Below are 288,358 nucleotides of genomic sequence, written 5' to 3' on the forward strand. Positions count from 1 at the left end.
CCAAAATTCCTTGCCCCAGCCATTTAAGAGATAACTACTCCGAACAACCTTGGAGAACAGGCCCCCTTAAGACAGTAACTTTCCACATATACATGCCCATATATACTTACTCTTTTCCTGGATAAGTGCAGCAGCTGGCTAATCTGACTCCTGCCCCTTCTCTCCTCATTAAAGGTGATTGTTCCTGTAAGAAGTGCCAGTCTCCTTCTTTTTCTGAACCTCGCCTTCTCTAACCCCCTTACCCTACAACGAGGTCTATGCCTCCTGCTGCTGCTGCTAAGTCGCTTCTGTCGTGTCCGACTCTGTGCGACCCCATAGACGGCAGCCCACCAAGCTGCCCCGTCCCTGGGATTCTCCAGGCAAGAACACTGGAGTGGGTTGCCATTTCCTTCTCCAGTGCATGGAAGTGAAAAGTGAAAGTGAAGTCGCTCAGTCGTGTCCAACTCTTAGCGACCCCATGGACTGCAGCCTACAAGGCTCCTCCGTCCATGGGATTTTCCAGGCAAGAGTACTGGAGTCGGGTGCCATTGCCTTCTCCGCTATACCTCCTAGGGTGTTTGAATTTAAAGCACGCTCAGCGTCGGACATCGCCCAACAGGGAAAGGAGGATATTTGGGGACGCTGTGGAGGAGCTTTCTAGGGGCCATTAAAAAGATTAAGATCCTTTGAGACAGTCTACCCCACTCACAAGGATATCACACCCACACCCACACCCACACCCACACACACACACACACATGAATCTGCCGCAGCATGATTTGGATTGGATTGAAATGCAAAACAAAAAGACGCAATCCAGCCCGCGCCACTGCGCTGGCGACCGCCTCTAACCCACCTCCCCGGCCCGAGCCTGCGTATACGCAGGCGCGCGACCTTCGTGGGCGGGGCTCAGGCGGTGGCGCCAGAGCATGATATAGCGGATTGGCCGCCGGGACGTCGACGGTTGACCCGGCCCCGCCTCCATTCGCCTGGCGCATGTGCAGGGCGGAAACGAGGGAAATTCAATCCCCGGCCGAGAGGAAACTCTCTGAGGCGTCATGGAGGTGTCCCGAGGATTTGCGGAAGCTGGGGCCTTAAGCCCGGAGCAGGCTGCCAGTTACCTGAGGTATGTCTGGGACGATGGGCGGGTCTGGTTCACCGGCCCTGGCCGGGAGTGGGGATGAAGGTCCCTTGGACTCCCCCAGGGGCCCAAAGTGCTGACAAGGGCGCGCGCGAGACGCGCGCCATTGTCCTCCGAAGAGGGAGTGGGAATATCTGCAGATTTCTAAATCCTGGGGAGCCCCCGATGCCGGGTCAAATAACTCTCCCGTATGTACTCGATTGAAGAGCCAGAACTTCAATCGATCCAGGCTTTCTCGGGTCTTCAGCTTTCAAAATTACTATTTTGAAATCCATTTTATTTCAATACATAAAAAGTGATACATTATGGTATTGTTCTTACTAAATTTAAATATTTTACTTTTATAATTTAATGTATCGTTTTCAGTCAGGGTTGAGCACTCACCTTTCTGTTTGGAAATAGTTAAAAAATTTTTTTGAAATGTAACATATTAAAGATATAAAATTCACATTATATGTAGTAAAATATTTTCCCTTTTTATTTTTTCAACGATTTTTGTGCATGTTGTGCGTTAATATACAAACATACACATTAATTTTAACATCCCCCCCCACAAAAAAAAGCTTTTCTTGGGTCTTTCCAGTCTACCAAGCTCCAGGCCTAGGGGATACAGAGGAGTAAAACACTGGTCCTGCCCCCAAATTGCTTATACTCTAGTGGTGGAAAGAGATAGGTAAACCACAATTGGTATATTGCTTGATAAATGTGTGGGGAATGGCCAACTACAAGGGTCAGTGGGCTGAGGGAAGGGCTCACAGGAGACTTTCGTGTTAAGAAAGGAATGTTCCTTCACCAGATGGCTAAGGATGGGGAAATGAACATTTAAATGTTTTAAAAAATTGTTATAAAATAGAACATAAAATTTAACATCTTAGCCGTTATTTTTTTTAATTTATTTTTTATTAAAGTATAGTTGATTTACAATATGTTAATTTCTGCTTTACAGGAAAGTGATTGATTTATACACGTTTATTTTTAGGATTTAAAAACTTTTTAATTCAAGTATTGTTGATTTACAACGTCATGTTGATTTACAACATCATGTTACTATAGTTTCAGGTATACTTTTTCATATTTTTTTCCATTATGGTTTATCATAGGATATTGAATATGGTTCCCTGTGCTATATACCTTGTTTATCCATTCTATATATAATAGCTTGCATCTGCTAATTGCAAACTCCAAAACCCATGGTGTAGGAGCACAGAAGGGGTGGGGCTCAGGGCACAGGCAGCCACTGAAGTGGCTTGTTTCCATGGAGAGAGGGGTGCAAGAAGGTTACTTCGAGGCCAGGTAGAGACTGCAAGGTCGATGAAGGACTGTGTGTTCTGGGTGAGTGGCCGTGTGTCACTTTGCTCATCCACTGTGCAGCAGCAGCTGGCAACTTCAGGAGAGCCCCGTCCTCCTTCAGTGTGCCTCAGGCATCCTTTACTGAGAAAGCTTAGCATCATGCTGGCTGTAGAGGAGAGATGGTTAAAGGAGTTCTGTCATAGAGCAGGTATTGAGGGGTAAATTTGGAACTGAGACGCGATAAATGATGACTGACAGAGTTATCTGACTTCTATTTATCTATGACCCACCCTCTCTCCCATGTCACTCACTGTCTGTCACTCTCTCTCTTTGTGACCCACTTGCTTGTCCTCTATGTTCTCTTGCTGTCACCCATCTGTTCTTTCTCTATGTCACCCACTTTCTTCTGCTATTTAATTTCTATTTCATTTCTACTATTTCTTCTGTTTCATTCTACTCCCATTGCTTTTGTCAAGGTCACCAATGACTTTCATATAGCTAAATCTAATGGTCAGTTCATAATCCTCCTCTTCCTTTGCCTACCAGTAGTACTTGACAGAGTAGAGCAGTTCTCCACAAAATGCTAGATCCATTTGGCCACCGGGGCCCCTCAATCTCCTGACTTGAGGTCGCAAAGAGTGTCTGACTCTTTTCGACCTCATGGATTGGGGTCCGCGAGGCTCCTCTGTCCATGGGATTTTCCAGGCAAGAATACTGGAGTGGGTTCCCATTCCCTTCTCCAGGGGATCTTCCCGACCCAGCCACTAGGGAAACTATATATATACACACACACACACATAATATATAGTGCATGTTTGAAAGTTGCTAAGAGAGTAAATCTTTAAAATTCTTAAAAGTTCTCATCACAAAAAAGTCTATAATTATGTGTGGTGACAGATGGTAACTAGACCTATTGTGATCATTTCACAGTACATATAAATATCAAGTCATTAGGTTGTACACCTGAAACTAATACAATGCCGTTTGTTGATTATATCTCAATAAAAATTAAAAAAAAAAAAAACTATTCTAGAGCCAAAACAAAAAGATTTAAGGTTCAGTGTTTTTGTCAAGAATTCTTCATAGGTAAGGTCATGTACTTCATATTGCAACATATCAGGAAGTATACACTGTCTGATTTTTCTACTTTTAGTAATTTTATGGTTGATCAGTGAGTTCAGGTAGTCATAGGCAGATCACTCCTTTGCAAGGCTTCATTTCCCCCCTTGTGATGAATAAATAATATGTCAGGGATACTTTAGCATCCTATGAATACCCACTTCCCCATCAGCCTTTCATCCATTGATAATCATTACCATCAATAATATCATTATTATCAATACCTAAATCAGTTATTTCATTAGGTATTACAAGTGGTGGTTTTCTAATTTCACCATTCTTTCTGTATTAATTAGCTGGAATTCTTCTTTCTGTTAATGTTGGAATGCCATTTTTTAAAATTGTACTCCTTTCTTTGGTGATCCTATTCAGGTTCTTGGTTTTAAATTTCATCTTAAAAAAACACTTATTTTTGGGTGCAGTGGGTCTTCATTGCCACATACAGGCTTCCTCTAGTTGTGGCAGATGGGGGCTACTCTTCATTGCCTTGTATGGACTTCTCGTTGTGGTGGCTTCTCTTGTTCTCTTCTCTTGAGGGAGCACGGACTCTGCAGCATGGGCATTTCAGTAGTTGTGGCATGTGGGCTCAGTAGTTGTGGCTCATGGGCTTAGTTTCTATGTGGCGTGTGGGATCTTCCCAGACTGGGGATTGAACTTGTGTCCCCTGTATTGAAAGGCGGACTCCCAACCACTGGACCACCAGGGAAGTCCCTAAATCCTGTCTTTATGTTGTGAATTTTCACATTTTTGTCTTTAGTCCTGACCTATTCTGAACGCTAGACTCCTGTATCCAGATACTTAGTCTGTATCTCTACTTGATAATAGACATACCAAACTTAACTTGTCCAAAAGCAGAGGACAGATCTTGAAAAATAACAAAATTGGAGGACTCACTGTACCTGATTTCAAAACTAACTACAAAGCTATGGTAGTCAGGATACATATATAAGTATAAACATAGAGATAAATGGAATAGAACTGAAGAGTCTAGACTCTTCTTTCCTGTAACAACATAAAGCACCCATTTTTTGTTGTCGTTTAGTCACTAAGTTGTGTCTGACTCTTGTGACCCCATGGACTGTAACCTGCCAGGCTCCTCTGTCCATAGTATTTCCCAGGCAAGAATAGCTAAAGTACCCATACTTCAGGTATTTACTAGGTGTAGGGGATTATAGTTGCTATAGTGTTTTGTTTCGGGTTTGTTTTTTTTTTTTTTTTGATCTGTTCAGCAGGCTTTCATATCCACCCTCTTCTGGTGATCTTATCCTTTGGCCACTAGGGTGGGCAAGATAATAGTTTTTAACATTCTTGTTCTGAAATATAAGACATATATAAGAAAATGTAAATATTCAATGTAATGAATTATCATTGTAACTACTACCTAGGTCATGGTTTGTTTTTAGATTTATATTCTTGTCTTAATGGAAAGTCTTATCTGTTTGTACACTGAGGTGGCCTGAAGGTTAACTGAAGGCACACTTGAGGGTTTGTTCAGATTTTGGGTTAATTGCTTGCTTGAAGCCCCAGAGTTTTGCACTCCAGTGTCGTAGTTAACCAGATAACCTTGGGCTGAAAGATCGAGGGCTGGAGGTACCAAAGTTCTTTTCTACCATAAAAGAACTTAATATTGTTCCTGGAGAATTTTTCATTTTTAGTTAGACTTTATCCCAAAGGGCCAGTCAGGATGTTAACCACCAAATGCTCCCCCGAATAATGAAACTTTTTCCTGCTGAAGAGTATTAGTTGGTATAATCTATCTGAATGCCAAAGCACATCCTCTATGTCAAAACTTTTTTTGGTTTTGGCATAATTATTAATTAGCTGCTTTTTCTGGAGTAATTAGGAGCAGATTCAGCTGCTTTCTGATGGCATGTTGTTAACATGTAAGAGATGTTATCTTCCTGTTTTTTTCTGTTAGAAGGTATTTGTCCAGTTCAACCAAAATTTTCAGGTCTTAAGTTACAAAGAAGGTGGCAGATCCCTGTCTGCCTTTGAAACAGGCCTTGCTCTTCTTACCTCCTTATATTCTCTTTCTGACAGGGTTCAGAGGACCTGAAAGAGCACTAAGAACCTTGGATCTCTTTTGGTCCATTTGGTTTGGTCCAGATAGTTCTTGTCTAGATTCCCAAGCCAGTGACACAGATAATAAATACTACAGAAAGCCTTACACTGTTTTAGGTAATAGGGGGAAACAGAGTACATATATGGACAATGTGAAAAGCTTGTGTAGGGTCTTATCCTCAGAGCCCTAGGCTTACCATTTGGGGGTAGGGGTGGGGGAAAGCATTTGGAGAAGGGATACAGCCAAAGTTGATGGTACTTTTTCTTTCTAAGATAAACCAGGAGTCATGAACTGGCAGTCCATGAGCCACATTCACAGATAAATTTTATTTGTCTGACCCAGCATTTTAAACATGTATGCATTAGTTACTATTTAAAAATCAGAATTCACATAAAAATTAGAATTTCCAACTGTCTTTCAACTATCAGAAGATCTTGGCAACTCTGGACTCTTTTTTTTTTTTTTTTTTTAACTTTTTTCCTATTTTTTTAAAATAAATTTTTAATTTTTAAATCTTAGTTTACTACATTCTTTTTAAACTAGTTTCTCATTGGTTTGTTTTATTTTTACAAACCCTTGGAGGGCTGAGTTTCAATAGATTGCAGGGAGGTAGCTGCTCTGCTGTGTATGAAACCCAGACCTGGAGGCAGGTCCTCTATGAAAGGTTTAACACCAGTTTCCACAGGGGTGAAATGATGGGGAAGTGATGCGCGAGGGGATGGCCACCTTTCCAGCTGCACCCCGTGTCCCAGGATGATGGGCTTTCCATATTGGACCCCGGTCCCAACATGCGGCAGGGCTGCCCCGCCAAGCCCTGAGAACCCTGGGCTCTTATTCCTGTGTTGGAATTACCATCCAGAGATGAATTACAGCTTGCCTCCTTTACATGGGGCATATTCCTCAGTGTTGCTTTCAATATAGCAGCTTCACACCTCTGTTACTTGCTTTGTCCCTATAGGTCTTTGCTCTATGATCTCTATACGTTGGGTGTATTCGGCAAGGACCAAACCTGATGAGTTAAAATAGAATTCTGTAAGGTTTGAGGCCCACTGCTCTTCATCCCAGAGAAAGCAATGGCAACCCACTTGAGTATTATCTGGAAAATCCCATAGACAGAGGAGCCTGGTGGGCTGCAGTCCATGGGGTCGCAAAGCGTCGGACACGACTGAGCGACTTCACTTTCACTTTTCACTTTCCTGCATTGGAGAAGGAAATGGCAACCCACTCCAGTGTTCTTGCCTGGAGATTCCCAGGGACAGAGGAGCCTGGTGGGCTGCCGTCTATGGGGTCGCACAGAGTCAGACACAACTGAAGCGATTTAGCAGCAGCAGCAGCAGCACTTCATCCCTGAGCCCCTTTCTTACATGCTTTAATAGCCCTCTGTACTTTTCCTTCACAGCCATTACAACAGTTTGTAGCTACTTATGTGATTCTTTGATAAATGTCAGTCTCCTGTACCATGAGCTGCACGAAGGCAGAGACCTGTTTTGTTCTTACCTGTATCTCCAGTGTTTAGCACAATGTTTGACATGTGATAAGAATCTGCCTGCAATGCAGAAGACCTGGGTTCAGTCTCTTGGTTGGGAAGATCCCCTGGAGGAGGACATGGCAACCCACTCCAGTATTCTTGCCTGGAGAACCCCATGGAGCCTGGTGGACTACAGTCCATGGGGTTGCAAAGAGTCAGACATGACTGAGCAACTAAGCACAGCACAGCAAATGCTTAATACAAATTTGATGAAGTGAATGTTGCGTAGCTTACTTTGGTTGGTCAAATATCCTCCAATGACAGTGGTTACAATTTCACCAGTGGAGAACCCGTATACATTGGGTGATTATCACGGGAATATTCTGAGAGAGAGCTTACTGAGGATTGGTGCCTCCGTGCTACCTGTGCTAGTTCAGTTGGCGCTCAGTCGTGTCTGACCCCTTGCAATCCCATGGACTACAGCACACCAGGCTTCCCTGCCCATCACCAACTCCCGGAACCTACTCACACTCATGTCTGTCGCATCAGTGATGCCATCCAATCATCGCATCCTCTTTCGTCCCCTTCTCCTCCCACCTTCAATCTTTTCCAATGAGGGTCTTTTCCAGTCAGTCAGTTCTTCACATCAAGGTGGCTAAAGTATTGGAGTTTTAGCTTCAGCATCAGTCCTTCCAATGAATATTCAGGACTGATTTCCTTTAGGATGGACTGGTTGGATCTCCTTGCAGTCCAAGGGACTCTCAAGAGTCTTCTCCAACACCATGGTTCAAAAGCATCAATTCTTTGATGCTCAGCTTTCTTTATAGTCCAACTCTCACATCCATACATGTCTACTAGAAAAATCTGTGCTAATTCAGAAGCAATTATGTCTCAGGATCTAAGCTTCTGCTGGACCTTATAGCTAAGCTCAGGTTCCTCCATTAAGATCTCTAGTAGCCTGAGGTTTCAGCTACCTGAACAAGGCTGTTTTTAAATAAGGCTGCTTATAAAAGCATTTTAATTGTGTTAATGTTGAAGTGACTTTCTCTGAATTCTGCTTTATATCCTGTCTTGAAGGCAGTGGTTTTCAAACCTCCAGGTCTTAGATGGTCAGTCAGATTATAGTCTGCTAGTGAAGTTTTTGGAGAGTTGCAAACTCCTGGAAAGACAAAAGACTGCCCACTGTATCTGAAAGTTGTTTAACTTTCTGAGTATCCTGATCTCACCATTGCATACCTTTGGTGAACATATACCAAATGCCTCCTGTGGACCAGCTCAATCTGCTGGTTGCTTAGAATGCAGTGGTGAAAGACATACATGTCCTTAAAATCGTGTGTGTGTGTGTGTGTGTGTGTGTGTGTGAGAGAGAGAGAGAGAGAGAGAGAGAGAGAGAGAGAGTCGCTCAGTTGTGTCTGACTCTTTGCGACCCCATGGACTGTAGCCTGCCAGGCTCCTCTGTCCATGGAATTCTCCAGGCAAGGATACTGGAGCGGTAGCCTATCCCTTCTTCAGAGGACCTTCCCAACCCAGGGATTGAACCCAGGTCTCGGGCATTGCAGGTGGATTCTTTACTGTCTGAGCCACCAGTTTCCTATGATGACATGGAAAATTTCATATGATAAATAAAAAAACACAAGATATGTCTCCAATCCAGATTGTGTGTATGTGTGTGTGAAGGGGGAAGTTGTCAGAGAAGCCTTCTTAAGAAAAAAATACTGACTTTTAAAGATTAGTGGGAATTAAGCAGTGAGGAAGAAGCTGATGTACATGGCATACTAGACAGTTTTATGTGTAAAGATTTAGAAGCAAGAGGAAGCATGGCCCCTTCAGGGCAGGGTAGGAGTTTAGGATTGCTAGAATATGGTGAAAATTGGAGGAGTGAAAGCAGATCTTTGGAACTTTTCCCTGCCTGGGAAAAATATAACATGGAGGCAAGGTAGAAAGATAGAGCAGTGGCTTTGGATTTTTCAGGCTTCAGTTAAAATTCAGGCTGCCACTTGCTTTGCTAGCTGGGTAACTTCAGACAATTCATTTGACCACGACATGCTGAGTCTCACATTCTTTATGTTATAAAATCGGGATATCTGAGCCTGGGTCAGTTGTTCTGTTCCTTCTCTTAGCCAGATTATCGTATCTCTTCCGGATTGCTCTACTTCCCACCTTTCTACACCCATCCTCTTGAACAAATGGCAGTTCCTCAAAAAGTTAAACATAGAATTTTGATGTGACCCAGCAGTTCCACTCTTAGGGGTATACCCAATAGAATTGAAAACAGGGACCCAAACATATACTTGCATACCAGTGTTCATTGCAGCAGTATTTATAAGAGCTGAAAGGTGGAAACAGCCCAAGTGTCCACTGATAAATGGATAAAATAGGTTTCCATGCAGTGGAGTATTCAGACTTGAAAATGAGTAAAATTGTGATACATGTTACAGTATGGGTGAACCTTGAAAACATTATGCTAGCTGAAATAAGCCAGGAACAAAAGGACCAATATTGTGTGATTCCACTTGTATAAGATACCTAGAATAGGCAAATTCACAGAGACAGAAAGTAGAATAGAGGTTATTAGGGGCTGGGCAGGAGGGAATGGAGACAGAGTTTCTGCTTGGGATGATGCAAAAGTTTTAGAAATAGATAGTGGTGATAGTTTTACAACATGATGAATGTAATTAATGCTATTGAAGTACAATTGGAATGGTTAAAATAGCAAATTTCATCTTACTTAGATTTCACCACAAAAAAAATTCTCCAGAAATTCATTCTTTCTCTGACTTCCAGAGGCCAGAAGTCTGAAATCAAGGTGTCAGCAGGGTTAGTGTCTTTTTGGAGGCTGTGAGAGAGAATCTGTTCTGTGCTGCTTTTAGCTTGTGATGGTGCTGATGATCCTTGGAATACCTTGGCATGTAGATGCATCACTCCATTCTCTGCATCTGTCTTCACATGGCATTCTCCACTTTGTCTCTCTCTTTGTGTGCAGTATACCTCTTATAAGGATAATAGTCATGTTGGATTAGGACCCACCTTAATCCAGGATGACTGCATATTAACTTGATTACATCTGTCAATACCCTATTTTCCCAAATAAGGTCATTCATACATTCCAGGTCAACATGAAATTTGGGGGGATACTGTTCGATCCAATAGGAAGCCACTGCTGTGTATAAAATCTTCTGGAGGAAAGTACATAGAGTCAGAAGGGCAATGACAACACAAAGATCCTTGGGAATACCAACGTCTATATGAGGATAGGCAGAGAGGAAGGAATTCAAGACTCAGACTGAGAAGGAATGATTAGAGAGCCGGAAGAAATCCGGGAGAAAGTGTTGTATACCACTATACCCGAGGAGAAGGGAAAACTTAATGAAGGAGATAGTGGTCAGTGGTTTTAAATGCAGCACAAAGGTCAAGAAAGACCAAGAAATGGCCATTTGATTTGGCAGTATGGAGGTTCTTGGTGCCCTTGGTGAAAACAGCTGCATTAGGGTGCTTAGGTGAGAAGCCACATTGTCATGTATTATGTCTCCGTTTTGTGAGCCTTTGAACTGAGAGGCAGCAGTCTATGGGCAAAGTGGTCCCCTTCTTTTTTTTTGCCCCACTACCCAGATCCTATTATTAATATCTCACTATACTTGCTTTATCACATATCTGTTATACCAATTCATCTTATTTTTTGGATGCATTTCAAAGTAAGTTGTAGACATCAGGATATGTCCTCCTACTTCAGCATAATACCATTAATTATTTTTATTTTTAAAAATTTATGTATTATTTTTGGCTGCTCTGGGTCTTTGTTGCTGGGCTCAGTCTTTCTCGAGTTGCAGGGAGGGGCTACTCTCTGTTTGCAGTGTGTGGGCTTATTGTGGTGGCTTCTCCTGTTGTGAAGCATGGGCTCTAGGGCACGAGGGCTCAATAATTGTGGTGCATGGACTTAGTTGCCCTGCAGCATGTGGAATCTTTCTGAACCGGGGATTGAACCCCTGTCCACTGCCTTGGCATGTGGATTCTTAACCATTGGACCACCAGGGAAGTCCTATACCATTAAATAGATTTCAATATTTTAGGGTTTTCTTCTTTTTTTTTTTTTATTTTAGGGTTTTCTTCTTTTGAAGTAAAATTTACATACCAAGAAATGCTTCAGTTCAGTTCAGTCACTCAGTCGTGTCCGACTCTTGGCGACCCTATGAATCGCAGCACACCAGGCCTCCCTGTCCATCACCATCTCCCGGAGTTGACTCAAACTCACGACCATTGAGTCGGTGATGCCATCCGGCCATCTCATCCTCTGTCGTCCCCTTCTCCTCCTGCCCCCAATCCCTCCCAGCATCAGAGTCTTTTCCAATGAGTCAGCTCTTCGCATGAGGTGGCCAAAGTACTGGAGTTTCAGCTTTAACATCTTTCCTTCCAAAGAAATCCCAGGGCTGATCTCCTTCAGAATGGACTGGTTGGATCTCCTTGCAGTCCAAGGAACTCTCAAGAGTCTTCTCCAACACCACAGTTCAAAAGCATCAATTCTTTGGCACTCAGCTTTCTTCACAGTCCAACTCTCACATCCATACATGACCACTGGAAAAACCATAACCTTGACTAGACGGACCTTTGTTGGCAAAGTAATGTCTCTGCTTTTGAATATGCTATCTAGGTTGGTCATAACTTTTCTTCTAAGGAGTAAGCGTATTTTAATTTCATGGCTGCAGTCACCATCTGCAGTGATTTTGGAGCCCCCCAAAATAGTCTGACACTGTTTCCACTGTTTCCCCATCTATTTCCCATGAAGTGATGGGACCAGATGCCATGATCTTCGTTTTCTGAATGTTGAGCTTTAAGCCAACTTTTTCACTCTCCTCTTTCACTTTCATCAAGAGGCTTTTGAGTTCCTCTTCACTTTCTGCCATAAGGGTGGTGTCATCTGCATATCTGACGTTATTGATATTTCTCCCGGCAATCTTGATTCCAGCTTATGCTTCTTCCAGCCCAGCATTTCTCATGATGTACTCTGCATAGAAGTTAATAAGCAGGGTGACAATATACAGCCTTGACGTTCTCCTTTTCCTATTAGGAACCAGTCTGTTGTTCCATGTCCAGTTCTAACTGTTGCTTCCTGACCTGCATATAGATTTCTCAAGAAGCAGCTCAGGTGGTCTGGTATTCCCATCTCTTTTAGAATTTTCCACAGTTTATTGTGATCCACACAGTCAAAGGCTTTGGCATAGTCAGTAAAGCAGAAATAGATGTTTTTCTGGAACTCTCTTGCTTTTTTGATGATCCAGTGGATGTTGGCAATTTGATCTCTGGTTCCTCTGCCTTTTCTAAAATCAGCTTGAACATCTGGAAGTTCATGGTTCACCTATTGCTCAAGCCTGGCTTGGAGAATTTTGAGCATTACTTTACTAGCGTGTGAGATGAGTGCAATTGTGCAGTAGTTTGAGCATTCTTTGGCATTGCCTTTCTTTGGGATTGGAATGAAAACTGACCTTTTCCAGTCCTGTGGCCATTGCTGAATTTTCCAAATTTGCTGGCATATTGAGTGCAGCACTTTACACCTGTGTAAACAGTGTAACGATCTCTCTTGGGTTCCCCGTTTTTATACTTTAGGTCTCCTCCTTTTGGTTGTGCCCTGTGCAAAATAGGGCTTATACCCACCACCAGTCAAGAAAGGGAATGGAAATGGGCATATGCTCAAGGCCTATTGACAGTTGCAAGTTACATAACAATAGGCTTTGTTGTGCATGTCTTACCATAATTCAGTCTGTTATAATCAGATGTATATATGTGTAAATACTTGTGAATGGGCTCCTAGCTGCCTAAGGTTACTTGAGGAAGCCCCTGTGGTTAGTTTGTATCCACTGTGTGCCTAGGGCGCATGTGCAGTAGTTGGAAAAGTCTGTTTATTTTTGTAGCATATCTTTGAGCTCTTCTGGGTGTGTCTGGAATGGGCCCTAGAGATCAGCTTGCATCCTTTTCAGCTAGGTCACCCCTTGTTGCTCTTGCTTAACTTCCTACCTAACATTATGATAAATTATTTTCCACTTTGATTAAAATGATCACCCTGGAAGTAAGGCCAAAAGGCAGCCGTCTTCCCAGGCTAATTCTATGATCCAGGCTTTAATGGGCCAGTTTCCAGTACTGGCGTTCAGGTCATCTGCAATTTTTATGTCAGCCACACATGACTTACTGATTCTGACTGAGAATCAAAAGACTTAACCAATTGTATATGATATATCCACATGCATCTTGACATGGGGACTGTAGATATAGAGATGTGTCAAGGAGCTCCTTATCAGGGGGCTGGATCAGGATAGGGGAACTGATTTCTTGATGTTTTTTTTGGCTATGCTGGGTCTTCATTGCTGTGCGAGGGCTTTCTCTAGGTGTGGTGACCAGAGAGCTACTCGTTGTTATGGTGTGCGGGCTTCTCACTGCAGTAGCTTCTCCTTGCAGAGCTCGAGCTCTAGGTGCATGGGCTTCAGTAGTTGTGGTCCATGGGCTCAGTTGCTCCGTGGCATGTGGAATCCAGATCAGGGATTGAACCCATGTCCCTTGCATTGGCAGGTGGACTCTTAACCACTTAATCACCAGGGAAGTCCCTGAATTCTTTAAAAAAATTTTTTTTTATTGAAGTATAGTTGATTACAATGTTGTGTTATTAAATAGCAAATCACAGCAAAGTGATTCATATATATATGTGTGTGTGTTCTTTTTTATATTTTTTTTCCATTATAGGTTATAGGAAACAGTTCTTGTGGGAAGGAGAGCCATAATTCTACTCACATGGACCAAAATTCGCAAGACCAGGCTTCTATACCCTGTGGTTGGTGGTCAGGTTAGAAAAGAGCAACTTCTGGTTGCTTTGCATGTGACGCCAATAAAGTTTTACTGGGTCAGGGTCTTTGCATTTAGTTCCTTATCTTGTCACAATTCCAGAAGAACAGCATAGGGCATGTTGCAGAGGGCCCTCCAGATTAAGGAAAACCTAGTGCTTGTCTCTGCAGTTTAAGCTTGTGTCTTTTCAGCTGCTGATTTGCAAACACTGCTGTATTTAGTGGGGCTTAGCTTTGGGGGGGGTATAATTATGGTATAGAAACCATAGCTAATTGGTTTCTCTGGGTGGGAAAACATTGCAGTATCTAAGCCTGGCATTCCCTCTGTGGAGACAAAATGCTTCTCAAGGGATCAGGCAAACACTGGAAGGATGGAAGATGGGATGGGATTGTTGAGATGTGATGGGATTGTTAGTTGGCTGTGGTTGAGGCAGATTTTTGCATCTGAGGAAGTAGAAAGTGCTTTTGGGAAGAAATGGTTTTAAGTGGCTACTTTAAGGCAAAAATACTCAGGTGGGTTTAGGATCCAGGGAATTAGCAGCTGGGCAGTTCTGCCAATGAAAGGGTAGCTTTGCAGGTAGAGGCTGTGTTTAATGGTTGTGTCTTTCTCCAGCAGTTGTTTGCATACAGTCTATGTGTCCTTCAAAACATTCCTTAAAGGGAACCATATTCTAAGCATGTAATCTGGGGTATAATCATTAAAATGTAAAGGGTTTTATTATCCCTTGCTATGAAATTAAAATCTCTTTTGGGTTGATGGTTTTGCATCTGAATAGTTCTTTAACATATTAGAGCTTCATATGTAAATATCTTTTGAAAATTATTAAATTGGTAAATGAAAATAAAAACTGACACTCTCCCCCCACACTCTAGCACTCTTTTTCTCCTTGTTCTGCTTGAGAAGGTGTTTTTTCTGCTGAATTGGTTGTCCTCTTGGCTCCCAAGCAGTCCTGGTTTCTCCCTAGCCAGGCCCAAGGAGAATAGGGGAGCAATTTTGGAAAAAATATTTGAGCCCTTAAACTATTAGCTGAGTTCTCCAGATCATTAGGGATACAGTGTGTTATAGATGGACACATGATTGCAGTAGTAGTAAAAATGACATGTTTTCCTTCCAAGCCCAGGATTGGAGGTTAAGTGCTAAACCAAACTGTATTACAGAAAACACTGTAGTCTTGTAAATAACAAGATATCCAGACCAGTGCTATAAAAAGCAGGTTTCATTTTCCCTCCAGTTCCACTATAGGGAAAGAATACTGTCCTAGGTCTAACTTTATTGTTGGAGCAGACAGGGTGGAGGGGAAGAACTGAGATACAGTATTAGATCTGCTAATTAGGGTGTTCCAGGGACTGGGAAGGTAATTTGGCTGACAGCAGGGGTTTGACCCAGCCAGAAAATGGTGCTGTCTAACAAATACTGTAAACTCCAGTTGTGGTTCAGGCAGAAGGTTGACAAATGTGGATGTTTCAGAGGATGGGTAGCAAGAACCCAGAAGTATGAGTCTTGGGCTGGTGGTAAGAAGTCTAGGTAGACAGTCACCATTTAAAAATATTTTTTTTTTTATTTTTGGCTGCACTGGGTCTTCCTTGTTACATACAGGCTTTCTCTGGTTGCAGCCAGTGGGGGCTACTCTTTGTTGATGTGTGCAGGCTTTTCATTGCTCTGGCTTCTCTTGATGTGAAGCACAGCAGGCTCTAGGCATGCTGGCTCAGTAGTTGTGGCACACGGGCTCTGTAGTTGCAGCTCGCGGTCCCTAGAGTGCACAGGCTCCGGTAGTTGTGGTTGTTCAGTCACTCAGTCATGCCTGACTCTTTGCGACCCCATGGACTACGGCACCCCAGGCCTCCCTGTCCATCACCAACTTCCGGAGCTTGCTCAAACTCATGTCCATCGAGTTGGTTATGCCATCCAACCGTCTCATCCTCTGTTGTCCCCTTCTGCTGCCCTCAATCTTTCCCATAATCAGGGTCTTTTCAAATGAGTCAGTTCTTCGCATCAGGTGGCCAAACTATTGGAGTTTCAGCTTCGACATCAGTCCTTCCAATGAACACCCAGGACTGATCTCCTTTAGGATGGACTGGTTGGATCTCCTTGCAGTCCAAGGGACTCTCAAGAGTCTTCTCCAACACCACAGTTCAAAAGCATCAATTCTTCGGTGCTCAGCTTTCTTTATAGTCCCACTCTCACATCCATACATGACTGCTGGAAAAACCATAGTTTTGACTAGACGGACCTTTGTTGACAAAGTAATGTCTCTCCTTTTTAATATGCTGTCTAGGTTGGTCATAGCTTTTCTTCCAAGAGTAAGCATTTTTAGTTTCGTGGCTGCAGTTACCATCTGCAGTGATTTTGGACCCCCAGAAAAAGTCTCTCACTGTTTCCATTGTTTCCCCAACTATTTGCCATGAAGAGTGTGACCAGATGCCATGATCATAGTTTTTTAAATGTTGAGTTTTAAGCCAACTTTTTCACTCTCCTCTTTCACTTTCATCAAGAGGCTCTTTAGTTCTTCTTCACTTTCTGCTGTAAGGGTGGTGTCATATACATATCTGAGGTTATTGATTTCTCCCAGCAATCTTGATTCCAACTTGTGCTTCATCCAGCCTGGCATTTTGCATGATGGACTCTGCATATAAGTTAAATAAACAGGGACAGTATATAGACTTGACATATTCCTTTCCCAATTTGGAACCACTCTGTTTCCATGTCCAGTTGTAATTGCTTCTTGACCTGCATACAGATTTCTCAGGAGGCAGGTAAGGCATTCTGGTATTCCCATCTCTTGAAGAATGTTCCACAGTTTGTTGTGATCCACACAGTCAAAGGCTTTGGCATAGTCAGTAAAGCAGAAGTAGATGTTTTTCTGGAACTGTCTTCCTTTTTCAGTGATCCAGTGGATGTTGGCAATTTGATCTCTGGTTCCTCTGCCTTTTCTAAATCCAGCTTGAACATTTGAAAGTTCACGGTTCATGTACTGTTGAAGCCTGACTTGGAGAATTTTGAGCATTACTTTGCTAGCATGTGAGATGAGTGCAATGGTGCAGTAGTTTGAACATTCTTTGGCATTGCCTTTCTGTGGGATTGGACCTTTTCCAGTCCTGTGGCCACTGCTGAGTTTTCCAAATTTCCTGGCATGTTGAGTGAAGCACTTTCACAGCATCGTCTTTCAGGATTTGAAATAGCTCAACTGGAATTCCATCACCTCCACTAGCTTTGTGTGTAGTGATGCTTCCTAAGGCCCACTTGACTTCACATTCCAGGATGTCTGACTCTAGGTGAGTGATCACACCATCATGGTTATCTGGGTCATTATCTTTTTTGTATAGTTCTTCTGTGTATTCTTGGTACCTCTTCTTAATATCTTCTGCTTCTGTTAGGTCCATACTATTTCTGTCCTTTATTGTGCCCATCTGTGCATGAAATGTTCCCTTGGTATCTCTAATTTTCTTGAAGAGATCTCTAGTCTTTCCCATTCTGTTGTTTTCCTGTTTCTTTGCATTGATCATGGAGGAAGGCTTTCTTATCTCTCCTTGCTATTCTTTGGAAGTCTGCATTCACATGGTTATATCTTTCCTTTTCTCCTTTGCCTTTAGCTTCTCTTCTTTTCTTAGCTATTTGTAAGGCCTCCTCAGACAACCATTTTGCCTTTTTACATCTCTTTTTTGGGGGAATGGTCTTGATCACCGCCTCCTGTACAATGTCATGAACCTCCATCCATAGTTCTTCAGGCACTCTGTCTATCAGATTTAATCCCTTGAATCTATTTATCACTTATACTGTATAATCATAAGGGATTTGATTTAAGTTATACCTGAATGGTCTAGTGGTTTTCCCCACTTTCTTCAATTTAAGTCTGAATTTTGCAATAAGGAGCTCATGATCGGAGCCACAGTTAGCTCCTGGTCTTGTTTTTGTTGACTGTATAGAGCTTCTCCATCTTTGGCTACAAAGAATATAATCAATCTGATTTCGGTGTTGGCCATCTGGTGATGTCCATGTGTAGAGTCTTCTCCTGTGTTCTTGGAAGAGGGTGTTTGCTATGACCAGTGCTTTCTCTTGGCAAAACTCTGTTATCCTTTGCCCTGCTTCATTCTGTACTCCAAGGCCAAATTTGCCTGTTACTCCAGGTATCTCTGGGAGAAGGCAATGGCACCCCACTCCAGTACTCTTGTCTGGAAAATCCCATAGACGGAGGAGCCTGGTGAGCTGAAGTCCACGGGGTCACAAAGAGTCGGACACGACTGAACGACTTCACTTTCACTTTTCACTTTCATGCACTGGAGAAAGAAATGGCAACCCACTCCAGTGTTCTTGCCTGGAGAATCCCAGGAATGGGGTAGCCTTGTGTGCTGCCGTCTATGGGGTCGCACAGAGTTGGACACGACTGAAGCGACTTAGCAGCAGCAGCAGCCAGGTATCTCTTGACTTCCTACTTTTGCATTCTAGTCCCCTATGATAAAAGGACATCTTTTTTGGGTGTTAGTTCTAGAAGGTCCTGTAGTTCTTCATACAACCATTCAACTTCAGCTTCTTCAGCATTACTGGTCAGGGTATAGACTTGGATTACTGTGATGTTGAATGGCTTGCCTTGGAAACTAACAGAGATCATTGTTTTTGAGAGTGCATCCAAGTACTGCATTTTGGACTCTTGTTGACTATGAGGGCTATTCCATTTCCCTAAGGGATTCTTGCCTACAGTAGTAGATATAATGGTCATCTTAGTTAAATGCCATTCCATTCCATTTTAGTTCACTGTTTCCTAAAATGTCGATGTTCACTCTTGCCATCTCTTGTTTGACCACTTCCAATTTACCTTGATTCATGGACCTAACATTCCAGGTTCCTATGCAGTATTGTTCTTTACACCATCAGACTTTACTTCCATCATGAGTCACATCCACAACTGGGTGTTGTTTCCACTTTGGCTCTGTCTCTTCATTCTTTCTGGAGTTATTTCTCTATTCTTCTCCATAGCATATTGGGCACCTACCAGCCTGGGGAGTTCATCTTTCAGTGTCCTATCTTTTTGCCTTTTCATGCTGTTCATGGGGTTTTGAAGGCAAGAATACTGAAGTGCTTTGCCATTCCCTTCTCCAGTCGACCACGTTTTGTCAGAACTCTCCACCATGACCTGTCTGTCTTGGGTGGCCCTACACGGCCTGGCTCATAGTTTCATTGAGTTAGACGAGGCCGTGGTCCATGTGATCAGTTTGATTAGTTTTCTGTGATTGTGGTTTTTATTCTGTCTTCCCCCTGAGGGATACTTCCCTGGTGGCTCAGAGGGTAAAGCGTCTGCCTGCAATGTGGGAGACCCATGTTCGATCCCTGGGTTGGGAAGATCCCCTGGAGAAGGAAATGGCAACCCATTCCAGTATTCTTGTTGGAGAATTCCATGGACAGAGGAGTCTGGTAGGCTACAGTGCACAGGGTCGCAAAGAGTGGGACACAACTGAGCAGTATCAATTTTCCCTCTGAGGGATAAGGATAAGAGGCTTATGGAATCTTCCTGATGAGAGAGACTGACTGTGGGGGAAACTGGGTCTTGTTCTGATAGGCAGGGCCATGCACAGTAAATCTTTAATCCAAATTCTGTTGATGGGCGGAAATGTGTTCCCTCTCTGTTGTTCCCAGCCTGGAAATTGCTCCCTGTGTTCTCCTAGGGAGAATGAATCGATCCTGCCCCTCCCCACCTCCTCTCTGCTCCCAGGCTTCCCTGTCCTTCACCAGCTCCCACAGCTTGCTCAAACTCATGTCCATTGAGTCAGTGATGCCATCCAACCATCTCATCCTCTGTCGTCCCCTTCTCCACTTTCTCCCTCAATCTTTCCCCATGTCAGGGTCTTTTCTAATGTATCAGCTCTTTGCATCAGGTGACCAAAGTATTGGAGCTTCAGCTTCAGTAGTTGTGGTGTTCAGGCTTATTTGCTCCATGTCATATGGGCTCTTCCTGAACGAGGGATCGAACCCATGCACCCTGCATTGGTAGGTGGATTCTTATCCACCGCACCAACAGGCAAGTCCACAAATGGACTTTTTTTTTCTTTTTTTTAAAAAAACTTTTAATTCCAGAGTAGTTTTAGATTTACAAGTATATCACAAAGATAATACAGAGAGTTCCCATATATCCGACACCTAGTTTCCTGTATTCTTAACATCTTACATTTGTGTGGTACATTAATTACAGTTAATAAACCAGTACTGATACATTATTACTCAGTAAATCCATACTTGTTTTTGGATTTAGGCAAAACCTAAATCCTTCGGTTTTGCCTGATATCCTTTTTGTATTCCAGCATCCTGTCTAGGACACCACATTATGTTTTGTCATCTGTCTCTTTAGGTTCTTGCCTCTGACAGTTTCTTAGACTTGCCAGTATTTTTGATGACCTTGACCATTTTGAGGAGTACTGATCAGGCAGTTTGTATACTGTTCCCCTAGTTGGGATTTGTCAGTGTACTTTCTTATGTTTAGACTGCAGCTTTTGGTTTTGGGGTGGGGGAGCAGGGAGACTACAGAGGTAAATTACCCTTTTCATTAAATCATGTCAAAGTGAAAGTGTAAGTCACTCAGTCATGTCTGACTCTTTGCGACCCCTTGGACTATACAGTCATGGAATTCTCCAGGCCAGAATACTGGAGTGGGTAGCCCTTTCCTTCTCCAGGGGATCTTCCCAACCCAGGGATCGAACCCAGGTCTCCCACATTGTAGGCAGATTCTTTACCAGCTGAGCTACAAGGGAAGCCCAAGAGTACTGGAGTGGGTAGCCTATCCCTTCTCCAGCGGATCTTCCCGACCCAGGAATCAAACCGGGGTGTCCTGCATTGCAAGTGGATTCTTTACCAACTAAGCTATCAGGGAAACCAAAAAAGGGTACATATTATCCACATGACTTATCACTGTTGATGTTGACCATAATCACCTGGGTGAGGTACTGTTTGCCAGGTTCTTCACTTTAATTTTGTTTTGGTTTTGGCCATACCACATGGTTTGTGGGATCTTAGTTCTCCGACCAGGGATCAAACCCGTGCCCCCTGCAGTGGAAGCACGGAGTCCTAACCACTGGCCCACCAGGAAATTCCCAGTTTCTTCACTTTAAAGGTACTTTTTTCCACACTGCACTTTTCCATACTGTACTCTTTGGAAGGATGTTACTACGTGTACTTCATAGTTAAGTATTAGGAATTATGCTTCATTTTCCTGAGGGTCGAGTATCTGTATAAATTATTTGAAATTCTTCTGCACAGGAGATTTGCTTCATTTCCTATACTTATTCACTCATTTATATTGGACTAATATATCTGTGGACTCATGACTATTTATTTTCTACTTTGAGTTATAATCCAATACTACTTCATTGTATTGCTCAAATTGTTCTGGCTTTGACCATTGGGAGCTCTTTCATTTGGCACTTGTGTCTCTGACACACTCCTTTCATTGTGGGATGTTGTTTGTATTTGACCACTTCCTTACTTTCTGACAATACAGCATGCTCCAGGCTCATCTTATAGATTTCTTGCCATAACCCTAGAATGCCATTTTTCCAAGGAGGCCTGGTCCTTTTATTCGCAAATGGTACTAGAAGTAAAGATCTGGGTGCTTGATGTGCTTGTTACTGCTGGGGTTTCCTTGCTTCTAGGCCCTCTTAGCTGACAGAGCAAGGAAATATGTGTATATACTAACCCATGTATATCCACATGTCTGTAAATATTTTTAGGTGTAACTATCTGTGTTTATCTATCTAGATGGCATCACCGACCTGGACATGGGTTTGAGCAAGCTTTGGGAGTTGGTGATGGACAGGGAAGCCTGGCGTGCTGTAGTCCGTGGGGTCACAAAGAGTTGGACACGCCTGAGTGACTGAACTGAACTGATCTGTATTTATGTTGAACATGGGTTTATAGTGATGTTTCTAATTCTGATCCATTACCGCCTAGATCATTGTAACCTTCTCTTAACCAGTCTGTAAACTCCCATTCCAACAGTGAGAAACCTGGCTCCCACTATCTGCCATCCATTTACTTAATGCTTCAACTCTAGCATACATGCATTTCAGTATCAGAACTTTTACGTCATACCCCCATGGGAAACAACTGTATCCTCTAGAGTACATGCTTATGTTTCTTTTGGTTTTACTCTCACAGACTTGATTCATTTCCTAGGTTACTTAGGTCAGCACATTTTCCCTCCACCCTCTTCAGTGAGGTTGTTTCATACATTTGTAATACAGCTAGATGGTTTCATGGTGATTTTAATACAGTGTGTTAAATGTACTGATAGAGATGAACATATAGGGGAATATTGAGGTAGAACAACTGATGGGGGAGGGTAGGGATGAAAGGCATCCTAGAGGAACCACAGGTGAGGCCTGATTTTATTTTATTTTTTTTTTAACATGGTTATTTTAGTTTATTAAATATATGACTATTTAAGATGGTTAACTGTTAAGCAATGGAACAGGTTTCTTTTTTTTAAACTTAAATTTATTTATTTTAATTAGAGGCTAATTACTTTACAATATTGTATTGGTTTTGCCATACGTCACCATGAATCTGCCACGGGTGTACACGTGTTCCCAATCCTGAACCCCCCTCCCACCTCCCTCCCCATACCATCCCTCTGGGTCATCCCAGTGCACCAGCCCCAAGCTTCCTGTATCCTGCATCGAACCTGGACTGGCAATTCATTTCTTATATGATATTATACAAGTTTCAATGCCATTCTCCCAAATCATCCCCCACCTCCCTCTCCCACAGAGTCCAAAAGACTGTTCTATACATCTGTCTCTTTTGCTGTCTTGCATACAGGGTTATCATTACCATCTTTCTAAATTCCATATATATGCGTTAGTATACTGTATTGGTGTTTTTTTTTTCTGGCTTACTTCACTCTGTATAACAGGCTCCAGTTTCATCCACCTCATTAGAACTGATTCAAATGTATTCTTTTTAATGGCTGAGTAATACTCCATTGTGTATATGTACCACAGCTTTCTTATCCATTCATCTGCTGATGGACATCTAGGTTGCTTCCATGTCCTGGCTATTATAAACAGTGCTGTGATGAACATTGGGGTACACGTGTCTTGAAATGTGGGTTCTGGACCAGAAGCATTAGCATCACCTGGGAACTTTGTAGAACTACAAATTCTTGGGCCTCACTACAGAATCAGAAAATCTGATGTTGGGGTCCAGCAATCTGTGTTTTAACAAGCCTTCCAGGAGATTGTGGAGAAGGCAATGGCAACCCACTCCAGTACTCTAGCCTGGAAAATCCCATGGGTGGAGGAGCCTGGTAGGCTGCAGTCCATGGGGTCGTGAAGAGTTGGACACAACAGAGCAACTTCACTTTCACTTTTCACTTTCATGCATTGGAGAAGGAAATGGCAACCCACTCCAGTGTTCTTGCCTGGAGAATCCCAGGGACGGGGGAGCCTGGTGGGCTGCCATCTATGGGGTCGCACAGAGTCGGACACGACTGAAATGATGCAGCAGCAGCAGCCAGGAGATTGTGCAGAACATTGAGAAACAGTGTCTTAAAGAATGAGTGAGGTCAGCTTGGAGAGGAGTATAGCCCAGAAGAGGAAGGTAGTGTGAGGCTAAGCTTTGGAGGACAAAGTAGTATGATGGGCATAAGAGGTTAAAAGAAAATGTTTGAGGCAGGAAGTGGCAGAAGTTAAGGCAGAGAGATCAGCAGTTCCTGGCTGTATCAGTCAGGGCCTGGAATGCCAGGCTACAGAGCTTAAACTTCATTCTTAGGCCATAGGAAGCCACTGAAGATTTTGTTGTTGTTGTTGTTAACAGATTTGTTGAGGTACCATTCCATTCTCAAACTATAAAAGAGTACAGTTTAATAATTTTTAGTATGTTCACAGAGTTGTGCACCCCATCACCACAGTTAGTTTTAGAACATTTTCATCACCCTTAAAAGAGATTCCTTACCTTTCAGCCATCATACCCTCTCGTCCATGAATGCCCCAGCCACCAGCCCCTGGCAACCACTAATATACTTTCTCTGTGAATTTGCCTAACTTGGACATTTCATATAAACAGAATCATAAAATATATGCCCTTTTATGACTGGCTTTTTTATGTATAGTTGATGTACAATATTATGTAAGTTACAGGTGTATGATACAGTGATTCACAATTTTTAAAGCTTATATTCCATATATAGTTATTAGAAAATATTGGCTGTATTTCCTGTGTTGTACAATATACCCTTGTAACTTATTTTATACCTGATAGTTAGTACCTCTTAATCCCTTACCCCTATGTTGCCCGCCACGACCCCCATTCCTCTCCCCAATGGTAACCACTAATTTGTCCTCTGTATCAGTGAGTGACTGGCTTATTATTTCATGTAGCAAAATGTTTTTAAGACTCATTCATGCTGTAGCATTATTTCATTCCTTTTTATGGCTGCATATATTTTGTATGGGTATACCACCTTTTTATCTGGTATATCATCATTTGATGGACATTTGTGTTATTTCCCCTTTTGGTTTAGTGAATAATATAATACTGCTGTGAACATTCATGTACAAGATTTTCTGTGACCAAATGTTTTCATTTCTCTTGGGTATATACCTGGGAGTAGAATTCCTAAATTACATGGTAACTCTATGTGTAACTTTTTAAGGAACTGATGGACTAATTTCTGAAGCACTGACTCCATTTTACATTCCTACCAACAGTGTTATAGAGTTGCAGTTTTTCCACTTTTTTGTTTTGCTGTCAACACTTGGTATTTTCTCTTTTTGATTCTAGTCATCCTAATGGGCATGAAGTGTTATTGTGGTTTTGGTTTGCATTTTCCCTAATGACTAATAATGTTGAGCATCTTTTCATGTGGTTGTAAGCTATTTGTATATCTTCCTTGGAGAAATAGTCAGATACTTTGCCCATTTTAATTGGGTTACTTGTCTTTTTTTTTTTTTTTTGGGCGGGATCTTAGTTCCCTGATGAAGGATTGAACCCAGGGCCATGGCAGTGAAAGTGTTGAATCCTAACCACTGGACCACCAGGGAAGTCCCTCTTTGTCTTTTAGTTATTGAGTTGTAAGAGTTCTTTATATATTCTAGGTACAAATCCTTTATCAGGTACAAGATTTGCAAGTATTTTCTCTCATTCCTTGGGTTGTCTTTTCACTTTCTTCATGGTATCCTTTGTAGCACAAATGTTTTTAGCTTTTATGAAGCCCAATTTATTTTTTACTTTGGTTGCACATGTGTTTGGCACCATATCTAAGAAACCATTGCCAAATCCAAGGTCATGACAGAGTTACACCTATTACACCTAACTTTCTTCTAAGAGTTTTGTGGTTTCAGCACTTATATTTAGGTCTTTGATTCATTTTGAATTAATTTTTGTGTATGTTGTGAGGTGGGGGACCAATTTCATTCTTTTGCACATGGATATTTACTTAAAAAGACTACTCTTTCCTCAGTGAATTGTTGTGGCACCCTTTCCAAATCTGTCAACTGTAAACCACTGAAGACTTTTAAGCAAAGGACGGACAATTTCTTCTATGTTTTAAGACAGTATCTCTGACTCCTGTGCAGAGAATATGTTGGAGGGGCCAAGAGTGGACATAGGGAAACCAGTGAGTAGGAAGTTGCAGTTATCCAATCCAGAGATGATGGTGACTTGGACCACAGTAGTGGTAGAGATGAGAGAGCAAGACACAGGTTATCTTTGGGAAATAAAGTTAGGAGGGCTTGGGGGACTGTTGGCTAAGGGACGAGGTGGTTAGAAAGAGAGAAAAGGCAAGGGTCACTCATTTGGATTGGAGTCAAGGATGATCTTTAGATTTTTAGCTTGAATGGCTGAGTGGATGTTACTGTCATTTATTACCATACAAACGGAGAAACACGCCTTAAGAGGGGAAATAATAAGTTTAGTTTGGAATTAATTGAATTGGAGGTGCCTGTGAAACTTTCAAGTGGAGATGTACAGAAGGCAGTTGGAATATGGGTTTAGACTAGAGCTTGAGGGCAAGCCTTGGGTTGGAGAAAGTGTTTTGGGAGTTAGGAACACATAGGTGGGAGTGGCAGCTCTAGGAGACAATAAGGAGAAAGGAAAAGGAGTGAGAAGAGGGCTAGGACTGAGCCTTTGGGGAGGAAGAATAGGAACCTGAGAAAGACCCAGAGAGGAAATGGCCAGTGATGGGGGAGGAAACCAGGAGGAATCTATATGAATCCAGTGGAGGGAGGGATTTGCAAGGGCAGAGTGATCAACCGTGAAATGTATCACAGAGATCCAGAAAAATAAGGCCTGAGAAGTGCTTATGTATGTTCTTGTTTCCATGCTCCCACAATATAGGTTGGTTATTTCCTACAATTAGTACCTGAAGTTGTTGCTAGCAGGGTTTGGTGGATATTTGTGTCTTCTTAAGTGGTATCTTCTGTGCTAATCTTTCCCATCCTGAATTGAAGATATTGAAAGCTCAACTATGGTTTGGGTTCCAAAATGGACTCTAAAGCATTCTTAGACTGAATGTTCAATTTGTTTCCTTTCTTTCTAATCTTCTATCTATCAGTCTCTCTCTATGTATGCATAGCTTTTTTTAACCTTATTTTTACAGATATGTGAAGGAGGCCAAAGAAGCAACTAAGAATGGAGATCTGGAACAAGCACTTAAACTTTTCAACTTGGCAAAGGACATTTTTCCTAACGAAAAGGTGATGAGCAGAATCCAAAAAATACAGGAAGCCTTGGAGGAGTTGGCAGAACATGGAGATGATGAATTCATAGATGTGTGCAACTCTGGCCTGCTGCTTTATCAAGAACTGCATAACCAACTATATGAGTACCAGAAGGAAGGTATAGCTTTCCTGTACAGCCTGTATAGGGATGGAAGGAGAGGTGGCATTCTGGCAGATGATATGGGGTTAGGAAAGACTGTTCAAATCATTGCTTTCCTTTCTGGTATGTTTGATGCTTCACTTGTGAACCATGTGCTGCTGATCATGCCAACCAGTCTCATCAGCACATGGCTAAGAGAATTTGTCAAGTGGACTCCAGGAATGAGAGTCAAAACTTTTCATGGTCCTAGCAAGGATGAACGTACCAGAAACCTCTGTCGGATTCAGCAAAGGAATGGTGTCATTATCACCACATACCAAATGTTAATCAATAATTGGCAGCAGCTTTCCAGCTTGAATGGCCAAGAGTTTTTGTGGGACTATGTCATCCTTGATGAAGCACATAAAATAAAAAGCTCGTCTACCAAGTCAGCAATATGTGCTCGTGCAATCCCTGCCAGTAATCGCATCCTCCTCACAGGAACCCCAATCCAGAATAATTTACAAGAACTATGGTCCCTATTTGATTTTGCTTGTCAAGGGTCCCTGCTAGGAACACTAAGAACTTTTAAAATGGAGTATGAAAATCCTATTACTAGAGCAAGAGAGAAGGATGCTACCCCAGGGGAAAAAGCTTTGGGATTTAAAATATCTGAAAACTTAATGGCAATCATAAAGCCCTATTTTCTCAGGAGGACTAAAGAAGAGGTACAGAAGAAAAAGTCAAGCAACCCAGAGGTCCAGCTTAGTGAAAAGAGTCCAGATGTTGGTGCCATATGTGAAATGCCTTCCCTTTCCAGGAAAAATGATTTAATTATTTGGATACGTCTTGTACCTTTACAAGAAGAAATATACAGGAAATTTGTGTCTCTAGATCATATCAAGGAGTTGTTAATGGAGACACGCTCACCTTTGGCTGAGCTGGGTGTCTTAAAGAAGCTCTGTGATCATCCTAGGCTGCTATCTGCACGAGCTTGTGGTTTGCTGAATCTAGGAGCTGCCAAATTCTCTGTTCAGGATGAAATTGAAGGGGAAGATTCCTCAGATGTGGACCATATTGATCAAATAAGTGATGATACACTGATGGAAGAATCTGGAAAGATGTTATTTCTAATGGACCTGCTTAAGAAACTGCGAGATGAAGGGCATCAAACTCTGGTGTTTTCCCAGTCAAGACGAATTCTAAACATCATTGAACGTCTCTTAAAGAATAGGCACTTTAAGATATTGCGAATTGATGGAACAATTACTCATCTTGTGGAACGAGAAAAAAGAATTAGTTTATTCCAGCAAAATAAAGATTACTCTGTTTTTCTGCTTACCACTCAAGTAGGTGGTGTTGGCTTAACACTAACTGCAGCAAGCAGAGTGGTCATCTTTGACCCTAGCTGGAATCCTGCAACTGATGCTCAAGCTGTGGATAGGGTTTACCGAATTGGACAGAAAGAAAATGTTGTAGTTTATAGGCTTATCACTTGTGGAACTGTAGAGGAAAAAATATACAGAAGACAGGTTTTCAAGGACTCATTAATAAGACAAACTACTGGTGATAAGAAGAACCCTTTCCGATATTTTAGTAAACAAGAATTGAGAGAGCTCTTTACAATTGAGGATTTTCAGAACTCTGCAACCCAGCTGCAGCTTCAGTCTTTGCATGCTGCTCAGAGGAGATCTGATAAGAACCTAGATGAACATATTGCCTTCCTGCACTCTTTGAGGATAGCTGGAATCTCAGACCATGATTTGATGTACACGCGTGACCTGTCTGTTAAAGAAGAGCTTGATGTGATCGAAGACTCTCACTATATTCAACAAAGGGTTCAGAAAGCTCAATTCCTTGTTGAATCCGAGTCTCAAAATACAGAGCTCTTAATGGAAAGACAAAAAATGGGGAATGAGGGCATCTGGCTGAGAGAACCTGTATATCAAACAAAGAAGAAACGTCCCAAAGTAAATAAACCACAGCCTCAGCCTTCATCTCATCTACCTGTTTATCACACCCAGGAAGAAATCAGTTCTCTAATGGCCAGCATGATCATTGATGATCTGCCCAAAGAGGATGAGAAAGATCTCTCCAGGATAAAGCTGAATGATACCATCCCACAAGATGGTAGGCACCCATGTGTAATTACACTTAATGATGACTTTGTCACTACTTTACCCAAAGGGTGTGGAGATGTAGAAGAGATTTTCCCTGACTCTTTATCAGGGATGGCGCTACAAAAAGAGGCATCACAAGAGGGGTTTATGCAGGAGTCAGAGCAAGAGAGCCCTCTGGCAAGTTTTAATTATTTACCTAGCAAGTCAGCCAGAGTTGATCTTGGACCAAATCTAGATCAACTAGAGGATGATGAGGTTTTACATCATTGCAATCCCTCGCCTGCTAATCCCAAAACAAAGGAATATCAAAGGCCAGAATCGAATGTATCTGTTATTAAAATAGCTGATGATGACTTAACAGCAGCCCACAGTGCACTGCAGGATGCTCAAGCGAATGAGGCCAAATTGGAAGAGGAACCTTTAGCCTCTTCAGGACAGTATGCATGTGATTTCAATCTTTTCTTGGAAGACTCTGCAGACAATGGACAAAATCTTTCCAGTCAGTTTTTGGAGCATGTGGAGAAAGAAAATAGCTTGTGTGGCTCTGCAGCTAATTCCAGAGCAGAGTCAGTGCATAGCAAAGCATGTCTCAGTGTGGATCTTTCTGAGGAAGATGATGAGCCAGAAGAAGTTGTTAATGTGAAAATCAGAAGAAAAGCCAGACGAATTGATTCAGATAATGAAGATGAACATACTTTTAAAGATACTTCAAGCACAAACCCATTCAACACATCTCCCTTCCCATTTTTATCTGTAAAACAGTTTGATGCCTCAACTCCCAAAAATGACATCAGTCTACCTGAAAGGTTCTTTTCACCTAAAATATCTGACAGTATAAATAAGTCTGTAAACTCTAGAAGATCCCTGGCTTCTAGGAGGTCTCTTATTAATGTGGTTTTAGACCACGTGGAAGATATGGAGGAAAGACTTGACAATAGCAGTGAAGCAAAGGTTGTTGAAGATCATCTGGAGGAAGGAGCAGAGGAAAGTGGTGACGAAGCCCCAGAGCATACAAAAGAAGATCCTTCCAGAGAAACACTGTCTTCAGAAAATAAATCCAGTCAGTTAAGTACATCTAAGCCTGGTGCTCTGGCTCAGGAGACCTCTCCAGGTGACCCTGAGCCTTTGTCTGATGGACAGTTGGTTGACTCTCCCCAGGATGAGGCAATGGAGGCTGTGAATGACTATGACACTCTTGTCTTGCATGGAAAAGAACTGAAAGAGTGTGGAAAAATACAGGAGGCCTTAGACTGCTTGGTTAAAGCACTTGACATAAAAAGCTCAGATCCTGAAGTCATGCTCATGACTTTAAGTTTGTATAAACAACTTAATAAAACTTGAGAATATAACCTGTTTTATAGTATTTTAGAGCAAAACTTGAGTATGAGGTAATTTGTTCCCATAATTGGATTCTTTGGGAGCATGAAGCCTTCAGGCTTAAGGTGAAAGAACTCAAAAAGTGAGTTTTTGTTCTAACTTTTTTTTGCAAATTTTGTGTTACTGCTTTCCTGCTCTTTTCCTGCTTTCCTGCTGCTTTCCTGCTTTTCCTGCTCCTGCTTTCCCTCATAGATATATTTTGGTATTCTGAGCACTAGGTTAATATTTCTTTGCTCAGGTATTCTTATATTTTTCTTTTAGGCATACTCTGTAAACCATAGAACTATGTTATTTCTAGAGAAGTTTTTGTAACATTACTCTGGCCATTTTAAATTTTACTCTGAGAATGTCAATTTTGTATACCACAATCCAGATAATAATAATATTAAAGTTACTTTTCTCAAGCATTTTTCATTGTTTCTTTCAGTGAGATGGTTGATATTGACAAATACATGTAAAAATCATTTAGGCAGAATTCTGTTATTAGTATTCCAGATCGAAGACCCACTTAACATACACTAGCATGTAGGCTGTTGGTTTACTACAGGCAGACTGGGATAAGGTACCTGGTGCTGGGCTGCTTTATCACTGGTGCCCTACCCTGGAGTCCCTTTGCAGACCATTTGGCCATCTGTCACCACCACCACCTGAGTTCTGACACATGCTAACACGTTATATCTTCAGGTTGTAGACTGAAAAGGAGTTTGGTTCCCTCCTAAAAACAAAAAGTGCAGCATAGCATTTTGTGCTCTATCACTGGAGAATTTATCAAGTACCATCTGTGTATTAGGTACTCTACATAGGTTTCTTGTTTAATCCTTACCATAATCCTTTGAGGTCAAGGGTAGTATTTCCATTTTTTAATTGAAGAAATGGCTTGGTGAGACTGTGACCTGCCCAAGATCACACAGTAAGGGGTGAAATGGATTGTTAACCATGTGTTACCTAGTGACAAGCCAGTATAATAACTGAGCTGCTTTTACTCACAACATTTCTGACACCAAATGTGGGGTTTTTCCACACCTAGCAGTTCTCCATTTCTTTGCAGACACCAACTGGGTATTCTACAATTCAACTCAATTCTGACACTCCCTGGATTAGAGTCAAACTGCACACAGGTTTAAGGACTCACTCCCATAAGACTGCCCTCACGTCAGATGCCAGTTACTAGTATTAGGGTCCCATGTTATCCACACTTCTCTTCAGCTTGGCTACAAATTGAGGGTTCCTGAGGATGGCTGCTTCTTCAGGTTCAGTAATTTGTTTGAACAGCTCATAGAACTTAGGAAAACCTATTATTACTGGTCTTTATAACTATAACTCAGGAACAGCCAAATGAAAGATGCATGGGGCAAGGTATGGAGAATGAGGTGTGTGTGAGCTTCTGTGTCTTCTCTGGGCATGGTCACACTTCCAGCATCTTGATGTGTTCACCAACCTGAAGCTCTCTGAACCCTGTCATTTAGAATTTTTTTACAGAGGTTCCATTGTGTAGGTATGATTGTTTAAATCATTTAAATCACTGGCCATTGGTAAATATCTATTTCTAGCACCTCTCTTCTCCCTAGAGGCCAGGGAGTGAGGCCAAGAGTTCCAAGCCACTAATTAAGTCTTTCTGGTGACCAGTCCCCATCCTGAAGCTATTGAGGGGTCCTCAGCCACCAATCATATCATTAACATAAAAAAGGCCAAATCACTACATAGATTCCAGGGGAGCCATGTTGCCAGTAACTAGGGACAAAGATATATATATATTTTTATCACATACACACATGAAAGTTCCATGGATGGAGGAGCCTGGTAGGCTACCGTCCATGGGGTCGCAAAGAGTTGGACACGACTGAGCAAATTTACTTTCTTTCTATCGTTTCTTTTGGAGAGAAGGAAATGGCAACCCACTCCTGTGTTCTTGCCTGGAGAATCCCATGGATGGAGGGGCCTGGTGGGCTGTGGTCTACGGGATTGCAAAGAGTCGGGCATGACTAAGCAACTAACACACACACACACACATGAAAGCTACTTGTAAATGACATGTAATACACGTTACTGTTATATGTATTATAAAATATATAGAATCTTGAAAAAAATGAGCTGAAGCTTAAATAATAGGTTATCTTCTGCTTTATTGACTATGCCAAAGCCTTTGACTGTGTGGATCACAATAAACTGGAAAATTCTTCAAGAGATGGGAATACCAGACCACCTGATCTGCCTCTTGAGAAATTTGTATGCAGGTCAGGAAGCAACAGTTAGAACTGGACATGGAACAAACAACAGACTGGTTCCAAATAGGAAAAGGAGTATGTCAAGGCTGTATATTGTCACCCTGCTTATTTAACTTCTATGCAGAGTACATCATGAGAAATGCTGGGCTGGAAGAAACACAAACTGGAATCAAGATTGCCGGGAGAAATATCAATAACGTCAGATATGCAGATGACACCACCCTTATGGCAGAAAGTGAAGAGGAACTCAAAAGCCTCTTGATGAAAGTGAAAGAGGCAAGTGAAAAAGTTGGCTTAAAGCTCAACATTCAGAAAACGAAGATCATGGCATCCGGTCCCACCATTTCATGGGAAATAGATGTGGAAACAGTGTCAGACTTTATTTTTCTGGGCTCCAAAATCACTACAGATGGTGACTGCAGCCATGAAATTAAAAGTCGCTTACTCCTTGGAAGGAAAGTTATGACCAACCTAGATAGCATATTCAAAAGCAGAGACTACTTTGCCAACAAAGGTTCATCTAGTCAAGGCTATGGTTTTTCCAGTGGTCATGTATGGATGTGAGAGTTGGACTGTGAAGAAGGCTGAGCACCGAAGAATTGATGCTTTTGAACTGTGGTGTTGGAGAAGACTCTTGAGAGTCCCTTGGACTGCAAGGAGATCCAACCAGTCCATTCTGAAGGAGATCAGCCCTGGGATTTCTTTGGAAGGAATGATGCTAAAGCTGAAAATGCAGTACTTTGGCCACCTCATGTGAAGAGTTGACTCACTGGAAAAGACCCTGATGCTGGGAGGGATTGGGGGCAGGAGGAGAAGGGGACGACAGAGGATGAGATGGCTGGATGGCATCACTGACTCGATGGACATGAGTCTTGAGTGAACTCCGGGAGTTGGTGATGGACAGGGAGGCCTGGCGTGCTGCGATTCATGGGGTCTCAAAGAGTCGGACATGACTGAGCGACTGATCTGATCTGATCTGATTGATAGTACAAAACTTTTCTCTTACCAAAAGAAATTATTACAGGTGTCCCTCAAATCCAAGGGGGATTGCTTGCAGTATTTTCTGCAGATACTAGAGTCCACAGATGCTCAAGTTGCCCATATAAAATGATGTAGTATTTACATATATCCTACATACATTCTCACATGTATTATATTTTAAATCATCTCTAGATTACTTATACAACATAAATGTAAATTGCAAAGTTTGTAAATACAGTATAACTGCTATGTAAATAGTTGCCAGTGCATGGCAAATTCAAGTTTTACTTTTTGGAACGTTCTGGAAATTAAATATATTTTTGATTTGCAGTTGTTGAATCTGCTAATGCAGAACCATGGAAAGAGAGGGCCGACTGTTATTTTAGAGAGGATGATATGATTGAATATGTATCATTGAAAAAAATCCCATTGTTAATACTGTGATTCAGCAATTCATAGTCTGCATCTAACTCCAGTTTCAGTTTCCCTACAAGAACTGAATGACTGTCGTCATGCAAGTGCATCATTGGCTGTGTCCTATATCTTAAAGTTTTTCAGTCTCCCATCAAACACAAATGTTCATGAAAATTCAGCTGATAAATTCTCTCCCTTGATATGAAAAAAAAGGTCCCCACGTGATTTATTTGCCTGCCAGGAGGCTTTCAGGGCCTGTGTCCATTTGATCTGAAGAGTAAGACTTAAAGGTCCTAGATGTATTTCTCGCTGAAAAACAACAGTGCTTCTTGAGTACCTATAATGACAGTTGGGGGGGGGGGGGCACGGAATACATGTACATGGTAAAATGTTAAAACGGTATCTAAGGCAGGGATTTTTAAACTGAAGAATTCACATGTCTGAATCTGGATGGGAAGACTTACATCTCCTCCTCCTCCCCCTCTACTGTACTCTATCTGGAATTTAATGTTTCCTTTCATTATGAATGTTGGCAACAAAGTACAGAAATATTAGCAGTACCACAACTTTCTTGATAATAGAAATCAGAGATTCCATAGTTATTGCAGCTCTTTCAAAATACCATTGATATGCACCACCACAAAATCATGGTGGGTTTTATTTTTTAATTTTGGCCATGTTACATGGCTTGGAGGATCTTAGTTCCCTGACCAGGGGTTGAACCCAGGCCCATGGCAGTGGAAGTGCAGAGTCCTAATCACTGGACCACCAGGGAATTCCCTCACAGTGGTTTTTAGTCCTACCACTACATCTCAATGTATTAATAGAGCTATATAAAACAACTATTTTTTGATTACTCAATTTCAGTATAATTGATGTTCTTTGTAGTTTTATGTATTCATTTAAAATGAACAATCTTCAAAATTTTCTTCAAGATTTTCAGAATTTATAGCCCTTATTTAGAGAGTGTTTTAAATGTGGTTTTAAAGCAGTTTCATCTGATACCTACTATTTTGATCATCCCTCTGTATGATGCTGCCATATCTATGTATTCTAGGGAGTGGGCAGCCTTTAGTCTGTTCAGTGGGGAATACTGCATGGAAGCACAGGTGGTCAGAAATGTCTAAAATGGGAAACTTAACTCTCTAAGGTGAACTGCTGCTATGTGGCATAATGTGGGTATGTCAAATGCAGCCGAGAGAGAACACAGTGTGTTCAAAAAATCACTGTTAATAATCACACAGTTGCACTCGCAAACTTTGATTTTTGAAGTAGTGTAGTATTTATAATATTTATATACTTTTTTGTTATGTCTTAAAAGTGGCATTTAAAAAATGTAGATACACAGAACATTGACCCTGGAGAGGACTGTCATAACGTAACCCATACATTTGAGGATGAGGGAATGGTTTAGTCGGACATCCCTGTTTGTTTTTTTTTTTTTCTTTTTTGGCCTGTGGCTTGTGAGATCTTAGTTCTCTGACCAGGGATCAAACCCAGGCACTGGCAGTGAAAGCTCAGAGTCCTAACCACTGAATCGCCAGGGAACTCCCACATTTTTCCCTTTAATCAGCAGTTGGTGAATGGCTACTGTTTAGTACAAAAAACTGACAGAAGAACTGAGTGTTTTTTCTTCCAACAAATGTTTATTTAAAAAGAAAGGAGTTAATGTTGAATGGCCATTATTGAATGGCCATAATGTTGAATGTGCCATGTGCTATGTTATGACACTGGAGCTAATAACAACTGTCCTGGCAGATCATGTTGGCTACCTTATAAAACAAGTGTCTAGGAACTTATTTTATGATTTTCATATGCTAATCCATCTATTCAATATCCAATTCAGTCTGAATTGTATGAGCTGATATTTGACTTTTCTAGAGAAGCTTTCTAAATTAATTTATGCGATATGGTGAGAATCAGATAAAGCAGTTCTTGGAGGGAAGGGACTAACAGGTTTAAAAGGAGTCTGCTTGACTTATCTTAGAGAAGTGAAGTGAAGTTGCTCAGTCGTGTCCGACTCTTTGTGACCCCATGGACTGTAGCCTACCAGGCTCCATCCATGAGATTTTCCAGGCAAGAATACTGGAGTGTGTTGCCATTTCCTTCTCCAGAGGATCTTCCCAACCCAGGGATCGAACCTGGGTCTCACACATTGCAGGCAGATGCTTCACCGTCTGAGCCACCAGGGAAGCCCATCAACTAAATACCTACTGTTGTGCACACCAACCTTTACCCACCTGATTTTGTACCCACAAATCCACAATGACAGAGTTCATAAAATACAATGCTTATTCAATACCTTTTAAAGAAATAATGTATAAAACATATGTAGTCTTTCATACAATTTTATTTTCTCCCTTCAACCATTATAATATGATACCCAAATTTTGTCTTTACTGGAGGGTCTGTAAACACAGGCTTATCCAGCACACTTATAGGCAAGGCGAATGCTGCTTCTTGAAATGGTCCAACCATGGACCCTCTGGTCATCCAACCCAAGTCACCCTGGAAAATCCAAAAGATATGTGATATCAAGTGGCCCCGAAGAGGGAACAGTTCTACTGTAGCTTGAAAACTTCCCAACATGAATGCTAAGGTTCCTAGGTTTATTTTTCTGGGCTGGAGAGAAGACGACTCAATGGGCACAAAATGGGGAAGAGGTCCAACCCCAGGCTGCACACACAAGCACTCACAATGTTGCTGGGTGTCTACTCTGTACTTAGTCACTCAGTTGTGTCTGACTCTGTGACCCCATGGACTGTAGCCCTCCAGGCTCCTCTGTCCATGGAATTCTCCAGGTAAGAATACTGGAGTGGGTTGCTGGCTGCCCTCCTCAGGGGAACTTCCCAACCCAGCAATCAAATCCAGGTCTCATTGCAGGTGGATTTTTTTTACCATCTGAGCCACCAGGGAAGCCCTAGTTATCTGTTAGCTGTGTAAATTTGGTTATGCCAAGGTTTAGACAGGTGAATACAGGTGAATACCTGTATTCAACTGTTCACAAGTTGGACATTTCTGCTTTTAAGATCTTTAAGATATGCCTAAAACTAATGGCAAAACAGAAATAATCCCTACTGCTGTGTGTCCTCCATGAGAGACATTTTAAATGATGAGTGCACCATACCCCTTGCCTGGCTTTATCTTCACTATATTGTGCAGCCACTTCATTGAATTTCATTCCAGACTTTAACTTTTCCATGGCTTCCAAGATTTTTCCATGTTTTTCACACAGAATGTGTCTGACCTACAAGGAAAAAACATGTTCATGTAATACCTGGAGACCCAAACGATTTCCTTCCTCACAATACAGCAGTCACATTGGGATTACCCCCATACTAGTGGGGAAAAAAATGCATTCACTCATGGCAATGGAAAATCCTGGAAGTCTGCCCAAGTGGGCAATAGCCCAATGGGGCAAAACCCCATTTCCTGTATAAGACAGTATCTTGGAACTCAGATTTAGATGGAAAATGGGCACCTGGCTGTGGAATGTTCCCATCCTTTACCATGTATCTCAATGGTACATGAGGAGGAGGAAACTTGATAATGGTTGAGAGCTGGGTACTGGAGTCAAATCCCCACTCTCCTGTATGGTCTTAGGCATGTTTTAAATCTCTAAATGTTTTCCCATTTGTGCACTGAAATAACAGTAACTGTGTTGTGAAGACTGAGATAATGCAGCTAGCACTCAATAAAGGTTACCTATTAATTTATCAGAGGTAGAATGATATGAAAAAAACCCGCAAAGAAATACTTTTTACCAAAAGAGGCCAATTGTATAAAGCCCCTCCACAATTTAACACTTAGAAAAAGAATCATATGTTGAATTTTAAGAATACTCAACCCTAAAAAAGTGTTCAAATGCAACTTATGTTTATATAAAGTCATGTTTTTAAAAAAATCACTATGTCCTTAGAAATGCTTTTGTCAAGATATGTTTTGTAGGATTTCCCATTTCTCATTCAAACAGAATCCATTATTCATTTCTTATTATAGGTGATACACTAGGATAGGGCCTAAAGATGTCTCCCTTATAAATTTAGAGACAGACAAACCATGTCCTCAGGGTTCAGTTAGTAAAACTGGGGATGACAGAATCCTGGACTGGAGAGCTACACAGAAGACACACAGCAAAGAAAAGAATGTGTCAAAAAGCAGGGCTCAGTGAGGCAAACTTCTATAGAATGTGTCCAGCGCTGCCTAGGGGAGACAGGGACAATCTGGACACTAGAGAGAGACATGTTGGGGGATAAGGATGGTTCCTCAGTCCGTATCTTAGCCTGGCTAAAACTTCTTCTCCACTGTTTCCCTCTTTCTGCTTTTACATTCACAAAGCAAACCTGGTTCAATGACTGGGAAAGTGCACACAGCATTCGTGATCACAGAAAGGGGATCCCATCTATCACTTTATAAATGATAAGCAAGGATTCTGGTTTTACATAGTTTGACGGGTTAGACAAAATGAGTCTGTAGTACCTGTGGGGTTTGCAAGTGTGACTGACCAACTGGCAACTGTATGAGACTGACATCTTAGAAGAGAGCCAAGGGTCTTTCCTGGCAGTGGTTAAGACTCCATGCTGTCAATGCAGTGGGCCTGGGTTCGATCCCTGGTCAGGGAACTAAGATCCTTCATGCCTGGTGGTACAGACAAAAGATTAGAAAAAAGAGAGCCAAGCTCCAGAGAGAATGTGGGAGTGATGAGCAAGGAGGTAGCAGCTGATGCTATGGGAGGTGATGGATCACCCAAGGAGGCTACACAGAACGAGAAGAAGTACACAGAATGAGAAGAAGAGGAAAGTACACTCAAGACTCATTGGTGGAGAATATTGGTGTTTAAACAATAAGCAAAGAAAGAAGCTCAACAAGCATAATAAAAAGAACCAGACAGGTAGAGAGAAAGGTGTGTTAACATAAATCAAGGCAAGAGAAAGTTTCAAGGAGGAAATGGGCAACAGGGTTAAATGCTGCAGAATGATGAGGATCCGGATCCTTAGCAAAAGCTGTTTCAGAAGAGCAGTAAGTGAAAAAGCCAGGGTGCAGCAGCTGACGGAGGAAATAATGGGAAGCAGGACAGTAATGAGGGTGGTGGTGGTGGTTAGTTGCTCAGTCGTGTCTGACTCTTTGCAACCCCATGGACTGTAACCTGCCTGGCTCATCTGTCCATAGGATTTCCCAGGCAAGAATACTGGAGTGGGTTGCAATTTCCTTCTCCAGGGGATTTTCCTGACCCAGGGATCGAACCCCCGTCTCCTGCTTGGCAGTCAGATTCTTTACTGCTGAACCACCAGGGAGCTGCAATGTGGATAGGGTTCCCCCAACTAACTGAGTTAGAAAAGGAGAAAGGGCTCTGGTCAGAGGGAAAGAGTCACATACATTAATATATTTTAAAGGTCCCTGGGTATATTTTCAGAATGAAGGGAAAGATGCAGTAAAGAGGGAAAAGTTGAAGACAGCAAAGAAAGAGGGTAGAGATAAATGAAGGAGCGAGGCTAGGCATTCAGAGCACTGCTGGAAAAATTAGTTAGCCTTAAAAGAAGAGAGGTAAGAAGAATGAGGAGGGAGGTGTGGTGAAGATAACTTTGCTGGTCAATGAGTTCCTGACTATAGGTCTGGTTTCCATTTTCTTGTGACAATTATAACAATATTTCAGTTATTGAGTACTTAATACTAACTGTGCTAAGTGCTTTACATATGTGATCTCATGAAATCTTCACACCAACCCTGTGAGACTGAATCAGTGTTTCTCAACCTTGGCACATGTCAGAGTCACCCCAAGAGCTTCTAAAAAATATACCAAGATCTAGTCCCCACCCCTAGAGACTGTGAGGCAGCTGGTCTGGGGTAGATCCCTAGGCATGGAGACTCAGAAGCTCTCCAGGTGAAGTTGATGTATACGAGGGTTGAGAACCACTGGACAAAGCTGTCTGCTGATTGACTGGAGGAGGGTGGTGGATGGCTTGAGGCAAATGGCAAGGGATCTCTGTGCAGTTCTGATGGCCCAGACCAGGGTACAGACCAGGAATCAGTGGCCCCAACCCCCGAGGCTGTGTGACTCTCCAGTGGGCTCCAGCAGTTCTGGGTTTGAGTGTAAAGAAAGGAGATCACTGGATTGATCCTGAGTTGTGGTCTGGCAGATAGACGTAGTGGATCACCAAAAGGAAAGGAGTCAGGGCTCCATGATCCATCTAGTTTCCAGCCTATAAGACATACAGGGCTCAGAGAACAGACACAAAGCCTGGGAGAAGGTGAAGCACAGGGCAGGCTAGAGGGCCTAGAGGTCTGTGCGTGGAGAGGAACAGAACAGGACTGAGGGAGGTGGGAAACAAGATGAAGGAAGGAAGCTGTGATGGGAAGGTAGGTTTCAGAATCTGGGCAGCTCTAGTGACACAGGGCAGGGCTGGGTTCAAGAGTGCGGTCTAGAGCAGAATGGCAGGTGTGGAAGGAGCCTAGATCCTAAAAGGCTGAAGGGTTTGGGGTCCCTCTGCTACTGGGGCCTTCACAAACACTGGAGACAAACCAGCCATCCCCTAGCAGGTGAAAAGTTCAACATACTACTCTCATGTGTCCATGGAACACTATTCAGTAATACAAAGAACAGACTGTGGATACACACAACAAGTGGAATGAAATCTCCAGAGGTTTATGGTGAGTGAAAAAAGCCAACCCCGAAAGGCTACACACTGTATCATCCCACTTACATAGAAATTATAAAATTATAGAAATTGAGAAGAGATGAGCTGCTGCTCTGAGATCATGGAGGGCAGGGGTAGGGGATCCAGGGGGGAAGTGGGTATGGCTATAAAAGGGCAACAGGAGGGATGATGGAAATGTCTGGATCTTGATTGTAGCAATGTCAACCTCCTGGTTGTGCTAATGTACTAGGGTTTTGTAAGATGTTACCATTGGGAAAACAGGATAAAAGGTATAGTGCTAAGTCATTTCAATTGTGTCCGACTCTTTGCGACCCTATGGACTGTGGCCCGCCAGCCTCCTCTGTCCATGGGATTATCCAGGAAGAATACTGGAGTGGGTTGCCATGCCCTCCTCCAGGGGATCTTCCTAACCCAGGGATTGAATCCATGTCTATTACATCTCCTGCACTAGCAGGCGGGTTCTTTACCACTAGCACCATCTGGAAAGCCCCTGACAAAAGGCACATGTACATGTATAAAAAGTACATCTATCCTACAACTGAATGTGAGTCAAAAATTATTTCAAAAGGAAAAGTTTAACAAAAGAGTTTAACCTTAACTGACTTTCCTAGCTAATTGATGCTTTCAAACTGGTGTTGAAGACTCTTGAGAGTCCCTTGGACAGCAAGGAGATCAAACCAGTCAATCCTCAAGGAAATCAACCCTGAATATCCATTGGAGGGACTGATGCTGAAGCTGAAGCTCCAATACTTTGGCCACCTTATGCAAAGAGCCAACTCATTGGAAAAGACCCTGATGCTGGGAAAGATTGAGGGCAGGAGGAGGAGGGGGTGACTGAGGTTGAATACCATCACTGACTCAATGGATATGAATTTGAGTGAACTCTGAGAGATGGTGATGGACAGGGAAGCCTGGCATGCTGCAGTCCATGGGGTCACAAAGAGTCAGACAGAACTGAGCGACTGAACAACAACCACCTTTCCATATACCTCAAATATAGCCACACTGAACTTATTTTTGTTTCCAGAAAGGGCAAGATGCCTCTTTAAAGCCACTTCTTCAGTTGGATGCCTGGACAAAGTAGCTGGCTTGCATTTAGGCACCATGTTTTATGAAAATTATCTTTGGATACCAGAATCCCACTTCACATGGTGGGATGTTCATCTGAGAATGAAGGTCAACTATACATGAAAAGCAAATTCATGTCTCCCGTCTCTCTATCTTTCTATGGGTTCACTGAGTAGAAAAGTGGGCAGAATGGCCCTCTCTATTTACATTTGCTCTTTTTTTGGCTGCATACGTATAGGTGCATTTATATGCTACAACTCCACTGTAACTCTTCTCATATAGCAATAAAATTTCTTTCTTTACCTAACTGCTCCCAACTAGACTGTAATAACACGGAGCATCTCTTACCTGTTTTTTTTTTTTTTAATACCCAGAATTTAGTACACTGCTTGGCACAGAGCAGATGTCACTAAATCCTTAAGGAATGAATGAATCAAAGTATGGAATCCCACATCCTGACTGAAACATGGAAATCGCCTTTTTATGTAGCATTAAACAGTATAATTCTATTTCAGATTATATTATCCCAGGGCAGACATACCTCTGGCACTATGTCAGGAACTTCAATTAATTATTTGCAATTGTCTCCCACCTTAATTTTCATGGTCAGGGCTCTGGCTTGTAGCTCACCAGTGGGGAAGCTGTCTAATGAGACCCATGCCTTTGCCTGCTCATCTCAGCTCTTGGTTTTGTCAAGTAGTATTTCATTCTGAGAAATAACTCATTCACTTACTTGGAAAGACTTAATACATTTTAAGGAAAAATACTAGAGTATGAAGAATTTCTGGATGTCTGAGAAAACATTTAAGAAATATTTAAAAGGAATTACTTTTCGTAAGCGAGTGATCTATTATTTTCCACTTTTGTGTTATCTTGATCTTCTATCAGTATTAGGCTAGCCTTAGGATGAGTTAAGCACGCTTTCTTTTCCTTTTATGTGTACCAAAATAACAGATGTATATGTTATTTATATTTTAAATGAAAAAAAAAAAAAAAAAAAAAGGAACGAGTAGCTCACCTTTACTGCATTGCCACCACCTTTGGGACCCTGAGCCTTCTTCTCAGAACTCTCACTCCCAGAGGCTGCTTTTCCTTTAGAGAAGAGATGACAAGTACTCATTTAAACTACACTTTCACCTTATTACTCAACACAACAGGAGTTGATACTTCCATCACAGCACCAAGCTTTAAAAGGGAACTCTGCAGACACTTTACATCAAGCTAAATTAACCTGTAACTCACCTCTTAAAACAAATTTGTGCCCTACAAAAACCCTTCAAGGAAAATGGATACACAAGTGAGTGTGCTAATAGTTGAATGGGAGCACCAAAAACCTGGCCTGGATTCTCTAGACCCAGTTTGAAATCCTGCCTTCCAAGAGCAAACCTTGGAGCTCTTGTGAGATTTCTAATAAGCACTGCAGCTATGTACTTGGATACTCACAATTATAGTAGGTAAAATGTCCAAGAATATATTTTAAATAAAGATCAAATTTCCTACCACCCATATTTGGCTAAAGAATACATTCATGTCCAAACTCCCGGAGTCAATGACATTGCCTACTGATAACCTTCCTAAGAAGTTATCAATATTCAGATTAACACAACGGGCAGTATTTTACTTTTTATTACTGTGTCATTTTGCTACTATGCCAATTTCTGTGTTAATGGCAGCATATTTACTGTTAGAGGTTGATGTTCCTAAGAACTACTGTTGGTTTAAGTGTTCAGTTCATAAACATTTCCTAAGTAACTAAGTTCCAGGCACTGGAGATACAAAGATGAACAAGCCATGGCATAATACCTTCCTTCAGGGGGCTCATATACTACTGGGGAAGATCGTTATGTAAAAGATCATTTCAGGAGAATGAGCTATGCTCTATAAATAGGGGGCTGTGGAAGCACAGAGGTACATTTTAGCCAGTTAGAGAAGGTTTCCTGGATGAGTAGGAGCTGAACAGGCAAAGACAGGACAAAGGTGAGGAGAATTCCAGGGTAGGGGAACAGTGTAGTATGTGGAGGAAACTACGGACGAAGCCAAATCTGAAGTGGGAGTGCTGTGAGATGAACCCAGGGGAGGTGGCTGAGGGTTAGGGCATGAAGGCCTTTGGGCTCCATTAAGGAACTTGGAATTTATCCTAGAAGTAACGGGGACCCATTGAAATTTTATTCGGGAGACTCCATCCTGTCTTAGGAACCCCAATGCCAAGCACCCAAAAGTTGTTCAATAAATGTTCCACAAAACTGAAAATCCAAAATGCCAACCACCAAATGCCTAAGAAAATGTTACTGCCAAAGGAGTTTTATTACACTAAACTCTTATTTTCTCTAGAACAATGATGCCTTCCAGTCATCCCACCCTCTGCCCCAATGGATGATATCATCTTCTGAATGCCCCTTTACTCCCTCTGACTGAGGACTCTGGCAGCAACTTCAGGCTTCCTTTCCACCCTCACTACTGCCCTAATCTTGCATGACTTCACCATCTATTCAGAGGAATCATCCAACAGCCTAACCTCACACTTCTAGACCTCCCTCCCAAATACCCATGCCTTTTACTCCAGGCCACCTGTTCCCAGAGGCACGTGATGAAACTGTGCCACTCACAACTAATTCAATCTCTAGCTACATCTTTCTGTTCTTCCAGCCGTCTCATGCCTCATTCCCACAACACAAGTTCTTTAATGTCACAGAACCACCTCCTCCCTCCCCCCATTCAGTTCCTTTATCCTCCTATGTTCTCCTATGCTATCAAACTTCTCCTTCCCTTCCCAGTCTGGATCCCATGCTTGATCATCTTAACTGTGTCCCCAGTGGCACTCTTAATTCCCTTGGGTTGCTTTCCTTCTACTATCATTGTCCAACAAAACCTCAACGTTGGCTACAGGTTATACTTAGCTCTTCTCAATCTTGTATTGTGCCAGTTATATGAAGAAGTGAAGTGAAGTGAATTCGCTCAGTCGTGTCCGACTCTGCGACCCCGCGGAATGTAGCCTACCAGGCTCCTCTGTCCATGGGATTCTCCAGGCAAGAGTACTGGAGTGGGTTGCCATTTCCTTCTCCAGGGGATCTTCCCAACCCAGGGACTGAACCCGGGTTTCCCGCATTGGAGGCAGATGCTTTAACCTCTGAGCCACCAGGGAAGCCAGTTATATGGTACTAGGTAAATCATGACTGAGCAGACTGTGTCCTCTACAAATTCAAGGCCTTCAATTTTAAGCTCTCAGCCCTAAGGGCAATCCTTTTTTAAGTGTTTCATCCCCTCTCACCACCCCAATGACTATTCCAAATGCTTACCACTCTCCTCAAGACCCCTACTCAGTACTTGTCTTGCTGTTTTAAAAACTACCCTTGCCTTCCACTTTTTACCACATCTATCTTCATCTCTGTGACGTCAAGCTTAAGATGTCCCTTCTCCTACTCAAAGTCAACTGCTCTACCTCTTTTCTCCCAAATTTCATTACCCTGTAGCTTTACCTAACTAATGGATCCTTCATGACAGCCTCACTCCCAACTTTTGCCCATTCGGAAGAAACTAACAAAATCAAACTTTCTTGTAATCCTTTCTCCTCTTCTATCCACCATCTAATCCCCATGCTTTTAAATCAAAACTGAAGTCCGTATTGACTGTTTCTAACTTATCACTTCCTGGTCAGTCCAACCCGCTGCCTCCGCCCCGGACCCCGGCGGTCTGCTCCCTCCGCCTTGCTTCTCACCCAACCCCATTTCTTCTTGGTTTCTCTGGCTGCTCTACCTTTTCCCCCTTTTCCAGAACCGCTTTTTCCTTTCGGGGGCATTTCCAAAGTCTGCCGTTGAACTCTCAACTGCTTAGGTTGCCGCACAAAGCCCCTTCAGGCCCCACTGGTGTGTCCTAAACATAGGCCAGAAAGCTGCATCACAATTGGCCATCCTTACCGTGGCTCCGGAAGCAGGCATATCTTGGGGCAGGCCCGGTCCTTTGACTCTTGGGCCAATGGGGCTGAAGCTCGGACGGGGTAGAGGGGCGGAGCCAAAGGCTGGGCGGGGGCAGGAAGCCACGCCTCTGTGCTTTTTGTGGCTTCTTTCACACGTCCTTCTTTTGCGCCCTTTCCCCAACTGCCCTACGCACTTCCTCCACGCGTGCGTAGTGGAAGCCGGAGGGGTGGGGGTGGGGGAGCGCCTCAGCAGTCCCTCGGCGTGGCGTTCCAGCCAATCGCGCGGGGCCATTAGACAAAGGCATAGCCGGAAAAACTTCGGCGGCCGCCTACCCCTTTCGCGCACTCATACACACCCGCCCGCCCTTCGTTTCAGGTTTTCGCTTTTAGTTATTTTACAGCTTGTAGCGAGCCTGTATAAGTGGCTGAATTTGCCCAAAGCAGTGCCTCAAGTAGTTCAAAGGAGAAAATGATGGGCAGAGGCGGACACAACTGAGCGACTAACACTACTACTGTTAAATATTTGCTATAGTTAGTACCCGGAGAAGGCAATGGCACCCCACTCCAGTACTCTTGCCTGGAAAATCCATGGACAGAGGAGCCTGGTAGGCTGCAGTCCATGGGGTCGCTAAGAGTCGGGAAAGACCGAGCGACTTCACTTTCACTTTTCACCTTCATGCATTGGAGTAGGAAATGGCAACCCACTCCAGTGTTCTTGCCTGGAGAATCCCAGGGACGGGGGAGCCTGGTGGGCTGCCGTCTCTGGGGTTGCACAGAGTCGGACACGACTGAAGTGACGCAGCAGCAGCAGCAGCAGCATAGTTAGTACCTGTGGGGCTTCCCTGGTGGCTCAAAATTGTTAAGAATCTGCCTGCAATGTAGGAGACACAGGTTCGATCCCTGGGTCAGTTAGATCTCCTGGAGAAGGAAATGGCAACCCACTCCAGTATTCTTGCCTGGGAAATCCCATGGGTAGAGGAGCCTGGCGGGCTAGTCCATGGGGTCGCAAAAGAGTCAGACAGGACTTAGCAACTATAACAATAACAATATGGTTAAAAGCATGGATTCTGGACTTCTGGCTTCAAATCCCTGCTCCACCACCCAGGTACTAACTCTGTGACCTGGGGGAAGTTACCTCACCTCTCTGGCTCAGTTTCATCTTCTGGAAAATAGAATTAATAATAATACCTTCTTATAGAGTGTGAAGAGAATTAAACAAGTTTGTATTTGTAAAGCACATAAAACAATGACTTGCTTGTGGAATGTTAGCTTAAGGTGAATGAGTTTTGAATTTACATCCTCAAACTTTTTACCTTTATCCACAACCCTTCTCCCAATTTTTGTAAGATCACGGCTTTTCCTCCACTCCATGAGATAGCTCTCTCAGCTTGCCCATGCCAGCCAGAATATGTAGGTCCTCCAGCTCAGAGCTTAGTTTTTGAATAGAGTCTTGTGGGACTTCAGATGCTACTTGCCAGCGATCAGGTATTTCTGAGACTGCCACCCCGAACTCATGCATTACAGGCAGCCCCCTGTTTTACTGCTGTCATTTCTGAACAGGCACAGTTTAGGCACTCCTTGGTTTGGATTGGAAGTGATCAACTGTGGGAAACACATCCAGAGCTGAGGAGATAATTGGTCCCTCACTTCTGAGGTGGATCCCACTTAGGTATTTACTTTCAAAGTCCTGCTGGAGATGAGGCAGGTTGACAGTAATAGTATGGCCTCATGTTCAACAGTTCATCTATAGCCAGGAGGCCAAGAGGACACCTTTACTTCTGTTTTTTCAGAGGGGACAGCCTTTCCTGTGACCACTGGCTATGGCAGTCTTAAGAGTGGGAATGAAGCAAAGTTCAGACCCCAATGAAGAGCCAGCATTAAATGGCTGACGTATCTGCAAATGTTTGGTGCCTGGAACATTGTGAGAGTTCTGTGTGTTCCAGCAGATAACAGCAACAACAATAATAAGCCTGTCAAGTGCCTGAATTTGCCCAAAGCAGTGCCTAGAGGCCAGTAGTTCAAAGGAGAAAATGATGGGCATAGGTCAAAAGCACTTTAGGACTGATAATATCATGTACAGTCTCAACTATGCAGTATGCATCACAAGCATCTTAAATGTTAGGTTTGTTTGTTTAATTTAAATTTATTTATTTTAATTGGAGGCTACTTTACAATATTGTATTGGTTTTGCCATACATCAACATGAATCCGCCACAGTTAGTTTTGGGATGTAAGTTTATGGCTAACTTTCTTTTTTTTTCTGTTTAAATTATATTCTGTTTATTTGAATTGGCATGTATTCTTTTTTTAATTCAAGGAAAAAAACAATGAATGTTATTTGTAAAACAAACAACAGAAAAGCTAGCCTCTATACAGGGTTAAGTTTGCACCAGTCTGTGGAGGCCGACTGTGGAGGAATCTGTGGGAGCAGAGTGACGAATGAACAGCAGAAGGGGCAAGGGGGCAGAGCGGAGAAAACTTCAGCCTTGAAACCATGGTAACAATTGCGAGAGTGTGCACAGTGAGTCAGAGCCAGGGATGGCTGCCAGTTGTATTTTCTAGTAACTATCTCCTCAGACTGATTCTTCCATGCATTTCTTAAACAAGGAAAATCAGGAAGGGAAGCTGGCAGCCCACTTCTCAGGACACAGTTTCACAAATCTTGACCCAAACTCACTGACCCATCCCAGCTGCTCCACAACCAAAGGGCTGCAGCTTCTTTCCCATTTGTGGTGCCAGCAGAACTTAGTCTGAAAGGGGGCCTTGAAGCTATAAAACACAGAGCTCTAGTTGATCCCATTCAGAGGTGGTCAGTGTATGCGGAGCTCTCGGCCCAAGACTCTAGGGATAAGGGTGGGAAAAGGTCACCTTTGGACACTGAAACCAGGAAAAATCAGTATACAGTGGATGTACACCTGCAGAAGTAACCGCCCATCAAGGCAAATGGATGCTGGGACATTGCCGATGGGATGAATGTGTCTCCTGAGCAGTCAGTGGCCAGAAAAGTTTCTGTTTTCTTCATGCTGTTGTAACATGTCTGATGTGAGATAGTGAAGCATTCAAGAACTGGTTTTTTAAAAAGAATGTCAGAGAAGAAGATTCCATCTAGGTTTGTCCAGCCTTGCCTAAGCAAAATAACTGCAGTTTCTGGAGGACATTAATGTTCCAGTATCTACAGGGAGAAGAGTGTCTTCTGAGGCAGTGTTCATTTGAGACAGTGAAAAACAATGGACACAAATGGCATATGTGGCATGAACTGGGCACTTTCTTTTCATTATTTCTTTTATTTTTCAGAACAGTCTTATTGGTCAATCACCATTGCCATTTCAGAGCTGAAGACACAGGCTCAGAGAAGTTAAGAAATCTGTTCAAAGTTTCACAGCTAAGGATTGTGGCATGGTTGGGCTCAGAACTTAGGCCTGTGTAACTTGCAAGCTGGTACTCTCTGCATGATGACACTGCCATAGGCTTTGCCATTCTCTAAATGAAATTCAAGAATACCTTTGTTCTGGGTGCCTGTTCTCCAAATCAGCTTCCCCAGGGGTGTTTCTGCCTGAGAGGCACCAAGGCCAAGTTATGGCCCCACCACAAGAAAGAAATAGACTTCCCTCTGGTTTATGCATCATTGTGTTGGTTTGGAGTAATCTAGAAGGTGATCACCTCTACCTACACTGCTGGAACTCCCAAGCTCAGAAACACAGAGGCGAGGAGAAGGAACACGGTGGGGTGGGAGCCAATGGGCAGAGTGCCGTGGCCAAGGCAGAGGAGAGGACAGTTGGGAAGAGGTCTTCTGTGTGCTCAGGAACTGGTCTCCATGTGCAGTGGATTCTGCCACTTAAACACCTCTTTATCTACACCCTTCATCATTTTAGAGTGAACAATGAACACTAGAATTCAGCAATCATCTCTGGAACAGTCTCCACACTGGTCTCTCAGCTGCCAGTCTCATCACTCCTCCAATCTACCCTCTCTAGCGACTGATAGAGAGCTCTCAGAAACAGATCTGACCCTCTTTCAGTGAAAACTCTTCAACGTCTCTGACTATCTGAGAGGCTACTTAGCCTAGAGACCCAAGGGCCTTTCTCCTGGCATCTGTAGTCTCATTTCATGCTGGTCCACACTGGGCTCTAACCATGTCAAGTTACCATCTACAGGCCCTCAAGTACACAGGGCTCTCTTAAGACTCCATGCCTTTTCACATAATACCCTCTCTATCTGGAATACCCTTCCCCTATTTTTGATCTAGCTAACTATCGTCTAACTCAATGAACCTATGAGCCATGCCATGTACGGCCACCCAAGACAGACAGGTCATGGTGGAGAGTTCTGACAAAATGTGGTCCACTGGAGAAGGGAATGGCAAACCACTTCAGTATTCTTGCCTTGAGAAGCGCATGAACAGTATGAAAAGGCAAAAAGATATGACACTGAAAGATGAACTTCCCAGGTTGGTAGGTGCCCAATATGCTACTAGAGAAGAGAGGAGAAATAGTTCTAGAGGAATGTAAAAGCTAAGCCAAAGAGGGAACAAAACCCAGTTGTGGATGTGTCTGGTAATAAAAGTAAAGTCTGATACTGTAAAGAACAATATTGCGTAGGAACCTGGAATATTAGGTCCATGAATCAAGGTAAATTGGAAGTGGTCAAACAGCAGATGGCAAGAGTAAACATCAACATTTTAGGAATCAGTGAACTAAGATGGACTCAGTTCAGTTCAGTCGCTCAGTCGTGTCCGAATCTTTGTGACCCCATGAACTGCAGCACGCCAGGCCTCCCTATCCAGAGTCCACCCAAACCCATGTCCATCGAGTCGGTGATGCCATCCAAAAATCTCATCCTCCGTCGTCCCCTTCTCCTCCTGCCCTCAATCTTTCCCAGCATCAGGGTCGTTTAAAATGAGTCAGCTCTTCGCATCAGGTGGCCAAAGTATTGGAGTTTCAGCTTCAACATCAGTCCTTCCAATGAACACCCAGGACTGATCTCCTTTAGGGTGGACTGCTTGGATCTCCTTGCAGTCCAAGGGACTCTCAAGAGTCTTCTCCAACACCACAGTTCAAAAGCATCAATTCTTCAGCGCTCAGCTTTCTTTATAGTCCAACTCTCACATCTATACATGACCACTGGAAAAACCACAGCCTTGACTAGACAGACTAGTCTAGTCTCTGCTTTTTAATATGCTGTCTAGGTTGGTCACAACTTTCCTTCCAAGGAGCAAGCGTCTTTTAATTTCATGGTTGCAGTCACCATCTGCAGTGATTTTGGAGACCAGAAAAATAAAGTCAGCCACTGTTTTCACTGTTTCCCCATCTATTTGCCATGAGGTGAAGGGACTGGATGCCATGAGCTTAGTTTTCTGAATGTTGAGCTTTAAGCCAACTTTTTCACTCTCCTCTTTCACTTTCATCAAGAGGCTTTTTAGTTCCTCTTTACTTTCTGCCATAAGGGTGGTGTCATCTGCATATCTGAGGCTATTGATATTTCTCCCGGCAATCTTGATTCCAGCTTGTGCTTCCTCCAGCCCAGCGTTTCTCTGTACTCTGCATAAAAGTTAAATAAGCAGGGTGACAATATACAGCCTTGATGCACTCCTTTTCCTATTTGGAACCAGTCTGTTGTTTGTTCTATGTCCAGTTCTAACTGTTGCTTCCTGACCTGCATACAAATTTCTCAAGAGGCAGGTCAGGTGGTCTGGTATTCCCATCTCTTTCAGAATTTCCACAGTTTATTGTGATCTACACAGTCAAAGGCTTTGGCATAGTCAATAAAGCAGAAATAGATGTTTTTCTGGAACTCTCTTGCTTTTTCGATGATCCAGTGGATGTTGGTAATTTGATCTCTGGTTCCTCTGCCTTTTCTAAAACCAGCTTGAACATCTGGAAGTTCTCGGTTCATGTATTGCTGAAGCCTGGCTTGGAGAATTTTAAGCATTGCTTTACTAGTGTGTGAGATGAGTGCAGTTGTGTGGTAGTTTGAGCATTCTTTGGCATTGCCTTTCTTTGGGGTTGGAATGAAAACTGACCTTTTCCAGTCCTGTGGCCACTGCTGAGTTTTCCAAATTTGCTGGCATATTGAGTGCAGCACTTTCACAGCATCATCTTTCAGGATTTGAAACAGCTCAACTGAAATTCCATCACCTCCACTAGCTTTGTTCATAGTGATGCTTCCTAAGTCCCACTTGACTTCACATTCCAGGATGTCTGGCTCTAGGTGAGGGATCACACCATCGTGATTATCTGGACCGGAATGGGTGAATTGAATTCAGATGACCATTATATCTACTACTGTGGGCAATAATACCTTAGAAGAAATGGAGTAGCCCTCATAGTCAACAAAAGAGTCTGAAATGCAAAACTTGTGTGCAATCTCAAAAATGACAGCATTGTCTCTGTTCATTTCCAAGGCAAACCATTCAAATCACAGTATTCCAAGTCTATGCCCCAACTACTAATACTGAAGAAGCTGAAGTTGAATTGTTCTATGAAGACCTACAAGACCTTCTAGAACTAACACCAAAAAAAAAAAAAAAAAAGACATCCTTCTTATCATAGGGGACTGGAATGCAAAAGTAGGAAGTCAAAAGATACTTGGAGTAACCGGCAAGTTTGGCCTTGGAATACAAAATGAAGCAGGGCAAAGGCTAACATAGTTTTGCAAAGAGAAAGCACTGGTCATAGCAAACATGCTTTTCCAACAACACAAGAGAAGACTCTACACGTGGACATTACCAGATGGTCAATACCGAAATCAGATTGATTATAGTCTTTGCAGTCAAAGATGGAGAAGCTCTATACAGTTGCAAAAGCAAGACTGGGAGCTGACTATGGCTCAGATCATCAAATCCATATTGCAAAATTCAGACTTAAATTGAAGAAAGTAGGGAAAACCACTAGACCATTCAGGTATGACCTAAATCATATCTCTTATGATTATACAGTGCAAGTGACAAATAGATTCAAGGGATTATATCTGATAGACAGAGTGCCTGAAGAACTATGGATGGAGGTTTGTAACATTGTATAGGAGGTGGTGATCAAAACCATCCCCAAGCAAAAGAAACGCAAAAAGGCAAAATGGTTGTCTGAGGAGGCCTTACAAATAGCTGAGAAAAGAGAAGTGAAAGGGAAAGGAGAAAAGGAAACATATATTGATCTGAATGCAGACTTCTGAAGAATAACAAGAGAGATAAGACAGCCTTCCTAAGTGATCAATGTAAAGAAATAGAGGAAAACAATAGAATGGGAAAGACGAGAGATCTCTTCAAGAAAATTAGAGATACCAAGGGAACATTTCATGTAAAGATGGGCACAATAATGGACAGAAACAGTATGAACCTAACAGAAGCAGGAGATATTAAGAAGAGGTAGCAAGAATACACAGAAGAACTATACAAAAAAGATCTTAATGACCCAGATAACCACGATGGTGTGATCACTCAGCTAGAGCCAGACATCTTGGAGTGCAAAGTCAAGTGGGCCTTAGGAAGCATGACTACCAACAAAGCTAGTGGAGGTGATGGAATTCCAGTTGAGCTATTTCAAATCATAAAAGATGATGCTGTTAAAGTGCTGCACTCAATACACCAGCAAATTTGGAAAACTCCGCAGTGGCCACAGGACTGGAAAAGGTCAGTTTTCATTCCAATCCCAAAGATGGGCAATGCCAGAGAATGTTCAAACTACTGTACAATTGCACTCATCTCACATGCTAGCAAAGTAATGCTCAAAATTCTCCAAGCCAGGCTTCCACAGTACATGAACCAAGAACTTCCAGATGTTCAAGCTGAATTTGGAAAAGGCAGAGGAACCAGAGATCAAATTGCCAACATCCTCTGGATCATAGAAAAAGCAAGAGAATTCCAGAAAAAACATCTGCTTCATTGACTACACTAAAGCCTTTGACTCTGTGGATCACAACAAACTGTGGAACATTCTTAAAGAGATGAAATAGCAGACCACCTTACCTGCCTTTGAGAAAGCTGTATGAAGTTCAAAAAGTAACAGAACCAGACATGGAACAACAGACTGGTTCAAAATTGAGAAAGGTGTACATCAAGGCTGTATATTGTCACCCTGCTTATTTAACTAATATTTTTGCAGAGTATATCATGCAGAATGCCAGGTGGGATGAAGCACAAGCCAGAATCAAGATTGCTGGGAGAAATATCAATAACCTCAGATATGCAGATGACACCACCCTTACAGCAGGAAGTGAAGAGGAACTAAAGAGCCTCTTAATGAAGGTGAAAGAGTAGAGTGAAAAAGCTGGTTTAAAACTCAACATTGGAAAACGAAGATCATGGTATCCAGTCCCATCACTTCATGGCAAATAGATGGGGAGACAATGGAAATGGATTCCAAAATCATTGCAGTTGGTGACTGTAGCCATGAAATTAAAAGACACTTGTTCCTTGGAAGAAAAGCTATGACAAACCTAGACAGCATATTAAAAGGAGGGGCATCACTTTGCTGTCAAAGGTCCATCTAGTCAAAGCTATGGTTTTTCCAGTAGTTATGTATGGATGTGAGTGTTGGACCACAAAGAAGGCTGTACACTGAAGACTTGATGCTTTTGAGCTGTGGTGTTGGGGAAAATCCTTTCAAGTCCCTTGGACCTCAAGGAGATCAAACCAGTCTATCCTAAAGGAAATCAATCCTGAATATTCATTGGAAGGATTGATGCTGAAGCTGAAGGTCCAATACTCTGGCCACCTGATGCGAAGAGCTGACTCATTGGAAAAGACTCTGATGCTGGGAAAGATTGAAGGTAGGAGGAGAAGGGTATGACAGAGGATGAGATGGTTGGATGGCATCACTGACTCAGTGGATATGAGTTTGAGCAAGCTCCAGGAGATGGTGAAGGACAGATAAGCCTGTTGTGTTGCAGTCCATAGGATTGCAGAGTCGAACATGACTGAGCGACTGAACAACAACTCTTATTTACATTTCAAGCCCAAGACCAGGTGTTACTTCCTCCTGAAAGCCTTCCCTGCTCTCTTCTCCACCTTCTCCCAGGTTGGGCTAGGCACTCCTCTGTGCTCCCAAAGCACCCTATGCTTATATCTGCCATTTGTATTATTTGGAGTAGCAGGCCATAACATGATCACCCATAGTTTATTTAAGTATTCACTCATTGAAAAACATCTGAGTTGTTTCCAGTTTGAGGCTATTACAAATCAAGTGGCTATAAATATTAATATTTGTGTACAAGTTTCTGCATGAATACATTTTCATTTCTCTAGGATGATTTCCAAGAGTATAATTGTGAGGTGTATGGTAATTGCATTTTAGTTTTGTAAGAAACTGCCAAAGTGTCTGTACCATTTCACATTCCTACCAGTCATGAATGGGTAATCCACTTTCTCCACCTGCTTGCCAGCATTTTGTGTCATTAAAATTTTTCATTTTAGTCATTTGGATAGATGTGTACTAATATCACATTGTGATTTTAATTTGCATTTCTCTAATGGCTGATGATACTGAACATCTTTTCACATGTGAATTTGCTATCTGTATATCCTCTTCGGTGAAATAAATGTCATGTCTTTTGTGAAGTTTCTGAATGGATTTTTTTTGTTGTTGAGTTTCAAGAGCTCTTTATAGATTCTATATATGAGTACTTTGTTAGCTATGTGGTTTGCAAATATTTTCTCCCAGTCTCTTAGCTTGTCTTTTCATCTTCTTGAGGGTTTTTTTTTTTGGCAGAGCAAAAGTTCTTCTTCTTTTTTTTTTTTTTTTATTATGGATTATACTTTTATGGTGTCATGTCTAAGAGTTATTTATCAAGCTGTAGGTCTCAAATGGCTTCTCCTATATTTTTCTCTAAAAGTTTTAGAGCTCTATGTTTTACATTTAAATGTATGATCCATTTGAGCAAATTTTGTGGAAGATGTGAGGTTTATATTGAAGTCTATTTTTTTTTTCTTCTGGCATATAGATGTCCAATTACTCCAGCAACATTTGTTGGAAATGTTGATCTTCATTAAATTCCTTTTGTACTTTTGTTAAAAATCAGTTGGCTGGGGACTTTTCTGGTGGTCCAGTGGCTAAGACTCCATGCTCCCAATGCTGGGGGCCTGAGTTCAATCCCTCGTGGGGGAACTAGATCCCACATGCCACAGCTAAGACCCAATGCAGCCAAATAAATAAATATTTTTTAAAAAATCAGTTGACTGTACTTGTGTGAATCTGTTCTGGATGCTCTGTTCTGTTCCATTGGTCTATGTGTCTATCCCCTCATCAGTATTACACTGTGTCATGCAGCCTTCATTACTGTAGCTGCACACTAAGTCTTAAAATTGGGTAGAGTGATTTCTCCCACTTTATTCTTTTTTGCAAAATTGTTTTAGCTATTCTATTTCTTTTTTTACCTTACCATGTACATTTTAGAATAATCTTGTCTATATCTACAAAAAATGTTGATATGATTTTAATAGGAATATTGTTAAAACTGTAAAATATTTTGGGAATAATTAGCATCCTTACTCTGTGGAGTTCTCCAATTCATGAACACAGTATGTCTCTCCATGTAGTTAGTTCTCCTTTGAGTTCTTTCATCAGTGTTTTGCAGTTTCAGCACACAAGTCCTGTACATGTTTTCTTAGATTTATATCTTTTCATTTTCTTTGAGTGATTTGTGCATGATATTGAAAATTTTTTTATTTGGCTGCATCAGGTTTTAGTTGCAGCATGTGGAATCTTCATTGTGTTATTCAGGATCTTGTGATACACAGATTCTCTAGTTGCGGTGAATAGGCTTAAATATTCCATGGCATGTGGATCTTAGTTCCCCGATCAGGGATTGAACCCATGCCCCCTACACTGCAAGGTGGATTCTTAACCACTGGACCACCAATGAAGTCACATAATATTGTAATTTAAGCTTTGGTTTTCACATGTTCATTGCTGATATTTAGAAGTACAATTGAGTTTTATATGTTGATCTTGTATCCTGTGAGCTGTGACCTTGTTGAACTCATTTATTTGTTCTAGAAGGTTGGGTTTTATGTTTGTTTTTACAGATATTTTGTGATTTTCTATACAGACCTGCCTCTTGAGAAATCTGTATGCAGGTCAGGAAGCAACAGTTAGAAATGGACATGGAACAACAGACTGGTTCCAAACAGGAAAAGGAGTACATCAAGACTGTATATTGTCACCCTGCTTATTTAACTTATATGCAGAGTACATCATGAGAAATGCTGGGCTGGATGAAGCACAAGCTGGAATCAATCAAGATTGCCGGGAGAAATATCAATAACCTCAGATATGCAGATGACACCACCCTTATGACAGAAAGTGAAGAACTAAAGAGCCTCTTGATGAAAGTGAAAGAGGAGAGAGAAAAAGGTGACTTAAAACTCAACATTCAGAAAACTAAGCTCATGGCATCCAGTCCCATCACTTCATGGCAAATCGGGAAACAGCAGAAACAGTGGCTGATTTTATTTTTTTGGGCTCCAAAATCACTGCAGATGGTGACTGCAACCATGAAATTAAAAGATGCTTACTCCTTGGAAGAAAAGTTATGACCAACCTAGACAGCATATTAAAAAGCAGAGACATTACTTTGCCAACAAAGGTTCATCTACTCAAAGCTATGGTTTTTCCAGTAGTCATGTATGGATGTGAGAGTTGGACTATAAAGAAAGCTGAGCGCTGAGGAATTGATGTTTTTGAACTGTGGTGTTGGAGGTGACTCTTGAGAGTCCCTTGGACTGCAAAGAGATCCAACCAGTCCATCCTAAAGGAAATCATTCCTGAATATTCATTAGAAGGACTGATGTTGAAGCTGAAACTCCAATACTTTGGCCACCTGATGCAAACAGCTGACTCATTTTAAAAGACCCTGATGCTGGGAAAGATTGAAGGTGGGAGGAGAGGGGGACGACAGAGGATGAGATGGCTGGATGGCATTACCAACTCAATGGACATAAGTTTGGGTAAACTCCGGGAGTTGGTGATGGACAGGGAGGCCTGGCGTGCTGTACTCCATGGGGTCACAAAGATTGGGACACGACTGAGTGACTGAACTGAACTGAACTGATAAAGACCAACATGTCATCTCCAAATAGGGATTCCGCCCCCCCACCCCCGCTTCCTTTCCAATCTGTATGCCTATTATTTCATTTTCTTATCTGGCTAGGGCTTTCAGTACTGTGTTGAATTAAGAGTGGTGAAAGGAGACATCCTTGCCTTGCTCCAGGTCTTAGGGGAGAAAAGCATTTAGTATGGATGATGTTAGTTGTAGGGGTTTTATAGATGTTCTTTACCAACTTTAGGAAGTTCCCCCTCTTTTCCTAGTTTTCTAAATGAATGTGCGGTTCTGTGCTCAATGTTATGTGGCAGCCTGGGTGGGAGGGGAGTTTGGGGGAGAATGGATACATGTACATGTGTGGCTGAGTCCTTGTGCTGTTCACCTGAAACTATCATGAGATTGTTAATCAATTATACCCCAATACAAAATTAAAAGTTTTTAAAAAATGAATGTGTGGTTACTTTTGTCAAATGCTTTTTTTTGCATAAATTGATACAGTCATGTGATTCTTTTTTAGTATGTTAATATGGTGGATTATACAGATTGATTTTCAAATGTTGAACCAGCTGCAAGGATTGATTGATGCAAACCCTTGGAATAAACCCTACTTGGTTATGGAGTATAATTCTTTTTATATATTGCTAAATTCTTTCTAAGTTTTTTAAATTGGAGTATAGTTGCTTTACACTGCTGTGTCAGTTTCTGCTGTATAGCAATGTGAATCAGCCATTCATATACGTATATACCCTCTCTTTTTTAAAAATTAATTAATTTGGCTGCACTGAGTCTTAGTTGCTGCACGCAAAGTCTTGCTTGCAGCATGTGGGATCTAGTTCCCTGACCAGGGATCTAATGTGGACCCCCTGACTATGACCTGGAGTATAGCCAGTGGACCTCCAGGGAAGTCCCTGTATATCGTCTCTTTCTTAGATTTCCTTTCTGTTTAGATCACCGCAGAGCACCGAGTAGAGTTCCCTGTGCTATAAGGTAAGTTTTCACTTGTTATCCATTTTATGCATAGTAGTATATATATGTTAATCCCTATCTCCCAATTCATCCTACACTACCTTTCCCCGTCTTGGCCTCCATACATTTGGTCTCTACATCTGTGTCTATTTCTGTTTTGAAATAAGACTATCTGTACCATTTTTCTAGATTCCACATATATTCATTAATATATGATGTTTGTTTTTCTCTTTCTGAATTACTTTACTCTGTATGACAGTCTCTAGGTCCATCCATGTCTCTGCAAATGACACAATTTTGTTCCTTTTTATGGCTGACTAATACTCCATTGTATATATGTACCACATCTTTTTTATCCATTCCTCTACTGATGGACATTTAGGTTGCTTCCATGTCCTAGTTACTGTAAACAGTGCTGCAATGAACACTGATGTGTATGTATCTTTTTGAATTATCGTTTTCTCTAGGTATATACCCAGTAGTGGGATTGCTGGGTCGTATAGTATATATTGCTGAATTGTATTTGCTAATATTTTGTTGTGGATTTTTACATCTATATTCATGGAGGATATTGATCTGCAGTTTATTTTGTATTGTCTTTGGTTATTGTATAGGGCCTAACCTCATAAAATGAGCTGGGAAATGTTCCCTCCTATTTTCTGAAAAAGATTATATAGAATTGGTATTAATACTTCTTTAGATATTTGGTAGAACTGTCCAATGAAACCACCAAAACTGAATATTTCTTTTGGACAAACTTTTAGTTACATATTCAATTTTCTTCATAGGAATCAGTCTGTTTCACTCAGGTGTCAACGTTTATTTTATTTTTAAAGGTTTTTTAAAATTCATTTATTTTGGCTGTGCTAGGTCTTATTGCTGCTTGGGCTTTTCTCTAGTTACGGTGAGCAGGGGCTACTCTCTAGTTGCAGTGCATGTGCTTCTCATTGGCTGGCTTCTCCTGTTGTCGAATACAGGCTCTAGGGCACACAGGTTTCAGTAGTTGTGGCTCCTGGGCTCTAGGGCACAGGCTCAGTAGTTGTGGTGCATGGATTTAGTTGCTCCACAGCACGTGAACTCTTCCCAGATCAGGGATCAAATACATATCTCCTGCACTGGCAGGCGGATTCTCTACCACTGAGCCACCAAGGAAGCCCTCAGTTCAGTTCAGTTCAGTCGCTCAGTCGTGTCAACTCTTTGCGACCCCATGGACTGCAGCATGCCAGGCCTCCCTGTCCATCACCAACTCCCGGAGTTTACCCAAACTCATGTCCATTGAGTCAGTGATGCCATCCAACCATCTCATCCTCTGTTGCCCTCTTCTTCTGCCTTTAGTCTTTCCCAGCATCAGGGTCTTTTAAAATAAGTCAGCTCTTCTCATCAGGTGGCCAAAGTTTTGGAGTTTCAGCTTCAACATCAGTCCTTCCAATGAACATTCAGGACTGATTTCCTTTAGGATGGACAGGTTGGATCTCCTTGCAGTCCAAGGGACTCTCAAGAGTCTTCTCCAACACCACAGTTCAAAAGCATCAATCCTTCGGCACTCAGCTTTCTTTATAGTCCAACTCTCACATCCATACATGACTGCTGGAAAAACCATAGCCTTGACAGAAAGGACTTTTGTTGGCAAAGTCTAGTCTCTGCTTTTTAATATGCTGTCTAGGTTGGTCACAACTTTCCTTCCAAGAAGCAAGCGTCTTTTAATTTCATGGTTGCAGTCACCATCTGCAGTGATTTTGGGGCCCCCAAAAATAAAGTCTGTCACTCTTTCCATTGTTTCCCCATCGATTTGCCATGAAGTGACGAGACTAGATGCCATGAGCTTAGTTTTCTGAATGTTGAGTTTTAAGCTAGCTTTTTCACTCTCCTCTTTCACTTTCATCAAGAGACTCTTTAGTTCTTCACTTTCTGTCATAAGGGTGGTGTCATCTGCATATCTGAGGTTATTGATATTTCTCCCGGCAATCTTGATTCCAGCTTGCAATTCATCCAGCCGGCATTTTGCATAATGTACTCTGCATATAAATTAAATAAACAGGGTGACAATATACAGCCTTCATGAACTCTTTTCCCGATGTGGAGCCAGTCTGTGGTTCCATGTCCAGTTCTAACTTGCATGTTTACCTGCATACAGATTTCTCAGGAGGCAGGTCAGATGGTCTGGTATTCCCATCTCTTTAAGTGTTCCACACAGTCAAAGGCTTTGGTGTAGTCAATAAAGCAGAAGTAGATGTTTTTCTAGAACTTTCTTGCTTTTTTGATAATCCAACAGATGTTGGCAATTTGATCTCTGGTTCCTCTGCCTTTTCTAAATCCAGCTTGAACATCTGGAAGCTCACAGTTCATGTACTGTGGAAGCCTGGCTTGGAGAATTTTGAGCATTACTTTGCTAGCATGTGAGATGAGTGCAATTGTGTGGTAGTTTGAACATTCTTTGGCATTGCCTTTCTTTGGGATTGGGATGAAAACTGACCTTTTCCAGTCCTGTGGCCACTGCTGAGTTTTCCAAATTTGCTGGCATATTAAGTGCAGTAGTTTCAGAGTATCATCTTTTAGGATTTGAAATAGCTCAACTGGCATTCCATCACCTCCACTAGCTTTGTTCATAGTGATACTTCCTAAGGCCCACTTGACTTTGCATTCCAGGATGTCTGGCTCTAGGTGAGTGATCACACCATTGTGGTTATCTGGGTCATTAAGATCTTTTTTTGTACAGTTCTATGTATTCTTGCCACCTCCTCTTACTATCTTCTGCTTCTGTTAGGTCCATACCATTTCTGTTCTTTATTGTGCCCATATTTGCATGAAATGTTCCCTTGGTATCTTTAATTTTCTTGAGGAAATCTCTAGTCTTTCCCATTCTATTGTTTTCCTCTATTTCTTTGCATTGATTGCTAAGGAAGGCTTTCTTATCTCTCCTTGCTATTCTTTGAAACTCTGCATTCAAATTGGTATATCTTTCGTTTTCTCCTTTGCCTTTAGCTTCTCTTCTTTTCTCAGCTATTTGTAAGGCCTCCTCAGACAACCATTTTGCCTTTCTTTTTCTTAGGGGTGGTCTTGATCACTGCCTCCTGTACAATGTCATGAACCTCCATCCATAGTTCTTCAGGCACTCTGTCTATCAGATCTAATCTCTTGAATCTATTTGTCACTTGTACTGTATAATCATAAGGGATTTGATTTAGGTCATACCTGAACAGTAGTGGTTTTCTCTACTTTCTTTAATTTAAGTCTGAATTTGGCAATAAGAAGTTCATGATCTGAGCCACAGTCAGCTCCCAGTCTTGTTTTTGCTGACTGTATAGAGTTTCTCCATCTTTGGCTGCAAAGAATATAATCAGTCTGATTTCAGTATTGACCATCTGTTCATGTCTGTGTGTAGAGTCTTCTTCTGTGTTGTTGGAAGAGGGTGTTTGCTATGACCAGTATGTTCTCTTGGCAAAACTCTGTTATCCCTTGCCCTGCTTCATTCTGTACTCAAAGGCTACATTTGCCTGTTATTCTGGGTATCTCTTGACTTCCTACTTTTGCATTCCAGTTCCCTATAATGAAAAAGATATCTTTTTTTGGTGTTAGTTCTAGAAGGTCTTGTAGGTCTTCATAGAGCCGTTCAACTTCAGCTTCTTGAGCATTACTTGTTGGGGCATAGACTTGGATTACTGTGATATTGAATGGTTTGCCTTGGAAATGAACAGAGATCATTCTGTCATTTTTGAGATTGCACCCAAGTACTGTATATTGGACTTTTTTTGTTGAATATGATGGCTACTCCATTTCTTCGAAGATATTCTTGCCCACAGTTGTAGATATAATGGTCATCTGAGTTAAATTCACCCATTCCAGTTCATTTAGGTTCATCGATTCCTAAAATGTCAATGTTCTCTCTTGCCATCTCTTGTTTGACCACTTCCAATTTACCTTGATTCATAGACTCAACATTCCAGATTCCTATGCAATATTGTTCTTACAACATTGAACTTTACTTCCATCACCAGACACATCCACAACTGGGTGTTGCTTTTGTTTTGGCTCTGTCTGTTCATTCTTCCTAGAATTATTTCTCCACTATTCTCCAGTAGCATATTGGGCACCTACCAACCTGGAGAGTTCATCTTTCAGTGTCCCATCTTTGTGCCTTTTCATGCTGTTCATTGGGTTCTCAAGGCAAGAATACTGAAGTGGTTTGCCATTCCCTTCTCCAGTGGACCATGTTTTGTCAGAACTCTCCACCATGACCTGTCCGTCTTGGGTGGCCCTACATGGCATGGCTCATGGTTTCATTGAGTTAGACAAGGCTGTTGTCCACGTGATCAGTTTGATTAGTTTTATGTGATTGTGGTTTTCATTCTGTCTGCCCTCTGATGAATCAGGATAAGAGACTTATGGAAGCTTCCTGATGGGAGAGACTGACTGTGGGGAAAACTGGGTCTTGTTCTGATGGGCAGGGCCGTGCTCGGTAAGCAACAGTTAGAACTGGATATGAAACAACAGACTGGTTCCAAATTGGGAAAGGAGTACGTCAAGGCTGTATATTGTCACCCTGCTTATTTAACTTTTATGCAGAGTACATCATGAGAAACACTGGGCTGGATGAAGCACAAGCTGGAATTAAGATTGCTGGGAGAAATATTAACAACCTCAGATATGCAGATGACACCACTCATATGGCAGAAAATGAAGAAGAACTAAAGAGCCTCTTGATGAAAGTGAAAGTGGAGAGTGAAAAAGGTGGCTTAAAACTCAACATTCAGAAAACTAAGATCATGGCATCTGGTCCCATCATTTCATGCCATAGAGATGGGGAAACAATGGAAACAGTGACAGACTTTTTTTTTGTGGCTGCAAAATCACTGTAGATGGTGACTGCAGCCATGAAATTAAAAGACCTTTGCTCCTTGGAGGAAAAGCTATGACCAACCTAGACAGCATATTAAAAAGCAGAGATGTTACTTTGCCAACAAAGGTCCGTCTAGTCAAAGCTATGGTTTTTCCAGTAGTCATGTATGGATGTGAGAGCTGGACTATAAAGAAAGTTGAGCGCTGAAGAATTGATGCTTTTGAACTGTGGTGTTGGAGAAGACTCTTGAGAGTCCCTTGGACTACAAGGAGATCCAACCAGTCCATCCTAAAGGAAATCAGTCCTGAATATTCATTGGAAGGACTGATGTTGAAGCTGAAACTCCAATACTTTAGCCACCTGATGTGAAGAACTGACTCATTTGAAAAGATCCTGATGCTGGGAAAAATGGAAGGTGGGAGGAGAAGGGGAACAGAGGATGAGATGGTTGGATGGCAGCACAGGCTCAGTGGACATGAGTTTGAACAAACTCTGGGAGTTGGTGATGGACAGGGAGGCCCGGTGTGCTGCAGTCCATGGGCTTGCAAAGAGTCAGACAGGACTGAACTGAACTGATGCTCAGTAAATTTTTAATCCAGTTTTCTGTTGACGGGTGGGGCTGTGTTCCCTCCCTGTTGTTTGACCTGAGACCAAACTATGGTGGAGGTAATGAAGACAATGGTGACCTCCTTTAAAGGGTCCTGTGCATGCACTGCAATTGTAATTTTCAAATTTCTCTCCAAAGAGAGTAGACCAGCCAACATTCCCACTGAGCATGTGTAAGGGCAACTATTTCTCTACTAACCTTTTATTCTTAAAAGAGCTGCCTTAATTACTTAATTAGCTAATAATTTAACAAGATCATTCTAGAAAACTTTCTCTGTATTCAGGCCATAGTACTGCCTTCGGAAGGAAAGTTACCATCTAGGAAGCATCTCCAATTACTTCAGAAATTACCCCCCTTTGCATCCCATCCAAGGCCTCTGGCCTAATACTAAAGTGGTTTTATGTGGAACAGTGCCATGGCAAGGTTCCAATGTGGTAGTCTTTGCTCTGCTGAAACATTTCATAAGCAAAGTAAATTCATTACAGGCCTTTGGGGGCTTAGCTCCTTTGGGACTAAGATTACATCTAAAACATTTCAAGATAGTAATTTTTTTTTAAGCAAAGTTAGGCATGTTACTCTTTTGTAACCTCAACAGAATGCTTTTCTCTCAAAAGGATATGACGTTCACATGGCCTAATGGGTCATTCTGGTGTCTCAAGGTTTTGCCCCTTCTAACTTAATGATGTGAAAGTATGCTAGGTCTGCTGTAAGAGCTTAGTATGAGTAAGGTAGTATTCAATGTGGAATGAATTAAAACAATACAAAAATTGATGTATGATATATCTGTATATGGGAATAGGTTTATAGTGAGTATAGTGACTATCTGGGTATGAATCCTAGTTTTGTCACCTACCAGCTGTAACATCACAGGTAAGTTACTTTTTCTGGCCTTGTCTACAAAGCAGAGTAATATTAGTATTTTCCTCATAGGACATTCGGAGAAGGCGATGGCACCCCACTCCAGTACTCTTGCCTGGAAAATCCCATGGACGGAGGGGCCTGGTGGGCTGCAGTCCATGGGGTCGCTAGGAATCGGACACGACTGAGCGACTTCACTTTCACTTTTCACTTTCATGCATTGGAGAAGGAAATGGCAACCCACTCCAGTGTTCTTGCCTGGAGAATCCCAGGGATGGGGGAGCCTGATGGGCTCCCGTCTATGGGGTCCACAGAGTCGTACATGACTGAAGCGACTTAGCAGCAGTAGCAGCATAGGACATTAGGAGGATTACAAGAATTAATTTGAATAAAGCATTTAGAACTATGCTTAACACACAAGTACACTCTCAACAAACATAAACAATTTTTATGTTTGCATGAGCCAGTATTTTTTCTTTTTTTGGGCAAAGTGTGTTAATTAACATAATCAAAGCTCTGTGAGATGATATCCTGGTAGGTGGTAGGGTGTTTTACAGTATAAGGTGCCTTATCCTAGCAAAACCTATAAATACCCTAAGAAGCTATTCCAAAAGCAAAGAGAAGGAAGTCACACATATAGAGATACATTAAACAGCAATGAACAATTGTCTATAAAAGGCAGTTCATGCAGGAACTCAGAAATCACCACTGTGGTATAAACTCCCCTCTAACCTTTTATTCCAGATATTTGTCCTTGGAGGTTATTTACTCTCATTAGATATGTGAATGGGCTATTTGGAGGGGGTAGGGCTAGGGCCACAGCTGGAAGCTGGAAGGAATTGACTGAAAACAGGAAAGTGTAAATAAACAGGGGTCAAAGCTCACAGACAGGCTGAGAAAGAGGGACTACAGGGCAAGTGGATTCTGCACAAGGTTTGCGTGCCTATCTCCCTTTAGGCTATGAGCGATGCGAGGGCAGGGGCCCCATGTGTTAGTTATCTCTCTAGGCTGAAGATGATTCAGTAAATATTTACTGATGGCACTAAACGGAATTAAAATTAAATGGGCCAAGAATGGTGTTAAGGATTCTGAAGCAAGCAGGCGAGAACAGGCAGAATGGATTCCTACAGTGTTTGGGAACAGTGGCCCTGAACGCATCAGAAACAGATGGATACATGGAATTGGCAAAACACTGTTAGAGAAAAATAGGCAACAAAACATTGCAGAAAATTCTGAGAAACTATTTCTAATCATATCTCACTAGTAACAACTACAGTCATTTTTGTTTATTCCCTTGTAGTGGTTGTGATGCCATATGTATATTACTTTTCATTCTTAATTCATTCAACAAATGTTTACGAACACATGTGCCAGGCATGTTCTATACATGGATGCACATTGTTTCAATCATAATTTTGTTAGCCTGCTTCTCCATTTACTGTAGCATAAGCCAGGATTTCTCTCCTGTGTTTTGCTGAGCACAAGCCACCCCATGAGAAAAAGTTTCCATGATCAATAACCTGGGGTGGGATGGGGAGGGAAGTGGGAGGGAGAGTCAAGAGAGACGGGACATATGTATACCTATGGCTGATTCATGTTGATGTTTGACAGCACCAACACAATTCTGTACAGCAATCCTTCAATTAAAAATAAATAAATTTAGAACACCCGCCCACCACCGCCATTCCTCTGCAGCAGAGCCCAGTGTAAGCAGGGATCTTGCTGGGGCTGGGGGAGCCAGAAATGGCAATAAAAGTTTGTTGACCTGGACTAGGCTGGACTCTGTTAATTTTCCATTCTGGCAACTAGAAGTTGGGGGGGTGCGGTAGAAGGACCCAGCCGTAGCGGGGGTGGGATAAAAAAAAAAAAAATTTAAAATAAAAAAAATAGGTCTTGGGAACACTGCAATCTAGAGTCCTTCTCTTGACAGTTCACAACTCAGCTTCCTTTCTTGGTTGTTCCTTCTTTGCTGGGTATCTAAACACAGGACAGCCCCAGGGCTCATCCTGGGTTCTCTTCTCTATTTTCTTTTGCTCCATAGGTGAACTCATCCAACCTTAAGGTATTAAACCATCAGTGTCCTAAGAGAACTCCCAAATTTCTTCAAGCCCTGACCACTGCCCTGAACTGCTTATCTGTATATCCAGCTGTCCACTGTATCATCCCTTGAATGTCTAATAGGCAATTCAGATTAAATATATATAAATCATAATCTTGGTCCCTCCCAACTCCACTCTTTGTCAAATCTTCACCATCCTAATAAATGGTACCACCATCCATGCAGCTGCTGAAGCCTCAAACCTAGGAGTTTTTTTTAATAATGATTTTTTAAAAATTGAAGTATAGGTCATTTACAATGTTGTGTTAGCTTCAAGTATACTGCAAAGTGATTCAGTTTATATATATATATATATATACATATATATATAAACTATATATATATATTTATATATTATATATTTTATATATAAATATATAAAAATTGAAGTATAGGTCATTTACAATGTTGTGTTAGCTTCAAGTATACTGCAAAGTGATTCAGTTTATATATATATATATACACATATATATATAAACTATATATATATATATAAATATAGTTTTTCAGACTCTTTTCCATTATAAGTTATTACAAGACATTGAATATTGCTCCCTGTGCTACAGTAGGACTTTGTGGTTTATCTGTTTTATATATAGTAGTGTGTGTGTGTGTGTGTGCTTAGTTGTGTCCGACTCCTTGCAATCCCATCCAACCCTATCAGCTTCCTCTATCCATGGGATTTTTCAGGCAAGAATACTACCATTCCCTTCTCCAATACATCATAGTGTGTACATGTTAATGCCAAACTAGAAATCATTCTTGATTTCTCCTTTTCACTTGTCATCCACTTCCAAGTCACCAGAAGAAAGTCTAGTTGGCCCAATATTCAAAATATAGCCCAAATACTTCCATTTCTCCCCATGTCCTTGGTTGCTACCCTGCCCCAAGCTGCTGTCCTCTCTGCCCAGCTTGTGGCAGTAATCTCCTCACTGGTCCTCTGTGTTCATTCTTGGTTCACTCCACTCTATTCTCCACAGAGCAGTGAGAACAGTTTTGAAAACAAATCAAATAATGTCAGTGACTCTCCTAAAACCCTCCAAGGGCTTTCCTTTATTCTTAGTATCCCAACTCCTTAGCTTGGTCACTCTGCTTCACTCACTCTCTCCCAATCATGCCAGGCTTCTTTCTATTCTTTGAAAATAACAAATTCTCTCCTTCATCCAGGATTTTGCATTTGCTGTTCTCCTGCCTGGAAGATTCTCCTTTCAGGCTCCTTGAGGTCACTCCAAAGGCACCTTCTGTTACCAACCCATCTAGAGTAGCTCTTCTCTCTCTATTCCCATCTCCCATGTCACCCTGTTAATTCCCTGCACAGCACCTGCTGAAATCTGAAGTAATTTGGCGTATTTACTTATATTTTGCCTCTTCTGATTGGAATATAAGCTTCATGAGGTCAGGGATCTTGTGTCTCTGTTCACTGCTATATTCCCAACAGCTGGGTGTCTGACATATCCAAAAAATACTTGCGGAATGAATAAATGTGTAATAAAAGCCCTGAGAAGTCTGAGATTGCTACTAAAGAAACCTTTAAAATCTGGTATTGAAAAAGGCCTATTATGCCCACTCTCTCCAGTATTACTCAGCATAATTTTAGAAGTCCTAGCTATGGCAATCAGAGAAGAAAAAGAAATAAAAGGAGTCCAGATTGAAAAAGAAGAAGTAAAACTCTTAGTGTTTGCAGATGACATGATATTATACATAGAAAACCCTAAAGATACTATCAAAAAATTACTAGAGCTAATCAGTGAGTTTAGTAAATTACAGGATACAAAATCAACACATAGAAATCACTTGCATTCCTATACACTAATAATGAAAAATTAGAGAAATTAAAGAATCAACCCCATTTACTATTGCAACAAAAAGAATAAAATACCTAGGAGTAAACCTACCTAAGGAGATAAAAGAGCTATATATAGAAAACTATGACACTGACGAAAGAAATCAATGATGACATAAACAGTTGGAGGGATATTCCATGTTCCTGGGTTGGAATAATTAATATTGTGAAAATGACTATACTACCAAATGCAATTCACAGATACAATGCAATCCCTATCAAATTGCCAATGGCATTTTTCACAGAACAAGAAAAAATAATTTCACAATTCATATGGAAACACAAAAGACTCTTAATAGCCAAAGAAAGAAGAATGGAGCTGGAGGAATCAACCTTCTTGATTCCAGACTATACTACAAAGCTACAGTCATTAAGACAGTATGGCACTGGCACAAAAACAGAAATATAGACCAATGGAACAAGATAGCAAGCCCAGAGATAAACCCAGACTCCTATGCACACCTTATCTTTGACAAAGGAGGCAAGAATATACAAGGAAAAAAGGCAGTCTCTTCAGTAAGTGGTGCTGGGAAAACTGGACAGCTATGTGTAAAAGAATGAAATTAGAACACTTCCTAACACCATACACAAAAATAAACTAAAAAATGGATTAAAGATTTAAATGTAAGACCAGAAACTATAAAACTCTTAGAGGAAAACATAGGCAGAACAGTCTATGACATAAATCACAGCAAGATCCTCTATGACCTACCTCCTAGAGTAATGGAAATAAAAACAAAAATAAACAAGTGGGACCTAAGTAAACATAAATGCTTTTGCACAGCAAAGGAAACTATAAATCAAGGTGAAAAGACAACCCTCAGAATGGGAGAAGATAATAGCAAATGAAACAACTGACAAAGGATTAATTTCCAAAATATGCAAGTAGTTCATGCAACTCAATACCAGAAAAACAAAAAACCCAATCAAAAAGTGGGCAGAAGGCCTAGACAGACATTTCTCCAAAGAAGACATACAGATGGCTAAGAAACACGTGAAAAAATGCTCAACATTGCTTATTATTTGAGAAATGCCAATCAAAATCACAATGAAATATCATCGCACCAGTCAGAATATCATACCCCAGTCAGAATGGCCATCATCAAAAAATTACAAACAATAAATGCTTAAGAGGGTGTGGAGCAAACGGAACCTTCTTACACTGTTGGTGGGAATGTAAATTGACACAGCTACTATGGAGGAAAGTGTGGATATTCCTTAAAAAACTAGGAATAAAATTACCATATCACTCAACAATCCCACTACTGGGCATACACCCTGAGGAAACCAGAAGTGTAAAAGACACATGTACCCCAATGTTCATTGTAGCACAATTTACAATAGCTAGGACATGGAAGCAACCTAGATGTCCATTGGCAGGTGAATGGATAAGGAAGTTGTGGTATATATGCCCAATGGAATATTACTCAGCTATAAAAAGGAATGCATTTTAGTCAGTTCTAATAAGGTGGATAAACCTAGAGCCTATTATACAGAGTGAAGTAAGTCAGAAAGAGAAAAACAAATATCATATACTAACACATATACTTGGGATCTAGAAAGATGGTAATGATGAACCTATTTCCAGGGAAGCAGGGGAGACACAGACACAGAGAACAGACTTATGGATATGCGGGGAGGGGAACGGGAGGGTGGGATGAAAGGAGAGAGTATCGTGGAAACATATACACTACCATATGTAAAATTCTTAAAGAGATGGGAATAGTAGACCACCTGACCTGCCTCCTGAGAAATCTGTATGCAGGTCAAGAAATGACAGGTAGAACTGGACATGGAACAATGGATTGGTTCTAAATTGGGAAAGGAATACATCAAGGCTGTATATTGTCACCCCCCTTATTTAGCTTATATGCAGAGTGAAAGTGAAAGTCGCTCAGTCGTGTCTGACTCTTTGCGACCCCATGGACTATACAGTCCATGGAATTCTCCAGGCCAGAATACTGGAGTGAATAGCCTTTCCCTTCTCCAGGAGATCTTCCCAACCCAGGGATCGAACCCAGGTCTCCCGCTTTGCAGGCAGATTTTTTACCAGCTGAGCCACAAGGGAAGTGCATATGCAGAGTACATCATGCCAAATGCCAGGCTGGATGAAGCACAAGCCAGAATAAAGATTGCCAGGAGAAATATCAATAACCTCAGATATGCAGATGACACCACCCTTATGGCAGAAAGTGAAGAGGAACTAAAGAGCCTCTTGATGAGGGTGAAAGAGGAGAGTGAAAAAGCTGGCTTAAAACTCAACATTAAAAAGACTAAGATCATGGCATTCGGTCCCATCCCTTCACGGCAAATAGATGGGGAAACAATGGAAACAGTGAGAGACTTTATTTTCTTGAGCTCCAAAATCACTGCAGGTGGTGACTGCAGCTGTGAAATTAAAAGACGCTTGCCCCTTGGAAGAAAAACTATGACAAACCTAGACAGTGTATTAAAAAGCAGAGACATCATTCTGCTGACAAAAGTCCATATAGTCAAACCTATGGTTTTTCCAGTAGTCATGTATGGATGTGAGAGTTGGATCATAAAAAAGGCTGAGCACCAGAGAATTGATGCCTTTGAGCTATGGTGTTGGAGAAGACTCTTGAGAGTCCCTTGGACTGCAAGGAGATCAAACCAGTCAATCCTAAAGGAAATCAATCCTGAATATTTGTTAGAAGGGCTGATGCTAAAGCTGAAGTTCCAATACCTTGGCCACCTGATGCGAAGAGCCAACTCATTGGAGAAGACCCTGATGCTGGGAAAGATTGAAGGCAGGAGGAGAAGGGGATGACAGAGGACGAGATGGTTGGATGGCATCAATGACTCAATGGACATGAATTTGAGCAAACTTCGGGAGATGGTGAAGGACAGTGAAGCCTGGTAAGCTGCAGTCCATCAGATCAGAGTCGGACACAACTGAGCGACTGAACAACAACTATATGTAAAATAGATGGCTAGTGGGAATTTGCTCTATGACTCAGGGATCTCAGATCAGGGCTCTGTGACTACATAGAGGGGTAGGACAGGCTGAGAGGTGAGAGGGAGGTTCAAGACGGAAGGGACATATGTATACCTATGGGTTATTCATGTAGATGTATGGCAGAAACCAACAGAATATTGTAAAGCAGTTATCCTTCAATTAAAAATAAATAAATAAAAATGTTAAAAAAATAAATAGCATACCAAAAAAGGCCTATTAGTAATGTCTTATGTCTTTTGGGAAAAAATACTTCAAGAAATGCTAGAAGTATTTTTTTTTCATGTTGCAGTATAATGGGGTGAAAATAACAGAATTTTCAATTCAGATAGATATGTACTCAAATCTTGGTTCTGTGCCTCACTAGCTGTGTAATCTTTGGCAAGTTAATTTGCTTCTCTGAGATTCAGTTTCTTCATATTTTAATGACAGTAACATTAAAAGACTTTGGAGGTAGCTGCATTAAACTAGATAAAGTAATGCACTTAGTATAATACATGTTAAGACATATCACTAAATGTTAGTTTCCTTCCTTCCTATTATCATAATTATGATTTTTACTTAGTGGTGCTTAACAAAGTTTATTCAGTGGTTTCCCTGTTAAGGGATACTTGAGTCACTTCCAGATTTGTTCATATAACCTTTCCTTCCTTTGCATGATTTTCCTAGCACAGATTCCCAGAAGTAAGATTACTAAGATGGTATGAGCATTTTACAATTTCCTGATGCATATTGCCAGATTTTATTTTAATGGGATCGTGTTTATTCATAGCATCAGCAGCCAGTAACTCCAGGCTTCAATTTGGTACTCTTTCCAGCCTGACATATTGTGATTTCTTCTGCTTCCCCTCAATTTTTGCTACTATGATAGGCAAAAAATGGCCATTCAGTTTTTAAAATTTTGTATGTCTTACCTCATTAAAAAAGAGTATGCATTTCCCCATATGTTTGCCTTCTAATGGGCTTCCCTCATAGCTCAGTTGGTAAAGAATCTGCCTACAATGCAGGAGACCCTGGTACGATTCCTGGCTTGGGAAGATCCCCTGGAGAAGGGATAGGCTACCCACTCTAGTACTCTTGGGCTTCCCTTGTGGCTCAGCTGGTAAAGAATCTGCCTGCAATGCGGGGGACCTGGGTTTGATCCCTGGGTTGGGAAGATCCCCTGGAAAAGGGAAAGGCTGCCCACTCCAGTATTCTGGCCTGAAGAATTCCATGGACTGTATAGTTCCCTGGGCTCGCAAAGAGTCGGACACACAGAGCAACTTTCACTTTTACTTTTCCTTCTAATAGTATTTCCATCTGTTTGTGCCTTCACTTATTTTCCTCTCATGTAAGCACATTCTTGTCATGGGTGCAAAGACCCAGAATGGTGGCTCTCAGACGTGCTTGCAATGCCTCCTGTGGAGCAGGGGTGAATAGGAGTTGGTGCTGTAGTCCACTCCCTTTGTAAATTTGGCAGCTTCTTTTCTGGTTTGCTGCCTGCCCTATCTCTTTCCTATACTTTTCCTGCAGCTTTTGTCTTAAATTTCGTGCAACTCAGAATTGTATCCTGAGTCTTTAAAAATGTTCTTATTGGGACTTCCCCCGCGGCCCAGTGGTTAAACCTCTATGTTCCCACTGCAGAGGGCCCAGGTTCAATCCCTGCCCAGGGAATGAAGTTCCCACATACTGCTGGGTGCAGCCAAAAAGAAAAAAAAAAAAAAATAGAAAAAAAATAAAAATGTTCTTATTGTAAAATATAACACACAGACATGCAAGAAAAAAGTTTAAAACAAATGTATAGTTTATTAGTATGCTTATAATAATAACTATAAGCAAACACCAGTGTGACCACTAATCAGTATCCAAAACTAGAACTGTGCCAGAACCCTAGAAGCCTCTCCTGTGTTCTCACCAATTACAGTTTCATTTCAGTTCAGTTCAGTTGTTCAGTCGTGTCCCACTCTTTGCAACCCCATGAACCGTAGCATGCCAGGCCTCCTTGTCCATCACCAACTCCTGGAGTCCACCCAAACCCATGTCCATTGAGTCGGTGATGCCATCCAGCCAGCTCATCCTCTGTCGTCTCCTTCTCCTCCTGCCCTCAATCTTTCCCAGCATCAGGGTTTTTTTTTTTCCAACGAGTCAGCTCTTTGCATCAGGTGGCCAAAGTATTGGAGTTTCAGCTTCAACATCAGTCCTTCCAACGAACACCCAGGACTGATCTCCTTTAAGATGGACTGGTTGGATCTCCTTGCAGTCCAAGGGACTCTCAAGAGTCTTCTCCAACACAACAGTTTAAAAGCATCAATTCTTCGGCACTCAGCTTTCTTCATAGTCCAACTCTCACATCCATACATGACCACTGGAAAAACCATAGCCTTGACTAGATGGACCTTTGTTGACAAAGTAATGTCTCTGCTTTTGAATATGCTGTCTAGATTGGTCATAACTTTCCTTCCAAGGAGTAAGAGTCTTTTAATTTCATGGCTGCAATCACCATATGCAGTGATTTTGGAGCCCCCCAAAATAAAGTCAGCCACTGTTTCCACTGTTTCCCGATCTATTTGCCATGAGGTGATGGGACCAGATGCCATGATCTTAGTTTTCTGAATGTTGAACTTTAAGGCAACTTTTTCACTCTCTTCTTTCACTTTCATCAAGAGGCTCCTTAGTTCTTCTTCACTTTCTGCCATAAGGGTGGTGTCATCTGCATGTCTGAGGTTATTGATATTTCTCCCGGCAATCTTGATTCCAGCTTGTGCTTCCTCCAGCCCAGCATTTCTCATGATGTACTCTGCATATAAGTTAAATAAGCAGGGTGACAATATACAGCCTTGACGTACTCCTATTCCTATTTGGAAGCAGTCTGTTGTTCCATGTCCAGTTCTAACTGTTGCTTCCTGACCTGCATACAAGTTTCTCAAGAGGCAGGTTAGGTGGTCTGGTATTCCCATCTCTTTCAGAATTTTCCACAGTTAATTACAATTTACCCTTCCTCTTATAAGGAGCCATTCTCTTAACTTTATAACAGTTTCCTTGCTTCTTTTACAAGTCTTTTTTTTAATCATCTATCTATGTATCCCTAAACAAGAGTTTAGTTTTGTTTGTTTTTGTACTTTATCTAAATGAAATCATACTGTATGTGTTCCTTTGTGCCTTACTTTTTTGTGTTTGTTTGTTTTTAAGGTGCATGGCATGTGGGATCTTAATTCCCTGACCAGGTATTGAATCTGTGCCCCCTGTACTGGACTGAACTGAACTCCTGTACTGGAAGCACAAATTCCTAATCACTGGACCACCAGGAAACTCCCCTGTGCCTTGCTTCTTTTGATCAACTTTTTGTCTGTATGTTCCATACATGTTCTTGCATATGCCTATAGTTTAATTGTCATTGCTGTATAATATTCCACAGTTTATTCATTCTCCTTTTGATGGACTGTTTGGTGGCTCCAGTTTGGGCTGTTATATGCAATGCTGCTATGTATTTTCTGTATATATTTTGGGAAAGATAGGCACACATTTCTCTAAGATATATAGCTAGGAGTGGAATTTCTGGGTCCTGGGGGATGTGTACCTTCAAGTTAAATAGATAATTACAAACTATTTTCCAAAGTGGTTGAAGCAATTCCAATCCCCACTGCTGCTGCTGCTGCTAAGTCGCTTCAGTCGTGTCCGACTCTGTGTGACCCCATAAACGGCAGCCCACCAAGCTCCCCCGTCCCTGGGATTCTCCAGGCAAGAACACGGGAGTGGGTTGCCATTTCCTTCTCCAATGCATGAAAGTGGAAAGTGAAAGTGAAGTTGCTTAGTCGTGTCTGACTCTTTGCGACCCCATGGACTGCAGCCTACCAGGCTCCTCCATCCATGGGATTTTCCAGGCAAGAGTACTGGAGTGGGGTGTCATTGCCTTCTCTGCCAATCCCCACTAGGGGTGTATAATAGTTTCTATTTCTATACCTCTTCCTCAATCCTATTTATTGTCAGACTTGAAAATATTTTGCCATAAGATTTAGAAAACTATTATACATATAATCTTTTCTTGATCTTTTCTGCTTCTGTTAGGTCATTACCATTTCTGTCCACTGTTGTGCCTGTCTTTGGATGAAATGTTCCTTTGAGATTTCCAATTTTCTTGAAGAGCTCTCTAGTTTTTCCCCTTCTGTTGTTTTCCTCTATTTCTTTGTATTGTTCATTGAAGAAGGCCTTTTTATCTCTCCTTGCTATCCTCTGGAACTTGAGATGGAGATCAAGAAGAGATGGAAAGAATACACAGAAGAACTGTACAAAAAAGATCTTAATGACCTGGATAACCATGATGATGTGGTCACTCACCCAGAGCCAGACATTCTGGAATGTGAAGTCATGTGGACCTTAGGAAGCACTGCTGTCAATAAAGCTAGTGAAGGTGATGGAATTTCAGCAGAGCTATTTAAAATCCTAAAAGATGATGCTGTCAAAGTGCTGCACTCAATATATCAGCAAATTTGGAAAATCTAGCAGTGGCCACAGTACTGGAAAAGGTCAATCCTCATCCCAGTTCCCAAGAAGGGCAGTACTAAAGAATGTTCAAACCACCAAACAATTGCACTCATCCCCCATACTAGTAAGGTTATGCTCAAAATCCTGCATGCTAGGCTTCAGTATTACATGAACCGAGAACTTCCAGATGTCCAAACTGGGTTTAGAAAAGGCAGAGGAACCAGAAGTAAAATTGCCAACATTCGCTGGATCATAGAGAAAGCAAGGGAATTCCAGAAAAACATCTATCTTTGTTTCATTGACTACGCTAAAGACTTTGACTGTGTGGATCATAACAAGCTGTGGAAAACGCAGAGATGGGAATATCAGACCATCTTACCTGTCTCCTGAGAAACCTGTATGCTGGTCAAGAAGCAACAGTTAGAACCTTGTACAGAACAACTGACTGGTTCAGGATTGAGAAAGGAGTCCAACAAGGTTGTTTATTGTCACCCTGTTTATTTAACTTATATGCAGAGCACATCATGAAAAATGCTGGGCTGGATGAGTTACAAGCTGGAATTAAGACTGCTGGGAGAAATATCAACAACCTCAGATAGGCAGATGATACAATTGTAATGCCAGAAAGTGAAGAGGAACTAAAGAACCTCTTGATGAGGGTGAAGAAGGAGAGTGAAAAATAAACTTAAAAATAACTAAACTTCGTTTGCTGTACAGCAGAAACTAACACAACATTGTAAATCAACTACACTTCAATAAAATAAAATATATTTTGCAGTCTGGTGGGTGTGAAATGGTATGTTATTGTGTATATGTGTGTTTCACAGCTTTATTGAGGTATAACTGATGTACACCAAACTATATGTATTTAAAGTGACAGTTTGATGAGTAAACATCTGTGAAACCAGAAAAACAATCAATATAATGAACATACCCATCACCTCCTAAAGTTCCACTGCTCCTTAGTAATCTATCGCCCCTCAATCTTCATTTCTCTCTTAGATGAGGTTAAGCACGGTTTAACGATTATTGGATATTTGGAGTTCTTTTATCATGAGTCTATACAAGTCCTTTACCCATTTTTCCTATTGAGTTTTCTTTTTATTACTAATTTGTAGGAGTTCTTTGTGTATTCTGAGTACCAATCTTTTTAAGTGTTGCAAATATCTTTTCTTTTACTGTGGCTTTCGTTTTCACTCTTTAAATGGTTTCCTAGTTTTAAAATAGTTGAATTTTATCAATTTTCCTTCATGGTTAGTGGTTTTGTATCTTATTTAAGAAATCTTTCTCGACTTTGAGGCATGAATATATTTTCCTTAATTATCTTCCAAAAGCTTTACATTCTGGCTGTTCATATTTAGGTTTTTGTCCACTTGGAACCAATTTCCTACTATGGTGTGAGGCTCACTTTTTATCGTGTGAAATAAGTAACAGAATGATAGGCTTCCAAGTATTTATTGAGCCCTTACAGCAACAAACAAAAATAAAGAATTAAGAAATACAAGAGATATTTATGTGGTGGAATCTGCAAAGTTTATTGAATGTAGCTTATTGAATGTAAGAAGAGACATCTATGAAGGTGTCCAGGCCCCTGACTCATGCAAATGAGTGGATGATGACATGATTCACTGAGGAATGAACCACAAGAAGAAGGGCAATAGGTGTTACTGAGACAGCCCAGGGAAAATCTGTAAAGAAGAAGGAGGAGAAAGTCTGAAATACAGGCCTGAGGACTCCAACTTAAGAATGGAGGCTACTGAGAACAGCATGGAGGTTCCTTAAAAAACTAAAAATATAACTACCATTTGATCTTGAAATCCCACTCCTGGACATAAATCCAGAGGAAAACTTGGTCTGAAAGGAAACACACACTCCAATGTTCATTATAGTGCTGTTTACAATTGCCAAGACATGGAAGCAACCTAAATATCCATCGACAAAGGGATGGATAAAGAAGACGTGGTATGTATATACAATGGAATATTACTCAGCCATTAAAAAGAATGAAATAATGCCATTTGTAGCACCATGGATGGACCTAACAATTTTCATGCTGAGTGAACTAAGTCAGACAGAGAAGGAGAAATATTGTATGACATCCCTTGTATGTGGAATCTAAAAATAAATGATACAAATGAACTTATTTACAAATCAGAAAGAGACTCACAGACTTAGAGAATGAACTTATGGTTACCAGGGAAAGGATGGGGGAAGGGATAGTTAGGGAGTTTGGGATAGACATGTACACACTGCTGTATTTAAAATGGGTAGCCAACAAAGACCTACTATATAGCACATGGAACTCTGCTCAATGTTATGTGGCAACCTGGATGGGAGGGGAGTTTGGGGGAGAATGGATACATGTATATGCATGGCTGAGTCCCTTTGTTGTTCACCTGAAACTTTTGCAACATTATTAATCCACTATGCTCCAACACAAAATAAAAATTAAAAAAAAAATAAAGTGGAGAGAGAAGCAAGGGAAATTGCAAAGGAGTGCTCAGGTAAGTGAATGGGGAAACCAGGAGAGTGCAATGTCAGGGAGGCCAAACGAAGAAGCTTCTTTTTTAAGAAGAAGTTTATTGAGAAGAAGGCGGTGCTCAATGGTACCAAGTGCTTCAAACGTATAAGACAGAACTGAAAGCGTCGCTGGACATTTTTGACATGGAGTTCTTCAGTGTCCTCAGGACAGCATGTGGACGTGGCGGAGGGAGGAGGGTAGAACTCAGATCAGAGAGAGTTGTGAGAGGGTGACACATGAAGAACAGAGCTGGGCAGTGGTGACAATTCTTTCATGATGTTAATTTTTTTTCTTGTTCAATATCTATTGGTTTCATATTTGTTGGTTTGATATTAAGCAAAACCAAAGAATAGATAACTATCCTTAGGGGAATTTGAGGTGTTATAATTTTAAAATATATAAGTAAAATGACTTCTCATAAATTGCAAATGTTCACAAAATATTGTTTCACACAGCAGTGCAGAGTTGAGACTTTTGACTCATGAAGGATCAAAAATTAAGATTTGTTTTCATTATCAATTCTTGAAAGAAATAAATTAGTCATTAATGTAGTTAATATTAAAGATTATCCTATCCTGATTTTTTTTAAGTTGAAGTATAGTTGATTTACAATATTGTTCTAGTTTCCGGTGTACAGCACAGTGATTCAGACATGTGTGTGTGTATATAAACATATATATATATACACATAACACATATATACATTCTTTTTCACATTTTTTTCCATTATAGGTTATTATAAGATAATGAGTGTAGTTCCCTGTACTATGCAGTAGGACCTAGTTGTTTATCTATTTTATGTATAGCAGTGTGTTTCTGCTAATCCCAAACTCCTAATTTATCCCCTTCCCTGCTTTCCCTTTGGTAACCATAAGTAAGTTTGTTGTCTTTGAGTCTGTTTCTCTTTTGTAAATAAGTTCATTTTGATCATGGTGTTAATTTAAATGACAGGAGATGAGACATGGGATGGTAGCTGAGAAGTGATGTGAGGTTCAGGAAGAGTTATGTTTCGGATGGAGAAATATGGCCGTCTCTGTTCCATCCAGGAGTCAGGAGAAAGGAATCCCAGGTTACTGTATGACCACCACATTGCCTTGTTATTTCCGGAGAGAGTGACCACTCCACCCAAAAGGCCACACCATCTCAGCTGATGGCTTTGCTTCCTATTTCACTGAGCAATTTGAAGTAGCCAGAAATGAACTTCCTCAGGCTCCTATATTCACACCAGTCCATAAAACCTGTGTTTATGCCCAAATACTCTGCTTTCTGTCCTGTTACTATGGAAGAACTCTCTTCACTCCTTATAAAAAGCCAGCCAACCCTTCTTCCTGTGTTCAGGGTATTATTCACTCTCACCTTTTCTTTCTTTTTTAAAAAATTTTATTGACATGTGGTTGATTTACAATGTAGTATTAGTTTCAGGTGTACAGAAAAGTGATTTAATTATACATATGTGTATGTATTACATATACTATGTATATACATATACATTCTTTTCCATTAGAGGTCATTGCAAGACATTGAATATAGTTCTCTGTGCTATACGGTTAGGTCCTTGTTGAGTATCTATTTTATATATAGTACTATGTATCTGTTAATGCCAGACTCTTAATTTATACACCCCCTTTCCCTTTTGGTAACTATAAGTTTGTTTTCTATGTCTATGAGTCTATTTCTGTTTGGCATCATTTTTTTAGATTCCACATATAAATGATATCAGGTGATAGTTGTCTTTCTCTGTATGACTGACTTAGTATCACCCTCACCTTTTCAATGGCTCTGCTTCATCAACAGGGCTGTAGAGTGAACTAGTCTCAGCAGTGGCCCCAGTGGACTGTAAACTCCACGAGGAATGGGCACACTATCTGTGTTGGTCACTACTCTACCCTCAGCACCTAACACCCTGCCAGGCAGATTGCTGTTGTTGTTCAGTTGCTCAGTCATGTCCACATCTTTGCGACCCCGTGGACTGCAACATGCCAGGCCTCCCTGTCCTTCACTATCTCCCAGAGTTTGCTCAGACTCATGTCCATTGAATTGGTGATGTCATCTAACCATCTCATCCTCTGTTGTCCCCTTATCCTCCTGCCTTCAATCTCTGGTGGCCAAAGTATTGGAGCTTCAGCATCAGTCCTTCCAGTGAATATTCAGAGTTGATTTCCTTTAGGATTGACTGGTTTGATCTCTTTGCAGTCCAAGGGACTCTCAAGAGTCTTCTCCAGCACCACAGTTTAAAAGCATCAATTCTTTGGCGCTCAGCCAGGTAGGTAGAAGGAGCCTGTTACATTTTTGCTGACTGGATGAATAACAGAAGTGGCTGGGGGAGCACACAATGTTTGAGCTGTCTCAGGTGCTTGATAGATGCTGACACCATTTTATTCCTGGTATCTATGATGGATTGACTTATCCATTTGCATCTATGACATGCCCTCAGAGAAAGTTTGCTAATGGGCATGAATGAGGTTTGTGAAACACCAAAGGCCAATTAAGGCTACTGGCATGTATCCTGAAATGGTGACAACAATTTAAGAAAGCTATATACCTCATCAAATGAACTGTAATCTGTCTGAGGTAACAGAAAATAAGAATTTGTATGTTTTTTTAAAAGATTTATTTGGCTGTGCGGGGTCTTCACTGTTGTGTGCAGACTTTCTCTATTTGTGGTGAGCAGAGTCCACTCTCTAGTGCTCAGGCTTCTCATTGCGGTGACTTCTCTGGTTGTAGTGCATGGGCTCTAGAGCTCAGGCTCAGTAGTTGTGGTACAGGGGGTTAGTTGCTCCATGGCATGTGGGATCTTCCTGGACCAGGGATTGAACCTGTGTCCCCTGCATTGGCAGGTGGATTCTTAACCACTGGACCACTAGGGAAGTCCCAGAATTTGTGTTTAACCTGCACTGTGCTTGGGAGAAAGACACCTGTGATGGATACAGAACTGTGTTGGTCAGATCCCCCTTCAAGGGCAGATGTTGCTCCAGCTGCTGGGAGTGCTGTCAGCCAAGAACTTTCTTTAGCTGTCCCCCACCTTTGGGGACTGCCTCTGCTGGAGAAAGTCATCTCACCCAAGGTCAGGCCCTTGGTGGGATGGCCCCATAGCCAGAGACTGACTGAAGCAGGGGTGTGAAAGCCTGCCTTTGGCTTGTGTAGGACAACTCTGACGGGTCATATTAGTGCCGGAGCTCTCTGTAGAGTCAGCCAAGGCTATCCGGCGCCTGCATTGCTGCTCTTTTCTCCTTTGGCCTAAGCCTGTTTCCTTCCCTTCTCTCCCACAGATGTCAATCCCTTGGACATTTCCTAACAAACATCCCACACACCAAACTCCATCTCTGAGTCTGCTTCCCAGGGAGCCCGACCACAACAAGGTGTCGCAGGCTCAAATGCCTTCAGGAGCCTGGCAGGTGATATAAATGAATGAAGCTAGTTGGACTTCATATAGCAGGGAGTGGTGGGGAACTGGGTAAAGTGAAGACTTTGTGTCCCATCTACATTTTGAAAAATTAAAAACCAACATTAAGTACTCTGCTACTGCTGCTGCTGCTAAGTCACTTCAGTCGTGTCCGACTCTGCGTGACCCCATAGACGGAAGCCCACCAGGCTCCCCGGTCCCTGGGATTCTCCAGGCAAGAACACTGGAGTGGGTTGCCGTTTCCTTCTCCAATGCATGAAAGTGAAAAGTGAAAGTGAAGTCGCTCAGTCGTGTCCGACCCTCAGCGACCCTATGGACTGCAGCCTTCCAGGCTCCTCTGTCCATGGGATTTTTCCAGGCAGGAGTACTGGGCAATGTATAAGAACTCAATTCAGTCTGTGGGCTTCCTGTTGGCCTCTATGACCTGTGCTTTAAAGGTATGCTCTCTCTTTGATTATACTGGTATATTTAAAGTATTTAAAGGCAAGTATCTCTTTGCCTTTAACATGTACTTTGTGACTTTGGTCAATGTGGATCAATCCCTCAAAGCTTCCCCAGCTCACGGTGGGGGGTGAAAGGGGACCCAGACCCTGCTGGGATCAACACTAGCTGGAACCACAGGGTCTCATTGAGGTACTGCGTCCCATGAGGCCCACATCGAGTCAGCCTCCTTCTCCGACCTTGGTCTTAAGTCTTGATACCTGCTATTGTCTGAGAGTAGCCCTGGCCCTTCTTCCTCCCCCTGTAAACTTTCTAGGTTGTTTCCAGCTCTGCAGTGTCTTTTTGGAAGATCAGTCCAGTGGTATCAGGGGAGGTGAGCTAGCACGGGGACTGGGAAGACAAGAAGGCTGGTTGCAAGGGCCTCACCCTTAGAGGCCTGGGCCGATTGGGACCAGAGAACAAAGTTTTGGATGGGACTTGACCCATGAATATAGCTGTCACCACTAGTATAGTGGGACCATTCCCTTCTTGAGGGAGGAGGTGATCTGAGCCATATCTGGTCTGCATTTTTCGCTCCCAGTCCTGACTCACTCTAATCTGCCCCTGCCGGGTGGCTTCATTGAGCCAAAGAACAAAGAGGGAGTGCGTGCCCTGAGCACAGTTGCTATGGCAACCTCCTCCCCTCAGGAGCCTGGTGACTGCTGCCCACTTCAGCAGAGCTGTGTTTGTCTGAGACCCCTTGTTGCTTCCAGCAGTAGTTGGATGAGAATCCCTGAGACAAAGTCCTCAAGCATGGATTCCCTGCCCATATAACGTAGATTCACCGATGGATGGGTTATGTTTCTGTAAGACACTGTCCTGCATATCTGTTTTGGGCTCTCGGGGGTTTGTGAGAATCAAAGCTCATGTTTGTGGGCCCCATACTTGTGTTGTTGGTAACAGGTACTCACAAACTAGGCTTAGTATCTGGATAAACGAATCATTGCTACAATGAGAACCAGAGGATGAAACAGAAAATTATTTTAACAGAAAAAATTTATTTTAAGAAGTCACAAACAGCTCTAGCTATATAAAGAATACAGTTCAATTGCTGGTAGCAAGCCAGTAAGGAATGCTTTTTTTTTTTTTTAAAGGAAAAAAGAAAAAGAAAGAAAGACAAACAAGACCCTTTGTAATATCACCCCACAGAGGGCTCCCTTCCATTCTGTGTTGTAATTCCAAAAAGACTGGGATGACACTCTTCTCCTAGTGTATGTTGCTTCTTGAAATTTCAATCCAGGGATACATTCTCATCACTGGGGGAATTGCCTCATCACTGTCTTTCAGTTTAGGATATTGGTCTGCAAGTTCCTATCTCCCTTATTTTTCTAGAGCACATCACACCCACTCAGTAAGCACTGAATGGTAAGCACTAAATTAACAAAAGTCCTCCTGACTGCAGAGTATGACTAGCCAATCCTCCTTCATCATTTTGTTTTTGGCAAGTGTGCTACTTTTGCTGCTTTAGAGTCCAGGGTACAAGCCTGGTTCCCTCAAGGCTGGAAATCCTAATCAAAATACAGAAAGGAACTGTTTCATGAATGCTTTTAAATAGGGAAATCCTAAAATTACTAGTGTCTCTGGTCTTTTAAAAATGTAGATTTCAGTAAGTGGGTAAATCCCTGGGCTCAAATGACAGAAAGCAAACTAAAGGTCCCCAGAAACAAAGTTCTTAGATTTAAAAAATCCTGCAGCCTGAGAAATACGTCTAAGTGACAGAATTCATAAGGGATTAAAGTCCTAGCTCTCTGTATGTTGGCTGTCCAAAACTGCCCCAGAGGAGTATCTTCAAATGGCTTCCTGGGAGAAGTGAGCATAAGCCAGTGGAAAGAAGGTTTCAAAAGACAAGAAAAGGGAAATATCTCAGGAGCCTCCACTATCCCCTACTCCTTGGCCAGCCCCATCAGACCTGGAACTGGACCAGAGAACTGATGAGAGAACTGGACAGTGTGTGTGTGCATGTATGTGTGTGTGTGTGTGTGTGTGTGTGTGTAAGATACACTAGCAAATGGGACCTTCACAGTCCAGGTGGAGAAACCATGCTGTTCTCACACACAGGCACATAACTTGTTATTCACTGGTATCCTCCAATATTTATATGAGCAAATGTGAAAATGTGAAACTGAGCTTTACACTCCCAAGCAGCATGAGAGGTAGAGGCAGGAGTGAGATGAAGAGAGATGTGGAGGAGCTTTAAGGAATCCTTTTAGAGGTTCAGAAAACAGGAGGTGGCAGTGTGCTGAATGCCTGCTGGCTGTGGTGCTGCATGGGGCATCCCAAGGAGCCTATTCCTGGGGCTGGGGGTCAGGGATGCAGGCGGTTTAGGCAGGGGAAAACTGTGGACATAGAACCTTCCATACCTCACTGGTTTCATTGCTGGGGCTGAGTCTAGAACAAGTCCAAATCACATTAAAATGGGCACATGCACATTTCAGATTTTAAAACCAGCCATTAGAACCAAGAGAGCTGGTGATTTCCCTAGGAAACTGTAGACTGAACTGGAATCTCATGACCCGGGCCACCAGACTTTCCAGAGATGGCCCTGAACATGTGATGGAAGTATTGGGCACCGGGGCCAGGGGTCCCCGCTCATAGTTTGGAATGAACGAAATAAGAAAACTCAGAAAACCATTCTTTCCTGCCAGCTTAACCCACACTCGAGGAAGCAGAGGCACATTAGATAACCAGTACAGGAGATCTGGAGAAAAGAATGAGGGTTCTACACTGAGGTAGTCAGAGAGAGAGAGAGGGACAGGGACAGAGACAGACTGAGAGAGTCTATGAAGGGCGTCTGTCAGAGAGTACTGGTTGGCATGTGCAACGCCTTGCCACCCACCTCTGTGCGGGTGAGTCTGACATTGTGGTAAATGGAAGGGCAGTGTGCACATCACGCAGCACACAACCCAGTCATCACGTGGGTCACAGAAATGTCCGACCCAGGGGTCAGGAAACTATGACAGGCAGGCCAATTTCAGTCTGCAGCTTTGTATGGCCCAAGAGCTAAGAATAGTATTAACATTTTTAAAGTGTTGTAAAGCAAGCAAACAAACACTAACAAAGAAGACTATGCTACAGAGACCATCTGTTCCCTGCCCACAAAGCCTGAAAGAGTTACTATCTGGACCTTTATGGTAACAGTTTGTCGAACTTTGGTCTAGATGAAGAGGAAAATCCCATCAATCTCTGAGTATTCCTGAAAAGGGAAACCAGAGCAGGTTCAGGAGAAGGACTGGAACAATGGGATAACTGAAAACACCACTCCATCTGATGAGTACTGCCTGCAACTCCACTAAACCACGCTAGTGAGGTACACATGAGCTTTGGAAGGAAGCCTGAGAATAGCTAGAGAGAGAGTCATAATAAGGAACATTAGGCAAAGCATGTTCTGGAAAACAAACAGCATGCAGAGCTCAGTACGGATGAGAAAATTCGGTATTGTTTGATAAAACTGAGATAGAGTTTGAGCCCAGGGATTGGTAAAATATCAAGAAGTTTCTAGAACACAAGTAAGTATCTCATGAGCATCTAACAGTCTGAAACTATCTTGTAAAGTTTAATAAGGGAAGAATAAAGTAGATTCTAGGAAAGTCTATATTGGTTTGCCCTACTTTAAATAAATATCAGTTACAAAAGTTCACACTGAAAAAGAAAATAAGAGGCATTAGGGATATGGACAAGAGCATTTTTCATTTTTCAAAAGAAGTCACCAGAAGATGCCCTTCTGTAAGAAGCTTATCTCTTAAAACATGGAATTTGATCTACAAAAATTCAGTTTTTCAAATAACTCTTAGAGAAAACATCCACTGTAAAGAGTAGGGCATATATATTTAATTTGGAGGGAAATGAATGTTTCTATACTAAAAATCAGATTTGTCTTTGGATTCACGAACATTTTCCTTAAAGCATATGTATTATTCACTGACATACCTGGGAAATTCATGTGTCATAATAGTAGAAGCCAGCTGTGGGTCTTCCATAAATGCAGTGATTTGGATGAAAAAACACTGGGCCCAGAGGCAGGAGAACTGGGATTGAGGCTGGGCCTGCCACTGCATGACTTTGCGTAAGTTATTTAACTTTCTGGGCCTCAGTTTCCTCATCTGTAAGAGGAGAGGTTGGTCCCTTTCAGCACTAACATTCCATGACTACAGATAAATATAGAAATAAGATCAATACAACAATCTAAAAATAAGAAATAATCCCCAAAGTAAGCTCTGGAGTCAGTAGAAAAAAGTAGCAATGAAATATAATAAAAAGAATTAAATTTTAACTACTAGCCAGAGTAAATATATCTCATTTAAAAATTAATGAAAAGATTTGTAATTTACAATTGATTAGGAGAGGTAAGAACATACATGTTGCTATTTCTTCACCATCATACATATGGAGGAGATGAGTGTCTGGTGACTTGCACAATGAGCACAATGCTGCGTTTGCATGCAGAACATTTTGTAAAATTGGACATTAAAAAGAGCTCAACACCACATAAGGAATAAAGAAAGAGTAGTTAACTAGTTGCTGCAGTTCAGATTTTTTTGCAGATTTGTTGATATCAAATTCCACAAATATGCAAAATCTTAAAAATCAAATCTACTTCTATAAGAACCTCCCTAGAGAATAGCCACCACAGGGAAGATAGACATTTAAGGGTCGGCAGTATCAAACAAATGTAACACCTTTTCTTTTTCCTATTTGTGGATTAAAAAATTGTTTTTAAACCAAAAACAGAGGCCAGATGTGCTGGCTAAGTCAAATCAAAAGTTTCTGCAGGTTGAGCGAGTAGTTGATTCAATATGATAATTACTTAACACCAAATAAACATATTATCTGACGAACATGATAACATAAGTCACATGGCTGGAGATTGATCACGTAATGTAATGACAGCAGAAAAGATAGGAAAGGCTAGAATCATTTGGAGTCGTGGCTATAGTGACTCAGGAGCTTGAAGAAGTAACAGCACTAGAACACACACACACACAGACACACACTATTCGGATACTGCTGCTGCTGGTCCTGGGACCATGCTTTGAGAACCACTGGGCTAGATTTTGGGCTTTACTGAACAGAAGTACATACCTATTTCACATAACTCATTACTTATGCAAATTTTTTTTTTGCTAAACTTATTAAAAGTGCCTCAAATGTGTGCCTATGACCATTTCCTACTGTATTCCTCTACAAAATGTTTCAGATGATTAAAAAATTTATTTCGTATCCTTGTTAAAATCCTTATCATTTTTGCCGCCCTTTCACAAAGTTAGCTCTTTGCATCTCTTTCTCATTCTCTCATCATTTTAAATCCATAATAGTTTAGTCACTTATAGCTGAAATACACACAAAGGCTTTGGAGGGACCATACTCTGGAATAGATCTGGTCTCATTCTCACACCAAGAGGAAGTGGTAGCACAAAACACAGATAAGGGTTGGGGCCGAGGCTGCGTGCAGTAAAGTTGCACCTTGAAGAAGTTTAATAATCACCACTGATACCAGATGGCTGACATTGATCTGGCACTTATTGGACAGTTTCACCTTTCACAAACAAGACAGATTTTCACAAACTCTTTAAATCCTTGTGTTTTTTACTCAAATGATAAGTAGTACTAATTGCATTTGTGTAAAAATGTTAAGGTACAACAAGAATTATCTAGGCCTTCTAAGTGTCTTGGGTAGCCATTTCTGAGACTCCCTTTGTAGAAACCATACTGAACAGCACTGAGAATCAGGAGAATTTAATTGACCATCAGCAATTTACTCAGATAGTTCCAGGAGATTAAGGTATTTTCTATATTTAGGAAATAGTTATCAGTGAATTTGACCTTTCCATGGTGAAAAATATACTTCTGTAACTGACAGATGCCTAAAATTCTACAAGTAGAACATCATTCCTTTGGCTTAAGGCTTTTTCCCTGTTAAAATGCAAGTGACCCTCCAAAGAGGTTTCAATAAGCCTTATAATCTCAAAGTAAAGGAATTTATTCCTTTCCTGAGAGCATGCTTTCCTTAGCAAAGAGGAGGACAAACGAGGAGGCATTCAGGAGAGTTGGTACCAAGAAGCAAGGTCTGCGGGGAATGGAGCAGAAAGAGGAGACAGAGGAGGCCAATGACAGACCTCCAACTCATTCACTATTTTGCTGAAGGGCTGTCTCTGTCAGTATTCCTACTGAAATGAGTGCTAACTTGCCACTTGGAGCAGGTTACTTAGAAATCAGCCATGTTTTCTGATAATATTGAAAAGTCTTTGATGTATAGGCATACAAAGGTTTAGAACCATGGAAAAATTGATGGCAATGAAACATTTGGTGCAACAACAGATAGGGAGTTACCCTCCCCCCTCAAATCAGAAGAACCGTACATGTCCATAGGAAGAAGTTAAATTGATATTACTTTACAGAGTGCAAATTGCAAGGCCGGGATTAGGGTAAGGCACTTACATGGCCCTGAGAGTGGGTGCCTCCTTAAATTTTGCACCCCAGGTGCCTCACTCACCCCACTCTAGCCCTGGCCCTGGCAAATCATATTAAAGTGAAGGCTGGCCATTGTGTTACATACTTGGTGATAATCGAAGGCTGCACTGGAGAACAGAGCACTGACTATGAACTTGTCCTTTTAGGGAATAGTTTGTTGATGAGGAAGAGAGCAGGTGCATGGACAGATCTGCTCAGACTGATGGGTCTTGTGGGATCACAATCTGACCTGTGTCACTGGAGAATTAAAATGGGTGTCTGGTGACACTCCTGTTATAAGAGCCTTGCAGACTCTCCTCTGTCTTTGTACATTCAAGGTAATGTTTCCAGATCAACTGGTTGATTTGTGGTCAGTAAGCTAACATGAGCTTTTTTGCTTCCTATGATCTTACCTCTTTAAAGGGTGAGCTGTTGGCCAGGGATGTAGTTCACAGGAATGCATACTGAGGGACATGTTGGGACCAGGTGGGAGGCCCAGGTGAGAGACTGAGGCAGGCAAAGGACAAGAGACAGCAGCAAAGATTCCTGTTGTGCTGAGAATGACTTGCTTTCCACCCTCAACCTTTGAACCACAAACACATAATGAATACCCACCAAGGGCAAAGTGCTCTTAGCTACCGATTAACTTCCTCCCCTGGGGATGACTCCCTCTACTCCTGACTAGACAGAAGTCAGTCCAGCAGAGAACCCTGCTGCTATTAGTTGGAATCAGAGGAAACAAAGGGACAGAAACAACTTGAATTGGAAGTTGATTTCCTGGGGCTAACTTCATTTCATCTGAATCCCTTCTGTATTCCACCTTCAAAAATTATTATTTTTATTCACACTAGTAATAGTGGCAACAGTGGGTTTTCTGAAAGTCTTACTGGAAGGGGCTTTCTGCCTCTCTTCTCGTCTTGGCAGAGTAGGTGCAGAAGGCAGCAAACACTGCGGCTTGTGCCTGGATGGGAGACAGAGTTGGTGTTATGATAAACAAGGGGAAGCAAAACGTTGAGTGCTAGGATAGGAGAGCTGTCTGGTATGATGTTCATCAAAGATGGATAGAAATGCTATAGTTTGGTTGTTTGTTTAGGACTACGTCCACCTGTTACAATATTAAATGATTATTACCAGCCCTCAGTGTTACCTCTGACCACGCCATCTCTGCCCCGAATCCTTTTCTGCTAATAGGAACAACACTGGGTATTGGAGGGCCATAGTGAAGATGTATAAGACTTTCTAAAAATTGCAGGCATGCAGAATATTGCAGAGGAAAGCAAGACTTAGGGTAGTTGAAAAACGTCAAGATGTCTGGGTATTCAGCTTTAGAATCTTTGGGGAAAACCACCAGAGGCGGCAAAATGAGGGGAGAGACAAAAGTAGCAAACAAGAAGCTTCCAAAAAGTCAGCAGAAGTAACAAGTCTTAAACGATGTGAGTCTCATACTCTGTTTTATAGCTCATAATCAAGAGTACAGGGCCCCGGCAGTCTTTCACTTTTGTTAGGCAAAAGAACGAACACTCCATTTCCCCACAGAGGAAAATGTTTCTGTCCTTTGAAATTCTGAGTCGAGGGCAGACAAGTGTGGTATTTGTATATAAATTAAGGCTAGGAATGAATCTTGTTTTACTTTAGGCAAAACCTCTGAAATCTGGTCAGGGCCTTTGAACCAACTAGTTGGAATGCTTTCAAAGGCAACTGAGCTTTTGGTAACTGTCTATTATTTGAAGTAGCTTCTGTCTAAATTGGGGGAGGTGCTGACGGCAAGGGAGTGGATGGGCCTGGTCTGCACTTAGAAGTCTAGAATTCAAAACTGTACCAACTAAGGGCCCAGGCCTAGGCCTTCTATGTGAGAGGCCCAAGTCCCATCAGCACTTAGTCTGGTTTTCCAGCTGCTCTGTCTGCTGTGTGGGCAGCTGGGCTAAAGGTTTGCTTCTTATTGAGACCTATCAAAATCAAGATCTGCTTGTCTCTGGGGGGACGTTTCCACATCCTCCAAGAGGTTGACCAATGAATCTGTTGGGTGAGGGGGTGAAGGAGGAAGAGGTCAGGATACCCTCTTTGTGAATTTCATTTGACTTTCTTTTTTCCCTCTTGGGAATGGTGGACAATTAATTTTCCATTCTTGGTCAGCTAGTTTTCTTTGTTCATAGCTATCTGTTTTCCCCCTCAACCTCTCAGAAACCAGACATATGAAAATCAAATGAATCATGGCTCTTGCTTTTCTTAGAAAATTGAACTGACAAGAATAGTTAGTGTCTATAAGCTTTGGCAGGGGGTGGGGGGAAGGGGTCACAATGATTGTTCTGGTGCTCTGTCAGCATCCCATTTAACAAAGTTCTTACTTTCTCCCCTAGCATGGTTAATTGAAAACTGGTCAAACAGCAGAACCTAAATGGCAAAAAGTAGCCCTTTTTGGGGGGTTATGGACCACAGTAACTTGCAAGGCTGCCTTTCAGATTTTCGCTCTATCCTTTTAGTGTGTATGTTCTTGGCTTGGGAACAGAGGAAGATCTCCTTTAAACAAAATAAAACCAACCACAAACCACAATCTGAACTGAATGGTGGTGGGCAAGTTACACTTACTTTCTCTCCTTGAGCCTCTGAGGATGCTCTTCCTTCAGCTAATGACTTCCTGTAATGAATGCTATATGCAAATGAAACCAGAGTTCTTCGAATGCAGCATGAGCTGGGCACAGACACTAGCTATCGTTGGTGGCAGACACTTGAAGGATCTCAAAGTGCATGTGTGAGTTACCTTGGGTAGATGTGAGTGAACAAATGGCTGCCTTGTTTGTTGACTGAGATTGGTTCATCCAAAGCAACCCAGTTCTGACCTTTTCTAGCAGAGGAGTGAGGAGGGGGAGGTCTATATGTTTACTGAAACTCATCACCCTGATCTCCGTGTAGACAATCAAACTGAAAAAGGCATGAAGTTCAGGACAGAGTCACATTCATATTTTGTACTACAAAAGCCATCCAATCAACCCCATGCCGAAATAAACGCACACCTGCAAACCTCTCATGAGAGAGAGTTATTCTGTGGTTGAAGAGGCATTAGAGTCCTTCTGTTTCTCCATACAAGGTCATCAGGGCCTTGATGGGAAAGTGAATAATGAGCATTGGCACCCTGTATCCCCTGGGATTGGCAGCCCTCAAACTGCTCTCTCACTGTGCCCCTCAGTGACAGGAGCCAGGGATGGAGCAGCTTGGTGATTGATTAAAGAGATGGCACATGTGCCCTTGCATCTGAGAATTTCTTCTAAGTGCATACCACTGGGGGAAATAAGGAGAAAATCGGTACTCAGTAATGGCAAGATTTTAAGTATGAAAATGTAAAATGTCTGAAGATGATTAAAGTGCCTGATAAATTTAGTTCTAGATGTGGCCTCTCTCCTGCTGTCCAGAGTGTAAGTTAACGTCAAAGAAATGCAGGCTTTTTTGTTATGTTCTTTTTCAAAACCTTCTTTTCCTCTTCCCCCTTCTCTACTCAAGTTTAGTAACTAAACCTTGCTTGCTGAACCCAGGGCTTAGGTACTGGGGTTATCAGGGGTTTTGTAGTCTTTTGAAAATTGTGCAATAATTCGCCGAGCCAGTGGGTTAGTGGTCTTCAGCAGTTCGGCTGCTGAGGGGCGGGACCTTGGAGTTGCCTTGCTTCCCTTCTTCTGTAGCAAGGCCTTGAAATCATCATTTCTGCCAGCATCTAGGTTGGCACTGCCGCTTGACCCTGAAGAGGCAGCCAACTCACTGACCGGAGACTCAGGTGGGTTCCTTACTGGTGAGTGGGAGCTTGGTCTGCTGCTGCCAGCAAAGGTCTCACCAGGTTCCTTCCAGCCAAGCAGCTTTCTTTTGGACCTAAACAAGAGAACGTGTGTTTTCAGTGAATTCATGTGCAAACATTTCCTAATGCTTCATATAGTGTCACGAGTGTCGGTGACATGATCTGGGAATGTCCATGCAACAGCTTTGTGAGCAGTTGTACCTACCAGCTTTCTCTCTCTCTGCTAAGTCCTCAGAGTTCCTCATCTGGTCCCGTCCCTATACTCCTTGCAATGTCCACATCTGGAGTCACTGGGCCTGTGCTTGCAGGCTCAGTCCTGCCCAGGTTCTGGGACCAACAAAGAATTTAAGGAGTCAAGGCTAGTACCTCAGTGACTCTGAATCAAGACAGCCTGGGAGCTGATCCTGTTATGAACTTGTGCTCCAACTCCAGTAACTAGGCTCTTTCCAGTTTCCTCACTATTGAATCCCTGCTTTGTGCCCCGGTTCAATAACTGGGTCCCCATGTGGTCATTCTTTGCCTATAACTGGGTCCCCGTGTGGTCATCCTTTGGCTAAGTTCCTGCTCTGATGCTCAGCCTGGTGTCCCACTTTACTTTTTGATGAGGTTTTTTTTTTTTTTTTTGGGTACAGGAATTCTGTGAAGGGTTAAGTCTCTGACTGTAGGCAGAGCTGTGAGAGAGCAGATGGAGCCACAATAGGCCATGTGGTTGCTAAGAGACGAGGGGCCTCTCACTCCGCACCTGGTCCTCCCTTCCCTGCCTGCCCCTCCTCCACTTCACCCGAAGATGTCAGTGAATCAGAGATGTGAGGCCCTGGACTGTGTTCACATACGTGGACATCTGAACTTAGTCTCCAGTCTCCAATCTAATGCTTAGAGGTAGCAGTTTTTCTTCTGGTATAAGGAGGGAAGGCAATTATAATGAGAATTAAAGAAATTGGTCCAGACCTGTGGATCACAGTAAATAAATCTTCAGTTGTACGTGAAGCCACAAACACATCATCATCATCTTCTGCAATCCATTCGGCTGTTTTATCACTGATTACACTTTTTTCTTCGGTGCTTGGTTCCATCAAACTCCCTAGGCATGAAAACCAGAAAGAATTGTTTTGACCACAATCATTAGGACAAAGCACATTCTCAGATGTATTTCATCTGATGTTCAGAGCAACTCTGGGAGGGCAGCAGGGAAGAAACTTGTTGTCTCCATTCTGCAGAGAACAAGACGTTCCCAAGGTTAGTGATTTGGCCTGCACAATGTGGAGGGAGTGATGAAGACCAGCCTGGCTCCCTGTTTTCTCATGCCTTTTCCGTTACAACAATGCTTAGGTTGCCTGAGCATTCTCTTGTTTTAAATGTATCATTTTTAAAACTCAAGGAGCTGAGAACAATCTAAAGCAATGACTCAACCAGTGGGTGGAAGTGGGACCTATCTGAATCTCAGAGGGAGCCTGTGGAGTTTGAGGAAGCAGATTCTAAAATTACCTGTGGCTTTGACTTGTTTGCTTGTTTTAGTTACAATGATTTAACTTATGTCGAAAATCCAAATCAGCTTAAGAAAGGCCATTAGATTTTGATGTTTGTGTTAAGGGTTTCAAAAAGAATGAGAAACACAGATGAACCTGGAGGACATTATGTTAAATGAAATAGCCAGTCATCAAAAGACAAATACTATGTAATTCCACTTACATGTGGTCCCTATAGGAGTCAAATTCATAGAGACAGAAAGTAGAAGAGTGGTTGCCAGGGGCTGCGGGGAGAGGATGATGGGGAGTTATTGTTGACTGGGTACTGACTTCAATTTTGCAAGATGTAGAGAGTTCTGGAGATGGATGGTGGTGATGGTTGCTGTTGCTGCTGCTGCTGCTAAGTTGCTTCAGTCGTGTCCGACTCTGTGCGACCCCATAGACGGCAGCCCACCAGGCTCCCCCATCCCTGGGATTCTCCAGGCAAGAACACTGGAGTGGGTTGCCATTTCCTTCTCCAATGCATGAAAGTGAAAAGTGAAAAGTGAAAGTGAAGTCGCTCAGTCGCGTTCGACTCTTAGCGACCCCATGGACTGCAGCCCACCAGGCTCCTCCGTCCATGGGATTTTCCAGGCAAGAGTACTGGAGTGGGGTGCCATTGCCTTCTCCGGGTGATGGTTGCACAACATTATAAATGCGCTTAACACCTACTGACCTGTGCACTTAAAAATGGTTGCATGCATGCTAAGTTGCTTCAGTCATGTCCGACTGTTTGCAACCCTATGGACTAGAGTACACCAGGCTCCTCTGTCCATGGAATTCTCCAGGCAAGAATACTGGGAGTGGCTTGCCATTTCTACCTCCAGGGGATCTTACTGACCCAGTCATTGAATGCATATCTCTTATGTCTCCTGCATTGGCAGGCAGATTCTTTACCACTAGTGCCACCTGGGAAGCCCTCCAAATGGTTAAGATGGTAAATTTTACATTATATGTATTTTACCACAGTTTAAGCAAAAAGAGACAAGAAAGAAAAAAAAGGATATGAAATATCATCCAGCTTGGTCTTATGGTTCCAGGCAGAGATAGGCTCAAACCATCCAAGAAAGTGAGCCCCCTTTCCTCTAGAAAACACTAAGAGAAGCTGCTGGTGGTAAAATATTACACTGCTTGAAGCCCGCCAGTCTGCCATGGCACTTGAACTCAGACTGGGAGGGTACTTAGTCCCATGCATGAAACTAAATTTAGTGGAAGCTGGTGAAAAGTGCTGTCTAATGAGATGGAGAGACGGTTCCTAGGGCAGGAGATGCCTGCCTGAGGAGGAAGATGGGTTCCTAAGGTCTTAGGGTGCTGAGACCTAGTTGATTTCATTAGCTCACCACTGGGGGTTCCAGGGTAGACTGTTCCATACTGTCCCATACTCCACTGATTGCTGTGGAGATCCCTCCGACCCCCGGATCAGTCCTGATCCCAAGGGCAGTGAGACCAATTTAGAGTAACTCAAACCTCAAGAGGTGTCCACTCTTGATTTGGTCGCCCTGGGATCAGGCTCATTATCTGGGGGCATTTGCTTCTGCCTCTGGCACCCCATCCTCACTCTTGTCTCTTCTGGGATTGAAAGGAAAAGCCCACAGACATTTTACTAACCTGGAGGACTTGCTTCCCTTTCGCTGTTGGACTGTGGCCTTGAGGTCATCCTTGTACCAGCAGATGGCAGGTGGTCATCAGTTGGGAGACACTTGGCATCTTCCTCCAGGGTGATGATGGGGCTGAGGGGCAGTCTTGGTTCAGTCACATAGGCCTCCGCTTGAGCCATGGGTGAAGTGAGAGGCAGGTACAGCACGCTGGGCTTTTTTGGTACAGGAGGTGGAATCTTGCCTTTCTTTTTCTCAGCTTCTTCTTGGCTCTGGAGGCTAATTCTTTCAGGCAGGGCTCTCCCCTTAGGGCCCTCATCCTCCATACTTCCCTGGGGAGGTTGCTGTGTTCCTGAGAAGAAAGCACCAGAGGAACTGGCAAAAGGCGTGAAAACAAGAGATGAGGGTGCTGTGGACTCCCCTGGGCTTCTGCTCTCAGGGAAGCTGGAGGACTTTGATTTCCGCACCACTGTGTAGATATCTTGAGGGAGTGGCCTTATGTGCTGAATTGAGCTCTTGGGAGTCATAGCCAATGTAGGCGAAGTTAGTGGGTACTCCTCGGGGACAGATGGTGGCTTGTGGACTAAGCTTGGAGGCCTTCGGGCCAGAGGGGGCTTCTCGGCTATGGGAGGTTTCATCTTCCTCTCTGGCAAGGTGAAGACTTCAGCTCCTGATTCCTCAGCGTAGTCAGGGCTCTCAGTGTCATCTTCCAGCTCAGACTTGCTGACTGACCTCAGGCGAACAGAACGTAAGTCAGACTGAGTAACCATGGGCATGATTGGCTGGTTGGGGCTAGTTTTCTGGGCTAGCTTGGCCCCCAAATTTGTATCTGAGTGATGCTGGCTCACCTTGTTTTTGCTTCGGATTGAGATACTCATCCCAGACAGATCCAGGTTGGTTGAAGAGGTCAATGGTAGGTCAAACGATAGCCGTGACTTGGACATTTTCTCCATTGGTGATGTTGGGGGTAGTGATGACTTCCTCTCAGGTACCACTGGACGCACCCGGACACTGCTGCTTGGAGGGGGCAAGTGGCCCAGGGTCAAGGACATGGAGACAGTGGGTGTTGGCGTCTCTGACTGGCTGGAGTATCCACTGGAGGGTGACATCAGCCCAGTAGGCCTTCCTGGAGAGGATACCTCCCTGGCCTCCACCTCGATGGAAAGCTGGGAAGGCGTCGTGGCTCTGGAAGTGGAAGGGGAGGCAAGAGACTCTGAGCTGCCCTGAACTTGGGTGCACTCAATGACTGTGGTGCCAGTGGCAGTGCTGGAGCTGGACAAGGACTGGTAGGTGTCACCAGACTTCCAGTCAGTAAGATACCAGTGATGGGCGAATTGTGTACCTTCTGGGTCTTTGAAGGTTGGCACAGCTGGGTGACCCTGAGTATCTGGGTGGGATGAGTGATGTCCTTGGTGTTCCAAGGAGAGACAAAGGCTCCTGGGCCTCTGGTCCTTGGGTAGTACTGACCCACCTTCCGGCAAGAGGACTGGTTCATCTTTGACCAGTGAGACACTGCGAGTCGGAGGGGAAGGCTTCTTCTTGGCCTTCTTGAGTGAGATGCTCTTGGACCTCTGCCTTCTGTGATGGGCCTCCTGTTGGGCACTGAGGGAGGCAATGTTGTCAGCACTGTTACTGCCCTCAGAACTCGTACTGGCATAAGGTAGGGCACAGGCTTCACTGGCCTTCTGCTCCTCCTCATAGTCCACATCCATGGTACCTGTATCTGTGGGTACAGACAGTGACCGCTCCCGGAACTTGCTGGCCCCACCTGGGCCTGTCTCCAGCCTTGAGGTACCACCGGTCAGAAGGCCAATCTTGGAGGGTCGTTCAGATACTTGGCTTCGTTGAGCAGGATGCTGAGAGTAGCCAGCAGGCCCACTGCACCCTGCTGGGATATCACGAGTGACAAAGAGGGTAGCAGCCTCCTTAGGAACAAGAGGTGGCAGTGTGTGCAGAGAGACCCAAGAATTCCCAGAGGAAGGACTTTTTCCATTTTCATTGACTTGACTGCTCTGAGCGGTGGCACTTGGAGTCACATAGGTAAAAGCATCTCCCTTCCTGGAAGCAGAGAATGTCGATTCTGTTGGTCCATTGCAAGAACCAGGAATGCTGTACACCATCCCCATGCTCTCCATTCCAGGGGGTTTTGTGGCACCCCATGCCTGGGGAGGTTCTTCCGGATGACTAGAAGGATTTCTTAGTACTGGTGAGGTGAGATTTGGGAACCGAGCTTCCTGACCAAGTGCAACTCTTCCATGAACACTTTCTGGAACTGAATGGCTGGGCCTGATGTCTGAGGTGGTAGAGCGGGCCACACTGCCTGCTGGGCTGTTGCTGTGACCTGGAGGAGGTAAACATAGAATGTTAGTGGTGTGGTTAGGGATCCCCCAGCAGCAGCTGTCACCAAAGAGATGGGATCACCAATTTTTTGTCAAGAAGCATTTGCCAATAGCTTGGTCAGAATTCCTTGGTTCTTCCTTTCCATAGTTGAGGATGCTGGGGAAGTTGAGTCCTTACCCATCACCACACAGTGAGGCACAGGGTGCCCTTGAATTGTCCAGATGGCTGCCAAAGACTTTCCAGCTTTTTAAAAAAAAAAAAAAATATATATATATATATATATATATATTTTTTTTTTTAATTGAAGGATGATTGCTTTACAACATTGGTTTGATTTTTGCCATACATCAACATGAATCAGCCATAGGAGGGAGGTTCAAGACGGAGGGGACATATGTACATCTCTGACTTTCCAGCTTTGAATATGCCTTTTGGAGCTGAAGTAGCATGTGGGACAGCCATGGTCTTTTTTCCCCCAGGTTTTCACCCCAGGCTCAGGAAGCCACCACAGACAGCCCTCAGCATTCACCTCTCCAGAGATGAGAGCAGAGGCTTTCAAACTGATAAAGGACAGCAGTGTGACCTTCAGTTCCAGCAGCACATTGGGAGTATGCCACAGCTGAAAAGTTGTTTGGTTGCATTCTTGGCTTTTTAGATTGGCAACAGGAGAAAGTGAGGATAACTTACAATGTGAGGAAACCATTCAGATGTTGAAAACGCCCAAAGGTTTTCTCATATACATAACAATTATTACTGTTATGAGGATGACGATGAGGATGACTACTCTTATGATAATTTATAATAACGACCACTGTTTGCTGAACACATACTATGTACTGGGCACATGGTAGGAAAATTACATACAATAACTCTAATCCTCACGACCACTCCATGGGTTGGAATCATCATCCCCATTCACAGATGAAGAAGCTGAGGCTCAAAGAGGTTAGGGAACTTGGCTAAGGCCTCACAGTTAGTAAGTGGAGAGGCCAGAATTTGTATTCACATTTCTCTGGTCTGTGCTCTTTGGATGGCATTCATTTAATGGCAGTAATGGTTTTGTGAAGATGCTACTTTTAGTGATGATTTCCTTCTTTATCCGCCTAAAGTTGACATATATAGCTATATTCTACTTATAATGGGAAACAATAACATAACAAATTTATTAGCCTGGAGATCTCCTGTCCATTTTCAGTTGCTGCCCTGTAAGCATTGTGACAAAAGGCTTTTGGTTATCCTTAATTACTATTAATATATTGCCTTTTTCAAGATGTCCAAAGTCCCCCTCTCCCCCAATCACTCCTGTTCTCTGTCACAACAATAACACTTGGGTTGCAGAAATGGTAAGAGTGAGCAAGGGAAAAGGTTTGGGGGATCAGCTATGGTGGGGTCACCTTGGTCTCGCTGGGAATAGTTAGAGAATCCAATAATGGTCCTCCTCCGCCTCAGGGTGGACTTGGGGTTCACGGCTGTCTCTGTGTTAAACAACGAGTGTCGCAAACTTGCATGTTTATCAAACTGCTGCCCTGTAGCCAAAATAAAGACACTTGGGTGCATCCTGGTTTCTGTTCACAGTATGGTAGAAACTGGCCTGAGGTAGAGAGAAGGGATGATGGCAGTAGCGATGAGAATGAATAGCATTCAGGCAGGTGACCCTTCTTCCCCGTCCCTCCCATCTTGGCCCTGGGCACCCGCAGCTCCAAAGCATGCATGCTGAATTTCAGAGGTCCACCCTGGGGTCACCTGTGAGTCTTAGGTGGCTGAGAGCTGTGGTTTTCAACCCTGGTTTTGTATCGAAATAAACTGGGTGGCTTTTCAAACTCTAACAACTGGACCCCATCTCAGAACACTTAACACTCTGGGAATAGGGCCCAGGTAGAAGCATTTTCTCAGACTCCCCAGGTGATTGTTCAGATGTACAACCTGGGGTGAGAACCCTTGAAGTGGAGAGACAGGTTGAGACTAGATGTTGTTTGATTGCAATCTTTTCTCAGAGAATGCTGTAACTTGGGCCAATGAGTGTCTCCAAGAAATTGCCCCATCCCGGCATCCAGGAAGCAGTCAGATAACCTGCCCTCCAGCCCCCTGATCACATTTGATCAAAGTTCGCCCTGCATGGTGACTGAGATCTACTTTTCTCAAAGCACCGGCTCAGCCTTTGCTTCTATGGAATTGCTAGGGCAAGGACAGGGTGAGGGCAGTGGAGTGAAGTTTGCTGCTTCCCACCACTGTCTCTCTTACAGCAGCTGGCTAACCAAACCCTCCCCTCTCAGTCCCATGAACACATAGGTACCCGCCTCCCCAGCAAGTGGCTCTGTGGACAAATCACAGGGCCAGCCTCATTGAGGGCAAGGTAGAAGTTCAAAAACAAAGTGCCCACCACCACTGTGAGCTTTTCCTCTCAGCCCTCACACTTCTGGGTATATCTCCTGAGGCTCTGGGCTCTGTTTCCTGCCTCTGATTTCCTGAGATGACACCAGTGGCATTGGATGACCTCATATCCAGGGAGTATCACCACCTGTGGCCAGAGCTGTCCTTATCATCTTCATCGACTTTTTCCAGCACACCAGAGGCCAGTGCTGGTGCACAGGGTGCCTCTGGTCCCCTTGGGTTAGGAGGTCTTGATCTCATCAAGTTGTTGGCCCTATCTCCTGAAATGGTTGACATTCCTCCTCTTCCACTTATAGCTGGTGAAGTGTGGTGAATGAATTAATAATGGGCACGGTAGAGGGTTCCACATGTCCCCAGAGAAAAAGCCAGCTGAGCTGTGTACAGTATTTTTCCCATCTCAAGGTAGTACCGGGTTCCTCTTTGATCTTACACAATAGGAGGAGGCCCACCCCCACTAGGAGACGGAGTGACGACTCAAAGTGCTGTAAGGCCCTTGGTCTGTGCTCTGTGTCTGATCTTACTATTTACCACCAGCACCCTGAACCCCACATGTCCCCTGAAACTCCTATCGGTGTGCTCCAAACCCAGCTTCTGGCACAAGTTTTCTTTCCCCAAACCAAACATAACTCATACACTCTAAGTTTCCACAATGCTCCAAAGAGCACACAAATTCATAAAGTTTTAGAATTTTCTGGTAAGAGAGTTTCCTTTGCCATCAAATGGTCTCAGTTAGCGTGGCAGGGCCAGTAGAAAGTGAAGAAAGAGCATGCCTCCATTCCCTGGTGAGATCCACGATCTTGACAGTGCGGGGTGAGCCAGTAGCAAAGAAAGTCTTGCTCCCTCCCCCAGCACCCAGTGCGTTTGGACAGGATGATCTATAGTTGGCATGGAGGGAAGCGAACAGAGGTGATGCTAAGCAACTCTACCGGAGACGTTGATGGGCACGATGTCAGAGTGTGTGGGACAAGACTGAAGCCACCGCTTCTCCTCTAGGATGGGCAGAGGAAAGGGGCTATTCCAGGCAGCTTGCTTGTCGGCTGTGGTAGGCAGGCTCAGGGAGGCCTCAGGGGCCCTCACACCCTGCATGGTAGTCTCATCCTCGCTCAGCTGCCATTTTGTGGGCTGTTGGGAAAGAAGGTGATGGGAAGGGTGTGCTTCCAACTGGAGATGAGCTGTGCCCACAGGATGGCTGTCTAGGCAGGGTGGTCAGAGGCTTCATCTGGGAGGCAGGAAAGCGTGGATAGGCTGCCAGGCCAGATGCCTGCTGTGCAGGGCCCACCTCAGTGGGGCCTCAGGATGGCTCTGCTGGTGAGCAGAGGTAAGTAGCAGCTTCCAGTGGGTAATGAAAGTTGTTTCAGGTCCCCCGTCAAAGGGCGTGGAGCAAGCTCTGCATGCTGGCTCTCCCAGGTGGGGGAAGAGGCAACTCACCATCAGTACAAACTCCAGACGCCTGGCAGACTGGAGCCTTGGGCTGGGGGTGGGCTCAGGGGCCTCATCAGCAGAGCGGAAGGTCTGCCCCAGAAGTCTGGCCTCCGAGTACTGTTCCTCATATTCTTCTGAAAAACAGCACAGTGGATACACACTCTAGGGAGCCACGGCCAAGTGCCAGGCTGGGGAAGGACCACAAGCTGGGGGCTCCTGCTCTAGCTGCCAGGTCTGACTCACATTGTTTCTTTAAGTTAGTTCCCAGCATCTGAGCCTCTGGATTCAGGAATGGAAAAATGCCTACTTCCTACGAGGAGAAAAGAGTCAATGGATTTGAGTTGTGCTGTTTCGGGGACTAAGCCTTTGTCTCCATGGCCCCCATGGTAAGTGTTCAACTCAGGGAAGAGGCTCAGGATGCAGATGCCTTTGGCCACTCTTTGCTCCAAGGCCCTCTCTTTGAAGCCCTTCAGCTCTCTAGGTTTTTACGCAACTCTACCAGGGACATGACCTGTGTGAAGCACAAAGAAATATGCCTTGGGAAGTCCAATGTTGAACATTCCCTTGGATGCCGAGAACTCTTACCTCAGCCTCTAAGGGTTTGGTTCCCTGCACCTTAGCCCCACTGTGGTGGGGGGCGATGTCAGTTCCAGCGGGGCTAAGGTGAAAGAGAGGGAAGGCGGAGGTAGTGGCAGAGGAGAAAGAGAAGTTTAGGGGCACTGTCAGGGAATAAGAAGAATGCAGAAGATTTGAATGGGTTTTATTTAAGTGACGGATTCAATGAATGAAGGAAGTGAGGCTAAAGAACCAACAGTCAGAGCTTGCACATTTGAACAGAGACTTGAAGAATCATAGAAACTTGGAGTCAGGTGGGGCCTCGAGGGTTCTCTGGTCCAATGTTTCATTCTGGGCTCCCATTTCCTCCTCAGCAGCCCTTCCAGGTGTTTCTTCAGCCTCCACACATACCTGCCTGCAGAGAAGGGAAGCAGCCTTCCTCCCAAGGTGGCTCATTCCATCCAAGGACAGTTGGGGCTGTCAGGCATATGGAAAGTTCTTCCTTATCTTGAGGTGAAATCTACCTCCCCCTAGGTTTCCACCCACCTGTCCTCATTCTGCCCATGGCGGTAACACAGAGCACACTGACTCTTTCTGCATGGCAGCTCCTCTCAGCAGAACACAAGGCTCACGGTGTCCCTTGGAATCTTGCTTCTCTAAGCTTGCCACTGCCCTGGCAGGGAGGTGGGGTTCATGGCTGTTGTCCAGTTGGGTGGCCACTCTGAAGTTTTCTATTCTCCATAAAAGTTAGCCTTTGTTGGTAATGCATAAATGACAGCTGGTAAGACCTCTTTTCACTTTTAATGTTCATTCAAAAAATGCCCTCCTGCGGATGCAGCCCTACGCCAGGTGCTCCCGGAAACCTGAGAGTTCTGAGAGATGTGATCTTTTACATTGAGAAGCCCAGTCTGGTTAGGTGGACAAAATATATACCTGGGATTAGCAGAAGAATGAGTAAATGAACAAATGAGTAAATGAAAGGAAAATCAGTTCGTAACTATACAAGTCCTTTTGAGCTGGATGGTACAAAGGGCCTTGTATGAGTGCTTAGAGAGGGAATGATGCAAAGTGCAGAACTAGCGTTAAAGGTCTTCTTGGAGTCAGCAAGCATAGAACTTGGAAGAAAGTGTAAGGATTGGAGTGAGGAAGAGGGAGGAAGGGCTTCTCTGCTTGGAAAAGAGCCTGGAGTGGGGCAATAAGTGCCTGGAGGGTATAAGGAGCTTGTGACTAGCACTGGGGTTTTATTTGTATTTTTTTCTTCAGATCTAACTTACCTACAGTAAGGTACACAAATCTTCAGTGTGCAGTTCAGTGAATTCTGATATATGCATGCTCCTTGTAATCTCCATCCAGATATTTGCAGCACCCCAAGAGTTTCTCTCATAGCACTGAGTTTTAATCCTCTTGCTACTTACATTGGATAAATCCCACTGGTCAATGTGTATGTTTTTCATATTTTAAGATCTATTAGGGACCACATTGTTTTTTTCTTTACGTTAATTTTAACATTGTGTCTAGATCAGTCTGTGTTCCAAAGGACACCAATCAGGAGTTGATGTTGCATTTTATCAGTATCATTTTACCCAGCTGCCAGATACTGTTGCTAACTGGTTTAGGAACACCCTATTTTTAATTCTCACAAGATTCTGCCATGTGGGGAACTGGAATCCCCATTTTAAAGATGACGGACTAATCTGAAGCTCAGAGAGGTTGGGTAATATGCATAACGCCACACAGCTAGTTAGGTGTGGGATTCAAATCAGATTCTGGCTCTGTCTGATTTCAAAGTATGGGTTTTCTCACTCCACCTGGTGCGAGCAGTCTGACTGCTCAGGTGTTATGACTGGGATGTTTCTCTGGTTGTGTGGACCCAGCTTTGTGTACAAGGTGCTCATCAGTATACCTCAAAGACACTGAGTTGGGAATTGGGAATGAGATGAAGTCTGAGTGCTGTGTATTGGGCTTACTTGGTGAGGCAGGAGTGACCCAGGAGACACATAAACAAGGTTATTTCAAAAGCAGAGAGAGTGAAGCCCAGAGAGGGAGACCCTGTTGATGCCTCATTTGTCTTCGGGTGCCAGAATTCCAAAGGCTTGGTGATGTGGCAAGAGAAGACCTGAGGGTATGTGGACCCACATTCTTCGGAGTCTCTCATCTGGTGTTCTTTGTAAATGACTTGACTCATGGCTCTGTCTCGGCCTCTGTACCTTTTCCCCCAGAGACAAGTGAACTGAAAAAAAGTAAGGGGGGAGCAAGGGGTGTAAACAGCCTTAAAATTAGGGTCTTTTGGAGTCAGTAGTTTGGAAGGTGAAAGATGGCTAGTGTGTCTTTTGTTTTTCAATAGGTTTTCTACTATTCTCTCTTTTTCTCTCGCGGGTCCCTGTCCTTTCTTCGTCGCCTCCCTCTAGCCGCTGCTGGGCCCGTGGCCTCTGGCCGCAGCCCCCCTCCCTCTCAGTACCTTGCAACAGGCTCTGGAGATTGAGCTGCGCCTCGCGAAGCAGCTCCTCTACACTCGGGGGCCTGCCCGAGGAGAGGAACACGTTCACTGGCTGTCGCCATGACGACCTCGAGTGGGCAGTCGCTGTCGCATTTTCCCGACCCGAGTTAGCTGCAGCTAGGGAAGGAGAGAGGCAGTGAGAGGCGCTGCCAAGCGGGGGGGGCGGGGGGTGGTTTGAGGGGGGCGGCACGCAGCGGCCAGTGGGCTCCCGCGGTTCCCTAAGACCCGCCCCTGCCGGGGGTGGGGGGTGGTGGCGCGGGCCGCGCTTAAAAGGCGGGGACGCGCCAGCCGCAAGATTTTTCCTCGACAGATCGTGCCGCAGTCAGTTCCCTACCTCGCCGCCAGCCTCCGCCCGCCCGATTGCCGCCTCGCTGCCTCGCCGCCCGCCTCCTCCGCCTGGCGCCTCCCGGCTCCCGCCGCCGCCCGCCCTTTGCGATCCCCGGGACGAGGTAACGCGCCCCGGGCGGAGCCTCCAGGCCCTCCGAGCTCGCTCCAGTGGGTGTGGCTCGGCCCCCCGCGCGCCCCGCCGCGGCCCCCGGCTCCTCTCACGGCCCTATCTCCCCATCCCACCCCTGCTCACAGCCCCAGAGCCCCGGCTAGTCCTGATGTCCGAGGCGGCCGGGAATCTCAATAGCCTCCGCATGGCGAACGTGGCCCTGCGAGAAGAATTAAATGCCCTTCGCGGGGAGAATGCCAATCTGGGCCTTCAGCTCGGCAGAGCCCTGGCCGAGGTCAATTCCTTGCGGGGCAATGTCTCGAGCTACATGCGCTGGCCGGTCTCCGGGGTGCCCGCCCTTTCTGAGGAGAACTTTGAGTTCCCGCTCAGTGAGATCGACGCCGCTCCCGAGGGAGAACTGCCCTTCCTGTGCTGGCCTCCCCCGCGCACCGAGCCCGAGTATGCCCCGGACGAGCTGTTGATTAGCGTGATCCAGGATTGCAGTACTTCCGGCGCACCCACCGACCCACCCCCAATGCCCAGTCCACCCCCGCCGGCGCTGCCCCCGCCTCCGGCCAAGGAGCTGCCCCCGCAGCCTCTTCTGCCGCCGCTGGAGCGGCCTGAGATAGAGCCCTTCTCGGGCGACCCAGTCTACCTGGCTGAATTCTTGATGCAGCTAGAGACTTTCATAGCCGACCATGAGGATCATTTCCCCGGGGGCGCTGAGCGGGTGGCCTTTCTGATCTCCTTTTTCGCTGGTGAAGCCAAGGACTGGGCAGTCTCAGTCACCCAGGAAGGAAGCCCCCTGCATGCTAACTTTCCGCGCTTCCTAGATGAAATCCGTAAGCAATTCTGTGGCCCCATTCCCCCAAGCGTGGCAAAAAAAGCCATCCGCAAGCTCAAGCAGGGAGACTGTACCCTGGGCAGCTATGCAGATGCTTTTCAGTTCCTGGCTCAGTTCTTGTCTTGGGATGACTGCCGCCTTCAAAACCAGTTCCTCAAAGGCTTATCAGAGTTCTTCCGCAAGGAGCTCTTATGGTCAACTGAAATGGCCGACCTGGACGAGCTGATTCTCGAGTGTGTGGAGATAGAAAGAAAAGTGCGTGTCCCCAAGCCAATGCCACTCCCTGGGGTTCGCAATATCTTCTTCCCTTTTGCAGCAGACCGTAATCTCGAAGGTGAAGAGGGAGAAGAGTGCCACAGTGGGGATCAAGATGAAGAGGCACGCAGGCGCAGGATTCTCAACAAGGACCAGCGGAGGCGCGTGAGAGCAATCCAACAAGAGACCAGCGGGGAGGAGGAGGAGAAGAGGAGGAAGAGGGAGGAAGAGATGAGGAAGGAGCTGAAACAGAAAGGGGAGGAGGACGGGGAGGAGGAGGAGGAAGAAGAGGAGGCGGAAGAAAAGGAGGAGAAAGAAGAGGAGGAAGAGGAGGGGATGAGGAAGAAGAGGAAGAAGGAGGAGGAAGATCAGAGTAAGGATAAGAAAGAAGAGGAACATGAGGGTGGCCTCCAGGAACCAGAGCAGGAGCCCGAGCAAGAGCCCGAGCAGGAGCAGGAGACAGAGGATGAGACCCAAGATGATGACCTGGATGAACTGATGGAGATGGAGCCCACCTACGCCAACGCTTCATCCCAGACTTCCGGCTACTATCATGAAAACTTCCTAGATGTGACGCCTCCCATCATACAGCCCAGCAGACGGAGGAACCAGAATCGACTCCCACTTCTGGAGGGCCTTCCAGGTATCAATTCACCATTCTACAGTTCGCCGCCGCTAATTCGCCGCGCAGGTCGCCTGGGGCAACGCCAAATTCGACGCCGTCCCCCAGTGCTATTTCGCCTCACTCCGAGGCAGGGGGGCCACCGGGCTGCACGGGGCCGTATTCGCGTGTGAGAGCTGGAGTAAGCTGCCCCCTCCCCTACAACACACCCTTCCACTGTGTTCCCTGCCCCTGCTTTCGCTGCCACACCTGCCTCATTCACTGACCAGTACTTAAGGGAGTTCCAGACCTACAGAACCAGAAGAAGACCTGGAGGACTCCAGACCATCCTGTGACCTTGACTGGGGAGTGACACTCGGCAAAGGAGGGCGCAGTGATAGCTGTCCTCTTAGTGTGCACTCTGCTCATACCTGCCAGGATCTAGAGAGCAGGTTTCTAGGCCTGTTCTCATAAATGAACTGGTCACCCTCTTGTATTTCCCCTCTAGTTCCAAGCCCTCACCTCTCCTGTGTTAATTCACACTGTGTTCTATGGTTTAATCCTCTGGCTGGATAACCTGGACTTCACCCAGTGGCTCACTGCTCTGCCCCAGACAGGCTCCACTGAACTTCTAAAGCCACTGAAGCCACTTACTAGGTATAATTGGTGGACAGCAGGATGCTATCAAGAAACGTACCTGGAAGCCTACACTTGCTTCAGGTCACCCCTCCAGCAGGAGGGCCCTGAAAATGGCCCTCCAATTAGCCCAGTGAGAGAATGCAAAGCCACATGTCCAATGGATCACCCAGCTGAGACCTGTCTTCAACTGACTGAGCAAGCTGGTTCCACCTTCCCACAGACCATGGGCTTAGGGCCTCAGAGCTCACCAGATCTGGGACCCTTTCCTCTTACTTCACTGCTCTCCTGGGCATCCCTAGCGGACACAGCCCAATATTCCATGCCCTACTCCTTTCCTTGGCATTGCCTAAAGGGTAGGCAGTTAGGTCGGGGAGGAGGAGGAGAAAGCAGCAGCAACAACTCAATTTTCAATTTGACCTTGTAAGGAGTGACTCTTTCCTTAGGGATGGTGGTCTCCTCCCCTGGCCAGGCCTTGGACTGCAGTCTCCAGCCATAGGTCTTGGCAGAAGATTTGCCATCCTTGGGGTTCCTTTCCTTCCCAGAATGCCAGAGAGAGAGAGGTCCAAAGCCTGCTCTTCAACTCCAGCGTGAAGGACTCCTTAGTTCTGAGAGGAGAGAGGAAGGTTCTCTCTACAGAGACTGTGCCTCCTGCAGCTTTGCAACCGGGATGACCTCATGTCTCTCACATGAGGGGCGAGCCATAGCCTGATGCTGGGCATTGAGCAGATGGTGAGGTTTAAGAGGTTGACTGCCACCTAGTAACTCCTGGGGCTTCTGGGTCCTAACCTAGGGGCCTTCACAGAGACCTGCTGCTGGCCTTGGGTCCAGCAGTGAAAAGTACATACTATGTTACTCTGGCCACAGAATGGCAGCCAGATCCACTGATAGCCTGAACTGCCCTCCACACTGGGCTTCCTGCACAGGGCCTGGTAGCTGGGCAAGTGCAGCCAAAGTGTCTGTGGCCAGACGGAAGAAAACATAGTAAATTAAACCTCTGTTCCTCACTGGAGTCTGACAGATAACCTCAGCCCAGCCTTAGGATTTTGAGCTCAGAGGCAAGAAAAAGGAGCAGGAGGAAGAGGAGTCACAGAGAAACCCAGTCCTCCGACTGGTTTCCGGTGAGGTCTCTATTCATCAGTGGGAGGTAAGAAGCACTTCTGTTGCTCACACATTTCTCAGCCTGGGGATTGGTGGAGCCAGGTTCCTATAACCTGTTGCTATCTTTTAAAAAGGCTACTCCCTTCTCCAAATAGAAAAGTAATACATAATCATTATAGAAAATTTGGCAAATAGAGAAAATGATGGGGATCCAAAAGCCACATTCAGAATCCCACCACACAGATGAGCCACACTCTTAACACTTTGCTGCCTTTCTTTCTAGTGTGTTCTTGCCATGTCTTTTCAAAGTTGAGATCTGCGAGCTCTTGATCAGCAGGATTTAAAATGGCTGCCACCTATGTAATCACACAGACAGAATAACATTTGAGCTTTCTCCTAATGTGTTGGACACGTCAATTGCCTGGTTTTCCCCATCCCCACCAGTTCAAAAGTAAATAACCTTGTAAAGAAAATTTTGTCTGTTTTTCAGCTATTTTCTCAGGAGAGAGTTCCAGAAGGAAGCCTGCCATTCTTCAAGGCTGTGGACTCTGTTTGCTGATGGTCAACATGCTGGCCTTGCTGCCCATGTCCGTCAGAGAAGTCCAAAGGACAGGTGCCTTGCACCCACACTTCCAGGGACCCCTCATCACAGGCCCTGCCTGTTCCCATGGTGCTTTTCATCCTGAGCCCATGTAGCCTCGGCCGGGGCAAGAACAGATGAGCAGTGAGCTGGTTTGTGGCCCTCTGGTGGCAAGGGAGCTTGGGCTCCCCTTTGACCCTCCTCCCCTCCTTTCTCAGATCTTCAATATTGTGATCTAACAGCCACAAGAGCTGTAAGAGGAACTACGGGATTTGGGCTATTTCTTGGGTTTAAAGAGGGGTGGGTGGGGGTGGGCGTATGCATGCAGGGGTATGAGGGCAGCCCAGGGATTCCCAGAGACCCGGGGAGAAATCGTTTGAAACCAATGTGTTATTGTGTTATTGTTGTTTTACTGTGTTGTGAAGATGAGAAATTGTTCTGTATGCTAAAGCTTTCTCCTCAATAAAAAGATAAAGGGTGTGTAAAGACTGTGTCTCTCTGGGTTATTGAGCAAGCACAGAAGACCACCTAGGAGGCATTAGGTACTTCCCAGGCACTTCACCTGGATCAACCCTAGCCTGAAGCCTTGGAGTCCTTCAAACTAAGGGCTCCAGCCTACTGAATCTGTGAATGGCAGAAGCTGTCAGGAGGGAAGTGGAGGGACTAGGCATCTTTAAAAACAGCATTAGTTCTCCACTAATATAAAGATATGAGTGACCTAGCCTTACCATCCTGTAACAGTGCAGTCCCCCTGGCCTCCAAACAACACACACGCGCACACACGACTTTGGAGGGAGGGAGAGGGGAAGGAGGGAAGGCCCTTCCACTTCTTGGCACTAGATGGTGCTATGGGACATCAATGAGAAAGCTGGTGAAGATTTTTAAATACACTCTCAGAGCAAGTCCACACAGACACTGTCCAGCAAGAATTCACTGCTCCTCACAGACTGTGGGGTCAGAAGAAACTGAATCCCATTCTGGGATTTGCTCAAGTTTCCCAGCCATGAGCTGAATTTTCCCCACCTGGGACAGTGGGTGAGAACGCTTATGGAGTCCCTACCAGTGGCTCTGCCAGGCACCTCACACCCGTTATCTCACTCATCTCACTCTCCTCTTACAGATGAGGAAACTGAGGCTTAGAAACGAGAAAGCCTGGCCCAAGGTTTACAGCTGCTAAGTGGCGCTATCATAGCACCACAGCTGCCCATTCCTCAGCTCTAGGGATGCTTCACCCCTCTCCGCCTCCCTCTACTGGCCCTCCAACAGGGTCTGTCCTGCCCTGCCCACCACCGTACAGACATGCTGTGAGAAACAAAGCCCAGCATCAGATGTGTGCTTGCTTTGCCTCTTTATGGGGAAGGAACAAAGGGAAGGAGGGAGAAAAGAGGGAGGAAACTAGCGTGTTTCTGACCATGTGCCAGGCACTTTCACATTTCATTCCCACACTCAGTGAAGAAAGTAATGGTGTCTTCTTTTAGAACTGAGGGACCTGAATTTCAGAGATATTAGGTGGCATGGTGGACTCGTCATTGTGTCTCCCAGATTTATACTCTCTCAATTCTGATACTCCAAGCCTTTTCCCAAGAAAGCCCCCCGACACGCTCAAGCCTCAACCTGACTGGATTCTGGGTCTTTGCCAAAGCAACCAGGTGCCCGATCTCTGGAAGTTCCAGAACCAGCCAGTTCTGTCCTTCAGGGAAGGGCCTGAAGAGCACGGCAGGCCAGTGGCAGGGCTGAGTTTATGTAGATGAGTATGCATGAGTGTGTAGCTGACAACTGCCCCTTTTGGGGAAGGACAAGGCTGTGGGGCCATGAGCAGCATCAGTGAGTACTGGAGCTCCCCTTTTTGCTTTAGGGGATCAGATAAAGTCGCCAGCACCCAATGGAGTTTCTCATGCCATTTCAGGGAGAGCTAGGTGATCCCAGATTGCATACGTGATGGCCTGTCAAAGGAGGCGGGGGCAAGTAAGAGCAGGCTCAGCCTTGCCAACCCTTGCAGTGGGGAGCCCTGTGAGAATAGGAAAAAGAGCCCTGTATTCCAGTCTGGTCACACCACTGACTGGATTTGGGACCCTGTGTGACTCCCAATCCTGCTTAGGACATAGCTTCCTCATCCATATAGTCCCCTGGACCCAGCACACAGCTATTCAGCACAGGTATTAGCATTTCATGATCCACACAGTAGGATCACAACCCCAGTTTAGTACATAAACAAAGAAGTGAGTGAATACATGGGCTGCTGGATGGAGACCTAGAGGTAGGCTGCCAAGGGCATTAGCAGATGGCATTAAGTTGGAGGACTAGAGGACCCCCTCCAAAATGGAATCAGGAGCCACCCGCTCCCAGTCTAGCTTGGAAGGATGTGCTGAAATGACCTTTACTAGGTGCACCAGTGAGATCTTGCAGTTAAGTTCACAAAACCATCTGCAGAAGCCTGAGTGGGGAAGATGTGGATGAGAAGAAAGTTGTGAAAAAAAACTGAAAGTTGATGGGGGCCTGAGGTGATGGGGGCTCAGGATGAATCAGCAGAGTGCCATGGGTGCCAGAAATGCTAATACCGTCCAGGGCTGCTGCAACAGCGTGCATGCAGGACTCAGGAGATAGCAGGCCGTACCTGGGATCCGGGCTGCCCAGTGGAAGTGAGCAGGTTGTATCTCACAGAAGCCCATCTGCATGCCCCAAACAAGGAAATAGAACAAAAGCCCAGAAGAGGCAGCTTAAGGTCACTTGCTCCATCTGCAGAGTTCAACTGTGAGGTCTAGCAATTAGACGTCCAGAACTCTTAGCCTCCACCCTCCACTCACACCCACACTGTTGGAATCAGAATCTCCAGGAATTTGTATTTCTAAAAAGCTCCCTAGGCAATTCTAATGACTAGCGCAGCCCAGTGCAGAAAAGAGCCTTGGAGACCAACCAGCTCAGGTGACATTTAGTGGCCAGTTTGGTTCTGAGCCTTCCCATAGAGCTCCCTGGAGCAGGAGCCAGCCTGGAGATCCTGCACTAGCGTGTAGTATGGGATCAGGAAATATTTGTGCAGTGATCCCCCACCATGTAGCATGGCCTGGTATGAGCTTCCCCCTCCAGGACACTTGCTCAGATTGCACTTCCTGAGAGAGGTGTGCCATAAGATGGGCCTGGCCTTGAGAAACCAGGTCCACCGGAGCCTAGGCTGCCAGAACTGACTTCCCTGGGGCCTTGGCCCCTCCCAGGGGATGAAGAAAAGCATTAACAAGGCAAGAGATTATCTCTAAATGGGAGTAGGGGCTCCACCTCCAGCTAGCACTTCCTGCTTCCTGCCTAGACTAGGGAAAGCTCCGCAGATCACTTCTCCCCAGGGACTCCACAGACAGAAACACAAAGCCCAGGGTTCTTCGTTGCCCTGGTAACAGCGGGACCTACTTGGAAGAAAACAGTCTCTGAAAGGCTTAGGAGGGTGGATATTTCCTTTGACTGAGGGCAGGCTCTGACCTGCTCTTCGAGGCCCCTCTCTCCTTCCTGCCTGCCACGCAGAGGGGTAGAGCTGGGGCCCCTCATCTCAGCTACTCTCCTAGGAGGGCAGGGCCAGAAAGTAGGGCCCTGGCTATTTATTTATTCTGCTCTTGGAGGTGTTAGCCTGTGAATTCATAGAGATTGTCTTCTGGTGTGAAGAAGACTTTCCAAACACAACGAAACTTGAGGAGGGCAAGAACCGCCAGCCATTGTGGTCCTGATCCCACCTCCTCCTCACCACTTAGCGCAGAGGCTGAACCCGAGGGAATGTCAGAAGCTCCAGGCTCCTCCTTTCCCAGTTTAGCCCCGCCTCATCTCTCCGCCGACTACTGAAGTAGCCTCCGGATTGGTCTTGTTTGTTGTTGCTTAGTTGCTCAGTCGTGTCCGACTTTTTTGCAACTCCATGGACAATAGCTCACCAGGCTCCTCTGTCCGTGGGATTCTCCAGGCAAGAATACTGGAGTGGGTTGCCATTTCCTTCTCCAGAGGATATTCCCAACCCTAGTCTCTTTTGTCTCCTGCATTGGCAGGCAGGTTCTTTATAGTAGCGCTACCTGTTGGTCTAACCAGCCTCTAGTCTCTACCCCTTCTAATCAATCCACCTTCTGCAAGCTTGCTTGTGGGGTGGGTGGGCATGGTTCTTTGAACAGGCAAATCTGGTCCTGTTGCTGCTATATAAAAACCTTTCAACGGCTCTCCTTCCTCTATTGGAACATTTGTGGACCAGGTTCTGACCTTCCTCACTCAGTTGAGTTCAGTCACTCAGTTGTGTCCGACTCTTTGGGACCCCATGGACTGCAGCACACCAGGCCTCTTTGTCCATCACCAACTCCCGGAGTTTACTCAAACTCATGTCCATTGAGTCGGTGACGTCATCCAACCATCTCATCTTCTGTCATCCTCTCCTCCCGCCTTCAATCTTTCCCAGCATCAGGATCTTTTCTAATGACTCAGCTTTTCACATCAGGTGGCCAAAGTATTGGAGTTTCAGCTTCAGCATCAGTCCTTCCAATGAATATTCAGGACTGATTTCCTTTAGGATTGACTGGTTTGATCTCCTTGCAGTCCAAGGGACTCTCAAGAGTCTTCTCCAACACCACAGTTCAAAAGCATCAATTCTTCTGCACTCAGCTTTCTTTACAGTCCAACTCTCACATCCACACATGACTACTGGAAAAACTATAGCCTTGACTAGATGGACCTTTGTTGACAAAGTAATGTCTCTGCTTTTGAATATGCTGTCTAGGTTGTCATAACTTTTCTTCCAAGGAGCAAGCATCTTTTAATTTCATGGCTGCAGTCTTCCTTACTATCTGGTTATAAATAAACTGCCATCTCATCTGCCCATGCCAACCTTCTTCCCTCTTCCATTCAATCCAAACCCCAGACATCCTGAATTACTTTCTTCTTTCCTTACATATCAGACTCTTTTATGCCTCTGGCCCTTTGCATGGCCTATTCCCTCTGCCTTAAAAATTCAAAAGCACTCCTGGCCCCACTCCAACTGGTGATCTCCTCTGCTCCCAGACTACTTCCTTCTCGATGCCACTTTCACTGCCCAGACAAGCTCATCCATTTCTGAGTCCCCAGTTGCTCCCCTACCCCCAACTCCAATGCTCTGTAAGGCTTGAGTAGAGGCTGGTTCATGACCCCAAATGAGCTTGGTATTCATTTGTCCCCTTCACATGTAGGGGCTGCACTGGCAGTAGACTTTGGGAGGAGGGGAGATCTGAGATCTCCCTGAGGGCTGATGGTATATAAGTGGAGCTGGGAGCACCCCCTCCCCCCATCAAGCTGGAGGTGTGGACAGTAGGAATAAGTTGGGGAAGAGAAATCAGGAGTGTGCAGAGCTTGTTGTTCATCCCCAAACGACTCCCTCCTTGATGGTCTCCATCTGTTTGGGGGAGATGGGCAGTTGCTTCTAATCAGCCATGTGGTGAAGAGAGACCTCTGCTGGCCTTAGAATCACACAGACCTGGCTTTGAACTCTGACTCTACCATTTCTTTGTGTGTATCCTTGGGTCAGTCATTTCACCTCTCTAAGCTCCAGTTTCCTTTTTCTATCTGTTTTTAGAAAAAGGAAACTGGAGCTTAGAGAGGTGAAATGACTGACATATATATATATATATATATATTAGTGAGATAATTGATATGAACAACAATAATAAAAATAACTAATACTTATGAGCAGTTACTATTTGTTGGGGACTAAGTGCTTTACATGTATTAACTCATTGAGTCATTGCAACAACCCTATATAAGTAGGTAAGTCAGTAGTGTTATTATTCCCCACTTTGCAGATTGAGAAGCAGCAGGGAAATTTGAATTTGCTTAATGTCACAGCACTAGCACACAAGTGCTTTTGAGCCCTCCAGTAAGATAAGGAAAGTTCTGTAGATCAGAAATGAAGCCAGTGGAGTAGGAGAGCACTGAGATATAGGGCGAGGGTCTCAGCCTCTTTTTGGTCATCGGTCCCTCTAGCAGTTTGGGCAAACCTCTGGACCTCAGAATATGGTTTTCAGATCATAAAATATAATGCGTACAATTACAAAGGAAATGAATCATATTGAAATGGTTATAAGAATACTTTTAAGAAATTGTGATCTAGTTATATCACTTTAATAATGCATTAAGTTACAAGACTGAGTGGCAAGTCTATAGATTAGAAGTTTTGAAGTGATGATGAGCATAAATAACTTTTCAGAGATACAATAACTGTAATCTGATATGAAAATATTTGTGATTTCTATTGCAGATAAAGTCACAGATACTGTTAATACTATTATGGCTTGCTGCCTACATTCCCAATTTGAGGAAATGCTCAATTTCTGTTAGAGATTAGTGGAAAAGGATCAAATAGTTTTCCCATCCAAGTTCATAGACCCCCTAAATTCTTTCCACAAACTGCTTGGAGGTCCACAGAGCTAAAGTTGAGAAGCTGTGCCCTATAGTGTCACAGAAAAGACAATAGCTGTATTTTAAGCTCTAAGGAGAAGCTGGGGGCTGGCAGAAAGACAAGTGTGTGGTTTCTCTTTCAAGAACTGTTTACAGAAATCATGAAGTCTGGCAGCTCCTTCTTCCTCTTGGTCCTGAGTCAGCAGCCCAGGGTGGGGCTGAGGCTGTCACACTTGGTTTGAATTTCAAGCTCACCACACACTCATCCCTAAGAGTTGATTTGTTGCCACTTCCTTTCCAGTGAAATCTCAGTGGGTTTTGCTCCCTTTTAAAATTTGGACTTGCTTGCACATACAGATTTCCTATTAGTCTGGAAATAATCTTTAAGCGAACATTTTATTGGCTCAAAGACATTTTCTGAGATAATAGATGCTTCTAACCCCAACACCCCAGTCAGACTTAAGGCTTGCAGAGAGGGGAAAGATCACCAACTGCGCTATGCACCCGAGACCACCAGTCAAAATTGGCACTTTCCCAAAACACCAAATGCCTTTTCCTGACTTCCTGACTTTGCCACCTGTCAGCTGAATCCCTGCCAACCAGGGCAGCACAGTCTGGGTGCCATGGCTAAGGAGACAAATGGTCAGAACAGCAGTAGGCCTCTGGCCTTTCTAACTTGCCTCTGTTCCCATTCAAGACTCAAAGAGCACTGTTTATCAAGACCAGGCCTCAGGTCTACTCACAATGCTTTGTTTGGGGCTTCTAGCTAGCCAGGGTCTGCTGCCTTCTGCTCTTCCCCAGGTCCCCATATTTATTCAGAAATAAGCAATACTTGGCTGATGGCCAGTGTACTAAAAGGGCTGCAGCTTAATTTCTAAAACGAGCAGTTGAGATTGTGATAGTCTTATGAACTATAGCCAGGGGCTAATAAAGAGGCTGGTTCACAATGAATCTGCCTCAGTTAGCCAAGGGAACAGAATAGTACGCTTTGGGGGTTTAGATTGAGAGCTTCATGTGCTGGAATGTGAAGAAGACTTATTCTTTTGATTATAAAAGAAATATATGTATGTTCTTAGGTCTCCAAGAACTCTTAGGCCAAGTCTCCCAAACATAGGCAGAAAGAAACTGAGGATCAAATGAGAATTCAAAAGAACTTTGATTAGCTAGATTGACCAAGAATAAAAGTGAGAAGATCCCAATTACTTGAATCAGAAATTAAAAAGGGGACATTACAATCCACCTTACAGAAATAAAAAAGATTATAAAAGAATACTATGAACAATTGTATGACAATAAATTATACAAGTTAGATGAAATGCATAAATTCTTAGAAAGACACAAACTATTGAAAAGACACAAAGAAGAAACAAAAGCTCCAAATAAATTTGTTGTAAGTAAAGAGATTAAATTAATAATAAAAACTACCCATGAAGAAAAGCCCAGACACAGATGGCTTCTCTGATGAATTCTACCAAATAATTAAAGAAGAATTAATGTCAATTCTTAAAAAACTCTTTCAAAATGTAGAAGAAGAGGTAATACTTCTCAACTCATTCTATGAGGCCAGTATTATCCTGATAACAAAAATAGACACAAAACATAACAAGAAAACTACAGACTGATATCTCTTCTTATTATGGACACAAAAATCCTCAACAAGATATGAGCAAACCAAATCCAGCAACATACACATTACCATATGTAAAATAGAGAGCCAGTGGGAATTTGCTGTGTGACTCAGGAAACTCAACCTGGGGCTCTGTGACAACCTAGAGGGGTGGGATGGGGTGGGAAGTGGGAGGGAGGTTGAAGAGGGAGGGGACATATGTATATCTATGGCTGATTTATGTTGACATATGGCAGAAACCAACAGAATACTGTAAAGCAATTATCCTTCAATTAAAAATAAATAAATTAAAAAAAGAAGGATCACACACCATGGCCAAGTAGGATTTATCCCAGGAATGCACAGTTGTTGTAATGTTTGAAAATCATTTTATGAAATACAGCATATCAACAGGATAAAAAGCAAAAACATAATTATTTCAAGGCACAGAGAAAGGACTTGACAAAATCCAACACCCTTTCATGATAAAAAAATACTGTCAACCAATAGAAATAGAAAGAAAGTTTTCCAAGTTGACAAAGGGCATCTGTGAAAAACCCACAAGAACATCAAAATAGTGAAATGCTAGAAGTTTTCCCTCAAGACCAGGAATGGACAAGGGTATCCTCTCTTGCCACTTCTGCTTGACATTGTACTGGAGGTTCTAGCCAGAGCAATTTGATAGGAAAGAGAAATAAAAGGCACTGGAAAGACTGGAAAGGAAGAAGGACAGATGACATGATCCTGTATATAGACATTCTAAGGAATCCACTAAAAACTATTCAAAGTAGTGGATGAATTCAACAAAGTTGTAGAATATGAACTCAATATAAAAATTGTATTGTTATATACGTGTAATGAACAATCTGGAGTAAAATTAAGAAAATAACTCCATTTATAATATCATCAAAAGAATAAAACACTTAGAAAAAATTAAACAAAAGTGGTGCCAGACTTGTACACTGAAAACTTACAAAAGAAAGAAGACTGAAACAGATGGAAAGACCAAATACTTAACATTGTTAAGACGGCAATACTCTCCAAAATGATCTACAGATTGAATGCAATTTGGATCAGAAATCCAGTTGAATTCCTTGTAGAAACTGACAGGCTGATGTTAAAATTCATATGGAAATTCCAGGGACCCAAACAAACTTAAAAAAAGAACAAAGTTGGAGGACTCACACTTCCCACCAATTTCAAAACTCTATGCAAAGCTCCTGGGAGTAGGAAATGGCAACCCACCCCAGTATTCTTGCCTGCAGAATTTCACGGACAGAGGACCCTGGTGGGCTACAGCCCATGGGGTTGCAAAGAGTCGGATACAACTGAGCACACATGCACAGTAATTAAAACAATGTGCTACTAGTATAAGGATCGGAGAAGGCAGTGGCACCCCACTCCAGTACTCTTGCCTGGAAAATCCCATGGACGGAGGAGCCTGGTGGGCTGCCGTCCATAGGGTCGCTGAGGGTCGGACACGACTGAAGTGACGTAGCAGCAGCAGCAGCATAAGGATAGCAATATAGATCAATGGAACAGAATTGAGAATCCAGAAATAATACTCATGGCCAACTGATTTTTGACAAGGGTGCCAAATTCATTCAATGGGGAAAGAACAGTCTTTTCAACAAGTGGTATTAGGACAACTGGATCTCCACATGTAGAAGCATGAACTTGGGAATTCTTTCTTACACTTACACAAAATTAAACTCAAATTAGATCAAAGGCTTACACATAACAACTAAAACTATAAAACTGAGAAGGAAATATAGAAATTTTTGAGACTTTGGATTATACAACAGTTGCTTAGTTGTGACACATTGCACAAATAACAAAAGAAAAAATAAACTGGAATTTATTAAAAATTTTAAAAAATGTGTTATAAATAATGCCATTGAGCAAGTACAAAAGCCTGGACTTCTCTGGCCATCCAGTGGTTAAGAATCCACCTGCCAATTCAGGGGACACAGGTTCCATCCCTGGTCCAGGAAGATCCCACATATCACGAGGCAGCTAAGTGTGTGCCCCACAACTACTGAGCCCACGCACAGTTGCTAAAGCCTGCACACTCTAGAGCCTATGCTCCACAACAAAGAGAACCCACCACCACGAGAAGCCCACACACCACAATTAAAGAGCAGCCCCCACTTGCCATAGCTGGAGAAAGCCCATGCACTGCAACAAAGACTTAAGGTGGACAACAATAAATAAATAAATACATAAAAGTAAATGGCCTCCAGAATGCCAGAAAATATTTGCAAACCATGTATCTAATAAAAGACTTGTATCCAGAATATATAAACATCTCTTACAAATCAGTAATAAAAAGACAAATAACTGAATTCAAAAATGGGTAAAAGATCTGATTAGACATTTCTCCAAGATATACAAATGGCCAATGAGCACATAAAAGATGTTCAGCATCATTAGTCATTAGGAGAATACAGATAAAAAACACAGTTAGATCCCACTCCACACCCACTAGGATGGCTAGAATTAAAAAGTCAGACAAATGTTGATGAGGATTGAAAAAACTGGTACTCTTACACACTGCTGGTGGGAATGCAACATAGTGCAGCTGCTTTGGAAAATGGTCAGTCCCTCAAAATGTTAAATACGGGGTCATCATACAATCCAGTACTTCCATTACTAGGCATACCCCCAAGTGAAATGAAAATACACATCCACACAAAAACTTGTAAATGAATATTTATAGCCACATTATTTACAATAGCCAAAAGAGGAAGCAACCTGTGTGCATCAGCTGATGAATAGATAAAAAATACACAAAATACGGTGTAGTCATACAATGGAATACTATCCAGTCATATGCTAAAGCCTTTGACTGTGTGGATCACAAACTGTAGAAAATTCTTAAAGAGAGGGGAATACCAGGCTACCTTACCTGCCTCCTGAGAAACCTGTATATAGGTCAAGAATCAACAGTTAGAACTGGACATGGAACAACAGACTGGTTGTTGTTGTCAAGGCTGTATATTGTCACTCTGCTTATTTAGCTTATATGTAGTGTACACCATGTGAAATGCCAGGCTGGATGAAGCACAAGCTGGAATCAAGTTTGCCAGGAGAAATATCAATAACCTCAGATATGCAGATGACACCACCCTTATGGCAGAAAGCAAAGAGGAGCTAAAAAGCTTCTTGATGAAGGTGAAAGAGGAGAGTGAAAAAGCTGGATTAAAACTCAACATTCAAAAAACTAAGATCATGGCATCATTACTTCATGGCAAATAGATGGGGAAATGAAGGAAACAGTGAAAGACTTTATTTTTCTGGGCTCCAAAATCACCGCAGATGGTGACTGCAGCCATTAAATTAAAAGATGCTTGCTCCTTGGAAGAAAAGCTGTGACAAACCTAAATAGCGCATTAAAAAGCAGAGACATTACTTTGCTGACAAAGGTCCATATAGCCAGGGCTATGGTTTTTCCAGTAGTCATGTACAGATGGGAGAGTTGGACCAAAAAGAAGGCTGAGCACTGAAGAATTGATGCTTTTGAACTGTGGTGTTGGAGAAGACTCTTGAGAGTCCCTTGGATTAAACTAGTTAATCCTAAAGGGAATCAACCTTGAATATTCATTGGAAGGACTGATGCTGAAGCTGAAACTCTAATACTTAGGCCACCTGATGAGAAGAGCTGACTCATTGGGAAAGATCCTGATGCTGGGAAAGATTGAAGGCGGGAAGAGAAGGGGACGACTGAGGACGAGATGGTTGGATGGCATCACTGAATCAAAGGATATGAGTTTGAGCAAACTCTGAGAGATGGTGAAGGACAGGGAAACCTGGCATGTTGCAGTCCATGGGATCACAAAGAGTTGGACAGAACTGAGTAACTGAATTGAACTGAACTGATCCAGTCATAAAAGGGAATGAAGTAATGAGACATACTACAACATCAATAAACCTTGAAAACATTATGCCACACCAAAGAAGCCAGACACAAAAGGCCACATAGTGAATGATTCTATTTACACGGCATGCCCAGAATAGGCAAATCCATAGAGATAGTAAGTAGATTAGTGGTTATCTAGGGCTGGGAAGGGGGTTTAAGGTTTCTTTCAGGGTACTGAAAACGTTCCAAGATTGGGGCGATTGCTGCAGAACTCTTGTTCAGTTGCACAACTCTTTAAATATACTAAAACCCGCTGAATTGTACATTTTAAAATGTGTGAACTGTATGGTAAATGCATGCATTATGTCTCAGTAAAGCTGTTATATACATGAAAAAGAACCTTGGTAAGTCAGAAGTGTACCACAATATCATACTCAAGTGTCAAAACAAAGGCCACAAGATGAGATCAGCGTTGTTGTTGTTTAGTGACTAAGTCTTGTCTGACTCTTTGCAGCCCTTTTGTGCCAGGCCCCTCTGTCCATGAGATTCTCCAGGCAAGAATACTGGAGTGGGTTGCCATTTCCTTCTTCAGGGGATCTTCCCAACCCAGGGATCAACTGTGTCTCTTGCGGATTCTTTACCTTTGAGCCACGAGGGAAGCCCAAGATCATGGTAGCTAATTGATAAACTGCAGAAATTCTAGTATGTCTTAGTAGATTCCATAGTGACCATGTATCAACAGATATGCTACCATTTAAAAGTAAACTGGTTACCAAGGTACAAAGAAATACTGCTTGTAGAGATCTTAGTAAACTCTAACTGGAGAGTCGTTGTTCTAAGTAGCAGAGTTTAAAAGAGGAAAGTAGAGCTGAGAGTAGCACACTTGCCTGAAGTTTCCAACTTACTACATACCTACCCCAGCAATCTGACCTCGACCTTGATCCTAAAGTCAGCTATTTTGACCTTATGCTAGGATTTTACAGTCCAATCAGGAGTCCTCTGGTACCTAAATATATATGCAGGTGGAAAGATGGGGATATAGACATGCCAGCTAGCTGGACTTATTCCCTTTAGAGATGGAGATCTAGTTGAAGCTCTCACCAAATATTCAGATGTTTCCAAGAAATCAGCAAGGTCTGAGCTCCCAAGGCCATGTTGAGTCTCAGCTGGAATGTTTCTCCCTTTCTGAGGATGCGTTCACTGTCCAGCCCTCATGCCCACCTCCCAGCCATCTTTGGTGCCATTATTGAGGTTCTTTATTTGGACCAGACTCTGGCTCACATCTCTTCCACTTTAACCTTGAGGGACTTTAGTTTTGCCCTCCTGTACCTGAATGGAGATAGGGACAACATATGGCAACTATACCTTGAGTGCTCTAGAGCAGTCTTTTCTTCAACTCCACCCATTGGTTGTCTATGATGAAATAAATTTTTCTTGTCTAATCTGATTTATTTAATATTTTGATTCCAAAGATATATTTAATCACATGTAAAAGTTTGTGATTAGAGAAAGAAATCGCCCATGATTTTACCCTGTTCATGTGCATACACAGTTTTACATAAGTACAATAACAGTAAAGATACAATTTTGTACCATTATTTTTTTTACTTATCAAATCATAGAAACTTTACGACCCTGTTTTTTACTTAGAATCACTGTCATGCTGAAGGAGCAGACAGAAGCCCTAGGCTCCATTTTTTCCAACAATAACAGTTGTTAACATATATAAATGTTACACCAGGCAAAAGGAGAAGAGGGTGGCAGAGGATGAGATGGGTGGACAGCATCACCAATTCAATGGACACAAACTTGGGCAAACTCCGGGAGATGATGAGGGACAGGGAGGCCTAGTGTGCTGCAGTCCTGCCCTGCTAAGTCACTTCAGTCGTGTCCGACTCTGTGCGACCCCAGAGATGGCAGCCCACCAGGCTCCCCCGTCCCTGGGATTCTCCAGGCAAGAACACTGGAGTGGGTTGCCATTTCCTTCTCCAATGCATGAAAGTGAAAAGTGAAAGTCAAGTCGCTCAGTTGTGTCTGACTCTTCGCGACCCCATGGACTGCAGCCCACCAGGCTCCTCCATCCATGGGATTTTCCAGGCAAGAGTACTGGAGTGGGGTGCCAGTGCTGCAGTCCATGGGGTCACAAAGAGCTGGACATGACTTAGTGACTGAACAACACAAAAACAACATTTATAAATATAGCTCCTTACCATGTCCCAGACATTGGTCTAGGCACTTTGCAAGTTTAATCTTGCAGGATTGTTGTGAACCCTGTAAGGCAGGTACTATTATGGCCCCCATTTTACAGATGAAGAAACTGAGATACTGAAAAGTTAGGTCTTTTGTCCAAAGTCATAGCTAGTAACGCAGGCTGCCTGGTGCCAGAGTTTGTGCTCATAACTCCTTCAGTGAGTCTCAGACTTTACTGAGAATCAGAATTTCATGGAGGGCCTCTTAAAACACAAATCGCTGGACCCCACTCCCAGAGTTTATAATCGAGTAGGTTTGGAGTAGAGTCCAAACTTCTGCATTTCTCACAAGTCGCCAAGGGATGCTCACCCTGCTGGTGTGAGGATCACATTTGGGAACCACTGCCTCCTGAGAGCAGCATGCAAGTTAGGTACCTGGGTCCCCAAACCAGTCCTTACAGTGTGCTTACAGGAAGGGGGCATCACTTACTACCTGCTTCTTCTTCCCTCACTATTCCCTCTGTAGAACATCCACCCAGGAGCACCATGTCACAAGGGGGTTGCCTGAAGAGAGGGCATATTCACGCCAGTCTCAGACTCAATTAGCTAAGTGCAATCCCATCCATTAAAAAAAGGACTGATACATTAGTCCCTGGCCGTCAGGCTGCTCTGGTCACTACTGAATTAGTGCCTGTGCTGTCACTTGCCTGGTGCCTTCAGCCAATCGATCTCACAGGTTAATAAGATTAACTCAAGCTTAACTCAGCCAGACTGGCTTCAGCCTCCCATGTCCCCCCAAACTGGGGAGGCTCAGGTGCAAGAGAGCTCTGCTCCCCTCCAAAGAGAGCAGCTTTCCAGGAGAGGAAGGGCGATTTTATATTGCATCAACTAAGTAAAAGTGCACTTTGTGATTTGCAGGATTGAGGCGGGCTCATCTGGAAACTGATTGGTGGGCATGGGGAACAAACTGGTTTGGCAATAACGAGAAGGAACAGACAGACTTGTCCATTTGATCACAAAACAAATCACTTGAAAGCCTGGGCAGCTGTGTCACCAGGGACACGGAAGGTGGGACCTGGGGCTGGACAGAGCTGGCTCTGAGCCTACGTCATCACAACTTAGCTGGGTCTCCTCTCTCAACCTAGGATTCCTCATTGATAAAATGTGCTCAGAATATTTCCATTCTGTCTGTATTCCAGAGCAATGAAAGTATCCTAGGAGATAAAGCTGGGAGTAGTGTTGTGGATCGTGGAAAGCACCTAAACTAAAGGCTGGCCCATCAGTGGCCCTCAAAGGTCACTGCCTGGGGAGACAAATCAGAATAGAGATTAGAGCTCAGAATGGGAGGGCAGCCAGGCATCTGAATTCAAAAATGATGCTTTCCTCTTTGAAAACCCCTCTAACCTACAGCCTTGCCCTTCATGGAGGTCTCCTTTGCCAGGCAGTCTCCTAATAGCAGACACTGATGTCCTGCCCAGATCTCACCTCAGGGACAAACAATTTAGTCTCCTAAGTGTTTACAGAGCTGCCTTAGGCAGCATTGTACTGCTCTGGGGATTCCTTTGCTTTCCTTGGGGATTCCTTTGCTTTGGGGAATCTGTGGGGATTCCTTGTCAAATGTCATACCTTCTTCCTAGGGTGGCTCTTTCATCCCCAGTCAGGCCAACTCTGAATTGCCGGCTCAGAGCCAGAGACTCCCGCTTAGGTTGACTGAGCAAGGCCTTAGGACAGCAGTGCGCTTTGTCCCACCTGCACAATCCTGCTTCTTCACCCTCTTTCCAAAGCTGCAGATCCTGAGATCCTCCCTAATAAACTTCCTGCACACTCATCTCCATCTCAGAGTCCAATTTCTGGGACATGCAACCTCCCTTGGTGGAGAGCGCACCTCATGTTTTGAAAGGTGTGTTGGCACGTGCTCCTACTGGCTCTGGTAGAGACTACCTTTTTTGCTCCCCTTCCCTGTTATTGACCTCTAGGCAATCTCTCTCTTTAAAAAATGTCAACTTTAGCATTTCCCTGGTGGTCCAGTGATTAAGAATCCACCTGCCAATGCTGAGGACATGGGAAGATTCCATATGCTGCAGAGCAACCAAGTCTGTGTGCCACAACTACTGAAGCCCATGCCCTAGAACCCACACGCTGCAGCTACTGAAGCCTGACTCCTACAGCCCGTGCTCCACAAGAAGCCGTTGCAATGAGAAGCCAGCGCACCGCAATGAGAGAGTGGCCCCGCTTACCACAACTAGAGAAAAGACCGCACAGCAACGAAGACCCAGCACAGCCAAAAATAAATAAATAAAATTTAATTTTAAAATGTCAATTTTACTTTCTTCCTCTTATGCTTTTCTTTTTTTCCTTGTTACAAAAGCAAAACATGTTTATCAAAGTGAAAAATCAGAACATACAAGCAAACTGAAAGAGGAAAAAAAAAAACACATCATCTTCCACATGCCAGAGACAAGCACTGATGATACTTTGGGTGTACCTCTCCGGAAGTTTTCCGATGCCAAACAAAGCATGGGATCATACTGTAAATACTGCTTTGTGGTTTGCTCTCACTCCCACAACAAATCTTTCCTGCCAGCCTCACTTAGCTACGCTGTGAGACTGGGAAAGCGAAGACCCAGAAGCGTGTGCGCAGCCAGAGACCCAAGTCCAGCCCCTCACATAATAGAGATGTGGAAACTGGGGCCCAGAAAGAGGAAAGGTGTCTTCTCAGGTCCTACACTGAGTTAGTGTGAGAGGGGCTCCTCCCTAGCCACCCAAGGCCATCCACATCTGAGCCTATTTTCCAGACATTTGAGTTGTCCAACCAGGTGCATGCAGGATTTGCATAAAAGAAAGGCAAGAAAATGAGGGCAGCATGTAAATGCTTGTGTCCGGGTCTGGGCCGTTTTGTAGGCTTTGGAGCCCAGCCCTCAATCAGGAGGTCGAGGTTCTGCATTGAGTGCTCAGAGTGACCCCTCATGGCCACTTTCATTCTGCCTCTGCTCGGTACTCTGCGTCCCTGCCTTCCATCTGTTCTCAGCGTGATGGCCAGAAGAGTCATTCTCGAAGTTAAGGGACAAGGAGATGGGTTCTTAGATATGACACCAAGAGCACAAGCAACAGAAGAAAAAAATAAGGTAAACTGTACTTCATTAAAAAAAAAAAAAAAAAAAAACCCTTTTGTGCTTCAAACAACACCATCAAGAAAGTGAAAAGAACAACTCACAGAACTGGAGAAAATATTTGCCAATCATCTACCTGATAAGGAACTTGTATTTATCAATAGAATATATAAAGAACTCTTACAACTCAATACTAAAAAGACAAATACTAACATAATGTACAAATGGGGAGACATTTCACCAAAGAACATACATAAACGGCCATCCACAGCCAGTAAGCACATGGAAAGATGCTTGCCATCTTTAGTCATCAGGGAAATGCACACTGAAACCACAATGAGATCCCACTTCACACTCACTAAGATGGCTAGAATCAGACAGTCACAAGTGTTGGCAAGGATGTGGAGGAATTGGCCACAGATACATTGCTGGAGGAAATATAAAATTATGCAGCCACAATGGAAAACAGACTGCAGTTTCTCAAATGATTAAACACAGAGCTATGACATGATCCAGCAGTTCCACTCAGAGTTATCACCCGAGAAAATTGAAAACATATGTCCATAAAAAATCATGTACATGAATGCTTGTAGCAATACTATGCATAATAGCCAAAAGGTAGAAACAAACCCAATGTCCATCAATGGATGAATGGATAAACCAAATGTGGTATATCCGCACAATGATACATTATTTGCCAGTAAAAAGGAATGAAGTTCTTATACATGTTATAACATGGATGAACTTTGTTGACATTATGCTAAGTGAAATATGCTAGTCACAAAAGGTAACGCATTGTATGAGTCTATTCATGTGACATGTCCAGACTAGACAAATCCAAGAGACAGAAAGTAGATTAGTGATTACCAATGGCCAGGGTAGGTGATGGTGAGAGTACGACGTGATTGCTAATGGGTGAAGGGTCGCAAACTTTCTGGAATTAAACTGTTGATGGTTGCACATATATGGGAATATACTAAGAATCAATGAATTATATGCTTTAAATGGGTGAACAGATACATGCACCCCAATGTTCACAATAGCCAAGACACGGAAGTAACCTAAATGTCCGTTGACAGATGGATGGATAAAAAGATGTGGTACACACACACACACACACACATACACACACACACACACAATGGAATATTACTCAGCCATAAAAAGGAATGAAATCATGCCATTTCAGCAACATGGATGAACCTAGATAGAGATCATCATACTAAATGAAGTCAGACAGAGAAAGACAAATATCATATGATGTCACTTATATGTGGACTCTAAAAAATGATACAAATGAACTTATTTACAAAACAGAAATAGACTCACAGACATAGGAAACAGATTTATGGTTACAAAGGGGAAAGGGTAGGGGAGGGATAAATTAAGAGTTTGGGATTAGCAGATACAAACTACTATGTGTAAAACATAAACAACAAGAACCTACTGTATAGCAGAGGGAACTATATTCAATGTCTTGTAATTATAATGGAAAAGAATCTAGAAGAGATATATGCATATATTTTCATACATATATAGATATAACTGAATCACTGTACTGTATACCTGAAACTAACACAACATTGTATTAATAAATCAACTATATTCAATATAAATAAATAAATGGGTGAATTGTATAGCATATGAATTATATTAATATCTCAATAAACCTAAAGAACTAAAGAAAAAAGAAAAAAGTAACTAAAAGTTACTAAAGAAAAAAGTTTATTATATTTTATTGTTCCCCAGCACACCTTCCCATTGCTTCTCATCACATTATATGAAGATGAAAAGTCCCTACCATCATCTGGCCTCTGGCTTCCTCTCTGGCCTCATTGCTTACCACTCTCCTTGTAAGCTCTTTTTGGTCACTGCTGCCTTCCTGCTGCTTCTCAAATATGCCAGGCCCATTCCCACTTCAAGGCCTTGGTACTGGTTGCCCTCTGCCTGGGAACACTCTTCTACCAGGTAGTCACATGGTTTGCTTTCTTCTTTCAGCTGGGTCTTCACTCAAATATCACCTTCTTAGGTGATAAGGACCTTGGTTCCCCCATCAGGGATCAAATCCGCTGGGTCTTCACTCAAATATCACCTTCTTAGGTGATAAGGACCTTGGTTCCCCCATCAGGGATCAAATCCGCTGGGTCTTCACTCAAATATCACCTTCTTAGGTGATAAGGACCTTGGTTCCCCCATCAGGGATCAAATCCGCTGGGTCTTCACTCAAATATCACCTTCTTAGGTGATAAGGACCTTGGTTCCCCCATCAGGGATCAAATCCGCTGGGTCTTCACTCAAATATCACCTTCTTAGGTGATAAGGACCTTGGTTCCCCCATCAGGGATCAAATCCGCACTCTTGACAGTGGAATATAAATGGGTGAAAAAATTTTATTTTATTTAAATCTTAGACCTTCTTTCATCCTGCAATCCTATGGTGCCCAGATCCTAGTCATCCTGGCCACATCTCTGCTTGCTTTCCTTCATAGTCCTTCCGCCATTTGAAACTTTTCTGGTTTATTGATTTTATTGTTTCCTATCTGTTTGCCTTTCATTGGAGGTAAACTCCCCAAGGCAACGGACTTTGTCTTGGTCACCGGTGTATCCACAGTGCCTGGCATACAGTAGGTGCTCGGTAAATGCATGTTGAATGAATAAACGAGTGAATCTCACTTCAGCCAGCTGAGCCACAAGGGAAGCCCAAGAATACTGGAGTGGGTAGCCTATCCCTTCTCCAGTGGATCTTCCCAACCCATGAATCGAACCGGGGTCTCCTGAATTGCAGGTGGATTCTTTACCGACTGAGCTATCAGGGAAGCCCGCTCCAGCCAGCTGTCCTTGCAAATATCCACTCCTGATGCTGAGGGGGGCTGAGTGTGAGTGTGCAGAGGGTCAGTGCAGCCCCTCCTCACTGCTAACATGCTACTGTGGAGCTGCTACTTGTTGCTGGATTTTTTTTGTTTGTTTCTGGCCCCCTGGCATGGCCTGTAGGGCCTTGGTTCCCCAATCAGGGATCAAATCCACACCCTTGGCAGTGCAATCACAGAGTCTTAACCATTGGACCACCAGGGAATTCTCTGTAATGCTTTAATTTAGCTTTAGATGGCGCTTATCGCCTGAAGTCAGCTGCAACCCAATCCTTGTCCCAGAACCAGGTTGAAGTCCTGGCTTCTATGGGCTGTGGTTGCTTGCCTCTGTCTTTTCCATTTGTTGGGAGCTCCTTGTGAAGAGGGGCCATGGGCATCACTCCTGGAACCCCACTTGTACCTTAGAGCCATCTGCAGAACTTAACAATACTAATCCCTGGCCCCCCCACCCCCGGCCCTTCAGGAATTTTGATTTACTTGGTCTGGAGTAGGGCTCCAACATGGGCTGTTTTCAAAAACTCTCCAGATGATTCTTTTATTTATCGCTTTATTGGGTTCCTATTGTATATCAGGCATTAGGAGCCTGGTAGGCTGCAGTCCATGGGGTCGCTAAGAGTCGGACACGACTGAGCGACTTCACTTTCACTTTTCACTTTCACGCATTGGAGAAGGAAATGGCAACCCACTCCAGTGTTCTTGCCTGGAGAATCCCAGGGACGGGGGAGCCTGGTGGGCTGCCGTCTATGGGGTCGTACAGAGTTGGACACGACTGAAGTGACTTAGCAGCAGCAGTGTATATATTATCTCTAATTCTTACAACAAACTTTCATTTAAAAATGAGATTGAGAGGCTCTGTAAACCACCCAGCTAGTAAACAATAGCCCTACACTTAAACTCAGGTCTCTCTGACAGTTAATTTCCCAACCCAGTTTGCAGAAACAGATATGATTTCTTAATCAGATATATCCCCAGTGATTCCAGTGGACAGTGGCTTTGCTAACGCTGAGCAGAATGTAAATAGTCCTTGGGGCTGCTGAGGCAGTCAACAGAGTCACATGGCAGTTTTCTGGGGGGTTCTTCAGCCCAGGAAGCAGTAAGGAATGAGAACCTCTGTGGTTCTTAGTCCCAGCTCTGTGACTTCCCATCTGTGTGACCATGGGCATTTCCTTAGCCCTCTGAGAGTCTCCATTTTATCTTCTATAAAATGAGGAAAATAGCATCTACCTTGCAGTGAGGAGTAAATGTGAATGGAGATGTTGAATTTCTAGCAAATTTTATTCCCCTACTCAAAACTGCACAAGACCTGGTGTGAGCGTGTGTGTGTGAGGGTCCTCAATGAGTCTCTGGAGTGCAGATGGAACCCCTCTGTATTCCCTGCTGAGCACTGACTAAGCTGTGTTGGGATAAGGGTGTACCCACTGGGTGCCAGGTTGGTGATCCTCCAGGCAGGCTCTGAAGGCTTTGTCTTGGGCTGGGTTAGGGGCTCTTGCTTAAGTTGTTATTCAGCCAGGCCCCGGCCTATGCTGACAGCAAACTGGCACACAGCACACTGGTGATAATCTCACAACAGTAGCCTATTTGAGGCTAGAAAGAAAAGAGGGCAAAGTGCCTCAGCACTATTCACATACTACTAACTGGCAATTTAAAAAGCAGCAACAAATTTCACTCTGTGTTAAGAAAAGCTTTGGTGCACAATGACTCGGTTTAGCCGGATGGAACCCGCTTTTTCTAGTGGGACCAGGACACCTCACAGCAGCCTCCTAGCCTCCGTCACAGTGAGGTTTATGGTGCATTCCCCAGACTTGTAGGGAAGGAAGCAGAAAACTTGACCAAGGCTGGGCCCTCTGACTGACCTCCCTTCCTGACCCTTGGAGTCTCAGGTGCTCTTGCCCCTCTTTTCTGTTGGCCTGAGCCCCTCAACCTCTCTGCTTTCCATGCCAAAGGACAGTGTTTCCTGAGTCTAAGGAGCACTTTGGAATATCTGAAAGGGAGAGGGAAGCAAGAAGGGAGACCAGGGCCCCTCTGAGGAAGGGCGGATTTGCCATTTCTTCTGTTCAGGGCTGTTGGGCTCCCTGACTGCTTAGCATCTTGCCTGGGGCAGCCTGTTGGTACCCACGTTATTGCAAGGTTTCCCCACAAGGTTTCTGACTCCTTGAAGGTTAAGAAGCAGATGCAATATGTGTATGCTCTTCTCAGGGCCTGGCACAGAGTAGGTACTCCATAAATGATTTTTAACTGAATGAATGAATGAGGGCTTAAGATAATACCTGGTTTCTTGTTTCAGGTGATTAGTCCTTTGACTTTGCAGCAGAGGCTGCAAACAGTGACTTAAGATTCCAATCCCAGCTCTGCACTTCCTGTGTGACCTTTGACAAGTCACCCCATTGACCTAATACTCCATCTCCTTATTTGAAGAACTGAGGTAATAATACTACCTGGCAGGGTTGTTGCGAGGATTGAATGTGAGAGTGTCAAGGACTTAGCTCAGTGCCCAGCACACAGTAAAGACCCAATCAAGAGTAGCTACTGTGGTTTTTCTTCAACTCTCCCACCTTTCCCTTACTCCAGGAAGTTGCAGCACTCCTCTGGCAGCAGAGTAGTGGGCTTGCTTGCACATGCAGTTCTGGACCTCTGGTCAGGACATCCTCTTCCCCAGTAGTTTCCTTTCCCACATATCCTTTATGACCTCAGCCTGCATCACCACAGGCAGGGCCCCTGAGAGTGGCCCCCAGTCCCCCTGCACAAGCCCATCCAGGTGGGACGGCCTGATTCTCAACTGGTTCTTCTCTTCCTCCCCCTCCCCCTCCTACTCTACGCAGAGCCAGGGGACGGAGAGATGAGCTCACAAATTGTTTTCTGCTCTTCTGAAAACTCTCAGTCCCAAAACGTTGAACATAACCTCCTTGGCCAAGTAACTTTCCTAATCCCAGTTGCCATAACAACGTGACTTAATGAAGGAGCAATTTTTTTTTCTTAAAATAATTTGACCCGTTTCCATATCAACAGAGGTTTATTTTGGTTGCACACTCATGGAGGGCTTGGTAGCCAGCACCTGGCAGCACCTTCTGCACCTTGGAAAGGATCTGGATTTCCAGGAGGGGAATGCCTTTGAGAAACGACATGGGGATGGCGGCGGTCACTTGTGCTGAGGAAGCCAGGTCCTCTGAAGAGAGCAAAAAACAGACTGTAGGTGCCTCAGAAGTTCCTCCTTGGGGTTTTCAGGATGGGAGGATGGAGGAAGCAAGCCTGTTTGGCATCCTATCCAAAGTCTAAGGCCTATAGAGACAAACCTCCGGTTGGTGGGCCTCCCTCATGGGACCACAGGCTGGGAGGGAGCCTCAGGGCTGGACCCTCTGCCTTGGGCAGCTTACAAGAGCAGGTGACAAGTGCAGGCAGGGCTGCAAAATGTGCCTGGTACATGATTCTACCTGTACCTAAGTTGGCTGTATGTGGCTAGATTCCTTCAGAAATTTACTCATTCAACACACATCACTAAGTACCTGCTAGGTGCCTGGCACTGTGCAAGGACCCTGGGGGCACAAGATGACACAGTTTTGCCCTCAGGGAGCTCCCATCTGGTGAGGAGTCAGGTCAATTCTCAAAGGTTGCCCCCTAGGTCAATGCTTCTCAACTTTTCATGCATAAGAATCCCCTGAGGGTCTTGTTAAAATGAAGGTTCGAATCAGTAGGTGGAGAGGGGTATGGGCCGAGATGCTGTGTTCCTGAGAGCCAGGTGCTGCTATTGCTGCTGGTCCTCATATCACACTCTGAGTAACAAGAAGTTGGTTGAGAAAAGATACCTGGGCCAGAGGGAGGCATTTCGCCCTTCTGTTCCTGCATCCTCCAGGGGATGCTCAGTCTTTTGGGTTTCAGCTGCATCTCCCACGGGTGTAGGATGACTTTCTCACTGACTGGGAATCTGCTTTGCATTCTGAGGGGCAAATCTAACTTCTCTAAATTAGGTTTTTTAAATAAACAAGAATGAAAAAAATGGAACAACCTGGACCTTCTCAGTTGAGATCCTGTTTGGATGCATACTTTGGAGCAATGTATTGTAGGGGAAGCAGCATCAATCAGGAGTCAAATGCCAGCTCTGTCTCTTCCTAATCCCCATGATCTTGGGCAAGTCTCTCCACCTCTGCATGCCTCATTCTCCTCATCTTAAAAATGGGAATCACAGGCATACCTGGCTTATTCTCATGGGGATATTTCAAGAAGAAATGAATCAATATTTGTGAAGTACCTGACATACGTGCATGTGTGCTGTTGCTTCAGTCGTGTTCAACTCTGTGACCCTATGGACTGTAGCCCGCCAGGCTCCTCTGTCCATGGGGATTCTCCAGGCAAGAATACCAGAGTGGGTTGCATGCCCTCCTTCAGGGGATCTTCCCGACCCAGGGATTGAATCTGTGTCTCTTACATCTCCTGCATTGGCAGGAGAGTTCTTTACCATTAACGCCACCTGGGAAGCCCACCTGACACACATTAGGTGCAAAAAAGTAGTTCATTCATTTAGCACTTATTGGGTCCTTTCTGTGTACTGGGGACATAGACATTGGGGCATACAGTGATGACCAGGATTGGGCATAGCCCCTGCCTAGGACATTGCTTTGAAGCAGAGGAGACTGTCCTTACAGCTAAGGTCAGGATGGGTGCCAGGGTATCAGGAGTGACACTGGGGAGCTCCTCAAGGAGCAGGTTGCCTTGTGGAATGATAGTTCATTCGCTGTTTTTGGCTTTGAAGTTGGAGTGCATTAACAGATGGATAAGTACTGAACAAAGGGCACCTGCTACAGTGGCCACCAGCAGAGCTCAGCAGTGCACTATGGCGCACAAGTTCCCATCCACTTTGAGGAATCACCGGGACCTGTCAGTCTGACCTAAATCCCTCATGAATCCCTTCCTTCCTTCATTCACTGGCATCTCCTCAAATAAAATCTCTATGACTTCTCGCTTAAGCACTGGCAAGAACCTCCTGCCTGCCCTCCCTGCCTGGGATGTTGCTCTCCATGGGGCCAACACAGTCATATTCTGGTCACACAAGTCAGATCAGCTCATGCCTCTGCCTTAAAACCTCTGGAGTAAAATGCCAACCCTCAACCTGGCTGGCAAGACCTCTTCCACTCCTTTCCATTAAACACGAGCCACTTCATTTAGAAATGCCATTCTCCAGGCATTCCTTTGTACTGACATGCCTCTTTTCCCCACCCCCGCCTTTTTTGCCACCCATTAGAAGTCTATCGGTCCTCCTAGAATCTCTGAAGTTTTCCTAACTTCTCTTTACCACATCAGTATCTTCTTCTCCAAAGCCCTGTCTATTGGTGCATAACAGATCTGCAATGTCTAGGTTGGTGGGTCTGAGTCCCACACTAGGTGAGGAGTGGAAGAGGGCAGAGACAGTCCTGGGAGCAGAGCTATAAAACTCATCCAGCATTGCAGCCTCAGCATCCAACTTTGCTGGCTCTAGTGTTCATGATCAAACCAGTCAATCCTAAAGGAAATCAACCCTGAATATTCATTGGAAGGACTGATGCTGAAGCTGAAGCTCCAATATTTTGGCCACCTGATATGAAGGGCCCACTCATTGGAAAAAACCCTGATGATGGGACGGATTGAGAGTAGGAGGAGAAGGGGACAACAGAGGACAAGATGGTTGGAAGGCGTCATTGACTCAATGGACACGAGTTTGAGCAAACTCTGGGAGATGGTGAAGGACAGGGAAGCCTGGCGTGCTGCAGTCCATCGGGCGGCAAAGAGTCAGACAGGACTGAGCAACTGAACAAGTGTTCGTGAACATGAATGCTGGCATGCAGGGCCTCTACTCAGGAGAGCAGGGGACTGAATGGGGCCTGAGGTAAACTAGGGGATAGGAGGTATGCCCATTCACAAGGGGACAGGATTTCTCAGTTCTAACTGACAGGTTCATTGTGGTCAGATCTTAGAATTTTTTAAAAAGTGAGTTGGCAACTAACAAATTATTTTTAAAACTATGCACAATAACAAGAAAAAACTGACCTTCAGGCCACAGTTGGCCTATCATTTTGCAAACTCAAAGCCTGTTATTTTTTCATGGAATGAATGAGCAAATGAATCAATTTTTCTGGATTTTGCATTTTGGGAAGAGCTTGTGCCTAATAAGTTTGGTTGCTATTTAGTTTGCTTTTTTGGTCTTAGGACATAAATGTCAAAACCAAAAGTCTAGTTTGTACATGTGTCACTTTCAAAATGAAGCCCAACCTCCTTTTACTTGGCAGCTCTAACAGTATCATTTCTTGGACAGACTGCAGGCTTTGTGAGCAGGGCTCTCACCTCAATTGTGGTGACATCCCCTTTTTGAGATGTGGGTCACCCCAAAGGGAAGGGAGGGACCCAGAGGCCACAGAACTTGTTTCTGCTGTGGTTGGTTTGCTCAGTTTGGTAACCTCTTAAAAACAAACAGCGGAGGATAGCAATGGCTCAGCTCTCTCCAACTTCCTCCCAGCTTAGCCCCAAATGGGAGAAGTTGGAGTAAATACTGAGACCTCTGTATTACAGGCACCAAAAACTCAAATTCCTTTTAGGCCATGGTTCCCTGTCCCTAGATTCCTACAACTGGCTGTAGACTGCAGGATGGGACTTCCTCAAAGGCCTGTGCAGGGTTGGGGGTATTTATCTGCACTTTCCGCAGGGCTGGGACAGCAGACTTGAAGTTTTTCCCTTCCCTCATTCAGGAGCAAGGAACTCATCCCCCTAGTTGCTAGGGATGTTGGCTGGTGGCTCATAGTTGAGTCCCTATCCAAGGAAATGCCCTGGGGGAGGGCAGCCTATATCCAAAGACTAGTCAAAATATGGGGGCGAGGGTGGTAGGAAGAGAAAGACCCAGCCACCCGGCCACATTTGGGATGCTATGAAGGACGTCCCAGTTCAGAACTCCTCATGTGATCAGCTAAGGTCTCCAGTGTGACTATGTTTTGCAGTTCAACTCTTGTCTTTGACCAATCCTGCTTCAATTACTTCTTCATAGGTGCTGTTCTAGAAGCCATTCTCCTTGCATGCTGCTGCTGCTGCTGCTGCTAAGTTGCGTCAGTCGTGTCCAACTCTGTGCGACCCCATAGATGGCAGCCCACCAGGCTCCGCTGTCCCTGGGATTCTCCAGGCAAGAACACTGGAGTGGGTTGCCATTTCCTTCTCCAATGCATGAAAGTGAAAAGTGAAAGTGAAGTCGCTCAGTCGTGTCCGACTCTTACCGACCTCATGGACTGCAGCCTACCAGGCTCCTCTGTCCATGGGATTTTCCAGGCAAGAGTACTGGAGTGAGGTGCCATTGCCTTCTCCATCTCCTTACATACCTGCATGCAAATCTCTGTCTCAGAATCTGTTTCCCAGAGAATCCAGCCTATGACAACCTCTTGCCTTGGCCTCTTTTTCCCACTCTCTTTTTTCTAATGAAGGCTACAATTACTCTAAACTCTTCTATGACCATCTTGAAGGATGACCCCCTCAAATCTTTTCTGTTGCAATGGCCACTCTCCCAGTCTGCCCACTTGCATTTTCCAGAGCTGGGTGGACAATTTCACATAGATGTCCAATTTTTAGCCCCAAATTTAATATGTTTAAAGCAAAAGTCTCTCCCACTACCTTAATTGACCTTTCCTCCTGACTTCTCTATTTCTGTTAATGCTACCACCATCTCTGGAATCCCAGGCTGGAAACCTCAGCACCATCTTGGGCAGTCTCCTGCTTAGAAACCTTTAGTATCCTCTTGGTGCCTACAGAGCACAAGCCTGTGTTGCCTCTTCTGGCATCCAGGCCTCCCCTGTTGACCACAATTGGCCTGATTTCCTGCCAAATCTCAAACCCAGGAGTTCTTAACACATTTATGGCTTGGACCATTTGGGGAGTCTGCTGATATCTACGGACCCTTTCTTGGAATGTTTCTATGAGTATAAAATAAGATACATAGGATACCAAGGGAAGCCAATTATTTTTAAAGATTATTATAAACACATATGCTTTAAAATTTGTGATATATTAATAGATGTTTCATTATTAGCATATTGAGTAATATGACCTAGTGGCAGGTCCAGTAACTACCACACTCATGGCTATGAGTGTAATGATATTTCAAGATATCTGCAGCAAGAGTGATGTGGTGGTGTGTGTATGCTCAGTCATGTCCCACTGCAACCCCATGGACTGTAGCCCGCCAGGCTCCTCTATTCATGGGATTTTCCAGGCAAGAATACTGGAGTGAATTGCCGTTTCCGACTCCAGGGGACCTTCCTGAGGGATTGAACCCACGTCACTTGAGTCTCCTGTACTAGCAGGCAGATTCTTTACCACTGTGCCACCTGGGAAGCCCACAGCAAGAGTAATGAGATATAAAAATCTCTGCAGTTTTAATTGGAGACAAAGTCGCTGGTAGTGCTAATACAACTGCAGGGTGTTGCTGCATTCATAATGGAAGGGAAGTTGACATTTCAATTAGAGGTTAGTGAAGATAAAGTTGTAATTTTTTTCCCATCCAAGTACATGGACTCCTGGTCAAGCACCTCTGTGCTCTGGCGGGGTCAACGCTGTAGCTCAGCTTGGAGATTCATCATACTTTCCTGAAAAAATTTCACACATCCCACTCCCATGCTGCCTGATGCTGGGTAACTGGCACTTGGGCCTGGGGTTGAGTTGGCCCCACCCTCTGTGTGGACTCTTTGGCACAGGCTGGCCAGGGCTTGGGTCCCTGAGCAGAGTGGTTCACTGCCTGCCAGGGGTATAACCCCCATTCGGGCAGCTCCTGGGGGAATATCTTTCCTGGCTTTTCTACCCTGAGGTCCCAGGCCCCATCTGACTGATTTTACATGTCTCCACTGGCCCAGTCAAGATTACCCAGTCACTGGGTTCATGGGATAGCTCATGGCCATCAGGCCAACACATAGTTGTGGAGCATCTACTTTAAAAAGTCATCTTCAAGGTGCCATTCAGAGTGATGGAGAGGCCACCACTCTGCTGGGGCCATTCTCCTGAGCTTCAGTGACTGGGACTCACTTGGCTCTTAGGCTTACAAGGTGCACCCTATCCTTATCTTGCTGTCAGATGCTACTTGGCCTGCAATGCATGGGACAGTCCAGTACAATGAACTGTACTGACCAAAACGACAATTGTGCCCTCACTGGGAAACACTGAGTAGGCACTCTGTAAATATCTGCTTAGTGCCCCTGTGGTCTCCATCGGCCTGGAGTGCTGGTATCCAAGGCACAGCCAGTCAATGGGCATTTCTTTGGACTTCTCCCATGCCCCTCCCACTTAAAACCCCATGAATTTTACAGATAGAGCTGGGATTGAGTAGCAGATATGTAGAATGGTGAGAGGGCTTTCCCTACTGTGATCATCATGGCTGTTGGTTCCAAATTGGAGCTTTGTCAGGCCTCAATCTTTGCTGAATTAAGAGAAGCTGGGCTTGACAGCTGCCTCTAGGCAGAAAAAAGCTGGCAGGCAGCTGCTTTCAATTTCTCCCAAATGCCTGATGGTCTGGGACCCCTGTGGCTCTGCTCCTGGGAAGGAAAGCCCGTCCTAGGCCATCTCTGCCTTGGAACTTGACTTATGAAGTGAGCACTCCTGCCCAGGTCAGGAGAAGCTGCCAACTCCTACTGTGCTCTTCTGGGTAAATCATTCCCGGGTAGGAGCTGCCAGAAGTCACCCTGTTTCTCACCTCCTTTGCTTTCCATGAACCAGTCTAGTCTCTTAAAAATACCTGGTCCCGATTTCCCAGGCCAAAGTACTCCAGGAAATGCCTGCAGCTGTGATTGGTGGAGGAATAGCTGCTACTATTAGTTTGACCTGCATTCTGATGTAAAGGAGGAAGCACTTTATATATTAGGTTGAATTGTACAAAACTGCTGGTGTTCAACTGTTTGGGGGCAATTTCTTAGGGTTCATCCTAATGCATTTTCTCATTTATTCCTTACCACAATCCCAGATAGGTATTTTCAGCTCCATTTTACAAAGCAGAGTACTAAGTCTTGGAGAGGCTATGTAACTTTTGATTAAGGTCATGTAAATAGGAAAAAGCAGGCTTGAGACTAGAATCCAATCCCATGCTTTTGATTCTCAGAGTAGGATGATTCAGCCCAGAAGACCCTAAAAGCAATAACGTGAAGAGAGAGAAGCAATAATGCGCAGTGAGGTCATTCTCCCAGCCTACCCTCAGGAGTCCTTGGGTTGGCTGTACTCATGACTTTTTCTTAGTAGAGATTAGTGGCAGCTGAGGTGCCTGGAGTATCAGGAGCAAAAGTGATATGAGAGACTTTAATTTGAGGGCTTTGGGAGCAAGTGGTACAGCAAAGACAAAATCTAGAACATGATCATTCATCCATCGATCCAAGAACACTCTACTGGGTAGCTCCCATGTATGTGCCAAGCTCTATGCGAAGCCACTGGCATTCAGGGATGAGTCTTAATTAGCAGGGTTCCACCCTTTGGTCAGCTGGAGAAGGGGACTGGCACAGTGGAACTGGGGTGAGGCCACTGTATGCATATGGGACTTTGATTTGCCGTGAAGCTGCTCTGTCTTCCTAGTACTTTTACTCTGGCCCAGGCTCAACTTGTTGGGAGGCCTCAGCTTAGAGGATCAGGCAGAAAGCTACCAAAATCAGACTGATTATATTCTTTGCAACTGAAGATGAAGAAGCTCTATACAGTCAGTAAAAACAAGACCAGGAGCTGACTGTGGCTCTGATCATGAGCTCCTTATTGCAAAATTCAGACAAATTGAAGACAGTAGGGAAAACTACTAGGCCATTCAGGTATGATGTAAATCAAATCACTTATGATAATACAGTGGAAGGGACAAATGGATTCAAATTAAATCTGATAGAGTGCCTGAAGAACTATGTACGGAGATTCATAACACTGCACAGAAGATGTTGACCAAAAACATCCCCAAGAAAAAGAAATGCAAAAAGCCAAAGTGGTTGTCTGAGGAGATCTTACAAATAGCTGAGAAAAGAGAAGTAAAAGGCAAAGAAGAAAGGGAAAGATACCCAACTGAAAGCAGAGTTCCAGAGAATAGCCAGGAGAAATAAGAAAGCCTTCTTAAGTGAACAATACAAAGAAATAGAGGAACAAAATAGAACAGGAAAGACGAGAGATCTCTTCAAGAAAATTAGAGACACCAAGGGAACATTTCATGCAAAGATGGGCACAATAAAGGACAGAAATGGCAAGGACCTAACAGAAGCAGAAGAGATTAAGAAGAGGTGGCAAGAATACACACAGGAATTGCACACAAAAGGTCTTAAGAACCTGGATAACCATGATGACGTGGTCACTCACCTAGAGCCAGACATCTTGGAGTGTGAAGTCAAGTGGGCCTTAGGAAGCAGCACTACAAACAAAGCTAGTGGAGGTGATGCAATTTCAGCTGAACTTCGTCAAATTCTAAAAAGATGCTGCTAAAGTGCTGCACTCAATATGTCAGCAAATTTGGAAAACTCAGCAGTGGCCACAGGACTGCAAAAGGTCAGTTTGCATTCCAATCCCAAAGAAAGACAATGCTAAAGAATGTTCAAATCACTGTACAATTATGCTCATTTAACATGCTAGCAAGGTAATGCTCAAAATCCTTCAAGCTAGGCTTCAACAGTATGTGAACAGAGAACTTTCAGATATACAAGCTGGATTTAGAAAAGGCAGAGGAACCAGCGATCAAATTCCCAACATCCGCTGGATCATAGAAAAAGCAAGAGAATTCCAAGAAAACATCTACTGCTGCTTCATTGACTATGCTAAAGCCTTTGACTGTGTGGATCACAACAAACTGTTGAAAATTCTGTTTTTTTAATATGATAATATACATGTTTTAATGCAATTCTCCCAAATCATCCCCCCACCTCCCTCTCCCACAGAGTCCAAAAGACTGTTCTATACATCTGTGTCTCTTTTGCTGCCTCGCATACAAGAGATGGGAATACCAGTCCACCTTACCTGCCTCCTGCGAAACCTATATGCAGGTCAAGAAGCAACAGAACCGCACATGGAATAATGGACTGGTTCAAAATTGGGAAAGGAGTATGTCAAGGCTGTATATTGCCATCCTGCTTATTTAACTTATATGCAGAGTACATCATGCAAAATGCCAGGCTAGATGAATCACAAGCTGGAATCAAGATTGCCGGGAAAAATATCAATAACCCCAGATATGCAGATGATAGCACTCCAATGGCAGAAAGTGAAGAGGAACTAAAGAGCCTCTTGATGAGGGTGAAAGAGGGGAATGAAAAAGTTGACTTAAAACTCAACACTCAAAAAACTAAGATCATGGTATCTGGTCCCACTTTGTGCCAAATAGATGGGGAAAAAGTGGAAACAGTAACAGATTTTATTTTCTTGGGCACCAAAATCACTGAGGATGGTGACTCCAGCCATGAAATTAAAAGACGTTTGCTCCTTGGAAGAAAAGTTATGACAAACCTAGAAACAGCATATTAAAAAACAGAGACATCACTTTGCTGACAAATATCCGTTTAGTCAAAGCTATGGTTTTTCCAGTGGTCATGTACGGATGTGAGAGTTGGATCATAAAGAAGGCTGAGCACCCCCATGTAAGGCAGTCCCTGGAAACCGGGAGAGGGGCCAGTGAAGAAGAGCTCCCTTTCTCCTGTTTCAGAGTCCACTCTGAGCCCATGGAGCAGCTCACCAGCATGCGTGGATTCTTGTGGATGGCCAGCAGGGAAAGGCTAGGCTGGGGTAGGGCTGGTTTGGAAATCAGTCAGGCAGTGGGCATGGGGCCACTGCCTTTGCCCAGGGACAGCATGCTGTGCTGCAGGAGATAATCATATTTCTCAGTTTCCTGCCAACTTGGGGGCAAGCCCTCAAGCCTGCTGGGAAGTCCAAATGCTTCCCAAACCTGGCCAAAGATGGCCTCCCCATCCTCAGTGTCCTCCAGCCACCTACCTCCTCCCATACTGCCAGCACCCATCCAGGCGCCAACCTCCAACCTCCAACCCCATTGCAAATCCCCTTGCAGTATGAAATCATGCCCATGCTCACCATTCCATGCTCTAGGCTGGGCCACCATCGCTGTTGCCACTGCCACCAGGGAACACAGTAGCTCTGGGAGCTTCTGGGTTAAGATCTTACAGTTGAGTAAGCCACAGTGTGGGTTCCTCCCACCACACCCTCTCTGACACCAGTGAAGGGCTTTCCTCAGAGCCCCATTGGCACATCACTCTACTTTTAAAAAAAGGAAATGGAGCATTGGGTACAGTGCTCATTAAGTACAATGAGAAGCTGCGAACAGATGCACTTCTGGAAGCAAAGAAAGGGGAACCTGTGGCAGGCCCCAGATAATCACTTCCTGAGCACTCAAGGTCGTTTCTTTATCTCTGTGGCCAGCAGAGCTAGAGCCCCTCAGGGGGTAAGGAGCTGGGCTTTTTGTGCGTGGGTCAGCTATTTTGCCTTGCACCATGGCAGCATACAGCAAATTTATGGGGATCCACACACAAACGACCCAAGAGGGCCCAGGAGTTGTCCCAAGTGGTGACACTGAGGTTTTCATCCTCAGCTTCTGCCACTCTAAGCCATTCCTACCGCCACAGAGACACACAACTTGGGTGACATTTTGGGCCTCTGTCTGGTTGACCTCCATTGTCCAGGACCACAGCTAGCAGCCATGTGTGGCTCCTGAGCACTTGAAATTGGCTAGTGTGAATTGAAATGTGCCAGAAGTGTAAAATTCACACCTGATTTTAAAGACTGAGTATGAAACAGAGTGTTAAATATCTTACTAATAATATTTAATATTGATTTCATGTTGAAATAATATTTTTGATACATGGGATTCAATAAAATATATTCTTAAGATTACTTTCATCTCTTTCTTATAAACTTATGATTACTGAAAAGGAAAGGGTGGGGAGAGGATAAATTAGAAGCTTAGGATTAACAGATACACATTAATGTATATAAAACAGATAAACAAGGACCTACTGTATAGCACAAGGAACTATATTCAGTCTCTTGTAATAGCCTATAATGGAAAAGAATCTGAAAAAGAATATAAATATACATATATACATGCACACACACACATATGTAACTGACTCACTTTGCTGTACACCTGACACACAACATTGTAAATCAACTATACTTCAATGAGAAACAATCTTATACTAAAGTATTTTAAAAATTTTCATAAAAGTTTCATCTCTTTACTTTTTTTGAGTATGGAAATGAACTGAAGCAAGATATATAATGGAAAAAACCAACTATGCTAAAAATTGTTTCTAGAAGTTCTTTTTTCATTTTTACTTTTTAAATGTGGCTACTGGAAATGGTGTAGAAATAGGCAAATTGGTGAATGAAATAAAATAGTCCCAAACAATTTCATGTATAAAAGTGGCATCTCAAATCAGCAAGAAGAAAATATGGCTACTACTAGAAATTTCAAAATTCTATAGGCAGCTCACATTTGTGGTTCACCTTTAATTTCTATTGGGTGGTGCTGCTCTGGGCTCCCTATTTCATTTAAATGTCCATCAACAGGGTTCCACACACCACAGGGCACATATACAATGGGATGTCATGCAACCATTAATAAGAATGAAGTAGATCTCTATGAGAAGAAATGGGACTATGTCAAATATTGTAAATGAACCATACTTCAATGAAAATAAATGAGAAGATGTGGTACATATGTACAATGGAATACTACTCAGCCATAAAAGAATGAAATAATGCCATTTGCAGCAGCATGGATGGATCTAGAGATTATCATAAAAAGTGAAGTAAGTCAGAAAAAGACAAATATCGCATATCACTTATATGTGGAATGTAAAAAATGATATAAATGAACTTATTTATGAAACAGAAACACACTCACAGACATAGAAAAGAAACTTATGGTTACCAAAGAGGAAATGGTAGGGGAGGGATATATTAGGAGTTTGGGATATATAAAATAAACAACAAGGTCCTACTGTATAACACAGGGAACCGTATTCAATATCTTGTAATAAACTATAATGAAAAAATATGAAAAAGAATATATATATGTATAATGGAATCACTTTACTGTACACCAGAAACTAACACAATATTGTAAATCAACTATACTTCAATTAAGAAAAAACCTTTGTTTTAAAACTACCCCAAAATTAAATTAAAAATGAAATGGGAAAATTCCAGATAGTTATTATTAATTTTAAGGAAAAAAGGGCTAGGAATGGGCCATAATAAATAGTATGATCTCATTTATGCATCTAGAAAGCACACTGAAGTTTGCATATGAACAGAGCTAGTCTGTCTGCCAAGGACGCACAAAAACTGCTACCACTAACGGGCCTCTGCGGGCCATGAGGAGGACTTTGAGGGAAGGGGAAGGACTCCGACTCAAATTTTTCACTTTAAACTCTTCAGTGCTATTTGAGGTTTTAATGACAAATGTGATATTTTTACAATAATGAAACAATTACATTCATTTAAATTTTATATGTTGGAAAATAATTTAGTATAATAGTTTATATAAAAGTATTAATATTTTTCAACCAAAAAAATTAGAGGTTCTATTATTCTTTTCATAGCTTTATTTCTACTTGCAAATACCCCTCTCACCTTACTCTTTCTTGTTCCTCCTTTTCTGCCCTTTTCTTTCCTCACCTTCCCTTTCCTCTCACCCTCAAAACCCTGTGCATGGGGAGCCACTCCACATCTGTTGGCTCCTTGCTCAGCTTGAACCTGAGGCTCCCTCTGTCTTCCCATAGAAGAGGAAGGCACCATCCTGGATAAAGCGCAATTACCCACAGCATTATCAAAGACGGCCAGGTCAGTCCCATCCACTACGGAGAGAAAAACCTACTCAGTGGAGATACATCCTACCATTTCTCTCTAGGAGTTTGCCACATTCATGTTAAGATGAGATTGCTTACAAAAGAGAGAAAAAAACAACAACTTAGGAAAACGTGTGTGGTTTTTTTCTTTCCTGGTTCAGGGATGGGTGGAGGCAGGGTTGAAACAGCGGGCTTTGGAGAGCCTTGCTCAAAGTTTGGGAAACCAATTTCATGTACCATCTGCAGTTGAGGGTCAAGTGTTTTGAAAAGAGAACTACAGAGGTTGGAGAAAGCAATAAAGCTCTTCAGCTTCTTGGAAACAGGTATAACAAAAGATTTGTCTGCTCCAGGGCAGATGGGAACCTCAATCCTTAGTGTTTAATTGAGAGAGGAAAAGAGACAAGAGGTCTCAGCCAGTTGTCAAGCAGATAATAGCTTCTGAAGGGTGGGCCTGCAAGGACTGAGAAATGAAAGCCCTGCTGATGTGTGTAGCAGACAAGTGGTGTGGGAAAATACCAAATTTTCTTTTAACAATCATTCTCAATGCAGATGAAATAAATTGCTTCGATAAAGAAGGGCCTTGTACGTCTACTGAAACATTTTTGTTTTTCATGGAGAGCTCTGCTCCTCCCCCACCTAGCCCCCAAACTTAAGGACTTGGCAGTGCTATAAGTATCAAAATCACCAGACTGGGAGTCAGGACATACCTCTGGTCCTGAATTTGCAAAACATGACAACAAATAATTGGCATGAAATTCCTTTGAAAAGCATAAAGTATGGTCCATCATTGCTATGAAACTCAACTTTGTCTTTGGGCCTTTCTGTTCCCCCCTCTCCTTTCAGGCCCTCTTCTCTCCCAGCCTCTCAGAACAAAAAAATACCAAGCCAGAGCTTTGAAAGGAATGCGATTTAAAGAACATATGCTGGCCCTGAGATCACCTAGATTGAAGAAGTTTTTCAGCATCCTAAATGAATGGAAACTATGTTGTTTTTAAAGTAACATTCCATTTGATGGAGACATAGAGAAAAGACTTGCAGATGCAGAGGGTAGGGAGAGAGTGGGACGAATGGAGAGAGTAGCCTGGAAACATATACATTACCATTTGTAATAGAGATAGCCAGTGGGAACTTGCTGTATGACTCAGGGAGCTCAAACCAGTGCTCTGTGACAACCTAGAGGGGTGGGATGGAGTGGGAGGTGGGAGGGATGTTCAAGAGGGAGCGGACATATGTATACCTATGACTGATTCATGCTGATGTATGGCAGAAACCAACACAGTGTTGTAAAGCAATTATCCTTCAATTACAAATAAATTACAAATTTATTTGGAAATAAAATTTCCATTTGAAATTTGGAAGCAAAGGATTTCCCATTAAGAGGAAATCTGCATTCATTGTAAAGACAGAATGCCATATATTTGCCTTTATTATCAACTATAAAGCAAGATTTTAAATACTAAACGATTAAGATCAAGTCTAGCAAACAGATTTGATGGGAACTGCACCATTCTACAGAAGGGTGATTGTGCTTAGTTGCTCAATTGTGTCCGACTCTTTGTAACCTCATGGACTGTAGCCCGCCAGGTTCCTCTGTCCATGGGGATTCTCCAGGCAAGAATACTGGAGTGGGTTGCCATGCCCTCCTTCAGGGGATCTTCCAACCCAGGGATCAAACCCATGTCTCCCGCATTACAGGTGGATTCTTTACCGTCTGAGCTACAGAGAAGAGAGGAAACCCAAGCTTCACATGGGCTCCCTCGGCAGCCTTGGGACTGTCTCTGTGGCTCCAGTGGCCCCAGTCCTGGGGACACAGCTAGCTAAGATACCTCCTTGCTTCTTCCTTGCTCTGAAATGTCAGTCCATCATCCAGTTCTGTTGCTTCTACCTTCAAAATAGATCCAGAATCTGACCGCTTCTCACCATCACTGCCACCACTGCCACCACCCTAGCCCACGCTACTGTGGCTGGCAGAAGCCTCCTAAGTGGCCTCCAGCCCCTTCTCTCACTGCCTCACTCTACAAAGCAGCCAGAGCCAGCTTTTAGAAAGAACAGCTCTACCTCATCTCTCCGCTGTGTGAACTCTGAATGGGTGATTCTTTGGCTAATGTCTGCCATCTCCCCTGGGCTGAAAGTTCCATGCTAGCAGGGACCTTGTCTGTTTTGCTCATGTCTGTACCCCCAGGACTGGCCTCATATAAGCCTGACATGTAGTAGACACTTACTGGATGAATGAAGGGATTAATTTTAATAACTAACTTTTGTTTGAGCTTTAAAGGTAAACATCTCATTTGATGTTTGCTTGGGCTTCCCTGGTAGCTCAGATGGTAAAGAATCCACCGGCAATGCGGGAGACCTGGGTTCAATACCTGGGTTGGGAAGATTCCCTGGAGAAGGGCATGGCAACCCACTCCAGTATTCTTGCCTGGAGAGTCCCCATGAATTGAGGAGCCTGGCGGGCTGTAATCCATGGGGTCGCAAAGAGTCGGACACGACTGAGCGACTAAGCACATAATAGTATATTTAATTACCTGATAAACTGTAATGGCTACTTTGTATCAAAACTCAATAATCTGTAATTTTGGAGAAGGAAATGGCAACCCACTCCAGTATTCTTGCCTGGAGAATCCCATGGACAGAGGAGCCTGGTGGGCTACAGTCCATGGGGTCGCCAAGAGTCGGACACGACTGAGTGACTTCACTTTTCTTTGGAATAAACCTGGTATTGTTGTTCTTATTTTACAGATGAGGAAATTGGGGCTCAGAGCACTGCCCAAACTGACAGAATAAATGCAGAGAATATTGAAACCTAGGTTTATGGGGGTCAAAACCTATCCCTTTCTGGCTACACACCCTGTAGAGAGCTACAGGGGTGTGGAGGGCAAGGAGGCACTCTGATGCTTGTTGGCAGTATAAAAGGCTACATTACTCAGGTCTTTAGTGCCCAGGGGCAGGCACTGTGGGGATTCCCTGCCACCCAGTGGGGGCAGAGTGAATTCTAAGTCAGCTTTTCCTGGATAATTTAGAGAGCTACTATAACTACAGTGACCTTATTTTTCTGAATCTCAAATCAGGATCCTAGGTCTGACAAACAGAACCCAATACTTTAAACTGGGACTTTTCTGGAAAATCTAGGGCGCAGAGTTGCTATACTTGAAACCCAAAGCAGCTGCATAATAGGCACTTCTCAGCTAATTCTGACCCAGCCACCTCAATCCATCACATGTCAAGAAGAGTCCTTAAAAGAAACTGTTTTCTCGGCCTCATGTTTCTGTACACCAAATTCTTTTCATTTAATTACTTCCCTACTCACTCTTACCTTTTCTGTTAATCACTTTCTCCCTGGTCTGCCTCAGAGAGCTTCTAGGTCCTGCTTGCTGATGGATGCCATGAATGGTTGAAAGAAATAGTAAGCAAAAAGTGCTTGGGAACCATGGCAACAGGGGCCATGGCAACAGGGCCAAGCACTGAGGACTGCCCTTCCTATTCCTCCTAGTTTCTGTTTTAGACCAAGTGCTGCTGATAAGGGCTAATGGTTCCATTGTGTCACCTAATCAGGGCAATGCTGCTTGCAGGAGGCATTGTGGCAAAACTTCAGTTCTAGGAAGAGCTTGGCAATATTCCTGTTTCCTTGCATCTGTGGTGCAATGGTAGGGTAAAGGGTGTTACCAAATCAGGATTGGATCTAACATTTGCCCCAAACACTTGATTTGAGTACACTCAGAATCCCTAGATGGGTGGGCAGGCAGACTCCAGCATTTAAAGGCAATGGCACCCCGCTCCAGGACTCTTGCCTGGAAAATCCCATGGATGGAGGAGCCTGGTGGGCTGCAGTCCATGGGGTCACTGAGGGTCGGACACAACTGAGCGACTTCACTTTTGCTTTTCACGTTCATGCATTGGAGAAGGAAATGACAACCTACTCCAGTGTTCTTGCCTGGAGAATCCCAGGGACGGCGGAGCCTGATGGGCTGCCATCTATGGGATCACACAGAGTCGGACACGACTGAAGTGACTTAGCAGCAGCAGCAAAAATTCAGTGGTCACCTTCTTAGGTCAGGAAGTCAAGCATCTAATGTTATCACCCAAGCAATCTACTTCAAGGATTTATACTGGAGTCTGAAACAGAAGGAAGTTCTCAGTGAGTCAGGGTGCGAGCTCCATTCTCATAGGGGTTATTGGTCTCTCTGGTGTACTGGTTGCCCCTGAACGAAAGGGTGAACTCCAGAGGGGCTGTGAACCTGTCTCAGCCTCAGTTTTCTCATCTTCACAAAAAGAGTAGAGGGAATGTTTGCCCTGCTTTTCTTTCCTTCTGTTTTGAAGATGCTGAACTATTTCAAACATACAGAAAAGTATTAGGAACAACTCATTTCCCAGTATTTGTCCTGGAATATTTTCTTTAAAGAAATAAAATATTACAGGGTCAGTTGAAGCCTCTTGTGTCCCTCCTCCCAAAGGCAGCCATCCCCTGACTTGAGAGGCTATGATTCACATGCACGTTTAAAAATATACTCTGCATATGCTCGTAAACAATACACAATACACAGTATTGTTTTGCACATCCTTAAACTTTATACAAATTATTACTGAACTGTATATATCCTTCTACAGTGTGCTTTCTTTGTTCAACATTAGATATGTGAGAAATAGTCACACTGATGTTGGTTCAGACATTTTTATGCTGTGTAGTATTCCACTGTTTTAATCCACAATAATCAATGATTTTATTTATCTGTCCTCCTGCTGTTTCTCAAGCTTTTACTCTTGTAAACAACATTGTCATGAACATTCATGGCATATGTGTCATTGTCTACCTGTATGAGAGTTTTTCTAGGATATATACCTAGGCATGCAATAGTTGAGGTAAATGATGGAAGTGTAAATTTTAAAAGGTTTTTTGAGGCAATATTCTGATATTTATCCAAAGTAACTATTCATACTGTATTTGACCCAGTAACTGCACTTTCATAAAGCTAGACTAAGTAAGTATTCATACATGTGCATGCTCAATTGCTCAGTCATTTCTGATTGTTTACAACCCCATGGACTGTATACCGCCAGGCTCCTCTGTCCATGGGATTTTCCAGGCAAGAATACTGGAGTGGGTTGCCATTTCCTTCTCCAGGGGATCTTCCTGACCCAGGGATCGAACCTGAGTCTCTTGCATCTCCTGCATTGGCAGGCAGGTTCTTTACCACTGTGCCACCTGGGAAGCCCCAGTATATACACAGATATATGTACGAGAATGCTCATCACCCCGTTGTTGGCACTTGGGTGAAACTAGAAACATTCTCAATGTCCATCAGTGTAGAGCGGGGCAGATGAACAATTTGTGGGACCCCTACCCTAGAGAATAGAGTTTGCAAGAAAGCAATGTTAAGCGGTCCCTTTCTCACCTACTACCTTGACTCCTGGACTGAAGAAATAATGTTGCTCACAGCACAGGGCCAGGTACCAGGGAGGTGACATAACTGCTGATGTATTAGATGGAGATATCCTCACTCCTGCCATTTGGAGACCTGACTAGAGTTCCAGTCTGCTGGGAAGGTGCCTTTCTTGGAAATCAATTTTAAAAAAATAGGGAAGTAGTCCAAGGAATAAATTAGAACTCAGGTTGTGGAACTATCAGAAGGAGACAGAATTCATAAGTATTTGAAAGGAACATTTGCAAATTGATGAGATGACTTGCCTTGTTTCAAAGCTAAATGCCAAACAGAAAGAAAAGGAAGAAAAGGCTTTTTCTTTTGGTAACAAACATCAATAAGAGGAAATGTTTGTGGTGCCTGGGAGAGTTTGACTTGAGACATTCAAGCATATCTCTAAAATTGCAAGCATGCTCTCATTTACTGGGAGCTTAGTGGATAAAGCCAGAAGGTTTAACTTTTTAAAACGACTTTAATAACCACAATAGATAATGCCTCTTAAACACCTTTAAGTACTAGGCACTGCATTCTTTGTCTAGACTAGTTTTCCTAATAACACCGTAAGATAAATGTATTATGAAAGTGAAAGTGTTAGTCGCTCAGTCGTGTCCGACTCTTTGTGACCCATGGACTGTAGCCCATCAGGCTCCTCTGTCCATGGGATTCTCCAGGCAAAAATACTGAATGGGTTGCCAATCCCTTCTCCAGGGGATCTTCTGACTCAGGGATGAAACCCACGTCTCTTGCACTGAAAGGAGATTCTTTACCATTTGAGCCACCAGAGAAGCCCCAGATATATTATGAGGCTCATTTTTTGGTAAGGACATGAAGAGGTCAAGGAACCTGCCCAAAGCTGCAGAGTTAGTGATAGTCAGGATTTGAGTTCAGGTTTGTCTGTATTCTTCTCCTTATAATATTGCACCTCTACATTCGAGACAGAAGTATATCAGAAATCCAGGTAATTAATTTGCTAAATGTGACCTTAGAGAGGGGTCCCACAATGTTTTGTGCGCCTGCCTCACCCATAGCCCCTTCTGAACAAAGTGTACAGAAGTGATTTCTTGATTCCGGATTATTATTTATTCATTCAAGAAATATTTTATTGAGTGGCTACTCTGTGCCAGGCACTGTTCTTTTGGTTGTGACTGAATAATTTAGGAAGCCTGTGCTTGAGTCAAGGGAAGTCATCTGCCAGCTGGCTCTGAGGGCACACGGTGGGCTGTGAGGGTTCTGCAGTGAGGACCCAGACAGACAGGTACTCCAGAATGCAGAGGAACCAACTGACCCTAGGAGATGCCTTCCCTGGGGAATGTGATGTAACACACAGACAGGCGAGCACAAGCTGTGGGGGTGGCCCAGAAGCCCAGAGAGAGAGCAGTAAGCAGAAGCCACAGGCAGCAGGTAAAGCACAGCCACAGGGAACAGCAGGAGAGGGAATGGCAGAGAGCAACTGAGTGGGAGAAGTGGCAGACACTGCTTGTCTTGTAAAGCACTGCTGAGGCATTAGGTGTGAAGAATAGTGGCTGCTGGAGTTGACTTCCTCTCCTTCACTTATGCATGAATCCTCACATTCATGGCCTGCTGCCCAAGGAAACTGAGGCACACCCTTGTTCTTGCAACTGATTAACCTCAAGTGTCTGGGAACCCAGACCGCACGTGAGCTGTGCTTTCCAAGGCCTGGGCTTGCATTCTGAACCTGGGTGTTGAGTTCTATAGGTAGTCCTTGTGTGTGTGTGTGTGTGTGTGTGTGTGTGTGTGTGTATGTGAATTTGGGAACAGTGGATGAAAAATTCTGCTCACTAGCAGAATGTCATCCAGGCTTCTTGGTCCTGGCTGGTGATGTACATGAAGAAGTCCAGAAGAGGTTCTGTGTGAAGCTGTAAGAGGGTGGCAAGAACCACAAAGGATCTCTTCGGGCAATCCAAGACTGCATCACATGGGTTTGTGGATCATGGGTAATTTCTGGGTGCCACTAGACACCTAAGGTCTTGGGGACACAATGTTTTTGAGTTACAAGCACCGTTGGGCTGTTATGAGTCTCAGCCATACCCATGGGGAACATGGCGAACAACCGGGCCATCTCTGCCTTCCCTGATGACACTCCCACCCCATCATCTTAGGCTTTCATCCTGTTCCTCTGGCACAGATGAAAAAATTTTTATTACTCACCGTGATGGGGAGAGGGTATACGGGGACAGGATTCACACAGCTAGTGGAAGGGTTAACTGGAACAACTTCTTGGGAGGACAGTTTGGCATTATCTGTCAAAAGTGTAAATACGTGTTCCTTGTACCCAAATATTGAAGGCGGAAGGAGAGGGGGACGACAGAGGATGAGATGGTTGGATGGCATCACTAACTCAATGGACGTGAGTTTGAGCAACCTCTGGGGGTTGGTGATGGACAGGGAGGCCTGGTGTGCTGCAGTCCATGGGGTCGCAAAGAGTCGGACATGACTGAGTGACTGAACTGAACTGAACTTTACCCAACAATGTCACTTCTAGGAATTTACACTAGAGGCAAAGTACACATGAAGGCAAGTGAACAAAGACATACATTATACTACTATGTACAGATTTTTTTTCTTGGGCTCCAAAATCACTGCAGGCAGTGACTATAGCCATGAAATTAAAAGACGTTTGCTCCTTGGAGGGAAACCTATGATAAACCTCTACAGCATATTAAAAAGCAGAGAGACATTACTTAGCCAACAAAGGTCCATATAGTCAAAACTATGGTTTTCCCAGTAGTCATGTATGGATGTGAGAGTTGGACAAAAAACAAGACTGAGCACCAAAGAATTGATGCTTTCAAATTGTGGTGCTGGAGGAGTCTTGAGAATCCCTTGGACAGCAAGGAGATCAAACCATCCAATCCTAAAGGAAATCAACCCTGAATATTCATTGGAAGGACTGATGCTAAAGCTCCAATACTTTGGCCAGCTGATGTGAAGAGCTGAGTCATTGGAAAAGACCCTGATGCAGGTAAAGATTGAAGGCAAAAGGAGAAAGGGGCAGCAGAGGATGAGATGGTTAGATAGCATCATGGACTCAATGGACATGACTTTGAGCAGACTTTGGGAGACAGTGGAGGACAGAGGAGCCTGGTGTGCTGCAGTCCATGTGGTTGTGAAGAGTCGGACATGACTTAACGACTGAACAAACAAATAAAACTATGTACGATAGCAAACTACTAGCAATAACCCCTTCAATAGAAGATACGCTAGATAAACAGTGGTTTAGCCACATGACAAAACACTCTGCGGCCATTAAGAAGAATCATGCAGCTAAAATATGCGCTGATATAGAATGTTCTCTCCTTCTCTGCCCCCCTCCCTCTCTCCTTCTCCATGTGCTAAGTCACTTCAGTCATGTCCCACTCTTTGCAACCCTATGGACTGTGGCCCACCAGGCTCCTCTGTCCATGGGATTCTCCAGGCAAGAATACTGGAGTGGGTTGCCATTTCCTCCTCCAGGGGATCTTCCTGACCCAAAGATCAAACCCACATCTATTACATTTCCTGCATTGGCAGGCAGGTTCTTTACTACTACTGCCACCTGGAAAGTCCCTCCTTCTCCATACACACACACACACACACACACACACACACACACACACACACTCTCTCTCTCTCTCTCTCTCATACATAGAAGTGATCTATGTATATGCATAAATCATCTCCAGGTACATAGATCACTTCTGGAAGGACACACAAACTACTGGTCTCTGTGGTTGCCTCTTGCAAGCGGAGCTAATAAAGTGGGGGTGGGGGTTAGGGATAGTCAGGATAACTACTTTTCCTGCTTTTTACTGTTGAGTTTCTTTTGCCACATGCATGTGTTACTTAAAGACACGAAAGTAAAAAGAAAAGGCAAAATTAATTGCAGAAGTCTTCATCAACAAGGGGTTGGTTAAACAAGTTGCAATATAGTCTTACTAAGGAATGCTACACAGCCATTCAGAAGAGATTCTGCCACAGAAATTGTCCATAGACATATTAGGTTAAAAATCTCAAGGCTCTGTACAAGATGTATAAGAGAACCCCACTTACGTAAAAAGATACACATCCACGGGCGTATTCATAGGAAAAGATCTAGAATGAGTCACAACATGCAAAGAACAGATGTAGTCTCTGAAAGTGACTGGGAGTGGCTAGGGGGAGAGGGAGGAGAGATAAGAGGGGAACTTTTTTTACCCCCTAAATACTTGTTGATTTACTTGTGATTTTTTGGCATAATGACTATATTTTATCTCATAATAAAAACATACATATGGTAAATAAATCATGAGGAAAACAAGAAATCCGATCTTAGAGAAAGCTGCATTCTAAAGCTTGATTTAGATTGTTCCTCTGTTCAAAACCTGCCCAGTGACCTCATGGCGGGAAGGCCCAGCACCTTAGCCTGGCACTGGAGGCCTCCAGGTGTGGCTCACCTCCCCGTTTCTCCCACTGCCCCCACTGCTCCAGTTGGGATATGGCTTTGCATATCCCAACTGGCCTCCTCACTCCTCATCAGCCCCAAGCAGGTGTCTGTTTTTCTTCCCTATTCAATTTGCTTCTCTCATGCTCCACACCTATCTCTGCTCCCCTTCCTTACCTCCACTCCTTACTGACCTTCTGCTCTTGCTTCATGGCCCATCTCAAGAAGCCTTCTGGAACCATTCTGCCCATTAGTAAGTGAGTACCAGAGGGACTCATGTGGAGCTTGGAAAACTGCCTTATGACATTTTTCATTTGGCCATCTTGTATTGTTATGGAAACTTTACGGAAATATTTAACTAAAATATAGATATCATGTTCTTATTTACAAAGCACTTACATGACTATCACTTCATTGGAGCCTCCCATCCATTCTATGAGGGAGGCAAAGCAGGTATGATCATTGCTATTTTCATTTCATTGATGAGGAAACTCAGGGGCAGGGAGGTTTCTTCTTCAAGGTAACATAAGTAGAAAATGGACAAGGGGGAAGCTACATTTGCTGGACTCACCAAGAACACCTAATTTTGTTTTTCCAGCCAGAATATACGTCCCTGGAGGACCGGGAGTACATTTTCAACATTTCTCTGCACACTAATGGGACCGAGGGAGAGTCAGCAGTGTTCTGAGAAGAAGTTTATCAAGGAAGACAGCTACTCAGTCAACCAAAGGTTTTGTGGTAAGTACATGCCAAGGGCTTAGGCCAGCGCTGGTGATGAGGGACACCAGAACCATAGTACTTGTCCTCAAGGAGTTACCATCTTCAAGGGAGGCCAAACACACTGAACAATTAGAATACAACCACGTATGAAATAAATGTGATTTGAAGCAGTACACCAGTGAATTTTTCTTTTTTAAACAGCCTATCAAACCTACAGCTTTGGGCAAGTAACTTTTTAAAAGAGAGTCATTTTTTTTTTTTTTTTTAATCAGAACACAGTACAGATAGCAAACAAAATTTGTGACAGCAGTACATGGATGATTGAAATTTGGGAAACTGCCATAAGCCCATTAGGATAAGAGATGGGCCAGAGACATAAAATGGGAGTGTCTGCCTAAGGGAAGGTCAGGAACTCAGCAAGGAGTTTGGAGAGACCCACCTGACTGGGACTGAGGGCAATGAAACCTAAAAGCTTTCTTTCAAATTTCGAGCCAGGCTAGATTCCGGAGGCTTCTGTGAACCAGTCTGGGAAGTGTGGACTATATCAGGAGTGATTTCAGTTTTGTGTGTAGGAGGGACACAGTGAAAGTGATGTTTTGAAAGACCAGCCTGGTGGATTCATACTGGATTTAGCATGGACTGAAGTGAGCCTGACAAGTAGCCAAAGACTGTACTTGCTGGGTGCCACCCAGAAGATGTCACCAAGATGTTAATGCCATGAGAGTCAGGCCTTGAAACTAAAGTTAAGTTTTCTTCATGGAGACTTATATGAGAGCTGTGGTTCATCATGTATTATTTGAAGTGTTAAGAATTATCTGAACCTTGACACGGCAAAATATATTACTGAATGCCCTTTCAAGAACACAGGAGAGCATCATCTATGTGATTGTTTGACTATTCACTACTTAAAAGTTTTTAAATTGAAGTATAGTTGATTTACAATATTGTGTTAGTTTCACGTGTACAGCAAAGTGGTTTGGCTATACATATATCTGTATATATCTATAGTCTTGTTTTCCAGTTCTTTTCCATTATAGTTTATTACAAGATACTGAATACAATTTCCTGTGCTATACACTAAATCCTTGTTGTTTGACTGTTCAGTATTAATTAAGGCCCACTCTGTAAAGTTAAACATTAGCTAGTAGAAGATTAATAAGTTACAAGTGATTTTTGCCTGGTAGAAATGAAAATTATTTCTGTCTAATAGAAAAAATAGCCCCAAAGATTACAGTTTTGTTATCTTGTAGAACTAGTTTTGTATCCAGCTTTTTATCTTATCCCAGCATTCTTTTGAAAATTCCAATATCTTTTGGCCTCTCACACTTTTTTTTGCTATTTTTAATGAAGTTTTATATATATATAGCACAAAATTGTCATTAAAATCATTTCAAGCATATAGTTCAGTGGCATTAATTACACTCATGATATTGTACAACCATTGCCACTATCCATTTCCAAAATTTTTCATCATCCCAAACAAGAACATTAAGCAGTAATTTCCCTTTCCCTCTTTTCCCAGCCCCTGGTAACTTCCAGTCTACTTTCTGTCCCTATGAATTGGCCTATTCTAGACATTTCACATAAATGGAATCATACAATATTTCTTTTGTGTTTGGCTTCGTTCATTGAGCATAATGTGTTCAAGTTCATCCCTACTGTGCTATGGATTAGCACTTCACTCCCTTTTACTGATGGATAATGTTTCGTTGTATGGATATACCATATCTTGTCTATTCATTCATCTATTGGTGGGCATTTGGGTTGTGAACAATGGACCTTTTGGCTACTGTGAATAATGCTGTTATGAACATTAATGTACAAGTATCTGTTCAAGTCCCTATTCTCGATTCTTTTGGATATATACCTAGAAGTGGAATTGCTAGCTCATATGGTAATGGTAACCCACTCCAGTACTCTTGCCTGGAAAATCCCATGGATGGAGGAACCTGGTAGGCTACAGTCCATGGGGTTGCAAAAAGTTGGACACAACTGAGCGAATTCACATCATCACATGGTTATTCTATATTTAACTTTTTGAGGAACTGCTAAAATCTCATTTCAATTAAAACCAGCTTTACCATAATGCTGTTTATTTCATCAATGAGTTTAATAAAATTTTGATAGGTGATCACTATATATTTCAATGAGAGTCATGTTTTTAATTTTTTGAGAGTTACACTTCAATAAGGGTGATCTATTTACCTTGCTAATCTTTAAAACAAAATTGACTCCTGTACCTCACTTCAGCTTCTATTGTTTATTGCAAGCTCCCTACAAGGAAGTCAAGGAAATGAGTAGAAAGGACGGCTCTCTTTAGCCCATGAGGCCAGCATGGTATTTTAGCAGTTATAATGAGAGGGGAAATTTTAATTATGGTTCCGTAATAGTGATGGCAAACAGTATCACACAGGGCTAGGCATGGACACAGATCGTGTAAATCTTTATTTTCATTGGGAACATATGGAGACTTTTCTCCTGTGCAACACAGAGCAACTGTTGGTTCTCTGCAATGTGACAGCTTCTGCTTGGAAAACTCTAGAGAAAAGCTTTGCTTTAGATGAACTCTGGGACCAGAGAGACTACAATAGAATCTATTGGGAGAGATGCTAGAATTGGGGGGGGGGGGGGCAGCTTCAAAATTTGCCTTCATCATCATTTGACAGAAAATCTTTAAGGCTGTGAATGAAGAGAAGAAAAACCTCAGCCTGGAGCTTGAGGAGGATGGTGGGCACAAAGGTGGGGAGAGGGCACAGCCTGGAGTGGTGGTAGAGGGAGCAAGGAGCAGCAACCCTGCCCAAGACCCAGCTCCTCAAGGGGGATTTTTAGTTGCTCCTAAGTGGTCTTTTACTCAAACTCTACAGTCTCCCCCACAGAACATTTCTCCTAGAGTATTAATCACATGTAGAATCAGAGATATTCTTGGTTTCATACATTTTTAACTTTTCAAACCAAGAAAGTTTTGCCTTTCTGAGTAAGGCTGAAAGTTAAAAAAAAAAAAAAAAAAAAAAACCAATATAATTCCCCCACTCACAGCACAAAAGGGATGAACTGGATTTTGATCATAATTTTCTCATTTTTGAGATAAAATATGGAAGACCAGATGAGTGTAGTGGAAGAATTTCACAGATGGTTAACAATGTGTAGGAAAAAAACAGAATAAAAAAGAATGTCACTGTTATAAATATGATCAGAATATATCTGAAAGCATACCAGGCAGGTTAAGAAAATAAAGGTAAAAAACAACTTTTTTCTGGCGCCCTTATTTTGCTCCCTCACAGTGCTGTGACAAGATAGAAGATATGTAATAAGCATTTTGTAAAGGACTGTACGTGGCTTGGAGAGGGGCTGGGTGGTTTAGCGCTGCTTGCTTGGGGGATCTGAGTGGCAGTGAGTTTTAGAGCAAATCTGGGGCTCTCAATTTTCACATGTGTTGAGTGAGGACAAGAATTCATGCCTTAGAGGGTTGTCAGAAGGGTGGTAAGCTAAAGCCTCCAACAGAAGCAAGAACGAGATGCTGTGGCCACATGGTCTTTGGTACACATTGCTCTACACATGTTGTTCTGGAATAGGTTTTTTTCCCATATCTGTCACCCTAATTCTACCAGAAGTTACCTGTGACTTGTTTGCTTCTAAGCACGTTGCCTTGAACCTCATACTCGGACATTCATTTTTAAATGAACATTAATAGACTCTTCCAGTTTCCAACTCTTGACAGCTACATTCTGCCCTTTAAACCACTGTAGTATTCTCCCTGCCCTCCCAGCACTGAAGTCCCATGGGGAAGACAAGGTCCTGTCGTGAATACAGTTATACCCCTCCTTCACATACTTGCCTAGGACTGAGTGTTTTTGGCTGACAGTCCTCTTCAAGGATTGCCCAGCAGCCTCCTCAGACCCATGCTGCCTTGCTCAAGACTGTGCTCCCTCCCTGGGGCCAGCCTGCATCGAATAAGTGGTCCATATGGGCTGATGTCAATGTCTGATTCACTCACCCTAACTCAGAACAACTCTGAAGGGCCAACCCAGTTCCAGAGCTCCTCATGGTCAGCTGAGGCTGTCATGAGCTATGCCAGCCCAACTTCTTCCTTGAACCAATCCTGCTGTCTTCTCTTAGATCCCAGGTGTTGATCTCAAAGGCACCTGCACACCAATGAACATTCTACATGTGGCCTGCAACTGTCCCTCAGAGGCAGCCCCCAGTCGGCTTTGTGGCCTCTGTAGGCTCTGGATCAGCATTTGGGAAGCCTCAATTCCAAGTGATCCCAGGAGCTGTGCACACTCCTCTCTCACAGTTACATTTTTCTTTCTCTCTCTCTTTCTTATAAAATGCATTTGGAACCAATAGGGTAGAAGATATTAGCCTAGAAGAAAATAAACATAGCCCAGAGAGAGACACTATAATAGAGAAATAAATGAACTTAGTGCTTAGCTGAAGGAAAGCTCCCTAGAGGAGGTGCCATTTAATCTGAGTCTTGAAGGCTGAGTTAGAGTTTGATGGGTGGACAGGGGATGTGGGAGAGGCACTCTAGGCACAGGGTACAACATGTGCAAAGGCTGGCAGGCATGAAAGGGAATAAGGTGTGGGAGGAAAGGGATAAGGGACAACAAAGTCTGGGATACTAGCAGGCGTAAACTGTGCACGGCCCCACGGGCCACACTGAGGATCTTGGTGTTGAATGAATGCCGCCTTTCAGTGTTGCCCAAGCTTCCACCATTTAGGAACCACTTCCACAAGTTTTGCCATATCTAGGCACCTCTGGTTGTATTTACTATTTGTCTTTTTCTCAATGTGAATTTTTTTTTTTTTTTTGCTTAAAGAAATATATATTAATTTTTTATATGGCACCCAAGAACCAAAAAGAATAACACTTGCCAGAAATAGAAAGTAACTGTAAAAATAAATACAAAGAAATAGAATAGAGTAATTAAATTCTATGTAGATATCATTGCCTGTCACTGTCTTTGAGCCTGAGGCCTGCTCTCATTCTGTTCCAAAAGAAGATTAGCAAGCATTACAGAGGGTGAAGAATAGCATCACACTGAGCTTTTTCCCTTGATGTAATCAGAAAGCTGGAAAAGAGAAGGAAGCAAGAATCATTTTCTCACCATGTAATTTAGTGTTTTTTAAAGCTGTACCATGTACCATCGCAATCACCTTGGAGTCCCCTTCCCTAGCACTCTGCTGGCTGTGAGAGCGGTTGGTATAAACAATAAAGTGCCCTACAAATGTGGTTGTTAGTACCACTTGATTGTTTTGTCCATTGGCACTGGGGCAGTTACTTTGATGTAGCTGTCCTTTCATTTGGCTTAGGGAAGGTTTCCAAACCAGTGCCTGTGGTGACCATCATTCCCCACACTGTGTGAGAGAAAGCAGCAGGGTGGGGCTGGGAGAGGGGCAGGATCTTGGGCAACCTGGGCTCTTAGAACTGGGAGTACCTTTACAGAACATCCTATCTTCCCACTTTACATCTGGGGAAACTGAGACCAGAGCAGGGACACAATCTGTCTAAGGCCACAGAGGGTGTTAGTGTTAGCAGTCTAGGGGGCAGACATGGAAGAAAGAATCGTATTTCTTTCTCAAACAAGCTTATTGTTTGAGACTCCTGGTCCTAATAGCTGCTACCTGCAAGGCAGAAGAGAACAGAATGTGGAAGCAGAGATGGGGGAAGTCAGCCCATCAGGCCTGAGAGCATGGGGGCACCATCAAAAGACCGGATCTCCTGGGCTGGGTTCAGCAGCTAGGGGTGGAGGCTGAGGTGGGCCTGGGGCCTGCATGATGGGCAGCATGGACACAGCCTTCAAGAGGCTCCAGCATTTGCAGACACGCAAGGAAATGAGGGAGAGCTGCTCCAAAGGGCAGTTCCTACTCAGCAGGGGAGGATTTTGAGTTTGACAGGCCTAGGTTCAATGCCGATTCTGTCACTTTCCAGCTATGTCTGACTTTGGGTAAAGTCACTAAATTACTCTGAGCCCATCTCCTCACTGGAGACAGTGGTGGGTACTATCAGTTCCTACCTCCTAGGATTGCTAGGAGGATCGCACCAGGCAATGCGTGCAAAATATCGTATACAGGGTCCACAGCACATTCTCAGCACTACTCCCTTCCCCCTTTCTGTGTCCACAGCAAGACCTCTGATGAGATGTTTTCTTCGCTACTGGTTCCCCTGCCTAGCCCAGCCCATGCCTCCTGGCCTTGTCCTCTGTCCTATTCTTGAGCTCATCTGCTGTCCCACATATTGGGTTATAGGTTTCCTAAAGAGTCTTTCAGGTATTTGCAGATAAGAAAGCTGAGGGGGCACACTCCAGGGGGTGGGACAGGGATGTCCCTAACCTAGAGACAGAGGGGAGGGGGGGTGCTCTGGGGCAAATGGCCTGCCCCCACTGGAGGGAGAGGCTGGCTGTGGTCTTGGTCTTACAGAGAACAAAGAAAAGGCACTGGTCTCCTGCAGCAGCATTAGAAGGCAGCGCCTGAAGCGAGTCCCTCCATTATAAGCTACAAGGCGGAAGGTTAAATATAGCCCTTTCCAGCTGTCTAGGACATAGATTTATGAAATGTCAGATCTGCGTTAGAGTGAGAAACGATCTTATCTCTGCACTGTTTTTAGAGAGTAGAAAGGAGGCAATAGAGAAGAGAAATAAATCTGGACTTGCACCAGTGGGTGGTGGGCGGTCATTGGAGGATTTTTGAGCAGCTGGGGCTGTTTTATAAGGTCGCACTCTGGCCGCAGAGTGGAGAATGAGCTGGAGAGGGGCAAGAGTGAAAGCAGGGAGCCCAGGTAATCCTGGTGCCCCCCTCGCTCCTCCTTGGAAGAAGGCCAGCTCTCACTTGCCCTTGTCTTCTCAAGGGCTCACCCTGTGATTTCCCAAAGGCACTCAGACTCGTTACTTCTTTGCAAGGCAAGAGTCTGTTAGAAAGTTGTCTTTGTCCATAGGTCACACAGCTCTGTCTCCTGAGCCCCCCTCAATTCCCTTCACCCTGTGACAGACCCTCAAAGACCTGAAGACGAAAGACCACTTTCCCTCTGCTTCTTCTCCATGCCAAACAGCATGTAGTCCTCACACAGTGCCATCACCCTGCTTTTCAAACTCCTTTAGCTCATAAACTCCTTTGAAGTCTGCCACAGAGGGCCAACTCCTGCTCCTGTTAGCTACCTCTGCAGCTGTAACTGGATCTTCAGGAACATTGTCAAGGGCAGGTAACATCCTTGTCACACAAAACAGAGAGGAGCCCCCTGGTGTGGCTCAGGACCCTGAAATTGATTCCACCCTACTGCCACTACTTCTGGCTTGACCTGCACTTAGCAAGCACTCGGTCCCTTAGTAGTCACCTGTGTTGGCAGATGACTAGCGACAGACACCGCTTTCCTGCCCCTCCCTGTCCTCCCTGTCGGTATTGTGAAAAAAATCAGCATTTTAGCAGCAGTCCAGGAGCTGGGTAAAGCCCTGAGGGTGACGGAAACAGCATTTTCCACCATGCAAGGGACAAGGCTTCAGAGAGCATGCTAAGTCGATCTATAGAAGATGAGAGAGTGTTTCTTACACACACACTTAACAATTCTTCAGTCACTTTTCTTATCCCTCTAGAATGCCAGATTATCAGGGTTGGGATGTGATCACATCCACCCTCCCCTCCTCCAGAGCCACCCAATTTTTAATTCCTTTTATAGCCCCTCTGCCAAGTGGTTAGCCTGTCCCTCCTCATATGCCTCTAGGACTAAAAAGGGACCTATGTTCCCCCAAACAGTCCAGGCTGCTTCAGGACACCTCCGAGTGCTCAACCCTCTCCCTCAGCGAGCGCTGATTCCTCCCCATGCCACCTCTGCTGAGCCCGTGAACCTGCTCCTCCTCCATGCGACTCACCTCCCCGGCTCCAGAAGAGGGTGATAGCCTCGGCTCTCTCCATCCTAGCGGTGTGGACGACTAAGACTCCACATCCAGCAACTCCACACTGGGGGCAGGGAGCCAAGGAGCTCCACGCTGTTCTGAATCCCTTTCCTGGGCTCCTCCTCGGGCACCCAGCGACTCCTCCTGAACCCCGTTTCCCAGCACCCTGGCCGGGTCAGTTTGGCCCCTTCAGTCACATGCTCTGTTGCCCGTAAAGTTGTTTCTAGGCCGCCCAGCCCAGGGAAAGCAATGAAGGATTCAAAGAGTGAGTTTTCCTCTCTCTCTTTTTCCACTCCCCACTGCCCCCACTTGCCTGCCCACAGCCACACTGGTCCAGTCCGTCCTCTCACAGAGAGACCTGTTTGTGAGTTGGTCTTGTCTTTCTCTAGGAAAGGTTCTCAGCCAAAGGCCTGATTCAGAGCCCCACGGAGGGCTGACCTCCCGTTCGGTGGCCGTCCTGCGGCGAGGGGAAATGAGCAGGAACTGGCTGTCTGAGTCAGCGCCCCTGGTCTATTGTCACCGTGTGGGCCCCTTCCTTTCCAGAGGAGAGACGTGCAGAGAGATAGGCCTTGTTTTTTGCAAATCTCTCTTGCACACACACACTTTCTCTCTTGGCCTAGAACAAGTCTGTGCATGATGGCCGAACACAATTCAATTCAGCTTCCACAACTCCTAGGGAGTGCCTACTCCAGCAGAGTATCGTGCCTCCAGCAGGTAGGGGTCATCTCCCAGCATCCTTGCCACAGACAGAGGAGCTAATGATGATGGGTCCCAGTACCAGGGGAGGAAACTGAAGCTCTGAGAGGGAAAGGGGTTTTCCCAAGGCCCAACAGTCAGAGAATATGCGACTCAGAGTCCACCTTTTCTCTCCATAGCATCAGGTGGAGAACCCTGCTGGCCTCCCTCACTGCTTCTCCCATCTCCACCCTTCCAGCATTCTAGAATCAGTACTGCAAATGCTAGCAAAGCCTATTTTCCGAGGACACAAACAGGAGAGAATCGCTGGTTTTAAAACATTTAAAATGCATTTTTGTTCAATTTGTTTCTGTGTGTTTAGAAACACAAGGGCCCAGGAAACAATCCGTGCACGCCAGAAGCTCATTGCAGAGGGACTCCATGACTCTTCTGGCAAAAAGAGCACAGGCATTGGCCTGCACCCTGTCCCAGTAACCGGCTTTTAATTGGAAGAGAAGTATTGAGAGTTCTCGCTCACAGAGTGAAAAGACCTAGCCAGAGCTTTGTTCTCTTTCCTATTTTTGCCAGAAGTACAAAGAGACAGGGAAGCAGCTTGAGGGAAGGAGTTGGGCGGCTCCCCTTGAGGAACCACCTTGTCACCTCAAGGACGAGGATACTGAATCCCTCCTGTGCTGACTTTCAGCTTCTCAAGGGCAGGGTTGTGGATCTCTGGAGGCCCTGGCCCCAGGAAATATTTGTATGGCTTGAGAAAAAAAGCCATCTAAAAAGACTGATGTGAAATTTCCAGACAAGGACAATGGGTTTGTGACCCGGAGGTTGGGAGAAGGTTAGCTTCTCGGAGAAAGGACCAATTGACATCAGGAATTGCATTCCAGAATTTAAGTAGGCTGAGGACCAAGCAGTGAATGTGTGCTGCGGCAGTATCAAGAGGGGTAGTAGCCTTGGCAAGGCCGGCTTGCAGAGGCCAGACGGCAGCAGGTTAAGGAGGGAAATGGGAGGGGAGGGGGGACAACTCTCAGGAAGTCTGGCTGTGGTTAGAGAGGAAAGAAAGCCATAGGTGGAGGGAGTGACAGAGCTCTGGCTGGGAGTTAGATGTTTGTCAGGATGGGAGAGGTGCTGTGTGTTTTTAAGTTGAGGAGCTCTCACCAAAATTGCTGCTCACCCTATCCTCCATATCCCCTGTGTGCTGGACTTCATCTCAGACCAATTAAACCAGAATTTCTCAGGCGTGGAGACTAGGCATTGATGGTGTTCTAAATCTCCTCAGGTTGGGAATCATTACACTAATTCTTAGTAGAGACTGAAGTCCAGCCTTAGCCCAGCTAGTGGGTTGAAGGCAAATTGGCCTGACTGGCTTAGCTCTCCTACGTTGGCAGCTTAGCAGAGTGGTTAAGAAGACAGACTTGAGATACCTACTATCTGCACTCGAACCCCATGTGCCCTTGTGCAAGTTACCCTCTCTGATCCTCAGTTTCTAATCTATAGATTAGTTACATAATCGACAGTTTCTAAACTATATATCCCTTTAGAAGATAATAAAAGTACCTACACCATCAGGTTGTTGTGTGGATCAAACGCGTTAATATCTGCAAAGTGCTCAGAATGCTGCCTAGTTCAATAGAAGCAATGTTGGGGCTGGCCTATGTCTTCCACTGTCTCTCCCTAAGGCTCAGGAGGGCCCCCCTTCAAAAGCATTGATGGTCAACTTGGTCTCCCATCGGCTATCATCCCTGGCCTGCCTGGCTCATCCTGGCGTCTGTCATCCCCCTTGGCAGCTTCTTCTCACCTGGGTTCCTCTAGGCTGGAGCTATAGCTGCTGTTGCTGTGATAGGGGGCCACCATCACGCATAACTGAAGCCACATTGTTTGGGATGGGAAGACTCCACAATTAGAGTCTCAGCTGATATCTGCCTTTTGTCTCCCAACTCAGGTTTTTGTGTTCTTCTGGCTGGAGTCAAGGCAAACAATTGCCCCTGGGCAGGGAAATGATTGGTGTGTGTCAGTTTCTACAACATACACTTCATTTTGGGGGGTGGTGGTGGAAGCCTGATGATGATGGGGATGGCGGTTGTCTTCATCCTCAGAACAAGCGGTGTGACCTTGGGCTCTCTGGATCAGGACTCTGGCTTGGGTGGCCACCAAAAGAGATCTCACCCTTCCCCCTTTTGCCCTTTACCTTCATCATACAGCTCCTGTCCCCTAGGTCAGGCCCTGAAGTATCCAGAGAAGAGGAAGGAGTTGGTGACAGAACCAAAGGTGGGAGTAGATGTCCAGGAAGACATCCATGGTACAGGGACAGGGGTAATCAAGAGTCTGGAAAAAGAGATGGGGGAGCATCAATGTTCTGCAATGAAAGTAAGTCAGAAATCCCAATTTTCTTTAACTTCTGCTGTTTTAGTTGTGATTTCTACAAAAATTGTTTAAATAAGATAAAAAATTAACAGGTAGCTAGGAGATTTTTATGAGTTTCCTCTAATTTTTAATTCATTTCTAATTTTGTAGCCTTGGAGATAATGAGGCCCATTTTTATTCCATCAGTTCTTAGAAAATAGTGATTCTCTGTTTTCAGGGTACAAAGTCATATATATGTATATATATATAAATTGTATATGTGTATGTGTAGATGTGTGTGCGTTGTGTGTGTGTCCAACCTTATTGTTAATTGGGTTTGGAGCCTCACCATTTTGCCCATTAGAGCTTCCAGGACTGAAAAGAATTATTTAAATTATCCTATTATTATTGTATTTTTATGTATTCTTCCTTGATTGTTCTAGGCATATGTAAAATGTTTTCTGCTGTGTTTCTGCTTTATTGTCTTTGTTGTTGCTGTTTTGTTGTCATTTTGTACTTAAAGAAAGGTCAATTATAGCCTCAAAAAAAAAAAAAAAAAAAGAAATCCCAGGAGTCAGGCCCCTGAAGTTAGGTTCTCAGAAGCAGGAGTAAGGTCCCAGGCTGCTAGGTGGGTGAGACTATTTCAGAGGAGCACTATGCAAGACATAGTATGTGCCTTTTATCTCCTGTGTGGCACTGGAGGTGGGAACATCTCTGAGTCAAGCCTAAAGGGCCTAATCAGTAAACTGCACCCACTTCCCACCAACTTCCAAGTCTACAGATTCCACAAAAGGAATTCACAGAGGTGGTTCTGTGCTACCCTCCCCAATGCCAGAAACCAGACGTGGATAACATGCTCCACTCGAATGGCAGGGAGCAACTGGGAGCCTCATCTCACTTCTGGGATCCCACAGCCCTCCATCTGTGCTCTTGGAGAATTTGATAGGAGATTGACTTTTTAAATAGAAAATCTGCTGTTGAGAAAGATGAAGGTTTCATCTTTCTCCAAAGACCATTTACTCTACAGGGATGCAGATGGCACTTAGGAGGCCATGTCAGCCTAGATTGTTTGGAAGTACCACCTGGGGATGATGCAGAGCTGACCTGTCAGCATGCAGGACCACATTGCAGGGGCATCTTTCTTCATCATCTCAAGCATCATTCTTGCCTCTTCTCCATGTCAAAGCTTTGTCTGTCTTCTCTTAGTTTGGTCATACGGCTGTGGCTACGTGGCACAGGGTGTCTCCACCAGGGTGATGAGGAAATCCCAGAGGCCATGAAGACATCTCTTGGGCAGTGGTAACAGCAGTACGGGTGAGGGCAGGGGCAGAGAGCAGCTGGACTGTGGCCCACATTAATCTCATCCCTGTAGTTAGGTGGCTGTGGGCACATCACCTCACTTGTGTGGGTCTATAAAATGCAAGCTTTGTGGGAGTCTACTGGGTTATAACCAGGTCTCACCATGATACACAAAAAGTCTACTTTTCCCATAGAAGACTTTTCAACATTGACATGCAAATATTATAATATGTACACACTGTGCTCCCACAAGACTCCCTCCAGACCCCTCTCAGCACCCATTGAGAAGCTTGGAATCAGGTGATCCCTAGAGACCTCTCTTCCTCTGACAATTTCAGACAGTGATGATGGCAGCACACCTGTTCTCCTAGCTTATTATGTGCCAGGGGTTTTGCACACAGCATCTTATTTCATCCTCACAACCACCCTATGAGGGAGACACTGTGAATCCTGCCAGATAAAGGAGGCAACAGAGACTCTGAGAGCTTAGGTCCCTTGCCCAAAGGCCTATAGCTAGTAGGTGGCTAAGTCTGGCTGAGAACCCAAGGAGCTGTGGAAGTCTTCACCAAGTTCTACATCCATGATTCTCATCTCTCCATGAATTTTAAACATTTTAGATGAGAAAAACCTATAACATTGCCCCAGATATTCCCCAACAATGGCTAAAATCAGAAAGCCTCACATGCTTGACCACATTTCACTGGCATTCTATAATCAGAGAAGACATCTGAAACCATCCAGCGGCACAGGCCCAGCCTGGCTTTGTTGTCAACTGAGGTGGAACAGGGACAAACAATACCTATTACTTTTGTTTCCAAGTCTTTATATCTCTACCATGATAAGGCTTACACTGTGCAGCATTTTTACACCTCACAAAAAGCCCTTCAGAACATCCTGCACCATTGGTTCCTTACCACAGCCCTGTAAAGTGGTGGTGGTGATTACAATTATCCTCTTGTGGCAGATGAAGAAATTGAGGCTACCGCAGTGAAATTACTTCTGCTGAAGACCCTAAGTTAGGGTCAGAGCTTGAATTCAAACCTGAGGTTTCCCACACTAAATCCACACATTTCCCCGTTCCCTGTGGCTGCTTCTTTCTGTAAAAAGAGGCGCAGACTTTTGCATTTACGTCTTTCAACTCTCTTTGTTGGCTCAGGGACATGATACGATTTGGTCTCTCAGCTTGACAGAATGATTTGCCAGGGTGCTTGTTCTATATGTTAATGGTTTTTATTTTTCTTTGCACAAGCATTATAACAACGTTAATGGAAGTCTAGAAAGAAAAATTCACCAATAAGCCTGCCACCCACAATAAATTAAGTTTTGCTTTTTCCACAAATACCATTCCAATCCTCGCTCATGTGCAGACATGCTTTTTTTTTACAGGGTTTGTAAAGCTCAGCCTCGATAAAATTTTGTATCATGCCATTTGCATGTTATATTGCGCTTTACTATAAGCACTGTCCATGTTGCTCAACTGTCTTCATAATTAGCTCTTTAGCACTCCACTGCACTTCAGTGAGGCTGGCTGCATCAGATTTACTTAGCCATTATCCTATTATTTGACAATGGGGGGGGGTTACTGTAATTTTTTATACCCAATTTTTGTTTTCTTCTAGTTCTGGTCCAAGGAATGTGGGAGTATCACCATTGGCCTTAAGCCCAGGGCCCATGCCATACCTTCAACATGTCTCTCATTCGTGGGAGGTGAGGAGCACCAGGAAATATTTTGTTTGGTGGCCTAGAGTTTCAATTTCTTCCATACCTTCCAATGGGCTCATTAAATTGGATTAGGAATTATGCCTTTGGAAGAAGGTTTCCCAGGTGAATAGAGGCTACCTGACTCCCTTATAAGTCTCTGCCACTTCAGCATCCATCAAACTGAAATCAAAGATTTTGAGGATTCCATAAGTTTGTGGACTATGAAAGGGTTAGGTCAACTACAAAAATGCCTGGTAAATGCAATGAGATCGTTTCTCCATTGTTTTTAGGTACAGAGGAGAGAATGGTGGACTCATCTTCATCTTGAAGCACAGGTCACCTTGCTGCTTGACAATGAGCAAGGTGAGGTGGAAAGGGAGGTGGAAATCAGTATGATATCAGTTATCTCCACATTAGAAGCCCTTCTCAATGCCCAATTTGGGCTTAAACTCAAGAATTCCCCTACTTTCTCACTAGCTCAGGAATCAGCTCTAGCTTCTGGAACCAACATGGAGCTTCAAATGAGTTCAGTTATTCCAACAACCAAAACATGTCATTAGACAGATATATGGTGGGACTTCTACAAGGCTGGGAATTGCAGTCCTTGTTGCTATAGAGATCTGCTAGCCTTATCAGCATAGAACTGCAGAATCCACCCTTCACCGCACCCGGTCTCCAGGGTTACTACTAATTCCTGTCACAGATGCAAAGATGCTGAAAAGCACGTGGCATGGCGCAGTAGGCACAAGCTTTGACAGTCCAACAGGCTTGGCTTCCAGTCCTGCCTCTACAACTTCTTTTTTATTGGACCATGAGGCAGCTCACCCCTGAGTCTCAGTGTTTTCCTCTGTAAAATGGCATCAATAGTCCCTGCCTGCCCAGCAGAGACAAGACCACCCATGAGCAGAGGCTAGCTCCAGCTGGTACAGGTCAGAGGCATTCTGGGGGAAAAGGTGAGGGGTACCTGGAGGAGGAAAGTGGGGATGGGGGTGGGGAGGGAGCAGTAAAACTTGGTGTGGGTCATTTACAAGGAGAGATTGATCAAGTCCAAGACTGTGACTTGTCATCTCACCTTCAGGCGAACCATTTTTGAAAACTGTTTCACAGAACAAATAGGAGCTATACTAATGGGAAATTGAATGCAATATGTGAGAATTATCAAAATAAAAAAAATGTTTCTCTATCGTTTTCCAAAAAACAACCCCCCCCCCCCGAAAAAAAATCAGTCCCTGCTTGGAGGTTGTTCTGAGGGTTAAGCAAAGTTGTAAATGAGACATGCTGGCATTTATATACAGAATGGATAAGCAACAAGATCCTACTGTATAGCACAGAGAAGTATATTCAATATCCTATGATAAACCATAATGGAAAACAACATTAAAAAAGAATGCATATATATGTAAGACAGAATCACTTTGCCGTACAGCAGTAATGAATACAATGCTGTAAATCAGCTATACGTCAATAAAAAATGTGCTGGCATACAGTACGTGTGTGATATTGGTTCCCTGTCTCTTCTCTGTGGGATACTTGTTCACATAGATGGTTCATATGTGCACAGCTATGTAAATGCTGTGTAGTTAGGGTGGCGCTAGCATGTATCTCCCCTAAAGTCCATACATATTCATAGGGCAACATGGCTACACTCACTCAAGAAGTGAAAGGGGTGTGAAAGTTGATGAGATGTCAATTCCAACTCAGGAGCCTGGTAGACAAGTCTTTTCAGAGTCAAAGCAACCTATGCTCTAAGGTCATGGTGGGTTTCCACATGCTATGACTACCCTGCCCCCACCCTCCACTTCCATTTGCTTTGCAACTGCACTGGCTGCTCCCCATGGTCCCCCAAACATACAAAGCTCACTTCTGGTTCCATTCTCAGGGCAAGACCCACGCTATTCTTCTATCTACAACTACAATTACTTGTTTCATTTGAAAAGCAATCTCAGCTTTTTAAAAGCTCTCCTAGCATCTCATATCATATCTTCCCAAGCCCCCTTGGCAGTTTTGGGGAGAGGTGTGTGTGATAAGAATCCCCCTTAAGGATTTACAGCTTTACAGCTGAAGGATGGGAGTAGCAGAGGTGAATTACTTGCCTAAGATCACACTGCTCATTCATAGCCAAGAGAAATCAGAACCGAAGCCTTCCAAGACCTGGTTAACAGTTTTCCTCCAACCTCTGGTAAATAAGTTTTTTGCTATGCCGAGCTTAGTTGTTCAGTCATGTCCAACTCTTTGAGACAGCATGGACTGTAGCCCACCAGGCTTATCTGTCCATGGGGATTCTCCAGGCAAGAATATTGGAAAGGGTTGCCATGCCCTCCTCCAGGGGATCTTCCCAACCCAGGGACCAAACCCAGGTCTCCCGCATTGCAGGCAGATTCTTTACCAGCTGAGCTACCAGGGAAGCTCAATTTTAGGCCTTATCTTAGAAAAGCTCACATTTTACTAGGGCATATAAGCATGTAACAGCAACCATAAAAATGACAATGCTGGAAGGAAACCATCTGAAAAGGCTACATACTGTATGATTCCAGCTATATGATATTCTGTAAAAGGCAAAACTATGTTAATATTATAATGATCAGTGGTTGCTAGAGGGATTGGTGGTGGTGGTGGAGGGGAGATGGAGGTGAAGCAGAGAGGACTTTTAGGGCAGTGAAAATATTCTGTATGATACTGTAACTATAGATATATGTCACTATATCTTTGCCCAAACCCATAGAATGTACAACACCAAGAGTGAACCATAATGTAAACTATGGACTTTGGGTTATTATGATGTGTCGATGTAGGTTCATCAGTTATAACAAATGTACCACTCTGGTGGGGGAAACTATGCATGTGTGGTGGTAGGAGGTATGTGGGAAATCTCTATACCTTCTCTTTAATTTTCTGTGAATCTAAAACTGTTCTTAAAAATAAAAGGCCTTACTTTTAAAAAGACAAAAGAAAAGCACATTGGAAAAAAGACAATGCCAGCGATGATAAAATTATGTACAAGTTCCCAAATCAGTACAGAGGAATGAAGGATAACCTCTGTTAATTAATTCTGTATGGAGGAAGGAGATTGGTCAGGTAAGGTTTTAAAGAAGAGGTAACACCTAATCAGGGTTTTGAAGGATGGCTAGGAAATTGCCAAGAGAAGATAGGTGGTTAGAGGCAGGGATCCAGGCAGAGGAAAGTGCACTTGTTAAAGCAGGGACATGTTGAATGGGCATGGTGTATTTGGTAAACCACAAGTGATTCAAGATGGCTGAATATCAAGTTCAACTGGAAGTGAAAGGAGGTAAGGCCAGAGAGGCAGGCAGGGTCTAATCACGGAAGGTCTCTAAGTTGTGCTAAGGAACATATATTTTACCCTAGAAACTGGTGCTTTCCAAACCTCAGGCAATACTGTTTTGCATTCTCAACTTTTTTCATGCACCACCTATACTACTATCTACTTACTTGGCCATTTTATTAAAAGAGATTTACTCTAAAAATGCTTAATCTTGCCCTAATTAAAAATATATGAGTAACTGTGGGTTGGATTTACTAGTTGTATTTTTCCTAATGCACATTAAAATATGCCCAGAACTCTGAAAGGCAAAAAAAGTTTTGTCTATACCACCTGCAAATGATCTCCTGGGCCACCTGGGATGCGCTGGGTACATGCTGGGAGCAATCCTGACCTCCCCTCCTGAAATTAGCAAGCTTTGGGTTCATAGCAAGGGAGTGCAGGGCAGATCATTCTGGGGACTTTGCTAGGCATGGCCGGGAGAAGGGCAAATGTGGAGGCAGGGAGCCTAGTTCTGGAATGGGCCAGAGATAATAAAGGCCTGGACTCAGACACTGACAGTGATAAGAGGAGGGGTTTCCAGGTCTCAGAGAAGACTCGACAGTAAAGACTTGTTGAATGGATGGATGGATGGGTGGGTGGATGAGTTTAAGTATGAGATGAGAGAGCAAGAGGAGCTGACTCCCAGGTGTCTAGTTTGGGTTCCTGGAGAGATGATGGTGTCAGCAAGTGAAAATAGAAAAGAGAAAGGGGAGCTTCTCTGCAGGGGCAGAGGGTGGAACAAGAAGATGTGCTCGGCTGAGTGTGAAACCCCTGTGTACTATTCAGATGGAGATGGAGCAATCCACTGTGTTAGTTTGAGCTGGAGGTAGAGATTTGGAGGCCAAGCTTCTGGAGGTGGTCTCTGGGTGTGGTCTCGACCACAAGGGGAGAGGGTGTAGAGTAGGAGGAGACACAGGTCTGAGACAGTGCTCTGAGGAAAGAAATCTGCATGTAAGGGTGGGCAATGGAGGAGGTGTTTTTTTCTCCATGAAGCATTTCCTAGTAACCACAGGACAGACTGCCTCCCATGATTAAGGCATTGCTCCCTCCCTTAGACCACTAGCTGACTGTCTCCTGTGCTTCCCTCCTCTCTTTGTCCAGTCTGTGGGCAGCTTGGGCCTGGGAGGCTAACCAGCCTTTCTCTAGCTAGCCGGGTGAGCATGAATGTTCAACCAAGGCTTCTGGGACTGCCTGGGGATGGTGAGTGTGCAAGTGCAGTGCTGGGGGAAGCCAAGGGCTGAGAAGTGAAGCAGGGCAGGAGGTGGAGCGAGAGAGAGAAGAATTGGTCATGAGACTCCCTTCTCAGGCAGCCAGAAGCTGGTCCAGTAGTTACTGCTTCCAGGATGACCTTGGACTGGAGCTGGCATTGAAGATGCAGAGCAGTTTTTAAAAGATGAAATGGCAGTCAGTAACTGTCCTGAGCTGTAGTACCAGCAGTTACATAGAAAGTTACCCTCAAGCTCCCATCGTGGCCTGTACAGAGCATTTCTATTTAACACCAGCAGGTCCCGAGCTTCTGTGGCAGAGATGCAGGATGCTAGCGGCTGGCGGTTGGGCCATTCACCTAATGGTGGCCTTAGAAGAGTGTGTCCACGGAAGATTCCAAAGAAACTCCAATGCCCAGAACCTTTGCTACTGGCTCAGTCCACCATAGGGGCCCCAATTCAGCCCATCCAGGAGGCCAAACCAGAACCTGCTCTGACACGTGGGCCCCCGTGGCCATCAGCCTGCATGGCAGCACATCCCAGGTCACTTTTTGTAGCTTCCCTCCCACTACACCCCATGAGACTCCCATTCTAGGGCTGCCCCTAGGACTGCTTGGCTCTGGACAACTTCCTTCAGCCTGATGGCCAGCTGAGTCCCCAGGAAAAGGCTGGACAACCCTCTGGGCCTGAGCATAGCAGGCTTTCAGCAAGACACCTATTTGCTGCTTTCTGATGGTAAACTGGAATTAAACTTAGCAATTTTTTCTTTCTTCCCACTGGCCTGCATGGTAGCTGAGGGCCTCCCCAACAGGTACAGAGGAAAACCACAGGCTTCTCTGAGAGGAAAGACGCTGAGAAGGGAGGGGGGCACCATCCAGACAGAGGAAGGAGGACAGGGAAGGTACCCTCAGCTTAATTGCTGCTGCCTGATCGGGTGCTTCCCAGTGACCAAGGGAAAAGCAGGAAGGAAAAGAGCTGGTGGGGAGTGAACAGGACAAGAGAAGTTGCGTCCATGTTGCTCTTGCACTGTCTGGGATGGTGGGCTAGGAAAAGTTGTCTGCAGATCCCGTCTCCCTGATTTCCATGCTGTTAGCATCCAGGAAGGGGTTGTTGGGGAGAGCTATACCAGCACCTTTGAGTGAGTCCTTGTCTGGAGAGGGCCCAGGGGCGAAGCAGGGCACACCCAGGGTAGGAGGGCAACAAGCTCAAAGCTGGCACATGCTCCTCTCGCCCTTGCAGAGAGGAGAGCTCTCTGCCAGGGCTGGGGCAGGAGGTGGGGGCAGGGCATTACACAGCAAGAAACAGATTCATCTGGATCATTCCGTGCATGCAGCATAGGAGGTAGAGGCAGGAGAGGTGTAGGTGTTCAGTGCAGGGTGGGGGCAGCTGGGGGAGATGAAGGTTGGAATAACAAAGGAGGCTCGTAAAGGATAAGCCATGCATGGTTCCAGGTCTCTGCTTACTGGATGCAGACAGAAAGCACAATCTTAGCAATAAACTTCAGTCCATGGCACGTTGCTCACTTCCCTGACGCTCCAGCTACCCTCCAGAGGCTACATGGGGTTGCTGGCAAAGAGGCTGGCCCCTACCAGCTTGGGGAGCTCTGACTTATGCAATTCGGGCTGGCGCGGGAGCAGGGGAGCTGGGAGTTCACCGGCATCTCCCTCGAGCTCTCCCCGCCCCCAGCCAGCCCCTGAAAGTCACGCCAAGGGTCAGGGGCCCCCGCGCGGCTGTAGCTGGGGAGGCCCTGGTTGGAGGGGCCCCGGAAAAAGGAGGGAAGGGAAGAGAGTACCTGTTGCTGAATGCATCCCGCTTTGGCTCTTACTCCTCGGTTGCTTGTGGTGAGAGTTGCCCATCATTCTGTTCTGGACTGGCAGCCGCCCTGTGGCTGCCGCCGCCGCCTCCTCCTCCTCCTTTTCCTCCTCCTCCTCCCCCCACCTCCTCCTCCTCCTCCTCTGCCTGTGCTCCTCCCCAGGTGCTTACATCACCTCAGCTTTGCTTCTCACACACATGGCTCATCCAAATCCCACTTGTGCTCCTGGCACACATTTGTCCAGACCTGACCCTCTCACTTGGACTAGAGCCTGCTAGGAGCTTCTCCCAACCTCTCTCTCTCTTCTCTCTTCCTCCCTCTCCCTCTCTCTCTCCCTCCCTTCTTCTCTCTCCCCCTTCCTCCCCCTCCTCCTTGCTTGGTGCTCCACTCAGGTCGAGCAGCCCAGGTTCCAGGAGAACCCTAGTGAGCCCCCACCAAATCTGCCTCTGCAGACGGGGCCAGCACGGGTGCCCTTGGGGACCCACCTTGCCAGCCCTCACCATCCCTGGCCGCCCGTTCCCAGTGCTGTCATTTCTGCTGCCGCTAGCTCACAGCTCCGTCTGCAGAAGCTCGCAGGACTGAGGGGCCAATAACAGAGCCTAATCCGGGAGTGTGACAGCGACCAGTGAAGGAATGTGGTACTCGGGAGTTCTAAGTGACACAGCTCCCTGCTCCGCTGGGGGACGGATCCAGTTCTGTAAGTGACAGCTGCCAATAGACTCTGGGCTCCAGTCCTGACCGAGACCTGGGGAAATCTGGGCAGAACATGAGGCTGCCAGGCTGCAGACTGGGAACGAACGCAGCCAGATGTCTCTTGCATGCCCAGTGTGGCCACTAGGCGTACCTGGCTCCTTGTCAGACACACCTGGAGTCTCACTCCACTCTCCCCTCTTTCTCCTGCCTTGCCTTCCCAGGGGAGGGTAGTGCTGGCAGCCCAGAGATTCACAGACTGGAGCCGGGACCCTTGGCAGCCAATGAGAAGGCTCTGTCCATGAGTCACATTGTAAATCCTCTCTCTCTCTCTCTCTCTCTCTCTCTCTCTCTCTCACACACACACACACACACACACATGCAGCTGCTCACTGAAAGTGCTGCAGCCCCATGGGATAAATGACATGGGGCAGGTTGTGCTGGATTGGCAGCTCATTCCAGCCTCAATAGCCTGGCAATGAGGAAGGGCCATGACTCCTGGAATCAACTCTGCCAGAGCCAGAGAGCCTTGAGTGACTTCACTTACTTAGCGGAGTTGTAGTACTGCCCAAGGCTGATGTCATCAGACCCATGCTCACAGACACAGGGGGCCTGTCTGTCACGGTCACAGAGCACTGTGGGTGCAGGTCCAACTAGAGCCTCAGCCTGGCAGAGTTAGGGCTCTGTGCTACCCAGAAAGCAAAACTTTCTGACTTTGGGACAAGAGGTCTAAAGTGGGATCCATCTATCCATCCATCCATCCATCTACTCACCCACTCTCCCATTCAGTCATTTAGTCATTCTTTCAACAGTCCCCAGGGATCTGCTCTGGCCAGGCAGGCCTCATGTTAGGTGTTGGGGACACAGAGGTATAAGTCACCATCTAGGAGGGGTGACCAACATATCCACAGACAACAGTACAGTGTGATCACTGCTATTCCAGGGAAAGGATCACATGTTGGGGGAACACCAGAGAGAAACTTCTTTGGTCTGGAAGAGATGGAGTTACTTTCCCAGAGGAAGTGACTCTGAGTGGGTCAAGAAGGATGAAGAAGAATTGGTCAGACCCAGAAAGGGAAAGGGTAGACTGCTAAATTGGAGAAGGAAATGGCAGCTCACTCCAGTATTCTTGCTTGGAGAATTCCTTGGACAGAGGAGCCTGGTGGGCTACAGTCCATGGAGTCACAAAAAGCCAGATACAACTGAGCAACCAACACTACTAGACTGTTAAATATTTGGTATAGTTAGTACCTGTGTGGCTTCCCTGGTGGCTCAACTGGTAAAGAATCTGCCTGCAATGCAGGAGACACAGGTTTGATCCCTGGGTCAGGAAGATTCCCTGGAGAAGGAAATGGCAACCCACTCCAGTATTCTTGCCTGGAAAATCCCATGGACAGAGGACCCTGGCAGGCTACAGTCCATAGGGTCGCAGAGTCAGACATGACTGAGCAACTAAACACAAGTACCTGTGCTAGGAACATCTTATGCCAGGCCCCTAGACATCAAGGATCTCTTCAGCTTTCTTTAATAATTCCACACACATCCCTTAAGCTCCACCTTTGTGCCAGAACAAGGCTACAGAGGGAGGCAGACACTGACTTTAAGGCTCCCTAAAGCCTTGTTGGCAGAGAAGGAAATGGCAACCCACTCCAGTGTTCTTGCCTGAAGAATCCCAGGGATGGAGGAGCCTGGTGGGCTGCCATCTATGGGGTTGCACGGAGTCGGACACGACTGAAGCGACTTAGCAGCAGCAGCAGCAGCAGCAGCAGCAAAGCCTTGTTGGGGAAATAGATAATTATACTGAGAAGTCACAGGATGGTGTGATCCTTGCTTGGGCTTTGCAGCTAACTGTAGAAAGTGTCAGGAGGCCTCCAAGAGGACCTACTGGAGGTCAGAAAAGAGGTCTTGGGAAATAGAGGTCCCAGAGCAACTGTGAAAGACAAAGAGTGAAGCATCTTGGGAAAACAGATTAATGCAAAAAACCTTAAAGATTTATGAACATAGCAAAACTTGAAAGTAAGGTTTGGGGACAGTTTGGTCCCTGCCCTCTTGTTCACTTATGCTGGGTCCAAGATACAAGTCTTGGTAGGTTCAGAGTTGTAAATATGGACTGAAAAAAGCTTAGAGAGACTGGAAGAGACAGAACCATGATGTCTTGAGACAGTCCTAAAATGCATGGGATGCCCTGATAGTCAAAGCAGAATCGAACTCAACTGGGCTGTGCACGTGGGACTCCGGATGATATTCTCAGGGGTCAGGTGAGGAAGTCTGTATAGGAACAGGCATGCTTTGGAAGTGTTTGGGGAGTAAGGGGAGGGAGGAAGCTGCTGAGGAATGAGTGAATGATAAACTAAACACACCTGTGTACACACTACCCAAGTCAACAAGTTTAGCCTAACCTGGTCTACGAAAGCCCCCCTCTAAGCAGTTTTTAAATCATCATTGCGATCTCACAATAGCCCTGAGTATATATCAGTTGAGTCCACTTCGTGCATCTGTGCTCAGTCGCTTCAGTCGTGTCTGACTTTTTGCGACCCTATGGACTGTAGCCCGCCAGGCTCCTCTGTCCATGGGATTCTCCAGGGAAGAATACTAGAGTGGGTTGCCATGCCCTCCTCCAGGGGATATTCCTGACCCAGGAATCAAACCCACATCTCATGCACTGCAGGCGAATTCTTTACCCACTGAGCCACCCGAGAAATCCCTTGATCCACTTTATAGATACCGAAATGGAAGCGAAGTGAGAGGAGGCAGCTTGGCTGAGGCCTCCACTGGCCTGTCCCACTGGGCCTACCTGCCTTTGCTAGTTGCCCCCAGAGAAGAAAAGCCAACAGAAGAGAACAGATCAGCAGGCAGAGAACCCCTCTTTTCTCCCAGGGTCCCTTGATGTTTTCATTCCTCTCCCTCTTCTTGTCTGAGCTTCTTGTAAGGAGAGTCTACAGCACGTGTTCCATGTCCTCACATCCTCCCCTCTGCAGTTTCAGCCCTTCTTCATCCCTTACCCAGTCACCAGTGTCCCCATGGCCATAGCCAGGATGCTTCAGCATCTTTTCTCATTGGGACTTCCTGCTTTATTTGCCACTGGGAGTCACATGCTCCTTCTTGACTAAATGAACTTAACCAGTACATGGGGCAGCCAGTATTTGAATCCCTGTCTGGTTATCTCCAAATTCGGCACCTTCTCCACCATATCTCTCTTTATCATCCAAGGGGGATGGACATCTTTACTGCGTTCCTCTCCCTCCCTGATTCATTCACTGAATCTTGTGAGTTGTTCCTTGTGTGCATGTGTGCATGCGTGCTCAGTTGTGTCCAACTCTTTCAGACCTCATGGACTGTGGCCTACCAGGCTCCTCTGCCCATGGAATTTTCTAGGCAAGAATACTGGAATGGGTTGCCATTTCCTATTCCGGGGATCTTTCCGACCTAGGGATCGAACCCACGTCTCCTGTGTCCTCCTTTGGCCAGCAGAGTCTTTACCACTGCACCACCTGGGAAGCCAAGCAGTTGCTTAAAACTGTCTCATATCTAAGCATTTCTCACTGTCACCTCCACTTCTCTCACCCTAACCCCAGCCACCATTACCTTCTCCCCAAGAACACTAAAGTGAACATCTTCCTCACTGGGTTTCCTTCTTCTATCTCTGCATTTTATAATCTGTTCAGCATCCACAATAAGCTTTTACAAACATAAAGCAAATCATATCAGTCCGTTGCTTGGAACTTTCCAATGATCTGGTTGTCTAAAGTGTCAAGGACACGCTCTCTAGCAACACTCAGAACCTATCCCAGGTAATCCCTTTACCTTCTCTCTCTTTGCTCCCTGAAACAAACCCCTCTGCCCATTCAATCTATGGGGTACTCATTATATTATTTATCTTGTCCTTGTGACTTATCACTCCATGGTGCAGCCATGGAAGTAACTTTGCAAGGTCACACAGGTAGAAATGGCAGATTGAGGATTTGAATCTACATTTCCCTAATTCAGAATCAATGTTTTCAGAACTATGGAATTAACCAAAAGTTTACAGCAATCCAAGGATTATTATTTATTAAAAATGGCTGAATCTTGATAAAAAGAATATCTTTGTGACATTTTAACTTGCCCTATTCTCATCCCCCACTCCCCAAGTCCATGGTGTCTTGAAAATCTGAGCTTGCAAAGTTATTCAACCTCCCCAGCCTCAATTTTCCATATCTGTATAATGGAGGATGAAAACATCTAACTTGCAGGCTGTTGACAGATTTCTGTTAGTTTAAAAGGCATCAGGCACATGGTAGTTAAAAAGTGCTTCTCGTCCCCTTCTCACTGTCTCTCCTTACTGTTCCCAAACCCTACTGCCCCTCAAGCTTCAGCTCAATCTTCATTGTGCAGTGAAAGCCCACTCCTCATCCATCCTCAGTCTGCAGTCTCACTTCCTCCTCTGAGTACTTTCAGCCCTGAGTGTACGAGTCACTCACTTGTCCCTGAACACAGATGTCCTGGAATTGTTACAAATCTTCCATGTTCTCATGAACCTTCTCTGTCCCAGCAGCTTGTGAGTACCTTGAGGGACTGGGTGGAATTTGTGTTGAGTCTGCCAGGTGCAGTGCCTGGCACAGAGGCTGTCTCAGTGTTAGCCCATGAATCAGCAAGCTACCTTGCTACTTTGCCCTGCAGAGCTTCTTTCCTCCTCTTCCTCCATGTTTCCTTTGCTCCTTGACAATCTCTCCAAAAGCTCCACATGCTTGGTCCTAGTATTCCCACTAACCCAAGAGTCTTTTGGATACGTTCTCATCCTTTCTTACTTAGCAGGGTGAGCCTCCTGGCTGTGTGGTGCTTGTGGCTGCTCTTCTGGTGGGTCCACTGATGCGAGATCACTGCCCATGGAAAGGTGCCAGGAAGATCAGCTACCCGTTGTGCTGAGCACTGTGCTGGAGGTGGGGTGCAACGGCTTTAGGAAGGGGTTAGACTCACTATGGTGTCTTCACGTGGAGTTTTCGAGGGGAAAGGCCTTCCCAGCATGCACATAAGCTGAGCCAGGCCAGGAGCAGCTGTGTCTATGGTGGAAGATGCAGGTCCTCACCTGAGCTGGAGCCTTAGAGACACCAGTAGAGGTGACAGAGAAGTCCAAGGCCTGAAATAAGCAAGTCTGGGGTCCATTTCCCCAAAGTGAAAGTGTTTAAAGCTCATTGCTGTCTCCTCACCAGCCACATCCAGCTGTACTTGGAGGTGGAAGAGGGGTGGACAGGGCTCAGGGGTCCAGGAGTTGGGACTAGAGGTGGCTTCGGTCATGCTCTCACACTCTTCACAAGCCCCCTTTGCCCTGTGCATTATCAGGCCCAGTTCTGCAGACGAGAATGAGACTGTGGAGAGAAGTGGAGCTGCTAAGTGGCATGGTCAGGACTAAAACCCAAGTTAGACCAACTCCAAACCTAGTTCTTCCTTCCTCTGGCCTGTCTGCCATGACCTACATGCACGCTCCTGCTGTGGGCAAACCTTCAGGTGCAAGTTCCATAAGGAGAAGTGGATTCTAATATCCGGCTCAGACTCTGGTGGGCCCATAGCCAACCAAATGCTGGCTCCTGGCAGTTCACTCAGCGCCCTGCCCTGGGGACACTTTCCCACTGCACATCAGTCACAGTCCCTCAAGCCTCAAGCACCAACTGCTCTTCCAGCCCCAAACAAGAGCTGTCTGTTTTCTATTTCTTCTGCCAGGAATGCCTTTCCTTCCACTTCCATCTCTGCTTGTGAAAAGTCATACTCTTCTGTCAAGACCCAGCCTTCTCCTCCATGAAGTTTACCCTCAGCCTTGCAGCCACAAGCAAGCTCCCCTCCATGTGGTCATCTTAATTTATTTATTAAACTTTTCTTTCCAAATTCAAGTTGTATACGTTAACTATGTACAGCTTTTTGCTTGTCAACCATACCTCAATAAAGTGGTTAAAAAATATCCTCTTCATAAATGTTAGGTTCACTGCACATGCCTCCTCATCTTGCTTCAAGCCTCTCCTGATCTTCCCAAATGTAAACAGCTTCCTCCTTGCATTTATAATGTTACAATACAGTGTTCCCTAAAGTGTGGTATACATTTTGCTAGTGGCATGTGAGGGAATGGTACGAGAGAGGGAACTTTCAATATATGTGAAGGATCCCTTTTAAGGTTTAATAGTCATGTATTTATTCTAATGCATATTAAGTTCTAATAATATTCAGAGGAAAAAAATCTAATGGAGAAAATGTGTAATTTCCTGAGTACCCAAGGCTCAATTAAATGAGTTGGCTTAAAGAAAAATAACTCTTGACACACTGAACTACAGAGTAGGACCCCAGCCAGGGGGGCCCTCTATATGCCTGACGCACCGAACAACAGAGAAGGATCTCAGGCAAGGGAGCCCTCTAAGTTCTAAGCCACAGAGAAAGACTGGCCAAAGGGGCCTTCTGATGGCCAGCTACAAGAGGCTCAAAAAAAGACTCTGATAGGGCCATAACTCCTGTGGTGGAGGCAGTCTGTGTCCCTGCACACTTGGTGCTGCCAAGGTCCCTGCAAGACAAGCAGCTATGCCACCTTCACGCAACTCTCACTGGGGCAGAGCTGCCACAGGCAAAAAAAAAGTCTCGTGTCTTGCATGCAGGGTCGCTTTGGTTGTGTCTGACTCTTTGCAACCCTGTAGACTGTGGCCTGCCAGGCTTCTCTGTCAGAGAGGGGGTTCTCCAGGCAAGAATACTGGAGCATATTGGTCAATACTGGTTGCCATACCCTTCTAGAGCACTATATTTCCTGCTGTCTTAGCTGCAAACCCCCTGAGTACCTGGTGCAGCCAGAACCCCTGCGACCCAAGCAGCTCCACCACTTCCACACCTGGCCCTCACAGGGGCAAACCCAAGACCTCCAGGGCAGCCTCAGGAGTTACACCCCAGTGGACCACCCACATGTAGAGCTGGGAATAAAACCACAATTGAAACCCAGGGGCAGTGTGGCTAAGGAAGAAGACCCGAAACCTTCCCACCAGCTGTACAAGCTGCAGATTAAATCCACATGACCAACTAAGCAGACTCTGTGTCGATGGAATATATAAAAGGCCATTGAGAGCTCCTACAAAAGAAAATGCACTCGCTCTGATAGCTGTGGACACTGGAGACAAGAACACACAGGAGTAGGACCAGATTAGAATCTGAGCTGCCCCCACAGCAGGTCCAGAGATCAGCACAGTGTTGGGGGGCATCCTAGGGAGGTGAGGTGGGCTGTGACCCCTAGTGAGGGAAAGGACTCTGACAGCAGTGACTCAAGAAAAACATTTATTATTCTTATTTTTTGACTTGTTCTGTAGATTCTTTAGGATTTTCTTTTCTTCCTTTCCCCCCCTCTGTTGTAGTTGTCTATTTTATTGGCACTAAGAAATCCAATTAAGCTTTTGAGCTTTTTTTCCCCCTCAGTCACATTTTTCATTGTTGTCATAAGCCTCTGCCTCTACATTGGGCTTTTGCAGTTCTGTGGAGTTTTCCTTCTTCTTTTCTTTTCTCTTTAAAAAATTTTAATTTTCTTAAACCTATTATTATTTTTTTCTACATTTATTCCTTTGTTTGACTTTCCTACTGCTCTTTTACCCTTGCAGTTAATCTTTAACGTATATAAATCTTCAGTTCAGTTCAGTCACTCAGTTGAGTCCGACTCTGCAACCCCATGAACTGCAGCACACCAGGCCTCCCTATCCATCACCAACTCCAGGAGTCCACCCAAACCCATGTCCATTGAGTTGGTGATGCCATCCAACCATCTCATCCTTTGTCATCCCTTCTCCTCCTGCCCTCAATCTTTCCCAGCATCAGGGTATTTCCAAATGAGTCAGCTCTTCACATCAGGTGGCCAAAGTACTGGAGTTTCAGCTTCAACATCAGTCCTACCAATAAACACCCAGGACTGATCTCCTTTAGGATGGACTGGTTGGATCTCCTTGCAGTCCAAGGGACTCTCAAGAGTCTTCTCCAATACCACAGTTCAAAAGCATCAATTCTTCTGTGCTCAGCTTTCTTTATAGTCCAACTCTCACATCCATACATGACTACTGGAAAAACCATAGCCTTGACTAGACGGACCTTTGTTGGCAAAGCAATGTCTCTGCTTTTGAATATGCTATCTAGGTTGGTCATAACTTTCCTTCTAAGGAGTAAGCCTTTTTTAAATTTCATGGCTGCAATCACCATCTGCAGTGATTTGGGAGCCCCCAAAAATAAAGTCAGCCACTGTTTCCACTGTTTCCCCATCTATTTGCCATGAGGTGATGGGACCGGATGCCATGATCTTAGTTTTCTGAATGTGGAGCTTTAAGCCAACTTTTTCATTCTCCTCTTTCACTTTCATCAAGAGGCTCTTTAGTTCCTCTTCACTTTCTGCCATAAGGGTGGTGTCATCTGCATCTCTGAGGTTATTGATATTTCTCCTGGCAATCTTGATTCCAGCTTGTGCTTCTTCCAGCACAGTGTTTCTCATGATGTACTCTGCGTATAAGTTAAATAATCAGGGTGACAGTATACAGCCTTGATGTACTCCTTTTCCTATTTGGAACCAGTCTGTTGTTCCATGTCCAGTTCTAACTGTTGCTTCCTGATCTCTATTTAACTTTGCATATCTATTCTCTCTGTCTTTTCTTTCTCTCCTTTATTCTCAACGTATTTGTTAGTCTTATTTCCATTGCTTTATCCCCCACTTGGCACCTTGCTTTAGTTTTGTTTTCCAGTTTGTGCTTAAGTTAGTTTTGCTCTTAACTGGTAGATATAATTTTTGGTTTCCTTTGTTCACCGGGTCAATCTACTGTACTTTATTTTTGTTGGACTGTTTTGACTTTGCTTGTGTGTGCATATGTATATGTATATGTGTATATTGTATTATTTTAATTATTATTTGCCTGAATTTGTAACTGCCATTTGTCTGGGGTTCATCTTTGGTTTCTCATTTTGGGATATTAGTTTTAATCTCACTTAATGCCATAACAAAACACCTGTGGAATCTTCATTCCTGAACAGAGATCAAGCCGTGAGCCTTTGGAGTAGGAGCACTGACTCCAAGACCCTAGACTACCAGAGAACTAGCCCTAGGGAGTATCACATAGTGGGAACTCACCCAAAGGAAACCACTTGAATACAAGACCTGGCATCACCCAACCACCAGTAGCACCCTGTGACGGATGCATCATCTAAACAATAAACAAAACAAAAATACAAACCCAATCATCAGCGGACAAAGTACCACCTCACTCAGCCTTGTCCATAAGAGGAAAAACAAACAAAAACTCAGCACAAATCTCACCCTATATGAAGCTCATACAAAAACCACTGGACAATCTTAGGAGGGCGGAAACCAAGAGGAAGAAAGAATTCAATCTTCTTCAAGGAAAGAATTCAACTTTTCTTGAAGCCTGGTAAAGGAGACCTCAAACACAATAAGTAAAAAAAAAAAAATAATGAAAAGGCAGAGAAATACTGCAAAAATGAAGGAACAAACTAGAAACACCCAAGTCCAAATAAATGAAGAGGAAATAGGCAAACCACCTGAAAAAGAATTCAGAATAGTGATAGTAATGATCAAAAACCTTGAAAAGAAAATGGAGAAAATGCAAGAATCAACTAACAAAGACATAGAAGAATTAAAGAATAAACATACAGAGACAAACAACACAATTACAGAAATTAAAAATATTCTAGAAGGAATCAATAGCAGAATATCTGAAGCAGAAGAACGCATCAGTGAACTGGAAGATGAAATGGTGGAAATAACTTCTGAAGAGCAGAATAAAGTAAAAAGCATGAAAAGAGCTGAGGACAGTCTCAGAGACTTCTGGGACCATGTCAAACATACCAATATTCAAACTATAGGGGTTCCAGAAGAAGAATAGAAAGAGAAAGGGTATGAGAAATTTTTTCAAGAGATTATAGTTGAAAATTTCCCCAACATGGAAAAGGAAATAATCAAGTCCAAGAGGCACAAAGAGTCCCATACAGAATAAACCCAAGGAGAAACATGCCAAGACACATACTAATCAAACTAACAAAGACTAAACACAAAGAATATTAAAAGCAGCAAAGGAGAAGCAACAAGTAACATACAAGGGAAACCCCATATGTTTAACAGCTGATCTTTCAGCAGAAACTCTGCAGGCCAGAAAGGAATGGCAGAATATATTTAAAGCATTGAAAGGGAAGAATCTACAACAATGATTACTGCACCAGGTAAGGATCTCATTCAAAACTGATGGAGAAATAAAAAGCTTTTCAGACAAGCAAAAGTTACAAGAATTCAGTACCACCAAACCAGCTTTACAACAAATGTTAAAGGGACTTATATAGCCAAGAAATACAGCAGAAGAAAAAAAATCTACAAAATCAACCCCAAACAATTGGGAAAATTGCAATAGGACAGATCATCAAAACAGAAAATTAATAAGGAAACACAAGTCTTAAATGCTACATTAGGTGAGATGGATCTCATTGATATCTTTAGGACAGTCCATCCAAATGCAGAAGAATACACCTTCTTCTCAAGTGCACATGGATCATGCTCCAGGATAGACCACATTTTGGGTCACAAATCAAACCTCAGTAAATTTAAGAAAATTGAAATCATATCAAGCATCTTCTCCGACCACAATGCTATAAGATTAGATATCAATTACAAGAAAAAAACTGTAAGAAACACAAATACATGGAGATTAAACAACATGTTCTAAATAACCAACAGGTTACTGAAGAAATCAAAAGGGAAATAAAAAAATTTCTAGAAACAAATGACAATGAAAACACAGCAACTCAAAATCTATGGGATGCAGCAAAAGCAGTTCTAAGAGGGAAGTTTATAGCAATACAATCCTACCTCAAGAAACAAGAAAAACATTGAATAGACAACCTAACTTTACACCTAAATCAACTGGAAAAAAGAACAAAAAACCCTAAAATTAGCAGAAGGAAAGAAATCATAAAGATCCAAGCAGAAATAAATGAAAAAGAAATGAAAGAAACAATAGTAAAGATTGGTAAAACAAAAGCTGGTTCTTTGAGAAGATAAACAAAATTGACAAACCTTTAGCCAGCCTCATCAAGAATAAAAGAGAGAAGAATCAAATCAACTAAATTAGAAATGAAAAAGGAGAGGTTACAACAGACACTGCAGAAATACAAAGGATTATAGGAGACTATTATCAACAACTATATGGCAATAAAATAGGCAACCTGGAAGAAATGGACAGATTCTTAGAAAAGCTCAATCTTCCAAGACTGAACCAGGAAGAAATAGAAATTATGAACAACCCAATTATAAACACTGAAATTGAAGTTGTGATAAAAAATCTCCCAAAAAACAAAAGCCCAGGACCAGATGGCTTCACAGGAGAATTCTATCAAACATTTAGAGAAGAGCTAATGCCTATCCTTCTAAAACTCTTTCAAAAACTTGCAGAGGAAGGAACACTTCCAAACTCATTCTACAAGGCTACCATCACCCTGATACCAAAACCAGGCAAAGACAACACAAAAATAGAAAACTACAGGCCGATACCACTGATGAATATAGATGCAAAAATCCTCAACAAAATTTTAGCAAGCAGAATTCAGCAACACATCAAAAAGCTCATACACCATGATAAAGTTGGATTTATTCCAGGGATGCAAGGAATTTTCAATATATGCAAATCAATCAATGTGATACATCATATTAACAAATGGAAGGATAAAAACCATATGATAATCTCAATAGATGCAGAAAAACCCTTTGACAAAATGGTCATAGAAGGAACCTACCTCAACATAGTAAAGGCTATATATGATAAGCCTAAAGCAAACATTCTCAATGGTAAAAGAGTGAAAGCATTTCCCCTAAGATCAGGAAAAAGACAAGGGTATCTGCTTTCTCCTCTATTATTCAACATAGCTCTGGAAGTCCTAGCTTCAGCAATCAGAGAAGAAAAGAAATAAAAGGAATCCAGACTGGAAAAGAAGAAGTAAAGCTCTCACTGTTTGCAGATGACATGATAGTGTACATAGAAAACCCTAAAGAGAGTATCAGAAAATTACTAAAGCTAATCAGTGAATTTAGCAAAGTTGCAGGATACAAAATCAATACACAGAAATCACTTGCATTTCTATATACTAACAATGAAAAGTCAGAAAGAGAAATTAGGGAATCAATCCCATTCACCAGTACAACAAAAAGAATTAAATATCTAGGAATAAACCTACCTAAGGAGACAAAAGAACTGTACACAGAAAATTATAAGACACTAATGAAATAAATCAAAGACGACATAAACAGATGGAGAGATATTACATGTTCCTGGGTAGGAAGAATCAATATTGTAAAAATGACTATACTACCAAACACAATGTAAGATTCAATGTGATCCCTATCAAATTACCAATGGCATTTTTCACAGAACTAGAACAAAAAATTTCACAATTCATATGGAAACACAAAAGACCCCACATAGCCAAAGCAGTCTTGAGAAAGAAGAATGAAGCTGGAGGAATCAAGCTTCCTGACTTCAGATTATACTATAAAGCTACAGTCATCAAGACAGTATGGCACTGGCACAAACACAGAAATATAGACCAATGGAACAAGATAGAAAGCCCAGAAATAAACCCATGCACCTATGGGTACCTTATTTTTTTTAATTTATTTATTTTAATTGGAGGCTAATTACTTTACAATATTGTATTGGTTTTGCCATACATCAACATGAATCCGCCACGGGTGTACACGTGTTCCCCATCCTGAACCCCCCTCCCACCTCCCTCCCCATACCATCCCTCTGGGTCATCCCAGTGCACCAGCTCCAAGCATCCTGTATCCTGCATCGAACCTGGACTGGGGATTCATTTCTTATATGATATTATACATGTTTCAATGCCATTCTCCCAAATCATCCCACCCTCTCCCTCTCGTACCCCAATGTTCATTGCAGCACTGTTTATAATAGCTAGGACATAGAAGCAACCTAGATATCCATCAGCAGATGAATGGATAAGAAAGCTGTGGTACATATACACAATGGAGTATTACTCAGCCATTAAAAAGAATATATTTGAATCAGTTCTAATGAGGTGGATAAAACTGGAGCCTATTATACACAGTGAAGTAAGCCAGAAAGAAAAACACCAATACAGTATACTAACGCATATATATGGAATTTAGAAAGATGGTAACGATACCCCTGTATGTGAGACAACAAAAGAGACACAGATGTATAGAGGTCTTTTGGGTACCTTATTTTTGACAAAGGAGGCAAGAATATACCATGGGGCAAAGAGAGTCTCTTCTGTAAATGGTGCTGGGAAAACTGGACAGCTACATGCAAAAGAATGAAATTAGAACACTTCCTAACACCATACACAAAGATAAACTCAAAATGGATTGAAGACCTAAATGTAAGACTGGAAAATATAAAACTCTTAGAGGAAAACATAGGCAGAACACTCGAATCAAATCTAATCAAAACAAGATCCTCTATGACTCTCCTCCTAGACTAATGGAAATAAAAAGAAAAGTAAACAAGTGGGACCTGATTAAACTTAAAAGCTTTTTCACAGCAAAGGAAACTCTAAGCAAGGTGAAAAGACAACCCTCAGAATGGGAGAAAAGAATAGCAAATGAAACAACTGACAAAGGATTAATTTCCAAAATATACAAGCAGCTCATACAACTCAATACCAGAAAAACAAACAACCCAATCAAAAAGTGGGAAAGAGACCTAAACAGACATTTCTCCAAAGAGGACAAACAGATGGCTAACAAACACATGAAAAGATGCTCAACATCACTCATGATAAGGGAAATACAAATCAAAACTACAATGAGATATCATTTCACACTGGTCAAAATGGCCCTCATCAAAAAGTCTACAAACAGTAAATACTGGAAAGGGTGTGGAGAAAAGGGAATGCTCTTGCACTACTGGTATTGATACAGCCACTATAGAAGAGGGTATGGAGATTCCTTAGAAAACTGAATAAAACCACCATATGACCCAGCATCTCCACTCCTAGGCATATACTCTGAGGAAACCAAAATGGAAAAAGACACATGTATCCCATTGTTCACTGCAGCACTATTTACAATAGCTAGAACATGGAAGCGGGAGAAGGCAATGGCAACCCACTCCAGTACTCTTGCCTACAAAATCTCATGGACGGAGGAGCCTGGTGGGCTGCAGTCCATGGGGTCGCACAGAGTCGGACACGACTGAGCACCTTCACTTTCACTTTTCACTTTCATGCATTGGAGAAGGAAATGGCAACCCATTCCAGTGTTCTTGCCTGGAGAATCCCAGGGATAGTGGAGCCTGGTGGGCTCCGTCTATGGGGCCGCACAGTCGGACACAACTGAAGCGACTTAGCAGCAGCAGCAGCAGAACATGGAAGCAACCTAGATGTCCATTGACAGATAAATGGATAAAGAAGTTGTGGTACATACACACAATGGAATATTATTCAGCCATAAAAAGGAATGCATTTGAGTCAGTTCTAATGAGGTGGATGAACCTAGAACCTATTATACAGAGTGAAGTGACTCAGAAAGAGGAAAATAAATATTGTATGCACTAATGCATATATATGGAATCTAGAAAGATGATACCAATGAATTTATTTGCAGGGCACCAATGCAGAAACATACATAGAGAATAGACTTAGGGACATGGGGAGAGGGGTGGAGAGGGTGAGATGTATGGAGAGAGTAACATGGAAACTTACATTACAATATGTAAAACAGATAGCCAACAAGAATTTGCTGAATGGCTCAGGAAACTCAAAAAGGGGCTCTGTATCAACGTAGAGGGGTGGGAGATGGGAGGGAGGTTCAAAAGAGAGGGGATATATGTATACCTATGGCTGATTCATGTTGAGGTTTGACAAAAAACAACAAAACTCTGTAATTATCCTTCATTAAAAAAATAAATTAATTAAAAAGAAATAACTCAGTATCTCTAAAGTATATTGAGTTACTTACACCTTCTTCCCAGGGCTGTGGCCAGACCTGCCATAATGGCCAAAAACTGCTTTGAGAAGGGCTACTTTAGTCCTGGTCAGGCTCAACTTCTTGACCAGTGTAGTGGGTACACGGGTGCGTTCACTTTGTTATCAATGTGAGTACTTTTTGATGTGTACTTCTGATGTATGCATTTTTGGTGTGTATGCTAATCACCCATAACATTTATTTTTGAAAATGCAGCTGACATATTTTTTAAAACAGGCCCTCACTCAATGGGAGCTTTGTATTTTGGGCCCATGTGACAAGGTTGGTGATGCCATTAACATCCAAGTAAGGGAGGGTGTGGCTATATAGAAAGAGGGTTTAGGGAAAGCAGAAGGCTGTGGATGTGTAATTTGGAGCATGTTCTCTTCTTTGGCTCCTGTCCCGGGAAGAAAACCAGAGCACCTCCTGAGAGCTGGTGCTGATGAGTCGCAGGCTAAGGGGGTGGAAGCAGCCTGGATCATAAACGTACATACATCCCAGAGGCTGAGCTAAGAGACTGGCATGGGGGACAGAGTGCTGGCTGGATGCTTCATAATCTTGGGTGGGTCCTGGGCCTCTCTGAGCCCCATTTAGTTTCCACTTGATCCGTGAAGTATATGGACCTAATTGCTTCCTGAAGGTCCTCTCAGCTCTGACATTTGGAAAGGGCTTGTCCTAGGCACTGAAATTTGTCAACAAATGCATTCTTGAATGATCTGAGCACTCATGCTGTTCTAGGCAGTGTTCTGGTCACAGAGGATGCAAGATCAAAAGGTCCTAGCTGCTGCCCTCAGGGGGCTCCCAGACCTCAGTTTTTCCAATATACTTGCCCCTGGGAATAGACCAGTACCAAGTTCCAGAGTAGAAGAGTCTCTAGAGACTTGCAAGGGAAACCCCAGCCAGGGCTGGAAATGTGCAGAGAAATGTGTGAAGTAGACTGGGGGAAGCAACAGAGGGTAGTGGACAGCTGGAGTGTGCATGCTGCCCATGTCTGACCCTGGCTCCCAAGCATTCAATGTCCAATCTGGGAAACCCCTCCGCTGGTTCAACCCAACCTATCTGTGGTCCACAGGCTGCCAACAGCTTGACAGTGTGCCTCCCACCAGCTGTGTCTGCCAGTCCTCTTGAGCCCATACTCCATCATCTGTATACTGATGTATAAATGGTATTCATGTAATACTGTGCTAATCAATCTTATAAATGATAAAACATTAACAAATATGGAAATTCAGGTATGATTAAAATGAATGTTAATAGGAATGCTAATATTCTGTTCCTGCCTTGATGGATTATGCGCCCACTTTGGAAGTCCCAGGTCTAGTGAACCACCCAGCCTTACAGCCAGGTGATGGAAGAAGGACCAAAGGAGAGGAATAAGCATGTGTTGTTTCAGGCTTTGTTCTCAGTGCTCTGCATGCCCTCGTCATTCATTCATTCAATAGATTTCATTGAGCTTATTATGTCCAGGCCCTGTGCTAGGCACTGGGAGATAGAGAGATAGACAGGACACACACAAGGAGTTTACAGTCCAGTCAGAGGAGACAAACAATAATCAAAGACACAAATGACCAAGGTAGGGCTGCTGCTGCTGCTGCTAAGTCGCTTCAATCGTGTCCGACTCTCTGCGACCCCATAGACGGCAGCTCACCAGGCTCCACTGTCCCTGGGATTCTCCAGGCAAGAACACTGGAGTGGGTTGCCATTTCCTTCTCCAATGCATGAAAGTGAAAAGTTAAAGGGGAGTCGCTCAGTCGTGTCCGACTCTTCACGACCCCATGGACTGCAGCCTACAGGCTCCTCCATTCATGGGATTTTCCAGGCAAGAGTACTTGCCATTGCCTTCTCTGAAGGTAGGGCTAGCTTGTGAAAAATGCTATGACATGGCAATACGATGGCAAACCATGGATGAGGGTGTGGGGAGCTGGTTTGAATAGGCTGTCAGGGAAGGTCTCTCTTAGCTAAGAACTGAGGATGGCCAGGAGCCAACAGAGGGAACAAAAAATGCCAAGTCCATAAGGTGAAAAGGATCTTAGTGTTTTTGAGAAATGGAAAGGAGGCCAGCGTGTCTAGGGTGGAGGAGGTGGGGGAGGGGGATTTTAAATACAATGGGAAACTGTTAGAGTTTTAAACTAGAGAGTGACAAGATTTGATTAAAAAAAATTTTTTTTAATTTATTTATTTTAATTAGAGGCTAATTACTTTACAATATTGTATTGGTTTTGCCATACATCAACATGAATCCACCACGGGTGTACACGTGTTCCCAATCCTGAACCCCCCTCCCACTTCCCTCCCCATAAAGGCCACCATAGGGGCCTTTATAAGGGCTTCCCTCATACCTCAGTTGGTCAAGAATCTGCCTGTCAAGGAGGCAATGCAGGAGACCCCGGTTTGATTCCTGGGTCAGGAAGATTCACTGGAGAAGGGATAGGCTACTCACTCCAGTATTCTTGGGCTTCTCTTGTAGCTCAGTTGGTAAAAAGTCCACCTGCAATATGGGAGACCTGGGTTTGATCCCTGGGTTGGGAAGATCCCTTGGAGAAGGGAAAGGCTACCTACTCCAGTATTCTGGCCTGGAGAATTCTATGGACTGTATAGTCCACGGGGTTGCAAAGAGTCAGACACGACTGAGCGACTCTCACTATGGGGGTTCGAGTAGAAATGGGACAGTGAAGAGGCTACCATTCTCGTCTAGGCAAGAGATGAGGGACTAGGGTCAGGGCAATGAAACCAGCAAGAAGCAGGCAAGCATAAGATATATTTAAACCTTGTGACAGCCTTACAGTAATGCTCTTGAAAGGCCAGTGTTATCATTCCCACTGCATTTATGAGGAAAATGAGGCCAAGAGAAGTTAACTTGTCTAAGATCACAAAGCTTGTAAATCATAAAAGCAGGATTCAACCAGGTCTGCCTGGCTACACATTTCCACCCTACTCAGAATCCTAATTCTGTTTCCTGCTCCAGGGACTTGTTCACCAAGACAACACAGGGTCTTCCTGTTTCAATCCTAAAAACCACAATGAAAAGGGGATTGAAGACTATTTGACCCAGCACTCAGCCAAAGGTATATAAATGATTAAAACAGTCCATTTGTCCCATTTTCTTAAACATGCTGAGTTCACCAGAGCTCAAAGTAAGGGAAAAACCATTCTTTCCTTTAGAGGGGGAGTGGACAGGAGGATGGTGGTGATGGTATATTTGGAAAGAGAAAAATAAAAAGCTGCCAATTTGTGCCTTCAAGGAAAGCCCAGGGACGCAGGCCAAGGCAGGGGAAATGACTTGCCAAATCCCTTTCAGTCCCCAAAGTTGTACATGTGAAAAAGAAGGCGGAACTGTTCCTGCCAAAGACATGAAGTCCTTTACAGAATACTTTGTTAGCAAAACCTAGCATCCCTGTCACTATGCAAAGCACGCTGGAACGTTGCCATGGCAACAGGCAGCCAGGCACCTGAATCAGCTCAAGGGCTGCCTCAACAGAGAGGCCCAAGCCCGTGGGGATATCTCCCAGAGGCAGGGGGCAGAGAGGTGTGAGCTGGTTTTGTGTACGTTGATGAAGATCCCTGAGCTCACTTCCAGGTTCCCAGGGTCCAAAGCCTTTGTCTTGGGGGAAATACCTTTGGCTGGCAGATTTGCCTAACTTCCCTAAAACACAGCACCCTAGGTTGGCAGGATCTGATTCTTTCCCCTGGTACTCTCCTGGCATTGTGATAGAGAGAAGAACAGACAGCAGTAGTGACATGAGGGTAGAATGGGTGGTCCCATTCTCCAAGTTAGGTGGCTCTGGAAAAGGGGCAGGTGTAGGGAGTTGGGAGAGAGCTCAGCTTGGCCACTGGGTGTGCATGGTGCCTCTGGGCACAGCTGTCTGGGAGGCAGTGAAGATGTGCAGTCTGGAACTCAGAGGACGTCAAGGCTGGAGCTCAGTATGGAGCAGTCACTACCCCTCAGGATATATGAAGGCAAAAATTAGATGAGCCAGTCCAGTTTGAGTGGGAAAAATGGGAAGAGAAGGCAGTACTGATGTTTACATTTGGAGTCCTGACTTTCTGTGTCTCTCCCTGGCTCTCCAGTGGCAGCCTTCCTGATGCACTAGACAAACTTTCAGGGAGGCACCTACCATGCAGACCAGTGCCCTCCTGCAACTGGGCGGACAAAGGCCTAGTATGCATAGGGCCCTTGGTAATCAGGCAGGCAGCTGGCACCCTTGACACGAGGATTTTCCGGAAGAGGGACTTGATAATCCCAACGGGTCATAAGGAATTAAGGGGCAAGCAGAGAAGGCCTTCAAGTATTGAGAAGTTATCAGGCCAGCTGTGGCAGAAACAAGTTTTCCAAAATTCTGATTATCACTTGAAAGTTCACATTTTATCTTTAGTAACAGACACTATCAGCTGTTTTCCTTGAAGTGACAGGCTCACTCCGTTCATTTTTGAGAAAATGTCTGCCAAGTACCCAAGTCTGAATAACCATAGTTTGTCTGTCAGTTGTCCTTTCAAGTAAAAATGATGTTCTGTGAAAAGAGAGGCCTGTGGAGCTCACACCTCAAACAACTGCACAAGAGATTTTGCTCAAGACCAACATCAGCCTTCGGCATCAACATAAGTGCTTTATGTGTTCTTCCCGTTCTGTCACACAGAAAAGTATAAAGATCTGAACTCAAGGGTCAAGATTTAATCAAATTAACAACTTTTACTGCTTTATCAAAGCCATTCTTCAGTATAACTGACTTTAAGAATAACTGAGAGTGTGTGGTGATGAAGTACTCAATGACCGCTAGTACAAGTTGGCGCCACTGCTCTGATCCACACTAACGAGCCAGCCGTTTTGCCTTTGGTGCAAACACCAGCCTCATGAAAAAGGCAAATGATGCCTCAGTATTATCTTGAAAATAGCTCTGACTTTGCACATCCCTTGAATGTAACTCCAGTAACTCCAAGGGGGTCTGTGGACCACACTTCAAGAACTGCTGGTTTAGAGAAATTCTTGCCCAGGTCCATGGGGTAACTTAAGGAAGGTTTATTGCAGTATTATCTGTGGTCATAGCAGATTGGTAGGACCAAGATGTCCAGTCTTAGAGGAACAGAGAAGTAAAATGTGATGGATGCATGTTGTGTCAGAAGTAATAAACTAGATGTGCATATAGCAGCATGGGGAAACTTTAAAAACTGAGTGGTGAGGGGAAAAAAGAAACAGAAATGATGTATGGCTCAATACCACTTATGTAAATTAAAAACACATATAAAAATAAAACACTACATATTTTTCAAAGACATACAGCTTAACCTCATTTTATTGTGCTTCACTTTATTGTGCTTTGAAGATGGTGCATTTATTTAAAATTTTATTTATTTAGCTGTGAAGGGTCTTCATTGCAGCATGAAGGTTCTTTAGTTGCAGTATGTGGGATCTAGCTCCTTGACCAGGGATTGGACCTGGGCCCCCTGCATTGGGAGCGTGGAGTCTTAGCCACTGAACCACCAGGGAAGTCCCCAACAGTGAGTTTTTTGTTTTTGTTTAACACCAACAACAAAAAAGGTCTCTGAAGGTATGTGGCAACTTAGCATTGTCAGACAATGGTTAGCATTTTTAAGTCATAAAGTATTTTTAAATTAAGATATGTACCCCTTGTTTTTTTAGACACAACACTATTGCACACTTAATATACTACAGTATAGTGTAAACAGCTTTTATATGCACTAGGAAACAAAAACAAACAAAAAAAAACAAACCCAACCCTTTGTGTGATTCACTTTATTGTGATATTTGCTTGATTGCAGTGTTCTGGTCCTGGACCCACAACATCTCCGATGTATGCGTGTATTTCCAAGAACATATACCAACCCACTAGAGAGTGGATGGTAATGGGGATTCAAGGTGAAAGGGAAAGATAAAATAAGAGTGAACAAAAATTTAAAGAACCTTGCATGGATAGATAATAGTGTGCAGAAATATATTTAACTGTGCCCTTGAGGGGATAGGACAGAGTGAATGCGAGGTGGAAAATAGTCTACTCTTTCAAGAGCTTCCATGGTGAAAAGCAAGGGGGATGGCTGGAGAGATGTCCTGAGAAAGAAGTGGATGGAACATCTGTGTTTTGCCTTCTATCAATCTACCAAGCTTGGGTTACCACTGTCCTCTTATCCAGAAAGGCAGGGGAGGGCATGGAAGGCGGTTCCACTTGTTGGCTCCTATTTTCTCTGGAAAGTAGGAGATGAGATCATTGCTAGAAGATGGTATGTAGTTGGGGTTTGAAGAGCCAGGGAAGATGTGAAGCAGCTATAGAGACTAGAGAGAAAGAAGCAATTCCAGGCAGCACTGAAGGCCCAGCTGGAGACTGAAGAACCTTTGAGATGGATGGGAGGAAAATTGCCTTGGTTTTTCATTCATTTATTTAGTCAATTAGTCAACAAATATTTATTGAATGTCTGTTATGTGCAAAAAGATTACAAATCTTGGGATACCATAAAGAGTAAAATAGGCATAGTCCCTATTCTCATGGATCTGCCAGCCTAGGAGTGTGTGTGTGTGTGTGTGTGTGTGAGAGAGAGAGAGAGAGAGAGAGAGAGAGAGGTGGGAGGAGGTGTGTATTAATTGAGCACATAAATACCAATATAATTAAACTATGATAATTGCAAGGAAAGGAAGAAGGTACAGGATGTTGAGAGAATATACTGATGAGAATATAGTCTGGGAGCTCTGCTGGTAAACAGAGATCTCCATCCTCATTTTCAACAGCTGCACAGTACCTCACTGTAGGATTGCTCCGTAACTAACTTAGCTAGTCCCCTACTGTAGGGAATTTAGAATTTGTTCCCTTTCTCTCCTCATCATAACCAACATTTTGATGTACATCTTTGTATGAATCGTTGGGCATTTGTTTGATTATTTCCTTAGCATGCATTTCTAAAAGTAGAATTGCCAGGCCAAAGGGTATACATGTTTTAAGGCTTTCCAAAATGCCCTGCAGAAAGGTTGTACCTATTTACAAGGGGAAAAGTCTGCATTAAAAAATAAAAGATTAACAGTAGTCAGATCTAAGTGGTAAAAATTCTGTAAAGATTATTTTATTTTCTACATTTAAATTTCTCCTCATGTCTCTACCTTCTAATCATTCCTAAGTGTATGTGTATTACTCATTTAAAAATGTTTTTTTGAATAGTTAATGCATATACACTGCATAAATATTAAGGGAGTATGAAAGTGAATTCAGAGAAAAGTGAGTCTCCTTGAGCCCTTGCCCGGTTTTTTAGACATCCTGCCAGAGATGTCCTGTGCATATACAAGAAATTAGATGGTAGCATCTATACACATTTTTGTCACCTTACACTTTTCACTGAGCACAGTCACCTCATTTTTTAAGGCTGCATAGTATTCTATGGTTATTCAGACCATTTCTACTCTTTTCCTGTTACAATTTTTTTTTTTTTTACTTATTTAACAATGATAATAACAAAAGTAGAAAAGGAAGAAAAAAGGCCATCTACTAAGATTAGAATATGTCTCCATTTGTTCAAGTGCTGGGTGACAGGAATAAAAAGATAAGTTTTTGTCAGAGTCTCCAGAAAAAAAGCAGATTTATTTTTAGTCTCGAGGTTTGGAACACTTGTGCTTTTACTAAGCAGTTGATTTGCTTTTATCTGTGAATCTTATAACTGATTGGGGCTTCCCTGGTAACTCAAATGGTAAAGCGTCTGCTTACAATGCAGGAGACCTGGGTTCGATCCCTGGATTGGGAAGATCCTCTGGAGAAGGAAATGGCAACCCGCTCCAGTATTCATGCCTGGAAAATTCCATGGACCAAGGAGCCTGGTGGGCTACAGTCCGTGGGGTCGCAAAGAGTCGGACACGACTGAGCGACTTCACTTCACTTCTTCACTTTATAACTGATCATGCCTCTCCTTTCTGTTATCTGACATGAAAGCTTAAAGCCAAATTTCAAGATTCACATTTATTAAGAAGGGACTTCTTTACTGGTTACCCTTGTTTTCCCCTTGCCTCATCTTTCTCTCACACAGCTAATTTTTAGGCTCTTTCCAAGTACTGGGTGTACCTTCATAAGCCACTTTAAATCCTTCTTGGAATAAGTCAAGGTATAAATCATTTTCTACAAAAATTGAGCTAATGCTTGGGTCTCCCTCCAATGCAGTCAGTCCTCAAGAGGGATGGGCAAGATACAACCAAAAGATGCCTCAAGAAAACAACAAAAACCTAATGGAAGGTCAATCGATTCCTGGGCTACATGCGTCAAAGCTGAGGTCTTCAGCTTCCAAACACGGAAAGCAATTTAGTGCTCCAGTTCCCATGGCAACTGTGTTGGAGAAGATGCAGGAGCCTGGCCTGGCGGTTGCTGGGGGAGCTCTGGCTGCTGGCCACGTGACTTCGATTCAGGCCTGAGTGTTCAGATGCTCAGGGACTTTCCATTAACAGGGAGCACTGGATTTGAACCTAATTGAAAATGTAGTTACTGGGAAGAAAAGCATACACTGGAGTTGTGGTAATAGCAAGATAGCCCTCCAATACTTGAAGTTAGTTCTCACTTTCCTTTTCTTCCCTCTCCCCACTGAGAAGGAGGTTAAAAAGCAGGAGATAGAAAGTTAGTGGGAGGGATCCTCACCACTCGGTCCTTTGTCAAAGGGGCTGAAAGAGTAACTGGGGTATAGACCCATTAGCATATTTAAAGCCTCAGCCTAATTGATTGCTTTGGCCTCCATTGAAGAAGGTTGTGTTCGTCACAGGGGGAGGGGCTGCTTGGAGGCCAGAAGAGGAGTAGAATGGGTCAAGGTCAGTGAACGTTCCCCTCACCACTAAGGGAGAATATAGATGAGTATTCATCTGATCTGGGAGAGGGAAGAAGAGCTTTAAGTAATAAGTTCTTTCCCAATAAGTAAAAAGAGGCATATTTTACTTTTATAATTAGGAAAATCATCTCTACTTAAGACAAGGAGGGGGATAACCAGAAGAACATGTCATTCTTTGAAAGGGAAGTGATTAAGAATCACAGAACAAGCATCATCAGTTCAGACAGCTACAAAAGTGGCTCACCGAAGGGACAGTTTGAAAATGTCCTGCTTATTGTACTGGGGAGGTGGAAATGGAGTGTCTCCTAAAGCTTATTGAACTCGCCTAAAAGCAGCCAGTTTAGAACAACCTACCAAATGGTACTAGAACTTGTCATTGACGTGTGCAAGCAGGATTACTCTGCTTCCTATACAGCAAAAAGAGAGGACTATAGCAGAGAATGGGTTGTGGAGTCTCCTTGGAAAGAGGGCTATGTTGTATCCCCAGTACCCAGAGCAGACCTGGGTGCTCAGTAAGAATGTGCTCAGTAAGGCCTTTCTTGAGAGTCCCTTGGACAACAAGGAGATCAAACCAGTCAATCCTAAAGGAAATCAACCCTGAATATTCATTGGACGGACTGATGCTGAAACTGAAGCTCTGATACTTTGGCCACCTGATGTGAAGAGCTGACTCATTGGAAAAGACCATGATGCTGGGAAAGATTAAGGGCAAGAGGAGAGGGGAAAACAGAGGATAAGATGGTTGGATGGCATCACGACTCAAAGGACATGAGTTTGAGCAAGCTCTGGGAGATGGTGAAGGACAGGGAAGCCTGTTGTGCTGCAGTTCATGGGATTGCAAAGAGTCAGACACGACTTAGCGACTGAACAACAACTACAATAAGTGAGGCCTTGCTGAAGATTCTGTGAGGCTCTTAATGATGACCAAGTCCTTAGGGGGGGGTCTCTGCTCTCAAGCTGCCTTCAAGGGACTCACCAGAGGTGGGGGGCAGACATATTCTGTGTTTCTGTAGATGGTAAGACTGTTCACTTCTCCCACAAACATTGCTTGAGACTTATTATTTGTTGAGCATGAGATGGGAGTAGAGGAGTGGACCCCCAAATGAGAATCTTATTACAAAAAAGCCTATAAAGTTCCCAGTTTGGGAAAGATTATATGCAACTTGTGAAAGAAGCTGCTTTTGAGATGGGCTTTGAAAGTTGAGTAGAAGTTCAAGAGGCAGATGTAGACAGGGATATAGACATGAGAATTGAAGTGAAGGCAAAGACATGTGAGCGGGTGAGATGATCTCCTAGGCCTTTTTCAGCTCTGCCAGTCTGGTTCTGAATTTCAGCTTCATCTTAAGCAATAATATCTCTGTAAAATCATGGCTTTGATATGCTTCTTATTATTTTCTCTAGTGCACGGAAAAATATAAGGAAAAGTTCCCCTATACCTCTGGGAGGCATTTCAACTCATGAAAGTGGTTGAGGTTCCAAGTTTTGGGAAATTGTGCCAAAGGTGATAAGGAGCCACTGAGAGCTCTATCTCCAGAATTGAGAACACTGGATGGGGAGAGAATGAAGACAGGCAACTTGGTCGGGAGGCTCTTGTAAGAATCTAGTGAAGGGGGCGGGGGTGGAGCGGCCCTCAACTCTGAAGAAATGGCCCAGAAGCCTGGTGTGTGTGGAGAGAAGTGACTGACTAAAGAATAGGTTCCTAATTCCTGGTTTGCTGCACTCAATTCCTAATGAGGCAGGGCTCACATTCAATTCTGGCCATTATGTTCTTTCCAACATGGAAGAGTATTGTTTTTCATTTCCCTTCCCCAATTTGGGACACACTGTTACAGCTGTTTAAATAAGGTGCCAATCAGACTGGGCAATGGCAGGAAATGTTTCCCCACAGGAAAGGCTCACATCAGATCCCTGCTGCCTTTGGCTAGTAGAAATCAAGCCATCTCCAAAAGAGGCCAAGAGGCCAGACCACAGCAGCACCTTCAACAGGTGTTAATAGAGAGAAAATTCTCCTTTTCAGTTAGCAACCTGGAAATGGAGTGTCCGCAGAGGGGCTGCAGGGAGCAGGGTAGTGACATGTTCCCAGTTCTGCTACTTGAGCAGTGTGGAGGGAAAGCCCAGAGAGATGGGTGGCTCGGAGGAGGACACCAGCTGCCTTTTCCATTTACAACCTGGAGCAGGGGCTTCCCTCCTCACACACAGGAAAATGCCAAGCTTCAAAACCACCAGGGCATCAGCCTGGAGTTGGAGAGGCAGGTGACAGTGACCCTGAAGGAATGGGAGAGGGACATGGGGAGAAGATGGACTGGCAGGGCAGGAGTGGGGAGGGTCACAGAGTAGCCAGGTCCCTGTCCCTCTCTCTCCTGTACTTCCAAGCCCACTTCCTTCAGTTGAGACTCCTAGCTTTGTTCCAAAAGTTGTGTGGCCTCCAGGCAGCTCCCAGGAGGGTTGGCTTGGTGGCCTCCTGGCACCTCTGTGAGATAACTGAGGCTTGCTTCTCTCCCTTTCAGTTTCCAACCCTTTCAGTGCCTGACCTTGCACACAAGTGAGCTCACTCTCATTCCTCCTCAGTGTCAGGCACTGGGGACAGAAACTGGGAACTGGGCATCCAGTCAGGCATGCCTCCAGAGGTCCAAGAGCCCGGCTTTCTCAGAGGGTGATAGGCACACATGTTGCTCCTCGTCCCATCACACTGGAAGCACCAGGAGAGCAGGGCCCCAGCTGGGCTCAGCCACGAGTCAGGGCCTGGCCCAGACGTAGTGGGAATGTGATTTATATTTTTAGTTTCTTGAAGAAATTATTAAAAAAAAAAACAATGCAAAATGAGATCCACGCTCACCAAACTTCCTTTCCAAGCAAGAATCAAGAGGCTTTCTTTATGTCGGAGTTTTTTCAAGCTGCTGAGATAAATACTGTATCAAGTGCATTAAGAACCAAGAGGGGGCTTTGCCTAGAGGTATCTGGGATGGCTTCCAGAGAAGAGGTCACTGAGGCAAACTGTGAGGAATAAATGAGGTTTTCCAAGGTGGAGAGGAACACTGTGGTTAGGTGTAGGGAATGGTAGCATGACCAACGGTGTACAGGTAACAGATCAGGATGCATGGTTGGAGACCTGCAATTAGAAGACTCTGCTGGAAGCAAATGGTAGGGGATGATATTGGAAAGGCTGCCTGGACGCATCCTGTGGAGGGCCTTAAATTCCAGCTGGAGGAATAAACCAGGAATGCATTGTGGAGAAGGAAATCTTAACTAAAGACTGACCTGGCAGTGACATAGGAGAAGCAAGAGAGAGCTGGGTCAGCTAGGAGGTGATCCTGTGGCATGACATTATCTGGGACGTGCTGTCATTGTGGGAAATGATGTTGACATAGGGGAAGAGGTTCTCTCGTATGTTACTGGTGGAAATGTAAATGGGCACAGCCATCTTAAAGAGCAGTTTTGCAATATGTAGACATACCCCTCAAGCCCGCAATCTGAGTTCTAGGTACATACAGTTGAAATTTCTACATGTACGTGGAGAAATATGCACAAGAACATTAACTGCAGCATAGTTCGCAATGGTAAGAAATAGAAACAACCTAAGTTTCTGTCACTGGGGATTAGAGAAGCAGATTTTACTATGCATTTGATGGTATACCATGTAGCAGTTACCATGAACAACCCACATCTATATGTGTAAAAAGAATAGAGACCAAAAATACAGTGCTGAGTAAAAAAGGTAAATTTTAGAGAGCTACTTCACAAAGAATATTACTTATGACAAATTTTAAGTGTATAATATACACACCATATATCGACACATAAACATGGCCGAGATATGCATTATGGTCAAGGCAAGGAAGGATGGGACTGAGAGGACAGGACAGGGACTTGGGTGGGATATGTAATGTGTCATTTTGCTAGAAAAAAAAATCTCAGGCAAACATGACACAAATGTTAACATTTGTTCATTTTGGGATGAGAGACAGAGCTGCCCACTACCACATTCAACCAGTTAAAAGCCCACAGACCTGTACTGAAGGACATCACAGCCACAATTAGGAAAAACAAGAGGAAAAACGATCCCACAGTTTCTAATAAAAGCCATTTTACAGAGCCTGGGTTCAGTGCCACACGTGCCTGCACCCAGCTTCACTAGCTTTCAGTCAAGAAAACAGTAAATAAAAAGTGAACAAAAGTGACCCAAGGTGGAGAACTATGATTTGGAACATACTGCCAGGCCTGGATGCAAAGGTACTTGGAGAGCAAAGTTTATACATATATTCCCCACATGAGAATCAGCTTCACCCTGCAGGGTGTCTGAGTGCCATAGCCAAGGTGGCAGGTCCAGCCTTTGCAGGGACCACGAGGAGGGCTTCCGGAGAAGAAGGAGAATAGGAGAGCTTTTGGGTCATCAGATCAAGAGAGAAGGACGGTGAAATCAAAGGGAATGTGATCTCGCTAGAACTAGAAGGTGAGCTCCAGCAAGATGTGCTCACTGATCTGTCCCCAGTGCCTAGAAAAGTGCCTGGCACAGAGGAAATGCTCACTATGTGCTAAGTGAGCGAAAGGGAGTGCTGGAAAGGAGAAGTCTTGAGTGTCCCCACCCTGTGTCATTTTGATTGCCTAAGTCACTGGATTTCAGATGTGCCAAAGCAGCTGCTCGCAGTGTTTCCAGGGAAGGTTTCCTGCTGCCTAAGATAGGAGCTGGAGACCAGGTTTCAGGCATCAGCAGAAGGAACGGTGATAGAGCTACAGAGAGTAAGGCTCCAGGAAGAGGAAAGAACCAGTAGGCTCAGGCAGGAAGTGTCCCTAAAAAATGTATGGGGAGGGGGCTCTTAGAAGCAAAATGGATACCAGAGAGAATAAGGGAGGGAGGATGGTCTTATGCCCATAAGGCACTGCTAGCTCCTAATGGCACCCTTGCACAGATTTGAGAAAGGTGCCTTCTCTAGCTGATGCACAATTTAGAGAGCTGCTACGCTTCAAGGAGAGTTTGGGTAAATGGCCCCCAGAAGCAGGCTGGATTTCAGTCCCTATTTGCTTGGGCACCCTTGTGCAGGTGCAGGGCACAACTTGCCATAGGCAGCAGTCCTGATCCCCATACCAGCCCTCAAGACAACCAGTTTATTCCTAGTCTCCCATCATTCTGCAACTCATTGCCACCTGCCGAGGGAACTGTCACCATCCTTGCTGCCATCCCTGTTTCACAGCCCCTGCCAGGCCATCTTGCCCTGGAACACAGCAGGCCCTTCCTTGGCACGAAGGTAGGTGGAGCCAACATAAGAAAATCAGTTCTTGGGTGAATTTTGAATATTATTCTAAAAGCAAGGAGTCTGTGTTCTATTATCAGGAACATCTCAACTGCCTCTGTTAGGGAGGTACACGCTTCTCTACCCTCCCAACAGAGGTCATGTAAAGTCCAAAGAGGCAGAGGCTAGAAAAAGCTGCTGCACTCCCTGGTGTTGCCTAAACGAAATGCTGATGACATTTCTGCCACTCTGAAGAAGAAATAAAAGGCTCGCCTACCACCATCCCCATGTGAGCTTTTGAGGGTGCCAGAACATCTACACTGGAAACAGTGGGCATAGAGCATCAGCCCTCTCCCCAATTGCAGTAGGACCATGTCATCCCTTCTCAAGCAAGAGAATACGAACTCTTAATTCTGAGAAAGTGGTAGCCATCAGATGGGAACTCTGTCACTCTGCCCCTCCCACCAACAAAGTTATCTGTATTTGCTTTTTGTGAGTTCCTTTCTCCCCGAATGATGACAGATCCTTCGTCTTTCTCAAGGTTGCCCCTGTTCACCTTTATTTTGGATGGCATCCCATCCTATTAACTACCTTTCCTTAAACCCAAGTGGTGGAAAGTGAATCCCTGTGCCTCCACTTCCTCATCTGTATTATGGAAAGAAAATAATATCTACTGTATAGAGTTGTTGTGAGGATTGAGTGAATTAATCCACATAAAGTGTCTAGCTTAGTGCTTGTCATAGAATCGGCACTCAATAAATATTGCTTATCATCATCGTCATCATCTTGAGTGTGAAGGGCACAGTGAAGGGCAATGAAGTGTCAATGGCACTGAACCAGGGTCTGGACAGCCAAGTCTGGGTTGGATAGCTCAGGGTTTGTTTCAGGATGGAAGCCCTACACTGAAGGCTCCTGGCCACTGCCAGGCTGGATCCTGGGGCCCTCAGAGTGCATTCTTCTGCATGCCAAAGTTGGCAACCCTTTCCTCCTGACACTCTTGGCTTCCCATCTTGCCTCCTCTTCACCGTCCTTTGGCTTAATCTCCTGATCTGAACTGACTGGGCAACCAAGGGCAGCTAGCACTAGGAGCTGGCCTCAGGTGCCATGCTGCATCCAGGCACACCTTCTCTGTGCCCAGTCCAGCATGCTGTACCTCACAATGGTTGGGAGAAATCTACCAATGCTTCTCATCCTGAGACACTTGGGACTCCCTGGAACCCAATATGGGGAGACAACTAATGAGCTAAAAAACGTACAGTCAGGGCCAGGCTCAATATACGCAGAGAAGATTTGGAGAGCAAGTGAAAGGCCCAGAAGTGTGTCCTCTATTATTCAGTGGCTGTTGCCTAAAGGTCTACCATTAGAAAGCTTTATTCTATGGCCACATCCATTGTTCCCAGTGAGAATGCAAAGGCCCTGAGAATGGGAACACAGCCAATGTTGATGGCTTTAGTAGAACAGTTTACTGAGCAAAGTCTCTGCAAACTGAGACACAATGGATGCCAGCTCCCTTCTCCCCATGCTTGGTCTGCCAACATTTACTGAGAAATACTCAAACACAATTAAGGGCAGTATAATGGAGGAGATCCCTTGGGGGAAGCATGAGGGAAAGTGGGCTCCTGGGTATTTCAGGATGGTGGGCAAAAAGGATGATGAAGTGAGTGTGTATAAGAAGGAGGGAACTAAGGGGGCAGCCATGTTTCAGCTTTACCACTTTCAGGATGAACAACAGCTGGAGTGTATGCATGTGACATTGCATTTTGAAAAAAAAAAAACCTGGAATTTTAATACCAGCTCTGCCACTTATTAGCTGTGTGACTTTGGGGAAGTCATTTAACCTCTCTGAACCTCTGTTTTCCCATTTGTATAACCCTGATAATAATAACAATACTAAATTGGTAACATTGTTTTTGGGCTTAAATTTGTATAAGAGAAACTAGCCTGCACAGGAGAACTCATTTATTTGTTACATCTAAATTTTGTTCTGAGCCAGCACTAGGGGCTTTGCCAGCAAGGTAAAGACATTGAGAAGCAGAAATACAGGGCGAAGGTGACCCCTAAACCCCTCTCTTTGTAGTGTCTGTCCTTGAAATGTCACCAGAGAAGGGAACATAATCCTCAGCCCAGGATTTGGGAGCCAGAATCCAGAAGGCATGGCCCATTTATCAGTGCCACCAGACTCTCAACTTTAATAAGCTTTCTGCATTCGTAACCACAGGAAGAGGAGGAAGTGGGCCAGATTCCTTAACGATCATGAATACTGCCAGCTCACTTTTATATTGGCAAAGTGCATTCGTGATCACTCTGATTAGTTCATTCTCACATCAGCCCTCAGGGAGCTCAGAGTATTTTTCTTTTTGTTTAAAGATGTGGGAATTGGGAAGCACAAGATTTCTGCCATTTCCAACACCTGGCCTGATCAAAGCCTTCTTCTGGGTATGTGGAGTTGCCTTAGTACTGTGAGAATTTTAGGGATGGCTTTTTAGGGTCGATACTTTTCCAGGAAGATAGGCTGCCTTGTGTTGTCTAAGAGACTCAGTGTTTTACCTATCACATGGGGCTGTGGGCAGGCCTAGGAGAAAAGAAACTCCAAACCTTAAAAGGCTAGGAATGCAGGGCCCAGGGAGATAGGGGAACGGACCAATGAAAGCACTTAGCAACATCCAAAGACCAATGGTGGATGAGCCCCACTGTTTCCATGAGGCAGCCTTGATTATCATTGGCTATGAACAAGAAACTGTCTCCCTGGACTGGGAACAGGGAGGTGGGGTCTGCAGCTCTCTTTAGGTACTTATACCTGTCCATGGAGGGGGCTTAAGAAAGCTATGGGAGCTCCCACTCAGACCTTGGCATCCATAAGTTCTCAGTCATATTAAAACAAACAAACAAACACACACACTAAAGCAGTTTTAGCAGACTTTGCCATTGCCAGGTCTGTAAAAATGCAAATTGTGCAGGCCATAGGCATGTGGTCTGTACATGATATAAAAAGGCACACATGGTCATCTTTAAACTCTGAGTGAAGGAAAAGCTATTCATATGTCAGTCCCTGCCTGCCCCAAGCCTATCTCAGTCAGCAAGGATGATCAGCTCAAACTTGGCCCAGCTCTGGAATCAAAGTGAACCCAGCCTGACAGGGCACTAGGAGGTTCCTCCTCAGCAAGCAGTATGAGGGGGCACTGCAAAAAGCATGTGCTGCCCTGGGCACTGCACCTAAGGCTGCGAACGAGCTGAGCCCCAGAGACCATGGGGGCCTCCCAGCTTCCACTGCCCCTGTATCCCCACCAGAAGGGGCTGGTTTTCCTGACCAGCCATTGTGCCTGGGGCCACTGTCCTTGATCTATCTATCAGCTTCACCCCCTACCCAGGTGACCTGCCATCTAGTCCCGAGTCTTAGCTGGCTGCTGGGGAGCCAGTTGGCAGGTTTGGCTCCTGCCAGTCCCTTCCTTCCCTCAGTGTCGGAACTGTGCTTAGACCCCATGCCCTGTGTGGGCTTGTGGGATGGGTGACTAGACTCCCACTGAATGCCAAGGCCTGCTCCCCACCCTTCCTAGATATTGCATTCTGTATCAAATCTGCCTTGAGTTTCCCCTACACCCTTTAGACATTGTCCTCAGACTGATTTTCACGCCCTGGCTGGGTTGTTTTTTAATTTCAGCACCTACTGTGTGCTAGAAGGGGCTTCCCAGATGGCTCAGTAGTAAAGAACCTGCCAGCCAATGCAGGAGACATAAGAGACGTGGGTTTGATCCCTGGGTCAGGAAGATCCCCAGGAGGAGGGCATGGTAACCCACTCCAGTATTTTGCCCAGAGAATCCCACAGACAGAGGAGCCTTGGGGGCTACAGTCCCTAAGGTTGCAGAGTCAGACATGACTGAAGCAACTTAGCACGCATGCATGCATGTGCTAGAAGCTGGGAAGGTTGCTGGGTTCTAGTTGTCCCTGCCCCCCGCCCTCCCATCCAGAGCCAGCTTGGACCCTGATGGCCACAACGTAGGAGTTTCTAGCCTGATCTATAGTCAGAGCCACCCCATTTAGGAGTTGTTCCATGAACCATTCTCCTTATACAATCTGGAGAGTTCTGTGGGGGCCCAAGCCACACTGGGATGGGGGTGGGAGGGGCCCACTGACAAGGATACTGCTTGATTCTCACACTAAAGGGGGTCTGAGTCCTTGTTTAGGGGGCAGTACCTTCCCTTCCATTCAATGGGAGGAAGAGTTCCAAAACTGGGAGGGACTGGGATTCAGTCTGATGTCCTAAATCCTGGTCTCTTGCTGTGTTCGATGGGTCCCTGAGAGGGTAACAGGCAGGAAGGCCAGCGGTCTCCAAATGGAGGATATAGTTTGCAAGCGTCAGACATTTTTTATCTCTTTCTTAAGCGGCAGGAGGAAACAAACTAGTGTTATATTTTTTCCCCTTCTCTATACACATTTAAAAAGGGGTTTCTCTTAAAATTCTGTGTTGCCATAATGACACCTGGTTTCACCTGAACTTAACTTTTCTCAAACGCTGAGCTAACCAATGCATTTTTCTTATAGAAATGTTTGTCTTAAGCTATGTTAATGTGCTATGTATTTACCCTAGACTCTGTCTTCAAGTTGCTTCCGCCTAAAGGCTCAGAACTGACTTGACAAACCAGTATGTTATACTCATACCTTGTTCTCCTAATCTATGTTAATGAAACTATATATTTGTATGGAAATCTGCCTTTCTTCAAGATTCATGTCAATCTTTTATGGCTGGGATGACTCACCTGGTGCCAATGTTATCTCAAAATACATGTTGTGGGTGAGGGGCCCTGTGCCATTCCCTGAGTTCTGAGACATTTCCTTTCTTTAATTAGCAGATTACTGCTGCTGCTAAGTCGCTTCAGTCATGTCCGACTCTGGGAGACCCCATAGATGGCAGCCCACCAGGCTCCCCCATTCCTGGGATTCTCCAGGCAAGAACACTGGAGTGGGTTGCCATTGCCTTCTCCAGCAGACTACTAGTAGCTACATAATATCTGGCTAAAGAAAGAGGAGAGTGAAAAAGTTGGCTTAAAGCTCAACATTCAGAAAACGAAGATCATAGCATCTGGTCCCATCACCTCATGGCAAATAGATGGGGAAACAGTGGCTGACTATTTTTCTGGGCTCCAAAATCACTGCAGATGGTGACTGCAGCCATAAAATTAAAAGACGCTTACTCCTTGGAAGGAAAGTTATGACCAACCTCGACAGCATATTAAAAAGCAGAGACATTACTTTGCCAACAAAGGTCCATCTAGTCAAGGCTATGGTTTTTCCAGTGGCCATGTATGGATGTGAGAGTTGGACTATAAAGAAAGCTGAGCACAGAAGAATTGATGCTTTTGAACTGTGGTGTTGGAGAAGACTCTTGAGAGTCCCTTGGACTGCAAGGAGATCCAACCAGTCCATCCTAAAGGAGATTAGTCCTGAATGTTCATTGGAAGGACTGATGTTGAAGCTGGAGCTCCAATACTTTGGCCACCTGATGTGAAGAGCTGACTTATTGGAAAAGACCCTGATGCTGGGAAAGACTGAGAGCAGAAGGAGAATGGGACAACAGAGGATGAGATGATTGGATGGCATCACTGACTCAATGGACATGGGTTTGGGTGGACTTCAGGAGTTGGTGGTAGACAGGGAGGCCTGGTGTGCTGTGGTTCATGGGGTCTCCCAGAGTCGGACATGACTGAGCAACTGAACTGAACTGAAAGACTAGCAGGGGGGTACTCTTTCTGCCCCCTTCTGATGTCTATGTCAGAAGCTTTCTCTATCTCTTTTATACTTTAATAAAACTTTATTACACAGAAGCTCTGAGTGATCAAGCCTTGTCTCTGGCCCCAGATTGAATTCTTCTCCTCCAGAGGCCAAGAATCCCAGTGTCTTTCATGGTTCAGCAAATAACCTTTCACCCCAAGTGTTAGGGGAAGCACACTGACTGAAACCGCCCACCCTGGCCAGGCACCATAGTAACCATTTGCATGAGTTGTTTTACAACAGGAGGTCCTGTTAAGGAATGCAGAACTAATAAGCTACCACCAACCAGAAGAGTTTGGGAAAGGTCAAAAAGAGACGCCACATGTCTGACCACCTTCCAGAATCCTTCTCTCTGGCATCCATCTTAGCTGAACAAGGCGTGCACCACCAGGAAGGACTCTGAGTCAGAATGATTGGCTAAAGACAACCCAGAAACTAAGCCCATCATCATAAAACCCGAGACTGCAAGCCATGTGGCAGAGCTGTTCTCCTGGGTTCCCTTACCTGACTGCTCTCCATCCACTCGGGTGCCCTTTCCCAATAAAATCTCTTGTTTTGTCAGCACATGTGTCTCCTTGGACAATTCATTTCTGAGTGTTAGACAAGAGCCCAGTGTCGGGCCCTAGAAGGGGTCCCCCTTCCTGCAACACAAGCATGTGAGAACCCAAAGAGCCATGATGTCTTCCACTGCTACCATGTTGGCACGAGATATCTGCTTCTGCTTCTTCTTTGGATTCATGATTGGTTCTCACTTTCCCCACTGTGCTTGTCTGCCTTGAGTTTCAGTCTGCCAGACCTAAGCTTGACCTGTGTCCCTTCAGCTCCAGTCTCTTGTCTTCTATGACCATAGCATTGACAGTGCCCACCTGGAACTGGCTTCCCACCAACCTCCCAATTAGCCTGGGAGCCTCTTAAGGACAGGGGCTGGGCCTCATTCATCTCTGTACCCCATCACCACCCACAGAGTGTGTGACACAAATGAGGGCTGGTAAGCGTTGACAGAAAAAATACCTGCTTCAAGTGTAGGACTAAACGAGGCTCCTCACAGCTTGGTCAGTTTATTTTGTCCCTGCAGAATCTCCACTCCTTTTCAAGAAAGGTCCTACTTAAAACTTGGATTTCCATCTGCCGAGAGCACGAGAAGGACAAAGGCTTAGGAACACAAGCCCTAGGTAAGATAGTGAGTAAACATTTGCCAAAATAATCAACTTGTGTATGGTCCAAGAGGGACAGGGACCTCGTTGCTCAAAAGGAAGCCTCAGGGAGTCTCAATGCACAGTAACCTCTGAGGATACGGGCCCTGGAGTAAAGAGTGCTGAAATGTGCACAGGGGGTCTAAAGAAGTCATTTGTGAGGGAACAAGGTGTAACAAAGAGTGTATAGGCCTGAGGCCAGAGTACCTAGGCTCAAATCTTAGCTTTGTGGAGAATGTGGTCCACTGGAGAAGGGAATGGCAAACCACACCAGTATTCTTGCCTTGAGAACCCCATGAACAGTATGAAAAGGCAAAATGATAGGATACTGAAAGAGGAACTCCCCAGGTTGGTAGGTGCCCAATATGCTACTGGAGATCAGTGGAGAAAGAACTCCAGAAAGAATGAAGGGATGGAGCCAAAGCAAAAACAATACCCAGCTGTGGATGTGACTGGTGATAGAAGCAAGCTCCGATGCTGTAAAGAGCAATATTGCATAGGAACCTGGAATGTTAGGTCCATGAATCAAGGCAAATTGCAAGTGGTCAAACAAGAGATGGCAAGAGTGAAAATTGACATTCTAGGAATCAGCGAACTCAAATGGACTAGAATGGGTGAATTTAACTCAGATGACCATTATATCTACTACTGTGGGCAGGAATCCTTTAGAAGAAATGGAGTAGCCATCATGGTCAACAAAAGAGTCCAAAATGCAGTATTTGGATGCAATCTCAAAAACGACAGAATGATCTCTGTTCGTTTCCAAGGCAAACCATTCAATATCACAGTAATCCAAGTCTATGCCCCAACCGGTAACGCTGAAGAAGCTGAAGTTGAACGGTTCTATGAAGACCTACAAGACCTTTTAGAAATAACACCCAAAAAAGATGTCCTTTTCATTATAGGGGACTGGAATGCAAAAGTAGGAAGTCAAGAAACACCTGGAGTAACAGGCAAATTTGGCCTTGGAGTACAGAATGAAGCAGGGCAAAGGCTAATAGCGTTTTGCCAAGAGAATCCATTGGTCATAGCAAACACCCTCTCCCAACAACACAAGAGAAGACTCTACACATGGACATCATCAGATGGTCAACACCGAAATCAGATTGATTATATACTTTGCAGCCAAAGATGGAGAAGCTCTATACGGTCAGCAAAAACAAGACCGGGAGCTGACTGTGGCTCAGATCATGAACTCTTATTGCCAAATTCAGACTGAAATTGAAGAAAGTAGGGAAAACCACTAGACCATTCAGGTATGACCTAAATCAAATTCCTTATGATTATACAGTGGAAGTGAGAAATAGATTTAAGGGACTAGATCTGATAGATAGAGTGCCTGATGAACTATGGACAGAGGTTCATGACATTGTACAGGAGACAGGGATCAAGACCATCCCCATGGAAAAGAAATGCAAAAAAGCAAAATGGCTGTCTGGGGAGGCCTTACAAATAGCTGTGAAAAGAAGAGAAGTGAAAAGCAAAGGAGAAAAGGAAAGATATAGGCATCTGAATGCAGAGTTCCAAAGAATAGTGAGAAGAGATAAGAAAGCCTTCCTCAGCAATCAGTGCAAAGAAATAGAGGAAAACAACAGAATGGGAAAGACTAGAGATCTCTTCAAGAAAATTAGAGATACCAAGGGAACATTTCATGCAAAGATGGGCTTGATAAAGGACAGAAATGGTATGGACCTAACAGAAGCAGAAGATATTAAGAAGAGGTGGCAAAAATACACAGAAGAACTGTACAAAAAAGATCTTCATGACCCAGAAAACCACGATGGTGTGATCACTCACCTAGAGCCAGACATCCTGGAATGTGAAGTCAAGTGGGCCTTAGAAAGAATCACTACACACAAAGCTAATGGAGGTGATGGAATGCCAGTTGAGCTATTTCAAATCCTGAAAGATGATGCTGTGAAAGTGCTGCGCTCAATATGCCAGCAAATTTGGAAAACTCAGCAGTGGCCACAGGACTGGAAAAGGTCAGTTTTCATTCCAATCCCAAAGAAAGGCAATGCCAAAGCATGCTCAAACTACTGCACACAATTGCACTCATCTCACACACTAGTAAAGTAATGCTCAAAATTCTCCAAGCCAGGCTTCAGCAATACATGAACTGTGAACTTCCAGATGTTCAAGCTGGTTTTAGAAAAGGCAGGGGAACCAGATATCAAATTGCCAACATCTGCTGGATCATCGAAAAAGCAAGAGAGTTCCAGAAAAACGTCTATTTCTGCTTTATTGACTATGCCAAAGCCTTTGACTGTGTGGATCACAAAAAACTATGGAAAATTCTTCAAGAGATGGGCATACCAGACCACCTGACCTGCTTCTTGAGAAACCTATATGCAGGTCAGGAAGCAACAGTTAGAACTGGACATGGAACAACAGACTGGTTCCAAATAGGAAAAGGAGTACATCAAGGCTGTACATTGTCACCCTGATTATTTAATTTCTATGCAGAGTACATCATGAGAAACGCTGGGCTGGAAGAAGCACAAGTTGGAATCAAGATTGCTGGGAGAAATATCAATAACCTCAGATATGCCGATGACACCACCCTTATGGCAGAAAGTGAAGAGGAACTCAAAAGCCTCTTGATGAAAGTGAAAAAGGAGAGTGAAAAAGTTGGCTTAAAGCTCAGCATTCACAAAACGAAGATCATGGCATCTGGTCCCATCACTTCATGGGAAATAGATGGGGAAACAGTGGAAACAGTGCCAGACTTTATTTTTTGGGCTCCAAAATCACTACAGATGGTGACTGCAGCCATGAAATTAAAAGATGCTTACTCCTTGGAAGGAAAGTTATGACCAACCTAGATAGCATATTCAAAAGGAGAGACATTACTTTGCCAACAAAGGTTAGTCTAGTCAAGGCTATGGTTTTTCCTGTGGTCATGTATGGATGTGAGAGTTGGACTGTGAAGAAGGCTGAGTGCCGAAGAATTGATGCTTTTGAACTGTGGTGTTGGAGAAGACTCTTGAGAGTCCCTTGGACTGCAAGGAGATCCAACCAGTCCATTCTGAAGGAGATCAGCCCTGGGATTTCTTTGGAAGGAACGATGCTAAAGCTGAAACTCCAATACTTTGGCCACCTCATGTGAAGAGTTGACTCATTGGAAAAGACTCTGATGCTGGGAGGGATTGGGGGCAGGAGAAGGGGACAACAGAGGATGCGATGGCTGGGTGGCATCACCAACTCGATGGACGTGAGTTTGAGTGAACTCCGGGAGTTGATGATTGACAGGGAGGCCTGGCGTGCTGCAGTTCATGGTGTTGCAAAGAGTCGGACACGACTGACCGACTGAACTGAACTGAACTGGGTGACTTTGGCAATTTCCTAAGGAAATGTCATTGTCTATTTCCTCATGTGTAAAATGGGAACAGTAACATCTGCTTCATCAAGTTAACACAAAGGTTACAAATAATATGCGGAAACTACCTTATAACCTGGAACATTCTCCAAAAATGGCATATATTAGTAACATAATTAATAATGTTTGGTATATGATTGATTCTGACACACAAAGTTTAACCTGGTTAATTTGCAGAGACTTCAAGCAGGATCTTCAGGGTGGAATTATGTGTGTAGGAACGTTATATTCTCTAGGAAACTGAATTTAGGATAGTGAATGAGGTGACAGCAAACTGGCTATTTATTATGTCTCATGGGGTGGAGTGCATGCTTGCCTCCCTCAAGCCAACTATGGGCATGCCAGTGGCAGCACCAAGCCCAACCTTCCTCTCTCTCCCCCACCGCCTTGCATATCTAGCTCAGGCCTGGCACAAAGCAGATGCATGATGGGAGAGGGCAACCAGAGAATTCTGGACAGAAGTGACTCAACTTGGGTCTGTGAGAGCTCTGAATTACATGTTTTCACTTGGTTCATTCATCCATCTGTTCACTTATGCAATAAAGCACCTTCCATGCCCAAGGCACACAGTAGGTCCACACCTTCAACTCAGGCCCAGTGCTCTCTGCTCACTCTACAGAGTCCTTGCAACTCCTTTGGGTTCAGGAACTGTCTTCTTGACTGGATACCCTGTTCAGCTTTGATTTTCAGCTTCTTCCCAAGATTCTGCTTCTTAAATCCTCCTTGGGGCTCCTCTCATCACTGCTTACAAATAGGTGTGGTATATAGTTCCTACCCACTCTCCAGCTCCAGGATATCCCACCCTGGCCTGGCCCTGACACCTCAGGCTCTTAATGACCTGAAAAAGGGATTAGGATTGAGGAACAATTCACAGACAAAGAGAACAGAGCACCTGAGCCCCGCTCTCAGGGAAGACATGGATGGGGGGCAGAGTAGAGCAAAGAAACAGTGAGGCCAGGAAGTCAGCTGGCCTCTCTTAGACTCCTACTGGGGGTGAACAGGGACCACTAGTCTCTCACCTGAGCCGCATACTGGGCCACCCATCCCACTGCATCCCCACAGAAGCTTGAAGCCACTGAGTGGAGTTTCAGGCTTTTGTTTCAAAAACTAGTTCACTCTCCTGACCCTGTGCGTTGAACACATCCTAGATGTTTTCCAGCTGAAATAACACAGACTAGGGATCAGACAGACTGGGAGGGGAGAGAAGAACATCCAGGGGCAAGGCCTGATGGGGTGGCTTCATCCATGATGCCTGCAAGGACTTTGTCCCCAAGCAAGGCCTCCAGTCTCCACTCCAGGTCAGCCTACCCCCTCTTAGCTGAAAGAAAGCACTTGTGCTCTGTGGCAGCTGTATGCTTCTGTCAGGGCTGGCAAGCCTCACAGAGGAGACCAGAACTGAGGGGTGAGGGGAAAAGAGAAGGCAAGCAGCATCCTGCGTGGGCAGCTTCTGAGAGAAGTCCTCACCATGCCATTCTTGAACTCCTTTTGTTTTCCATCCTATCCCACCCCTAGCCTGCTGAGAATCACTAGCTGAGGGCCAGGATGAGATGAGTAAATAAGCCAGACACTGTTTTCACCCAGAAAGGGAAAGAGGGAGGTGATATGAAATCCTCCTCCTATTTTTTTTTCTTCTCCAACTTCTTGAATATCATTTTATGCTGTCTGCTGTTTGAAAGCTGAGTTTGAAAGTCAGGTGGACATATTTCTCCATCACCCAGGAGTAGGGCTACTTGTAGAGGGGAAGGATAGGGATCTGGGCCTGGTGTTTCTTCCCTGCTCCCTCTGCTCTCCATGTTATAGTCATATCAGAGGCCATGAAGGACTGGCCAGTGGAGATGTTTTCATGGTGTAGCTTACACATTTGAAATCACTGTCAGCATTGAAAAGTGAAAATATTTTACATTAAAAATATTAATTTCTGACATCTTGAAAAACTGGAAAATGTGGCAGCACTGGGCCAATAATTCCAGATGACAATGAGTAGCAGAGCTCAGAAGCAGCAGTCCCCTTGGGACTTACTGTCCAGTTTCCCACCGTCCCCATACTTCCCTTTGGTGCTCCAGGCATGGAGGGCCACTTACCATGTTCGTGCTAGTCTTTGTTTGTACACGACCTGTTCACTCACTTATATTAACTTCCTGGGTCCTCTCAGCACTTCAACTGAGATCTCTGATTTACATTGAACTACTTATTATTTCCAAAACACGCCTCCATGTTTGCCTTTATTCTACCCTCGGCATGGAATGCCACCCCATAGCCTACCTAGAAAATGTCTACCAATCCTTTATGACCCAACTGAAGCCTCATCTCTGCTCTGAAGTCTTCCTTAACTTATGCAAGCAGAGCTGGGGATTTCCTCCTTTGAAATCTTGCATTGAGGCCAATGCTACACCATTATCATTTACCTACTGGATGATAATTGTGCATTTATATGTCTGGTTCTGCTACTAAACTGTGTGTTCCTTGAGACCAGAGACTATGTCTTCCTTATTCTTGAATCGCCAGCTCTGAGCAAGGGGCCTGGCACACAGGAGACACTCAAATGCTTGTTGAATAAATTATGGAATGGCTGACTGAAGGGATGAAAAGGGAGTTATAAAGTGCTTATTCAACATTCCAGTATTCATGGGCTTCCCTGGTGGCTCAGACAGTAAAGAATCCGCCTGCAGTGCAGAAACCTGGGTTCGATCCCTGGGTTGGGAAGATCCCCTGGAGGAGGGCATGGCAATCCCACTCCAGTATTCTTGCCTGGAGAATCCACATGGACAGAAGAGGCTGGCAGGTTACAGTTCATGAGGTCACAAAGAGTCAGACACAACTGAGTGACTAAGCACAGCACTGCACACTCAATATAGATACTGCCCCTTGATGGGGACCAGAGGCAAATTGGGTGGTACCAGAGCAATTCTAGATTCCCTGAAGTCAATCTCATTTGGCATCAACTGTTTGGTACTGAGCCTGCCACATTCTAAGTGCTCATGGACGAAAAGAATGGAGCTCATCTGACCAAGAAGAGTGACACCTAAACTTTAGTTTGGAGTTGGTGTTCCAGGGGCCACCTCACATCACTCTGGTTTAGAATCCTGCCTCCAGCACATCCCAGCTCTGGGACCCTGAACAAATGACTTAATCTTTCTGAGGTTCAACATCCAGACCAGAAAAAAAAATAAAATCATAATACCACATCATCACAGAGTAGGTATGAGGTGTAAACAAGATATCTCTAGGTCAAGTGACATGTTGCAGACAGTTAAAATGTTGGACCCTTTGTTGGTCTAGGTTAGTAAGGAGCATGTGCATGTGTAAGAATGAGTGGGTATGGTATATAACACATAGGACTGTGCAGATGCGATGTGTGTTCCTATCCAGCTCCGATTCCATGGGCTACTTCAAGAGAAGATTAGGACACATCCTCTGAAAGGAAAAATTCTATTACAGGATGGTTAACAAGACCTCCAAAGAGACAGAGAAGTTCAGTTCCTCCATCAAAGGCTGCTCAGAGGCACAACGGAGCTCTGCCCCACCCACATCCCCATTTCCTAGTGCCCACAACACCCATACATATGAGTGCTACACTCAACCCATTTTGGCTGCCAATTTGGATGTTTCCTCATCTCTTTAATGAAAATGATAACAACTGCTTGGAGGGCTGGGTGGGATTGTTAATGAGACTGGACACCTGAAGCACTTAACTTGGGGTTAGTATACAAAGCAGATGCTTAGTAATCCTTAAGCCATTTCCCTTCTGTGGGGCCACAGGACTGCAGACTAACCAAAAAAAATTATGAAAGAGAGAGGGACACTGAGGACATGTCATGTTGTACACTGAAAGGGGTGGACATGAAAGTGACAAGGACAGGAGGAATTTTAATAGGACAACAATGAGATGGGGTCAAGGGGTTGAGAATGATTGAAAAAAAATGCATGTGTGGGTCCTGAATATCCACAACAACTCCACACAGGATTCAGTCCACTGATATAACCAGCTCCCACCCAACCAAAATGGGTCATATTGTGCTTAACAGACCTTTCTGGCATTTCCTATAGACACCATATGGGGGCTACTGATTGGAAATGTAGCTGCCACTGAACTTTACTAAACTTGAAGTTGGAGATTTTTTGAGAGCTTTAAAAGGCATTTCATGGTGTATTTATAATCAATGAAAAATGAGAAGAAATTTAAATGTCTAACAAGTGGAGAATGGATAAATTGTGGTACAGCAATTATGTGGAAGCTCTAATACTCTGGCCACCTGACGCAGAGAACTGACTCACTGGAAAAGACCCTGATGCTGGGAAAGATTGAAGGCAGGAGGAGAAGGGGCTGACAAAGGATGAGATGGTTGGATGGCATCACAGACTCGATGGACATGGGTTTGAGCAAGCACCGGGAGTTGGTGATGGACAGGGAAGCCTGGTGTGCTGCAGTCTATGGGGTTGCAAAGAGTTGGACATGACTAAGTGACTGAATTGAACTATATGGGATAGTATACAGCAATAAAAATCAATAAATTGCAACCCATGTATCAGCATGGATAAATCTCAAAAGCATAATGATTTATAAAAAGAAATTTGCAGAAGAATATGCATGCACAATATGATGCCATTTATACAAAGTTTAAAAACATGCATAAAACAATATATATATTTATGGATCATATGTATGTGGTGGAAGTAAAAATATATGCATGGGAATTAGAGCCAATTTGGGATACTGACTTCCTCTAGGCCAGCATGGGGTGGGGCTCACAGCTGGATCTGTAATTAGCTGTTTCTTAGAAAAGATCTGAAGCAAATGTGGCAAAATGTTAAGACTTGACATTTTCCAGTCTACTTTGCTGTATAATTTTTAAAATCTGGAGCAATAAAGTGTTTCTGGCTGCCCCTGCTTTTATCCTTTTACACACACTTCTTTTGTTGAGGGCCAGATACATACCAAGATCATTTAAGCCTTCACACAACCTTTACCTCATTTTACAAAGGAGGCACTTGAGGCTCAGACAGGTGAAATGGTTTGCCCAAAGAAAAGAAGTATGATTAGGTCCTAGGTTCCCAAACCTCATTCCCATATCCTGCACCTGAAAGTATGAGTCCTGTGCTGCCAAAGCAAACTGGGATTCTTTGAGCTTTCTGGTGGTCTGGCTTCTTAAATGGGATTGATTAGCATTTCTCAACCCTCGACCTTGTGGCAGAAGGCAATTCATGTCCAGCACCTCCCAGCCATCCACCTAGTGACAGAAGGTGGCCTAGGTAAGCCTTTTTTCCTTGATGACACTAGTAGAGATTGAGTGAAAACCCTCTTGGCATCGGGCTGTCCAGAGAGTTGGCTGGATGAGGTACTCTCCGCTTTGCAATCTTGGTATCTCTCACTGCTTACCGAGAACTTGGTGAGAGGCCTGGGGAAGCATCTTCTGCCACCACTGGGGATACCAGTAGGGATCGAGTGGGAGGCCCACAGGCATCTGGCCTAGGGAAGAGCTTTCTTCCTTCACAGGCCTGGTGTCTCCTACCCCCACACAGCAGTATCAGTCTTGGAGAACTGCATTCTACTTCCATGTGGAGCACCAATAAGGTGAACAAAAATACCAGAATAGTAGTGTAAGGGCTCTAAAAACTAAATTGTCATTGGAACCATGGCACACAGAGGTAGGCCAGGACCTACCTGTTAAACCTAAATAGAATGACTTCCTGCTAAAATACAAGATTGAAATAAGATCTAGTCTCCTAACATAATATTCAAAATGTCCAGGATGCATTAAAAAATTCTTATCATACCAAAAACTGGGAAAATCACAACATGAGTGAGAAAAGACAATCAGCATATGCTAACACCAGGATGAATCAGATGTTGGCATTACAAAGCAAGGATTTTAAAGTAGCCATCATAAAGTGCTTCAACAAATACTATTTAATTTTTTTAAATATGAAATTTCAACCAAAGTAACAAAAAATACAAAAAGAACCCAAAGTAAATTATAGCACTTAAAAATACAATAATAAAAATGCACTGGTTAGGCTCAGTAGAAGAAATAATATGACAGAGGCAAGGATCTATGAACTTGAAGACAACAGCAGAAATTATACAATCTGACCAGCAGAGAGAAAATAGACTAAAAAGCATGAACAGAACATCAGAGACATGGGACAATGATAAAATATCTAAGATTTATATCATCAGAGCCCCAGACGGCAAACAGAAATAAAGGGTGAAAACTCCTCAAATTTAGTCAAAGACATAAGCCTACAGATTCAAGGTGAGCAAACCCAGATGGGATAAACTCAAAGAAATTCACACCAAGACAAGTCAAATAAACTTCTGAAAACTAAAGAAGAAGAAAAAGATCTTGAAAGCAGTTAGAGAAAAACAGTTACCCATGGTGCAAAAACAATCCAACTGACAGTAGAGTTTTCATCAGAAACCATGGAGTTAAAAAAAATGTAGCACATTTTTTCAAGTGCTAAAAGAAAAGAGCTGTCAACCTAGAATCCTATGTCCAATGAAAGTATCTTTCAGCAATGGAGGGGAAATCAAAACATCTCAGAGAAAGAAAAACTAAGAGAATTTGTTGTCAGGAGGCCTACCCTGAAAGAACAGCTAAACGAAAGTCTTTAAAGTCTTTAAAGGAAATGATTAAAGAAGGAATTTTGGAACATCAGGAAGGAAACGTAGAGTAAGTGAAAATATGGGTAAATGTTGAACTTTCTTATCTTAAATTTTCTAAATTATGGTTTATGGTTGAAACAAATTATAATACTGTCTGATATAGTTCTAAATGAATCTAGAGGAAATAGTTAAGATAATTATAAATGGAGGCTAAAAAGGATATAAAGGGAGGTAAGATTACTATATGCTTTTGAACTGTGGTGTTGGAGAAGACTCTTGAGAGTCCCTTGGACTGCAAGGATATCCAGCTAGTCCATTCTGAAGGAGATCAGCCCTGGGCTTTCTTTGGAAGGAATGATGCTAAAGCTGAAATTCCAGTACTTTGGCCACCTCATGAGAAGAGTTGACTCATTGGAAAAGACCCTGATGCTGGGAGGGATTGGAGGCAGGAGGAGAAGGGGACAACAGAGGATGAGATGGCTGGATGGCATCACTGACTTGATGGACGTGAGTCTGAGTGAACTCCGGGAGTTGGTGATGGACAGGGAGGCCTGGCGTGCTGCAGTTCATGGGGTCGCAAAGAGTCGGACACGACTGAGCGACTGAACTGAACTGAAGATTACTATATACTTCACTTGAACTAGTAAAATGACAATATCAGCAACTATGAAAAGATCTATATCTTATGAGATATCTATCTATATAGATATCTCTATCTCTATCTATAAATGCCTTCAGCAATGTTATACAAAGAGATACACTCAAAGACATTTAGATACATCAGAATGGAATTCTAAAAAATGTTCAAGTAACCCACATGAAGACACAAAAAGGAAATAGAAAACAAAAGATAAAGTGGCAGATTTAAACCCTAACATATTAATAATTATGTTAAATGTAAATGGCCTACATATTAAAGCTAAAATATAGAGATTAACAGAGTGGGCTAAAAAACATTATTCAACTATATGTTGTCCACAAGAAACTTGCTTTAAACATAACAATATAGGTAAGTTGAAAGTAAGAAGATGGAAAAAGATATGTCATGCAAACATTAATTTTAAAAATGCAAGACAGACTATATTGATATCAGATAAAGTAGACTTTAGAACAAAGAAAATTACTAGGGAAAAAGAAAGACATTACATAATGATGAACAGATAAATTTATCAGGAAGACAGCAATCCTAATTGTGAATGTATCAAGCAACAGAGCTGCAAAATACAAGAAGCAAAAACTAAAAGAGCTGAAAGGAGAACTAGATGAATCCACAGTTATAGTTGGGGACTTAAGCACTCCATTTGCAATAACTGAAAGAACTACTTGACAAAAGCAGAAGAATCCAGCAATCCATAGGATTTAATTGACATACATTGAACACTCCACCCAACAGGAGCAGAATACATATTTTTCCAAGAATTCATGAACATTCACTAAGGTAAACCATATCCTAGACTATATATATAAATAGATCCCAGTAAGTTAAAATACTTGAAATCATATTGAGTGTATTCTCTGACTATAATGGAATTAAACTACAAGTCGATAAAAAAAACCCAAACAAGAAAATCTCCACACACTTGGAAGTTAAACAACACACTTCTAAACAATCTGTGGGTCAAAAAAGGAAGTTTCAAAAGAATTTAAAAATACATTGAACTGAACAAAAATTAAAATATAACCTGTCAAAATTTGTAGGATACAACTACAGCAGTGCTTAGAGGGAAATTTGTGGCTTTAAATGCTTACCTTATAAAAGTGGAAAGGCCCCAGATTCATAATCTAAGTTCCTACTCCAAGAAAAGAGAAGAAAAAGAAAATAGGCCCAAAGTAAGAAGAATTGAGGAAATAATAAAGATAAGAGCAGAAATCAATGAAATTGGAAAATGAGAAAGCAATTGAGCAAAATCAAGGAAACAAAAAGCTGGTTCTTGAATGAAACAGGGATAATTGGCATAGATTTTGAAACCATTAGAAGAATAATAAATATTATAAAACAACTTTACACTCATAAATTCAACAACTTAGAAGAAATGGATCAATATCTCAAAACTACAAACTACCAAATTTCAATCAAGAAATGGATCATCTGAATAGTCCTATAATGATTTAAAATATTGAATTAAAAAAAATTATACATAATCTGTTACGGAAAACAGAAAAGGAGGGAACACTCCCCCAAATCATGTATGAGTTCAATATTACCCCAATACCAAACTAGACAAAGATAGGACAAAATGAAACCTACAGACCAATATCCTTCATGAATTGACACATGACACAAAAATGCTTAAGAAAGTATTAGCAACAGAACTCAGCAATACAGAAAGAGAGATGCCATGACAAAGTAGATGTTTTATTCTAATGGAGGTTGACTCCAGGAATGCAAGGGTTGTTCAATATTTGAAAAATGAGTGTAATCAACAGGCTAAGGAAGAAGAATCATGAACAAATCAATTGAAGCATAATAATTTGGCAAAATCCAATACCCATTCATGATAGAAATGCTCAGAAAACCAGGAAGAGAGAGAGAACTTCCTCAACTTAGTAAAGAACACTTCCCAAAAAATCTGCAGCTAACATTAAACATAATGGTGAAAGACTGACTGTTTTCCCCTGGAGATCAGGAACAGGGCAAGGGTGTCTGTTTTTACCACTCTTACTCAACACAGAAAAGACAATTACATTTCTATATACAAGCACTGACCATGTGGGAACCAAATTAAAAAACACATAATACCATTTACAAATGTTCCCAAAAAAGCAATATTTATGTATTGAACTTGCACAGGATCTCTATGCTGAAAATTACTAAACTACTTAGGAAAGAAATCAAAGACCTAAATAAATGGAGAAACAATACTATATTCATGGATTGGAAGACTCAACATAGTAAAGATAGCAATTCTTCCAAAATTGAAGGTATAGGTTTAATGAAATTCCTATAAAAATCCCACAAGATTCTTTTGTAGATATAGACAACTTTATTCTAAAATTTATGTGGAAAGGCAGTAGGCCCTAGAATAGCTAAAAATAATCTTGAAAAGAAGAGCAGAATGGGAGGACTCTGCTTATATTATATAGCTACACTAATCAAGAGTGAGTGTTACTGGTGGAGCAATACATACACAGATCAATGAAATGGAATAGAGAACTCAGAAATATGCCCAACTGATTTTTAAAAACTTTTTATTTTGTATTGGGGTATAGCCAGTTAGCAATGTTGTGATGGTTTCAGGTGAACAGTGAAGGGACTCTCAGCCATACGTATTTATGTATCCATTCTCCCCCAAACTCCCCTCCCACCCAGTCTGCCACATAACATTGAGCCAACTGATTTTTGACAAAAGTGAAATAGCAGTTCAATGGAGGAAAAAAAAACCCTGTCAAAAAAATGGCACTGAAAGAATTGACCTCCTCGGGGGGGGAAAAAAGAATCTCTAAATGGATGATGAATTAAATGTAAATATAAAAGTTTTAGGGAAAAAAGAGAAAATCTTTAGTACTGAGGGCGAGGTAAGGGGTTCTTGGATTTGACATCACAAGGACAAACCGTAAGAAGAAAATCTGATAAATTGAATCTCTTCAAAATTAAAATGTACGCTCTGTCAAAGCCCATGTGAAAAGGACAAAAAGAAAAGCTTCAGAGTGGGAGAAAGTATTTGTAAACCACATATCCAAGAAACTACAAATCTACATGCTAGAATACACAAAGCACTCTCAAAATTTAACAGTAAAAAAAGAACAATCCAATTAGAAAATAGACAGAAGCCATGAACAGACATTTCACTGAAGAGTATATATAGATGGCAAATAAACTATGAGAAGACGTTCAACATCATTAGCAATTAGAGAAATGTAAAGTAAGATCACAGTGAGATATCACACTTATCAGAATGGCTTAAAAAACAAAAGTGACCACATCAAATCCTGGTACTGCCACTAGGCAGAACACTCTTTGACATAAATTGTAGCAGTATTTGTTTGGATCTCTATCTTAAAGTAAAGAAAATAAAAGCAAAAACAAACAAATGGGACCTAATTAAACCTAAAAGCTTTTGCACAGCTACGGAAACCATCAACAAAACAAAAAGACAACCTACTGAATGGGAGAAAATATTTGCAAATGATATGGCCAATAAAGAGTTAATACCCAAAATATACAAACAGCTCATACAACTCAACATCAAAAAACCAAGCAAACTGATTTAAAAATGGGAAGAAGACCTGAATAAACATTTACCAAAGCAGGCACACAGATGGCCAACAGGCACTTGAAAAAGATGCTCAACATTGTTAATCATCAGAGAAATGAACATTAAAACCACAATGAGGATTTCCTTGGGGGTACAGTGTAAAAGAATCTGCCTGCCAATGCAGAGGACACAGGTTCAGTCCCCGGTCAAGGAAGATTCTACATGCCACGGAGCAACTGAGTCTGTGCACCACAACTACTGAGCCTGAGCTGTAGAGCCCATGAGCTGCAACTACTGAAGCCCGTGTGTCTAAGAGCCTGTGCTCCACAGCAAGAGAAGCCACCACGATGAGAAGCCCATGCACTGCAACCAAGAGTAGCCCCTGCTCCCGGCAACGAGAGAAAGCCTGCATGCAGCAATGAAGACCCAGCACAGTCAAAAATAAGTATCACCTCACACATGTCAGAATGGCTATCATCAAAAAGAACACAAATAACGAATGTTGGTGAGGATGTGGAGAAAAGGGAGCCCTCACACACTGTTGGTGGGAATGTAAATTGGTGCAGCCATTATAGAAAACAGTGTGGCAGTTTCTCAAAAACACAAAAGTAGAGTTACCAATATGACCCAGAAATTCCACTCCTGGCTATGTATCAGAAAAACGGAAAACACTAATTCAAAAAGGTATTTGTACTCCAACGTTCACAGTAGCATTACTTACAATAGCCAAGATATGGATGCAACCTAAGTGTCTATCAAGAAATGAACAGATAAAGAAGATGTTCTGCACACACACACACACACACACAATGAAATAGTACTCAGCCATAAAAAGAGTGAATTTTTCCATTTGCAACAACATGGATGGCCTTGGAGGGCATTATGCTAAAAGAAGTGAAATAAATAAGACAGAGAAAGACAAACATTGTATGATACCACTTATTTGTAGAATCTTAAAAGAACTATAGAATGTAGCAAAAACGAAATTCACAAATATAGAGAAAAAAGTAGTGGTTACTAGTGGGAGGAGGGAAGTAGAGAGGGACAGGATAGGAGTAGGGGATGAAGAGGTACAAACTAGTATGAAGAAAATAAATAACCTACAAGGACCTATAGTACAACACAGGGAATAGAGTCAATAATAACCATAAATGGAATATGACCTTTAAAAGTTGTGAATCACCATGTTGTACACCTGAAACTTATGTAATATTGTACATCAACTATACCTCAGTAAAAAATCCTCATAGGAAAAAAATTAAGCATGCAATTAACATACAACTTGGCAACTGCACTCTTGGGCATTTATCCCAGAGAAATGAATACTTATGTTCACAGATAAACCTGTTACATGAATGCTCATAGAAGTTTTACTCATACAGCCCCAGACTGGAAACAACACAGATGTCTTTTAACAGGTGAATGGTTAAATGAACTGGTACCTTCATACCATGGACTACTACTCTGCAATAAAAAGGAGCAGATTGTTGATAGATGTAACAACTTGCAAGGACCTCAAGAAAATGATGCTGAATGAAAAAAAAAAAAACAGTCTTGAAAGATTACATATGATATAAACTTATTTATATAATATTCTTGAAATAACAAAACCATATGGGTGGAGAATAGCATCTTGGTTGCCAGGGGCTAGTAATGAGGGAAGTGGCTAGTGGCTGTGTGAATATCGAGAGGTAGCACCAGGCAGATCCTTGTGGTGACCACCTCGATTAGTTCTGCACCTTGATTGTGGGGATGGTTTTGTTGTTCTTTAGTCACTAAGTCATGTCCGACTCTTTGCAACCCCATGGACTGTCACCTGCCAGGCCCCTCTGTCCATGTAATTTCCCAGGCAAGAATACTGGAGTGGGTTGCCATTTCCTTCTCCAGGGGACCTTCCTGACACAGGGATCAAACCTGAGTCTCCTGAATTGGCAGGCAGATTCTTTACTGCTGAGCCACCAAGGAAACATGTGGGGATGGTTACACATATGATAAAATTACATACACACACAATACATACACACCCTCACAGAGTACATGTAAAACTGGTGAAATCTGAATAAGGACTATGAATTGTACCAATATCAATTTTGACACTGTACTATAGTCATGTAAGATATCAACATCAGGGGAAACTGGGTAAAGAACCCCCTGTACATTTTTTTTTTTTTTTTGCGATTTGCTGAGAATTTATAATTATTTCAAAATAAAAAATTTTAAAGTGGGTTGGTGTATTACTTGATGTATTTATTTACTAAGATGTCAAAGCTGGGTTTTTTTGGAAGCAGTTCATAAGTCAGTACATCAGAAAGCAGGGAAAGGATGGAAACTAGCATTTGCTGGGGACATGCTCTGAGCCAGACAGTTCACCTATATAATCTTATTTAATTCTCAAGACATCCCTGGCAAAGTTGGCATTTTTTCTCATTTCAGATGAAGAAAATGAATCTTAGACTCAGGGCTTGTCCAAGTTAGTGGCTAATAATTTCTAACTGAAGCTAATAATTATTAAGTGCATATGTATGCTAAGTGCTATTCATGAATTATTTCATTTAATACTCAAAATAACTATGTAATGTATTATAGGTACTACTATTACTCCCATTTAACAGATGAGGGACCTGAAGCTCAGCTAGGTTAAATGACCTGCCCCAAATCATACAGCATGGAAGAGGTAGAATCAGGATCCAAGACAGACATGTATGATGTGCTTTTCCTCAACCTCAAGGCACTTTCCAAAGTCAAGTGGGGTAAGAAATTCAGATTCCAAGGCAGAAATGAACCCTCCTCGGTGTCCTCAATACATCCCATGAGTCTCTTACTCCAGTCCCTAGAACCGTTTATTGCATACATACCTCCAATGTCTGCCTCTCCCTCCAATGCTAAATTATGGAAACTCCTTGAGAGATAGAACCATGGTTTACTCATGTTCATGACTCTAGAATAGAGGCATAACTAATATCTGGTGCATGGATGAAAGAAGTGAGAGATCTCTTTAAATTCTGTGAATAATTCTCTCTCTCTTTTTTTACACTTTTTATTTTGTATTGGGGTATAGCCAATTAACAAACAATGTTGTGATAATTTCAAGTAAACAGCGAAGGGATACATATACATATAAGTACACATACATATACATGTATCCGTTCTCCCCCAAACCCCCTCCCATCCAGGCTGCCACATAACACTGAATAGAGTTCCATGTGCTATACTGCTGCTGCTGCTGCTAAGTCACTTCAGTCATGTCCGACTCTGTGCGACCCCATAGATGGCAGCCCACCAGGCTCCCCTGTCCCTGGGATTCTCCAGGCAAGAACACCGGAGTGGGTTGCCATTTCCTTCTCCAATGCATGAAAGTGAAAAGTGGAAGTGAAGTCGCTCAGTCGTGTCTGACTCTTAGCGACCCCATGGACTGCAGCCCACCAGGCTCCTCCGCCCATGGGATTTTCCAGGCAAGGGTACTGGAGTGGGGTGCCATTGCCTTCTCCTACAGTAGGTCCTTATTGGTTATCCATTTTAAATATAGCAGTGTGTAATTGTGCATCCCTAACTATCCCTTCCCCCAATTCTCCCCCCCTGGCAACCATAAGCTTGCTCCCTAAGGTTGTAAATCTGTTTCTGTTTTGTAAGTTATGAACAATTCTCTCTCTAGGGCTGCACCTGGGAGTATCTGAGAAACCATCTCCACCTGCATCACACCGGGTGGGCTGAGTAGACGTGTGGACCCCAGTTTTCTCTGATCCCACATCACAACCACTGGTGTGTTGGAGCAATTTACCCTGGCTCACCATAGCCAATTGTTATATTTTCAGAATTTTGTAAACCAATTTTTAAACCATTCACAGCTTGAAATCAGCCATGGTGGGAATATTTAGGCCATAAAAATTGGCAAATGCTACAAAGCAAGGCACTCTCCACAAACACCAGAACTGGTTGTTAAACATTTACCAGCGCACTGCTGATCCCAGACATTTGGCTGCAGTACTTAGGTGCAAGTAAATAAAGAACTCCCAGGTGGAAGGGGCAAAAATAAGCCTTCTAGGGTGCTGCAAATGTTCTTTATCTTGATCTGGCTTCTGGTTACACAAAGACGTACACATAGGTAAAAATCCATTGAGCTACACATTTACAACTAGCACACTGTTTGCACTTACTGTATGCATGTTTTGCTCAATAAAAAGGAACTCCCAGACTATGCAAAGAGCTGTAGATTGATCTAGATCTCCTGTTCCCTGCAGAGACCCTACTAATCAAGATGCACTGACGCTCCCAGGCATACTGATCTACGTGCATTATGGATGATGAGGCAGCTCAGTTCAGTGCATTATCTATTGCGCAGGATGGGGCAAAGGTGGTCCAGACAGCTGCTGGCATCGGGAATCCGAGTCCCTTCACGTCTTTTCTTCGTCACAGCTGCTGACATCTCTCACCTACGTTATTCGTAGCTGTGACTCGGGATGGTGCTGTTTGCTGATGGGCAGCATGACTCACTATCCAGCAGATCATTTTTCTAATTAAGTGGGGAGATGGACAGATATTTTCCCATACTTGGGCAGAAGCCTCATTTGCTTGTGTCTTTTTACTGCAATTACTCAGCTTTATATTGAAGGGGCGATTTTCTCCACTTTAAAAAAATAGTACATGAAACCTGCCCCTTCAGACAATGTGTGGGGAACATGGAAAGGAAATGAAGCACTTTTCCAAAATGCACCCTCATGAGAGAGAAGAAACAACCTTCACTGAGCTTCTTCCACAAAATTGCCATAGATGGGAATGCCCAGCTCCCTATTTTATCTTTAGGATGCTGGCTGGCGTTTAACCTTCCTGAAACGATTCCCATCCTCCTCCTGCTTTCTGGACTCCTCTCCCCTCAGCCACTCAACTGAACAACTTCCTTGGGGCAGCAGCTTTATTCTGTGAAGGAACGACAGGAGCTTGCAGGCAAATCCTGGGGTCTAGGAAGTGGGATGGGAGGTCTAGCTCAGTGATAGCCCTTCATGGAGATGCAGGAGCAACCATGGTGGAATTTGAAGGGTGGACAAGGATAAATTTGCACAGTGTCACTCTCATAGCCTCAAGAAATCAAATAACTAGTCCCCCTCTCTTCTAGGCTCAGAAATAGCTCCTCAGATAAACCCAATTCAAGCTCAAGTGCTCAAAGTGCATTGTAGACAGATACTGCTATGAGGATTTTTTTTAAGTAGAATGTTAGTAGCTCCTGGAAGTCCCACTCAGTCCCCCATGAGCTGAAGTCATGGAACTCACCAGTTGGCTCAGCCCCCTCTCATTTCTGCCTCCAACAGGGTAAGCAGCCCTGGCACTGGTCTCACTGCTCTTTCACTGCATTCATTGGGCCCTTGTACAACTTTCCAGTTATGAGTCCAGTCCTGAATCCCAAGCGTACTTGGACAGAATTACATTTCCTGCCTGGCTTTTGCCAGGCTCTTTCTCCTAGGGACTACTTCCTATAACACACACACACACACACACATACACACACACACACGTTTGCCTCTGCCATGCCTAAGTCTTCCACACCCAAAGACCACCCAAGAACCAGTATTCCCAACCCCACCCCTTCCTTAATAGCCTCAATAGTGGCTGCAATCCCAGCATGCCTCCTGCCCAAATTATGACAACTCGCTTAAATCACAAAGAACAAAGTCCTCAGATGCTCTTGGTAAATCCAACTGATCCTTGGCCCACATATGATGCTAAAGGCTTGACCAGGGGCCTAGCTTTACCTCTAATGTCCAGAAAGGTCCCACACTGCCCCTTCTGTCCAGAAACAGTTCAGTTGAACTGTGTCCCTGCTGGTTTCTGACGTTCAAAGTCTTTTCCAGTGGTTGAGGTCATGTTTGGGGCCCAGCTGCAAGTTTCCTTCACAAGAGACTGCTGTCAGATGAGATATACCCACTCTACTGCCAACAGTGTCAGCACTTATCATACCCTCATCAGGTTACCTGAGTGCACGAGAAGCTGGTGCCTCTTTCTCTCTCAAAGGGGCTGGGAGTGGGGTGAGGAAAGGGAGGAGCAGAGAGGTAGAGAAGGAGGTCAGATAGGAGGATCAGCTGCCATGTTGGGTTACTGGCTCCCCTCACCAGCAGTGGCCACCGCTAGTCATTTAACAGATATTTGTTGAATAAAACCATAAAGAAATGCATGGATTAGATCTAAAATGTAAAAGAAAAGCATTCTTTAGCTCACAGATATATCAAGCTCTCCTTGAATCGCTATCACCAGCCCAGTTTGCCTTCCATACCTCTTTCTTTACACTTCTCCCTTTCAGCTAAGCAGCATTAAGTCCTTTTCTCTGAGGTCCTAAAAAACTAATAGCCTTGCTTTTAGTTTTCCACAAAATGGAAAACAAGCCCGAGAAGAACTTGCATGGCTCTTGGCCACCGCATATGCAACTTGAGCCGACTGAACCCTGTTTGCTCATCTGGGAGGTTATACACCAGTGTGTCATGGACAAACAGACTGATGGCTGGGGCCGGAAATATTTCCATCTGCCTTTCTCATGGGGTTCCTAGCTCCCCTCTGGCCTCAATTCCTCCTCCAGCAGCAAAGCCAACACTCCACATTCCCAAACTCCCACTCTTCGGGGTTTGGGTAGGCAGTTCACAAGGGTGCTGGTAGGCCAGGCTGCACAGACCAGGCCTCTGAGCTTACAGACTCCCAAATACAGAGCCCCTTGTGGAATCAACCAGAGGGCTGTGCTCATGGCCCATCTGCCTCAGTTACCAAGGTTCTTGGAGGTCCTGGCAGGTCCTGCTCCCACCTCCCACCAGGTCAATGTCAGACATTCCCAGACCTCACTGACAGGGCAAAAGTTAAAATATCCAGACTACATACCTAGTCATTCCAGCAACTTGCCCAGCAGTCCTCCAGAATGTGTGCTTGGGAGCTGGAGGAGGGATAAAATGAGAGGACAAGGCTGCTGGGGAAAGCCCTCGGCTCTGTAACCTTCTGGCCAAGTGAACTGAATTTCTAGACTAAGGCCGGAGGAGGGACAAGCAAAGGAGAGAAAGGAAAGGAGGCAGGACCAAAGCTAACCCCTTCTTTTTTCTTCCTAAACTCAATCCAGATTTGCCTTCTGAGGGCTGCCTGAAACTGATCCTTGAGGCTCTGACTCAGCCTTTCTTAAAGACATAGTCTCCACTATGCGGGGGTGGGGGGCAAATCTCACCTGGCCCAAATATGTCCCAGGACAAAAGATAGGGGGAAGGCAACACAGTGCAAAACCCCAAATGCCCCACACCTCCACTCTTGATCTAGACCCACAACTGGAGATTCCCTCAGAGCAGCCGACTTAAGACCTCTGCTGGGTGACTCTGCTAGCTAGAGTCACTGGGCTGGTCTCTTGAAGTCTGTAAGTGAGTGTGGGAAAAAGAGCACTGGAACATGAGTCCCATCTCTCACTACTTCCTGTGTCACCACGATCAAGTCACTCTCCTCCTCTCAGCCGTGGTTTCCCTTCTTGACACATAAAAAGCTAATAGTGGCAGCCCTCCCAAGCTCCCAGCTTGCTGCTGTCTCTTCTTACAGTGGAAGGCAGCACCCTGAGGTGCTTAGGGTCCTGGCATCTGACCCTCAGCAGCCTGTGCTGTTCCAGCTCAGAGATACTTACAAGGATCAGAGTTGGGACTTTTTTGCTGGGTTGGGTAGGGGTGGAATCCGGGTGTGAGCTGGTGAGTGGATAGATAGGGAGCCATTTTGTGTGTGTGCCAGGGGAGGAGAAGGAACAGCCTATCTTCCGTGTTCTCTGCAATTCAGGGGTGCAGAAAGTGGCTATGAGCACATCCTGATCTTCCCCTTGCCTCCATATTTCTCACTTCCTCTGTAGGAAAACCACCTAGGCCATCAGCTTGGCAAGGTCTGGGGGCCAGGCTCTGGGCCTGGTGGCTCTTTCTTACTGCAGACTCCAGCTCCTCTTCTTCCCTAAAGCTGCCTGCCTGCTCTCCACACCTAGGCTTGTGTTCCTTTTCAGTCTGTCTGCAGAGTGGGGCACTGTCTTCAAGCTCCCCCCTCCTTTTTCACCCCGAAGAACAGCACACAGCCTCATTTCCTTTTGAGGCCATGGTTCTCAGCTGTCTGTACATAAGAATTTCTTGAAGAGCTTTAGAAAAAAGGCTCATACTCAAGCTTCACCCCTGGAGTCAGATTCCATCAGTCTGGGGCATCCTGGGCACCACTGGTGTAAAAACTCGGGAGGTGATTCTAATGTGCCATCAGAGGTACAAGCCATGGCTTTGAGGGTTCCTGCTGCTTAAGATATCAGGGAATCAGAGGAAGGGTGACCAGCTAACAGGTATAGGAAAAGAGAAAATGTTGGCACCTCCCAAAGTTATTCCAGAAGCAGTTCTTCCCTGCATGCATCACTCTCTCAGGAGAAAATAATGCCAGTGGCTCACACCATCATGCCAGACAATGTTAAGTGCTTTGTTACCTCACCCAATCCTCATTACCACCATTGTTTTTTTTCAGTTGCTCAGTTGTGTCAGACTCTTTGCGACCCCATGGACTGCAGCAAGCTGGGCCTCCCTGTCCCGCACCATCTCCCAAAGTTTGCCCAAGTTCATGTCCATTGCATTGGTGCTCCACGGGAGGAGGGAATGGAAAACAATCCCAGCACACTTGCCATGAGAACCTCATGAACTGTGTAAAAAGACATGACCATCATAGGAGGTATCATTCTTATTCTCATTTTGCAGTTGAGGAAACTGTGGCATTGAGAGGTGAAGCAATTGGTTCAAGAGTGGGATTTGAACTCAGGCATGTGGCCATCAGCCATTATGCCACATCCCTCTTGCTGTCAAGCTTCAGATCTGGTACTGTTCTCAAGACGCTCCCCTCCTCCCTGGAAGGGCCTTCATCCCACAACCCAGGTCTGGAGATGCACTGGGGCTGAAAAAGTATGCTACCTTCTATGCATAAAAAGCTGTCCTTTATCCTGGGGAGGTCATCTGTATTTGAGGAAACTGCATGTGAGGTCTGACACTCACATTCCAGGAAGACACACAGCTGCAGTGTTTAAAAAATAGACTCTGGTCAGACAGACCTGGATGCACAGTCCAGCTTGGCCACATACTTGATGGTGACTGTACACTATACTCTCCTCCTCAGTAGCCCTGGTCTCCTTGTGTATCAAGTGGGATAATCACACAGTTTCTGGGGTCATGGAGCTGCAATAAAAGTACATGGGCAAAGTGTCTGGCATAGAGGGGTGCTCAGTATGCATGCTTCCCAACTCTCCAGCCTGCCCTTTATTGGAGGAGCCTTCTAGGGTATGTGGCAAAGCCCTTTAGCAGTCTACAGACCCTTTTGCAGGAAAAAAAATGCCTTTAAATATATTAAATAATGGAGAAGGAAATGATAACCTACTCCAGTATTCTTGCCTAGAGAATCCTGTGGATGGAGGAGCCTGGTGGGCTGCTGTCTGTAGGATCACACAGAGTCGGACATGACTGAAGCATCTTAGCATGCATGCATGCATTGGAGAAGGAAATGGCAACCCACTCCATTGTTCTTGCCTGGAGAATCCCAGGGGCCGAGGAGCCTGGTGGGCTGCCGTCTATGGGGTCACACAGAGTCAGACACGACTGAAGTGACTTAGCAGCAACAGCAGCATATTGAAAAACTACTTAGGATTACAAAGGAAACATTATTGTATACAGAAATACAATTTACAGTCTACTCATATGTGCTTCTTGATGAACAGATTCAATGTAACAAGATCTAGCAACAGGTCTAATACTAACAAACTTTTGAGATAGTAAAAAAAAAATGATTTTTTGAGATACCTGTGATAACTGTGATGTGATATGGAAAAAGGCTGTAACTCTACTGTTGACAGTCCCAAATGTGGCTGATAGCACTGTGGTTTACTGCACTGGAGACAGGTCTGCCCCCTCTTCTACTCAATAGCTGTGTGATCTGGGCCACCCTACTTAGCTTCTCTGTGCCTGTCTCCTCACCTGTAAAACTGGAGTTGCTGTGAGGATGCAATGAATGGATAAGTACATGTAAAGTGCTTAGAGCCAGGGCTAGGACACAGCAGAGGCTCTTTAAGTTATCTACAAGTTAAGTTAACTCTTTTTGTTATCTACAAATGGGCTTCTATAGATCAGGGTGGTGCAGAGTTCATTAACCCAACCCCCAGGGCAAAGTCCTACCTCCAGCTAAGCTCCCCTACTATGCAAAGATGACTCCAACACCACTTGTGCTGCTTTGCCATTTGTATTCCTCTGGGACTTGGGATCTTTAAATATCTTCTTTAAAACACTGCCAAAGCCAGGTCTTCTGAGGCCAAGAAACAAGCTCCTTTTCAAGGACTGCCCTCCCTGGGGCTTTGCCTCAGGACAGCCTCCAAGTCCTCTCCACGTAGCCCCACTTGCCCTCCAACTCCCCCTCCCTCAACCTCTGATGCCCAAGGCGCTGCAGTTACTGGCTCTGCCATGGCTTCAAGCTTCCCACTTAAGAGTCTAGAATTTGCCTCTAAACTTTTAACAAGCTCAAGGGTAATTTGGAAACTGGTAGCAATCCCTAACTTATTGTTGTCATTATGAGTCAAGGAGGGGGTCTGTGAAGATCAAAATCATCCCTTCAGTGTACAGATGTGGCAACTGAGACCCAGAAAGAAACAAAGACTTGCTGAAGCCCATATGGCAGTTTGCTAGCAACTCTGGGCTTGTGACCCAAGATTCCTCTTACTCTGTTCTCCTTGGTTGAAGCAAAATTTCCATCTTCTTAGACCTCCCCCTTCTTCTTCCTCTCCATCATCTGGCCAGTTCACACTTCTCATCAGTTCCATTTCATCATAAATATGGTGCCAATCCATTAGCCCCTCTCCATATCCCTGCCCCTGCCCTGGTCAGACCCTCTCGCCCTTCACTCCTCACCTGCCTCCCCAACCATGGCCCACTCTGCTGCTTGAAACTTCTTACTCTGTGCCTCTGCTCCTATCGCATGCCACAGATGTCAAGAACTCGAAGGAAGCTTATGGTTCTTGAATCTAACTCCTCACACACCATCCCACTCCACATCCTGCCATGTCAGAGAGGAAGCCTCCAAGGTTGTGCTAGGTGAATGGAGCCCTCCAAGGTCTGACAGCAAGCAAGAGGGAGAGCTGGCACCCAAACTCAGGTCACAAGGTCATCAAATCTGCATTCTAGAAAGAATTGACTTTACTACTACTATTCCCATGACATCACCCATGTCTCAGAATTACATCCCAAATCCTATTGTTTCAGGTAACAACTGGAAAGCTTGTTTTGGTCAGGACCATGATTGCTAGTTCCCCTTCTACATGCTCATTTTGGAAGATGTGGACAATACTCCATATCTTTCTCCCATTTTCCCCCAGATCCTCTAAGGTAGGCCTCCAGTAGCCACCAGCCCAAATTGCCTCCTGATCTGTCTCAAGCATGGGTAGGCCCTGCCTGCTCACCAACCATTTCACAAATACTTCTACAGGCTTGGGCTCAAAATCAGTTTGCTAGTCTCATGTTTGTGAACTCCCCCATTGCCCTGAATCTCCTAGAATATATTAGACTGTGTCTGCCTCCCCTCTGCTGCACTAGCACCTGGTACCAGGCCTAGCATAGAATGGAGATTCAATTTCTGAGAAATGAATGAATGAATGAAGGAAAATGCTAATATTGCAAGAGGGATAGAGAGGAACAAGACAAAGACAACCCTGCCCTCTGGGAGTTTAGAATTTACTTATGAATATAAAATATATATGTGAATACAGAACCAGGTTGCCATATCTGACTTTCCCTGCAGTCCAAGCAGGAGCCTGGGACACTGTAATAATATCAGTGTAATAATGTAATAATTATTTATATGAAGTGTAATTATTTATATCAGTGTAATGTAATAATATCATATATGAAACGAGTCGCCAGTCCAGGTTCAATCCACGATACTGGATGCTTGGGGCTGGTGCACTGGGACGACCCAGAGGGATGGTATGGGGAGGGAGGAGGGAGGAGGGTTCAGGATGGGGAACACATGTATACCTGTGGCGGATTCATTTCGATATTTGGCAAAACCAATACAATATTGTAAAGTTTAAAAATAAAATGAAATTAAAAAAAATAATAAGGCTGCAATGTAAAAGCAGTTGGGTGCAAGAGCATGGCAGGGCAGGTCATGGAGGCAGCATCTTGTATCCAAGTGCACATCGAGCTAAGCAGCAGACTGTAACAGGCCTGGGGTGTGTGTGTGGGGGGTGGTGTTGGGAAAACCAGATTAGGTTTCCAGGAACTAGAGACACCATGTTAGTAAAAGTATGTTCAGAGTGGAGAGGAAAGATTCTGGATATATTTCTTCAAGGCCTGGTGTGTACCTGCAGAGGCTTATCAGTAAACTGGAGAGCGATGGGACCAGAGACAGGAGGAAGCCTGGGGATAGATGAGAAGTGTGAATGAGAAAAGAAGCAGTGAGAAAGGGAAGACAAAACCAGGCAAAAATGGCTAAGGAACCAATTCCATCTTGTGAATGAAGCTGATGCTATCGCCACTGAAATGGGAAAGTCATTGAGGAGTGGGAAGAATGGGAGTGTAGCTTGAAGTCTTCTCACTCTTAAACTTCATGCATTCACTCACTAAGCATTTACTCAATACCCCAGGACATAGCTCTTGACTCCATATGTTTGTGTGTGTGTCTACATATTCTAACTCTAGGGAATGCTGGAGGCCTCTCCTGACCCTTCACCTTCAGGTAGGACAAGAGACTGAAAAAAAGGCATAAAGATCTTTGCTACTCAAAGTGTGGCCCATGGAGCAGCTGCATCACTATTACTTGGGAACTTGTTTGAAAATGAAGAATTTCAGGTTCTACCCCAGATCTTCTGAAACAGAGTTTGCACTTTCCTTCTTAAACTTTAATATACAAACCATCTCCTAGAGAGCTTGTTATCTATGTCACTGGCCCATAGAGTAGCAAGGAACTAGACACAACTAAGGGGCCAGTGTGCCGGGGATGAAACTTTTAATGGGAGGGACCAAGGGAAATTGATCTGGTTTGGGTGCCATCCCTTCCTCTTGGTCATTGTCAGACCTTAGCAGGCTCCATTTCCCTAGTGTGGCTTTAGCGTCTTCCTCTTTGACACAGCAGGATGTGGAGTGGGGTGGTGTATGAGGAGTTGGACTCGTGAGGAGCAAGTCAGGGTTACAGGTTTATTTGTGGGGTCCCCTTCACACAGGTAGGGAAGCAGCACCAAGCAGCACCTCCTCAAGCTCCCCAGTGCTGTCTCTGGTCTGGACCAAAGGAGGCCTGGTGGCGCCCATGTAATCTTGCCTAACTCTAGCCAAACTCCAGGCAGGGTGAGAAGGCATCACATTGGTTCAGGTCCAAATCTCTGCCTCAGAAGGAAAAGTTCTTTGAACAGTATGATCTCTGAGGACTTAGCATGATGGTCTACATCTGGCTAAAGAATTGGAGTTTTTGGGGTCCCAGCCAACATTCTTTCCATCAGAGACACAAGTAATGACATACAGGGTATGAGAGAACTGTCCCCAGATCTCCCCATGCTTTCACTGGGAATGTAAACTCACATGACACCATCTGTGACAATGTGTTGTATGATCTCACGTGTGTATATTTTAATGAAGGCATAATATATCTTCAAGTAACTACATCAGGTAGGTGAAGGATGGGTGGTTTTTACTTTCTTGTGTACTTTTTTGTTTTGCCCACAATTAACTGTTATTAATAATTTAAAAAATATGAAATTAACAAAGGTTTTATTTTAAAAAAGCAATTGAACACAAAGAAAAATCATGGCAATACACAAATAAGTGCTGACTTTTATGGTGTAGATGACTCATTATATGAGGATTTGAGCGAAACTTCCAAAGTGAAAGAGCAAGGGGATGAGAAAGGGTGCCTAAGATCATGAAATTATACTCCGGTGGTGCTACCGGTAAAGAACCCACCTGTCAATACAGGAGGCGGAAGAGATGCAGGTTCGATCCCTGGGTCAGAAATATCCCCCAGAGAAGGAAATGGCAACCCACTCCAGTATTCTTGTCTGGAAAATCCCAGGGACAGAGGAAACTGGTGGGCTACAGTCCATGGGGTCGCAAAGAGTCAGACATGACTGAAGCAACTTAACACACTTAGCACAAGATCACCAAGTCTTTAGTCAAAGATGGGCCCACTCAAAAGTCCAAACCTGAATTTCTTGAACTGCAAAGATGCCCAGGTCTTAACCTGGGTAACTGGCTTCATTTTTAGAGTCAGAGAATCTGAGAACTTGAAGAATCTGAGAGATTACAAGGCCAACTATATCTTTTTTCTTACAGGAGGGAACTGAGGACAGGAGGGATTGTGAGGACTGTAGGCTCTGTATCTTGGCACACATTCTTCTCTGCCTGTATCTTCTGGGTGCCTAGCTAACACCCACTCTTCCTCAAGACTTGGTTCAAACATCACTTACTCTAATGGGTTAGGTGCTCTCCTCTATGCTTACAGAATGCTTAATGTATTCCTTTATCATTCACTTGACAAACTACTGAGAACCTACTGTGTGTCAGTCACTGTTCTAGGCACGTGGGACACATCAGTGATTCAAAATTCCCTGGCCTTGTGTGTACTGATTAAATCAAAACATTTATTCAACAAATATTTATGGGTCACCTGTGCCGTGGGGTCCTGTGTGAAACATAGCTGTTTTAAGGTTGGGATAACTGTCCACAGCTTCGGTATCCTCCCTTCCCCCCATGGTCAGTGCCTTGTGAACATAATGGATGTTTTCTGAATGAATGAATGAATAATGAAATGGGCAAGGTCACACTTGAGAAGGAGCTGGTACTGAAACCCTGGTCCCCTGATAGCTAGAGCTCTTCCCACCACCCCCACCCCCACCCACCATTGCAGTCAGCCCAAATCTTTGGAACCTCCACTCCATCGCCTCGGGTGGGAAAGGTTAAGAGGAGACACGATTAAGGGCTGGGTCACTTAGGCAGATGCATTTTGGAAAAGGGAGACCCACTCTGTTAGGGATCCCTCTGGAGAGAATGGGGACATCGCCAGCTTCTCACATCCCTGCTCAAAAGCTTGGGGCAAGCAAGAAGTGGCTCTCTCTAGTATGGCCCTGTCAGACCAGCACTGTACAGGGACTGATTATTCTAGGGTACATTCCACTTCGGTGTTTAAAAAACCGTTTTCGTTCAAAACAAAGCCACCTCTGGGACTGTAGAGACTTCCTCCACCCCCACCCCCTCACCTCCACCACATCCCGGGGCCCCAGGATCTTTTCTCGCTCTGAGCCAGAGAGGCCGCGTCCGTTTTGGCATCTGGAGCAGCTGCCCTGCAGCGCCCTCTGCCGGGCGCGGGGTCTACTCGGCCGCTCGGCTGGGCGGGGGAGGAAGGCGGGCGGGGCGCCGGGTCGCTTCAGAGGAGCCTCCTGTTCTGGAGGTGCTGATGGACCTGACTCATCCCGCCGGCTGCTCCGCACTGCTCACACCCCAGGCTCGCCGCCTCCACACGCGCCTGGTAACACACCGAGGTACTCTGCGCATGAAAAGCAGCCCGGGGCGGATCCCCGACGGTGGCACCCTGCCTGAACCCCTACCCTGGGGAAGCTTCCAGCCCTGGAAGCCCCAGTACCTCCGCTCTCATTGAGTCTTCCTCATTGACCTTGAATAGGGGTTGTTTTGTTACATGGCCTTATCAGAATGGGAAACTGAGGGCGACAGAAATGTGAAGAGAGAGGGCCAGTCACGCGACTAAGACACAGAGGAGGGACTAGACGAACCAGTCATCTCTGACCCCAAAGTTCAAGGTGTGCTTTACATAGCATCAAGCTGTATTGTCCTCCTAACTGCCCTCCAACCCCACTTAGAGACATATACAGGAAAGGACAGTTGGAAAGCATCAGAAGGACTTTGAAAATCGAGCACTATAATAAACATTTGCTATTTTGGAAATAAAGGAAAAGCTGTAAATGACATTTAAGAAGAAAGTCAGGTGGACGTTTGGCTTGATTCTGTCAAGATGTTTTATTATGGGGCAGAGGATGTGATTAGAACTTTGAGTTCCGAAGATGCACCAGAGGAAAATAGATCAGAGAAGTGGCCCCTGAGGTTGTCCAGTAGTGTTCTGCTGCTGCTGCTGCTGCTACTAAGTTGCTTCAGTCGTGTCCGACTCTGTGCAGCCCCATAGACGGCAGCCCACCAGGCTGCCCCGTCCCTGGGATTCTCCAGGCAAGAACACTGGAGTGGGTTGCCATTTCCTTTTCCAGTGCATAAAAGTGAAAAGTGAAAGGGGAGTTGCTCAGTCGTGTCCGACTCTTAGCGACCCTATGGACTGCAGCCTACCAGGCTCCTCCATCCATGGGATTTTCCAGGCAAGAGTACTGGAGTGGGGTGCCATTTCCTTCTCCACCAGTAGCGCTCAGTAGGGCCTAAATCAGAGTCATGAAAATGGACGGAAAAGGTAAAAGGCTTAATGGCTTTTTGAAAAGGCTTAATGATAGGTTGAATTTTCAAAAGTGGGATTAGTAAACTCCACATAGCACTTTGTACCTCTCCTAAGGTATTTACTGCACTTGATTTTGCCTTTGGCTCAGACAGTAAAGAATCTGCCTGCAATGCAGAGGACCCTGGTTCGACCCCTGGGTCAGGAAGATCCCCTGGAGAAGGGAATGGCTAACCACTCCAGGATTCTTGCCTGGAGAATCCCATGGACAGAGGAGCCTGGCAGGCTACCATCCATGGGGTCGCAAAGAGTCAGACACAACTGAACTGTTAGTTCAGACACTAACACTTTCACTTTAAGGTATTTATTGCACTTGATTTTGCCTTCTTTATTATACTGATGTTTGTCAGCCTTGTTCAATGCTAAGATCCAGAGAGGGCTACTGGTACCGGAGGCCCCACCCCTGCCTTGGAGACCATGACCTTGTGGGGGAGAGTGAAGTTGTCTGGGGGCAGTGTCCATTCTGTTAGCTGAATGTAACATAGGTGAGGGCAGAGCTGCTTGCCTAGACAGCATCTGGACATGGCAAAGAACCCCTAAACCAGCCCCTATATCCCCATAGGAAAAGTTTGGATGGCTTCAGCTAAACTCCAAGACTGCTTCATGCTACAATATCCTTCTTGAGCTTACAGTTTGCTGGAACAACTGAGTAGGTAGGTTGAGCTGCTCTGGCAGCCCCACCCAAAGCCAGGCATCAAGATCTGTGCAACTGTCTCTGAGTACTTACTGCTAGCTAGTAACACTGAAGGGGCATACCACTGGGCAGGCAGCATGGCTCCTTTGTGATAGAATGGGCCATTTTTATACAAGGGTAAACTACTCAGTCATCAGAAACCTCACCGAGACCAAAACCCCATGAGCCTGGGGCGTGTTTTATGGGAGTGAACCAAAAGGTAGCCATATCTGCCTCAAAAGCCACACTATGAATGTCAGAACATCAGACCCAGTAGGCCCAGCTGCTGACCCAATCCATCTTCCAACATATGCCATATATAGATGGACACAGTGAATGAGAGCAGCCTGCTTAGAACAGATGGTTCCCTAGTTCCTCAGGACCCCACCCCATAAACACCAGCATGGAAGAGGGGGCCATTCCTAATTCCTGGAACTTTCCATCCTCCACCACTCATACTTGTTATCCTGGGCTCTCCTGGATAAAAAAATCATGACCCCACTGTCTCCTAATGTTACCATGTGCTGCTTATCTCCTTCATCTACTCCCCACTTCCTTCCTTAAATTCCAACAGTTTGTTATCAAGTCAGAGATTTGGGGAATGAGGTTGATTCTTTTTGATCAGGAAAAGGAGTACTCCCCACTTTGGGAATACCACTGAACAACAGCCCTAGTGCCCAGAGCCCATGTTTCTAATGAAGATTTACCCTTGGAGCCTGAGTGCAGGCTTTCACAAATACACAGAAACGTGTGTGTGTGTGTGTGTGTGTGTGTGTGTAGAAGGGGCTTATGTGGGTTCTTTAGCCCTTAAACATTTTTCACGTGGGCTCTAATCTTCATGAAGGAAGAAAAGTTGTGTGGGGAAAAAGTAGAAAACACGTCAATCCTCCCTAAATTAACCTATAAACTAATTGCCATTCCAATCCAATCGCCACAGGATTTTTCATAGAACTTGACAAATTGATTTGAACATCCATGTGAAAGAGAATATGTACAAGAAGAGCTAAAACAATTTTTGAGGAAAAAGAAAAATGAAGGATGATTCATTACATTGGCACAGAAATAGACAAGTGAATAAAAGAGAATAGAGAGCTCCTGAGCCAACTCATGTAAAGATATTAAATAAATAATATTTGTCATTTATAAGCCTATGGTGCAAGGATGAACTATTCAATAAATAGTGTTGGAAAAACTGGTCTTCCACTGGATAAAAACTAAATAGGATTCCTACTTCATACTACATCTGTGCACATGGATGCACACACGTATGCTCAAACAACTAAAATGAATAAATAAAATATGCTTATAAGAACAATGAAAAGTATGTAGGCATCTATATCTATGAATTTTAAACAACCATATACACAACACAAAAGCCATGAAGGAATTCTTTTTTTTTTTAATTTTTTAATTGAAGGATAATTGCTTTACAGAATTTTGTTGTTTTCTGTCAAACCTCAACATGAATCAGCCATAGGTATACATATATCCCTTCCCTCTTGAACCTCCCTCCCATCTCCCTCCCCACCCCACCCCTCTAGGTTGACACAGAGCCCCTGTTTGAGTTTCCTGAGACATACAGCAAATTCCTGTTGGCTATCTATTTAACATGTGGTAATATAAGTTTCCATGTTACTCTCTCCATACATCTCACCCTCTCCACCCCTCTCCCCAGGTCCATAAGTCTGTTCTCTATGTCTGTTTCTCCATTGCTGCCCTGCAAATAAATTCTTCAGTACCATTTTTCTAGATTCCGTATATATGCATTAGTATACAATATTTATCTTTCTCTTTTTGACTTACTTCACTCTGTGTAATAGGTTCTAGGTTCATCCACTTCATATTTTAAATGCATCCCTTTTATGGAAGAGTAATATTCCATTGTGCATATGTACCACAACTTTTTTATCCACTCATCTGTCAATAGATGTCTAGGTTGCTTCCATATTCTAGCTATTTTAAACAGTGCTGCAATGAACAATGCGATATATGTGTCTTTTCCAATTTTGGTTTCCTCAGGGTATATGCCTAGGAGTGAGATTGCTGGGTCATATGGTGGTTTTATTCCTAGTTTTTTAAGGAGTCTCCATACCATCTTCCATAGTGGCTGTATCAATTTACATTCCAACCAACAGTGCAAGAGGGTCCCTTTTCTCCACACCCTCTCCAGCATTTATTCTTTGTAGACTTTTTGATGAGGGCCATTCTGACTGGTGTGAGGTGATATCTCATTGTAGTTCTGATTTGCATTTCTCTAATAATGAGCAGTATTGAACATCTTTTCATTTGTTTGTTAGCCATGTGTATGTCTTCTTTGGAGAAATGTCTGTTTAGGTCTTTTCCCCACTTTTTGATTGGGTTCTTTGTTTATCTCCTATTGAGTTGTATGAGCAGCTTGTATATTTTGGAAATTAATCCTTTGTCAGTTGTTTCATTTGCTATTATTTTCTCCCATTCTGAGGGTTGTCTTTTCACCTTACTTAGAGTCTCCTTTGCTGTGCAAAAGCTTTTAAGTTTAATCAGGTCCCACTTGTTTACTTTTGTTTTTACTTCCATTCCTCTAGGAGGTGGGTCACAGAGGATCTTGCTTTGATTTATGTCATCAAGTGTTCTGCCTATGTTTTCCTCTAAGAGTTTTATAGTGTCTGGTCTTACATTTAGGTCTTCAATCCATTTTGAGTTTATCTTTGTGTATGGTGTTAGGAAGTGTTCTAATTTCATTCTTTTGCATGAAGCTGTCCAGTTTTCCCAGAACCACTTATTGAAGGGGCTGTATTTGCCCCATTGTATATTCCTGCCTTCTTTGTCAAAAATAAGGTACCCATAGGGGCATAGGTTTATTTCTGGGCCTTTTATCTTGTTCCATTGGTCTATATTTCTGTTTTTATGCCAGTACCATACTGTCTTGATGACTGTAGCTTTGTAATATAATCTGAAGTCAGAAAGCTTGATTCCTGTAGCTCCATTCTTCTTTATGAAGACTGCTTTGGCTGTTTGGAATCTTTTGTGTTTCCATATGAATTGTGAAATTTTTTGTTCTAGTTCTGTGAAAAATGCCATTGGTAATTTCATAGGGATTACATTGAATCTGTAGATTGCATTTGGTAGTATCATCATTTTCACAATATGGATTCTTCCTACCCAGGAAAATGGAATATCTCTCCATCTGTTTATGTCATCTTTGATTTCTTTTATCAGTGTCTTATACTTTTCTGTATACAGTTCTTTTGTCACCTTAGGTAAGTTTATTGCTAGATATTTTATTCTTTTGGTTGCAATGGTGAATGAGATTTATTCTCTAATATCTCTCTGATTTTTCGTTGTTAGTATATAGGAATGCAAGTGATTTCTGCGTATTGATTTTGCATCCTGAAACTTTGCTAAATTCACTGATTAGCTCTAGTAATTTTCTGATACTGTCCTTAGTGTTTTCTATGTATAGTATCATGTCATCTGCAAACAGTGAGAGCTTTACTTCTTCTTTTCCAATCTGTATTCCTTTTATTTCTCTTTCTTCTCTGATTGCTGTAGCTAGGACTTCCAGAAATATGTTTAATAACAGTGGTGAAAGTGGACACCCTTGTCTTCTTCCTGATCTTAGGAGGAACACTCAATTAATTTGAATCTACATCAAGATAGCCAATGGGAATTTGCTGTATGACTTAGGGAACTCAAACCATGGCTCAGTAACAACCTAGAGGGGTGGGATGGGGAAGGAGGTGGGAGGGATGTTCAAGAGGGAGGGGATATAGGTAAACCTATGGCTGATTCTTGTTGATGTTTGGTAGAAACCAGCACAATACTGTAAAGCAATTATCCTTCAATTAAAAATAAGTAAATTAAAAAAAATTCTTAGATGAGAGACATCATCAATAAAGTTAAAAAACAAATGATAAACTCAGAAAAATAGTATTGCTACATATATTATATAAAAATATATATACTTTCCATAAATCAATAAAAAGGCAGACAGCTCAAAAGATATACAGCAAAGTATATGGTCAGTCAATTAATTCCAAAGGAGAGTTACAAACGGCTATTCGACATTTGGGGAAATGCACAACCTCTAGTAGTCAAGGAAAGGCAAATGAAAAGAGCTATCAGATACCGTCTTTCACTTGTTACAATGGTAACTAAAAGTTTGATTCTGTCAAGTGCTGGCACAGAGGTGAGCAAAACTGATACCCTTATACACTGCTGGGTGGAGTATAGGCATCAAAAGCAGGGATTTGATAACACCTATTAGTATGTAAAATGCACACCCTCTATCACTTAGCAACTCTACTTCTTCACATCTATCCTCCACAAGCTATTGCACATATATACACATGTTTACTGAATGAATGCTTATTGAAATATCAGCCATCAAAATTTAGAAACAACCTGAGTTCATCAAATGGGTAAAAATTAAATAGACTCTTATAAATGTCATATTCTGCAAAATTATGTTATATTTTAAAAGAATAAGTTAGGACCTCTGCTTCTGGGAAGATGGAGTAGATAAACTTTTTTCCCTGTTCCTTCCACTAAATAAAACTAAAAACTAAGTACAGGACTGCAACAAGCTGGCAGAGGAGTAGGTGGACATGGAGTACATTTCTCTCCATGGATACATCAGGAATACACCTTCGGACACAGAAGTGCATGCAAAACACCAACTAAGAATGGACAGGAGTACCTGACCAGTGGAAAAGAATATATAGAAACACACAAAACTCGGTAGGAGAAAGGAACTAGCGGGGAAAACAGGAGTGTTAGTAGGACTGGACCTGCCCTCAGTGGGTGGGGGAACTGAAGCAAGGGTCCGATCCCCACACCGGGGCAATTGACTGAGTCAGAGGAGAAACATTTAAGGCTAGGAGTGAAACAGCTGATCTGTGGCAGCCTAAAGGGAATGAGAATCAAACAGTCCTTGCTGCAGCCATACATACCCCGGACAGAAATGCTGGTCCCCTGGAAGGTGCAGTGGCTAGAAGCTGGAATTTAGGGATTGTGGAGCAATCCTAGGGCTAGGCCTGTGGCTGACTGCTGAGAGATGGATCGAGGGGATGTGAGGGAGGAGACTGTGGTGCGAAATTCCTGTGAAGGAAAGCCAGGCAGCCATGGAAGCAAGGCGATACTGCTGAGTCACGCGTATGGGATGGAGCTATCACCATAGTCTCTCTCTCCCCACATGCCAGCATGGCAGCTGAACAATAGAGGCTGGCCCATCAAATGCCTGACACAGTGAACTACAGAGTAGGATCCCACCCAAGGTGCCCCTTTAAGTGCCTGACATGCCAATCTACAGAGTAGGACCCCAGCCAGGGGGACTCTTCTATATGCCTAACATGCTGAACAACAGAGAAGGACCCCAGGCAAGGGAGCCCTCTAAGTGCCTGAACGAATCTTCGCTTCTGATCCGAGATCAAGCCCTGAGCCTTTGGAGTAGGAGCACTGATTCCAACACCCTAGACTATCAGAGAACTAACCCTAGGGCATATCAAATAATGAGAATTCACACACAAAAAAACCACTTGAATATAAGACCTGGGGACACCCAACCACCAGTAGCACCCTGTGCAAGACACCTCATCTAAACAACAAACAAAACAAAAATACAAACCCAATCATCAGCAGACAGGATTACCACCTCACTCAGCCTTGCCCATCAAAAGAAAAACAAACAAACAAACAAAAACTCAGCACAAATCTCACTCTATATGAAGCTCACACAAACCACTGGACCAATCTTAGGAGGGCAGAAAACAAAAGGAAGAAAGAATTCAACTTTGAAGCCTCAGAAAAGGAGACCTCAAACACAATAAGTTTAAAAAAATTATGAAAATGCAGAGAAATACTACATAAAAGAAGGAACAAATTAGAAACACAGAAGTCCAAATAAATGAAAAGGAAATAGGCAAATTCCCTGAAAAAGAATTCAGAATAATGATAATAAAGATGATCAAAAACCTTGAAAAGAAAATGGAGAAAATGCAAGAATCAGTTACCAAAGACAGAAGAATTAAAGAATAAACATACAGAGACAAAGAACACAATTACTGAAATTAAAAATACTCTAGAAGGAATCAATAGCAGAATATCTGAAGCAGAAGAACAAATCAGTGAGCTGGAAGATAAAATGGTGGAAATAACTTCTGAAGAGCAGAATAAAGTAAAAACAATGAAAAGAGCTGAGGACAGTCTCAGAGACTTCTGGGACCATGTCAAATGCACCAACATTCAAATTATAGGGGTTCCAGAAGAAGAAGAGAAAAAGAAAGGGTATGAGAAAATTTTTGAAGAGATAATAGTTGAAAATTTCCCCAACATGGAAAAGGAAATGGTCAGTCAAGTCCAAGAGGCACAAAGAGTCCCATACAGGATAAACCCAGGGAGAAACACGCCAAGACATATATTAATCAAACTAACTTAAAGACTGAACATAAAGAAAGAATACTAAAAGCAGCAAGGGGAAAGCAACAAGTAACATACAAGGGAAACCCCATATGTTTAACAGCTGATCTTTCAGCAGAAACTCTGCAGGCAAGAAGGGAATGACAGGATATATTTAAAGTACTGAAAAGGAAAAATCTACAACCAAGATTACTGTACCCAGCATGGATCTCATTCAAAATTAACAGAGAAATAAAAAGCTTTTCAGACAAGCAAAAGTTAAGAGAATTCAGTACCACCAAACCAGCTTTACAACAAATATTAAAGGGACTTATAGAGTCAAGAAATAAGAGAGAAGTAAAAAGATCTATAAAATCAACTGCAAACAATTAAGAAAATGGCAATAGGAACATATATATCAATAATTACTTTACATGTAAACAGATTAAACGCTCTAACCAAAAGACACAGACTGGCTGAATGGATACAAAAACAAGACCCATTTATATGCTGACTACAGGAAACACACTTCAGACCTAAAGACAGATATAGACTGAAAGTTAGAGGATGGAAAGATATATTCCATGCAAATGGGAAGCAAAAGAAAGCTGGAGTAGCAATCCTCATCTCAGATAAAATAGACTGTAAAGAAGATTACAAGAGATAAGGAAGGACAGTACATAATGATCAAGGAAGGGATCAATCCAAGAGGAAGACATAACAGTTGTAAATATCTATGCCAAAGCCTTTGACTGTGTGGATCACAATAAACTGTGGGAAATTCTGAAAGAGATGGGAATACCAGACCACCTGACCTACCTCTTGAGAAACCTGTATGCAGGTCAGGAAGCAACAGTTAGAACTGGACATTGAACAACTTACTGGTTCCAAATAGGAAAAGGAGTATGTTAAGGCTGTATATTGTCACCCTGCTTATTTAACTTTTATGCAGAGTACATCATGAGAAACGCTGGACTGGAAGAAGCACAAGCTGGAATCAAGATTGCCAGGAGAATTATCAATAACCTCAGAGATACAGATGACACCACCCTTATCGCAGAAAGTGAATAGGAACTAAAGAGCCTCTTGATGAAAGTGAAAGTGGAGAGTGAAAAAGTTGGCTTAAAGCTCAACATTCAGAAAACTAAGATCATGGCATCTGGTCCCGTCACTTCATGGGAAATAGATGGGGAAACAGTGGAAACAGTGTCAGACTTTATTTTTCTGGGCTCCAAAATCACTGCAGATGGTGATTGCAGCCATGAAATTAAAAGACGCTTACTCCTTGGAAGGAAAGTTATGACCAACCTAGATAGCATATTCAAAAGCAGAGACATTACTTTGCCAACTAAGGTCCGTCTAGTCAAGGCTATGGTTTTTCCAGTGGTCATGTATGGATGTGAGAGTTGGACTGTGAAGAAAGCTGAGCACCGAAGAATTGATGCTTTTGAACTGTGGTATTGGAGAAGACTCTTGAGAGTCCCTTGGACTGCAAGGAGATCCAACCAGTCCATTCTAAAGGAGATCAGTCCTGGGTGTTCATTGGAAGGACTGATTCTAAAGCTGAAACTCCAATACTTTGGCCACTTCATGCAAAGAGTTGACTCATTGGAAAAGACCCTGATACTGGGAGGGATTGGGGGCAGGAGGAGAAGGGGACGACAGAGGATGAGATGGCTGGATGGCATCACCGACTTGGTGGACATGAGTTTGAGTGAACTCCAGGAGTTGGTCATGGACAGGGAGGCCTGGAGTGCTGCGATTCATGGGGTCACAAGGAGTCAGACACAACTGAGCAACTGAACTGAACTGATGCACCCAACATAGGAGCACCTCAGTACCTAAGACAAACACTAACAAACATAAAAGGAGAGATTGGCAGTAACACAATAATAGTGGGAAACTTTAACACCCGACTCACACCAAGGGACAGAATATCAAAAGAGAAAATTAATAAGGAAACACAAGTCTTAAATGATATGTTAGATGAGATGGATCTCATTGATACTTACAGGACATTTCATACAAATGCAGAAGAATACACCTTCTTCTCAAGTGCACATGGAACATTCTCCAAGATAGACCACATTCTGGGTCACAAATCAAACCTCAGTAAATTTAAGAAAATTGAAATCGTATCAAGCATCTTCTCTGACCACAACGCTATCAGACTAGATATCAATTACAAGAAAAAAACTGTAAGAAACACAAACATATGGAGATTAAAACAACACATTTCTAAATAACCAAGAGGTTACTGAAGAAATCAAAAGGGAAATAAAAATATTTCTAGAAACAAATGACAATGAAAACACAACTCAAAACCTATGGGATGCAGCAAAAGCAGTTCTAAGACGCAAGTTTATAGCAATACCATCCTACCACAAGAAACAAGAAAAACATCGAATAGACAACCTAACTTTACACCTTAACCAACTGGAAAAAGAAGAACAGAAAACCCAAAATTAGTAGAAGGAAAGAAATCATAAAGCTCCAAGCAGAAAGAAACGAAAAAGAAATGAAAGAAACAATAGTAAAGATTGATAAAACAGAAAGCTGGTTCTTGAGAAGATAAACAAAATTGACAAGCCTTTAGCCAGACTCATCAAGAACAAAAGAGAGAAGAGTCATATCAACACAATTAGAAATGAAAAAGGAGAGGTTACAACAGACAATGCAGAAATACAAAGGATGAACAACTATATGGCAATAAAATGGATAACCTGGAAGAAAGGACAGATTCTTAGAAAAGTTCAATCTTACAAGACTGAACCAGGAAGAAATAGAAATTATGAACAACCCAATTACAAGCACTGAAATTGAAGCTGTGATCAAAAATCTCCCAAAAAACAAAAGCCCAGGACCAGATGGCTTCACAGGAGAATTCTATCAAACACTTAGAGAGGAGCTAATGCCTATCCTTCTAAAACTCTTTCAAAAACTTGCAGAGGAAGGAACACTTCCAAACACATTCTATGAGGCCACCACCACCCTGATACCAAAACCAGAAAAGGGCAACACAAAAAAAGAAAACTACAGGCCAATAACACTGATGAACAAAGATTCAAAAATCCTCAACAAAATTTTAGCAAACAGAATTCAGCAACACATCTAAAAGCCCATACACCATGATCAAGTTGGGTTTATTCCAGGAATGCAAGAATTCTTCAATTTGTGATACATCATATGAAGAAATTGAAAGATAAAAACCATATGATAATCTCAATAGTTGCAGAAAAAGCCTTTGACAAAATTCAGCACCCATTTATGATTAAAATTCTTCAAAAAAATGGGCATAGAAGGAACCAATCTCAACATAGTAAAGGCCATAAAGATAAGCCTATAGCAAACATTATTCTCAATGGTGAAAAACTGAAAGCGTTGCCCCTAATCAGGAAAAAGACGAGGGTATCCACTTTCACCTCTATTATTCAACATAGTTCTGGATGTCCTAGCTTCAGCAATCAGAGAAGAAAAAGAAATAAAAGGAATCCAGATTGGAAAAGAAGAAGTAAAGCTCTCACTGTTTGCAGATGACATGCTACTGTACATAGAAAACCCTAAAGATAGTATCAGAAAATTACTAGAGCTAATCAGTGAATTTAGCAAAGTTGCAGGATACAAAATCAATACACAGAAATCATTTGCATTCCTATATACTAACAATGAAAAATCAAAAGAGAAATTAAGGAATTAATCCCATTCACCATCGCAACAGAATGAATTAAATATCTAGGAATAAACCTACCTAAGGAGACAAAATAACTGTACACAGAAAATTATAAGACACTGATGAAAGAAATCAAAAATGACATAAACAGATGGAGAGATATTCCATTTTCCTGGGTAGGAAGACTCAATATTGTCAAAATGACTATACTATCAAACACAATCTATAGATTCAATGTAATCCCTATGAAATTACCAATGGCATTTTTCATAGAACTAGAATAGAAAGTTTCACAATTCATATGGAAACACAAAAGATCCCAAATAGCCAAAGCAGTCCTGAGAAAGAAGAATGGAGCTGGATTATACTACAGATTATACTTCAAATTATACTTCAGATTATACTACAAAGCTACAGTCATCAAGACAGTATGGTACTGGCACAAAAACAGAAATATAGACCAATGGAACAAGATAGAAAGCCCAGAAATAAACCCAAGGACCCTTGGATATCTTATTTTTGACAAAGGAGGAAAGAATATATATAATGGGGCAATGACAGCCTCTTTAGTAAATGGTGCTGGGAAAACTGGACAGCTTCATGCAAAAGAATGAAATTAGAACACTTCCTAACACCATACACAAAGATAAACTCAAAATGGATTGAAGACCTAAATGTAAGACCAGACACTATAAAACTCTTAGAGGAAAACATAGGCAGAACACTCGATGACATAAAGCGAGATCCTCTGTGACCCACCTCCTAGAGGAATGGAAGTAAAAACAAAAGTAAACAAGTGGGACCTGATTAAACTTAAAAGCTTTTGCACAGCAAAGGAGACTCTAAGCAAGGTGAAAAGACAACCCTCAGAATGGGAGAAAATAATAGCAAATGAAACAACTGACAAAGGATTAATTTCCAAAATATACAAGCTGCTCATACAACTCAATAGGAGATAAACAAAGAACCCAATCAAAAAGTGGGGAAAAGACCTAAACAGACATTTCTCCAAAGAAGACATACACATGGCTAACAAACAAATGAAAAGATGTTCAATACTGCTCATCATTAGAGAAGTGCAAGTCAAAACTACAATGAGATATCACCTCACACCAGTCAGAATGGCCCTCATCAAAAAGTCTACAAAGAATAAATGCTGGAGAGGGTGTGGAGAAAAGGGACCCTCTTGCACTGTTGGTTGGAATGTAAATTGATACAGCCACTATGGAAGATGGTATGGAGACTCCTTAAAAAACTAGGAATAAAACCACCATATGACCCAGCAATCTCACTCCTAGGCATATACCCTGAGGAAACCAAAATTGGAAAAGACACATATATCGCATTGTTCATTGCAGCACTGTTTAAAATAGCTAGAATATGGAAGCAACCTAGACATCTATTGACAGATGAGTGGATAAAAAAGTTGTGGTACATATGCACAATGGAATATTACTCTTCCATAAAAGGGATGCATTTAAAATATGAAGTGGATGAACCTAGAACCTATTACACAGAGTGAAGTAAGTCAAAAAGAGAAAGATAAATATTGTATACTAATGCATATATACGGAACCTAGAAAAATGGTACTGAAGAATTTACTTACAGCACAGCAGTGGAGAAACAGACATAGAGAATAGACTTGTGGACATGGGGAGAGGGAGGAGAGGGTGAGATGCGTGGAGAGAGTAACATGGAAACCTACATTACCATATGTAAAGTAGTTAGCCAACAGGAATTTGTTGTATGGCTCAGGAAACTCAAACAGGGCTCTGTATCAACCTAGAGGGTGGGGTGGGGAGGGAGATGGGAGCGAAGTTCAAAAGGGAGGGGATATATGTATACCTATGGCTGATTCATGTTGAGGTTTGACAGAAAAGAACAAAATTCTGTAAAGCAATTATCCTTCAATAAAAAATAAATAAATTAGAAATAACCTAAGTACAACTGAAACTCCTGAACATTATAAATAAAACAGATACAAAAAGACTCTGAAAGGTGGAGAGAGAAGGAACACCAGAGAGACCTCAAGACTTGAGGAATGACATGGTGGTAAGTTCCCTGGATTTGTTTTGTCTCATGTATCCCAGAGTTAGAGCTCAAAAAGCTTGCAACATGGAAACACCAATGGGGACAGACAAAAAACCAAAGCAAGGCTGTCTCTCTAACCCAAGGACCAGAAAAGGAGGTAGACTAGCCACACAGAAGATTTTAGACAATAACTCCTCTGTTCCAGTCAAACATCACAGGAAAAAAATGTGGCCCATTCTCAAACCCACCTGCAAAGAAAGGGTTGAAAACACAGACTTTCACCCTTCTTAAACTGTAATCAGGTGTAACCTCCCTACTGGGGTGATGTCAAAGAAGGCTGAGTGGGGAGCTGGGATGGACCTACTAGACAGAAAATCAGCAAGGATACAGAAAAACTCAACAATTCCCTCAACAAATGGTTTCTAATTTAACATTTATAGAACACTCCATCCAACAAAGAAGACTAGACATTTTTTTCAAGTGCCCATGGAAGAAGCTATGTTAAACCATATCCTGTGCCATAAAACAAGCCTTAACCAATTAAAAAACAATTGAAGTAAAATGAAATGTATTCTGTGACCACAATGGAATCAAACTATAAATCAATAATAACAGAAAGATAACAGGAAAATATCTAAACACTTGGAAACCAAACAGCACACTTCTAAATAATCCATGGGTCAAAGATGAAATCTCAAGAGGAATTTTAAAAATACATTACACAGAATGAAAATACAACATAGGAAAATTTGTGGTATGCAATTAAAGCAGTGTTTAAAGGGAAATTTATAGAAAAGAGAAAAAGCCTCAAATCAATAATCTATGTTCCTACCTCAAGAAACTAGAAAAAGAAGAGCAAGATAAACCCAGAAGAAAGGAAATTAAGAGCAGAAATCAATAAAATTGAAAACAGGAAAACAATTAGATAAATCAGTGAAACAAAGATCAGTAAAATTGACAAACTCCAGAAAGACAAAGGGAGGGGGAAAAAGAGAAAACACATGTTGTTAATATCGGGAACAAAATGAGTATCCATCACTTTGACATCAAAAGGAATAAATACTAAGGACAACTCTACACACTTTGACAATTTTGATGAAACTTACCAATTCCTTAAAAAACACAAATGCCCCAAATGCACTCAATAGGAAATAGATGATTGGAATAGCCCTATCACTATTATTAAGAAAATTGAGTTCATAATTTTAAAACTCCCAGAACAGAAATACCCAGGTCCTATGGTTGCACTGGAGCATTCTACCAAATCTTTAAAGAATTAACACCAATTCTATACAATCTCTTCCAGAAAACAATTAGATAAATCAGTGAAACAAAGATCAGTAAAATTGACTGATCAATTTTAGAAGAGGAGAAAATACTTCCCAAATAATTTTATGAAGCTTATATTATCTTGATACCAAAACCAGATGACAATTACACAACAAAAATGAAAACTACAGACCAACATCTCTCATGAAAATAAAAGTAAAACTCCTAAACACAACATTAGTAAATAGAATTCAGTAATAAGAATTATACACCATTATCAAGTGAAGGCTATTCCAGAGATGCAAGATGGTTTCAATATCTGAAAATAAATCAATGCAATACACAATATTAATAGACTAAAGAAGAACAATCACATGATTATGTAAATCAATGCAGAAAAGACACTTCACAAAAATCCAACACCAATTATAATAAAAAAGAAAAAACAACACCCTCAGAAATAAGAAAAGAAAGGAATTTTCTCAACTTGAAAAAGAGCAGCCACAAAACACAGCTAACACTCAATGGTGAAAGACTGAATGCTTTTCTCCTCAGATTGTGAACAAGGCAAGAATGTCTGCCCTCACACACTGCTGAAAGTTCTAGCCAGTATAATCAGGCAAGAAGAGGAAATAACATGCATACAGATTGAAAAGGAAGAAATAAAACTGTCCCTATTTGGAGATAACCTGATAATGTATGAAGAAAATTCCAACAAACCACAAAACAGTTCCTAGAACTAATAAGTTAAGTTTGGCAAGGTTTCAGGATACAAGATAAGCATATGGAAATAAATCATATTTCTATATACCAGCAATGAACAAATGGATGCCAAAATTTAAAAGTATAATAACATGTACAATTTCTCAAAATAAAATGCTTAAGTGTAAGATATAACAAAACTTGATAGTAATTGTACACTCAAAACTACAAAATGATGATGAAAGAATTCAAAGAAGACCTAAATAAATTGAGAAATATACTGTGTTCATGAATGAGAAGACTCAACATAGTAATGGACGTCATGCATGTGTGCTCAGTCGCTCAGTCATGTTTGACTCTTTGGGACCCCATGGACCATAGCCCACCAGGCTCCTTTGTCAATTGAAATTTTCTAGGCAAGAATACTGAAGTGGGTTGCCATTTCCTTCACCAGTAAAGATGTCAAGTCTCCCCATATTTATATACAGGTTTGGTGCAATTCCTATCAAAATTCAAAAAAATCAACTTAAAGTGCATTACAAACTAACCTTGGGAATTACCTGCTGGTCGAGTGGTTAAGAATATGCCTTTCAACGCAGGGGATGTGGGCTCCATCCCTGGTTGGGGAACTAAGATCCCAAATGCCACAGGTCAACTAAGTCCTTGTACTACAAGTGAAGAGCCCTTGCACTGCAACTACAGAAGCCCACATACCACCGCTGCTGAGCCCATGTGTTCTAGAGTCCATGCTCCACAATAGGAGAAGCCTATGCGCCACAGCTAGAGAAGTCCTGCACCACGATGAGAAGCCCTTGTGTCACAACAAGAGAAGTCTGTGTGGTACGACTGGAAGCCCCTGTGCCACAACAAAGACCCAGTGAAGCCAAAATAACAAAATAAAAAACAAACAAACAACCCCCCTTCAAACCAAACTAACCTTATTTTGGTAATTACTTTGAAATATATATATATATATATATATATATATATATATATGTGTATATATATATATTTATATGTGCATCAAATCATCATGTTGTACACCTTAAACTTACACCATATTATATGCCAATTATATCTCAATAAAGCTGGAAAATGCATCATGAACTTAAATGAAAAATGTAAAACTATAAAATGTTTAGAGAAAAGAAAACATTTGGAATCCGCTGCTGCTAAGTCACTTCAGTCGTGTCTGACTCTGTGCGACCCCAGAGACGTCAGCCCACCAGGCTTCCCGTCCCTGGGATTCTCCAGGCAAGAACACTGGAGTGGGTTGCCATTTCCTTCTCCAATGCATGAAAGTGAAAAGTGAAAGTGAAGTCGCTCAGTCGTGTCCGACTCTTAGCGACCCCATGGATTGCAGCCCACCAGGCTCCTCCGCCCATGGGATTTTCCAGGCAAGAGTGCTGGAGTGGGGTGCCATTGCCTTCTCCAGTTGGAATCTAGAGCTAGGCATATAGGCTAGATTTTGTATATGACAATCAAACCATGACGCGAACAGATAATTTCATTGAAAAGGATATATGGATGGCAAATAAGCACATGAAAAGATGTTTTATCACTTGCCATTAGGGATATGAAAATTAAAACCACCATAAGATACCACTACATATCTATCAGAATGACTAACTTTAAAAAAAAAATGACCACACCAAATGTTTGAGAAGATGCCAAGAAACTGGATCATTCATATATTGCTGATGGGAATGTAAAATAGTATGGCCGTTCTATAAAACAGTTTGGCAAGTTTCTTTAAAAGCTAAACTTGCAACTCTTGAACCATATGACCCAGCAATTGCACTCTTGGACCTTTATCCAGAGAAATGAAAACTTCTCTTCACATAAAATCCTGTTACATGATTGTTCACAGCAGCTTCATTTGTAATAGCCCCAAACTGGAAATAATCCACATGTCCTTCAACAGGCAAGTGGATAAACTATTTCTCTACATCCAAGCCATGGAAAATTACCCAGCAATTAAAAGAAACAGGATATCGATACATACAATAACCTGGATAAATCTCCAGATAATTATATTGACTGAAAAACTAAACAATTCCTAAAGGTTACATTCTGGATGATTTTATTTACATACCATTATTGATAAGACTTAAGTTTAGAAATAGAGAGTAGATTGGTGGTTGTCAGGGGTTAAGGAGGAGGTGAAGGGTGGGATAAAAATTGGGGGTAGCTATGAAAGGGCAACTTGAAGGATCCTTGTGGTGATGAAAATTTTCTGTATCTTGACTGTTACTATCCTGCAGGTGATACTGTACTACAGTTTTGTAAGAGGTTGCCATTGAGGAAAACTGGGTGACGGGTATATGAGATCTCTCTATTATTTCTAAGCGACATGTGAATCTACAATTACATCAAAATAAAAAGTTTAATTAATTAAAAAAAATGAATTAGATCCATGCGTCCTGACATGGTAAGGTTTCTAAGATACATTGTTAAGTGAAATAAAGCAAGTTAAAGATCAGTGTATACAGTGTAATACTATTTATTTTTAAATACCCACACACAACCAAACTACGTATACATAGAAAAAGACTTGGAAGAGAGTACTCTTCCCTGATAACAGTGGTTGTTACCTCTGGGGAGCAGAGCTGGGAAAGGAAAAGAGTTTTAACTGTAGCTAGATTGTTTCATTTTTTTTTTTTTACAATGAAAATATCTTCATATGCCACTTGTATAGTAAAAACATTATCCTGGACACAGCAACAGTGTACTAGGAACTCAAACCTGTTTTGCTTGTCCTGATCTGACCTACCCATATTTCACCACCAGTATGGCCAGAGGGCCCAGCTCATATCCCCCTGCCCTTGAGCCTCAAGGAAGTGCCTCCTAGGTCCACCTTACTTGTAATCAGGCCCACTAGCGCTACCACTGATGTATGGAAGTACCACCTGGAAGGGCCAATGTCCCCATGACTGTGAACCTACCCATTGCTGCTGACGACTTAGAAACACACAAAGCTCAGCCATGCTAATCAGTGAAACAGCAGTTTCCATAAGATTCTAGTTGAAAAGCTGTCATGCAAGTTTCAATGCTGAGGGCACCAAAGACCCGCCCCCCCCCGCCCGCCCTCTGATTTGAAAATGTGGCAGCAGTCAAGACTCTTTGAAGGAAACTGAGAGCAGCAGGCATGAATAGCAATTGGACAACTACCCCTAGCTGTGCCTGGCTGAGAGCAGACTCACCCTCGGGTGGCTTCTGAGAGTGCATTCATTCATTGACCAGATATTCACTGAGCACCTACCATATACTATTCTAGGCAGTGATAATAGCAGTGAATCAAACAAAGTCCCTGCCTTTATGAGGCTCCCATTCCAGTGGGGGAGCAGATGATAGGCAAGATAAATAAATTATATGTTAGGTGGTATTAAGTGCTATACAATAATGTATCAACAGCATGAAAGAAGGATGTAAGGTGTTGAGTGCTGGGGATTGAAATTTTAAGAAATGGTGGCCAGAGAAGTCTTCACTGAGAAGGTAACATTTCAGTGGAGAGCTGGAGGAAGTGAGGGAGCCAGCTATAAAGATATCCAGAGGTTGTGGACATTTTTAATTTTCCCCTTCAGATTCTGTCCACCCCTCTCCACCCAGCTTTGTGCCCTGGTAGGCTGACCTGTATGGACTGCATTGACAGGCTCCCTCGCCCTCTGGCTTCGGGTTAGGTTTGACCAATGGGAGGCACCTGCAAGGAGATCAGAAGGAAAGAGAAAATGAGATTTGTCATCAGCTCTCGCTGTTCAGGTTCATCACGGGTTGGCTGCATCCCTCCACCAAAGACCTCAGCTCCTCTCAGGTGGCCCTCTTTAGACAGCAACTTTCCACAGTTCCCATAACTGCTCTCTCCCAGCATCCTGACTGATGTGCTGGGGAAAAGCATTCCATGTATAAGGAAAAGCAAGCACAATACATTAATGTGCCTGGAAAGCATAAAGAATGATCAGGAGACTAGTGTGGCTGGGATGAAGGAGGTGATGGAGGGATTTGGAGTAGATAATGTCAGGGAGGTAAGGAAGGAGCAGATTCTGAGGGCTTTGAACGCTATTCTAAAGTCTTTGGCTTTTAATATGAGTGAGATGGGGAACAATTAGAAGATGTTTGTTGAGCAAAAGATTGACTCGGACTATGTTTTAATGGCATCATTAAGGAGATCAGTGACAGTCAAGAGAGGATGATGGCTTGGACTAGATGGAGGCAACAAAGATGGTAAAAAGTGATTGGATTCCAAGTAGATTTTGAAGGTGATGCAGAAGAATCCTGTTCATTAAAATGACCAGAGCGAAAGCCCAAGCCCAAGATCAGAGACTTGTCGCCTGCTTGTCATTGCATATTACTGAAAATTCTGTTATTCCATGAGATTTCAGAAGGCCCGGCATATAGCACAATAATCCTAATCCCTTACTACTTGTGCAGGACACACAACTTTATACCAAAGGCACAGCCCCAAAGATTCCCAGAGTGTACCTGACTCCAGAACAATTCCATTAAACTGTCATCACAGACTTTCCAGCCAACCTACCCTACCTTAAAGCCACAACTCCATAGGGTTTGCACTGCATGCCATTTTGGCCCCTGATTTGGGTCCAGCCTCTTTACCTCCACTGGCTCCTCTGTGAGTTGGCCTAACCATGTCACATCAGAATTTTGGGAAACATTGTCAAACCTGTCCTGTTCCTACCTTCTGTCCTCTGCCCACCATCACTCACAGGTTGGCAGCAGACAGATGGCATCCATCAACCATTGAGCTGATAGGGATGGGTCCCAGGGATAGTCAGAACAGTGAGGGCAATATCTCAAAGTTACCATGATGTTTTAAAGCTTGAAACACTTAAACCTTGCTTTATCATCAACATTTTATTAGGAAAGTATGTGTAACATTGACTTAATATCAGGGTAGGGACTGAGGAAACTAAACAAGTAAAGGTACCATGATTTTGATAAGGATTTTAAAATTTGCCTAGCAGCTACCAACCAGATTACTGGCAGATCACTGGGAGGAAGAGAAAATAAAAAACGCAGCTCCATAGGCTAAAAGCTCCCAGCTTGAAGTGTCTTCTGGGAAGAAAAGCAGCCTGGTATTTTTGAATGCATGCTGTTGATGTTCAGGATAAGGCCTATTGCTTCATATTCATGAACACCCGGCAAAGACACCCAGCTGGAAGCTGGAAAACAGCACATGATTCTGAAGATTCATTCCAGAGCCAGGGAAAATTGATGGTATTTTGTTTATGTTCAAAGAAATCAATCCAGAGATCAGCCCCACAGCCAAAGTCAGCAAGACCAGGGAGAAAACTGCTGCCAATCGTGGAGGGGATGACCTGCATTGGAATCTCAGATTCAGGACTTTGAAGTTGTGTACCCTTAGGTAAGATTCTTAACCCTCCCAGGACCTCAACGTTCTAATCTGTAAAATATAGATGATACCTAACTCACAGAGTTACATTAAGGATCAAAAGAGCTTGTGTGCATAAAATGTATCCAATGTGGCCTCTGGGATACTAGCTGTTCACTACATGTTTTCTTTTTCTCTTGTCCACTTATCTTTGGCAAGAGCAGGGCCAGTGGTAGGGGGTAACTATGGAGTACCAGTGGGCCCTGATGCCCTTAGGAAGAGCTATCTGAGGAATTCTCTGGCTCTTTCATGCCAATACTTTTTTTTTTTTTTGGCTCTTTGTTAAATGGGCATCCTGGGCAGCTGGCATTTGATCACAGCAGGACGGGTTCTATACTCAGCTTGGCACTGAAGGGCACTAATGCCTATTAATTAACTATACATTCAACTGACCTGCCTAGGCAGCTGCTTTCATTTCTAGAATCCCAAATCTTTTCTTATTTCATTTTAGGTTATTTGAATTCCTATGTGTGGAAGCTGATGGTGCAGACCTTGGCTCTCTTCTCTTTCATGACTTCAGTTTCTCCTCTCTTCTCCATTCAACTCCCTCTGCCTGCCCGACACCTTGGCTCTCCATCTTTTTCCTTCTCTCCCTTACTTCTTTCACTAACCCTCATTCAAAGACAGTGCTCATGGAGACAGTAGTTAAAAGTGGCTCAAGTGTGTTATGGCTGATGCATGTTGATGTATGGCAGAAACCAACACAATATTATAAAGCAGTTATTCTTCAATTAAAAATTTGTTGTTGTTCAGTCACTCAGTCGTGTCTGACTCTTTGCGACCCATGGCTTCCCTGTCCATCATCATCTCCTGGAGCTTACTCAAACTCATGTCCATTGAGTTGGTGATGCCATCCAACCATCTCATCCTCTGTCATCCCCTTCTCCTCCTGCCTTCAATCTTTCCCAGCATCAGGGTCTTTTCTAATGAGTCAGCTCTTTGCATCAGGTGGCTAAAGAATTGGAGCTTCAGCTTCAGCACCAGTCCTCCAATGAATATTCAGGACTGATTTCCTTTAGGATTGACTAGTTTGATCTCCTTCCAGTCCAAGAGACTCTCAAGAGTCGTCTCCAACACCACAGGTCAAAAGCATCAATTCTTCAGCACATAGCCTTCTTTATCATCCAACTCTCACATCATACAAGACTATTGGAAAAACCATAGCTTTGACTACATGGGCCTTTGTCGGCAAAGTAATGAACGTCTCTGCTTTTCAATATGCTGTCTAAGTTGGTCACAGCTTTTCTTCCAAGGAGCAAGCATCTTTTAATTTTGTGGCTACAGTCACAGTCCACAGTGATTTTGGAGCCCAAGAAAATAAAGTATATCACTGTTTCCATTGTTTCCCCATCTATTTGCCATGAAGTGATGGAACCAGATGCCATGATCTTAGTTTTTTGTATGTTGAGTTTTAAGCCAGCTTTTTTACTCTCCTCTTTCACCTTCATCAAGAGGCTCTTTAGTTCCTCTTCACTTTCTGCCAAAAGGGTGTTGTCATCTGCATATCTGAGGTTATTGATATTTCTCCCGGCAATCTTGATTCCAGCTTGTGCTTCATCTAGCCCAGAATTTCACATCATGTACTCTGCATTGAAGTCATATAAGCAGGATGGCAATATAAAACCTTGATGTACTCCTTTCCTAATTTGGAACCAGTCCATTATTCCATGTGCGTTCTAACTGTTGCTTCTTGATCTGCATACAGGTTTCGCAGAAGGCAGGTAAGGTGGTCTGGTTTTCCCATCTCTTGAAGAATTTTCCACAGTTTATTATGATCCACACAGTCAAAGGCTTTAGCATAGTCAATGAAGCAGAAGTAGATGTTTTTTTCTGGAATTCTTTTGCTTTTTCAATGATCCAACAGATATTGGCAATTTGATTTCTGGCTCCTCTGCCTCTTCTAAATCCTGCTTGAACATTTGGAGTTCTTGGTTCACTTACTGTTGAAGCCTAGCTTGGAGAATTTTGAGCATTACTTTGCTAGCATGTGAAATGAGTGCAGTTGTGCAGTGATTTGAAGATTCTTTGGCATTGTCTTTCTTTGGGATTGGAATGAAAACTGACATTTTTCCAGTCCTGTGGCCACTACTGAGTTTTCCATATTTGCTGGCATTTTGAGTACAGGCCTTTCACAGCATCATCTTTTAGGATCTGAAACAGCTCAACTTGAATTCCATCACCTCCACTAGCTTTGTTCCTAGTGATGCTTCCTAAGGCCCACTTGACTTCACACTCCAGGATCTCTTGCTCTAGGTGAGTGATCACATCATTGTGGTTATCTGGGTCATTAAGATCTTTTTTGTATAGCTCTTCTGTGTATTCTTGTTACCTCTTCTTAATATCTTCAGCTTCTGTTAGGTCCATACCATTTCTGTCTTTTATTGGGCTCATCTTTTCATGAAATGTTCCACTGATGTCTCTAATTTTCTTTGAGAGATCTCTGCTGCTGCTGCTGCTAAGTCACATCAGTCGTGTCCAACTCTGTGCGACCCTATAGACGGCAGCCCACCAGGCTCCTCTGTCCTTGGGATTGTCCAGGCAAGAATACTGGAGTGGTTGCCCTTTCCTTCTCCAATGCATGAAAGTGAAAAGTGAAAGTGAAGTCACTTAGTCGTGTCTGACTCTTCTCGACCCCATGGACTGTAGCCCACCAGGCTCCTCTGTCCATGGGATTCTCCAGGCAAGAGTATTGGAGTGGGTTGCCATTGCCTTCTCCATAAGAGATCTTTAGTCTTTCTCATTATATTGTTTTCCTCTATTTCTTTTCATTGTTCATTTAAGAAGGCTTTCTTATCTCTCCTTGCTATTCTTTGACACTCTGCTTTCAGATGGGTATACCTTTTCTTTTCTCTTTGCCTTTCACTTCTCTTCTTTTCTCAGCTATTTGTAAGGCCTCCTCAGACAATCATTTTGCCTTTTTTTCATTTCTTTTTCTTGGGGATGGTTTTGAACACCACCTCCTGTGCAATGTTACAAACCTCGGCCCATAATTCTCCAGGCAGTCTGTCTATCGGATCTAATGCCTTGAATGTCACTTCCACTGTATAATCATAAGGGATTTGATTTAGGTCACACCTGAATGGCCTAGTAGTTTTCCCTACTTTCTGCAATTTAAGTCTGAATTTGGCAATAAGAGGTTCATGATCTGAGCCACAGTCAGGTCCTGGTCTTGTTTTTGCTAACTGTATAGAGCCTCTCCATCTGTGGCTGCAAAGAATATAATCAGTCTGATTTCAGTATTGGTGATATCCATGTGTAGAGTCATCTCTTATGTTGTTGGAAGAGGGTGATTGCTATGACCAGTGCATTCTCTTGGCAAAACTCTGTTAGTCTTTGTCCTGCTTCATTTTGTACTCCAGGAGGAAACTTGCCTGTTACTCCAGGTATCTCTTTACTTCCTACTTTTGCATTCCAGTCCCCTATGATGAAAAGGGCATCTTTTTTTGGTGTTAGTTCTAGAAGGTCTTGTAGGGCTTCATAGAACTGCTCAACTTCAGCTTCTTCAGCATTAGTGGTTGGGGCATAGACTTGGATTACTGTGATAGTGAATGGTTTGCCTTGGAAACGAACATCAGTCTGTCATTTTTGAGACTGCACCCAAGTACTGCATTTTGTACTCTTTTGTTGAATATGATGGCTATTCTATTTCTTCTAAGGGATTCTTGCCCACAGTAGTAGATATAATGTTCATCTGAATTAAATTCACCCATTCCTGTCCATTTTAGTTCACTGATTCCTAAAATGTTGATGTTCATTCTTGCCATCTCCTGTTTGACCACTTCCAATTTAACTTGATTCGTGGACCTAACATTCCAACTTCCTATGTAGTATTGCTCTTTACAGCATCAGACTTTATTTTCACCACCAGACACATACACAACTGGGCATTGTTTCTGCTTTGGCTCAGCCTCTTCATTCCTTGTGGAGCTATTTCTTCACTCTTCTCCAGTAGCATACTGGGCACCTACTGATCTGGGGATTTCATCTTTCAGTGTCATATCTTTTGCCTTCATGGGGTTCTCAAGGCAAAAATACTGAAGTGGTTTGCCATTCCCTTCTCCAGTGGACCACATTTTGTCAGAACTCTCCACCATGACCCATCGTTCTTGGGTGGCCCTACACAGCATAGCTCATAGTTTCATTGAGTTAGACATGTCTGTGATCCATGTGATCAGTTTGGTTAGTTTTCTGTGATTGTGGTTTTCATTCTGTCTTCTCTCTGATGGATAAGGATAAGAGGCTTGTGGAAGCTTCCTGATGGGAGAGACTGACTGAGGGGGATCTGGGTCTTGCTCTGATGGGTGGGGCCATGCTCAGTAATCCAATTTTCTGCTGATGGGAGGGGCTGTGTTCCCTCCCAGTACTTTGGCCTGAGGCTAAACTATGGCAGGTGCAGTGGCGGTAATGGTGACCTCCTTCAAAAGGACTTATGCCAGCATGCTGTGGCTCCCAGTACTGTTGTATTCAGTGCCCCGATCCTGCGGCTAGCCACTGTCAACCCACACCTCCGCTGGAGACTCCTGGACACTCACAAGCAAGTCTGGCTTAGTGTCTCGTGGGGACACTGCTCCTTTCTCCTGGCTCCTAGTGCACACAAGGTTTTGTTTGTGTCCTCTAAGAGTCTGTTTCCCCAGTCCTGTGGAAGTTCCATAATCAAATTCCCCACTGGCCTTCAAAGTCAAATTCCCTGTGAGTTCTCAGTCCCTTTGCTAGATCCCCAGGTTGGGAAATCTGTTGTGGGCCCTAGTAGTTTTGCAACAGTGTGAGAACTTCTTTGGTATAATTGTTCTGCAGTTTGTGGGGAATCTGCTTGGCAGGTCTATGGTGGGGCTAATGGCAACCTCCTCCAAGAAGACTTATGCCACACACCACACCTCCCAGGTCTGCTTCAGCCAGAGCCCCTGTCCCTGTGGCAGGACACTGCTGACCCGTGCCTCTGCAGGAGACACTCAAACACTCAAAGACAGATCTGTCTCAGTCTCTTGTGGGGTCCCTGGGTCCTGGTGCACACAAGGTTTTGTTTGCACCCTCTGAGCGTCTCTGGAGGGTATGAGGTTGGATTCTAAACACAGTTTTGTCCCTCCTTATGTCTTGTTGAGACTTCTCCTTTGCCCTTGGACACAGAGTATCTTTTTATGGTGGGATCCAACATTCTCCTGTTGATGGTTGTTCAGCAGCTAGTTGCAATTTTGGAGTTCTCACAGGAGAAGATGAGTGCACATCCTTCTACTCCACTATCTTAACTACATCTATACAAATTTAAGAGAGAGAGAGAGAGAGAGACAGTCCTATGTGGAGTAAGGCAGCCTTAGTACCAAAAAATTTTTTTCTCTATTCTGAAATGAAAAAAAAAGTGGCTCAACTGGACCCATGGTCAGGCTTGGGGGCAACCATCATATTTTCTCTTTGCACTGTCCTATCAGCTCATCCCAAAGCCCACTTTCCCATCCCTTCACACTAGGCTGGGTAATGGGACGACAAAGCAAAACATGGCTGCTGCCCTAAGGGAACTCACAGTCTAGTGGGAGAGACAGAAGCCCCATGGTGTATATCAAGAGACAGAGAGGGGAGTACAGAGATGCAAAAGTGTCTCTTTGCCTCTGAGGGGTCAAGGAAAGCTTTACAAAAGAGGGGAGACTTGAACTTGGCCTTGAAGCGTGAATTTACTTTTCAAAATGGAGAGAGGTTCAAAGGGTATTTCAGGGAAGGAGGTGGCGTTGAGGATAGGTCAGTGTGTGGTTGGTCAGTGCTCTGTGTAGCCAGATGTTAAGGTCTAGGAGATGAGTACCAACAAGTCATAAAGGAGAATCTAGAGCCAGCTTTCTGGGCAGCGGGACTGCAGGGGGTTAGGGTACAAGGCCGAGGTGGTTGGACCTGGTGAATGCTGAGAAGGGACACGAAGAAAGCCATGTTTTAAGAAGATAATTCTGGAAAACAGAGAGACAAGAAGAAAAACAGAGGCCAGTTAGGAGCCTGCTACAATGGTCCTGGCATGAGTGGAAGCCCTGAACTAGGGTGCTGACCTTAGGAATGGAAATGAAGGGGCAGTGATGTCCCCAGGGCCTATTTTTCTAGCTTTGGCCTCTGGTTCTGAATTCACTCTTCACCTCTTCCCCAATACCTTCTCCTTTGATGATCTTAGTAAATGCTGATCTCAACCAGAACTTCCACTTCAAAGTGGATTTATCCCAAATATATCTTGAGGTTGACTTCAAACCTACATCTAGGATCAGATAGTGGCTATTTTTGAACATTCTCAAAATATCATCTCATCAGCATGTTCAAAACAGTCATTGCGGTGTCTGTACCTCAGCCCTAGGCCAGTCCGGGAGAACCATGGACCTCAGCCACCTTATGGGCTTCTGGGGCCTAATTCAGCCACTGAAGGATTATTTTACACCTTTCTGGGACAAATTTTATTTCCTAATTATAAACCACCAATTCCATGTGGACTTGGAAGATTCAACACGTTCACACCTTGGGGATGGCCTTCCTTCCCCTCATGTCCTCTCAAGTCTTTCAGGGGTGGCCCTCAGCTAGGGGTGGGTCCTCCCAGCCCCTGGAAATATTTGAAAATGCATAGAGGCATTTCTAATTGTCACAATGACTCTGGGGTGCTGAGTAATCCAGAAGTCATGATGTTGAACATCCTGCAGTGCACACGAGTGTCCCACACTGCAAAGAATTGTCGCACCCCAAGGGCCAGTAGTACTCTCATTGAGAAACACTGTGACCATGAGCTCGGTTGAAGGCAAGGATTCTATTTTGTTCTCTACTGAGCATTGCCCTTGGTGCTGGGGAAAGAAAAATGAACAAGACTTGTGCAGTGCCTTTGCCCCTGTCTCTTAGTTGGGTAGGATAAAGATGATCCTGCGATAGAGGCTAAAAGTCAATAATGCATCACCTTCCATAACTACCATGGGGTCCCTTCCTAGTGAGTGGAATGTACTGATAGTTAAATGATGAATTGAAATTCATTCATTCATTCATTCAAGGAGCACTCGAATAGCTTGTGAACTTTTCAAAGTACTTTCCCACACATGATCTTGCTGGAGCTGGCCTGGGAGGAGAGAAGGATTGGGGCAGGGGCTGGAAGCAGAGTTGAGGCCTGAGAGGTTCCTACCCAGCTTGGGCCAAAACAGACAAAGCCAATCAGACAGTCTCCTGGGACTGGGGCGGGGTTGGGGGAGGTCTGGTGTGAATGGAAATATGTGCCACATGGCCTGAATTGCAGGGGCCAGCCTTAGGCTCCCACAGCCCCCAAACACTTCCAGATGGATTTATTTATAACTTCCAAAGCAGAGGCAGCACTCGGTTCCTTTTCTTCACTCTCCTCCCCACTCCTGGAACAAGGCTTGGCTGCTCCTTGCCACTCTGGAAACGAGCAGGAGCCAGGGAATGTGCTGTAGTGCTCAGCCTGGGTTCATGGTCACTGCCTGCCCCCTAGGTAGCAACTGCAGCTCACTGTGTGGGTGCTGGTTGAGCTGGTCATATTCCTGCTGACCCGGCCCATGTAGGCTCTCTGCTAAATGGGTTGTGTGAGCCAGGCACGTTCACTCTAGCAAGTTTCCATTTCAGACATGCCTCCACTTCGTGGTCAGTCACACCCATTTCTTCTTATTCTCTGTCTTTGGAAGATTCTGAGCTTCATCCCCTCCACCTTCTCCCACAGGATACTGCTCACTGTACAGGCTGCCAGAAGCTTTGGTCTTGGACATTTTCCAAATCAGGAAACTGAAGCTCAGAGAGGTTAAGTGACTTGCCCAAGGATATACAGCACGTGAAATAGCAGAGCCAGACATCTAAAGCCCTAAACTCTGCCTCAGAGGTTAGTGCCTCCTGAGCCTCAAGTTTCCTCACATGTGAAGTGGGATGAATGCATGGCAGGTGGTTTGGTTGGAAGTGTGGGCTCTGGAACTGCTCTGCATGCTGTATGTGCTGGTTCTGTCGTTTACTGGCTGGATGAGCTTCAATGAGTCACTCTTCCTCTCCGTAAATCAATTTCTTTATCTTTCTTTGAAAGATTAAAGAAAGAATAGATTTTATCTTTCTTTGAAAGATTAAAGAAAGAATGGATTGAAATGGTTTAGAATAGTGTCTGACCCACAGTAAGCCCACAATAAATAATAATCAATATGATAGCTTATTGCTCAGCTGCATCATTAGAAAACTTACGGCTCCCATCTCTTGAAATATGGGCCAGGCCCCATACAAACATCACCTCATGACTCTTCACACTATATAGAGAGAAGTAAACTGGGTTTGGAGAGATTAATCACTTGCTTAAGGCCACCCTTGTAGGAATACAGGAGGGCTTGAACCTGGTTCTAGGTGAGTTCAAAGTTATGGATTCTATGTTTCTTATAGTCTTATAAATTCCTACAGAATCTGAAAGATAAAAGCCCCTATATGGGTCCTTTGCCTTGCCTCTCCCACCACACCCCTATTCTCTCTTGTTTCCTTTAGGATAGGCCCAGGGGGCTCCCTCTGTCCCAGAGCTACAGCCCACGCAGCTGCCCTGAGCATTCTGGTGGCCCTAAGCAGGACCCGTGAGCACATCAGGCCCACAGGAACCTGGTACCCTGGGGCTGAGGCCTTCTGCTCCCCTTCTCTCCTTGCCACAGCTGGAACTGGTGGTAGCAGGAGGGGGATGGGGTGGCAAAGAAAGCAGATGAAGGCTCCAAGGTCAAGCTTCTAGATGTGCCATGTCTGTTCCCTGTATAACCTCTTTGCTCTCAAAAGTTACTCAGAACCAACGTCTGGTGAACCCACCTCTCTGCCTCCAAGGGTCCAGACAAATTTTCCTGCAGCTGTTCAGCAACACATGACACCAGATTTCTGCCCCAGTGGGAGTCTACAGTATTCTCACATTCCTTTCTGCTTGCTGCTGCGCAATGAAACATGTATTATTTCTGCATGTTTTCCCATCCCACACCACACGTCAGTACCACCAATAACAGCATGAGGGAATATAGCATAATCTCTGTGCACATATGGGCAAGGAAACCACCAGACACATCTCTCAATTGAATGTGACTCACCAAATGGGCTCCAAATCCCATCAACATTTAGATTCAATCTAGCTGTATTTCCCTCATCTTTTCAGTCATCATCCTGGGCTACCCAGGATGCTCAGAATTCCTGATAGTCCAAAGAATAAGTGCAGAGTTACTTCATAAATGCCCAGCACAGAAGGGAAAATGAATAAATGCTTGACTCTATCCAAAGCTTTGTCCACAACTCTGAGAGTTTGTGGACAGACATTACCAGAAAGTCCCAGAGGGCAGTTCCTCTCTGCTTCCAGCATTGACATTTAGGAAAGCTTCCTCATCAAGAATAGGCATTTACCATTACCCCAGAAACTACCAGATCTCCAGCCCCAGCCCTACTGTATAGAGGCCTTCTGAGCCTCGGTTACCTTCTCTGTTGTTCAGAGGCATCAATTATGTATCAGATATATGGTACTTGCTCAACAGAAGTACATTTATAAAGTTTTACCTTGTAGTAAAATTAAATGTTTACACATTATAGACTCATCTAGAGGATGATTCAGGAAATTCTTTATTTTCCCAATACTTATTGGGCATCTACTATGTACAGAGCTGCATGTGAGACACAAAAAAATTCAAAATAAAGTTTCTTTCCTTCAAGAGACTATAATATAGTTGGACGTTTAGATAAGTGTGGAATATTTCAGAATTTCCATATACCTTTAAGAGCCAGGCAAGTACTATAAATTAGTAAAGGAGGCTGGAGTAATATCATCATCATAAGTGGTGGGGACTGTGACAAAGTGGAGAGCAAGAGGTCCATCTAACAGGAAAGTTGCCATCCCAATCCAGTTAACTACCACCCTGTGGGAATGCAGGGCTAGTATTACTAGATTTCTCCGTTTCTAAAGGAAGACAGAAATCTAGATTGAATGGAAGGATTAGTAATTGTGACTTGTTAGCAAATAATTTAGAAAAGAAACAAACCACATAGAGACCAAAGCAAACATATTCAGCCCATCAGCCACCAGTTTGCAACCTGTCCATACTTACTGACAGTAAGTTCTGGAAGTGCTCAGACAAGGATGTGAGCTCCTTGGGCTGGTATGACCTGGAAAGTTTTCCTCAAAGTGGTCAGATTCAGACCGGGCTCCAAAGTGTGAGTGTGAATCTGATAGGCAGAAGGGAAGAGCACAAAGCTTTTGGAAAGGATAGACAGGTGAACCAAGAAGGTTGTAGTCAGGACTGAGGCAGTGAAGAGGTGTGTCTGGTTGTTATGAAGGACTCTTGGGGGGAAGGGCAACCTTTGGTCTCTGGTTAGTCTCAGTGGAGGAGGTTCTCATGACCACCAGAATCAGGAATCTCAGAGTGGAGGAAACAAAGGAAGAAGGGAACTACCACTTAGAGAGTCTGATTCTGAAAAGCCAGTCAGAGAGTAATATTAAACACAGACAGACAGATGCCTCATCAGCAGGCATGGGAAAAGCCACTTTAGTTAAGTCCAGGGCCTTTTCTAGAATATAGCAGTGTAAAAATGTATGAGAAGTGCAAATAAGTAATGCAGGATCCTGTCTGGTGACCAGAAACAGGTCCAGAAGGTGGGACTGGATAAACCACAGTCCAATGAGACCTATCATACGGGGAAGGGGGCTCTGGTCCCATACAAACACTGGGGAAAGGGAAAAAAAATGCATGGAGCTTTGAAAAAGCCAGCAATCCACAAAATCCTGGAAACTATTTAAAAAACACTTTAGTAAGAGCCAAGGTAAAATATATGTCCAATATTAAAAGCTAAAGGATTAGAAACCATTCTCCCACAGGGCTCTCTGGCAGCTGGGAACTTATCTGAAGGAATGAAGGCATTTTACCCCAAAGTGGAGGGCATAAGAACGTGTGGTATGCAGGTGTCAAGGAAAATACTATTGGCCTCGTATCAGATTATGTAACCACTAAAACAAGAGGCAAGGTAGTTAAGCATCATGGAAAAAGCACAAGGGCGGTAGGCAAAATTGTGCCCCCCCCCAAAAAAAAAATATGTTCATGCCCTAAGTCATTGGAACCGATGAATATGTTAGGTTAAAGAGCAAAGTTCAGAAATAAGGTTTGCAGACAGAGTTAAGGTTGCTAATCATCTGACCTCAAGATGGAGAGACTCTTTCACACGTAGTAGCTGGGCATAATGTATCACAAAGGTCCTTATAAAGTGAAAGAGAGGGGCAAGAGAGACAGAGTTAGAGAAGGAGATGTGACAGCAGAAGTGGGGGTCAGAGAGATACTGGTTTCAAAGAGGGAAGAAGGGGATAAAGACCAAGGAATGCAGGTAGTGTCTAGAAGCTAGAAAAGGCAAGTAAACAGATCCTCCCCTAGAAGCTCCAGAGGGAATGCAGCTTTGCTAACACCTTCATTTTAGTCCAGTGAGACCTGTTTTTGACATCTAACTTCCAGAACTAAGATAATACATTTCTGTTGCTTTAAGTAAATTTGTGGTAATTTGTTATAGCAGCAATAGGAAACTATTACAACTAGCTCTGAATTCAGATGTAGGGTTTAATCCTGACTCCACTATATAGCAATTACTTGACCTTGGTCCAATCAGTTAACTTCTCTGAGCCCTAATATCCTCATCTCATCCTCACAAATGATGTCCATAATACTTACACTTCACAGAGTTGAGGTGAAGGGCAACTAAGATCATGAACATAAAAAAGATAGTACAGCTTGGCACAGAGAAGGTACCTGGCAATGTTCTTCTCTTTCCAATGATGCATTTGATACTTAGGACAAGTGGTGTTCTGGTAAATGTTTAAGCATTGGCTTGTAAAAAAAATGCACATGTATATACATATATATGTAAATTTACTTCTTATGTAAGAAGTGAAATGCACAATTTATGAATAACAATGAAATAATACTCTATTGCAAATTCCATATAACCAGTTAAATTTTTTATAATGCATTCATTAATTTTGCTGAACTCTCATATCCATAGCCATCTTACAGCTGCAAAAGAAGAGTGTAATTTCTACTTGAATGATGGCTGATATTTTCCTTTATGTTAATGAGTAAGAAGAAAGTTAAACCATGAAGAAGTGTTACAACTTGACAGATTAATCAGTGATTCAAACAACTCCTTTCTGAATCAGGTAATAGTTTCCATGTACTGCAAGCATATTTTTTCCATTTTTTTGGTGTTATTCATGAAGATGGACATCATTTCTGAGGATGAGATGAGGATATTAGGGCTATAAACATAATACTCTTTTTTTCCCCTTTCTTTTTTTTTAAGTTTAATGTACATTTTCTCCATCACTTTCTCAAGGCTAGAGTACAGTGAACAAAACAAAAATCTAAACCCTCATTTGTAGCATTCTCAGATTTTCATGTTATAAATACTCCCATTATGGCCTATTTCAAGCAACCTATGTGACATCACCAAACTCAGAGTGGGAAAGGATGCTCGGTAGTACACCATTCAGATGCAGTAGATGTGCTCAAGAGCACAGATCATAGTAAAATAACTAAGAGCTGGTGAATTTTAAGTATTTATTATTTTTAACATAATTTATTTAACTGAAGGTTTATATAATTTAATATTTTTGTTCAACAGTTAATTTTTAATTTTGAGATAATTTTAGACTCACAGAAGAGTTGCAAAAGCAGTGCAGAGAATTCCCCTGTATCCTTCACACAATTTTCCCTTATGTTGACATCTTATATAATTATAAAAATGTGTATCAAAACTGAAAAATTAACCTTGCTACAATATTATTGACTAAAGTATAAAGCTTATTTGGATTTAACCAATTTTTCCACAAAAGTCCTTTCTCTGTTCTAGGATCCAATCCAGGATCCCATATTGCATTTAGTTGGTCATTTATTTGGTAGAATGTCCCTCAATCTTGGCTTATTTTTTGTTTTCTCTTATAATTTACTTTTTAACGATGGCTGTGTTTAACAGTTGTTTCATGGAATTCCTAAATATTGAACAATCAGCTTTCATGAGCCACAAGAAGCCCAAGCCAGCTCCAGCACACCACTACCTAGGAAGCGCAAAGCAAAACTGACAATTCATGTTTTTTCCATCAATTTCACTAATATTTACTGAGCGCCCTCTAGGGGCTACTGCTGGGGATGTGGAGATAACGGAAACACGCACTCCTTGCCACTGAGAAAAGTTCAGGTTAGGGGACATGACTGAGCAGTAGCAAATAGTACCCCTAGAGCAATCAGGGCAATGATGCAGGTGAAATAGAATGTGCTGGAGTGCTCAGAGGTGGGAGGGGCCAACCCTGCCTGTGGAGGTCAAGGAAAGCTTCACAGAAGAATTAAAGGATGAGCAAGAGCTCTGCGGGTGATATGCAAGGAAATAAGATGATCGTGTGAGCTGAGTCTTGATACGTCAGTGAGAATGAGCCAGTCAGTTAAGGGAGCAGAAGGAAAGCAGTCAACATCTATTCTTTCATTCTATAAGTATTTATTAGGCATCAATTCTGTACCAGGTTCTGGAGATGCCTAAACATGTAATGAATAAGGGCTCTCAAGTGTGACAAGGGTTGTAATGGTGGAGACAGTGCCTGGGCTGTCTTGAAGTCGAGGTGGTGTGTGCACACATGAAGGTGGCACCACGAAGGAGCACGAACGTGAGGGCACTGGCCAGACACCTCCTCCCTGGGAGTGCAAGAAGGACCTCAGAGGACGCTCTCAGGCTTCTACCACCATTTCCCTATTCAGCCAACAGCTTTTGCCAGAGGATTACTAATGCTAGAACCTTTTTATGCAGGTACCATATGTTCACAGCACCCTCTTTCCAGCCCCTCACACCTAAAACCACATATACAGACCCCTGAGAGCTACACTTAGCAACTGACTCCTGCCTTGGGCAGATGGCATATAAATACTCTCAGGATGAGGTAGTGCTGACCAACACAAGGCAAGAGCCTTTGACCTGAGGCCAAGAATTCCCAGGAAAGCTCCTATGTCCCTTTCTCAACCCCCTTAGAGATATACCTCAGCCACTCTCTACATCATTATACTGCTTAATTTTCTTCATAGCATTTATTACTATCTGAAATTATTTGTCTTTTCTTTCTTTTGCCTGTCTCCTGCTACCAGAATCTCAGCTCCTCAAACATAGAATCCTTGTCTATCTTGTCATCAGTATATCCCCAGCTCATAGCTCAGGGCATGGACCATGGGGGTATTCAAGAAATATCTACGGAATGGACAAGTGAACAAATGAATGTGTGGCTGGATGCTATTATTCAGATTTGAGGGCTGCATTCCTAATCCTCTGTGGCCCAAACTCTGTCAATTTTAAATCTGTTGCCTGTCTTTGGTGCTATGAACTAAAACGTTGCCTGCCATATCAGTAAACAAAAGATGTTGCAGCCATCTTGCCACCACATTACAGCTGCCCTGACAGCTATAACACAGCCCTAAGGGAACTCAGGATAGAAACAGAATGCCTGCCAGGTAGCAGTCAACTGCAGCAGCCACCCCTGGCAGTGCACCCTGGGGAGACTCAAGATGAAAAAGCACAGGATACTGGCCCCAGATAGTTGAGGAGCATATCAAAGGTACGATTTCAGTGAGTCCAGACTCTTGCATCTTCCCATACATAGAAAAGCACCAAATTCCTTAACTTGAGATATCTGGTTTTCTTTTATTAACAGTAATCTTTTGATATTCCAACTACCCGGTCTTTTGTTGCAAAAACTCCTATATATCCTGGCTCCCCCACTTGCCTCTTAGGAACAGTTTCTCAGTGTCATCTGAGATGCTGTGTCTGGGCTTGAAGTCCTCAGAATGTCTGCCGAACAAAACATAACCCTCAACTTTTAGGTTGTGCCTTTCTTTTTTTCCCAGTCAACAGAGCCTTGACTCTGAATTTGAACTTTATGGAGGAAGGAAACTGACATGCATGAAATTGAGTGCTCCTCTTGTAACTGTTGTGAGAGTGTGAAAGATAACCACAACTAATATTTGCTGTGCTTACTAAGTGCCAGTTCCCATTCCAAGCACTTCATATATATTCAATAAATATTTGCCATGTCTCTACCAGGTACCACACACTGTTTAGGCATTAGGGATAGAGTAGTGAATAAAAGACAAAACGATCTTTGCTTTTAGGGGGCTTAAACATTAGCTCATTTAATCTGAAAACAACCTTAAGGTGTAGACCTTGTGATCATTTCCATTTTGCAGATGAGGAAACCTAGGTACAAGGCTAGATCACACAGCAGAGTCAGGCAGTCTGAGCCCAGAGCCTGTGTTCTTAACCAGTAGGCTCCCCTGCCTCCTGAGGAGCTATTATATGGGGAAGTGCTTGGCAAACTTTGAATGACCTTGACAAATTTGAGTCCTTATTATTCTTGGTGGGAGCATGGTGTGGGGAAGGGGTAGGAAGCAGACCCGGCCAGGGAGGTCAGAGGATTCATGCAGAAGAGTGGTTATGGAGGTGCCTTCGGTACTCCTTAGGCCAGGAAAGCACTAGCTGTGTCTCTGGAGTCCCGGCCTCTTGCCGGGGGCTGTCTGACTTAGCCAAAGCACATGGAGTGAGACTGCATGAAGGAGCCTGCAAGGCCTCCTCACTAGTGTGTACTTAGCTCTTTATGGATCTTTTTTTTTTTTGGCTAGAGTTCCATCCTGGATCCCCTTCTACAGATTTGTTGCCCTTATGGGAGCCTTGCCCCACCTCCTTGCATGGTCCTCCCATTCATCCTCCCAGCCCAAGAGGACAAAGGAAAGTTTGGCTAACCCCCACTGGGCTTTTCTGGTTTTCTGTTTCCATTGGAACAAAGAACTGCTCACCAAGTGCTCTCTGATCTTTGGAATGAGAAAGGAAAATAGTTTATCACATGGAGTACCCCACACACATCGTCCCCACGGCTCACTGGTCTCATACTCTCAGGACACCCAGATTCCTGGCAGGGCTAGGCAAGGATGGTGACTCTCTTCTCCCCAGCCTTCAGGAAGCCAGTGGGAGAGTGATGACTTCCATCTGGGCTGGCCTGCTTTCCACTCCTTGGGCTCCACCTGTGTCCTAGAAGGAGCAGAAGGAAAAATGAAGCACCCTCCCTCCTGCTTCTCCCACAGCTCCAGCTACACAGATGAGCCTCCTAGACCTTGGTCAGCAGATTTCCAAGTGATTCCTGTAGAGGGATGAGAGGTTCCTTGGGAGCTTGGGCAAATTCTTAATCCCTCCAAGACTCAGTGTACTCTTCTGAAAAATGGGTCGAAGAATGTCTGCTTCATATTGTTATTGCAAGGATTAAAATTTTAAGAAATGTTTGCAAAATACTAGGCCCCAACTAGACTAGGTGGAAGAATTTATTTAGTCTAGGAGAGGAGATGCCATTGCTCCAGTGATGGGTCCACCTGAGTGGTAGGTGTGATAGAAGCTTTTGCTCTGGAAAGTGGAGTAGGACATCCTCCCCACTACTGGTCTCTGCCAGACTTCTCCCCTGCACCAGGCCTTTAGGTCAGAGCCAGGTACCCTTCATGGGGTACTGCTGTCTTGACTGAATGTGGCTGATGTGCAGTCACCTCTCCCCTATCATTATGTGACCAGCTTTACCATGGTTTCTTTATAGATGTTGATTGAAAATAAAAGGGCACATTGGAAGAGATCAAGAAAGAAAAAGAGAATGGCTAGGTTGAGGACCTCTGCCCTCATGTCCAAGGGGCCTAAGTCACAAACCCAGCTGGCCAGGCCCTCGCTTTACTTCCTTAGAGATCATCATACCAGATCCCTCACTTTATCAAAGAGCAAACTAAGGATCATGGAGCAGAAGGGTCTTGCCCAAGGTCCTTGGCAAGACCTGTGAATTTCTATGGACCAGTGTGTTCTCTGCTTCCCCTACACAACCTGCTCCTGTGAATCCCAGGTCACATGATCCAAAGATGGCCCAGGGCAACCTCACTGATCCCCTCAGTTTACTTGTTTATTCAGTAAGTCCTCATTTGACTGCCTGCTATGCGCCAGGCACCTAAATTAGAAGGTGATGTCTGATTTGGGGGAAAATTAAACAATAAAGGGACTCAGGGGGCCAGCAGAGTTGAGGATTCTTTTTTATAAGAGGATGATCAAATAATTTATTGAGAGGGTGACATGTGAACAGAGATTTGAATGAAGTGAGGGAGTACACCCCACAGATATCTGGAGGAAAAGAATTCCAGGCAAAGAGAACAGCAAATGCCAAGATCTTGAAGCTGTGGGGGCATAGTAAGGAGGCCGGTGTGGCTAGAGCAGAGTGAGTAGGGGTGGGGAGGGGATGGTGGTAAGACATGAGATCAGACAGCTCGTAGGGGGACAGATCATGCAGGGCCTTGTGGGTCATTGTAAGGACTTTGGCTTTTAGTCTGAAGTAGAGACCCATTAGAGAGTTTTGAGCCGAGGCGAGACATGACCTGACATGTTTCATCAGGATCACACTGACTGCTGTGTCAAGAGTTGATGTAGAGGATCCAATAACTTTATCTACCAGGGAGACCTAGTAGGAGGCTGTGCTAATATCTAGGTGACAGATGATGGTGGCACACAGTGGTAACAAGTGATTCAATTCTGGATACTATGAAGATGGAAGTAACATGATACGCTAAAAGAGCAGAGATGGGAACGGAGAGACAGAGAGAGAAGTCAATAACAACTTTGGGGTTTGCATCCTGAGCAATTGGAAAGTTGGGGATGCTGTAGTTGAGATGGGCAAAATTGTAGGAGCAGCAGGTTTGTGGGGAACAGTCTGGAGTTTGGCTTTGAACGTGATAAGCTTCAGATGCCTGTAAGACACCCACGTGGATGCCTGTGAAAGCCAGCCCAGGAGCTGCGCATCCTCCCTGCTTCCCTCACTCGTGCACTCTCTAGTTCAGCAAGCATGAAGCGAGCAAGCCCAGGCACTGGGGATGCAGCTCCCCGGCTGGCCTCCCTGTCTTCAATCTCTTTCCCCATCCCCACCCCATCAGGCTCCAGTGGGGGGCCTTCCAAAGCCAAAGTCAGATCGGTCACGCCCCTGCTCCAAGCCCTTACCTGGTTCCCCACCACCTCTGGAGTAAAGGCCAAGATCTGCAGCACAGCCCAGGAGGCCCTAAATGATCCACCTTATTCCTGCCACTCCCAGTCCCCCTACTCCTTACATACCTGTCACAGAGCTACTTACCAGGGCCTGAGCAGGCCTTCCAGAGCCATAATGCCAAGGGTCTGCTCAGGGGCTACCCTGGGCTAAGAAAGGCCTGCCCCCACCTCAGCTTGCTTTACTTGATTTCCCACCAGGAACTGGCCAAGCTACCTCCTCTCACCTGAAGCCTGCCTTTCTCAGATTTTACACACACAGAGGGAACCTCATTCACGCAGCTCTGAGCCTTTACACATTTGACAGTTGCTGTTTGCTCTCCCGTCTGTCTCTTAACTGGACTAGTTGCTCCTCAATGGCAGGGATTATTTATTTATTCATCTCTGTAACCCCAGGATAGCCATTGAATGAATGAGTTAATGAATTAATGGTTTGATATGCTACAATAGAGATTCTAAGGGATCAGAGAGAGAAGAATTCATTTGGCCAAAGGAGGGAAGTCAGAGAAAGTGTCACAGACATGCTAGTTAAGCCAGGTTTGGAAGATAAAGAAAGATTTTGCCAGGCCAAAAGTATTAGTGATGCACAAGTAAATTTTACTTCTCACATGGTCACAAGCTGGCAGCCAGGAGGCCTAATATGGCTTGAAGATACTTATAGTCTGGTCTTTTTATTTGACCATGTGAGGAGACATGCATTATGCTTGGTCACACCACAACTCTCAGCTCTGTTACCTGCCAAGGGTGGTGTGGGGAGTATGGCTCTGCATGCAGACGAGTCTGCCTTCCCTGCTCAGGGGTCCCCAGTGCGTGCTCACTGGCAAAAATTCCTACCACTAAGGAGAGGACAAATTTGGCTCATTCAGACTAACCCCCCACAACATGGAAGCCACACGACCATGCCAGGCTTGACCGGTCAGTTAGCAGCCATGGGGGTGAAGACTCAAATGCTCACCAACTACAGGACCATTGTCTCCACCTCAAATCCTCCTAAGTGTGTGAGAACTCTTGTCATAATGGTAGGAGAGGATGCAGGGCTTGGGCATTGTACAGGAAGCCACTGCAGAGCCCAGGCCAGGGCTTGGCTGCCCTGACCCCTTGTACTCAAAAGATAGAGAACAACAACCACAGAGTCCCTTCAGTGGCTCCCATCTCAGAAGGAGATTGCATTTCAGCAAGAAGCCTCACTGTGTGATGATGACAAGGCCCCTGGCTGAAGACGAGGCACGGGTATGGTTCTGGAGCCCTGCCTTATCCTTTTTACCTTCTAGCCAGAGAGAGCTGGCTTTCTAGGGCACCTGGGGTAGCTAGGTGTGCCAACAATGCCACAACTGTGCTGTCAGACACAGGGCACGGGGACTGTGTGAAAATTCAGGTGAGAACATTTGGCTGACACTGGGGCTCTCCGTCCTTCCCTATGTTTGCTGGTTTCAACCTGCAAGCTACAAATCCACACACAACAGCTACAGCTAGGTTTCCCAGTCATGTCAGAAACACGTATGTAACACACCGTACAGCCACAGTCATACCACCTGCCACATCACATCCCCCTGTGTGCATGGTCTTTGGTCCTGGCTGCAGCCAATCCCCAGCCAGCAGCCTCTCCAGCCCTTCAATGGCTGTGCAATCTTACACTTCCCCAAGAAGGTGTTCCCACACCTTCCCACCCCTCTGCACATGAGACAGTCTTATCTGTCTCATCCAATGCCTTCCTGATGTGAATTGGGTGCAGTCATGCAAAAGAAACCAACACTAAAAAATAATTTAAAACTGTTTCTCTAGGACTTTGAAATGTGTTCCATAAAGTTTCTTTGGTAGCAGATGCAAACTATTATATATAGAATGGATAAACAAGGTCTTACTATATAGCACAGGGAATTATATTCAATATCCTGCGATAAATCATAATGGAAAAGAATAAGAAAAAGAACAGATATATATGTGTAACTGAATCACATTGCTGTACATTAGAAAGTAACACAACATTGTATATCAACTATATGTCAATAAAATAAATTTTAAAAGAAGTTTCTTTGGAAAGTTTACTTACTCTATTTTATTTGCCTTTGAAAAACAGTACTAGGGATTCACCTCCCTGAGTTCAGAAGCTGCCAAGCAGGAAAGAGCAGAAACAGGGAAGCAAAACCACAGTCAATCCTCTTCATCCCAGGAAGCTCCCTAGGGTTGTCCCAGACACATGAAGCAGCTTAGTCAGAAACACTTTGTCTTCTCTCCTCTGCCTCCCTCATCACCCCTGTCCTCATCCCAGATGCCTATAACTACTACATGCAGGGTGGTTCCACCATGTGTGCCCCCTAACTGAATAGCCCCTTTAGACTGTCCACATTGAGGTTGCGGGCAGTGGGGCTATACATACCCCCAAGTCACTGCAGCCATTTGGCACCACGGGCCATCAGAAATTCCATTTTTACTCAGTGACTGTGCCCAGCAATGGACACATATATACCCACACCAGCCCCTTGCCCAGCTCCCAGTACCTTTCACCCAGATGCTGCCCAAATGTATGGGGCTCAGCTGCTGTCCAGGTTGGGCGAGTGCCTCCCAGCAGCCGCTGTGTTGGTCTGGCATCTCCAGGTAAGCCGAGCCTTGTCAGCCTTTGGCCAGGTAGGTTTTCAGCTCATGTGGCCCTTGGGACCAGCTAAAGCAAACAAGCCCAGTGGTGAGAATGCCGTCCCTGACCTTCTTTGCCCACTCTGTGCTTCTCTGTGGAGTCTCAGTGTAGACCAGGCCACTGAGAGCCAGGCGGAGATTGAGAGCCTGGCTTGCTAGCACACACTCCGCATTCAGCACTTTGTCCTGTAAGGGGTCCTGCCAGCCAACCTAAGCTAAATTCATACTTTGTGCCTGCAACCAATGCTCCCTGTGTATGTATGCCCAGCTGGTTGCCAATGGGCATGCTGTGCTTGGTCCTTTCTAGATTGTAAATGGGTCCCACTTGTGCTGGGTTATGTGAAGACAGTCACTTTCAATGGAATAACATCTCCCCCTGCAACTGACTGTCAAAATCAGAATACTAAGGGCACACACCATTGTTCTTTGGTGGCCTGTTTTGGGAAGGCAGAGCCAGTCAGGCCTGACTGCTGCCTGTGAGATGACATTGGAAACCACTTAAGCAAAGCACTTGCGATTTTCATTTCAAAGCAGGTCGAACAGAGAATCCTGGCCTTGCCAGAGTTGAAAGGTGCATAAACACCACCTCATTCAAGGGTCACAAATGTAAATGCCTTTAGACTCCAAGCAGCTAATGAAAATGAAAGAGGAGGGGGGGGGGTGTAAGAAAATGGGGGAGGGGTGGAGCCCACTTGCCTTACAAAAAGGCAATTAAGATCATTTTAATGTGCCAACTAGCAAAGCAGTTCTGCAGGCCCTTTGGGCCAAAGAGCCATAAGTTTGGGAGTGCTGTTGGGGACAGGAAGCCCAGAGAGAGGAAAGGACTTATTCAAGGTCACCCAGCTAGTCAGTGACAGAAGCCCTGAACAGCTATTTAACAAAATGAGTCTTCACCTCATTTGTTACTTCATTCCTTCAGCAAACAAGTCCTGATCCCCATGAGGTCCTAGGCATCCTGCTGTGCTGTCAGGGTCCAAGAATTGAACCAAACATGTTCTCTATCTTCAAGACAGTCTCAGTCCAGTAGGGAAGTGTCAAGAACTAAGCTTGGAAATTAAGGCTGACGGCAGAGAGCACAGGGCCTTATATGTCAAGCTGAGGCATTTGGATTTTATGCTGGATGCAGCAGAGAAGCCTTGGGAAAGTCTGAACAGGTCTCAGAAAACTGTCCTGTAGGAAGATCCACCCATCAGTGGTAACAAGATGGACTGGGCCTGGCCAGTAGGGTGGGAAGTGTAATTGGAAGCACAGAAAATGGCTGAAGAAATCAACAGTCTAGGCCTAAGGTAGAGGGTAACTAAGAAGAGAGGAGAAACAATGAATGTGTAAGACACTGCAAATCAACAGAATGGGGCTTCGTGTGTGTGTGTGTGTGTGTGTGTGTGTGTGTGTGTGTGTGTGTAGGCCTAGGGTGAAGGAAATGGGTTGGCAAAAGGCAGGACGAGGGAAGAATCAAGATGACTCCAAAATGGGGTGAGTGGCTGGAATGCCAACAGACAGGAAGAAATCCTGGGGGACCTGGGTTGGGGGAAAGTGGGTGGGTACGGATGTCCAAATGTTTCTTTATGACAGCAGCCTCAAGACCAATAGGAGAAATCTGGGGTTGTCTGTTTTATGTTATTATAGCCTCTCTTTCCCAGTATGGAAAATTGAGCCAGGGCCTCTTGACCTCTCGACTCTTCCATATGCCCGGAAGTGACCCTTGGAGAAATCCCACTCGGTGCCTCTGGTTGAAATGGTCCAACGATTAAACAAATACTAATCAAATAAATAACTAAAATACATTCTCCACCCCCACCTCTTTCTGTCCCCCACTCCAAAACAGCTCTGTGGGAAAGTCAATTTGGGAGTTTCCCACATGTGTCTATGACCGCAACGCCACAGCAGTGATCTGAGTCAGCTACAACTTTCAAAATTCTGTATTTTCTTCTTGTATCAAAGGCAGCCTGCTGGCTGGAAAAGCCCTGGTGATGCTGTAAAATAATTCCATGTGTCACCTCAGGGGCTACCTGGGACTACTGCCCTAGCTTCCAAAGGTACGGGATACCAGGTCGAGTGCAGCCCGCCAGGCATGTGACTGAACCATATGACCCACTTACCCCAGCCCACTACAGGGATGTTCATTTGCCTTCTGCTCCCTCTCAAGTTGCCCTTTCCTTTTCCCTCTGGAAGAGGGTGCAGCATCAGTGAACAAGCCAGAACCACTGTGGGGTTCCAAAAATAGATGAAGACTTTCAGTCCAAGTTTTGGCCACACAAAGGAAACTGGAAAAGCTGCAAATGAAACTGAAGCTGAAGGATACATGGAACTCTGGAAAAAGAGTAGGGGTTTTGGAGTCCAACTTCGGTTTAAATCTCAGCTTGGCCTCCTTCCAGATACATGGTGTGGTTAGTTTTTTTCATGCCTAAAACTATAATTATGATATTTCCCCTTTCAGAGTTACTATGAGGATTAAATGTGATGATGCACCCATAGTTCCTGGTACATAGTAAATGCTCAATACAAATTAATTTCATCTTTCATATCTTCAGCTTTTGAAGACAAGGTCATGTCAATGTATGGCAAAAACCACCACAATATTGTAAAATAATTAGCCCCCAATTAAAATAAAGAAATTAATTTAAAAGAAAAAAATAGGGACCAGATTTTTTTTTCTTTTTTTTTAAATTGAATTTTATTTTTTAACTTTACAATATTGTATTGGTTTTGCCATATATCAAAATGAATCCGCCACAGGTATACATGTGTTCCCCATCCTGGGACCAGGTATTGTACCAAAATACTACCTGGTGAGAGGGGTCAGTGGGGAAGAGAGCTGAGGAAGGGGGAAAAGGAGCCAATATCTCATCTTACCAAGTGGATATTCAAAAGATGCAGATGATAATTAATGGGACAAAAAACATAAAAACTGTTAGTATATTGCATAAATTACTAGATTAACCAATAAAGGGATGAAAAATGGTAATATAACCATATAATGGTGATAAATTCTCAGCTAGCTTAGCAGGAAATCAACAGATAATATCCCCAAATTGGTAAATAAAGGAATAGAAGAAGTGTTTATTTAGAGAAATGAGGGTAGATACAGGAAGAAAAGAACTAAATTTGGCTGCCCTTCCAGAAAGGGGACTTTGGTGGGATTCTGGCAGGGCTCTGTTATTTCTTTACATGGGCGTTTTCTACTTTGATTAAAAAAACTCAACCAGAAATAAGATGGAAAGTCTGGAGCGACAACCATACCCACCACCTTAAAGAATGGCCCACACAGCATTGCAGCTGCCATATAGTCCAGCTTTAGCCCCCTTCCCTGCATGTTGTGCATATTCCTCACGTGAGGCAGACCAAAGCCTTCCCAGAGACATTAAAACACAGAGACATTACTTTGCTGACAAAGGTCCATATAGTCAAAGCTATGGTTCTTCCAGTAGTCATATATAGATGTGAGAGTTGGACTATGAAGAAAGCTGAGAACCAAAGAATTAATGCTTTTGAACTGTGGTGTTGGAGAAGACTCTTGAGAGTCCCTTAGACTGCAAGGAGATCCAACCAGTCAACCCTAAAGGAAATCAACCCTGAATATTCATTGGAAGGACTGATGTTGAAGCTGAAACTCCAATACTTTGACCACCTGATGCGAAGGGCTGACTCATTGGAAAAGACCCTGATGCTGGGAAAGATTGTAGGCAGGAGAAGAAGGGGACAACAGAAGATGAGATGGTTGGATGGCATCACTGACTCAAAAATATGAGTGAGCAAGCTCCAGGAGTTGGTGAAGGGCAGGGAAGCCTGGCGTGCTGTAGTCCATGGGGTTGCAAAGAGTCGGACACGACTGAGGGACTGAACTGAAAGCCTTCTCAGGTGGCGTTAGTGGTAAAGAATCCATCTGCCAGTGTAGGAGACATAGGAGACACAGGTTTGATCCCTGGGTTGGGAAGATCCCCTGGAGGAGGGCATGGCAACCCACTCCAGTAGTCTTACCTGAAGAATCCCATGGACAGAGGGCTACTGTCCATAGGGTCACAAAGAGTCAGACATGACTGAACAACTAACACTTCACTTCTTCGGCCTATTGCTCAAAGAAGCTCCCTTGAAAAGGAGCAGCGATGGCAG

At 43.7% G+C, this 288,358-nt stretch overlaps 4 protein-coding genes across 9 annotated transcripts; 2 read left to right on the forward strand and 2 right to left on the reverse strand.

The window, feature by feature from the left end:
* The first annotated feature begins 968 nt into the window (after window positions 1–968).
* ERCC6L (ERCC excision repair 6 like, spindle assembly checkpoint helicase) lies at window positions 969–32,988 on the forward strand. The gene is made up of 2 exons (XM_070785152.1): window positions 969–1,105; window positions 26,465–32,988. Exons 1-2 carry the CDS (start codon window positions 1,038–1,040, stop codon window positions 30,123–30,125), a joined length of 3,729 nt encoding a protein of 1,242 aa, XP_070641253.1. The 5' UTR covers window positions 969–1,037; the 3' UTR covers window positions 30,126–32,988.
* A 3,125-nt stretch (window positions 32,989–36,113) lies between these two features.
* On the reverse strand, window positions 36,114–45,411 carry PIN4 (peptidylprolyl cis/trans isomerase, NIMA-interacting 4). The gene is made up of 4 exons (XM_070785153.1): window positions 45,259–45,411; window positions 42,524–42,597; window positions 36,909–37,028; window positions 36,114–36,289 (listed from the first exon to the last, which is right to left on the reverse strand). The coding sequence occupies exons 1-4, from the start codon at window positions 45,299–45,301 to the stop codon at window positions 36,131–36,133; spliced, it is 396 nt and encodes a 131-aa protein (XP_070641254.1). The 5' UTR covers window positions 45,302–45,411; the 3' UTR covers window positions 36,114–36,130.
* Window positions 45,412–83,480: 38,069 nt separating this feature from the next.
* Window positions 83,481–238,779, reverse strand: NHSL2 (NHS like 2). 6 transcript variants are annotated; one of them, XM_070783882.1, is made up of 8 exons: window positions 163,725–170,930; window positions 104,997–105,152; window positions 101,990–102,117; window positions 101,488–101,683; window positions 99,565–99,696; window positions 95,844–98,171; window positions 93,679–93,811; window positions 83,481–92,804 (listed from the first exon to the last, which is right to left on the reverse strand). In XM_070783882.1, exons 1-8 carry the CDS (start codon window positions 163,765–163,767, stop codon window positions 92,480–92,482), a joined length of 3,441 nt encoding a protein of 1,146 aa, XP_070639983.1. In that variant the 5' UTR covers window positions 163,768–170,930; the 3' UTR covers window positions 83,481–92,479. The 6 variants fall into 6 exon arrangements, with proteins under 6 accessions (XP_070639983.1, XP_070639984.1, XP_070639985.1 ...); XM_070783883.1 differs by lacking the exons at window positions 104,997–105,152; window positions 163,725–170,930 and adding an exon at window positions 233,800–238,779; XM_070783884.1 differs by lacking the exons at window positions 99,565–99,696; window positions 101,488–101,683; window positions 101,990–102,117 and having other exon boundaries at window positions 163,725–170,925.
* RTL5 (retrotransposon Gag like 5) lies at window positions 105,491–109,974 on the forward strand. The gene is made up of 2 exons (XM_019955753.2): window positions 105,491–108,954; window positions 109,399–109,974. The coding sequence occupies exon 1, from the start codon at window positions 105,641–105,643 to the stop codon at window positions 107,363–107,365; it is 1,725 nt and encodes a 574-aa protein (XP_019811312.2). The 5' UTR covers window positions 105,491–105,640; the 3' UTR covers window positions 107,366–108,954; window positions 109,399–109,974.
* Window positions 238,780–288,358: the final 49,579 nt, after the last annotated feature.

Source organism: Bos indicus, chromosome X (assembly GCF_029378745.1).
Source record: "Bos indicus isolate NIAB-ARS_2022 breed Sahiwal x Tharparkar chromosome X, NIAB-ARS_B.indTharparkar_mat_pri_1.0, whole genome shotgun sequence".
NCBI lineage: Eukaryota > Metazoa > Chordata > Mammalia > Artiodactyla > Bovidae > Bos > Bos indicus.

Excerpts from the sequence above, each read along its gene's own strand:
- NHSL2 (XM_070783882.1), bottom strand. The coding sequence starts at position 163,767 with ATGGAGAGAGCCGAGGCTATCACCCTCTTCTGGAGCCGGGGAG. Across the intron at positions 99,697-101,487 it reads CGTGCCCATCAACGTCTCCG|GGCAGCAGTTTGATAAACAT; the intron begins GTAGAGTTGCTT and ends TTTTGGCTACAG. Across the intron at positions 93,812-95,843 it reads AAGGGAAGCAAGTCCTCCAG|GGAGTTTGATGGAACCAAGC; the intron begins GTTAGTAAAATG and ends TTTCATGCCTAG.
- PIN4 (XM_070785153.1), bottom strand. The coding sequence starts at position 45,301 with ATGCCCCCGAAAGGAAAAAGCGGTTCTGGAAAAGGGGGAAAAG. Across the intron at positions 42,598-45,258 it reads TTCTGGAAAAGGGGGAAAAG|GAAAAGCAGCCTCTGGGAGT; the intron begins GTAGAGCAGCCA and ends TCTTCTCTAAAG. Across the intron at positions 37,029-42,523 it reads GTGGTGGCAATGCAGTAAAG|GTCAGACACATTCTGTGTGA; the intron begins GTGAGCTACTCG and ends TTTTCCTTGTAG.
- ERCC6L (XM_070785152.1), top strand. The coding sequence starts at position 1,038 with ATGGAGGTGTCCCGAGGATTTGCGGAAGCTGGGGCCTTAAGCCCGGAG. Across the intron at positions 1,106-26,464 it reads CAGGCTGCCAGTTACCTGAG|ATATGTGAAGGAGGCCAAAG; the intron begins GTATGTCTGGGA and ends TTATTTTTACAG.
- RTL5 (XM_019955753.2), top strand. The coding sequence starts at position 105,641 with ATGTCCGAGGCGGCCGGGAATCTCAATAGCCTCCGCATGGCGAACGTG.